General features: G+C 40.8%; 13 protein-coding genes across 31 annotated transcripts in view; 5 read left to right on the forward strand and 8 right to left on the reverse strand.

Moving 5' to 3' along the window:
• cntln (centlein, centrosomal protein) overlaps window positions 1-738 on the forward strand; it is a 94,951-nt gene extending 94,213 nt beyond the window's left edge. For both annotated transcript variants that reach the window (XM_080881624.1, XM_080881625.1), the window contains one exon: window positions 1-738. This exon is cut by the window's left edge and continues 85 nt beyond it. In XM_080881624.1, coding sequence (XP_080737750.1) covers window positions 1-26 — 26 coding nt within the window. In that variant the 3' untranslated portion in view covers window positions 27-738.
• Window positions 739-12,560: 11,822 nt separating this feature from the next.
• On the forward strand, window positions 12,561-49,602 carry sh3gl2a (SH3 domain containing GRB2 like 2a, endophilin A1). Of its 2 annotated transcripts, XM_080880297.1 has the most exons (10): window positions 12,561-12,731; window positions 40,513-40,581; window positions 41,034-41,106; window positions 41,409-41,552; window positions 41,905-42,038; window positions 42,135-42,293; window positions 42,602-42,705; window positions 42,829-42,944; window positions 44,575-44,589; window positions 45,522-46,881. In XM_080880297.1, the coding sequence occupies exons 1-10, from the start codon at window positions 12,687-12,689 to the stop codon at window positions 45,545-45,547; spliced, it is 885 nt and encodes a 294-aa protein (XP_080736423.1). In that variant the 5' UTR covers window positions 12,561-12,686; the 3' UTR covers window positions 45,548-46,881. The 2 variants fall into 2 exon arrangements, with proteins under 2 accessions (XP_080736423.1, XP_080736422.1); XM_080880296.1 differs by lacking the exons at window positions 44,575-44,589; window positions 45,522-46,881 and adding an exon at window positions 46,935-49,602.
• Window positions 49,603-79,125: 29,523 nt separating this feature from the next.
• Window positions 79,126-82,398, forward strand: foxe1 (forkhead box E1). Its single transcript, XM_080880282.1, has one exon. The coding sequence runs from the start codon at window positions 80,361-80,363 to the stop codon at window positions 81,465-81,467; it is 1,107 nt and encodes a 368-aa protein (XP_080736408.1). The 5' UTR covers window positions 79,126-80,360; the 3' UTR covers window positions 81,468-82,398.
• Window positions 82,399-82,592: 194 nt separating this feature from the next.
• Window positions 82,593-97,152, reverse strand: spag5 (sperm associated antigen 5). Its single transcript, XM_080880281.1, has 25 exons — window positions 97,012-97,152; window positions 96,125-96,196; window positions 95,907-96,035; window positions 93,531-95,815; window positions 93,222-93,414; window positions 92,901-93,017; window positions 92,611-92,703; window positions 92,320-92,454; window positions 91,441-91,560; window positions 91,250-91,342; window positions 89,925-90,059; window positions 89,734-89,827; window positions 89,473-89,620; window positions 89,256-89,306; window positions 88,910-89,084; window positions 88,640-88,773; window positions 88,070-88,238; window positions 86,350-86,455; window positions 84,652-84,898; window positions 84,316-84,448; window positions 84,097-84,177; window positions 83,858-84,007; window positions 83,481-83,555; window positions 83,260-83,340; window positions 82,593-83,162 (listed from the first exon to the last, which is right to left on the reverse strand). Exons 2-25 carry the CDS (start codon window positions 96,161-96,163, stop codon window positions 83,091-83,093), a joined length of 5,055 nt encoding a protein of 1,684 aa, XP_080736407.1. The 5' UTR covers window positions 96,164-96,196; window positions 97,012-97,152; the 3' UTR covers window positions 82,593-83,090.
• A 508-nt stretch (window positions 97,153-97,660) lies between these two features.
• Window positions 97,661-104,787, reverse strand: trmo (tRNA methyltransferase O). Its single transcript, XM_080879781.1, has 6 exons — window positions 104,397-104,787; window positions 104,080-104,225; window positions 102,192-102,366; window positions 101,886-102,043; window positions 101,067-101,651; window positions 97,661-99,873 (listed from the first exon to the last, which is right to left on the reverse strand). The coding sequence occupies exons 1-6, from the start codon at window positions 104,483-104,485 to the stop codon at window positions 99,638-99,640; spliced, it is 1,389 nt and encodes a 462-aa protein (XP_080735907.1). The 5' UTR covers window positions 104,486-104,787; the 3' UTR covers window positions 97,661-99,637.
• Window positions 104,788-106,826: 2,039 nt separating this feature from the next.
• Window positions 106,827-110,836, reverse strand: hemgn (hemogen). Of its 3 annotated transcripts, XM_080881446.1 has the most exons (5): window positions 110,593-110,836; window positions 108,747-108,821; window positions 108,344-108,434; window positions 107,420-107,967; window positions 106,827-107,318 (listed from the first exon to the last, which is right to left on the reverse strand). In XM_080881446.1, exons 2-5 carry the CDS (start codon window positions 108,808-108,810, stop codon window positions 107,212-107,214), a joined length of 810 nt encoding a protein of 269 aa, XP_080737572.1. In that variant the 5' UTR covers window positions 108,811-108,821; window positions 110,593-110,836; the 3' UTR covers window positions 106,827-107,211. The 3 variants fall into 3 exon arrangements, with proteins under 3 accessions (XP_080737572.1, XP_080737573.1, XP_080737571.1); XM_080881447.1 differs by having other exon boundaries at window positions 108,356-108,434; window positions 108,747-110,836; XM_080881445.1 differs by having other exon boundaries at window positions 108,747-110,836.
• Window positions 110,837-110,994: 158 nt separating this feature from the next.
• anp32b (acidic (leucine-rich) nuclear phosphoprotein 32 family, member B) lies at window positions 110,995-116,678 on the forward strand. The gene is made up of 7 exons (XM_080881448.1): window positions 110,995-111,190; window positions 113,580-113,729; window positions 113,848-113,970; window positions 114,288-114,480; window positions 114,835-114,959; window positions 115,052-115,118; window positions 115,972-116,678. Exons 1-7 carry the CDS (start codon window positions 111,137-111,139, stop codon window positions 116,052-116,054), a joined length of 795 nt encoding a protein of 264 aa, XP_080737574.1. The 5' UTR covers window positions 110,995-111,136; the 3' UTR covers window positions 116,055-116,678.
• Window positions 116,426-166,906, reverse strand: coro2aa (coronin 2Aa). Of its 6 annotated transcripts, none has more exons than XM_080881443.1 (13): window positions 166,524-166,906; window positions 152,383-152,806; window positions 136,262-136,462; window positions 132,001-132,117; window positions 131,527-131,676; window positions 130,786-130,965; window positions 130,055-130,171; window positions 128,586-128,690; window positions 128,367-128,463; window positions 127,694-127,806; window positions 127,482-127,572; window positions 126,927-127,195; window positions 116,426-126,095 (listed from the first exon to the last, which is right to left on the reverse strand). In XM_080881443.1, the coding sequence occupies exons 3-13, from the start codon at window positions 136,460-136,462 to the stop codon at window positions 125,958-125,960; spliced, it is 1,578 nt and encodes a 525-aa protein (XP_080737569.1). In that variant the 5' UTR covers window positions 152,383-152,806; window positions 166,524-166,906; the 3' UTR covers window positions 116,426-125,957. The 6 variants fall into 6 exon arrangements, with proteins under 6 accessions (XP_080737569.1, XP_080737570.1, XP_080737567.1 ...); XM_080881444.1 differs by lacking the exon at window positions 166,524-166,906 and adding an exon at window positions 166,348-166,430; XM_080881441.1 differs by lacking the exon at window positions 152,383-152,806 and having other exon boundaries at window positions 166,524-166,905.
• Window positions 166,907-169,661: 2,755 nt separating this feature from the next.
• On the reverse strand, window positions 169,662-189,064 carry uso1 (USO1 vesicle transport factor). 5 transcript variants are annotated; one of them, XM_080881618.1, is made up of 26 exons: window positions 188,830-189,064; window positions 187,123-187,209; window positions 186,484-186,548; window positions 186,327-186,403; window positions 186,015-186,026; window positions 184,249-184,349; window positions 184,060-184,162; window positions 183,910-183,965; window positions 183,681-183,801; window positions 183,368-183,546; window positions 183,124-183,264; window positions 181,187-181,275; window positions 180,945-181,099; window positions 180,633-180,838; window positions 180,484-180,504; window positions 176,945-177,055; window positions 176,649-176,767; window positions 176,139-176,320; window positions 175,915-176,036; window positions 175,680-175,818; window positions 174,316-174,482; window positions 173,740-173,805; window positions 173,181-173,279; window positions 172,994-173,098; window positions 172,645-172,860; window positions 169,662-170,946 (listed from the first exon to the last, which is right to left on the reverse strand). In XM_080881618.1, the coding sequence occupies exons 1-26, from the start codon at window positions 188,893-188,895 to the stop codon at window positions 170,911-170,913; spliced, it is 2,841 nt and encodes a 946-aa protein (XP_080737744.1). In that variant the 5' UTR covers window positions 188,896-189,064; the 3' UTR covers window positions 169,662-170,910. The 5 variants fall into 5 exon arrangements, with proteins under 5 accessions (XP_080737744.1, XP_080737740.1, XP_080737741.1 ...); XM_080881614.1 differs by having other exon boundaries at window positions 169,662-170,921; window positions 188,830-189,062; XM_080881615.1 differs by lacking the exon at window positions 186,015-186,026 and having other exon boundaries at window positions 169,662-170,921; window positions 188,830-189,062.
• Window positions 189,065-196,371: 7,307 nt separating this feature from the next.
• On the reverse strand, window positions 196,372-205,689 carry g3bp2a (G3BP stress granule assembly factor 2a). 3 transcript variants are annotated; one of them, XM_080880276.1, is made up of 13 exons: window positions 205,522-205,689; window positions 203,693-203,811; window positions 203,530-203,611; window positions 202,996-203,169; window positions 202,513-202,603; window positions 202,288-202,393; window positions 201,990-202,170; window positions 201,591-201,692; window positions 200,961-201,063; window positions 200,798-200,857; window positions 200,556-200,687; window positions 200,305-200,423; window positions 196,372-199,132 (listed from the first exon to the last, which is right to left on the reverse strand). In XM_080880276.1, the coding sequence occupies exons 2-13, from the start codon at window positions 203,785-203,787 to the stop codon at window positions 198,860-198,862; spliced, it is 1,518 nt and encodes a 505-aa protein (XP_080736402.1). In that variant the 5' UTR covers window positions 203,788-203,811; window positions 205,522-205,689; the 3' UTR covers window positions 196,372-198,859. The 3 variants fall into 3 exon arrangements, with proteins under 3 accessions (XP_080736402.1, XP_080736404.1, XP_080736403.1); XM_080880278.1 differs by lacking the exon at window positions 201,591-201,692; XM_080880277.1 differs by lacking the exon at window positions 201,591-201,692 and having other exon boundaries at window positions 200,296-200,423.
• Window positions 205,690-208,609: 2,920 nt separating this feature from the next.
• Window positions 208,610-235,372, forward strand: pkd2 (polycystic kidney disease 2). 4 transcript variants are annotated; one of them, XR_013971484.1, is made up of 18 exons: window positions 208,610-209,553; window positions 209,984-210,097; window positions 210,781-210,914; window positions 211,702-211,952; window positions 212,054-212,278; window positions 213,038-213,266; window positions 213,351-213,521; window positions 213,643-213,824; window positions 213,924-214,044; window positions 214,152-214,250; window positions 216,271-216,392; window positions 216,504-216,621; window positions 216,768-216,931; window positions 218,291-218,438; window positions 218,832-219,070; window positions 231,563-231,659; window positions 231,742-231,838; window positions 235,222-235,372. XR_013971484.1 is itself a non-coding variant. In XM_080880853.1 (16 exons), the coding sequence occupies exons 1-15, from the start codon at window positions 209,133-209,135 to the stop codon at window positions 219,039-219,041; spliced, it is 2,709 nt and encodes a 902-aa protein (XP_080736979.1). In that variant the 5' UTR covers window positions 208,610-209,132; the 3' UTR covers window positions 219,042-219,070; window positions 231,563-235,307. The 4 variants fall into 4 exon arrangements, 3 of the variants coding, with proteins under 3 accessions (XP_080736979.1, XP_080736980.1, XP_080736981.1); XM_080880853.1 differs by having other exon boundaries at window positions 231,563-235,307; XM_080880854.1 differs by lacking the exons at window positions 231,563-231,659; window positions 231,742-231,838; window positions 235,222-235,372 and adding an exon at window positions 222,390-223,313 and having other exon boundaries at window positions 218,832-219,043.
• LOC308395845 (uncharacterized protein) lies at window positions 219,810-222,393 on the reverse strand. Its single transcript, XM_080880856.1, has 2 exons — window positions 221,194-222,393; window positions 219,810-221,163 (listed from the first exon to the last, which is right to left on the reverse strand). Exons 1-2 carry the CDS (start codon window positions 221,632-221,634, stop codon window positions 219,814-219,816), a joined length of 1,791 nt encoding a protein of 596 aa, XP_080736982.1. The 5' UTR covers window positions 221,635-222,393; the 3' UTR covers window positions 219,810-219,813.
• Window positions 223,693-242,400, reverse strand: abcg2d (ATP binding cassette subfamily G member 2 (JR blood group); the record flags this gene model as incomplete). The annotated part of the gene is made up of 16 exons (XM_080879657.1): window positions 223,693-225,776; window positions 225,868-225,980; window positions 228,240-228,329; window positions 229,212-229,366; window positions 229,465-229,586; window positions 229,669-229,758; window positions 233,085-233,167; window positions 235,301-235,551; window positions 236,159-236,260; window positions 236,432-236,583; window positions 236,836-236,993; window positions 237,115-237,267; window positions 238,426-238,540; window positions 239,560-239,619; window positions 240,631-240,851; window positions 242,392-242,400. The coding sequence occupies 16 exons, from the start codon at window positions 242,398-242,400 to the stop codon at window positions 225,629-225,631; spliced, it is 2,022 nt and encodes a 673-aa protein (XP_080735783.1). The 3' UTR covers window positions 223,693-225,628.
• Between the last annotated feature and the right edge of the window lie 1,393 nt (window positions 242,401-243,793).

Genomic DNA, 243,793 nt, shown 5'->3' on the forward strand with positions numbered 1-243,793 from the left:
CAACACCAGTCAGCGAAAAAGCCTGACTCCCTGGGCTGAGGCTGGGAAAACTGTCATCCTCTTCTTTTCCTCCCTCCCTTCTTCTCTCCCTCCCCAGCTCCTACTCGGTGGGAGCCGGGCTGAGCCAAGCTGGGCCGGGGCAGCAGAACCAATATTTGTGAGAAAAGCGCTGTCGACTCACTCTGGGCCACTGGCTCAACGCAGCACCCCAGCTTTTGTAAATGAGCCCTCGACATCTGTGTTAGCACTCACTGCACTATGTCTATCAGACAGGGCCCTTTAGTGCCAAGCTAATTTACAGTGCAGCCACTCTCCTCCGCTCTCAACGCAGACCTGGGGTGATAAGGCAAATGCTTACTCTAATGTTTAAATTACACTTTTTGAAACTTTCTTTTACCCCTTTCCCTCTAATTTATTTGGCACCTCAAGAACTTTTAGGTTGCAGGGACTTGATCTACGCATGCCTAGTCGACACTTTAGGAAAGTCCAAAGCAAGAGAGAGCAGAATATTCACTGCAAGGAGCTCCAGAGTGTATTACCCTCAGATCCAGTTCAGTGATTGAAGCCTCATCTGTTCCATTTATGAAATGCACTGCAAGTATTTATTTCTGAAGGAGATTGTTAAAGCTTCTAATCTTTTATTTTGTTATGTAATTATATTAAGTATTGCTTGATTTTTTTTTACCATTTTGTTTAATAAACATTTACTTAATTTCCAAAATAAAAGCCCTTTTAACTTCTAAAGGCTGCCTTTTTGTGATGGTCGCTGTCGTTTGCTTTGCTGTGCTCTCGTACTTTGCTTGTTCTGGCAGTTCAAAGGAGTGTCAGTCAGAGTGGGATGGTGACTGAGGATGCTCTGCTGGACTGCGGGGTTCTCGCACCTCTCTTATGATTGACAGCTGCCTGTTGGCATGGTTCCTGTCTGTAACAAGTGGCCCCTGCTGCTGACATCATTAGTAAGGGTCAGGATGAGCACACACGCACACACACAGAGCCGTGGTGCACAAGAGGAGTGGTTCCATCCTTGACACAGCTACCTCCACTTCCTTTTATCTGTTTCCCTTGTCCTCCCTCTCTTATTATTCATTTTGAATATTAAACCACAATCCAGGTCTCTGTCCTTGAGTTTGCATCCCACTCAGGAGACCCACACGCCTCCTTTGAAATTGCTTCTTCTTTTCCCTTTTTTTTGAATAACCACTTTCCTCCTTTCTTTTTATTATGTGTAATAAACAGTGGCACGAAGGATCCTCCGTTCAAGAATTAAAAAGAAATAATTCCACTTTTTAATCCCCCCCACCAACCCCCCACCTCCTTCTCAAATATATGCTAATGATGTCGTTTTCCTTTATCTTTTTATAATAAAGGATTAGGCCAGGACTGTCTCTAGCTGCAACTCGGGGACCAATTTAGCTGGGATCCAGGAGAGACAAACCCTAGTGGTTAATTACCATTCATTAACATAGTTTGCATCTTTTCTTCTTCTCCAATACCCATGGGCGAGCTATTGTCAATATTTGTCCCATATAAATTTCTTCACTCTCTTTTCCTGTCACTGTCCTCCAGCGTAATGGAGCTAATGACAAACATTAATAACTCAGAGAAATCCGGTGGCACCGTGGGTAAAGAAAAGCAAAACATCACAGAGACCCTCCTGCATGGCCCCGCCCTACCCCTCCGCTGTCTGTCTCTATTTCTCCCTCTTCCTCGTAGCGTGTAATGCACAGTCAACATATTTGCTCACCGAAACCCGGCCTCGGCTGACGCGCTCGCTCTATTTCTGTGACATATTCAAATGCGGGGCCCCTCAGCTGGTACTCCCTTGGGTTTAATTAACCTGGCCTTGCCTCTGACGCTCCCTCAGTGAAGATGTTAAAATGATCTTGAAAACACCCTTCAAATAACCACCACCACCCCCATCCAATGCGCACACACACGCTCATTTCTTCCACTAGGCGCTGTGTATGATTCATCTCCCCTTTTCTTTCTCCCTCCTCTGTGTAGGAATGGCATGCCATACTCTTCTTCTCTTTCACTCCTTGTCTTCCACCCTTCTTTTCTTGTACAGCTCTCATTAAGAGAGGTTTCCTGTGGGAATTACTTTGATCAGTAGTTCCAAATGCAAAGTTTTTCTCCCTTCCCCTTTTATTCATTCCAACACAATCGCGGTGTCATTTTCACTCTATCTTTATCTCTTTCCCTCCCTGCTCTTTTTAAATCCAACTTTCATGTATATTTTCTTTCCACTGATTTCCTACAGGAGATTGTTCCTGGAGGGATAGAAGAGGGTTAGGGTTACAGGTTGGCTTTGGGGTTCATCGAGGATTTCTGTGCATGTGTGTTGTTTGTCCCAGGGCTGTCTTTCTGGTACTTTTAAGTTCCCTTTGTCTGGTGAGTCTGTGCCACTTGGGTGGGAAGGCGGGTAGACCTAAGTACAAAGAAAAGTAACGCGCAAACTGAGAATTTCTTCTGCCTCCATCTGATACACAATTAGTCCTTGCCGATCTCGTCAGCCAGCTGTGGAGCGAACAGAAAATAGCCTCTGGTGATTTCCTTTACTTCGCTGACACAGTTTCACACCCCAGCTATTGCTGCCAATACATCAGACTGCTTTGATTTTTGCCGGCACAGGCGCTTGGCACAGTCTAAAATAACAAGGTGCTTGTGACATACAGCCAAATGTGTTTTCAACAAATGTATAATGCAGCATGTTTACAGTTGTTCATTGTGTTAGTCCTCCGTGTTTGATCCACAGAGAGATGGTTCAGTAATAAAAAGGTAGATGGGGTTTACAGGGCGTATGACACAAATCGCGCCACATCTCAGCCTAATAGTAATTTCTGTTAAAACTCTCATACTCGTCTTGTCAGTGTATCCATATATAATGTTCTTTTAATGTTGCATCATATGGCACTTTACAAAGAAGAAGAAGGAAAACATTCTCAGTGTGTCCTGATGCACGTGTGCTGTGTGTACAGCCTCATTGATCTTCACTTGAACAAGTCCCTTATCCTTCTCTTCTGTGCTCCAGACATGAAACAGCAGCAGATTATGGGTGGATGCGGCCCGCCGTGGGAAGCTAGGGAGCAGATAAAAAGGCAAGCCACTCCTGGGAATAAAGCTATGTTTTGATGCTGTGTGATGAAGCAGAGCCACAGGGTGAGAGGAAGGGGAAAGTTACAGAATCCATCTATCTAATATGTAGTGTATATACTGTATATCCTGTATTTTCTGTGGTTTTTCTCCCTCCCCGTCGTTTGGCTGCTCCACCGTAGCCGAGTTCTTCCAGCACTTTTATTGTTCTTTGACACTCGCACTTTCTCTGTCCCCAGTGGACTGTCCTGAGCTTTGTTCACGGCAGCTGTCTCTCTAAAGCCATGGCCAAAGCTTCTGCCGTGAAAAAAGAGAGAGGAAAAAGGGGGGGAATGAGACAGGGGTTGATCCCATCTCTAATCCACCTACTCTTACAGCACAGGACCGAAGCCGCTGTCCTCGACAATACCTCAGAGAGAAGTGGCTCTTCAGTGAGATTCCCTGAACCCTCTGGTGTCCTTTTGATTAGTGTGGGATGTTGCCTCAAATGACGTTGAAAATATTCTTGATATTTCACATCAAAGTGTACTATATGTCTAATTTGTCAGACATTTCAACCTTTAAACGTGCCAGTGTTTTGTCCTGAGGTTTCAACCTCATCAGTCGGCCCACTGTTTTCCACGTGTATCAAAACATTACCAGTCTTCATTTATCCTCTGTTACAAAATAGGCATCCATTCTTTGTTTTCTGCTCCGGCATATATAATAACACCTTAGTCTAAGGTGCACAGCCCCTCAAAGCACCTCTCCACCTTGACTAACTTTTCCAAGCGCTCATTAGCGGACTGGCTGAAGTTTGGAGGGTATGAAGCAGGCAGGCAGATTACCCCCTGTAAAGTAGCACACCTCAGGTAATCACACTAATGAATTCTAGCACCACCACCACCCCTACTCATACACCCCTTGTTCCTTTCTCTATTTCCCTTTACTTACTTTCTCCCTTTCTTCCACAGTGGCGGGTCGGTGCACGAAGTGCCAAACAACAAAGTGTTTGTTTGCATAATATTAGCTCTGCGCACTCGCATGCAGTGGCGGGGGCCTGACTGCAGGACTGACTGGAGGCTTCCCATGAACACAGGTGGAGCAGGGCGAGCATCACTGGGACCAATTAGAGCAGAGCACAGGTACATTAGCATGTTTGAGTGGAGCGAGATGACGTGGGGATTGGTGGACCTTATGAGACCCACAAACACATGACTACAGCCTGGCTTATGTTAGCTGTTTGTCTCTGGTGGCATGACTGGCATATGTGTGACAAATGACCCCTGGTCTGCTGTAGAAGTCAGTCCATTTTTTGTTTTTCTTATTAACACCTGCACACACACACACAAACACATACAGGTTCATAAAGGATACATTGAATCTTTCTTAAGGGCTTTATTTATGATGAAATATAAACACAACCATTTGCTAATGTTTTAACGATTAATATAAAAAAAAAGTTTCTTGTGGTTCATTGCCTCAGAGGTAAAAAGAAACAATCTGGGGAATGTGATTCACAGTCTGCTTAGTTTTACAGATGCAGACAATGAATATAAAGCAGCACATTCCTGAGCACTAAAATGCATTTTTCTTAGTAAAAGACCGTGGTAAGTAAATATTAAGTAAATTTTAAAGATCCCAAGGAAGTCAGTTCAGATGGTCTTGGATATTACCACAGAAAGGTTTCCTGATCAGATGGTAGAGGCACCTTCTCTTGATCAAAGCAAAGGAACAAATCTTCCTCTCCAAGATTTTGATGATCTTCATCTACTTCATAGACTATCTGGTCTGTGAGCACAGGCGCTGAGCAAAAGCCCCTTGTGCCTGTGATTTCACTTTTCAGTCACCACACAGAGGCGATAGGTGGTGATAAGTGAGGCCTGCTATTTGGCTTTAAAGAGGTTCTGACAAACCATCTGGTGAGGGAAGTAGGACTTTGCTCAGAGGAGAACTGATAGTCTCAGCCAGGTATGTTATGATGATGGAATACTATCCACACTGAGTCTTTTAAAACTAGAACTAAAACTTATTTTTACACATTGGCACCTGAGTCTGTCTGGTTTGCTTACTTTGTCTCCTGTGCCTTTTGATGATTGTATATGTTTAGCACCTACTAGCATGTGTCTATTTATTTTGTACCTATATATGTGTGTTTTTTCCTATTCTGCCTTTAAATATGCTTCGAGAACTCTTCTGTGGAGTTTAAAGACTTTTATTAACCCATTCCCATTTCTAACCCAGAACTCACAAAGATCGTTACACGTTATGGCAGATAGGATTAGCCCTATTTTTAAAACGCTGGTGCTACGTTGGATCAACTCTACTGCATTAACTAAACTACCCTAAACACCAATCACGACATAGCTCTGTCAGTTCTCCCTCTGATTGATCCAACATAGCGTCAGCCCTCCTGAAAAGTCAAACTGCGGCGCTTGTTCTGCTTGGTTTATTGCTCAAGCATTTCAAGGCGTGTTATAGCACAGTGCGCTGGACGATAGCCAACTATATGCAAATTCTTTCCAAGTCATGGAAAGGTGAATCAGTTCTTCAGCTCATGCAAAGTGACGCTCGTGGAAGTTTAATCATCCAGGGTGCAGGCTGTATGTTATGAGCATATACCTGGTTTATGAGCTACAGCGATCATTGTAAAAAACACATTCTTCTTGGTTTTCCCCTAAACTATTTGGTTTTCTTAATAAAGTCATTAATAAGGAAACTAGAATCTCCTCGAAATGCTGTATTTACATTCATAAGCTTGTCATATATGCTAAAGAACACACGTCGTTTTTTAAGCAGAGCAGCTGATTTTCAATGCAATGAAGCAAAGTTGTTTCCTTTTACAGACTGCTTATCACAAATGACTTTTCATTTAAATCAAATCTGTCTTTGACTCACATGAGGAATGAAGAGTATCCAGTTGGTGAGCTTGGGATTGCATCTCTGCCTGTGATGAAAGACATGGCCTGTTGATTTCATTATACTTGGACCTTTAGGTTTAAGTTTTAGGCTGTTTTAGAGTGGAAGGTTTTCGCTTTAATTTCATAAGTTAGCATCATAACTGAAAGAACTGTGTTGCACATTTAACACATAATGTGCTGATCGCAAAGTTATCAAGAGTCTGACGCTACTGTATGTTTTTGGGCAGCTGTTTATTTTTTTTATAAGCTTTCTCAGCGTTTCTCCAAAACATCCAAAAAGAAGCCCACAGACTTCTGGTACACAGTTCTAAGGACAGATGAAACAAAAGTCAAAGCAGGTAGCTCCATGCCCTCCTGGGTTTTAAAGGCACCTTAGAACACACATGCATCAACACTACATATGAGCGGGCGGAGGGAGGTTTGGAGTCATCACACACCCCCGTTCTCTGCGGCCTGCTGGAGCAGGGGGGACTAGGAGGAGAAGTTGGCCGTCCGACTGGGGTCTGGAGTGTGAGGCTGCTGCCTGCTGCTGCGGAGTCGGGGCGGTCTGCTTCTCCCCGCACCAGGGAAAAGGGTAACACTACCTGGGTCTGGGTGCAGTTTCCCCCTCCAGGGGCAAGGATATCTAGACCTGGGGCTTAGAGTACGCTTGGGGAGTGTGATTGTGTGTACAGTGTCCCTCTATGTCTGTCTCCCCGTTGGGTGAGTGTTGAGTAATTGCACATGAGAGCATGAGGGTGGGAATGGATGTTTGTATATGTGTGTGCCTGTATGTCTGTGTCTATATGTCAGGTTGGGTGTCAGGCGCCACCTCTCTGGGGACATCTCAGGCCCTCCAAGGTTTGGAGGCCTATCTCCCCCTACCACCACTTCCCCTGCCAGTGGCGGACTCCCTCAGACATCGGTGCGTTGGTGGTTCTTTGTGTCCGGGGATGGGCGTCCAGGTACACACCGGCTCACTCCTTGGTGGCTGCTTGTCGAGGCCTGGAGCCTGGGGCTCACTCGGGCCACTTCGGGGGTGGGGTGCCCTCGGCCTCTCGGCCTGGGGCTCGGTCACTCAGGCACGGCTGACTGCCGGCGGAGCTCACAGGCGCGTCACTGCAACCCCCCCTGGCTTCTGCTCCGCGGCTGCTGAGTGAGCCCTCATCTGGGACTCTCCTCAGCTCTTTCTGGGACAGTGGCGCGGCTGCCCCTCTGTTGGTCTTCCTTGGTCTCTTGTGTTCTGAGGGCCTCTGGATGTCTGGAGTTTTGATCTCCTCCATACCTGCTTCATGCCCTGGAGGACGGGGCTGTGGCCCCCCACACCCTCTAGCAGATCATTACATGAAGGAACCTTTTAAAAACAAGTGCGTCCAAGCTCACAGGTGTACACATGGGTGATCACACACACAAACTACACCCTTTTTGGCTCCTACCTCAAAGCACACTGTGCGCTGTCGATCTTACTTGCTGCACAATAATGTTTAATATTTAGTATTTACTGTTATATTCCCATATATCATTGTGATGTTGCTTATTCTATTGCTCTCGTTTTCTTCTGCTTGTTTTCTTTTTTCTTTCTCAACAGGTGATCCAGGTGATTGATATATGTTTTGTTTGTCTGCTTATTTAGTTGGTTTTTGTTTTTTGCCCTTTATCCCCGTGCCTCTTCCCCGCTGTTTTTCTTTCCCTCTTCCTTTCTCCCTTTTCTTTTCCCCAGTCAAATCTGTCCCGTATCTAGCAAGTGAAAATAAAAAATAAAATAAACAATAAAAGGTGAATCAAATGGACCATTATGGCAAGGCTGGGATGGTCCATTTGGTAAAGTAAATCCGTTGGGCATCTTTCTTCGCCTTTAGACAATAATTCTGATGGCAAAAGAGCCAAACGGGACAGGCAAAAAGAAAGAAAAAGAAAAGAAAAGAAACAAAAGTCAAACTCTACAAATTGATGGAGAAATGTGGAGAGAAAAAGCTCATGGCCCAGAGCACCACCCCATCTATCAAACAGGTTGCTTCAGTTATGGCTGCCAGTGAAACTGGCACGCTGGCATTTATTGATGATTTCACTGTAGATGGAAGCAACAGGCTTTATGCAGTACTGTAGAGGAGCTTACTGTGTGCTCAGATTCAGCCAAATGTGTCAAAACTCACTGGATTCATTATTTAGGAGGACAACAATCCCAAACAGAACCTTAAAAAATAATTTTTAAGGGTAAAGAGGTAGAATATCCTTGACTGCCCGAGTCAAACGCCGGCACAGTCAACGTAGTTATAACTGAGCTGCATCCCATTTGTTGTAGAACAAACTAAAAGCTGCGAGACTCTACAAGCAACGATTGAAGCCAGCTGCAGAGGTGGCCTGAGTGAGCACTGCTTATGGTGTAAAAAAGCCTAGAGCAAACCAAATATGTGATTTGTATTATATTTTCTACAGAACATGTGTCATTTTTATTCTTTTTACAGTATCACTCATTGTTACACTAAGCGTGATGGGTTAAAGTTGGGGTAGTATCAGCATGTGGAGCTGTTTTGCAGCTTCTGGGCATATCCTGCTCACCATCAGTGACAAGGTAATAACTGGGTTAGTGTTCGCTAGCTGAAGCTCAGAAGAGGTTGAATGATGTAGCATGAAAAGGATCCCAAACACTGAAGAAAATCTCATATAATGTGGCTGAGCTGAAGTTGAAAGTAAAAACTGTCAAAAATTCTTCCTGAATCAGTGAATGTGCGGATCTGATACCAGCTACAGCTCATTTAAGGCTTTCTCTGCCAAAACTCATTCTCGTGTGTGTGTGTGTGTGTTTATGTGATCACAGGTTATGATCACTTGATGTAGAAATTTCTAAAGAGTCCGTATACTCTTGCCGACCACTGTATATTCCTTTTTTTACTAGTGTGCAGTCATTGTAAAGAAGAAACTACACCATCTTTCAAATCAAAGTTTTTTGTGCATCAAGACATTAAAAAAATCATCTGCAAAATACATGACGTAATATATCGTTTCAATATTTATTCAACAATAACCAAGCCAAAATTAGAAGCAATAAATAGATAAATAAGTACGCGCTTATTGCTTCAATAGGAATTGAAATGGTAAGTTGCAGCCAGCTACTGTTAACCATATGCATCTGATTAACTGATCATAAGCAAGTGTGAGCACCTCTATAAGATGTGTTGACAGGTGTTTGGTCTGGAGCAATCTGATGTGTGTTAAAATCTTCCCAGGATGTGGACGTCTAAGCAAATTCACTTCTAGATCAGACCGAGCAGTGCTCAGAGAAACTGCGAAAAATTCCAAGAGTGACATCTCAGACGCTTCAGGCCCCAGTAAGCATGTTAAATATTAAAGTTCATGACAGTGCAATCAGGAGAAGACCAAACAAGTATGGCACAAGCACATACTTGCACCTGAACAAATCGCAACACTTGTGGAACGATGTCCTTTGGATAGATGAGACCAAAGTGGAGATGCCATTAAGTACAGCGCCACATTTAATGAAAAGCAAACACAGCTTATTTAAACCAAAAGAAATGCGGTGATGGGACCTTAAGACAGACGTGCATAAACAAATGCCCGCAAACCTCAATTGATGCAACGCTGTAAAGAAAAGGGAAAACAATTACTCAAAGTTATTGCTACTAAAGGTGATTCTGCAAACTTTTGAATAATGTGGTGTACTTAGTTTTTCCACACACCTGCTTCTGCAGTTTGGATTAGTTTTGGTTAAATAACTATAGATACGGTGTAATGGGCCATGTGTAGTTGTTCGTGTGAGGTATTTAAATAAATCCAGAGGCTGTTTTATTACGTTTTCATTTGTAAAATCTTAGAATTGAAAGAGTGTGTGATTTATTTTTATGACGGCTGTAGATGAGACAAACATCTGAGTTCAGCTCAGCGTCTGTGTGAAAAGTACAGCTGAGACTTAATGTCTCATGAGGTAAGACAGACGGTCACCTGAAGCAGCTGAGGAACCAAGCATTTCATAAGAGCTGCCTGCAGAAGGCCAGCGAGCAGGAAAACTGAGGATAGCACAACATTCACATCATTTATTCTACTGCAGCAGACAGACGGCACAAATCTCTGAGGCCACAATCATTTATTGTAATAATATGTGGCCTATTGCAAGGTCTGTGTTTCTCATGCGGTTCAGCGGTGCTGCATCATCTCTTACCGCTAGGTGGAAGCAGAGCAGTTTTATAATCTGGACTGTGGACAAACAAAACCGACTCCCCCCCCCCCCCCCCCCCCCCAACCACAAAAAAAAAGTTAGTATCAACTTTTAAATTATAACATTCAAGAAATTCTCGTGACAGGCCCATTGTCACTGTTCTTTTGTGAGCTTGGCCTTGGCCTTCCATTTCAGTGGCTGTTCACAGTGACACCCTTTCAAGATTAAGTTATGTCACTAAATTAAAATCACTACTTTTTTGGGCTTTTGTTTCTTTGCTATTTTAGTAACAGAAACAGAAATAATAAACATAAATGAATAAACCCGCTTCTAAACCCGTGTTCGGGGATTCACCACATGGTGGCGCCACTAACACAGCAAATGCTCCTCATTTAACCAGTTCTGATGTTCTGTGGTGTAATGCCTGGTTATTACTAGAGTATACACAAAGAAAAAATAATAATAAAGAAACTGGTGAAGATTACAGTTTGTAATTTAGCCAGAATACTTAAAAGTCCTCTCCGTTTACTACATTCGCATTAAAGCGCAAATGCGTCCACTGTGTGAGGTGTTCGTATTTTACATAAGAAAATAGAAACATTGCTCTTTACTCTAAAATGTAAAGCGGCCTATGAACATATTGCGTGGTCTCCCTGCACATACTGTGGTCTGATCGTAGAGACCTTCGGTTGTTACTTTGGTGCTGCCAGCGCTTCTGCACTTCTTACACCCACTATGCGCCCTGCTGCTGAGAAGCACTCCTCCCACCACAGACAAATGGACACAGTATAACTTTTACCACCTGTCGTTTACATTTCGCCGGTTGTGCTTTGTTTTCCGAAACAAGTTATACATTTGAATGCTTGCGTTTATCTAGTTTGTAAGATGATTGCGCCTTAATTTTCTCGACTGCGCGCTTAGGATTCGTTTCATTTAAGTATGTCATGGCCGCAGATATGGCCACATTTACGATTTCATGGCCAATTTTGTGATCGTCGCTCCGAGCCTAATTCAAATACTCTAACCTCGGCCATGTGGGATGCGTCTCTGACTGTCTGCACAAGTGGCCAGCAGACAGTAGACTAGCCATCTGGCGCCGTAGGGGGTGCCGCTGCTGACAAATGTGTGCAGGTGACTTGTTTGTTTGAATTCAGACCCGCTGCTCGCATTGGTCCTGCATTTTTGAGCAGACTTTTCATTGTTTTAATGGATGCAATGATTAATGGACTGAGTATGGATCTGAGAGGTGATGGACTCACGCGTAAGCGCGTGTGTGTGTGTGAAAACTTCTGATATTTTTTTTTACACCATAACACTGAGTGTGCGCAAGTTACTAGCTAAGTCTTATAGGTGTGATGGAACGTGACAGTGAATTTCTGCACTTCATTTAATTTTCTGTGTGAGTCGATGCCAAAACAGTTTTTGCACCATGACGCACGAGTAGGCTGCATTTAATACACTGAGTAAGAAGTACAGAAGTGATATGATTTGGATAGTCGGGAACTGACATTTTTTCTGAGTTCTGGGTTTTTTCCCCAGAATTTATGTTATAAAATACCTTAAAAATAAAAACAAGACAAATATAAACACACAAAATGACTTTAAAAGTCTAACATTGTCTGTTCTACGAGTGGTTAATAAAATAGAGTTCTGCTAAATGTTGTATAGGTAAGATGGTTTTAATGTTGCTTTTTTAATTTCTTTCTCATGTTTGCCTCACTGCTATAGTCTCCTCTGCGCTCTGAAAGCTTGTGTAGGTACACGCATATTTAGTATGGTACATTGCTTTTTTTCAATTAATAGTAAGTATTGCAGCCGAACCTGCAGTGTAACCATTCATTATGGCTCTGTGACACTTAGAGACTTTCTTAAGGGAGATAATAGTAATTATTGGTTTGCTGTAGTCTGGTTGTCCGGGGTGGCACGGCTCTCTCCCTTGAGAGATGGGCGCTGTCCAGGGTGCTGGAGATGCTGAAACGCAGAGGTGTAAAGGTCATATTTATTTATTTATTTATTTATTTATTTATTTATTTATTTATTTTTTTCTTTCTTTCCTGTCTCCCACGGGAACCGTTCACACATCACATTTGGGCACAGTGCCCCTCACCAACACATGTAGCTCTACCACCTAGATCCTCTCCAATCACTGAGACATGAAGAGCAATGTCATCCTTTTTCTTGGTATCGCATCACGTTAGTCTCGCGTCCTTTCTGCTAAACGAGCTTAGATTAGAAATACCTCAGCCCCCTTTTTAGAGTTCAGCTGTAGTGAGGTGGCGGCCGCTTTAAACTGAGCAGGCTTCGACGTCAGAGCCGTTTAAGACATGTGGTTTTGACATCCAATAGCCTGATAAGGGCTTTAGCACCCCCCCCCCCCCCCCCCCCCCCCCCTTTCTCGCAGGAGATCCCTCTGGTGAAGACCAGTGTAGACGGGAGTTAGCCACGGCTGCAAGATCACCAGATTCAATTAGGAGCGAGATTCCCTGCTCACACCTGCAGCAGCACTTCGTATTCCCAGCTAGAACCTCGATTTAGCGAACATGTCTGTAGCGGGGCTGAAAAAGCAATTCCACAAAGCCACTCAGGTAAGAAGATGCGGCGTACGGTGCTCCGGCTCTCACTAGATCTTCCACTTACAGTGTCACGTTGTCTGGGGGAGGAGGAGTGGCGTAAGGTTTGGAAAAGCAGAGATTCATCCCCAACACAGTGATGATTAATTCACGCTAAATGTCGCTGCATTAACACGCAGTGTTGTTGCGAGTCGTGCTCCATTTATCACCTACAACCTCTGGTGTTTTTGTGGTTCTGGGGTGCACTCCGCTGAAAACACTGGCGTGCTGCAGCACTGCACCAACGGGAGAATGCATCAGTCGTGTTTGACTCCGGTGGTTATTCAGTGCGTGACGGGGAAAACACGATAATTATTCAGTGCCACGCTTTTTGCGTGTCCATCTGGGAGCCAGATGGCACAACACTGTGATGACAGTGATGTCGGGAACGTCGGTTCTTCTCCGTACCCTTCAGATGACATTCCGCGCTGACAAGCATCGGAGCTGCAGCTCATGCTTGTCGCTCACTCTTGCAATGCGCAAGTTGTGGCCCTGAAATGAAGGACGAGTTAAGTACAGGAGACACTCCGAGGCGCACCTCGTTATGCAATCGTTAAGTGCGCCTTGGCGGAAATCCGCTCCTACCAGCATCGGCACGCCATGACCTCTGCGCCCTCTAAATGCACTTATCGCCTTTTGCGGGACACCAGGTGATAAATTGAATTAAGCATTCCCCATCCATCACTGAATCATCGGTTATTATTATTATTATTATTATTATTATTATTATTATTGTAAGGCGCAAGCCCACCGCAAAGGTATTCTGTTCAAGGTTACCCAAAGCGCTTTCTCAACCCTCTCATTTTAGGCTAGTCGTGTATTATTATGTTATTTCAGGTCAAAGTGCACAACCTGAAGGTTTAATCACCTTTAACTCGGGAGCCAGTCAGAGTGCTCTTAAGTGAGACCTTGAATGTATGGGCTCATCAGCAGCTCAAAGGCCTTGAGTGAGTTTTATTTCCTCTAGCTTGGAAACTTCGGGAGGTTTTCCATTTATAGGGCTGAGTCACAATGACACTGTCCATTAGCTTCAGGGCCCTCACTGCAAGACACACAGAGCCTGTGTGAGTCACACACACACACATGTGTGCCCTCCCCCTCATTGTTCAGCAGTTTATTCAATCTCAGAATGGCCTTAGTGACAAGTCTCACTTTGCATTGTTCTTCAACTTTATGAGCAGCTGTCTCTGAGATGGAGGGGAATAGTGCGTTGAATGTGACAGTAATAATCACGTGTCTATTCAAGGTCTCTGCCTGGAGATACTGAACACTCTTAATTGCAGGTTGAAACTGACTAACTGAGAATTAAGTAGCAGCTCGTGAGGAGAGGAGTTTACTGAAACAATTGGCAGCTCGAGATCCAATATCGACATGCAGTAGACTCTGTTATTGTTTTTTCATTTGTTTTTCACATCTCCCAACATGAGTCATTTATATTAGTGCTAATGTCACACTGACATTTGTAAGGCCTGTGTTGATAATGAATCATACATTCTGACTGCATGTTCCCAAAGAGCAGTGCTTGCAGATCACCGCTAGGTGCGTTATGTTTGGAAGACTGGATCGGGTTCGAGTGTTAAATAAAAGACAAAGTGAAGTAATTGGGAACAATCTCAAATTGCTGTTAACACATTTCTCAGTTTTAATCAAGAGCTCATTTTATCTGATTTGAAATAGACAGCAGCCCACACAGGGCATTGGATGGCTGCACTGATTGTGTTAATTCTGTGTGATGAGTCTATTGTCACCCATTAGCACGCCCTCCCTCTCCTTGCAGATGTTCCTTTCTCGTCATCAGATGAATCTGTGTGTGTGTGTGTGCGTGTGGGTGTGTGTGTGTGTGTGCGTGCAGGCGCAAGAGAGTAAAAGAGAGGTGGGGATACACATAAGCATTTGTAAATATGCATAGATTTATGTGGATCTGTGCATTCATAAAGAGGTGTTGTTGACTGTCTAAATATGCAGTAACTGTATCTGAACTTGAAGATTTTTACTTGGTGCTGTCTTCAATAATCTGTTTTATTCCCAGTGTGATTTAATCAGCTTTAGGCTCACAGTGTGTCATCTCTGTGGTCTCCTGCTGTCTGTTCCTCAACATTACACACACACACACACACACACACACACACACACACACACACACACACACACAGTCCTCTTCCACAGAATCCCAGTGGCAGAAGGTTCCCCTCAACCCCTCTGTTCCTGTGCCACAGCCTTGTAATCCAAGCCCAGACTTATGTGGGAAGCAACCCAGCAAGCTGGCTAGTTGTACACAGATGACAAATGTTGCTCAACCATACTTTAAGAAGACAGTCACACAACACGAGAAGACGTCGTCAATGCATGAAGTGTTAGAATCGGAGATTCATAATGGTCAGAAAGCAGTAATAAACAATCTATATCCATACCTGCTTTGTTTTTTTACTTCAATTGTTTTATCATTGCCACGTCTCAGTGCAGGCTAGAGGCAATAAGCCACAGCATTAAAATCATATGCCTGATATTGTGTAAGTCCCCGTAGTGCCACTAAAACACCTCTGACCTATCAGGACATGGATGCAGAACCTGTAGTGTTGTCCTGTGGCGTCTGGCACGGGGCTGCAGGAGGAGATGATTTGAGTCCTGTGAGTTGCAGGTCAGTGCTTGGTCCGTGATGCATGTTAAAGTGAAGTCAGGAAGCCTGAACTGATTACCTGTGTTATTCACAATTGATTGATTTTCCATACTCTGGCTAATCAGTGAATAAAAGTTCCCAGATCAACTTTAGACCATTTTTAAGCAAATATGCCCCCAAAAATTTTAGTGGAGGAGGAAGATGCATTTCTTTATTGTAGACACTGCTGAGAAAAACGGCTCATGAAAGGCAGAATACCCTGAAGTTAACTGCGACTTCAGTGCGAAGTACACACACGCAAACTCAGTTTCACCTTTTCACATGCATCACAGAGTAATTTATTTCACACAAGCATAATCACACTTTTCTCTGACAGAATACATCTCTCTCCCTCGCTCAAGGACATCGATGCCCTGTGTGCTGCATTAATAATGGGGGCCATTTTAAAAAGAAGTGAAGCACGGGGGCATGAAGGGTAAAACCCAGCAGGGTCCCTAGGAATAGCTTTTTTTAAAAACTTTCTTCATTTAATCTGCAATCCATTAGTCATTCTCACTATGTGATGTAACTCAGCACATGCTATAATAGGTTATAATACCTCGAAAGTGTTTGTATTTCATTTAAACCTGCTATAACGACAGCACAGTGTATTCTTCCCCTTTTGTGTTTAAGCTCACAAGCAGCGTTTCCAACCATCTTATTTTTAAAGGTGATGATCTCTGGCTTAATACGTCACAAGTCAACTCCACCTCGGAGTCAAATGAGTCACGCTTAGAGCAGATTCTACTCTCACGATGCCACCGTCGCTTTCAGGTGAGCACATTTTTATCTCGGTCCTGCAAGCAGGAAGACGAAAATCTGTTCATCAAATAGAAGCTGCAAGAGAGAGGAGGGAGGGAGGATGAGCAGGAAAGCTTGAGAACGTGTGGCAGAACCAGTGAGAGATGAAAAAATAAAGCGAGTCTTTGGGGGGTTTCACTCTTGCAGGCTTTTCAGATAAAATGGTTTCTTTGCTTCTCGTCAGTGTCAGAAAGAAGCTGACGAGTTTCCAAGTTTGGCTCCCTCCGTATGAGTCACGCTTGCATCTAAAACATAGTGAGTCTAAAGAGGTTTAATCCAGTTTGTTTCATGCCATGTTGGAATATTTAGCTTCTTGTTGCATAAAATGTATTCTGAAAATGACTGAAATTACGCATGTGTGTAGAGCTCGCTCCTGTCTGCATTACATGTGCATCTCAACCGTACCTCACACACTGCAGAGACCGTTATCTCGATCCAGACTCGTGGCTGTTCTGCATATGCACTACCCACGTTTTCAGCCTGTTCTTGGGTAATGATCAACACAATGTTGCAATACAGTTTATTAACTATAGTATAGCACACATCAATGTGAGTAAAAATGTGCGCATTGACATGATAACAGTATAATTTGGAATCAACCTGCACTACTTTTTAAATCTATGCACTGGTATATTTGGGTAATAACGCCACCTTTTATGTTTCCGTGGATGCCAAAAGATGGAAATCAGTGGTGAGGATGCAGTTGAGGAACAGAAATACAAGCAGCCTTGATCTGTTTGCAAATGAAATTGTCTGTGAAGATAGTTTAGCTACATGTCGATGAGTGATTGTTGGATTCTATGGCTGTCTGCGAGCCGTTACGAGTTGTAAGATCAAGAGGCAGTTATTAGATTTGAACGTCGTATATTTCTTGCAGTGGGTAATGGGAGTCGTGATCCTTTATTTAGCAGTCAGGCCTGGTTCTACTGGAGATTTCCCAGCGTGTGTGCTGAATGCTAATATAACAGCTACACACGTGCCACTCTGATTTATGCTTCTTGAAAAACTGGGCGGTTCATTGTAGTTTGTGGGTGAAAGGCAAATTCTTTAGCATGTAACACTGTGTGTGTATATCTTTCCAGTATCATCTCTTGGTTCTGGAAAAGTATGCAGTGACAAAATGTGAACGCCCGTGGACGGACACCCATGCGAGCCTGGGGATAGCAGCAGGGTCTGTGGATGTGATTGACGCCTGCAGGGCTTTAGGGCAGCAGATTGCAAGTGGGTGACTCATTCAGCCTGGATCCTCGCTATAGGCCTACTGCAGTGCAGCGTAAAACAGATCCAGCTGGGAGATAACAGATGGGGCGGGAGGAACAACAAGAGTGAAGCAAGGATAAGAGATAAGAAAAGCAATGAAGAGGAGGATAGCAAGCATCCTTGTGCTGATAGGGAGTGGCACAGAGGCAGAGGGAGAATTCAGCCAAGAGATGCTGAAGGCTGCAGCAGAAGGACAAACTCTCCGAAGTCAAGAGAGAGTGTGGAGGACAGAAAAGCTCTGCAGGGATTTACTCACATGCAGGCTGTAGGGAAAAAATGCAGCTCAATGCTGAATTTTGACAATTGACAGGATCCTTTTTTTACTTCTAAATTCTGGGTGAGGCTGCAGCTTACATTTTCTCAGTTATTTGATGGATTATTTCTATTAATTGGCCAAAATATTTTTTTCTAAATATCAGAAATTTCACACAGTGTAAAACAGAGATGGCATGGGAAACAGCCTGTTCTTGCTTTTGAAAGGGTTAGAAAAACAGCACCATTTTGATGGCAGAGCTTAAATTGTAGTCAAATGGTGCCTCTCATGCTGTAATCACATATAAGTCACATGCAGCACACTTCTAAAGTGGGCCGGACCAGTAAAACTTCCCCTTCTTTCAGTGAAAAGATGTTTAACCACACATTTAATCCACGAGAAGATATCTTAATATAAGAACTGCAAATCCAACATTGCTGTTTTTCTCAGTTTTTCCACACGATAAAGAGACACTGCTCCAGTTAATGAAAGAAATCTTTAACCTAAGGAATAAAGGTGTCGTTCATTGCCTAGACTGGACTGTAATTATACAATTAAAAGTTTCTGTAAAAAATTTTTGACCCATTGTTTAAAAACATCCTATAGTCAGGAGTGAAAAACAGGAACTTTGACACTGCTCTAGGCTCTGTATGATGTCATTGAGAGCATAAATCCTCAACATGCTCTCACACAGCTCTGGCTGTGAGCCCAGAAGTCCCTCTCACTTGACAGGTTCAACCTGAAAACCATCTGTTTGCGAAGAGCAGCCAATCATAAGACACTGTGAGGAGGAGGGAGGGGAGGGGCTTAACATGAGATGATGAGATCAATAAGAGCTGTAATTGAACTGAATCATTCCAGGCTAATAGAGTCCAAAATAGCAAGATTGAGCTGCAGTACCATGTTGCATAAAATATCCCATTTAAGGTTATAGAACAAACCCAAGGTGGCACTTATGGGAATCTTTACTGTTAATAAATACTTGATTTCTGGTCTGAGACAGAAAAGACATGCAGGAGACTACAAACAGGTGCTGTACTCTTCCCACCTTCCTGCTTCGTGTCATATGTGGCACGCTTCTTCCTGCACGTACATCATGAGGTGAAATGTCCTCCAAAGGCCTGGAAGCTCTCTCTTTAAGTCAACACAGTGAATCCAGGTTTGGATCAGCAATGCAGTAAAAGCAGTGCTGCACTGGATCCAGTCCAGCAGCAGTACCTGCATTAATATCCCTCTCATCTTTTTTATCTCCTTTATTTCTCCCCTTCATTGGTGCTTCTAATTATCTGCACTTGCTTGTCATTTTCCTCCCAGCTAAATATCAAACTTTTCTGCAGTGCCCTTCTACCTTTTGTGTAAAGTTCCAAGATATATAATGTTTGATTTTTGTCTTCAAACTGGAAGATTTTTCACTGGTTCTAACACAGTTTTGCCGTATATTGCACAGCACACGTGCAAACTCTTGTTTTCTTATTAGGCGTGCTTCAGAAAGAAATTTAGACCTTCACATAGATATATCAAAGTAACCGTGACAGGTTTTCGTCCAGTGTGAAAGTCAAACGCCACCTCCATCACCACACCTCAAACAAATCATTAATTTCCCTGACACTGCATTAATCCTAAAGATAGTATTACGACAAGTTTTTATTGACCTTTGAGCGTGTGACCAGCTTTCTCCAGAGCTGCTGCCACACATTTCAGGGAAAGGGTGTCTCCAAAAACAACACAGTAACAGATCTGACACGCTGTATATCTAACTAAATCCTGTATGTTTACTTAAATTATTTAATCAGGTTTAAGCCGCTGAAAACCACCAGCAGCAGCCCACGGAGAGCTTGTGGACTGAGCACTGGCCTTTGGAGTTGCCATTGTTCTGACGTCAGGTTTTTGTTCTGTGGGTTAAAGACAGTCACGACCTGCAGCGTTCCCCATATTCCCTATTATTAGCTCGTCCAGTGACTGGGTGCTGTCGGCACATTGGACATTTTAAATATGCAGAGCAAACGTGAATGAACATTGTTTAGCCAGCTAGATATCTGTCAGAGAAGAAGGTGTGCGGAGTGAAAACATTGGTGCCCGGTGTTCTGCTATTTCAGTCATTCTTATTTTGACAGCAGCAGTCGCTAGAGGTTCCTTTTTTCTTTTTTCTTTCTTCCTGCAGTTTCTTTACCGTCCGTGGTTTCTCCTTTCACTCCTTCCTCATCCTCTTTCTCTCGCTCAGCATCAGTATTCAGGCCATGGTGGATGTTTTATTCATATTATGTATTCCTGACATCAGCCACTGCAAGAGACACTAGCTTAGACTTGGGGCCGGTAAAAAGGAACTCTCAGTACCTGTTACTAAGAATTAGGAGAAGGTTATCCTCACCACACTTAATTAATAAGAAAAATGAGCATTTTCCCATTTTAAATATGTTTTTATAAGATTTTCCTGTGTGAGGATTGTGAAGCAAAGTGTTTTATTCTTGCAGACAGAGATAGGACTGACGTCTACTTCAGGAGCATTCAGGTCACATCATTATTACCTGCATTTTTAACCCTGAAGAATGCAGAAGATTTCCCTGTAAACCTGCTTATCCCACTGATTGTTGAGCTGCCTACATGCTTGGACATGTTGAAGAGGCACTGCAACATAATTTAGGGACACGTATGCTTTTATTGTGCATTCACTTGGAATTAGAGGTCATGTTTAAGTCACATAAAAGCACCTTGTTTTAGATTTAAGCAGAAAAAAAGGTGTTAATTATACTTTTACAGCATTACTGAGAACACATCTGACAGGCAGTGATAGTTCGTAGCCAAGTACTCCACTTATATTAAATTATTAGATCCATTTCCAGTTTTTATTCCTACTTTTTCATTTATTTATTTTCATTTTATTTATCTTTATTTTATATTATTTTATATTTTCCGATAGGCTGAACAGCGTTACAGATTAAAGCTGTTACCCCCGATCACTGTGACCACTTCCTCTGGGGCATCAACTAAGCAGCGAGCAGTTCTTCTAAACAGATTTTTCTCTATTCAGATGTTTCATTATGTCAAATATTTAATAAAGAAAGAAAAATTACAAAAAATATCAGATAATGCAGTTATTGTTGCACAAATTTGTTTTTCATGTGTAATATTGGTAAAGGAATTTTCTGTGGTTGATTTTTATTTTTCAGTTGTTGTATTTCTGTTTGAATGAAGAAGCTCTTCTTGTCCATTATACCGGATGGGTTTCATTCCCTGACTGCAGATGGTGTGTGTGTGTGTGTGTGTGTGTGTGTGTGTGTGTGTGTGTGTGTGTGTGTGTGTGTGTGTGTGTGTGTGTGTGTGTGAGAAAGCAATTGAAAAATAAAGAAAATCTAGGAAAAGTGGGTTATTTTGTGAAGAGAGAGCAGGAAGAGATGAGAGGAGGAAGTAATGGAGTTGAATGGAGAGAAGTGGAGGATGCTGGGAACAGAGCTGATGAGGAGGCAGCGCTTTGTGTCCCCAGTTTAATGCCTAATTTGGCTCATGAAGGGGCAGTAATGAGGATCGGGAACAGAACACGCTTTATTGTACTTACATGTCTGATAAAGCAGCTCTCCGGGTGTTTTGAGAGGGGGGTATGTCAGGACGTGACAAGGTGGGGTCCTTCTGTTTTTTATTTGTTTGTTTCTTTAAAACAACACCAACAACCTCAGCATCCCCCACCCCCTCCCCCAAACAGAAAATGCATGTTTCCATCCTAGACGTGGACACACAAAAAACACTCACTCGCCTCGTGCCCAGACAACAGCCTCGCACCAGCTGTGGGGGTAAGACCGAATGGCTTGTCAGGGATTATGCTCAGATTAATCGGAGCACAGTGACTTTGCATCATATTTGAGCTGTGTGCGAGCCAAAATCAGGGCGCTGCACGGTAATCTGCGAAACGTGCAGCATGTGCCGGACAAGACCGCAAAATAGACCATGTGACAGAGGTTCACGACTCTGCCATCAGGCTGTTTTGGGGGTTTATTTTTTGTGGATTCATTTAGCAATTTAAGTGCTGATGCCCTACATGATTAACAACCTTTTTTTTTAATTTATCAAGCTATATGTTAAGATTATTACAAATGATGTGAGAATAGAGATAAAACATCTGTTTTACTATAATCCTATTATAAATATGGCCTCAAAATGTTCATTTTATTAGTAATAAATCATTCTAATTAAACATTCACTATAATGTCCTATAATTGCCTTCATGTTATTCTTTGCTGTGCGGTGGGGTAATTATTTATTTGGCTCAATGCGCTGTATAAACAATCCTCTTCATCACCTTCCAGATTTATAAAAATGTGCCACAGGCTTGGCGGTAAATTGTTATTTTTCTGATGCTCAGACTCAATATGGCAAACACCACCCACAGACAAAGCTGTAGATGAGGCACCTTGAATTAAAAGCCAATATAAGATGGCTTTTTAATCAGAAAGAGGCTGTAGACTTGTGTGTCTCTGCAGTCATGAAACAAGGTGTTTGCCGAAGACATTTAAATAAATTATTACAGGATGATGATCATGTGCATTTTGCAGGAAGCGAGTCAAGAAGGTATGGCAGTTCTAGAAGAATCGTAATGTGGGGAACACTTCAGTTTTAATCAATCCTAAGTGCATTTAATAGTTTACAACACAATATGATGTAGTACTGAACATTCAGCCTCCCACCAGGTGACCAGTGCAATCGCCTTGTGACCTGATGTCGTCACCCAGAAGTTGAAGGTGCAAGTACTTTCAGTCAGTCACCAAATGCAAAAAGAAGTAGCAAAATTAAGTTGCAGCTTATATATTTTTTTTTAGGTATCTTTTGCTGCAGTGGAACACAAATAGAAAAATTAGCCTCAACACTCAAAACCTCAAAGGATGTGCAGTTCTGAGCATCACCTCATAAATTATTGATTTAACCTGCTGAGTTTGCATGAGCACAAACAGGAACTGCAGACCACCTCCTGCCTTTTAAGCTTGAACAAAAACTAAACCTTCAAAATTGTTCTGAAAGGCTGCAGTTTTACTGAAGCGAGCTTAATAAACTGGCGACTGAGTGCGTAATGACCTTCAACGAGGAGTTTTTAGCATGTCATTGCATGCTGTTTATGTCAGTATCCATTTTTAAATCTTTGAATTTACGTGCCTGCAGCATCCTTCCTGTTTATTTTCTCAATGCTGATTTTAATCAGCTGTCACTAACAAAACAGTCTCAAATTCCCACTTGGCAGAAATCTGAAATAAAAATAACTAATTATGTTAAAATAGGACGACGACCAGAAAATTATTCTATACTTATCCTTTCATCTTGAGATGTTTTTATATGTTTTGCTATATTTTATGGTCGTCAGAATTCAGTTGCTTTTACATAAATGTGAAGGTGAAGCAGAAGTCCTCGTTGTTCTGGGTTTCATTGCATTTCTGTTTTTCTCTTCTCTCCTGTCATGACCTCCTTTTTGGGCAGGAAATCTAATCAAACCAGACCGGCCTTGAAAGGCAGACAGTCAATATCAAATATACAAAACGCCGGACTGGCGAGGCTTTTCAATTTCCTCAGCTTTTATTAGGTACGGATTGATGACATCGTGTAATTTGTGAGTTATTTCTGCAGTGAGATTGAAAATTTGTGTCTCGGAGAAGGAATCGGGTTTGTTTGTTTCTTTATTTATTTGTTTATTTTGAGGGTTTTTTGGATATTGGCATAAATGCATCACTGCTTGTTTTTACCCAACGCTGCTCCTAAATCATGGTTTAGCTTGATGGTAGCCTCATCAGCAATGTTAATCAACTGGGTTTAAAACAAAACAAAACAACAACATCATATTGGAGTCATGAAAGAAGAAGAAGAAGCAGAAGTAGAAAAAACATGGCAGGAAGTTCTTTTCATTAATAGCGTTTTTCAGTGGACACTGTCACAGCACACACACTCAGACACACTTGTTTCCACCTATTTGTTCTCCTGCTTTTCTTATCATCGTCATCACCTCTGTAACATGTCCTCACCTGTCACACTGTCACACACAGAGCTCTGCTTGATTCTGTTGCAGCTTTCTGTTATGCTGCATTACAATGCAATGCATTCAGATGGTAATTATAGTAGATTTTTAACAGAACTCAAACTCTGTGTATAGTTCATCTATAGTGCTGCCAGGAAGTATTTTCTTTTATATTAATCAGAAAATACAGAAGTCCCAAACACCATGTAGCTACAGCAATCTATGGCATCACTTCCTTTTGTCTTATGTAAACAGATAAGACCTGGAGTCATATCATCGAGCTAATTAATTATACTGACACACTATTAAAATTGAAGAGTAATGATAATACACTCTGTGACACCACAAGGCCGATTAATAAGCCAATATTTCTGCTTTTTTCTTTTTCCTGCAATATTTCATCTTTACTTAAAAAGTGGCAATGTCTCCGGTGTTGTGTGATATCATCGTTTATTCATAATCATTAATCACTCTGTGTTTCAGACTTGATGATCTTTTAATTACTTGTTTATTCCAACCAGCAGCCAAAACCCTGAACATGCTTTATTCTCTTTATCATCACATACATGAATCCTTATATTTGAGAGGCTGTGATTGTGTGAAACCTTTGATATTTTTTTTAAATAAATATCCGCCTTTTATCAAAGCTGTTCTCTCGAGATTGTCTGCTTAATTGATTAATCCTTACAGAAACGGTACAAACAGTACTGTTGTTTTGCACTGAGCCTCATTGTTAATGGTCATGTTTTCTGTGGGAGGACTGCTCTCTGTCAGTGACTGATAGCGTGGAGGGCAGTGAGGAGTTTTGCTTAGTTTTTAAATGAAGAATAAAGATCCAGGCCATTGAGTGCATGACTGCGTATATATGTGTGAGGCTGATTTTTGGTACAAGGTCAAACATTTTCTCAGCAGACGAGCCAGATTCATCGTTCCTGACGCGGAACTGTTTCCTCTGAGACGAACGATAACACACACACAACACAAAGAAATCAGAAGACACACAAAATGGCTGCTGTGTCTCTTTCACTGGTTTTAACAACTCCGACCGCCAAAATCTACAAGTCAGCTGGATCACATGTTCTCATAGGGAATGATGGGTTCTTAATATACCTGGATGACACTACTCACCAGCCACTTTATTAGGCACACCTTCCTTGTACCACTTTGAACTCCTTTTGCCTCAACTGCCTTAATAATTAATGACACAGATTCAAGAAGGTGCTGGAAACACTCCTCACTCCTCAGGTTTCCTGCTCTTAGCTCTGACAGGAGTGCCACCCGGTGTGGTCTTCTGCTTGCTTGACATTTTGTTCCTTCAGAGATATTCTAAATAACGTGGTTATTTGAGTTTGTGTTGCTGGATATTTTCTTTTTGTCAGACCATTCTCTGCAAACACTGGAGATGGTTGTTCAGGGAAGTGTCAGTACAGATGAGCAGTTTCTGAAATACTCAGACCAGCCCATCTGACACCAACAACCACGGCAGATTCAGAGTCACTTGCTGCAGTGTGATTGGTGAGTAGATATTTGCATTAACAAGCAGGTGTATCTAACAAAGTGGCCTGTGAGTGTCTAATATTCTGTTTCATATTCCGACACTTGCTATCTTCTCAGATGTTATGTTATGTTATTCAAACTGACATCACAACTTTAGCAGCAGTCGTAGTTACTATAGTTCATACATGGCACTGATAAGTCTAGTTGTTGAGACGACTTCTTCTTCTTTGTGTTTAGTAAACTGACAGTCAAGCGGAACTTTATACTCACAAGCAGGATAATTGATGTGGTCACAGAAGTGTGGATTACAGATGCGTTCCCACGCACACGGCACACTGCACACAGCACACAGCAGGTTGCAACTGAGCGCTTTAATAACGATCATTAATACGGATATTCAGCGTCCACTTCCTAGACAGCACCATCATTACACCCACACAGATATAACTCGCAGCACTGCTGTGTAAACAGAAAAATTATATCACTGTGAATCTATTGCACACACAGAAGGTGCCTTTCTGTTTGCTTATGTTTTAGAAAAAGTCAAGTCCTCAAAGCTCTGTCATTATCTCTACCGACAGACAAGCGAACGTGAAATGGAAATTGCGGTCTGGCAATCAAGTACAGCAAAACAGAACACCGACATGCTGCGATGTGCCATTAAACTTGTATTTGCATATTATGCAGGGCGTGTGTTTAAATAAAGGGTGAGTCACTCTATCTGAAGATGTAAAATATTTTTTTAGGGTCATGTTCCTCAGTGTCTGTTGGTGATAAATAAAAAGGAATGCCTCTACAATCTTACCTGTTTGCTGATTAAGGCCCCAGTTACACAGGCTTAGAGACCACTCAGTGACACCCCCACCCCACTGGCAACCGCTGGTTGCTAGGGAACGGTGTGTAATCCCTGACCATTTGGCAAGTGGTTGCTGGGGGTTGCTAGAGGTATCTTGGTGAAACTGGTTGCAAAGAGGTATATAGTGTCACATCAAAAACCTTCTTGGAATTGCTTTGGTCACTAGCAGATTGCCACAGTCTTGTCTGCAAACACTCGCCAACTACTCGCTGAGCAGTAGTGACAGAGACCGCCTGCCCTCAAAATAAAGCTAGCTCCTTTCGAAATGTGTTTGCTGCAGCAAATGGGTACGACCTTTGCTTTGAAGGAGGACATTCTTAGTTTACTGTTTGTGTTGCACGTTTTACTAGCATTCAGCTAGCAGTTAACACATTTGCAGATAGTATGACGTCTCCCATACAATCTGTTAGCGACCAAAGCAATCACAAGGAGGTTTTTTTGTGCCACAGCCTCTGTGCGATCAGTTTTATCCTAGCAACTGCAAGCAATCTTGAGGAACCATTCATATATTAAGCATGCTAATGGTTTGTTTTCTAAATAACAAGCTAATGACATATTAAAACAGACCTTTAAGGATGCTCCAAAAGCCATAAACCACAACCCCAGTGAAGAGCCCCCTCAGTAATCTTCTCCTATACGTCTTTGCTAAACCGATTGCTCTTTGCTTTTTTGTTGTTGTTGTGAAACCAACTTGGCCATCTCAGCCGCCACAGAAGCCTTTGTGTCGACTAGATTACCTTAATACTGAATGATAAGGACAGAAAAAGGGTCCATTTACGCTCATTCAGAATTATTCTGTAAGACATGCTGTTTAGCTATATAGTTAGTCAAAAGGTGTTTATTGTTGTTCAGTAAAAACTGCCCATCAAACACAATGAGTGATTTAAAAACAGGATAATTGTAAATGTTTTCTTACAAAGAAGCTAATCGACCATCTGACAAGCACTTTAGTAGAACTGACCTCTCAAAACACTCTTCCTGCAAGAAATCTTTAAACATTAACAGGCTGAATGAATCAAGTGAAACAAATGGACAATTGAATGATTCAGTTTAATCATTGATTGATTGATTGATTGATTGATTGATTGGTTGGTAATTTTATTTCAACATGTGAACAATATACAAGTACATTTAGAAAAGAAATAAGAGAGAAAAAAAATACTATACAAATTACATACAAAAAAACATTCTGATTAATTTACATGTTGAAAGGGAGTGGGAAGAAGTATACACTTATTTAATCCCACCCCTGTCCCATAAATTATCAGTGAATATTTAGTCAGCTTCCTTACTGATATAATTTGTAATAAAAATAGTGAACAGATTTCTGATATACTATATACTATAATATCACATCATGAATTTTTTGTTTGTTTGTTTTTAAATAGAGACATTCACTTAATTTAAATATTTTCCTTTTCTTTATAGATCGAGAAGATCATATTTTTATAACTCTTTTTGAACAGTTTTATGTTTGGACATTGCTTTAATTCCATATTCAGTTTGTTCCATAGTTTCACTCCATGAACAGAAACACAAAAGCCTTTTCTTGTAGTACGTACCTTCATTGTTTTGAAGTTACAAAAACCCCTTAAATTATAACTTCCTTCTTTCAAAAAAAACATACTCTGAATATTACCTGGCAGTTCTTTATTTTTTGCTTTGAATAGAATTTGTGCTGTTTGGAATTTCACTAGATCAGCAATTTTCAATATTTCAGACTGCAAAAATAGTGAGTTTGTATGTTCCCTATAACCTGCATTGTGGATGATTCGAATTGCTTTCTTTTGAAGAGTAAAAAGTGAATGTAATGTGGTTTTATAGTTATTGCCCCAGACCTCTGCACAATAGCTTAAGTATGGTGAAACCAGTGAACAGTAGAGAATATGAAGTGATGTTCTGTCGAATACCTGTTTTGCCTTGTTTAGTACTGCAATGCTTCGTGATACTTTGGAATGAATATATCTTACGTGAGCTCTCCAGTTAAGTTTTTCATCTATTATTACCCCCAGAAATTTATTTTCACTGACTCTTTCAATATCAACACCATTTATTTGAATCTTTGCATTTGTATTTAAACTACTATTTCCAAATAACATCAGTTTAGATTTATTCAAATTTAATGATAATTTGTTTTTATCAAGCCAGAACTTCACTTTACTTATTTCATTAGTCATATCCTCCAATAAATTCTGCAGATCATCACCAGAGCAAAAAATGTTTGTATCGTCAGCAAAGAGAACCATTTTTAATACTTTGGACACTTTACAGATGTCGTTAATGTATAAGTTGAAGAATTTTGGACCCAAACCTGACCCTTGGGGTACACCACAAGCAATGTCCATACATAAGGAGCAACCACCATTTATTTTCACAAACTGCTTTCTGTCACTTAAATAACTCCGGACCCAATCTAAAACTACCCCTCTGACACCATAACGTTCCAGTTTTCTTATTAATATATCATGATCTATAGTGTCAAATGCCTTTGTCAAGTCTATGAATAACCCAGCCACATATTGCTTTTTGTCTATGGAATTTGTGATGTATTCTATTGAATCTAATTGAGCTTATCTATCAGTTGAGGTTCTCAGTCGTCAGCGTTTGAATTAACGACAGATGCACTTTTTCTTTTTGGTTCATGAAGACGTTTCAGCTTTCATCCAGGAGGTTTCGTCACTTCTAAAAGCCAATGGACCCCAGTGGGATTGTCCAGTTTGGGGGGGTCCTGAGAGTTGTTGATCCACCCTGAAATCATGTGAGTAAAGGTGGGTTGAGAGAGGAGTGAAGGAGGGCCTACAGCACCAATTATCAGCCATCTGTATCTCAGCCTTGAGAGCTCCTCCCAGGCATTTCAACCCTCACACACACCTTGACTCATGTGACCTTATAACGCATATGATGGCAGGCAATGTTTCTCAGAGGAGTCACAACTTCGCCTCAGGAATGACATATGCCTTAATTCACACCTTGCCTCAACTGACTATTAACAACTTAAATGATTACAGCTGGGCTTTCAAGACCCCCTCCAAGGGGACAACTCCACCAGAGGTGGGGACTCTCCATCAGCTTAACTGAAGAAGCCTCTTGGATGAGAGATGAAACGTCTTAACCAACTAGAACGAACAGAAGTCCTGTTTCCTTTATTTTGGGGTCTGTTGTGCCAACTAACACTGGCAAATTGACACGTAAACGAGAATGATCAGCTTGCAGAACTGAGGGAACCTATATAGATGACAGCTGGAAGGAGCGTGTTTGGAGGCGTGGTCCTGCTCCTGAAATTCTGATACATAATCTCCAATTAAATATGTAAAAGTGCAGTGGGCAGTTTTCAGGGCCCTTTCTGTACATTTAGTAAATATTTTTCTTTTAGGTTTAAACAGTGAGTGACTGACAAAAAGACTTCATTAAACAGGTGAAATTAACAACTGAGTCAAAAGTGCACTGAGTGGATGGAAGAGGAACATGGTGAGTTTTTCACACGTTCATCTGCATCCAAGGCAGACCTACTGAGAATTTCATACTTTATGACCGAATCAGTCATATTTTTAACAGATGAAGGATTACTCTCCTGCATCACTGGGCCTGCCTTGCCTGAAATATGCTCATCAGTATAACTGCCGTAATTTGCAAAAATAAAACGGCACATTTTTAATATAATAGCCCGAGAATAACTCGTTACTATAAATAACTTTCAGTATGACAAATTTTGTCGCGTGTGCAGTTGCTCATCCTCCGCCGTTGTCATGTCGTCATCATCACGAGTCCCACTGCTTGCAAACTCTGGCACGTTTTCACCACACAGACACACAGAGCCAGCTGGTTCTCACCCACCATCACTACCCCCCACCGCCACCCATCCCTCTTCTCTTTCCTCCCTCTCTTCCCCCAGTTACTGAGCAATACATGGAAGGATGTGTGCACAGCTATCTCCCCAGCTACAGACTCATCCCTGCTGTTACATAAGTGCCACGCAGAGGCTTACAAATCAGATTATAATAGCCATGGGCCACACTCTTAGAAAGGATGGAGGTTAGTGAAGCAACATGGCGGACCTATGGACTGCTGCTGGCAGTTTTGGAGAGAGATATGGCTGGCACCCTGTCGTGTCTGGGTGTTAGTCTACACTTGGTGTCTTACAGCTATTAAAAAAGGCCTCATGAGCCCTGCTTTTGTGTCCCGGTAGGTTGAGTGAGATTGTAGTCATCATTAGAACCAACAGTATTGCTGAATTTTGTCCCCACTAATACCTCACAAGGTCCTTGATGTTTAGCAGGATTACTATCATCCTAAAACGGCTGTGTCTGGAACAGCTAGCCCACCCACACGTCGTTTCTGAGTACTGCGATTTAAGAATAACGGAGGGATTTTCCTTGATTCCACGACAGCACAGGTCTACTAAATTGGGCGACATTACGCACTCACAGCTTCCTGGTGTTATGTCCTTAGAGATCCTGGTCAGCTGAGGTCAAAGTTTAGCAGCGTACTGCAGATTTCAGTTAAGGTGAATTCAGACAAATTGGTGAGTCAGAGCCCAAACTCGGAGCGTGGTGTTGCACGAGTTGCAAGACGATGAGAACATTGAGGCCTTGAGGGTATTTAGAGGTGAGAGAAAAAGCAGAACACGAGAGAGAAAAGGACGTGAGAGAAAAAAAGAAAAACCTCCTGGACATTTTTATGTAGTTTTTTAAAAACATTTTTCTTTTTAATATTTTGTGAAGATTTGACAGTTCACTGTCGTATTCTCAGCTGACCTGAACATAGCCTTACCTCAGTGCTGTTTTTCACAACATAAAAGGAGGTAACGGACGAGGGAAAAAAGGTGATAAATGTACCAATTTAACCTTTGTACACACAAAATAAGAGTCGTGTGATGACTGTGTTGTTTTTACTCTGTAAAAATGTCTCCCACTATGGTGGGAAAAGGACAGCTCGGCGGCAGGTAACTGGATCAGGAGGGGAGGGATGTTTCAATTCTGACAGGAAGTGTGAGATCGTCCTGTTATTGTCCAGCAGCAGGGGCTGTCCTGCTAATGGCTTCACTAATCACTCTTGTCATTTTTAATCTCCCTCTTCCACCCTGGGTGTATTTAAAGCAGGGGCCTCCGTGTGCCCAGCCTGGATTAGAATAGTGAGCAGGAAAGGAGGGGGGGAGGCATGGGAGGCAGCGGGGAGGAGAGTGGCATCAGCAGCACGCTCCTTGTGTGCCTCACATTATGTGCCATGTGACTAATGCTAATGCTAACAGCACTGTTTTAATACTGAATATACAAGTATGAAGAGGACAGGAGGATGGATGCACTTGGATTTACATTCATTTAGTCTAACAAGCAGGTACAAATGTAGATCTGCATCATAGACAAAGAGAACCTATAGGTCATTTAAATCAAATCTAAATTTATATCTTTTTATATTAAACCATGATCTCTGCAAGGCTTGTGGGATGTCAGCATTAAAAACCTCCGTCTATCCCATGGGTTTCTGTGTAATCGTATCCATACATGAAATCATTTGAAAAAAACAAACCTTTTTTGTAACAAAATATCGATTTCTGCTGTCCCTGTATCGATACATTATTAGCAAACAAAATATCACGATACTACACAGTATCGATTTTTTCCCCCACCCCTATTACATGCAGTCATATAGCTGTGTAAGCCATGTTAAATCTTTACTTTACTAATATAAAACTTTGTATTTAGCATGCAGACAACAAAAAAAAGCCATGTTTATTTCCACCCACTCTTTCTATTTATAGCATTTACAGTGAAAGGTAGAAGATAAAATAAATATAAAAGACTACTGACTTGTTTTTAAATGTCTTCTGTATTAAACTGCACTTTTCTTAATGGTAATATTTTGATATAATAAGCTGAACCACCTCAGAAGCAGATTTCCAAACTGTGAATCATAAAAACACAAATGCATGTGTAGAAATATGAAAATAACAGCCTGACTGTTTGCGCCGGTGCAGCTATGATGATATAGAATTGATCACAGTGTGCTCTGCAGTTAGCGAAGTAATCTAATCCTGGACTTCCTTTTAAAAGCAACAGCAGACACTTTCTGTGTCAGCGTCAGCTCAGTTTCATTGCAGCCTTTTAAGAGTATTAACTGAGCCTGTCCTACACAGGTGTGAAAGCCTGCTCTTTAAAGTCTCCTGTTGTATTTGCCTACTGGGTTTTTAGTAATCCCTGTGGGCAGGTCTCTTAATCAAAAAGCAAGCAGTGATGGCCTGCTGGTGAATCATTGTTGGCAAATAAATATATAAATGTGAGATTCAGCACCTGGTAAAGGTTTTATTCTGGCAACGGTGTTGAATAAATCCTTTTAAAGTCAGGAGAAAGGCGCTGTGGTTCTTGCTGCAAGCTTGACTGCAGGATCAATACAACTCTCATATCCTTCACTAAAAGCCAAGCTGAAGCCACCGGCCAGGTAGCCAAGCCCAGCGAGAGCCTGTGTGGGAGAAACACTTGTGCTTGTTTAGCTGAAAAGATAGAAAACATACATCCTACTAGCACTCGTCTTACAAGTCAGAGTTTGCATAAAGTAATGTGATATAATTTGTCATTAAAAGTAGCTGCTTTCCAGATTGTGTTACAGTAGAGGACGTTAACCTGCCAGGAGAGAAGGCAGACGGTGCTAGCACTGCTAAAATTGGTGACATACTGGGTATCTGCTACACCCCAACCTTCTTCCATACTGGAGGAGCCGATGATACCTGCAACAGGGGAATATCAGCACATTTGTATAGTTATTTCTAAAACTAGTGTTTTGAAACAGATGCAAGACATTTTTATTTTTTACTAGTTTACTGTTTTTTGGGTGGGGGGGTTGCTGTCATCACAGCAACATGGCAGTGCAGCCATTGGCATTGTTGCCCAATAGCGCAAACATGTGAATCTCCGGGTTTTGTTTTGACATTTCTCTGTGGAGCTGGCATGTCCTTTCCTCCAGCTACTCTGGCTTCCTCCCACAGTCCAGACGTGCAAGTTAGGTTAATTAAGGATTTTAAAGTTGGCAAACTCCTGGCAACCACCGATCGCTGGCAAGACCTCCTTGTGACTGAATATAACAAACGCTCACCAGCTAATCCTCGCGCTGTAGTGGAAAGAGTGCGACGTAAAGTAGAAATAGAACGTTCACCTTATAAGAAAAACTGCATCTTTGCTGCAAGCAAAACATTTCAAAAGGCCTCTGTGAGTAAGGCCTAAATTGGCCTTACTCACAGAGTAAGTTAGATAAAGTGCGTGCGGGCATAGAATAACGTGGAAAACAGAGAATGTTTATAATCAGAATACCAGTTTGTTCCATTCAGTTGCCGTATTTCACAGCTCACTGAGCTTATCTACCAATTTCTTCAGTACATGCTTTCCTCTGGTGGCAAATGCTCTGCAGTATAGGCTACTGCAATACATTCAATGCAAAATCTCCATAATAACAAATCTCATAAGCTACCACTTGCAAATACCACAGAATAGTGACCCCGGGCACCTTATAACAGCTGCAGGAGAAAACTTAAGATATAAGATAGCAACTGAAGAACCAATATGTTACTTATTACTTATTACTTGTTACTTATTTGTTTATTTATTTGGTAGTGTCCCCACAAGAAAGAAAAGGCATAAATAATTGTGAGTGTTAGTGCATTGCATGGCTAATGTGGCTAACATAATCATTAGCTTGATTGTAGATCAAAGCAGCCGATCAGAGGGAGCTGCCTCTTATGATCTGTAAGCTAACAGCGGTTTTTCCATGATGAATCCATTCTCATCTCTGGAAATACTCTAGTTAGGTGAAAGGTGACACATGGGTAGAGTGTGCAGGTGGAAAGACATATGATCACTCGCTGTGACTGCTAGAAGGCCGTTAGTTTGAACTTTAGAAGCTGGGAGGGTAAAGTCCACTTTACGCCCAATCAAACTGGCATTTGTATCCTCACATATAGCTCTGTCTGGTAATGTCTTAAAAAGTTCAGGGGGTGGTGCATCTGTGAAATTGGCTCCTGAAAAGGGCAGAAACTCACTTGGATTTGAGCCTAAAGGAACTGAAACAATCGGTTTGAAACACAGACGTTGTAGAATGTAAGATTTTGAGCTGAAGCTTTTAAGATTTCATATTTCAGTGACTGGAATAAATTCCGTTTAAACCTGAGCAGGGTTTTAAATATGTTTTTACTGCTGATGTGAAGTGAAGTCATTGCCCCTGTCTGTCTAGAAAATCCTCCTCATCTGACAATATCACTCGTATCCCTGCCTTTTCTTTTAAAATCTGTACCTTCAATTTAAATTACACCTTAACTGACAGGGCAGGTTAGCTTGTGCAAAAAGATTTGTCACAATCTTAGCTGCGGATCTTATTCGCCTTGCACCGGTAATTTGTCTTGCAGCATGAAAAACAGACATCACACTTCAAAAAGAAAGTAATTTGGTAAAAATGATGATTAGCATGAACATAATTTAAAACACATAAATGCAAAAGCAAAAGAAAGAGCATGAGACGGTGGGTCCCGATGATTGGATTTACTTAATTACTTTTCATCAGAGTAAAATCTAGAACCTGAGAACTGAATCGATCTTATGAGTAAGGTGACCCGTTACATCATCATGCTCGGTTTTACTTTACTAAATCCTGTTATTTCCGCCAAAGTCTCTAAGAACGTAGACGCACTGTTAAAACATCCATATGGGAGCGTGTCAGGACATGCTGTCTGACCGTAGCGGTGACGTAACGGATCTTGAGACAGGGGAAGAAGAGCCTTTGGCAAGACCTCTGGGCTACTTTTCTCTCCCTATTTAGCATATTTAATCTAGTCTGATTTGCATTGTGTGGATGGCAGCCAGAGGAGAAAGAAATGGAGGGGGAGCATCTTTTTTTCTGGTTGGAGTCGGTGTTTTTTATTTTACCTCTTGTTCTGTGTGGTCTGCTGCTTTTGTGATGTCACTCCACCAATTTTAAATAATCCAACTATTATGGAGCGGATAACATTTTGTACAGACAGACAGTCCCTAGAAGATTAATCCTAGTAACTTTGATCCGTTGATCTTTGCTCTACACCACCATGAGAAAGAAATCTTCTGTTCAAAGTGAAAGGTCGTAAGGTTCAAATGACCTTTGGAGCATCATCAGGTCATAATTTTAATCTCTCAAAAAGAAATTATTGGAGTGATTACTGCAAGGTTGTGTCAGTTCTGCCCTGAAAAACCAAAACAGGCTTTTTACTGCTTGTTAGCAAATTTATGTAGCATATTCATGCGAGCATAGTAATTATAATTTTGTTAATGTGTTGAGACTGTGCCAGACACGACTGGACAGTCTTCATAAATTTTACCTCCTTTCCATTTGTTTGATCATTCTGATGTTTATTTTACTGCTTAACCATACTGCCATTTTTTAAGTAACAGGAAGAAATTTATTGATAATTGTGGTAGATCTATTTCTTTGTTTTTACCATCACCTGTTAAAAATACGTAGGGCCTTAGTCATAAAGGCCCGGAGACCAATCATGGGGGGGAAATGAGTATTCCTCAGCTGGGTGCGAGTGGTTCCTGGAGGTTGCTGGCTAAAGCTCCTGGTCAGTGCCCCTGTTAACCACCAGTTGCTAAGGAGAAGTGTTTATTCTGTGACCAGTTGGTGAGTGGTTACTGGCAGCTGCTAGTGTGAAGTTGACTGGATACAGTGCTGCCCAGAAAAACCTCCTTATGATTGCTTTGGTCACTAGCAGGTTGCCACAGTCTCCAGTAGTTGGCATGGAAAAAAGACTCACAGAAAGTTGTTTATTACTGCTGCAACCAGCGCATTTCTAAAAGTACAACATTTATTTTTTAATTAAACTCCCCCCGTTTCCAGATTGTGTCACACTTTATCAAGTTTCACTGCAGTTCGGAGAGTAAAAAGCGAGTCGGCATCTTCCATGCAAACTACTGGCAAGTGTAGAAATTTGCTGGAAACCAAAGCAAACACAAGGAGGTTTCTGGTGCGGCAGCCTCTTTGCAATCTCACCAACTGATTAGGTAATACCCATTTTTCCCTAGCAACCAGGCACGCTAGGGGGTCACCAATAGGTCTCTAGGTCTAATCACAAGGTCTTTGGGTCTCATCTTGTATCTTGAAGTTGAATGAGTGTATATATGAGCAGGATCTCAGGTCATGTTTTAAAACATGTTTATGGTCCTATGTGAAGCTTAATCACGTGCTATGTAGACAGTAAACGCAGACTGAGAAATGACTTTTCATTGAAGCTGGAGGCGGCTTGTGTCTCATATTGTTGAAAAAGAAACATTGTTTGCATATTAATAGATTCTTTTCAATCAGGGTCAAGGCAAAAATTATCACACAGTACAGTATATTTATTTATTTATTTAAATTTGAAGTAGTCTATAGAATAAGGCTCTGCAGTGTGGTAAAACAAAAAAAAAACCTGGCAAAAGATATGCAGTGGAAACTGTATCTGTGCTTTGCTTCTCCATCTGTTGGGACCACAAAGCAGCCTCGTGTCCGTGTGCTTGCGTAAATCAGCACTGCGTCTCTCTGACGTCACAGGTTGCGTGTCACCTACTACGACACTACTGTTATTACCCAGCAGCCAACCGTGCATTTTACAGTTCTGTGAATGGGTCACGTCACACTGCCACCACTGCTGCTCAGTTCCCCTTGGTGTCTCCTTTCCCTGCAGGGGGGGTGGAAGAGAAGAGTAGGAGGGCTGAGAGACAGTGATGGGTGGAGGAAAAGCGTAGGGTTGGTTGTTGGATGAGTGACTGATTGGAGGGATAAAAAGAAAGTGACATCGCCATTTACCCCGGGGAGGTTTTAGATTGTCGGTTTCCTGACCATTAGGTGAGGTCGTTGGCATGCGACACATTTACTTAATGTAAAAGTGTAAAGTGTTAGTCCCCATAGGGAAATAGTTCCTCTGCATTTAACCCATTCACCCAGTGAAGCAGTGGGCAGCCACCAGTGCAGCGCCCGGGGAGCAGTGTGTAGGGACGGCACCTTGCTCAGGGGTACCTCAGGGTAGCCGTTCAGTGGAGTCGAACCCACGACCTTCCGATCATGGGGCCACCACTCTACCTACTGAGCTATCCCTGCCCTTGAGTAGCTGGATCAATCTTCACTCCCTGTCTCGTGACTGGCTGTGACTTTCTATATATAGTCTCTAACATGAGGGAAAGCTTGCGCACATCTTCCCTCCATCAATGCACTTAAGTGCCGTCTCCTCGTCTTGCAGCCATCAAAGCACAATAGTGACTGACTTTGCTCTCCACTTTCAAAGTGTCTGGGGGGGATTCATCGTACACTGACAGCAGCCAATGCTGTACTGGGCAGCAGCAAGCACAGCAACGCTGCTCCACTTACTCAAAACAGCCACCAAGAGCTCATTCTTATTCCGTCAGTTTCTCATGCAGATCCCCAGACGCTGCTTCACTTTGTTGTTATTCATCCATTTCTGTTGGCTCTTACTTTCTAGCCTCCCTTAATCTTTAAGTCAAATAAGTCAATAGTTATTGGATACATGCAGGTTCATAGGGAGAAAATTACATAGGGCTGAAATTACATCTAGTTTGCACCACCCAAAGTCACAAGGCTTGTTCTGTCCTGATGGGCAAATAGTGTTTAAATTCTCACGTAATTTTACAGGTGATGATCTGGTTAAAGGGATTTTTAAAGGACACTGCACATTTCTTTCTTTAACACCAACACAAATAACAGTTTTCATGTTGAATTGATGGGAACAAATTGAAGTGAATGAATTATATAGGTTTTATATTTAATGTGACAAGGCTCTTCTACATTGCAAGTCATTCCTTGTAGTTGTGTACATTATTAAGCTTTATGGGTCACATCCGCATCCAGAAAAGCAGTTGTGTAAGAGAGCATGTATACTTTGCTGTATAGTGTAAAGCTGTTTATTATATTCACTGTCTTTACTTGTGTATGAATCCTGAGTGTTAAACAGAATACTGCTTTCTGCTTAATCTCCCACAATTTGCAGTGTTTTGCTACAGTTCATAATAACACCCTCCGCATTGTAGTGAAAAATCGAGCATCAGTTCTGTAGACAGCAGGTGAGAAACGCGAAAGAGACATTTCAGCCTGTAAATGCAAGATTATGGAAAACCCAGCAAAACTTTCCTCGCTCATGCCAAACCTGGGGCGGATGGGAAGAGTAATAATCATCTAATTCTCTCTGTGGTGAAAGAATAATGGGCAAAATCCTGTAGAGGCACCAAACCTGTGACTGGACCATTATGCACAGCTGTTATTCTGTGCTAATTATTTTTGAGCTGACACACCAACTAGATCTTGATTAAAAATGAAAAAGAAAACTCTTTGATTTTGTCCCAATCTTTGTCAGTTTTATCAGCTGAGACACGTCAGCATGTGCTCAGAGTCAAGCACATGTAGATGTGGGCTCGTATTTTTTTAAATAATTCTACATAAAACACGGCCTGTCTTTGTTTTCCTTTTGTAATCGGTCAGCTCGCTGCATTCGTGCGTCTGGGAACGCGCAGCAATCACATGCACTTGCCTATATATAACACCCCAGGTGTAAAGTAGTTCAGGATGTAATTAGCCGGCCTGTTTGATCGGCAGCAGTGCCACTACAGCTGTGACTCATGAGCGAATGCACGAACCACATATAAATTACTCCAGCTTCTTTTTTTCCCCACATTTGAAAAACACACTCATCCATTTTATTGGATTGTTTTGTTCCTGATCCCTTTCAGTCTTTGATCCTGAGGTCTGGCAGGAGAAAGAATTTGTTGCGTGATTAAGAACAGGAAGTTACACACACCTGATAAGCCAGGCATGGGCAGGTACCTGTCACCAGCTGAAGGAGAATTTCATGCTGAAGGAAAATTAATGACAGGAAATGTATCTGGCTGCTGGATTTCATATGTGTCTGTGTGTGTATGTAGCTGTCAGAATATTGAGCTCTTTCACTAGTGAGATCATAAAAGACTTTGCTACGATGACTCATAAAGCACCAATCTTCAGAAAGTCTTACACTGCATAAACTGCTGCCACAGGCTTAGCCTTATAAACCTGCCGGCTCTGTCTGTCACAGATCATCCCTCTGCATCACTCCCCACCACCAGCAGGGAAAAACACGTCTCACTTTTGCTCGCATAATAAGAGATAATTCAGCTCCTCGCAGTCCACATCACTAAAGATGTGATCAGCACAGGATACGCAAGCGTGGTGGGGTACAGCGTTATTCCCGCTCAAGGAAAGATTTCATCGACTGACCTTAGCTTTCATGATTTCTTCAGTCACGCATCATGACATTCCCTGAAAGCATTTTTCCTCCCTCAGTCCATCCTCTGAGGGCTGTGTCTGGCCTCGTTGTGTCAGACTGCTGCCCCCTCAAGGCGCCCGGACGCATCACAGATCGGTCCCGATGGTGGCAGAGCTGGAAATGTTAGAGCGAGGGCACGGGAGTTATTTCTGTATTTATACCTCGTGCCATGTCTGAGGCTATAAATGCAAACGCTTGCAGCTTGTTGGGCACCCGTACTTATTTTATCTCTATCAGCAGACATAATGAGACATGATGGTGAATTTCGTCAACACTAAACCTGAACTTTAAAAGCAGGAGCTAACCAGAAGCCTTTTTATTCTAATCAGACTTGAAGGCTTTTACATGCTCTAAACTATCCACGGGTATGAGTTTACCTGGGGGACTCCGATATAACCCAAAAGATGTTTTCCCTCAAATTTAGCTAATTTGCTTCTTCTTTTTTTTCATGAAGAACACTTTGCGTCTTGAAATATCAGGAATAAATGCATTGTATCTTGCTGCAAGTTATATTGCTGTTTGGCAGCAGTCTCTGGAATACCAGATTCATTTCACTGATGATCACTGAGACTGATATTGCACTCATCGTTGACACCCTGTTTTATGTCTTCAGGGTGACAACTTGTGTTTAGATTTCGTGTCATTTCCACCTGAGGAGGGTCAGAGGGCTGGATCTGTTTAGCATGGGCTAGCAAAGAAATCAAAATGTTTGAAGAGCTTATATCCACAGACAGGATGCTCCAGCTGCTGAGAGTGGCAGAACGAAGTCATCTACTGAAACAGATGCAGAACAAGATGAAAAAGGGACGACCGTGTCACCCACTGCGGACAAATTTTCCTCTTTTGTCATTGTCTCATATTAGCAATAAGAGTGCAATCTCAATTATTAATCAGAGTCAAAATAAAAACAAAATAAAATGATGAATCTTCATTTTAAGCTTGCACTTATGAGAAACCTTTTATTATCTGTGCCTGTACTTTGCTCAGGGCTTTTTTCATATTGTTCAGATTCAGTTATTTAACGTCATCACTGAGAATCACAGAAATTTCTTCGACCTCTTGCACTTGCAGCATTTCACCTTTTCATGATTTGCCGGCCTGATAATTCTTTTTTTTTTTTTTTTTTTGGTTTGTTTGTTTTGCAGAGAGTGAGCGAGAAGGTCGGGGGAGCAGAAGGAACAAAGCTTGATGATGACTTCACTGAAATGGAAAAGGCACGACTGCACTCACACATTCACATTATCACCTTGTTGTTCAATAATTTCCAGAAATTATTGCACTTATTATCAAAACTTTGTTGGACTAACATGGACCATTTAAAGAGAACGTTGGTCAAGAATCCACTGATTTCGTTTTCGTACGCTGACGTTACTGTAAAAACTCTAAAGTTGTGGAGACATGTTTCACACATATTTGCACCAACGCTGAATTTAAACTAAAAAGCTGCAAGAGAAGTGTGCTTGAAAAGGTCTAATACCTTTGGGATGTTGCACCCACTTTACAGCTCCATGTTACACCTATGAGCAGAGCATGGATGTGTGTTAGTACTTGTTTGCGATGTGAGCTATCTGATATCCTCGTGTAATAATGTTGTTGCAGCTTGTCATTTCTTACCTGTAATTTCTTTCTTTGCCTTGTGTATCTCCTTCCACGTTGTGGTGTGCAGAGGGTGGACACCACAGCTCGAGCGGTGATGGACATCATCACAAAGACCACTGAGTATCTGCAGCCTAACCCAGGTAACATGATGGTTATCCCACAAACTTCAGGATTGGTTTTTGGTGTTGCTGGCTGACCTTTACCTGTGTTACCACTTTTCCAGTGTTATTTCATTCACTAATGGTTAATCCAAAATGCTTATTAGCCTTAATTTCTTCTTGTATTTTGCAACATTAATCTGCAAATTAAACTTCCTGTAAACAATAAACTAATTTTAGCCATTTTAATTACATTTTAGGCTTGTGGATCATGACTGCAGATTTAATTCCTTCAAACGTGAATCCCAGAAGCATTGGATTTCATTAGTTTTCTGTCTCTTTAGCCACAAGAGCAAAGATGAGCATGATGAACTCCATGTCACGCATCCGAGGCCAAGAGAAGGGGCCGGGCTATACCCAGACTGAGGTCATCCTGGGGGAGGCCATGCAGAAGTTTGGCAGGGAGCTCGGAGAGGAGTCAAACTTTGGTGAGCTGCAGCACATTAAAAGCTGGTCACAGAAAGTCTGACAAACACTTTTCTTACAGACTCTGCAAGAACAAAGCAGAACGATTTTATTCCTTCAAGTACGCAGGAAAGAAATATCATGAAAAATGTATGAGTCTGTTTTCCAGCCAAGATCCACAGCAGAGTGCCTTTTTCATGACTGAACATTAAGATGTTTTTCAAAGAGAAGCACCTGTTTTGAAAATCTGCTGTAGGCTCTAACGAGAGAGTTACACTTAAAATCCCCACATTTTTCTGCATCATACACTGAAATCAAAACACGTGTTCACATGTTATGTGGCGACTAAATACAAAATGTGTGTTGTTTTTGTAGGTCTTGCGCTGATTGATGTTGGAGAAGCCATGCGTGAGCTTGGAGAGGTTAAGGATGCTCTGGACATGGAGGTGAAGCAGAACTTTGTGGATCCTCTGCAGAACCTTCACGACAAAGATCTCAGGGAGATCCAGGTACTCTGACACTGCGGCATGGTGGGGGTGGGGGACTAATGAAAATCATCTCTGGGTCGGGAATTCATATCACCTGTCTGGTTTTTCTCGTTTCAGCACCACCTGAAGAAACTGGAAGGTCGACGTCTAGACTTTGATTATAAAAAGAAACGTCAGGGCAAATTGACGGATGACGAACTCAAACAAGCGCTTGAGAAATTCGATGATTCCAAGGAGGTCGCTGAGCAGAGCATGTTCCACCTGTTGGAGAGTGATGTAAGCACTATGCACTTCCCCAAATTCATCAGCACACATGACATATGTGAACCTCTGAACATGTCTGAGAGTGAATCCCGGTTAGATTTTAGATTTTACCTGGTGGGCTTCACATTAAGTCCTCAATCGTTTTGGCCTAAAGAAAAAATATAAAAAGATTCCTGAAAGATGAGTTTTACAGTCAAAAATACAAAATAAGTTCATTGGATTTGTATGAAACTTTGGTGATAAAGGTTTAAAGTAGAAACACATCAGCCTGTTGTATGGATGTGTAGCAGATCTTGTGCTTCTTCTCTGTGCATCAACAGATTGAACAGGTGAGCCAGCTGGCTGCATTGGTTCACGCTCAGGTGGAGTATCACACCCGAGCTGCCGAGATCCTCACACAGCTGACCAGTAAGATCGATGAACGGTCAGTACTGACATTTCACTTTCCCGCTGGGTCTTCTCATGATTTACATGTTTGAAGTGTTATTTAGTGATGCAGCAAAGCCAGAGAAACAGAATCTCTGAGGGATTATTTGGCTTTTTCTAGGATAAAGGATACTTCCACCAAACCAAGGAAAGAGTTTGTCCCAAAACCGCGCACATCTATGGACTTCTCCATCAATTTGAGCCAAAATGGAGGTGTCCACAGTGCTCGCTCTCCAGGTGAGAACTAGAATACAAACTTACTGTTCAGGAAGATGCCCAGAAACTAGTCCTTGTACTATATGTATACTTTCATCTCAATTTTGAGAATCTCGTGAGTCTAATTTTGTTTTCAAGGATAGTTTCTGGGCTACTTTCAAAACTTATTTTTTTCCCTTCATTTAACCTTTCTCCGTTTTTCATTTTCACTATAAATTCTCAAATAAAAAACAACACTAACACAGATGTAACAGATTAACTGATAAAACCTTACTCATACCTTTCGCTGATGAATATTTGACTTTGTTCAAATTTTAGGCCACTTACAATCATGTGGAAAACAGAGTTTCACAGGACTGCAGCATCATAAGCAAAAAACTATATACATCATCAACCCACCTTTATTCACAGCTCTCTGAAAGTCCCACAACAGCATTTCAGTCAGGTTCAGGTCTGGACTGGGCCATTGCAACACTATGCCGCTATTTTTTTTCCTTTCTTCTGGAAACCCTTACAAGCAAGCCAGACTTTAGTCCAGTCTTCAGTTGTTCAGTTTTGGGGCCTGCAGAGTCTGAGATGTAGCTCTTGGGGTTTTTGCAGTTTCTCTGAGCATCGGCATGAATTCTCTGGGATGTCCACTCCTGGAAAGATTGTGGCATTGTGTTAACAAACACCCAAATGCTCCAGATCAGCAAACTGCCAGAACTTCTGCTTTTATAGTGGTGGTGGTCCCACTTGGTGACGATCGGTTAAGGAAGTACATTTGATTAGCGTCTGACTGCTACTTATCCTCCTAATTCCTATGGAAGCAGTATGTCTGCACTGTATCTCTGCACAGAGTCCTGTGCAAACGTTCTTTTTGCTGCAGTCAGGTCTGATTGTAGACCCTTAAATGTACTTGGCAGCATCGCTCTATATTGGCACCCACCTGCCCTTTCACATGCATGTGTGTAAAAAAGCCTGGGGTGTGTGGAGAGCAAATGTCTCTGCCCTTTCGTGCGCATACATGGAAATTCAAAGGAGGGAGAGCAACAGCAGGCCTTCATCCCCAGGGTACAGATCAAACCAGACATCAGTGTCAAGAATTATGAAATTGATAAGTCAGACAGGAACTGTTCTTGGATTGTGGGCAGAGCTTGACTTTATGACCTGCTTGCAGTAACGCTCTGCTCGATATATTTCACAATAAAAGGCTCCCGGAAAAGAATACATCTTCATTGCTCCCATTTAAGCTATTTACTATGAAATATAATATACGCAGGATTCTGCTTTTAACAGCAAAGAGGCACAGTAACAACATCAAAGAACGCATGAAAAATGGAGTAGATCTGCTATCAAGATAAAAGAAAATATGCACAATACACAAACAGTTCCATATTTTGTAACTATTTAAACCAGCAGTTCAAACAGCAGAAGAACAATATGATATTTTTTTTTGCTTTTAAATGGCAGCAGCCAATAAAGGAAGTGAAATATATTTGAGAATTTACAGTGCATCTTTTGGTTTCCTAATTTTATCTTTTCCCCTACTGTTTATTTACAGTTTTTAACATGAACTGATCAGAATATTCATCAACAAATGAGAACCAATGAATCCAACTCTGCACTCTTCTCTTTCCCATTATGATTTTTTTTTTTTTAATTCTTGTAGGTTCGAGGTCTCCAGGTGAGCCAGGTTAAACTTGTGCTTTTTTTTCTACCTTTGTGTGATCATCAGTTCATCATCACCCGTCTTCATTTACACTGGAAACTCAGAACTACTACTTCTTATTTCCTGCACTCCTTCCTTATGTTGTTTCCCTTTTCCGTCTCTGCAGCAAGGTCTCCAGGTGAGACAACAGTGAATCCAGGAGAGATACCACAGTATCTCTTCTTCTTTTTTTGCTTTGTTATACATCTTTTGTTTTTAATTAATATTTTTTTGTGTGAGAGAAACTTGTCAGTTTTAAGTGGATGAAACAAACAGCAGAAAATCACGTGCCGTCCACTTGCCTAACAAAGATTTCTCAACAATGACTTAAAGAACCGCATCGACAGACGAGCATTTGCTGTGTCTGTTTCGTTCTTTTGTGAATTTTCTGACTTATTTTATTTCCCCCACTCTTTCTTTGTCTGTCTGCTTCTCTCATAGCCTGTAGATAAAAGATGGACACAGTTTTAGGGTTTCATACTTGCATGTTTTTTCCCTCTAATGGCCAGCAGGGGGCAACTCTTCAGTTTGCTAAAAGGAGCCCAGTTTTGTAAAATGTATTTCTCACTTCAACCATTTTTCTAATGGCTTTATAGTCAAAGCCTTTAGTTTAAAGTCACTAGCAGGGTATACTGGGATCACGTCCTGGTTCTCTTGCTTGTTATGTTTTTCAAAACACAGATGTTGCACAGAGGTTGATGTTGTAAGGGGTTATGTCCATCTTTTGTCTACAGTCTATGGCCTTTCCACCTCTTTTCAAATTGTTGTTTTTCTTCCTGCTCTCTTGTCTACTGACTCGTCATCGCTGTGATCACTGTAATTCCATCAGTTCATCATTTCTCCATCTGAAGATTTGAGTGATAAAATTCTCATCGCACACCCTTCTTCTTTTTCTTTCTCCTTTGCAGCAAGATCTCCAGGTGAGCAAGAGTGACTTGGGAAGAGATGCCACATCTCGCTATCACTCTTATTTTTATCCTTCCATAAATGGACTTTTGAATAAGTGTATTCTTGTTTTTTCATTAATTTTTTTGTTTTTGTTTGTTTGATTGCAGTGCTAACCCCCGTTTGTTCTCTTTTTTTGAGCTCTTTTTTTCTTTAAAGAGTAATCTGACATTTTTGGAAATGTTCTTGATTGAGTATTTGCTTAGCCTTACATAAGAACATCCCTGTCTGGACACTAAATATAAAGCTATAGCCAACCAACTGACAGACCTGGGTAGCAGCTCATCTTAACAAATTTCACCTGCTGGCACCTGTAAACCTCACTAATATTCTTTTACGAGAGTTAATATTAACTTTTTGGAGGTCCTTGTAAACTGCTCAGAGCCAGATAAAACAGATTAAATAATAACACCTTCAACAAATGATGTATTCAGATTCAGAAGACTTTATTTATCCCCAAGGGGCAATCTAGAGACTGACCTTGCCGACCATACATACAATACACAAACATCACATTGGGGAGACAGGTCAGGCTAGGTAGCTGGTCGGTCAGGCGCACGACCAGCGACCCGGAACCGAACAACAATGGAAAATGCACAACATGGGAAAGACGAGGAGAAAAAAAGAACTCCCCCCAGACTGAGCTCCAACAGGGAGATCAGTTTGAGAACAGCACATAACACATGAATCATCACATCTCACAACACAGAAGACATAAGCTTCAAAGGCGTTTAGAGGGGGTGGGGGGGGTGAGTGTAAATATATCAGGAAAGTGTTTACAGAGGTCAAGCCAGAAACCTGTTTTCCCATAAACCTCAATAGGGCTTTTCGCAACCACAGCTATCGCCATCTGGTGGCCTTGCAATAGAATGCAGATAAAAAGGACTTCCTGGCTTCGTTCTTCCAACCCTCTGTGGGCCAACTCTTCTTTTAATGTGCTGTTGTCAGATTTTAGTGAGCTCATTACTGTCCCCCTGAGGTTGGAGGCTCAAGGCTGTATAACACTCACTTGTATGTTGCACCTGCACAGGGAAACGATGAGCCAGTTACACGGTCAAAAACAGATGTTAAGAAATGCCACACAGGCTATAACACAACAACTCTGAACGCTACGCCATAAGGACATTTCCTAAAATATTAAACTGCTCTTTGAAACGCTAATTATATTCGCGGCTACTGATGCTTTGTGTCTCTTTTGCTTTGTCTCCTGCTCTCTTTCCCTCTTTTAGCCAGGTCTCCAGGTGAGCCTTTCACAAGCTTTTCTTGTGGTTATTCTGCTTGTAATCAATGTGTGGAGTCTCATCTCCTTCGCCTGCCTCTCCTAACTCTACTTTTATTTGTTTATCTCTCCGAACCGCTCTCTTCCTCTTCTCCAGCCCCCATGGACCAGCCCTGCTGTCGTGCGCTGTACGATTTTGACCCTGAGAACGAAGGTGAGCTAGGCTTCAAGGAGGGCGATATCATCACCCTTACCAATAAGATTGATGACAACTGGTACGAGGGGATGCTGCAGGGCAACTCGGGCTTCTTTCCCATCAACTACGTGGATATCCTGGTGCCGCTGCCCCACTAGGATGTCTCGGCAGTGTCCGAAGCTGCGACACGATAAATCCTGGCCTCCAGTTCCTCCTCCAAGTATTCCCAGTAACCTTTTCCTAAACATTCCTACTTATCCACCTGCACTCCGCTTTAAAGGAGTCAAAACGGCAACGAAACAATAACCAATGAAGATGTGAGCGAGAGTGATGATAACTTAAAGGAAGCACTCTTAAAGAAAGCGAGGGGAGGGGAAAAAAAGAAAACAGCATTTATAGTCTTGTTTCCCCCTTATCCCACGAGTCACCTTCAGGCTTCCGTAGTCATTTTATCCGTTTCCATCCCAGCTTTTGTCTCGCTTTAGGTTGGCTGTCAGTCCGTCACAAGCTTCTCAGCGCAGGCTTGCAAAATCACACTCTGTATCTCTGTGTTTCGTGAAAACCTTTGCAGTAGATAGAAACTCTTTTTTTCCTCAAACTACCACTACAAAATAATCTGTAGTTCCAGCATGTTTTCAACTGGTTTCATGTTTTTTAAAAAAAATGTTTAACTAACTGAATATTTTTGTTTTCAATTTTCCTTTTTTCGACAGTCGTTGCCTCTTTTGACAGTTCTGGGTGAAACTATGTTCCTGTCATGTCCTAAAAAGAATCAGTTTAAATGAGTTTAGACAAAACTAAAGAGATTCATCAAGTAACACAGTATTTTAATGGGTTTTTTTTGTGCATGTGTTGTAACATATTGGTCATATGTTATACCAAAGTTACTTGTAAAACCTGAATGAAAATGAAACTCCAGCAGGAAGGTATCAGAAAGTCTGTTTGATGGGAACAGGTTTAAGCTTGCAACCTGGAGTTCTTTGGTATTCTATTAGGAGGTGACGCTTTATTAAGTATGTGACACATACCCGAGCCAGTGATTAGTGAAGTGATGACATGATTTTCTAAAAACAGTGAAGTTTAAATTGTTTTGAAGTGATGTAAAGAAAAACTCCGGTGCGCAGGTCTCAGTCCACCGACATGTATTTTATCAGCAGTGTGAAACATGGTTGATGTGTTGTGATATAATGATGTATAAATCTTAACACTTGAGGAAACCATATAATTGTGCAGCTGAAGGAGGCGTAGCTCTTCTTCCTGCATCCCTTACTAGTCCAAGTAGTGTTCTGTAGTTTAGCTTCTGTAAGCCACTGATGATACTAGGCAGGAGTGTTTTAAGGAAAGAGTCCAATGATAGCTTGTTCCTCTCTTTTTTTGTCTTGGTGGAAATTTTATATATCGGTTAAAATTATGCAAACACAAATAGCTTTTTCTTCACGGTTATACAACCGTATAAACCATACCCCTCTCCCCCCTTTTCCACGTCATGCCCGAGCTTAGAAAAACTAGATGTTGTTGTAGATGTCCAATTTTTTCCAACCTGCGATATGCTCGTATGCAGTATTATGTGAGATCGTTTCCCCATCTTTTGGTGATCTACCGATAACCAAGAACTCATATCGACCCAGTCGGGAGCTGTAGTGCACGTTTTATCACTGAGGTTTTCTTTTCTGCAGAACAGCCTGTGCAGCAGCACTGACTGTTTTTATTCAATTATTTATTTATTTTCACCCATCTTGTAGAAATGTTGCGCGTGTATTTTGGGGGCGGGCGGTTTATTTGGGTTTGCATACTCTTCAAGTAATGCACAGGGATGGGGCTGCAGAGAACCTCTGATGCTGAGGTTTTAACATCTACTGTCTCTGACAGTGTTCAACGTTAAAACAAACATGGACCAATTCACTATGTTCAGCAGATCTAAAAGAAAACCTATAAGAATGTTTAACGTATTCGTCTTATAAGACATACTATGCTTATGACAGTGGACCTTTCACACGTTTCTCATACAAAATGTTTGCTTGAATTATATTTATTTATTTCAGTTAATCTATGCTTGTATGAGAAACATGCACTGGGGGCGGGGGGGACTAAGAGTAAGAAACAGCGTAAGACATCTTTATGAGACACAGGATAAATGTAAAACATAAACATTTACTATTTTTTTCTTTGTGTGGAAAATTACAATAAATGATGCAAAATCAGCCGATAACCCATATTTAGTGTATTCTTTTCTTCCAAAGGGAAGCACAATGTTAACAGATGGTATATTTTGTTGGCTGGAGTCTAGCGATACAGTTTTAAAGAGGTATTTATTCTTTTTTTTTTTTAAGACGTAACAAATTCTTCCTTCTTTTTGTCGTTCACTTTTTTAACAATCGTGTGTATCTTTGCCCTCAATGAGGACTGTACAGCTTTTTGTGTTTTGTTTTCACCTCGTGTGTGCGTGTGTGTGTGTGTGTAGTCGCGCATCTACAGTAACGTATCTTATTTTTGTAATTGTGACAGAAGTATACACATACTCTATAGATGTATATATAGTATCTAACCCAGAAGCAATGTGACAGGAGGGATTATGTGCTGCACATGATTGTCTTTGGATTGTTTTTTTGTTTTTTGTTGTTTTGGGGTTTTTTTTGGGGGGGGGGGGGGGGGGGGGGTCTGTTTTTTTTTTTCTTCTTCTGTTCTTGTTTTGTTTTTTTCCTGCACTGGATTCTAAAACTGTACGCTTGATGTAAAGAAAAAAAATGTGTAATTCAGTTCAAATCAGTGTAATTTATTCAAATAAATGCCAAGAAATGGTTATTGGCCTGATGATTTTCCCTTCACAAAACAATCTTTTTGTCCACATCTACACTAAACCTAAGCTCAGTGTGGGCTCATGTAACACGAGCTATTTTACCTCGCTACACCTCTCTGTTATTGTCAGTACACAAGGAAGCGGGGTGGCGACTTAGCTCTGCAAATACAAGAAGGTTGATGCATTATTCATTTTCCTGCTGGATTCTTTCATGATGCGCTGTGAGAAGCGGGGGGTGAAATGGGTCAGGTATGAGAATCTTCTTTTGTGTTTTCAAGACGGCTGAAATATTTAAATAACCCTGTTGGTGTAAGGTCATCAAAAGCATGACTGCAGCTTCAAGCATCTTAAAGGCTCCAAAAGATATTAAACACACTGCAAGCATGTGTAAGCTGGGATATACAAAGCAAACTTTTTTAACCCATACAAACAAGGAATTATGTTGTAGAGCAGCCGCTATCAGCAGTACTGGAAAGTAAGTAAATTTGTTCAAGCTTTCAACTTAACTAAATACTTCAACATCGCACTCTCGTAATAATGCTTTTCTCCTGTAATTTAAGTGGATATAAATAAATTTATTTAATTTATTTCAGTTTTTTACCTATTAAAAACACATAACTGGAGTGTAAATTATACAATATTACACATTAAAAAGCCAGCAGTATATTAAGTGGTTAGAAATAGCACTTAGTCCATTTACCATTTCAAATGCTTACATACACAGTAATGTAAGCATTACTGGAGCACACACTAGAACTACAACTGTTTATTCATTAAAGCAAATACCTAATCAGCCAATCACAAGCAAGCAATCCAATGCATGTAAATATGGTCAAGATGACCTGCTGAAATTCAAACTGAGGATCAAGAAAGGGGATTTAAGTGACTTCAGCTGCTGCAGTGTTCTGGGTTAAAAATCTTTGTTGATGAAGAAAGGCCAGACTGCTTCGAGTTGACAGGAACTCAAGCCAGGTATGCAGAAGAGCATCTCTGAATGCATACCAAGCTGATTCTTGAAGCAGATGGGCTACAGCAGCAGAGGATCACACAGGTTGCTACTCCTGTCAACTAAGAAGAGGAAACTGAGGGTACAGTTCACGTGGGATCCCCCAAAACTGACAACAGAAGATTGGGTAAAAAAAACTCTCTGGTCTGATGCAAACAACATGACAGCATGGATCAGTGCTTCGGGCTGCTGGTGATGTGATGATGGGGGGCATTTTCTCAGCACACTTTGAGCCCGTTTGTACCAACTGAACATCCTCCAAAGGCCAACCTGGCTGTTTTTGCTGACCATGCCAGTCTTCTAATGGGTGTCATTATCATTAAATCGAGCAAGATAACAGACCATATCACAAAGCCCAATCATTTCAAACTGGTGTCCTGAACATGACAGTGAACTCAAAGATGGCTGCCCTTCCTTGAGCCGGTTTCTTCCTGTTAAAAAGAGGTTTTCTTTCCCATAGTCAGTAGCGGTTTTAGATACGGGCGACACGTATCTAAAACCGCTGTGATCCATCACAGCTGATTTAAATGGATAAATTACCTTCTCAACATGTCTTCAGTTCTCCAGAGGCCTGGTAATGAACTAATCATGTGATTCAGGTGTGTTGACCCAGGCTGAGATCTAAACCCTGCAGGGACACCGGCCCTCGTGGACTGGGATTGGGGACCCCTGATATAGAGAGACGAGACGACAAGGCTCCAGTTACAGCAGTGCAAGCAAACAAAAAATATATATAAGAAGAGTAAGAAAATAAATATACACTTTAGGACCAGGGGTAAAGGGATCAATAACAATTTAAAATTTACAGTTTGATGATTTAAAGTCTCACACACAAGCCGTCGAAAGGGGAGGGGGGGCTTGCTGCTTCCTAATAGAGCACATTTCATTTATAATGTTGTAAATCCAAGCCCATTATGTATTCATGATTTGAATCCTGGGTTGTTTGAAATCTCAGAAATGCACCCTAGACAAAGTGAATCTGTGAACTAAGGTGTAGGTGTGTTAGATCATGTTGTGGTGATCCTTGGGTTGAGATGGGTGTTCATACTGGAGTGCAAAATTAAAACCAATGGAAGATGGACAAGGAAAGTTCAAAGCCATCAGGTCCTCAGTTTAGAAAAAGAGAAAAAAAGAGGAGGAGAAACGAGAAAAAGATGCAGGTAAGCAGATGTGTCATTGGATAATGGCAGGTCATCCTGAAACAATCAGAATCAGAATACTTTATTAATCCCTAAGGAAATAATGTGAGTTACAGAATAAATGGTAAAAATAGCAACAGGAACAGACTAAACTCCAAACAATACATTATGTTACATATTTTAACATTAATTAGTCATTGTCAGTTGTTGATTCGTACTGTTCTCATTGTATGACGAATTATGATGGCTGTTTGGTAGCCGTTTGCATACTATGCATACTCTCTCTTCATGTGTGTGTGTGTGTACAACAATTTTATGTTAATGTACAATCCTTAATATGTTTTGTTTGTGTGTGTGTGTGTGTGTGTGTGTGTGTGTGTGTGGGGGGGGGCAGAGGGAGTGTTCGCCCAGGGCGCCAAACTGGCTAGGACCGCCACTGCCCGTAGTCACCGAAGTTCTTGCTCATATAGGCAATCATGTGATTGTTGGGGTTTACTCTGTTGTTGAGTTTTTGCCATGAAGAATTAAGTTAATTCAGCTCTGCAGGCAAAAGGGGGTCCGACCCAGTACTAGCAAAGGTGCACCTAATAAAGCGTCTGGTGTAAAGATTTCTTCGACGGAGACCACCGAGTACTTGTTTAAGCACATTTTGCACAGGCTTTTAGGTTTGTAAGGCCTCAATCTATCATGTATTATGACACTGAACAAATAAAAATTGTAGAAAATTGAGTAACAGAAACACAAATGAGATACCAGATGTGCAACTCCATAAAAAAACACCAGCAGATCAACTACAAAGAAAGGAGCTGTTACCATTTTATTAGTATTATTGTCATGCTGATATATTGTAAGTGCTGATGTTAGTGCTGAATGTTCCTTTATAGCATTCACGTGATTTTTGCTGCAGAGCTTCAAAGACAGAACGTGATTTGTCAAAACTGGAGGAAAAAGCAGATTTTCTTCACAGGAAACAAATATTTTATCTTCTTCAATCTCATCAGTGCCACAACAAAAAACATTTTCTCTGCATTAACATGAGCCAAAATAATCACATCAAACAAAATATGCAATTTGTGGGATTTTTTAATCACCATCAATGTGTGTTGTGGTTTAGTGTTCTGTCTGCTTTGAAGCTGTTTCTACAGAATAAACTTTGATGTGCTGCATAAAAGCAAACTTTGTGGTAGATGGAGGGCAATTTAGTTACCCTCTGATGACTGATATCTTTGTAAGAATGAACGACACATATAACCAGTACCTGTCTCCACTTCAACATGTACTTATTTGTGTTTATTTTTTGAGAAATTACCAAAAGTTTTCAAACTTTAAAGTTCTTTCTATGTTCAGATTCACTGTTTGTATAATGTTTCAGGAAATTACCACTGCACAGTGACTGAAACCATATCCTTCATTAACTGCTTGTCAGACTATTATCTTCATTTCCTCAGACTGTATTAGATGTCTGTCTGTACTTGCTAAAGCTGAAGGCACTGTCCTCTGGTTTATTTATTCTTTATTCAGTTTTCGTTAACAATCCAAAACCTTCATTTTACTTACACATGAAAACAGATACCAGATATAGAAAGCTGGCGCTGTTACCTGAAAAATGACCCTAAATGGTGATTTAGGGTCATCTGCTGGGAGAAAGCATTTTTTCTGTTTATTTCTGTGAACAGGGAAGCAAGTTACAGCATATTTTTTATTTATTGGGACGATCTGGTTCTGCTGCCTGCTCCACGTGTGAAAGAAGGAAGCTGAATATGCAAAACAATCAGATAGGTTGTCTCAGGTTATAATTACACACCAGATAACTCCAGTAAAAACTTTAGGTATTCAACCGTTGTCTCTTACCATGAGTCACTTTGGCTACACCCTCTTTTCAAGCACACAACTTTACCTCTACACCTCGACATGCATGCATATATTAACACACACTGGTCTGCTGGACTCGCTTCAGGGACACCTACAGTACAGTACTGTTTCCTGTCAGCTGTCTTTTGAGCAGCATTAGTGCATGTCGTTTTCAGTGTCACACACCCTGTGGCCTGTCGCTCTGCTGATCACAGCAAATATAGACACAGCCTTTTCTTTGTTTGACATTGTGCAGGACAGATAATTCCACAATACACAAACCAAAACATACAGTAATGAGCATTGTCGTATGAGTACAGTTGGATATTGTGGATACAGGGCGTATCCTCTTAAATATTGAACCTTGCCAGTTATCTGTCTGACTCCCACTGACTCCGCTGGACTGTCAGACTCACTAGAAGCAAAGCATCCTCTAGTGGTGATAAACCTAAGGTGCTCTGTGAGGAAAGTTTCTTAGAGGGGAACTGAAGCTTGCTATCTGGTTCAGTTGTATTTGTTATTTTATATCTGAAGTTTAAAACCAAAAAAAAGAAAGGGACAGAGTGGTATGATGTTTATTTGTACTACCTTATAATTTAGGTTTATGGCATGCTTGTGACATTTATGCAACAGCATGAGTTCCTTTCCATGAAACATATTCAGCATATCATACATTTAAAGCAACTCTTCAATCCATTCAGCTTTCTGAAAGTATTCTTATTAGCTCCATTTCATATGTATGATAACAATGTGGCAAAGAAGCGAATATAACCTGCCAATCAGGATTATTATAATTTATAATCATTATTATAATCGGTAGTTTAATAAGCACCAGATCCCAGCATTCAAAACTAAAAAGCACCAAATTTCCAACTAGGAGAAGCTTGTCTTTCCAGAAGAAGTGTCAATGACCACACTGCCCTGGAAGGACAGACCAGCCATTTCCCATGAACTGAAGAAAGTAAAATACCAAGATCTAGTTGATGAGGCCCTTGATTTAGGATGGCACGCAGTGTCACTGGAAGCTTTCTGTAGGTGAAGACTAAACTTTGCTGTAAGCGCCAAAATACTGGTGACCCTGAGATATCTGCAGAAGATAAGATCAAAGTGACTAACACTAGCGGGCCACTACATCCAGATGCTTCAGCAATTTCACCTTGTACCAAAACAATGCTACTGTTTACTTTACCTTAGTTACAGTTAGGTGTATAAATATTTGGACAGGGACAACTATCCAAATTTTGGTTCTGTACATTACCACAATGAACTTGAAATGCATCAACATGCAGCTGAAGTGCAGCTTTAATTCACCGGGTTGAAGAAAAAACAAAAAACAAAACAAGGAACAAAAGCATTTTTTAACACAATCCCTTCAGGGATTCAAAAGTAATTAGACAATACCTAATACCTGAAGTCTTGAACTCATGGACATCACCAGATGCTGGCTTTCCTCCTTTGTAATCCTCTGCCAGGCCTTAACTGCAGCGGCTTCCAGTTGCGGTTTGTTTGTGGGCTTTCTGTCCAAAGTTTAGTCTTCAAACAATGAAATGCATGCTTAAATGCTCTAAGATCAGGTGACTGACTTGGCTGTTCAAGAATATTCCACTTCTTTGCTTTATATATATATAATAACCTCCTGGGATGCCTGGGCTGTATGTTTTGGGTCCATCTGAATTATGAAACAATTAAGTTGACTGCATTCTGCTGATGAGACTGAACACAGGGGTCACATAATAAAATAGTTCTTTATACTGCAGATGTTGCTAGAGCTTGGGCCTCTTCAGATGGTGTATGGAGAAGAACGGTAGAAGAAGAAGTTGCGCCAGAAACGTCCACTCTATCTTTAATCAGTTTAACATCAAAAACACAGCTCTCTTTAATACTGAAGTGGACGTCTGGACAGGATGTACTTTGTAAGACAGCTGAGCGAGGTTTGCTTAATAACTGTTTTTCATTATTGATTGATCTAACAAATTTCCTTCTTTTTTCTTTCTCTCTCTCTGTATTTATTTATTTATTTATTTTCTTAAGTCACGGAATCTGTTATTATAACATATTTAGTTTGCAATTTGAGAAGATGGCAAACATTCCCACGTGAGAAGCTGAAAGCCAAGGGCAGTCGATTGATTTCAGAAATAGGAGGAGGTCAAAAGGTCAAAGGGTTAAAAAAAAGAAAGAAACCCAACTGCCTGGAGACCAACTGCTGAACCTACAGCTGAAAAACATATTCTACCAGCACCAGTGCAAAAAGATTAAACACACATTCTGATTTGACATGTCCTCAAAAGTAGACTGTATATAAAAGATGGATGTGATACGATGTGCTGGTTTTGGACTCAGTGCTCTGTGTTGGGATTTTTTTTGCTTATTTTTGTTTTTTGTTGCAATATTGAGTTTGCGTTTTTTTACAATATTACATTGTTGAATAGAGTATGAAGTGATCAGCTAAACCGAGCTAAACCACAATTCATAAAGATAAACCGCATAAAAGATTCTAAAAGCTTTCTGCATCTGAAAAATGAAGCCAGCGTAGAGGTGCTGTAAATCTGCATTTTTTAGTAGCCACTTGAGGTCATGTGTAGGTCTCTCACCTGACTTCATGCGCACACTGCTCAAGAGCTGTCCACCACTGCCACAACAATTGGTTGCTAGAGAATCGCATATTTCCTAATAGGCTGGCAGAGGTTCCCGGAGATTGTTGGATTTTTAACTGCAACAAAGGTGCTGCACCAAGTTTAAAAAGAATGATGCAAACTGGAAATGAAGGTTTGCCTGTGCTCCAGTGCCGGAGCCAACACGTTTCAAAATGCAAAACTTTTACTTAAAGGCATGGGAGTGTGGCGTTCTGACACAACTTCTTTAAACATTTTCCTGAAGAGTTTATGGGCTCATTTGCTCATTTTGGGTCATATTTGGATAAATATTAATGTAAGACCAGTTTCTTAATCTTGGTCATGCTACATTTCAGAAAGGAGGAATAAATGGGCTGATAACCATAAGTTGTTAGCCAGTGAGCATGTGGTTTCACAGTCAGACCTGGGCCACTAATCACATCCAATAGCAAAGCATCAAGATTGCAATGGTAGAAACTCTCATATCAAAGCTTCAGAATGGGACTTTCTAAACCATTGCTGATGGTGTTTGGGTCTGTGTTTTATACTGTCTGTCATCATAATCTGTGCAGGTGCAATCTGCTAATTAGTGCTACTACTACTAAAATACTAGAATTAAACTCACAAGAAACTAAAGCACAAAGTTCTTGAATGAGCTCTATCACTGAGTAAGCTATAGTAGTCGTCAGACCGCTCCATAAAAATACGCTTAAAATGCTCCAACAACACAAACATGGCTGAGAAATCCATTTCAGTTACTTTATTTACTGAGGCCTTCAAGACAGCTGTCTGTGTCAAAACATAGCAAAGTCAAAGGCAACCATGTACCTAACTCTGATGACTTATAAAATAAGTCATTATTAAAGAAAATCAGTGCCAGGCTGCAAACATGCTTTTTAATGCTGTAAAAGAGGGCATTTAAATACTGGGATCTATAGGGATTAACTTACTTTTAGAGCAATCCTCAAATGCCCACTAAGGAAATTAGTTCTTGTGCAGTGGTTCTCTTTATCCTCTGTGGAGTTTCCCCATAAACAAAGGTAAAGATTATCAAAATTGTTGCCACATAATTTCCGGTCTAAATTGCTCATGTGTAAAAAAACAACAACATTTTTTTAAAAATTAAAAAAAAACAACTTCCCATCCTTTTCTCTACCATTTCCCTGAATAATCTGTCAATAAATTAAAACAAAGCCACTCTGAAGCCACAACACTGGTGGTCACAGTACGCATGGAAAATCCACCTCCAGACAAACAAAAACACAGAGAGTACGCGAGCACGCACTCGTCTTGTCCGGGTAATATATGTGATGACGCTTCTGTCTCACGCCCACACACACACACACACACACACACACACACACACACACACACTCAAGGTCTGAGGAAAGTGAGTAAGGGGGTGGGGGGGGGGGCCGGGGGCAAGCAATCCAGTAAAAAGCATTCCTTTAGACCCTCGCTCATGGTGGGTGGCCTGCTTGGATGCTGTACCACCAAAACGACAGCTTCATTTTGAAAAGAAAAGAATAGAAATAATCCTTCACAGCCATCGTGTCTCCAGATGTCGTCCTGTGTTACAGACCCTGACACACTTAAGAGGCTCCTGAAAATTTCTAACAACTGATCAAGCTGCTTAAATCCAAATGATCCTTGACCACAGCTGCTTTTAGACCTTTCCCAGCTGTTTCTTCTACTACTACAATACATTTATCTGCCTTGATTTGTTGTTTTTAATCAAAGAAGCTATTTTGATCAAAGTTCACAAAGTTATTCTTTTAAAATCAAGCTGAACAGGCCCGTCTGCACGAGTCAGAATCAATGATTCATTTAGTGTGCGTGTAAAGAGAAGGGCTGCTGCGCACTCTGTCAGTCGCTCGCTTAGCCAGCCATGGCAAGCTTAAACTGGCAGGACAGCCAACCACTCCATCATTTTTGACACCTGAATCCGCCGCAGCTCTTAATGCATGAATGGCAGGCTGCATCTCTGTTCTGGCCAACCCCAAACCGCAGCAGACCACAAAGAACCCACACCAATCACAGACGTGTTCCTCACATTCAGTGAAGGTGAGGGAACAACAAGTATCAAATCCTGCTACCACCCACAGGCTGTGGGGCATTAACGCCGGTTCTGCTGTCTACGCTCATCTGTAACAAGTCTTACTGTGCAGAGACACCAGCAACACCACGCAGGACGAAGCAGTCTGCTCCCACGGCTAAATCAACATCTCGAGGTTTCCACACACGGCAAACAAAACGAGCGACCAATTTATCAAGTACACGTAGATAAAACTGATGCGGTCTAACACAACTGTGCACTGAAAACAAATTTAATATTTTATACTGTCATGCTGTCGTGCTGTGTGACTGATTTGGATGTCTCTAATAGTTAGTCTGTTTTAATTCATATCATTTACTTCACCCTTTACTTAATTTAATCATATTAATCATCGTTTGTTTTTCAAACATATACATTTAATAAATGTCACTGCTTTCTTTAAAAAAAAAACGATACCATAGAGATGACTTTAGCCGTTTAAGAGTAAATACACTGAAATTAAAGTGCATCATCTGCACTACATACGTGTTTGTAATAAAGCCATTTAAAAAAGCTAAATTTTAGTCATGTGTAGCTAAAAACAACTAAGAATCATGTTAAAGAAATTATATTTGCTTCCTAAAATTAAGGCCCTCTACTGTGTGACTATCAAAGAAATTTGATCATATAAACCTATAAATTCAACTGAATATCGACATAAACAAACAAAACAAACAAAGAAGTATTCTCATTACTACGCACTGATTCAACAGCGATTTACTCCGATAGCAGTTTTATTGTATTATAGGCACATGAAAAGGTGCTGTAAAATTCAGCAATCTGATCTTACAGTGGGGCAAAAAAGTATTTAGTCAGCCACCGATTGTGCAAGTTCCCCCACTTAAAATGATGACAGAGGTCAGTAATTTGCACCAGAGGTACACTTCAACTGTGAGAGACAGAATGTGAAAAAAAAATCCATGAATTCACATGGTAGGATTTGTAAAGAATTTATTCGTAAATCAGGGTGGAAAATAAGTATTTGGTCACCTCAAACAAGGAAAATCTCTGGCTCTCACAGACCTGTAACGTCTTCTGTAAGAAGCTTTTCTGTCCCCCACTCGTTACCTGTATGAATGGCACCTGTTTGAACTCATCATCTGTATAAAAGACACCTGTCCACAGCCTCAAACAGTCAGACTCCAAACTCCACCATGGCCAAGACCAAAGAGCTTTCGAAGGACACCAGGAAAAGTATTGTAGACCTGCACCAGACTGGGAAGAGTGAATCTACAATAGGCAAGCAGCTTGGTGTGAAAAAATCAACTGTGGGAGCAATCATCAGAAAATGGAAGACGTACAAGACCACTGATAATCTCCCTCGATCTGGGGCTCCACGCAAGATCTCATCCCGTGGGGTCAAAATGATCATGAGAACGGTGAGCAAAGATCCCAGAACCACACGGGGGGACCTGGTGAATGACCTGCAGAGAGCTGGGACCAAAGTAACAAAGGTCACCATCAGTAACACACTACAACGGCAGAGAACCAAATCCCGCAGTGCCAGACGTGTTCCGCTGCTGAAGCCAGTGCATGTCCAGGCCCGTCTGAAGTTTGCCAGAGAGCACATGGATGATACAGCAGAGGATTGGGAGAATGTCATGTGGTCAGATGAAACCAAAGTAGAACTTTTTGGTATAAACTCAACTCGTCGTGTTTGGAGGAAGAAGAATACTGAGTTGCATCCCAAGAACACCATACCTACTGTGAAGCATGGGGGTGGAAACATCATGCTATGGGGCTGTTTTTCTGCCAAGGGGACAGGACGACTGATCCGTGTTAAGGACAGAATGAATGGGGCCATGTATCGTGAGATTTTGAGCCAAAACCTCCTTCCATCAGTGAGAACTTTGAAGATGAAATGAGGCTGGGTCTTCCAACATGACAATGACCCAAAACACACCGCCCGGGCAACAAAGGAGTGGCTCCGTAAGAAGCATTTGAAAGTCCTGGAGTGGCCTAGCCAGTCTCCAGACCTCAACCCCATAGAAAATCTGTGGCGGGAGTTGAAAGTCCGTGTTGCTCGGCGACAGCCCCAAAACATCACTGCTCTCGAGAAGATCTGCATGAAGGACTGGGCCAAAATACCAGCTACTGTGTGTGCAAACCTGGTAAAGACCTATAGTAAACGTTTGACCTCTGTTATTGCCAACAAAGGTTATGTTACAAAGTATTGAGTTGTATTTTTGTTATTGACCAAATACTTATTTTCCACCCTGATTTACGAATAAATTCTTTACAAATCCTACCATGTGGATTCATGGATTTTTTTTTCACATTCTGTCTCTCACAGTTGAAGTGTACCTCTGGTGCAAATTACTGACCTCTGTCATCATTTTAGGTGGGGGAACTTGCACAATCGGTGGCTGACTAAATACTTTTTTGCCCCACTGTAAGTGGGTCAGCCAAGTGAAAGTCCTCTTTCTAGCAGTGTAAATGTAATCCCTGACATATCTTAATATAAGCAAATAATAACAATAAATTTGTGTTAAGTGTTCGCTTAGGTATTAATGTCTCAGTGTACCTTAGTGTTTTCTATCACTGCTTCCACTACATTGTTAAATATAATGAAAAACATGCTTTCTTTACTTTGAAACTAATGAAGGTAACAGTAGTTCAGGATTAGTATTTCTGTGCCATGCAAACACAAAGGCATTGTCCTCCTCGCTCTGTGTTTACCTGTGGTCAAAAATAATACAGTAATCGTTGTGTTTGAGTACATATTGACTCCTGTGCAGTTTTCCACTACAGTTTGAGGAGAAATTTTGTACTTTTTAAACCACAGCACGATAAGCTTTTAAAATACCAGCACAATAGTGTGTTAAACACAGTAACACACAGTAAATGCATTTAAGGAATGAATTGACTTGTGTTAATAATCTGATTAAAAGTCAGATATCAGATGATCTGATTGCTCTTTTCTAATTTTCTGTCCCTCATCACGCACTTAAATAACACTAACAAGAGACAAACACTTAACAAAAATAAAGGAGTTTTTACATAAAAAGCCAAAAACTAATAAAAGAGTTAAATCTGCAGAGCAGTAACACACACACACACACTGTGAGAAGCAGCTGTTACTGGGAGTGTGCCATTGTGTGTCGCTACATGTTTTCCTGTGGTGTTCATACATAGTTTCTCTATTCAGCAGGGAAGCCCAGCTCTCAACACTAGACTGAGGTAGCTAATACCCCTGTCTGTCATAGCCGCTCAAAGAGCAAGTGATTGCAGATGACAAACAAGGTAGTAAGACAGGTCAGGTAGCTATGGCAGGAGCAGAGAAAGAAGAGAAGAGGCAGGGACTAAAAGAAGTATGTAGGTACTACCAAGCAACAGTATTTTACGCAGGTGCGTGGGTGTGTTATTGAAAATTTGTTAGTCACACCATGAGGGTCTCTGAGGGTCTGACGCCACAGTCGGCTGTCAGGTCTGAGATTGTTTCCGGCCCTGGAGTGACTTCCAGAGGCGAGTAGGTCTGTCACCCGGGACTCCTCATTGAAATTTAGAGTGAAAAACGTGAGAAAATGAAGCCGTAAAATACCACATCTTTCCTAAAGAGTTTCAGACTTCCAGCTTTAAGGGGGCAATCTTGGGGTGGATTTTGAATCAAACAGGAGGAGAGACAGTGGCACTGCTAACAACATTATGTACCATTTTGGGAGACTTAATTCAAAGTTAAATAAAGCTAATAAGGATCAGTTGGAGAAAAGTAGTGTTGCCAAAGCATATCCCACAGTGTCATCACTTTATTTACTGAGTGCTAGTTTTCTCAAGGTGAATCACAGAGTCGCTTCAGTCAGCTCTTTGTGTTCTGCTGCTGATGTGAGTAGTTTGAAATTAGTTAGTACAAATGAGCAAATCAGTCAAATACACAAATATAACTACAGTAATACAGGATCACTGCAGCTGCCAAACAATGGTTCTCAAGGCACAATCAAAACTGTAGAAAGCAACATTTTTCTACTTTTTTTTCTCCACATTTTTCTATTAAACCCAAGAAAACCTTCTATGTGCCTTTTATTTCGTTTCAGATTTACAGTGAAATTTGTGATTACAGGACTGATGTGTGTATAAACCGAATCCTGTAGCTGCCCTGCCAGCCAATCCTGTGTATCCAGTCCCCCGTACACGGCTTCTCAGGTACAATTACTCTTAGATTAGATTAGATTAATTCAGCAGTGATGTTGCTCTAACAGAAATATTGTGTAACCACAGAAAAGAAAGCAACATCACCCTTCATGGATGATGAGTACAACTCAACTTGATTTCCTCACCCACACACATCCCGTTTTGTAATAAAAGAAATGTCTTCCTTGCCTTTCTTTGGAGCACTTTGCAGACTTTCACAACGAAAAATGCAAAAGGAAACCACTTTCATGAGTAGAAACAAAGTAGTTTCTTACATAAAGGCTTGTTACTGGAAAAATTTGGAAACTAGTCACTAAAGTTTGCAGCGTCAGAGCAGAAATCGAAATATGTGCAAATATGAACAAATGTCCCAAAAAAAAAGAAAAAAAATGACACACTCCAATAAAACATATGGAAAGTAGCCAAAAAGAGATCAATTGCGAGATAAAAATTAAAAGAGTGACTCCAAAAGAAATACTTATATAAGCGTGTGTCACGGACCCGGTTCCGGGGACTCGGGGTTCGTGAACAGTGTGGACCTTTATTGTTATTAGTGTATTGGATGTATGTTTGCTGCACTGTGTTCTTGTGTTCAATGCTGGTGTGTGTATGTGTGTGAGGCTGGAGGATGAAGGACAGCCACCTGCAGGCCTGATGGGTGTGGCCCTGCCAGCTGCTGGTCACGCCTAGCTTACCACACACCTGCTTCTGATCAGGATCGTCGGGGGAGCTACTTAACAGAGCGATGGAGCTTCCTCCGGCGCAGGATCGTTGAGTTAGACTCCATGTCAGTGTTTCTAGTGTTGTTAAAGTGTATGCCTGCCGGAGTTGGTGCCATAACGGCTGTGTCTGTGTTTTTCCCCAGGAGGACAGCGGAACACAGGACTGCAAGACACACGGGGTGTGTGAAGGCACAGGGGCAGAGAGCACGGGATACCAGCACTTGGGAGAAGACACGTCACGGGAGTCGAGGGAGCACTTTTGGAGATTCAATGTGTGGTGTACCATTACCTCACTGTAAATAAACCCACTGTTCATTCCATTAAGTCCAGCGTTTGGGTCCTATTTCCCCATCTCCCCACGATCTGCCAGCCAGACCGTGACAGCGTGTATCAAAGCAGTTGATGTTTGAGTCTCTTACTACTGTAAAACTATAATAAATGGGGTCATTAAGTTGTATTTACAGTGCGGGGTGTGTAAAATCATTATTCAGAAAGGTTTTGTTCCGACACCTGTACACAGAATGAATCTGTGAATCAGGTAAGGAGTCAATGGAAACTTCCTTCATATTTAACACAGAACAATAAGCTTGCTGCATCTGGCTTTTTACGAAGAATAGGGTTGTTTGGCAGTGCTGAGCACATTAAATTCCATGTAGCTTATTCCTGTTCTCCACAGTGGTTTAGCCTATAAAGGCTTTGTAAGTGTGAGCCAACAGTAGACCAGGGAGAAGGGCTCTCATGACAAGTGGTGCCAGGTTAAGGGCCAGCCACGCAGCATGCAAAACAGTGCAATGGGACAACATTTGGTGTGCAAATCCGTCAGTCCATTCAAATGGTCTGCCAAACAAAAAGTTGATACACAAACAAATCAATTAACCTGGGAGGGCGAGGGGGGGGTCGGAATAGGTAGGGGAATAAAAGTGTTTCATTAGTTCACATTTACAAAAGGGGCTCAAGGCTGACAACCTCAAAAGAAAGGCTTGACATTTAAGATCAGATCACACACAATAAGATTACTTGTAATGCTCCAGATACCGTGACATTAAAGAGCGTCAGGATTTCCCCCGCTCAGCGTTAAGGAGGAGTCTCGGCGAGCAGGCGGTAGAACCTGTCTGTTTCTGGATCTATTCTCCTACTTTAATCCCAGAGACAGTCACACCCATCACACTGCTATTGTGCAGCTGAAACTTCTCTATGCATGACAGCGCGTGGGTGCTCAAGATTATTGGCGTGTAAGCACGGCGTGAATCTCACACACACACACACACAACTCAACAGCATGCACGCACACGATTTACAGTGGTTTGTTCTTTTTAATTTCTTCCTTTTTTTTCTTACTCCTGCAGATGCAGGGTCTCAGTCAGGATTCAGGCGTGGAGTGATCGAACGATTTCTTTGTTAGTAGGGGAATAGTAGGGGAAAAGGCTTAACACAAAAAGAAAACAAAAAACAAAAACAAAATGCATGAGCTAAACCAGCTAAACCAACCAATGACATTAAACACTATTAATTTAAGATGTGATGGAATTATTTTCAATCAAATGCTGCAAAGGAATAAGACTTGATCTTCACTGGGCAGTTAAGTGCCTAAGATGTAAAAATAAAGTCTGTCATTTGCTAGAAGAATCCAGAATAACTCGTCAGGCAACAAAACTTAATCCTATTGGGTAAAACTGATTCAGAATAGCCTTACGCACTCTCAGAATATAGAGTCGCAGAGTTATTTTAACCGAGTCTTTAACCTTTTGTGTTATCTCCTATGCGCACTTTCTGTCTCATCCCGAGGTTCAGGAAAGAGGCAGCTCTTTATCTCCAAATGGTTGACTTCATTTTATCAAAACTTTAGCTTCACTGTCCCTTTCTTTAGTTTTCACTGTCTGTCATCTGACATTTTAATCACCTGGGTAACTTCTGAGATCTGTGGCGAGAAAGGGGAGCACTCAGATGAACGCACAGATGATAATTTAGCCAGATTACACAGCATAAACCCTTTTATTATGATAGCTTTCCACCATGGATGAAAATTTACAAAGACAAAAAGCAAACCGCTCCCCATAAATTACATCTGTTTTTCGGTTGTATCAGCTTTATGTATTAGGACTGTTGATATTTGGATTATAATGGAGGCCTTTAATCTATGAACCTCTGATGACCTCCTTCTCCGTGTTTTTTTATGGATTAGAGCAGACACACAGTACATTATGCAAGTTCGTATAAACCCCCTGATGGCACAAACGGTGAATAGAGCAGGACAAGAACCTGTGGAAGCTAAACAAAGAAAATGAAAGTTACTTTGCTTCAAGGCAAACTTCCACCTGCACCGACACAGACAGAAATCCAGGTTTTTGATGAGAGAGATTATCATTATTGTTCAATAGTATTTTCTCATCACTCAGTCTCACTCAGTAGCTTGTAATGTCTCCTCAGCAGCTGACCCAGCATTAACCTGTTTGACATTATTTGCCAGGCACAAGTCCAGAGCACCTCATGACAAAAACCACAAACATCACCAATCATCCTGCCAGCCGAGTGCCAGGAGGATAAATCTGCAGTTATGTCACACACGCTGTTTGAAAGCTTTTAAACAGTCCTGCCCCAGGGTGGCTCAGTCTGATTTCATAAATGTAATAAATTTACAAATGCAAAAAGTTACACTGAAATAACATTGTTGTCCAAGTAATTACAGCAATTATACTGGTAGCAGCTCTTCAGAAGATTCAGTCCACAAAGGGAAAGATATGTTGTGTTTGAGTGCCTGATTGCTTGCACACAAGATGTGGCTTGCATTGGCTTTTTGCCTTAAGTACAGATAATCCACATGTGTCAGTGATTGAGGAGATACAAATCCCACAGTAACAGACACACAGGTGGCACTTGAAATAAATAGCATACCAGTCTAGATTTCTCCCTCTGTCTTACTTGGCAGTTACCATGCAAGGCTGAGTCAGAAGGCCAACCTCCTTCTGCACAGCCCAGCTACAGGTATGCGTGAGACTTGCAACACCCAACATACTAGTGGCTCTCTCCTTTTAACACACACACATGCGCGAGGACTGTTCTGAACCACATCCTGTTTGAGTGGCCATGCTCAAGTTGGTGAATGCATGCACGGAGATCATCTCACATCGCAAATACCAAGTAACGGGATGGTGTAATCTAAAACCCACAGAGCAGAAAATGTTGTGCCTGGTCTACACACTTTCACTTCAACTCAGAATAAAACTGAACAATCACTTAGCAAAGTGATGAAGGGATGAATGTACAGACGCTTTGGTCGCTGACCTCTTTGAAAAGACTCAAGGAGTCGTAGGATGAATAGAAGAAGCATTTTGTGTCATGATTTCATTGGATGAGTAACATTCACTTGTCTGGAAAGTAAACGCATTCATATTATGATGACCGGTAGTGAAATAGATATCCTGACTCTGTCTAACGATAGCAAAAGCCAGTTTTAGCAATTTCAACAGATCTCATCTGCACCACATTTAGCAACACTGAAATCAGTTCCAGTGAGTCATAAATTGTTTGGATACAATATTATAATGATCTCTTGAGGTAGTGGATGGATTTTAAACGTCATAGCCGCAAGGATAAGTTGGTTTTTGTATCAAATCGGTAACATTTTAATGGTTCATGGTGACTGAAGGTAAGTCAGGTTTTATTTAAATGCCACTTGAAGTGCATTGTTTCTTAGCTTCTATGGAGATTTAAGCATTTCTTCTGCATAATGTTTCTGTTGTGTTTTAGTCTATATTATTGTTTTATCAACAGGAAGAGAACACATGTGAACTCTTTGAACATGTTTTTATTTCCAGAAAAATAGGACCTGGAATTTATACTTATCTAAAAGAATAACAACAGAATCAGTTGTGGGAAATTAGTTGATATTAAACGTACTATGTGGACAAAAGTAAGTCACCTACAAGAGCTGCTCAGTCAAGGAAACCTGTGAACAGTGTTGTGAGGTTTAAAACTCTGCAGCTTTTATGCACTCAGCACTCAGCGACCCCACTCTGTAACTTTACATGGCCCCCACTATGTGGTCAGCCACGAAGTAGCAGACTCATTGCAGTAATCCTTAATGGCTTATTCACATCAGAGTAAAAGTAGGATGGCAATCTCTTTGTGACTAAGACAAACTGTCAATTGTGGTTGACACCCACAACCTGTGGATAACCACTTTTGATAACAGGCTGTCTCCAAACAATGGCAGTCCAACTCAGACTGACTGCAGTGATGCTCAGACAGACTGAGGAGTGTTTTTACTGTATGCCAGTGTGAGAAACTCATCTTATCCTTTAAACATGGTGTTTGGGCTGCAGTTTTGGCATGTTATGCTGCAATGGTTTGAAATAATTGATGAAACAAGGTTTACAGGATAATAAGAGCTCTCCATAAATTAAATGTGATTAAATTGGGTCATATAGAGCATGGTATTTTTACTTTTAGGGTTTGTGGGAAGATCTGATAATCTTTGAAAGTATATTTACACAGAAATATAATAACTTCCAAATGATTAATAAACTTTTCTTACACTTATACCTTGTGTTTATGTGTGCACTGTGTGGTCCAATTAGATGTGGGACAAGCTAAAAGGTATTTTCCTTTATATAAAAATCTATCATCTCTTCACATATAAAAAAAAAATCAACTGGTCTAACATCATATAATGACAAACATGCATTTTCGGAGCCAAGGCCCTGTCCACAAGTGCTTTATCTGCCGAGCTTAAAAGATATGTCAGGTGTTTGACAGCTGGGAAAACACAACTCTGTGCTCAGGGATATCAGTGGAAGCAGGATGAATACCTGTACCTTCCTGCTTAGGAATCAGAGGATTTAGGCGGTGGTGAAAAGTTGTCAGCAATGCCACACAAAAGCCTTGTTGTGCACCACTGAATGAGCAACGTTAAGATATGAGATGTAAAAAGTGAACTGCCCATTATTGTTGCAGTAACAGAGATAAGGTTGAGGCGTGGCGCTCTCACAGACAAAAGGGACAGTTGAGGCCAAGTCAAGTCATAAATTAAGTTAAATGTTAGGCCTTTCTGGAACCTGATTCCACTTATCACAATATTTACTGTATCCTCATGTTCACGTATCTGCTTTCATGCTGCAAGTAAAATTAATAGGTTGATACCTAAAAAGTTTTTATATTAAGTTTAATTCTACAGTGAACTTACATAAAATAAATTAATTAAAATGTTCCCATATTAACTGTACGGAGAGTCATTTTTATAATCAGTATAAACTAATGCCGACACAAGCGGCTGTAAGTGCTATTGAGGCTTTTGCAGATTTTGGTAGTTTTGCCAACTTGTCCATGATTGTGTGTATGTTCTGCAACAATCTGGCAACCAATAGCAACTATGGGGGAAAAAAGTGTACTTCTCACAGTTTGATGACAACTACTTGTGATGCTAGCAGACACGATAGTTAGCATGGCGGTACTGAAACGTGATAAAGTGGGTCGCACACCAGAAACAGAGACGGTTCACCTTCAAAGTTAAAGTTGAATCTTTTGAAAAGTAGCTTTTACTTTGAAGGTGAACGGTCTTGGGCTCTATCAAACTTTACGATTGCTCGGCTACTACTTTGTGCGTTTGCACAAGTCGCTATCTACTATGCAAAATATCCGGTTGTTCAGTGATGACGCGACGAATCCTACTTCCGGGTCTAAAGTAGTCTGCGTTTAATATGGCTTTTGTGTTGTTAACATGTTTAATGTTATGTATTTTCTTCTATTTGATCTCAAAAAGCTCCTAAAACAGTCAGTGATCACTGTTGACCTCCCTCGGCTTTTATTACCGCTAATCATTTATTTAAGCTCAGTTTTTAAAACCTTAGGATGTAACTACAGCCCAGCCCATGCAGCAGTATAGGAATGACTAACCTCGTATTGTGGATGGATTATCTCAGTTGTTCTCCTGGCTGAAGTTTGGTCCTTTTACAGCATCCTGCCATGCGATTACATTTGTTCCTGACCACCGAGAACACTCACGGTAACTTTTATCGAGTGGAAAAAAAGTTAGCTTGTTTATATTATGCTAACATAGCTGTGTCGCTAGCGGTCACGTAGCACATCATTATATACCAGGTAGCTCAACTTCAGTAACCCTACAAACGTCACTGCTGTTTAGTTTTCTGTCTTCATTTATGCTGGAAGTGATAACAGAGCTGTACGTTTTAATTTGTTTCCAAAACCCCGCAGTCAGGACATGCTATATTGTATTTAGATAGAAGCTAGCGAGCTAACTCCCTGCTACTTCTAACTCCGTTAAATGTCATAAATTCCGTTTTCATGGATGCCTGAATGTTAAACTCAATTGTTACACCTGGTAGAGCAGATCGCTGATCATTTTATTAAAGATGAAAGACTTTAGACAGTTTTTCAACTCTCAGTAATGCCATAGTGATCGTTTGATATATGGACCTGCAGCGGAGTTTAGACCCAGACACGGCTAGTGACGTCAGACTGAACAACCGGATAGGTGACTCTCTGTAGCAGCAACCAGCAACCACTCACCAACAAGTTGGGGAATACACATTCTTCCCTAGTGATCAGAGATCGCATTCAATATGGTGGACAACTCTTGAGCAACGCGTGCACGACATCGTTTGAGAAACTTCTATACATCTGTTAGGGTTAGACGTCACCTTAGCTAGTTTAGGTAGCATAGCTGGGACGGTATATACTATGGATGGCTTTTGTTGCTTTCGGTGCCATTATCTGACAAATTATACAGCCTGTTGTGCAATTAACTGTATTGGCACCATATCCAAGAAGTCTGTGTAAAATTCTAGTAATTCTTTTGTATTTTACTGAGCACTAATTAGCAGGTGGCTGTGTCAGTACGTCACACTGACGCGGTAAGGGTATGCCTTCATCTCTAGGTAGTATGTTTTCTGGCTTAAGTTAACTCTGCACGCCATCCCATGATGAGTCACTTCCAGCTAAAATACAAAAAAGAAAGAAAAAGATGTAGATGGCTCTGAGGCTTCAAAGGGTGATATCACAGTTGTTAGGCTAATCCAACCAATACTAGTGGCAGTAGTTCTGTATGTACCCTAATGATGTGAGCATTATCCTTTTCAAACTCTCAGCAAAATATCATATTTTATTACAAAAACCGGTCCTTTTAAATGAAGCTTAAAATAAGCTGATTTTCATGTGGCATTTCTTTGTAGGTTGCATTGCGTGCCATTCTTTGCAAACACACAGAGTGAGATGTACCGCATAACTCAAGAGACAAGACAGCAAAAGCCTTACTTCATGGGAAATACTTTAGCAAAGCCACAAAACTGTTGTGGCAACAACAGAGCTCTCGATCGCTCTTTTTTTGCGCTTCTTCTCTGCCTCGGTGTCAGGCAGCAGACACACACGCAGAAAAATGAATCCACGTTAATGAAGTAGAACAAAATAAGGACGGCGCTCAACTTCTATAACCAGCCTAACGTGCAATCCTATTGTGCAATGGAGGTTTCTTTCAGGTGCAGGCATGGGTAAAAATGCTCATGTGCGGCTGCCTGGGCTGTGTGCAGGCTGAGACATCTATGAGGTGTTGACACGCAGATCCTAACAGAGCCCAACTGACATAGATGCACTGACATTTGCAACCAGGCATGACTTTAATTGTGCACACTGTTATAGTGAAGGAGTGAGATACTGTATCAGGTAAGAGGTGAGTCAGAGAGTCTGAGTCATATAAACGAAAAACCTGATCCATAACTGACTGATGAAGAGTGGAAAAAAAAAAAGGTGATTCTAATACAACAAACATATAAATAAACAGTTAGCAAATTAGTGGCTTATTCTTAATTTTGTGTTGGAAGTGTTTATCTGTCAGAACCTTTTCTCTGAGTGAGGTCACTCCAGTCATCTTGCAGCAGTAATGAGCATTGCTTTACACTGAAGGGAATGCGTTTGCATGGCTTTTGAGGCTGAAATGATTACAACTTGTCCTTTTGTGTATGAAGATTGATTGGATTTTTTTTTTTCAACTATAATCGAAGATCTAACACTTCTTAGTGTTAGTAATCTAACACTTCTTGTGCTCTATTAGTGACATACCTTTCTATTGTTTTCATGACCTATTTGACTCTAGAAAGATACACAAAGAGAAGCGAGTAGGAATGTCACGTGTTGCAGCTACCTTTCTGGAGTCAAACCAGGGACAGGCTGGCTTCAGGAAACAACCACTAGTCCACCTGGATGCCTCAGCAAAGAGATGTGAAACACCAATGTGAGTTTTGTTTGAAGGATGAGGTTCGTATTCCTTAACATTTCTTATTTTTCCAAAGAAAAAGAGCAAAACGTGCAACCTTTTCTTCCTAAAATCTGTCCAAACATTTATCTTTTTCCTGTGTGTTGCAGACATTATTTACTGAACTAACAGTTAAACTGATCAATGAACTGTATTTGAACAACTCTGTTTAAAGGAATTATTTTGCCATATGTGTGGCCTTTTTTTAGAGGACCATCTTGATGAGGCTTGGGTCTGAGCATTACAGGCAGGGTTAGGAAGGTGAAAACTTAAGAAAGATGAACAAACACTCTAATAACCCCATATTTATATAGCACTTACTGACCGCCCAAAGCACTTTGCACTAAAGCCATATTCACAGAGCACTGTTTATTCTTATCAGATATATACATACACGCATGATATATGTGGTGCAGTTTGGATTTCAGCATTTTAAACCAAGGACACTTTACATGTGGAATGGCGTAGCCAGGGTCAAATAACCTTTCTGATTTGTGGATGATCTGGTCTATCAATCTACTGGCAAGCCATTGCCAATATCTGGTAACACAGATAAACACAGCGTCGTTTAATGTCATGTAGAAATTAATTTTGCCCCTGAACTCTAGGTTTGCAAGCTGTAATATGTTCAAATGAGGCAGAATTAAAGTCAGAGAATTTACATGACATTTATCACTTTATCAAGCAGGTAAGTTTTAAGCCTAATCTAAAAAGTAGAGAGAGCGTCTGTCTCCTGAGTCCAAACTGAAGCAGAAGTAAACCAGCAGTCTGAGAGTGAAGTTCTCTATTGGAGTAAGATGGTACTATGAGGTCTTTAAGATAAGATGGGGCCTGATTATTCAAGACGTTGCATGTGATGAGAAGGATTTTAAATTCAATTCTGGATTTAACAGGGAGCCAGTGAAGGGAAGCCAAAATAGGAGAAATATGCTCTCTCTAGAAAGTCCCTATCAGTACTCTTGCTACAGCATTTTGGATCAACTGAAGATGTATGTTATTTTGTGTATGTTATGGTGTATGTTATCTCGCTTCATGGATAGATGAAGTTGATTAGTATCTGTATATCAGTGAAAATGTTTGCTATGCCTAAGGGAAGCATGTATAATATAAACAGAACTGGTCCTAGCACAGAACCCTGTGGAACTCCCAATTTATATGAATAAACTGGAGTCAATTAGATAGATATGGATCAAGCCACTGCAGGGAGTACATTTAATTTGTCTCTGTAATAAAATACTATGATCAGTGATATCAAATGTTGCACTGAGGTCTACCAGGGAAGCACAGAGAGGACTCCACTGTCAGAGCCCATAAGAAGATCCTTTGTAACCTTCGCTAATGCTGCTTCTGTACTGTGATGAACTCTGAAAGCTGACTGAAACAAATCATTCTGCATATGATCAGGTAGCTGTTTTACAAATAATTGTTGAAATAAAAGATATAAAGACAGAGTTTTACAAAAAGGAGACAATCAGAACATTTAGATAAGGACAACAGAGCACATTTTAAATGGTCCTGGAAGCTTTTCGAAGTGTTACAGGTGAGAGGGGCAGAAGAAGGCAAGGCCTGACAGCACAGATGTTACAGGAATTTATCACTGCCGCACATTTAATCAGCAACAACCTGAAATAAGCTGATTATCAGGATTTCTGCAATTAGATCTTCAAATCATTTTTAAATGTAAACTAAATACATTATTGTTACTCTATTTTGTTTTGCTCTCTTATGTGCTGTCATGCATTGGGATTCATTTTCAGGAGTAGTGTGTGCAACTCTACTCCTCGCTACAATTCATAGCATAAATGTTTTGGGATGGTTAGCGCCTCCCATCCTGGCACCATTTACCAAGCAGTTTCTGTGAGTTACAGAAGATACTTTAACTTTGAGGACTTGAAATTGTAGTCATGTGACAACCAAAAGATAAAATATCATGTATTTGCCACAGGTCTGTGAAACTGATGAAGCGTCTTACATCTTTATTTATATAGCACCAAAACACTCACCCCAAGGCACTTGACATTGTAAAGTAAGGACCCTACAATGATACAAAGAAAACCCCAACAATCAGACCATCCCCCAATATGAGTAAGCACTTGGCAACAGTGGGAAGGAAAAACTCCCTTTTAACAGGAAGGAACCTTCAGCTGAAGATTGAACCCCCGTACTAGGGGTGAGGGGAGGGAGAAAGGACCAAAAAAAAGAAAAAGAGCAATCAAAGATCTTCTCTTCTACAACAAAAGTCCACAGTTTCATTTATGAGTAACAATGCACCTTTTCTTACAATGTTGAGTGTCTATGAATGCTTGAGTATGTTTTTGAGTATGTTTTTGACAGCCACGCACAAACATACTTACACTCTCACACAGTGATTTAACGGCAGGTACCCCTGCCAGTGCAGTGCTTCAGTTATGTAAACTGGCCCGAGTTTGGAGCAAGTCAACCGTCAGGACTTTGCATCCCCACCAAGCCCCTGCTGCTGCTAATGCAAACAAGTTGCTTTCAATTTCTCAACAGTGACCTGAATAATTCAGAACACGCACGCCACACACACACCGCACACACACAGCTGTAAAAGACAAATAAAAAGCTTAATCTAACAAGAAACATTTTAAATAACTTATATAATCTTTCTCAACGAGTCTTATGGGGATGTGTTTAGTATATTTTAATATACTTAATATATTCTTAAATATTTTTAAATTATTTAACGACCACAATATTATTATGTTTCCCAAGAAGACTTAAATGGTGCACAACTCACGAAGAATGCAGGTCACTTCCCATTAGTGCCTAAAAGATAGTCTCACAATACGCCTGAGGTCAAAGTCATCGTATGTGCTAAACCCTAATCCTACCACACACTTTTAGGAGAGCATCACCAACCGGTGCTGTCAAATAGAGCCTTGCAATATCAAACCAAAACAAATACATGGATCACAAATATCTCCTGAGATGAGCTAAAATAAGAAACTAAATGTGATTCAGAACATTTTTGTTTTTGTACGTATTTATTTTATCATTAAACATCATAAAATATCTAAAAAGCTTCTGTGTTATTTACAATAAGATTTTTCCACAACATAGACCACATAAGCATGATTATATTGTTGTTGCCCATAATCTAGTTTTGTGGTGTAGGACTTATATACATCAAACTGTCAATAGCATTCACATAACTGCACTGTTAGAATTAAAAACTGGTATATATTTTATCTGCACTTTTGGCACAAGTTGAAACGGAGACTCGGCGAGGTTGCATCGTGCTCCTAGGTCATCCTAAATCAGTCATGTGATTTGGATGTGCCGGCATGTCTGTTGACTTTAGAGGATTAAAGGAAGCGATCTTTTAAAAAGGATCTGCAAATTCGGTAGTTTCACACATACTAATACTAAATATCATACATTTTAATACAAAAAATTAAATAAGGTAACAAACCAGAACATTTTTTTAAACCTAAAAGTAGCTTTATTTGCGTTTTTAATGAAAACAATTATCTTTTTAATTAAAAATATATATATACTATATTCACCTCCTACCACATCACCTGTTAAAGTTTTCCATGATTCCTTATCCTGTTCTCTGTTCCTGTATGAATGTAGAAAGCCACCTGTATACAGCCACTCAATGGTTAAAGTCAAGTGTTCAAATTCAAATGTCTAATTTGTTTGTCTTTGTTTGGATAGAGCCGTTTCTCACAGGCACAGCGAGAAGTATAGGGGAGACACAAATTGAAGAGATGTTCATTTGCCTTGGCTGCAGCTCTGCTCTCGCGTGCAGCTGTCGCAGCCACCAGCTGCCATTTGCGTCTTTACTCTGCGCTGTGATGGACAGGTCGAGGCCTCTCACAGCAGCATTGGCGCATGGCTCCAGGGCCCTTAGCTGTGGACAAGAGGCTCTAAGGGTTACTCAGTGATGCCAACCCTAAGTACACTTCACAGGGGATTAGGGGCTCTGTTTGCAGCAGAAGCTGCAGGAGACTGTTGCAAAATGCCCTGCAGAGCTCAGGGGAAGTGCAGAGTGAGGGGATAATTGGACAGTTTTGCAGTTTTAAAGTGAAATAAACTATAAAAATATTTTCTTAAAGATTGGAATATATTTTTAACCAAAGTACTGTTTTTGAAAAAAGCGAAACCTTGTTGCGTTGGCAAAGTAATTTAAGACACTGAAGCGCATAAATATGTCAGAAACGTTCTTGAACACAAATATTGACAGTGGTGTAAGTTTTCAGCAGTATATTAATCCACCAGCACAAACACCGAGATAAAAGGCTCATGAACAAATATTGAACAGTAAATGCTGTATGAGAGCCAAATCAAGATGCATCGGCAAACTATGGGAACTATGATCCTGAGCTCCAGCAACAACGGATACCTGAGAACTTACTCACCTCTAATTGTTCATGACCGTCAAGCATAAAAACGTGTCTTAGGTAAAGGGTGAGGTCTTCTGCACATTACATTGCACCTCCATCAAATCTGTCACATGGAAAAACCATCAATCAAACACAGCATGCTGGTTCTTTGGATAGGAATGCATGACTTATTTCGTTGTTCCCTGCAGTTACAGTGTCGTTTAAAAAAAAGTTATTTATCATTGGTACGGAAATCATTGCAACACTTTTTTTTTTTACTTTTACTCGTCATCATAATCATCATATTAGGCCATTGTGACTAAGATGATCTGAGCTTTCTGGCATCTTAAAAATACCCCAGGATAGCTGAAGTGTTTAAATGATGCTCACTTGGTATTAAGGGGTCTAAAGTGTGCCACGAAGATATACCCCACACCAGTGCATCACCAGCAGCAGCCTGAACCTTTTATATAAGGCAGGATGGATCCATGCTTTCATGATTGTTATGCCAAATTCTGACCGCACCATTCATACGTTGCAGCAGGAATAAGACTCATCAGACCAGGAAACCTTTTTTTAATCTGCTTTTATATTTATTGAGCTCATTTGGTAAAATTATAGCCTCGGTTTCCTGTTCTCAGCTTACAGGAGTGGTCTTCTGCTGCTGTAGCACAGAGAGATGCTCTTCTTGACTGCCTTGATTGTAACTAGTGGTTACTTAAGTTACTGTTGGCTTTGTTACCCAGAAAACTGTTCCTCATTGGATATTTTCTCCGTTTTCAGACCATTCTCTGTAAACCGCTGATGTGTGGGAAAATCCCAGCAGACCACCAGTTTCTGAAATACTCAGGCCAGACCATCTGGCACTAACAACCATCCCTCAAAGTTACCTAAATCATCTTTTTTGTCATTCTGATTTTCAGAATGTGTTAGCAGACAGCTGAACCACTGTACCTAACAAAGCAGCCGGTGCATATCTAAATCCATTTGTATTTACATGAACATAGTAAATGAACAATGATAAAGACCAGATAAAAAGTATACTGTACTATACTGAACAAATATACTCAGGATGCCTCTTATGGTCCCCTTTGATCAACAGGATCATCATGTAGCTTTGACTAATAAAAAAAACACCTTCAACACACAATACTACTCACAGTCTGGAGCTTGGAAATTTATTTATTTATTTGAATTAAAGCTAATTGATCGCTACATACAGTTGTCACTGTTCACTATAGGAATATAATCTGAGTTTAGCTGACTAACTATCAAAAACATGTTGCATGTATCATATTGATGAGATAAATTATAAAAAAAAATACCTAGCTTAACCTATTAGTCTTAATATATAACTATTATAAAGAACATTGTATTTATTGAACAGTGCTACGCCGATAAATTCAACTAATCATCCACAAAACAACAACAATGTTTTGATTGTGCGTGGAAAATTTTATACTAAATTCCTTGGTATTATAAAACTGAGTTTACCCTTCCTCTTTAAAAGTTTTGGCACCAAATACCTGAGCAATTACACTTAATTACATGTGTAATTCAGGTGGGAAAGCAAGTTTGACAGCAAAGTCAAAGTGACATTGAAGCAGCACTTAACAGGTACACTACAGGTACTGTAGTTCTCAGTTTTTTCTGCACATGTTGCACCTAATTGTTTCAGATCATAAAATAAATGTTAATATCAGACAAAGATACCTTGAGTAAATACAAAACACACTTTTTAAATGATGATTTCATTCATTAATGGAAACAGCTTTCCAAACCTACTCTGCCCAGTGTGAAAAAGTATTAACTGGTCAATAGGATTTAAGTCTAGACTTACTTGGCCTTCATTTTATTTTATCTTTTGTTGTTTTTTTGAGTCATTCAGAGGTAGACTTGCTCATGTGTTTTGGATCATTGTCGTGCTGCATAAGCCGGGTGTTCTTGAGCTTCATTGCACAAACTGATGGCCGGACATTCTCCTTCAGGATTTTCTGGTAGGGACCTAAAGTGGTCCTCAATCAGCAAAACAGCCCCAGACCATCACACTACCACCACCATGTTTTACTGTTAGTATGATGTTCTTTTTATTAAATGCTATGTTAGTTTTATACAGATGTAACAGGACTCAAAGTTCAGCTTTTGTCTCAGCTTTCCACAGAGCATTTTACATAAGTCTCAGGGATCATCAAGATGTTTTTCGGCAAATGTGAGACGACTTATCGTGTTGCTTTCGGCCAGCAGTGGTTTTCTTCTTGGAACTCCAATGAAAGCCATTTTTGCCCAGTCTCAATGCGCTCTTAGAGTAAATTTTGTAGGCCGACTCCTAGGAAGGTTCACCACTGTGTCTATCACCGTGGTTCTTTGGAGTCCAAAGCCTTAGAAATGGCTTGTTTAACCCTTTCCAGACCGATAGATTAAGTGACTCAATGGTTCAATTCTCATATGTATTTGAGTTTCTTTTGATTGTGGGCTGATTGTTTTCAAGATCTTTCCCTTTGTGAGGCAGGTTCCATTTAAGTGATTGCTTGACTCAACAGGACCGGCAGTAATCAGGCCCGAGTGCGGCTGCTGAAACTGAACTCTACTTTCCAAAATAAAAATGTGGCTAATCACAGTTAATTCATGATTTAACAATTGGGGCAAAAACACAGGGCTAAGTAGGTTTGCATAGTTTTTTCCCCTCAAATAAAATCATCATTTAAAAACTGCATTTTGCAGTGACTGGTTTTCTTTGTCTAATAACACAATTTGTTTGATGGCCTGAAATATCTAAGTGTGACAAATCTGCATTTAAAACAGGAAAGAAAGAAATCAGAAACGGGGCAAATGCTTTTTCAAGGCGCTACACATAGAGTAGATTCTCATGTTAATCTAAAAAACTTTAAAAAGTACCTCATATCATGACATGCCACACCCACCTCCTCATATAACAGGGTGCTGCAGCTGCAGACCAGGACAGCACATCTGCGGCCCTCCCCACAGGCCTAAACTTTTCATCGGGCTGTTTGCGCTCTCTCTCTCCTTGCTCAGACTGACACATGTTAACCCTGCCTAGCTTTATGCAAGGGAGTGTGCTGTGTTTTCCTTTCAGTTTGTTTAAGAGATTAAGCTGGTGAACCCTAACCCAGGGAGTCCCCAGAGTTCATACCAGCAGTAGCAGAATACTCTCCACCCTTTGATGACAATGAAATTTATTTTTCACAATATTCATGTCAATCAACACATGACAGTTTGTGCACCACAGAAACGTAGGGAAACAAACGACTTTATAAAGGTGGCTTTAAAACTATTCCAAGTATTGCTACCAATTTCAGTGAACGATCTCTATGTAAAGAGTTGGTTATTCCCGTCTCTCGGGTTGTGCCCAGGCTTTATGATGATAGCTTATATTTTGCATGCTGAAATCACAAGAGGGCCTTTGTCTGGACAACATTTACATCTCTTAACACAGCTGGCATAGCCAACCACTGGCACAAAACAAACAAGGAAGCAAGATAGAAAAACAACTCATAGGTTAAGTTACCACTAAAGAGGTCTTTTAGTGTTAAACATCAAAACAACATGGACCATTTTGGACTTTTTAAAATAAACTGAGGTCGGCTTTAAAGTAAACTTTGAATATAAAGAGGAAAAAATATCTGTTTTGACAGTTTTGGTTACTGAAAATAAATACAGGCCAATTATAGAACAACAACAAGATAACTGTGAGTAATGTATATTGATACACTCATGTTACTGTTTTTTAATAGTTGTAATGATATTAGTTAAAATATTTGAAACAATGTCATTTAAAGTATAAATATTTTGTGCAGCAGATTTTTTTTCCTGCCATTTCAGGATAGCTCACCAAATTTAAAATAATATGTATTTGAAAACAAAAATAATAAAATGAAATCAGAATTCACTCCACAAAGTATGCAGACTTTGACAGAGGGGAACAATAGAGCAGTAGAGAAGTTAGGTATGTTAGAGCATGTGATGTTTAAGGGGGCGTGGCCCTTCAGGTTGTCTCTGCAGGTAATACACTCTTCAGGTAAAGCTAAGTGACTCATTCGCACACACACCTTAAGCACAACAATTGGCACTTCAACTCTTCACCTTAAACCGACTACACTTTACGGGAATAAACTGAGTAAAGACCCGCATTTAACGAAAGAGGACTTCACAGAAGAGCCGTTACTTCCACTGCTTTTGAAGAACTGCTGAACTGTTTGGACCCAGGACCCTGAGCATTTACAATCGAATGCAAACTTGGAGCAGGACTGCATATCAGACAGATCTCCTGTTTTGATTTGCACTGTCAGGGTACTGCCTACTAATTTGCTTTCTCTGACAGAGGGAACAACGTCAAAGCTGTGCCACTACTTCTGCCGTGCAGCTTTTCCAGTAAGTAATCTATCTCTTTCTTTTGAACTGTCCATGACAATGCCAGTGGTCAAAGTAGAGAAAGACTCTCCAGCAGATACCACCTTGCTTGCCTCCAATCCTCCACCGCAGACAGAGGAGCAGCCGCGGGGTCGGAGGAGGAAGAGACCTCTCCAGCGCGGGAAACCACCATACAGCTATATTGCCCTCATCTCCATGGCTATTGCCAACTCCCCTGACCGCAAACTAACACTGGGGGGTATCTACAAATTCATCACAGAGCGCTTCCCCTTCTACAGAGACAATTCGAAGAAATGGCAAAACTCCATCCGCCATAATCTGACTCTGAATGATTGTTTTATCAAGATCCCTCGAGAGCCAGGACGACCTGGGAAAGGCAACTACTGGGCACTGGACCCAAACGCTGAGGACATGTTTGAGAGTGGCAGCTTTCTGAGACGCAGGAAGAGGTTTAAGCGCTGCGACCTGAGCACATACACTTCATATGTGCATGAAACACCAGTTTTAACCCCCGTTCAGATTACCAGACCAGCTGCGTACACCAACTCAGTCTATCCCAACATGACACTCAGTCCCACATATGGACAGCAGCTGCCCTCTGCCTACTATCCCTCTTCGTCGCCTCCGGGGTTTGGGCACAGTCAGACCCGCATGTTCAGCATCAACAACATCATAGGACACCCGACTCCAGCCAGCATGCTGGCAGGTCAAGGACCAGAGGTGATGCAGCAGCAAAGCCGGAGCTTCAGTCCCGAAGGGCTTCCGAATGGATCCAGTCCCTGCAGCTTGGGAGCTCCGGGTTTCCAGAGTCAACCGTGCGGGGGATCTGTGCCACCCCGCTCCTCTACACATCCGGCGTTCACCTACTCTGGACAAAACAGCCATTCGCACCAACATGCACACCAGGGCTCGTACGGACAGGGTCACACCCAGGGCATGGGGTACGCTGCAGGAGGACGGATCCACCCCTCAGCTCACGGCCCTGCAGAAACAGTGGATCATTACGGCAGGGTCTCCCCAGTGCAGCTGGGGTCTTTCTCCCAGTATAACAGCGCTGCAGGTCCTATTGGAAACACTGGGGGATACCTCAGACACCCCACCTACCCGGGGAATATGGACCGTTTTGTTTCTGCTATCTAAGCTACTGAGAATGTAAAGCCCAGCTTCTCACTACCTTTTATTTTTTGTTAGGTTTTTTTTTTTTTAAACAGAGACTCGTGACGGCACCAAATGAGCCAGACATTTCTGTGCACAAAATCCAACTGCTTTATCTTTGTTCGTGATGTTTATCAAGGACAAAACTGAGCAGACTGACCTCTCTTAACACCACTGTGATTTTCTGAATAATTGTAGAAACCATTTTCACTGCTGATAATAACTTACTTTAGATATCCATTAAGCTGTTTTGTTTTAATGTCTAGGCCTTTTTAACAGCAAGTGTGTGACTGTAACATACATATAATTTTGTGTGCTGATATTTTTTTTTTTTTTGTTAAAACTGGAATGTGCCAGTTGAATATTTTACACTTCCGTTGAGTTTAAATGAATTGTTTGTATAAATTATTGTGCTTCGTGGTCATAGGCTTTGCAGCAAAGTGGCTTGTGTGAAAAAAAAATATCAGCTTGTATTTTGTTGCCAAGTAAATATGCATTTTTAGTTTACTGTTCTTGGAAATAAACAATGATAAAGCACCTTTGTTCTATAAGAATAAAAGATTTTAAATTTGTGATGAGTGATTGCAGTTGAAGGAGTTGTGAAAGAAGAAATTTACACCATATGAGTTATATTTGTATCAGCTATAAGTGAATTCTAATTTTAAGTCTTATAAAGTAACGAGGGCCAAAAGGTCCAGACAAAATTAAAGCAGGAACACACACACACAAAAATAAGTCCAACCCTCTTTCTTTTGTGCTTCTAATGCTTTCTGGGTCAGCTCAGCCGGTTTGAAGTGCCGTCTGGAGCCACACCAGTAACCGTGACCGGTCTCAGCCGCATGTCGAGACACCAGTGCAGCACTGGGCCACATGCAAATCCACTAATCAAGAAAATGAATAGACTTGCCACTCGATGCTTCATGCCTTTGCGTTAAGACCACATAATACCAGAAACCTCTTCCACACAAACCCTGCAAATCGGACGAGATGAGACACAAAGAAAACAATTAGAGCTAAGACAATTGATTTTTTTTTTAATAAGAAAACAAAAGGAAACCTTTGGTGATTGATGCAGCTTGATTTTATCTCCAGTTTAAAAAGTTTTCTTTTACCGTTTCATGCTGTGAAAACCCTTGGAATAAATAGAAAAGTTTTTTTCATGGCCTTGTAAAAACAACAAAAAATGGAATACCACTTTATTTCAACTCTGCCGCTTACTTTGTTGCACCTGGGATGATGGCACACACCTCCTTAAAAAGCAGAAGACGTGGCAGTAACGTGGCATTTACACCCACTCGCACTGTAGTTTAATATGAATGAGACATGGGGCTCCATCTTTTTCAACTTTTGATGTTAAGTGAAAAAGCAAGATTCTCTCTTTTAAAACTGCAAATCTTTGTACACCAAAGAACTATCACTAGACCCAAGATGCTATAAGAGAAAAAAAAACATTTACATGTTCAGCAGGTGTGTTCAGTGTCCATAAAAGATATGGTTAATATCAGCATTATTTTATTCTCAAATAATTATTTTATTCTCAAAAATACAAACATTTAGAAGGCAGACAAGCTAAAACATGAATAAACACACACGAGGGAAATAAACACATCAGCCAATGTATTCAACGAGCTGCCGGAGCTGTTCACAGTTCTTCACAACTGCCGGCAACGACAGCAAGGTCTGTGAGGCAAAAAGGAAAAAGCAGCACATTATGGCAAACATCCAAACAGACGCTGCGGTTTACAGAATATGTTCCATGGTATGAAACATTTCTCACCTCCCGAACTCTGTTGATCATGTTGTTTAATATCTGAAGCTCGTTCTCACTTTTCTGCTGGTTGCTCTGATAGATGATTTGCTGTAAGAGATGAACATCCTCATGAACGCTCACATGGCTGGCAAGAAGACCATCTAATGTTCCTCTAAGTCAATAAATACTGTGTGAATGCTGATATGTAGTCAGGAACGTGATTGATGCCGGGTACGGTCAGGACTTACATGTCTCTTTGCCCTTTCAAGAATTTTTACTTTGGCCTGCTCGGCTTCCTGAAGACTGGCCTTCAGTCTCTCCACCTGGGGATCAAATGGAAGTTTATGAGAAAAGAGGAGGGGGGGGGGGGGTCCCTTTAAGCTGCAGTGTTTCCTCAACAACAGGCTGAAAAGTCAAGTTTACTTATAAGCACATTTAAAAACAGCTGCTGTTGACCAAAGTGCTGTACAACTTAAGTAACATAATAAAACCATAAAACTGATCTAACAAGAAAACATGAGTTTAAAATAAATAAATAAATAAATAAATAAATCCAAACTCGGTCAATTTTAAAACTTGAAAACTATGGAAATACGTAATAAATAATGCTTCTGATAAATCATACCTCTTTCAATGACTTGATGTTCTCTTCCATGAAATGTTCCGGTTTAGTCGACTGGCCGCCAGCTTTCCTCAATTCATCCCGAAGGAATTCAGACTCCACCTTCGACTGCTGGAGAGCGCGACGAAGCTCAGTGATTTCCCTTCTCAATTCCTGGAGAAAACGTTCATTTGCATTTAAACAATAACTACAAGAATACGTAGTAGCTTAGAAACACCGGCAGTATTATTTTGGTGCCTTACATTATTGTCAGTCTTCTGTTTATTTAGGATTTCCTGTGTGTCTTGCACTTCAACTATCAACTTAGCCAGCATTTTCTCATCCTGAAAAAAACAAAAAAAAAACAAAAAAAACTTCAGAGTTTTTCTCTTCCATCGGTCAGCCGTCCTCCGCACCCATCCTGATCTTTCTTATCACAGATGAATAGAGGACAAAAGATGTCCAGCAAAAGTCATCCTTACCTGAGTTTTCTGCTGCAGAGCCTGATTTGCCTTCTCGACCAGCTGACTCAGACGGCTGAGTTGATGCTTGAGCTCAAAAACCTCAGCTTCATGTCCGTTCTTTGCAGCACGCTGCTCCACCTGCAGGCCACAGCTGGAATAACACATCAGATAACAGTTGGGGGGGGTTTAAAAAGAAAAAAGCAACAAGATAATTGGATTACATTTGATGTTAATGTACAAAACAACAACTTTCGAAAAAATCATTTATTTCACTTTGTTTTTAAAAATAAATAAATAAAATGAAATAAAATAAAATAATAATTAAAAAAATAATAATTTTACATTACAGCTTACATTTGGCCATGCAGCTCCTCCAGCTGAGCGTCTCTGCGCTGCTGCACCAGCTTCAGAGTGCTGACGAGCTCGGTGACGGTGCTGCCCAGGCCAGTAAGCAGCTCCGCCAGGTGGCTTTGCTCCTCTTCCTCTGGTTGAATCTCGACTGTGCTCATATTCTTTTTAGGAGTGATGGCTGCGATGCGGGTGAAGGCGCTCATCTCGCTGAACAAAGCTTCACGCTGTGGCTCGAGAGTGTCTGAAGGGACTGAAGAGAAAGTAAAACTTAGTTGTTTCTTATTATTATAATTACATTTTAGACTTTTATTATCTGTTCCATTTTTTATTACAGTCCCTGGTGGCTGTGCAGATATATTCCCACCTGAAAATGATTCCTATAAGAAAAACGTTGCCCACTACCTCCTTTATCCAAGGGAAAAACAGGATGAATTGAAGTGCATGTGTAGCTCATATAGAAAAGTTGGTAAGAAAAGGACCATTGAAGAAAGAATTTTTATATTATGCAATCATATTATTGATGCCTCCTTGAGAAAAAAAAAAAAAAAAAAAAAAAAAAAGACCCAGTTCTTTTGTTTTTTGGTAACGCACCACTAAGCCTTCAAACAATGAAATTAATACCTCCTTTTCATAAAGGAGACACATACGACATGCTGAGCACGTATTCAAATCATGTTTGAGACATTCAAATCACACTGCTCTCTGAGGGAATCTCAGCGTGACTATTTAAAGAGACTTGCTTGCAGCTGGCTTAACAACATAATTACGCTGGACCACATTACAAGTGAACTAAAAACTTTTTGAATTTGAAATTTGAATAGTTTGATCTTCATCAAACTACAGACAGCGTAATCTGTATAAACAAACAGCTGTACTTTCCATGTGAAAACACACAGTGATTATTCATAGGCCTAAAAAAGAAAGTGAACCTCCGTGCTAACAACTTTCATAGAAGTCAAGTGTTTGTGCATTGTGATTTGCAGGAGGTGACTCACTAACACGACTATGTAAAGTCTGGTTACTGAGAAAGCCTGTTCTTCTTAATGAGGAGTCGCAGCACCGTAGATGAAGCGTTACAAGCTAGAAAAGGTGCTCATCACTCCACAAGTGGATGCAAAGATCCCCATGGCAACTTGTAAGGCTAAAGAAAACCCCAAAAGTAGGAGCATATGCATGAAATCTCATGTGTCGACTTTAAGGAAGATACAGCAAAGGAATGTGCTGTTATCCAAAAAGACAGGTCACTATGGGACGATGTTATGTGGACAAATGAAATGACAAGTCTGGAGGAAACATGCCATCACACACCACCAGGAGGGATCAGCCCGGGTGCAACACCGGGGTCTGACAGTTCAGGTATTGGCTCAGAGTCCTGACCTTAACCCAGGTGAGATGTAGTAACCTGATCAACTGAAAGAGTGGAAGCTTCATTAGCAGTTACAATAACATCTGATGGAGCTTGTTGCTACTAAAATGAGATTCTATAAGGGACTAAATTCAACCAGCTCGACCATGTTTTCCAGCTTCAACTCTGTGTTTGAGTGAGTGATGTGATCAGAATCACAGTGCCTCCTGTTGTGTTTAGGATGAAAAACAAATGCTGACACGTTATATTTTTTTAATAATCAATTTAAAAGAGAAAAAGAAAAACTAGCATCTTACTTATGAGTGAACTGACACACATGGGGTGAACAACAGTACCTGTTTCAGCAGGAGTGTCTGTTTTGACCTCTTCCTCTCTCTCAGCAGTTGAGGCACAATGCTCCACGCTGTGGACTGACTGAGACTCTTCACACATCTGTGGTTTCTGAAAAGTAAGACATTTAAATCCAAGTGGGAAAAGACATGCAGTACTGCATCTATAGCATAAGTTCAATAGTAAATGATGTTACAACATGATTTATAAATGCTGTAAACAGTTGCTTCTGATGTCCAAATTACAACTGCAAATGTCAAGAGCTCACAGCCACAACGACGCATTCTTTTAATTTAATTTCAAAATTAAGCTTTGCATACTCTATGCATTTGCATTACTTGTCGCAGATCATCTGCACATACAGTGGAGTCCATATCAGGGCCCAATTAAACTAACATCTGTGAAATTGAGCTTCCAGCTGCATCATTTCACCATTACCAAAACTAGTAAGTTTAGACAGGCAGTCACAAAGCACTGTACACGAAGGTTAAAATAAAACAGAACATTAAAATAAAACATAGAACATTAAGTAATAAAATAGACAATATAAAAAATACAAAGGATAAATTGTAACTATGCTTTTAATGGGCTGTACAAAGCAAACAGAAAGGGGAAAGAAGCCTGTAACAAATACTGATATTCAATGAGCTCCATCCACATCCAAACAACTAAAACAGCAAAAGATTAAAGACCAAGAAAAACAGGCTCCGCAAAAGGATATAAAAGCTAAAAGCCGGCAACTCAGATTCTGAAACTGACCAAAATTCACTGAACCAGCACCAAAAGATCAAAACTACACTTCACGTACAACTGTTTTGCTTCCACCACGATTTAAAAAAAATAAAATAAATAAAATTAAAAAGAAAAAAAGAAAAAAAAAGAAAAATCGCTCTCTCTCTCTCTCTCTCTCTGTGCTCGAGACCAGTTTCCAATCAAAAGTGTTTATTTTCTACTTTATTCCCTTGCATATTACACACCGGTCTCCTGTTGTGGACAGTGTTGTCTGCCTCTCGTTTTTGTTGTTTGTTTTTCCCCTCCAAAAAAATAACTGACAAGAAACTCTAATTTCTGCTGTTCAATACTGAAGAAATTTCAACTTTTACAAATTATGCCAAATTTCAAACGCTTAACTATGCCTCTAATAAAGCGTCTGAAACTTTGCTCTGCGTCACTTCAGCAGCATCAGGTAATGTTGATATGCTGTTTCATGGTTTTCTTCAGTTCTCGATCTACTGCAGAATATTTTCAAGGGATTTATCTGCTATAACAGACCAGGCTTAGAAAAACTCCTTCATATTTTCTGTTTTATCCTCAGTAACTTTGACACGATGGCATCTGCTGTGGTGCTTACACCTCTGATTAAGTGTCAGCTTTATTTTTATACCTAGAAAGTTTACACTGAGTTTATAATTCCAGAGAATCAGTCAAGTCGCTTTGGGCGTGTCATTTTCAAGCAGAAACCTCAGAAAAGCTCCTGGGGCTCAACAGGTTAAATAAAAAGTGCAATATTGTAACTGCTTTAGATTCTGTTCTTAACTTCCAAAAAGTATGTATTGAATTTAGAGGGTTCTTTCGACAGTACATACCCAAGATAAATGATCTTGGATGATAATATTTCTGACCAAGTCAAAATCTAACTGAATGGAATCAAACCTTGTGAATCAGAATTGAATCGGTTGTAGGAATCAGTGACAAAACCCGGGCCTAGTTCTGATATTGTTTTACCTTTTCATCAAGTTCTTCATGGAGCTTGTTGGTCAGTCCCCTCAGTGTGTGATGCAGCAAAGTGATTTCTGTGACCGCCTGAGCCATCTTCTCTTCAAGCTCCAGGTTTGCTGTCCTGGCTCTGGACCTTGTGGCTTTAAGTTCTTCCTGCAAATTCCCGTTCTCAAGCCTCCATCACACAAACACACAGAGGCAAGTTATCATTCAGTGTGCCAACAAAATGTTAAACATCATGAGAACAATTTGCACTAAGATTTATTATTACAAACATAAGGCCATAAGGCAAAAGACTCCAGTCCAGAAAATATGTATGTGAGTATTAATCCTTGAACATTTTACAGTTTTTCCTGTTGATATAGACCTGCCCCCACAGCCATTCATACTACCCCATCATAGTTAAGAACTAGAAAAGTGGGCTGTATGTAGCCCTCGATGTAAAATGAGTTTGACATCCCTGATCTAAGAAACTGAGCACAGACAGACAATTTTGTTCTATTTAATCCGAAAGTTTTTTCAGGCTCAGTTTGGGCTTTTCAAGCACATCACCCTCAATGGCTTATTTATACTTACTTAAGTTGACAAACTTCTTTCTTCAGGTCCTCACACTGGATGTTCCTCTCCCGAAGGCTCTGCAGGTTTTCCCTTAGCATACGCTCACTTTCTGCCATCTGCTCCCTCGCCAACTCGTTCTCCATCTGTAGGAACTGATGCACACAGACAGCAGGAAAATTAAACCTAACATCCTCCCCTCAAGGTTAAGTCGCATATTATTCCTGTAATAACCAAACGCCTCATGCTTCTCTGGTGTTAAATGAGACAGATACCCTCTCTAATGCTCACCTCGTTCATTTCCCGCACACCACTGAGCTGTGTACAGACATCCTGGAGCTGCTGGATCTGCCGACTCTGAGACTGTGAGAGGGACTGCAGCTGACTGAGCTGCTCCTCACTCTGAGCCAGAGCCCGACTCAACTCGCACACCCGCTGCTCCGACTGACCCAGTGATGCCTCCAAGCTGGACAAGGTCAAAAAGAAAAAAGAAAAAAAAAAAAAAAACACAGCAGTATTCGGATATATACTACAACATTTATGTAAAATTATAGTAAAAATGTAACCACTGGTTACATTTTTCTTCTTTCTTCAATTTTTTTTTTTTTTTTATCCTTTACTATTAACCAACACTTACTCATTTGCTCGATCTTTAGCCTCTTGTTTGTCTTTCCACGACTCCTGCAACCTTGAATAAAAACAAAATAAGGCCTATTTTAAAGCACATGCTGCAATTCAGGGCTTTTTTTTGCCTTTCAAAGTTTACCCTGTTAACAAGTAACCACCAACCCAGTGTTCACTTCCATTTTTAAATTTCTATGCTTGATTTCTTTCATCAATAAGGAGCATCATACTTTGTAGTCTCAGCAGCCAGGGCCTGCTCCAAGAAAGTGTAGGATGCCAGCGTGGAGGAAACTGTAGCAGACAGCTCCGTCACCTTCCTCTCTAGCTGACCCGTCTCTTCTTCTTTTTCAGTCAACTTCTCTCGCAGTACACACATCTCTGGATTTATTTATTTAAAAAAAAAAAAAAAGTTTAAGTCCATAGGTTGTCAAGAAAGAAAGCATTTTGAAAAAGAGGGAGCGAAATAGCCAGAGAGTTATTTCAGTTTTTACCTGATGTCAGAATTGTCACCTGCAGATTTAAATCTCCAATCTGCTCCCTGGCAGCTTGGAAATTCGAATGAGTTTCATTCAGTTCTGCTTCAATCTGATGAGGTTTTTTTTAAGCATATGAATAATTTTAATCAGACATGTTGACTACAGGTACAAGGCTGTAAATATCCTGAATATAACAGATGCCTTACCTGCTCTCGCTCTTCAACAGCTTGGTCTCTTGCAGACATGTGCTCATCTCTCTCTCTCAAAGCAGCGGCAGCTTTCTCGTTCAGCTTCAGGAGCATGGGAGCAGTTTTGTGCAGAAGGCTTCTGACCATGAAGAGCTATAAACAGATGGCATTAGCATCAACGCATTATCACATTTTAACAGAGCAGTAAATGCTCTAATAGTGAAGGCTGTATTAAAGCACCTAAAGTTTCAACTAAACAACATTAGAACACATTAAATGGAATTTCAAACCGAATTTTAGAAAAAGGTACACTGCAAGAAGATGATAATATTATTATTATTAATAATAATAATAATAATAATAATAATAATAATAATAATAATAATAATAATAATAATAATAATAATAATAATAATAATCTCACCACTAGATGGCAGTAGATTACAGCCAACTGAATTCTGTTTTCTTACACCAACTAATTCAAGTGCATAATCGTAGCTACAGTGGCCACTATAGGATATACATGTTTATAAAATAAACATAAAAAGAAAAAATATTGAGCAGAACCCCAGTGACTTCTGTGTCACCTTCATAATCTCCCTTTCTGCAATTCCTTTAATCTACTCTTGTTTTATCCAGAGGCCGGTCACAGTCTCTTTCGTTCACATTTTCACTCCTTTAGTGAAGGAAACCACTTCTCAGATGATAAAACATAGGTGTGATCTTTTATATCTTGAGTCTGAAGGTGCAGACAGAAAATGCAACTTGCCTCCATGGCACAAGACACGAACGGCAACAAACCGATATGGAGCTTGTCTGAGTCTTTGGCGTGCTACGTATGCAGCCGGTCTGCAGCCGCATACATAAAACATGATTAGCTGATGTCCATCTCGGCCACTGTATTCAACATGGCCAGGCAACACAGGGGCTTCCACAAACCAGCACATGCTCCTATGTATTTTATTTCCAGTTTTACGAGAGCGTATCAATTTGTAGGAAGACATAATTATACACTTCAATGTATACTTATGAGTACTGAGAATATCCTCAACCAAAAAATGACTGACTGTACCTTTAAACAGCACTATTATGTACAGGATGCTCATGTGGTGGATTTTACACCAAAGCCTCGTGTTTTTAGAAACCCACAAACTACAACAGCAGTAAACACCATTCAAACGGAGCCACTGTGCTGCTATCAATGTCACTCAGATTAAACTAAAAATGAAAACATAAGAACTGGAACCAAAACACTGGTTCTTTGTTTCTTTGCCATCATATAGAAACTGCTGTGATACATGTTCATTGACTGTCATAGTTCAAGGTTTTTAGTATGAGCGTACCTCTTTCATCAAAGCGGACTGTTCATCCATGGTTTCAGACAAAAGATCTGAAGCAGAGTCCAGGGTTGCATTATAAGCCTTGTTTAACACAACCTGCATTAGTAAAGACAAAAAGAAACAAAGAAATGACACTCACATATTACTTTAAATACAATTATTGAGCTGTTTATTTTTTGGCTTGTAATCTGTACCAGTTCTGGATAGCTCTGGTTTAGGGTGGCCAGCAGCTCTTGCTGAGACCCCACACTCTTCTCCAGAAGTGAAATTTCTGTGGCACAGTGTGTCCTCAGCTGTTCCATCGCACTGAAAGCCTGACAACACACAACCACACACACATTTAATACCCCTGGAACAAATAATCCTCTTAAACACACAGCCAGCATAACTTCTGCAGATATTTTTATATGCTCCAGAAAAACTGTTGGTCAGCTAAAGCAGAGGTGTTTACACAGTGAGCTATGTTTAACAGACAGAGAGGTTTTTTGTGTCACAAAGATGGCTCTCTTTTTAACCTGGCTAGATCACCACAGTAACTTATGCTAAACACATTACCTGGAAACGCAACCTTTGAACTGATTCTAGTATGCTTTAACTGCTACTTTTTGCTTAAATTGAAATAAACAGCAGCACTGAGCAGTAACATAAACACAATTTAACAAATTTATCACATTAATGATTCTCGGCAGCATTACTCTGTTATCTTATTTTTCACACTAATGTCCATTTTACTAATATATTTTTCAATAACGTTTATAGATCTCCATTACCCAATGCTCTGAGCACAACCTGCTCCAATCAGACATTCTCAATAGACTTATGCAGAAGAAGAAAGGCAGATAAATGCTCCCTTTAATGTGATTGTGAACAGAGCCTGAAGCAGGAAGCCTGGATTAACAAAGAAAGCTGAGAACCAGCTTCATCTCTCACTGGGGTTTTAGGTTTTGTCAAGCCAGCTAACGCAAAGAACGGCTGGCTGTATTGAACGTGCTTCATAGTACACCCTTCTCCTCAGGAGGTTGCCGTTCCTCTACATTTAGACTAAACAACTAAAACACCCCAAAAGGACTTACTGCCTCCTTTGCTGTGAAGGCTTCTTCCATTTGAGTCCTCATGTCATTTCTCTGATGAAGAGCTTCTTTGACCTTCTGCATCATTCTGCTCTGTATGTCCTTTGATTTCTCAAGTAGAGACTTCATGTGCCCATACTAAAAACAACATGAGAAAAATATACCTCAACTCAGTTGTAGCACATAATCATGTTACACTAACACCTTAAGCCATAAATAACTGATGAATAATTACAAAAACAAGCATACTGTTTAACTTGTATGAGACAGAATGAGGTAACATGCTGTACGTACATGTGAAATGAGCCTTTGATGGTCCTCTCTGACTATGTCACCAATTTCATTCATGTTAGAGAGAGCAGCGTCTGTGTCACTTCTGACAGAAGTCTGTTGGGACAAATACACACACTTTACTCTTAGTAAAGAAAATATTGACTGTCTCAATACACACACACACACACACACACACACACACACACACACACACACACACACACACACAAAAAAAAAAAAGCCAGTGAGATGTGTTTGAGCATTATATCCCAGTTTAAACAACATGAGCTGTGTGGTTGTTTGTGACTTACCATGGTGATCTTCATGTCTTGCAGACTCTGGATAACGTTTTGTAGAGAACTCCCATCAAGCTCCAACTCCCCAATCCGACTCAAAGCTTCCACATACAGGTCTCTATACATTGTGGTCTAGATATAAAATATAAACAACTGACTACTTAAGCAGTAATCCTTTGTTATATAATGAGATCAGAGTTGAAAGCTTCCGTTTGAGGAATATTTTAAGCTGTGACATATGCGAAACTACTCTAATAGAGTCCAAAAATCTAAATATAGAGTAGAAAATGAGCATAACAGGTCCCCTTTAAACAAAATGTAGATGTCAACAGATACCTGACTGAGTTCGGTGTGGTCTGTCTGCACGAGTTTCTCCCGGAGGTCTGAAGGAGCAGGGCCTGCAAGCGGACGTCCTTGTGCCCTCGCTGCAGTCAGCTGTTGCACCAGGGCCTCAACCATCGTCATGCTAGACATTAACCTCTGTTCCAGCTCCTGTCTTGGGAGGGACTCCAAGCTGCCTGGAGGTAAACTGGAAAACCAATGAAAGAATACTGAGAGGCAAACAAAGAAAATACTAAAAGCAGATTTAGCTTCATCTATACTCACAACTGTTGAATAAATGGCCAATTTACAATGGGCACTTACTTCCAGAGGAGCAGGTCAGTCATAGTGCAGGAATCAGCCACAGAGAATTCCCTCTTCCTCTCAAACAGGCCAGAAGTATTGAGGCTGTGGTCAACCAGTTTCACAGGACTACTGCCCACACAGACACTGTGAGACTTTACAGGAGCAGCTTTGGCTGGAGGGGCAGGAGGTGGAGCAGGAGCAGAGACAGCAGCAGGGCCCATCTTTCCAGACGCCATCATGAGGAACTCTGCCATTTGTCGAAGCTGCTGCTGAAACGGACCATCGGAAATCAGTGGGAAATTCAGCAGTGGTTTCTCAGCTTCAGTCTGAGGCTCTGCAGAGACTTTCTGTCCCAAATCCTTAACTGGCTCCCATAGTGGGCTCAGACCAGGATTCTGACCCAGGGCGGTGGAGTTTAACAGAGGATGAGGCATTGGGCTTTCCAGTTGCTCCGCCCACAACCCAGCACGGTCAGCATTAAGAGGAGCAAACAAGGTTTTCTCACCCTCAATAGCAGAGTCATCAGCTGCAAACTTGCCTTGAGCAGGATCCCCAAAAGTCTTTAAAAAAGACAGAGAAGCTCTCCTAACGGGACTAAACATTCCCAACCCCAAAGCTGAGGTAACCGAGGGACACTCCGACAGCGCTTTCAGTACATCAGTAAGGTTCTCTGCATGAGATTTTTCTGCAGAGTTACAAAGAGCAGGTGCATTTCCAGATGAGCCAATGGCACTGTCTTTTTCCCCACTGGATTCAGCGGGTCCTCTGGTGGAGTTCACTTCAGAGACATGCTCCTCTTGGTCTTGCTGTTGCACTTCCACAGCTGAAGGGCTCTCTGCTGAACCTGCAAGTTGACTGCAGTCAGAAATCTGAGTAGTCTGAACCACGAGAGACAATGCACTGTCAGCAGGATTCACGGTACAGTTAAGCATTTCTTGCCCTTTGCATTTTACAGTTTCAGTATCCAAAGCTTTTAAAGATCCATTAGCCACCAGAGATCTGCTAACAGCTGATGGGTCAGTAGCTACCACAGCTTCACCATTGTTCTGTTGGCTGTTAGCATCTTCAAAGGCATCTTGACAATAATCATGTGTGATGGAAGTGAACAGATAGTTTTCACTGAGGGGACAGATTACAATCTGGTCCTCATGCAGAAGGGATGTCTTCTTCTTGGGAAATTGGGCCTCATCTAATTTTTCATCTTCAGCTGGAATACAACAATCAGCTGTGACACCACCTTGGCTCCCAGCCTGGCTATCAGATACCACTGGGCTACCACTGTAGTGTCTGACCATTACATCCTCAGTGCTGTCTGCCAATGCTTCCTGGGTAGTCAAAAGGCTGTCACATGGAGCTGATGAATGAGTCTGAACATTACAGTATGGATGATCAAAGTGACCAACTGTATTATCATTTTGTAAATCACAGTCACCAGCTATTTCAGTTGAATCTATGGCATAGCCATGTGTCTCACTGCTGCTAACAGTATGGTCGGCTGGTAGAACAACGGACTCTTCTCTTGGAATTTCAATCTCTCCTCCAGTGCAGTCCAGTGATTTAAAGGACAGTCCATTAGCACGTTTTTCTGAACCACGTGTTGTCTCAGATAAAGCCTTAATGACAGGATCAACACCACCATCATGGCTACAGTATGGATGATCAGCATGTTCCTCTTGACACTGCTGGTCAAAGTCACCGAAGCAGTTGGTCAAATTTATACTGTCATACTCTAGAGGAGCACCAAGCTCTTCCTTGGGCAGAGGAATGGTTTCGTTGTGTAATCTGGTGGCATCTGAAACTTCCACCTCACCTCCATCACGAAGGAAGGATTTCCAAGTGAGATCTGCCTTTCCACTGCAGTCACTCTGAAAAGCTGTTGATTCTTCTGTGGCTTGTTTGTTATCCAGATCACAAGAAGCCGGTGTAGTGCTGTCAGTTTCACAGGGAAGTGCTGCGCTGATGTTAACAGAGTAAGTGTCACTCTTCTCAAGAACATGATAGGGATGTTCGATGTGATCAGAGCATGACTCCATTACCACACTGTCAGAGATGATGCCATCTTCAGATTCAGTGTTAGATGTACCCTGGTCCGTAGATAAAATAATACTCTCCTCTGCATGCAGTAAAGAGCCTAATATCTCAACTTCACCACCAGCACAAGTGAAGGATTTAAATGTTATATCTGAAAGTCCACAAGCAATCTGAGTAGTTGTTGTATCAGTTTTTGGAAGATTTGTTTGTATCATTTTGGTGGATGGAGAAGAGTACAGCTGGGGTTCTTGTTCACTCAGTGGAAGATCACCCTATTAATGAAAATAAGTAGCGGTTAAAAAACAGCACCACAAAAAGAGAAAAAAAGACAAATTATATTTGTAAGTATTAGTGTATACCCACCATTGTCATTTTGCCAGCATCACTACTGATCTGTGATTTTGATCTGAACTTTGATGAGGGAGTCGACAAGTGCAGAATCTCATTGTCCAGACTTCTCAGAGGGGTACGCTCGCTGGATCGGCTGGAGAGCTACCATCAACAAAGGTTGAATTATCCATTAACTAATATGCTCAGAGATAACACTGTACAGTATGCACAACAGAATACAAAAGTCTTACCAAGCCTTCCCCTGTGGAACTTGAACTCCTGGAAGCCATTACTCTGAAGTTCTCAGAAAACTACGTTTACAACTGGAGGACAAAATCAGGAAGACAAAAGATTTCATATTTTACCAGTTTGATTTAAATGCGGATTAATCTATTTGGCTGTAAAACCAATAGCTCCGCATTAAAATAGTTGGTTTTCCATGCGAGTGCTAAAACAGGGTCTTGCTCCTCATACTAAAGAATTATGTGATTTCAAGGCAAGTTACGAAAGACAAACCCCAGTTCTCCTTGACTGCAAAAACTTTCCGGAATTTAATCACGATCACGAGACTTCAACAGTTTGTATAAGACAAGTTAGTCGGAACTTTTTAAACATTTCGTTTGTGCAGAGAGAGTCTGTTAAGTTCAAATTAGCCCCATCATGACCCCTTGTGTGGATGTTGTCTTCTTGTTATGAAGGTTTCTTCCGGGGCAGAAACAAAAGGAAAGACGATTACAGCAAACAACCATGTTGCAGAGTTTAACTGTTGTTTTACGATAGACAATGTGAGAATGTTCTTTAAAATCCTGCACAGAGATCTGCTTGTCGTGTCAAACTAGCTGAGAAGCTCACATACTGACATGGCGTTACGTATTGGCCTAGTTGACAAGAATAGGCCATTTCAAGCATTAATTTAATAACTTCGAAAATCAATGTGAGAATTCACAGAATTCTAAAATTCACAGAAAGTGTTGCAAAGAGTGAATATTGCAAGGGCGTAAACTACAGTTTAAGAGACCGGTACCAGTCGATAGCTAACCGTAAATTGCACTCACTCTAGTTACTTCTAACAAAGGCACTTAATTAATAGCTTAGCTGTCCGAGGCAAACGCCCTTAAATCATGTAAAAGTATTTTACCTTTTAAATTTTACCAGCTAACGTCAACCAGCGTTTTAACAGAGACGAGGACAGGGTAAACAAATCTTGTATTGAACTACCATCCACCGCGTTTGATTCAAAAACACGAATAGCAGCGCTGTTATTGGTCCATTTCTCTTCTTCGTTGGTTGAGAGAAGCACTAGATGGTTGAGATCTGTACCTTTACTCACTGCTGCCTCCTTCGGGAAAATAATGTAATTGCTACAGCATGTTCCTGTTACTGACAGAAAATTTACACTTTTATGTTGGCTCTTAAGTATATTTGTTTTTTGTATTGTTTTGTTTTATGTCAGCGTTTTATTAAAACTTCGTGTCTGCATAAAAAAATAATATCTGACTCTTCAGTTATTTCCACTGCCTTCTTATATATTGCTTTACAAGCTGGAAGCCATGTAGTTACATGGAAAAATGACCCATAAATCACCCTTTTTTGGGAAACAAGTGTAGGAGCAGAGAGTGATACGTATGCTCCATGAGTCTGGACAATTACGCAGTTTTGTTTAGCTTTGGTGTCTACCAAACCAGCCATCCACCCAAACAATATTTCAGTTCTTCTTTTAGCTGCATCCCACCATCTGCCTAGCATCGTCTTCTGTGTCATCAACAATGACCGCTCTGCAGTCAGAGTCAAAATAAGCTTTATTGTCAAAGACCATATGTACAGTCATACAAAGGAATCTGAAACTGCAATGTTCCCATGGCCCTCAGTGTACACTAAAACAATATAAAGATAAAAATAAAATAGCAGTCTTATGTACAACACAATGCAATACAATACAATCTTATATAAACAGCAGTGTGCAACACAATCATAGTGATTGTGGGTAAGTTTCAGGGGGCTGGGGGGCGCAGTCAGTGAAAAGGCAATGGTGGTGGTTTGGGGGTGGAGGGTTCAGAGGGAAGAGGTGAATGCAGGTCTGGAGTTCGTGTATGTGAGAGCATGGAGTGAATTCAGCATCCTGACAGCCCGATGGACGAAGCTGTGTCGCAGCCCGGAGGCTCTTCAGTCTCCTTCCTGATGGCAGCAAGCTGAAGAAGTTACTGGAGGGATGAGTGGAGTCACCTGTAATGCAGTGAAAATGACGGCCCCAACACCAACAGCGTTTTATAGGTTTTTTTATTTGCGCTGGTTTTTCACTTGGCAACTTTCCAGCTGCCCTGCTTGTAGCACACACAACCATACACCTCAGGTCCTGGCACATCTTTTACAGGGGAGACGTGATCAGTTGATGGAGCTCAGGTGTGTGTCAGCCTCCTCTGACACGGCACCCTGAACCCCCTTCTCCACCCCTCCCCTGCAGCTGAGCCACAAACCACACCCTGCCACAATAACATTTTTGCTTTAAATACAGTTAATAACATGCATCAAGCAGACAAATGTTTTTAAAGCCTTATTTTGGGATAAAGTCACATTTTAAGTGTCTTTCTCATATTTGATTGGTGATGTTATACATGCAACTTTTATGATGTGGTGACTGCAGAAAATAAATATGATAATTGTTCCAGTAGTGTTTGAATGCACCACATGGCCTGGGCATTTCTGTGTGGAGTTTGCATCTTCTCCCTACAACTGCCTGATGGATGGCCTAGATTTTCAGTGTTTCACATTTTTCAGCTGAAGTCATTCCACCATGAACTCAAGTGCCCTCACACAGCTCTGCATAAAACACCACAAATCACTTTCATGCAGTGTGTTTTTTTTCCTCTCTTATATCTGTATTATACAATATTGGAAAAGTCTGTCAAAATGGCACTGAAAGATCAGAAGTGTCTTGAGATTATTGTGTGAATCTACAATGTAAAATACACACTTTTATAAATACTTAGCAAGAAGCTAAGGGGATAATAAAGTACAGAGAAGCAGGAACAGATCAATTAGGGGGGAGGTAATAGAAGCCTGATGAAAGGGAGGAACAAATAAATCATGACATTACAAGATGTCAGTGGTCAGACTAAAGTGGGGTCCCTCCACATCATCTAAAGAGCCATGGACCCTTTTTCCTACTGTGCTTCTACTGTCCTTGCTCACTGATTAAGTCATGAATCTTTCTGTTGAATCATTTGTTGACTCTTCCTGTCCCACGAGGGCCTTCTTGAGAGTGTTTATGAATCTTATATGGCTCTGTGGCCCGTTTCATTGCCCAAAGACAATTATAAAACAACACAGCCTCCTTTCCACTGATGTATCCTAATAACACATAAATTAAAGGACTGTCTCTCGAGAAAACAAGAAGAGCTAGCAGCTAACCCACTCCAAGGCTAACCGTTTGCAAAAAGAAGAAAGAAAAGAAATTAAACTCTGTTTGTGCAACTACTTACATTTTTTTCCAAATTTGTAAATACTTTTTAAAGACAAACAGAAAAAAAGGGGCATTTGTTTTTTAAATAAATATCTTATTTAATTATCCAATACAACTTTGAATATACAATGCCTCATTATTCTTCTGTCTGATTTTAAGTAAGCCAATATGATTTACAAATAAAAGTTTGCCAGCAAAGAATTTAGATTGAAATACCAAAAAGAAAGGAACAAACAAGAGGGTGTTTTTGTGTCACATGAAAGGCTCCTCTCTTCAGCTCAAAATCCATCAATGAAAAAGTTTCTCATACTGAAGCAATGTGCGGCTCTACAGGTTTTACCTGCAGCACCTCTGCAAAGCCTTGTCCAAACCAGCAGGTAATGTCAGCCGTGTCAAGGGTGAAGAAAAAGAGTCTGTCCTTGCAGCGAGTCCTCCTGTAGACGGATCGGGGGTCTGCTGACAGGACCCCTCTGATGGCAGCGACTGCCTCCTCTGTACTGCGCAGAAACTTAAACTGGGGTCTGTGGCTTTCAGACAGTCCTGTGTGTTACACAAGTTTGTTTTTCAGTCTCTCTGCTCACATATGAATGAAGGCTTTCACATTAATTACTGATACAACAGTGCCCCCTTATGGAGACAAACATACAGTGCATCTGGAAAGTATTCACAGCGCTTCACTTGTTCCACATTGTGTCATCTTACAGGCTTATTCCAAAATGGATTAAATTCATTTCCAACTCAAAATTCTACACACAAACCACCATGATGACCAAGTGAAACAAAATGCTTGAAAAATAAAAAACAAATATATAGCATGTACATAAGTTATCACAGCCTTTGCCATGAAACTCAAAATTAACCTCAGATTCCACTGATCATCTGTCAGATGTTTCTACAGCTTGACTGGATATGATTTAGAAAGGCACACACCTGTCCACATGCCGTAAGGTACTATAGTTGTTGGTGGATGTCAGAGCACAAACCAAGCCACAGAAAGATTTCTGCAGCATTAAAAGGTTCCAGTGAGCACAGTGAGCTCATTATGCGTAAATGGAAGAAGTGTGGAACCACCCTTCCTACAGCTGACCGCACGGCCTTCCTGGGTAATCAGAGCAGAAGGGCCTCAGTCAGGGAGGTGTCCAAGAACCTGACTGTCACTCCTACAGAGCTCCAGTGTTGCTCTGTGGAGAGAGGAGAACTTTCCAAAAGGACAGACATTTCTGCAGCATGAGACTTATATGGTGGAGTGTCCAAAGGGAAGCCAGTCTTCAAAGGCTGATGACAGCCCACATGGAGTTGCCCAAAGATGCCTAAAAGACTCTCAGACCTTGTGCACCGTCACTCTCCATTCAACCTGACAGAGCTTGTGGGGCACTGCAAAGAAGAACTGGAAGAAACTGTCCCCAAATAGTTGTACCAATCATGTAGCATCATACTCAAAAAGACCCGAAGCTGCCAAAGGTGCTTCGACAAAGTATTGAGTAAAGGCTATGAATACTTATGAACACTTTTGTTTTTTATTTTTAATAAATGTAGTTAATTTCTGAATTAATTTAATGAATTGCAAGCCAACGTTTATCCCTTTGTCATCACAGGGTATTGTGTGTACAATTTTCAGGTGAAAACTGAATTGAATCAATTTTATAATAAGTCTGTAACAAAATATGAAAACAGTGAAGCGCTGCGAATACTTTCCAGGTGCGCTGCATCTCCCATGATCTCAGTCATCTTACCTGACAGGTGTGCAGGGATGAATTCTGCCAGCTCCCTCTCCGCGTGAAGGCTGAATCGCACATCCAGACTTGCGACAGGAGGCTCTCTGATCCAGCCTGCGATCGTAGTGTAGGCTTCCTCTCCGTAGCAGGGATGGTCTACTTCCAACAAAGGTGGTTTAGTTTTAGGAGAGTCTGAACCTCGGTTCTTACTCTCAGAACTTAAGAAAACGTCTTGGTTCACAAAAGCCTTGACCTCCTCCAGCACATTACTGAGGTCTTTGGACAGAGAAAACTGAGCACTGATATGAGATGAACCTGTTGCGTTAGTATTCGTTTTTTCTTCTGGGAGGAGATTCCCCACATAATCACTCGCTGCTCCTCGATCTTCTGTGTTTAACTGCACATCTATGTCTGATCCTTCAGGGAGGTTAGTGCGGTTTCTCTTGTCGTCATTCATTTGGTCAGTGTTTGAATTACAGGGCTCTGAGTCCTCCTCATAGCTCCTCCGGGTGTCGGGGGAGTCATACTCTGGGATATAGGGTTTGATGTCCAGGACTGGGGTGCCTGCAATCATATCAATGTCTGACAGGTGTAGAGTATCACCTAGAAAATAAAGAAATGCATTCATATTCATATACAGCTAAAACATCAACAAAACTAGGTCAGAGTTTAACCAGAGTCTGCTTAAAATAGTGAGATTTAACAAGTGTAACTATTAGTACAAGTGGAAAATTACCCTGTGCTTCAGACAGGGTTCAAGCAACAAATCAGTGCAGCTCCCTCAGAGAAATAACTCAGCTCAGATCAGTACACACACACGTGTTTAGTGACACTGACCGTGTATTTTGTCGAGCTTTGCCAGTGTTAGGCCCAACACATTCGGTCGATGAGGACTGCGTGTCGAGTACACACCGACTCTCTGCCCGTTCAGCCTGGGCGGCCTCACTTTGGCTTTGTAGCTCAGGTGGCCGTTTTTGTGGAAGAGAAAAATTATCCTGCAGAGGCCAGATGACAAAGAAAGGCAGATGATGGGAAATAGTGTTTACGTGTACATGCTTAGTTAAAATGAGTAAAAAAATATCTTGCGAGTTGGGTAACAATATTTGGTAACGTGTTGTACACAAACACACACACGAAACCTACCAAACATGGGAGTATTGCTCCAGGCCCACCAGAGCGTGCTCCGGGTTGTTGAAGACACTCGGCTGAATTCGAAGTTCTGCCCTTGAAGGGCCACAAATAGTGGGCTGCCGGGGAGTCCCGTTCTTCACAGAAAAACAGGAACTAATGTAACCAATTGGGACCGTTTGGATGTCCCCTGCAAATGATAAGAATATTAGGGTCAGGTTTTGTAACACAGACACTGTGTCTAACTTGGCCTCCAATTTATCCTTTGCACTCACTTTTATTCCACAAGTGTGTTTTGTTATTTATTTTTAAAAAAAATGTGTATATATATATATATATATATATATATATATATATGATTAAATTAGTTACGGACTTGATGACAGACAATTCAAGTCTTTGGCTTTAGAGCAAAACAAATACTCTGAAGATGTCAACATGGTTTCCTTCTTTCTATTTTGGTCACATTTTAGAGGATACATGACCAACCCTGTTAGCAAAACGACACTGAAACAATGCTGACTTTTCATCTGAGTCATCATCACGGTTAAAACTTAAATTTTAAGGCTAAATTAATGTTGGAGCAAATTTAAATTCCTGATGAAACCTGACAGTGTGGTGATAATCAGTCACAGTGAAAATCAGTGCCCCCGTCTCCAAACCATTCACTCTTGCTGGTATTATTCTGCCTTTGTTCACGATTTCAGCTTTATTACAATATTAACCAATGGTGCAAAACCGATCAAGAATCACTATTCAATGCAGGGTCAGTGAAATTTAAGTTTACAGCACAGGCTTAATCACATAGTTTCAAGTATTGGTTGCTGTGTGGGAAATGATTACCCAAATACATAAGCCAATAAAAAGAAAAAGTGCCATGAGTTTCACTCATTAGCTGACTCTGCACGCTGAACATCTCTGAGCCAAAAGTGTTATTTTGGTAGGTATAATTGACGTATTGTTATAAACAGAAATTTAAAGCAAAATAAAGCCTTCCTGAGTAGTGCTCTTTGTTTTAGGGTTTATTTGTTTCTTCCTCTTTTGGTCACACTTTATAGCACAGCACATCACTAAAGGCGTAATTCTTCTGTGGTTAAATGAAACTTTTAGGTATTTTATTTGACATTACAGTGTAATTATATTTACCTACAAATACTTAAAGGTAAGCACACAAAAACAAGTGGGTAACAAGTCAGTGGTTTGGGGGGGTTTAATAGAAAACAAAGAAATATTTATAATGTAAGTAAATGTTAGAAATGCGTAAGTACAGGCTGTACAATGGAGTGGCTTAACCTTACCCAGCAAGAGTATTTTACAGCAAAGGAGACACATATTATATTGCAAGTTTGTACAGCACAAAGTAAAAAAGGACAATTAAATAATAGAAAAACCATCATGCACATCAACATGATGAATATTAAATAACAACATAAACAATAAAGATGTAAAAATTACAATGTAAAGTGGAAAAATATCGGCTAGCTACAAAATTAAAAGGTAATGACACACTAAAAATTGTTATGTCATAATTATAACTGATTACAGTATAACTTGCATCTTCTTTCCTGTAAAATACCTGGAAGTTAAGCAAGTTTTAATCACTCCACAATACAGCCTGCAACACAAAAGGTACAGCATACATATATATATATATTAAATATTTATTTATAATATAAATCACTGTTTTCCTGTAAAAACATCTCAGTCTCTTATTCTAGTGTACTACCTTTAAGTATTTGTAGGTAAATATATTTAGATTGTAATTTCAAGTAAAATACACTGAAATTCCATTTAATTGCAGGGAAATTGCGCCCTTAGTTGCGGGCTGTGTTACTTTTTTTTTTGGTGGAGGGAGGGCTTAGTTTTTGTAATTACAAATGTTTGTGACGCTGGTGGTAGCTACCTCGCTCTAATCCTGCTGGCGACGGTGGTGAAGGTGGTGTAGGTGCTGGAGCTTTAACTTCTTCGCTGAGTCCAATCTTCGACACAGCAGCCTGAACCGCCAGCAGCTGTTTGCGATGAGCTCTAATTGCACTGTCTAGCGTCTGCCTGTTAGACAAGATGTTGAGAATGAGCGTGTAATAATAATGGGAACCCTGAAAAATACTAAAAATAAAAAAGGCCAATGCAAAACAGCACACGGCGTTTAATTTGTTTAGTTCTTGAAATAGCAAGAAGTCTCTCGTGAGAAAAACACGTGGCGGTGCAAAACCTACATACCTCAGGTTCTTGATTTCTTTTCGCATCACAGAAACCTGCTGGTTCAGTTTATCCATGTGCTCGGAGCAGCACTCACACAGCGGACTCATCTTACTAACACAAAGACAAAAGACAGCTCTGAAACGGTGAGCTTTTAGCGGCTGTTGTTGCTCCTGAGACCGGAGAGACTTTGTCAACGCGGAAGTGCATGCTAGACTTTATTGTTGGCCAACCAAGAGTGCTGCACGCGTTAAACTGAAACAGGTCGGCTCCTCTGAATCCCCTCTGTAAGTCTGTCATTGCTGTGGGTTCGTTGGTTTGGGATTATTTTTGCTGCCGTTTCGCTTAAATTACCCGTCCATCATTTAAAAATAATGTGTAGTTACATGTGCTGCACAAAACACGCCATGATGAAGGAATGTTTTCTACCAACAGGGGGCAGCAAAGACACGTTTACAGTCTGCTTTTTAAATAAATAAATATTGGCAAACCATAGCACAAACGAAATCAATGTAATGTCGTATATACTCAGTTGTGTTGTCTTTATTGGTACATGTGCATATCCTGCATTTGTCTAGCCCTGAATGGACTAGTTGTTCAACAGGTTTGGCTGTACACAATAAAAAAAAAACCCAACATAATGTATTGTAATTTTAGGTATTTGAAGTTAACCTCCCCTCAACACCTACAGGGGATCATTGCAGCTTAAGCACTAATGAATCTTTCGAAATCACTAACTAAAGACTTGTATATTAATATTACACTAACATATGTACAGTCACTGATCACTTTCTTAGATATACTTGTTCAACTTGGCAGCAACTCAGTCCATTGGGCATGCAGATGTGAATAAGATGACCTGCTGAAGTTCAAACTAAGCATAAGAATTAGAAAGAAAGTTGATCTAAGAGTGACTTTTGGTGCCAGACGATTTGGTGTTTTAAAGAGAATGGTCCAAATGAGTGGTAGTTTAAACAAAACTAGCTTTATTGGTCGCATACACAATCATACAGAGTACAGGGAAATGTGTCGTGTCCGAGCTGTGGACAGGCTGGAGACATAGCCGCGCCATTCCAGGGCTTGGTGTTTGACATGGGGGGCCTAGCGAGGACCCTTACTAGACACTGGGAGGGAATCAAACTTGCGACCTCAGCTCCAAAGATGTGTGGTCTTACCACCACACTATCCAGTGTAGGATATGCCTTATTGATGGCAGAATGTCCAGAGGAGCATATAGGAAGTCAACAAGGCAACAAATAACCACTGGTTACAAACAAGATATGCAGAAAAGCATTTCTTGAACCTTGAACTATAGGCTACAGCAGCGGAAGACCACATCTAAGTTAAGAACAAATGGCTGAGGCTACAATTTGCAACAAATAAGGCGATAGTTAATCATTAGTGAAAATGTCTTGATGCATGCTCAATCATCCAGGAAGAGAAATCCCAACAAGTTGATTCTGTTCATCTGGACGTCGTGTTTTCAGTGGGAGAAGTTTTCAGAGACTGAAGAAGTCACTTGGATGAGAGACAAAACATTTCTCCAACTGAAAACACGACGTCCAGATGAACAGAATCAACCTGTCAATTTTTTTATTTTTTTGTTGCATCCTTAAATCAGCTGATTTACAAAAGTAAATCATACCAGGTCACAAAGCTCAGATCATCTCAACCTGGATTGTTGAACACTGTTGTCGAATATTAAAACTCTTCACTACATACACTCATTCAGCACTATGAAAAATTGGGGAAAATGTTGCCTGATCTGATGAGTCTCAATGACTTCTGCAACATTTAGATGTTAGGGCCAGAATTTGGATCCATCCTACCTTGTATCAGTGATTCAGGATGTTTGTGGTTTAATGGTGTGGAGGATATTTTTCATACAATTTGGTCAACTGAGCATCATCTATACAGCCTACCCAACTACTGCTGCTGACCATGTCGACCCCTTTATGACTACACTGTACCCATCTTCTGTTGGCTACCTCCAGTAGGATATCATAATCTCACAAAGCTCAGATCATCTCAACCTGGTTTATTGAACAACACAGTGAGTTCCATTTACTCAAATGGCCTCCATAGTCATTCAATCCAGTAGCGCATCTTTCGACCTTTTCTGTCATTTTTCTAATTAATCAGTTATTACAGCTTTTACGAGTACCTTTTCCATGTCTTTATGTAGTACAAATGAGTAAATTATAAGCACTACCAGTAGCCACTTGCAGATAGGGCTAAATGTTTCACTACACGTGTCTCAACAGATAAGCCACAGATTAAATCTACAGATATGCTGTTCAAACTGTAGACCAAACATCATTTAATTTCACTCACCAGAGAGGAGAGATGTCATATGTGAACAAAATGGTACATAATTATTTCATTTAATGAAAATCGAGTTAATTCTAACTGCATGTGGATGTCTTTCTCAGTCGATGACTCCTATAATAACGACTACTGTTAAATGATGCAGAAATGACTTTTATTAGATGAATAGTAACTTTTACAAAATTCTGTAAAAATAAATCCACAATTATGAATACATAATTACCAGCGATTTATACCCTTAACTTTTAAATAAAGGCCAGTGAAACTGGTTGCATACTAAATTGAAAGTATATAAAAAAAAGATCATAAGCTTTGCAGTGAAGTACAACCAAAATAAATAAGCATACAGCTTTGGTTTGAATTCATACATCTTTCAAATAAGCAATGACTTGCCTCATCCTGTGTGTGCACACTACACAAAAAAAGAAGAAAACAGAAACCAACTGTGACGAGGCTTTTTATATATAAAGCAATATCTTAACAGTGCATTTCAGAAAAAAAGTTGCAGTTAATTTCCTGGAAAATATTCCTGAGCCATAGGCTGAGCAGAGACAGTTGGAACTGAGTACACGTTATTTTGTTCAGGCACGTTGATCGAAAGTGTTTCACTCAAATCTAAAAAAAAAAAAAAGACAGATAATTTAATAATTATTAAACCTTTCGAACCAGACAATGTTTCAAAGTATTGTTTTAGTGTATTTTTACAACATACAAACCTTCATTAGCGCATTTGTTGCCTTGTGATGGAGAGACGTCCTCCTCCTCATCTGGGCCTAAGTCCTCAATCAGGACCTGGCCTGGGGCCTCCTTACCTTGTGACTCTGTATAGAGGGTCTCCACTTGGGGAGGAGCTGAGGGAGGAGCAGGAGTTACAGCTGGAACAGAGTCTAGGGACTGAGCTGGGACTAAGACGGCATCTGGAGCAGGAGCTGAATCTTGGACGGGAACTGGAGCAGCAAAAGCCAGAGTCGAAGCAGGAGCAGAATTCTGCACAAACTCGAACACTGCTGCAGGAGCAGGAGCAGCAAGGATTGAAGCTGGTTGTGATTCCAGCCCAAACAGCGGAGGCAGAGAGCCGGTTATTTGGTCCTGAATGACCACAGCGGGTTCAGGTACCACCACGACTGCAGGAGTTTCCTGAAGTGCTTCAACTTCTTCCTGAACAGCAGACAGCTGCGGTGTGGGTTCAGTCTTCCTGGGCCTCCCTCTCTTCTTTGCACCACTCTTGTCCTCAGCTCTTGATCTTTTCCGTTGGCTCTCCACCCTGAGAGAGCACCGCAATTAACTTAAACAACAGTGGACATTGAAACAGGTCTTTGTGACAGTTTTGCAAAGCTAATAGTACAAAGTCCTTGACCCAGATCTGTGGCGTCAATAGAAAAAGCAGAGCAACCTTTGCTTTCCTCTTGCTCCATATTCAATATAAACCAGAGGAGTGATAAGCAGCCAGAGTGCTGATAGTGTTTTCAGCATGTACTGTACTGTACAGTGTTTCAACGCGGGCTACTAAACTTTTCTGGCTAGGACCACCACTTTCTTCTACTGCACTTAAGTGCTGAAATTTGTAGATTTCTCCAAGAGCATAGAGGTAAACATAGGCAGCAGCGCTAACACTGTCTGTGCTTTTACTACAAATTTACCCAAAAACCCACTGGTTAGTTTCCTTCTCTTCTGCTTCGGCCTTTCTCTTCCTGAGAAGGTCCCTGTCTCGCAATCGGCGACGGATCCCACCTTTGAAACAAAGAGCCGTGCACAGAAATCATTTTCATATGGTGCATTAGAAATTCAAAGACAAACTGCATGACTGGGTAATGTGCTTGACTCGTGACAATGTAGACTTTCTTCTCCTAGCTACACACTGGCAAACTTTGAAAACAGACAGATTTGTGATATTACCTAAATGTTGATCAAAGGTCTGTATCTGAGTTAACCAATAGGATTGCAGTGTATGCAAAGACATAACCAGCTCCTTCAGCATTTTGGTGTGGAAATGCTCGAGCAGCCAATTTCCAAAGTAGAGATTAATCTTTAAAGAAATCCTACCTTCCTCCTCATTTGGATTTTTATATTCCAACTCTTGTTTCTCTTGTTGCGACGTGTCCTCCATTCTGAGTCCTGCTATGAATGAATTCAACTCATTGAAGGCGGGCAAGCGCAAAAAAGACGACAGAATAACTTCTGACAGTTTTCTATTCCCACCCCTAGACAAATTATCTGGTTAACCATTACCACAGTGCAGGGAGAGTTCTTGCAACTTTGGTCTTATCATATTTGTAAAGCTGGAGGAGTTGGCACAAAACTGACAGACAGAGCGGGGAAGACAACAGCAGGTTGTGTGTGTGTGTGTGTGTGTGTGTGTGTGTGTGTGTGTGTGTGTGTGAGTGAGAGATAGGGTAACAAATATATATGTTGTACTAGAGCTCTTCAGCAGCTGATCTAAAGGCACTGCTGTAGCTTAACAAGAGCAAGACTTTTTTGGACAGTTTCTCAATTAGGGGTCCAATACATGTGAAGTTATTAAGTTTTGAATATGATATCAAGAAAAAACACAAAAGCTCAAAATATTTCTGTAGAAAATTCATAATATTAATCCACAAATCATAAGAAATATGCCTTTTTGGTAGGTAAACCACACTACGGACCAAACAAAATTCCTGTCTTCGTCCACAGTTGGGGCATATACCCATCTTATCGCTCAGATGGCAAGTTGCTCGGTTGGGTTGCGTTCGTAATCTTCTAACAACACATTGAGCCCTGATGTATGTGTGTGTGTGTGTGTGTGTGTGTGTGTGTGTGTGTGTGTGTGTGTGTGTGTGTGTGTGTGTGTGTGTGTGTGTGTTTGAGACACTCAGAGAGACAGAGAGGGAGAAAAGAGCTATCCAGTAGAGTAAATAACACTCAACTGCCAATTGCTCCCAGCACTGTGGAGGGAAATGTTGAAAGCTCTCTTTCTAAATGTACTGATTTCTGCATGAAGGTGCTCGTAATGCACTCACTTTTCAACGTCATATGAAGAGAATCTATACAGACATTCTGCACTGGTGGAAGCTATGAGTGCTAAGAAGTGAGTGAAAACATATATGTTTAAGTATTGGTTTTCACACACTCGAATTAAAATCACAAAACACAATCATCCAAACCTTCCAGCATAGTTCCAGCAGTTCAAAAGATCCCAAACTGCACATAGTTAGCTCCTCAGCTAATAAAACTCCAACTGACACATTAATAAACCCCCTCCAGCATTACTGTTACAGCCAAAAGCAGACAGGGCTGTCATTCACACACAGCCCCACTGTTGCACAATGAAATGTGAGGAATGTCAGTGTAGATATTACAGTGCCATCTTCTGGCATTGCTTCTCAACTACCAAACACTGATTTAAAAACAGTGTCTGTGTGTATATATACACTGTGCCTTTAACAAGCATGTGGCCAGAGTTAGGGTATTTGCATTGGTTCCCCTCAGCACACTATGCAAACACATCTTGCTAACATTTATACATTTGTTATATTTACTAGACTTAAAACAGGCTATAATTTGATATGCATTTATAGTATTAAAGCTTATTCACTGATTAATTTAGAATAAAACAGAAAAAACTACAACCATAGTAGATTTTCTACTTCAACGCTGGAGAGTGTCAGGAAGTAAAGAGGAGGGGTTGTGTGGGGTACCCTACCCGTCCATATGTGTATATACAATGCTCTCTTTAAGGCAAACCACATATAGCCCTACTTTTTAGCGGTTGGGGGTAGGAATGAGCCATTTAGTAGCCAAGAAACAACACAATTATTTTTTGTTTTATTACAATGTAAAAAAGTATCGAACATTCACAAGACCCAACACACACATATACATTTTTTAAACAGGCATACGTTATGATAGTTACCTCATAATTACACTGCTTGTCTGTTGACTATAAAGCAGTAATGCATTCGAGATTTCCTGTGACACTTTTAAATGAAGAATAACAAAGTTCACCATGTGACCTACTTTATCGCCGTTTAATTGCTTGGTTGCTTATTTGTTTTGCATACGCTACACGCGTCTGTTCGTGCACATGCTTCGCTGAATAAAACCGACTTCTCAAAGAAAAACCCCGCCGTCTTCACTGAACGACACAGTACAGTAATTTCCTTGCACAAAATAAATTGCACCATAGCACCGTTTCGGGGCAGCGTCATGTTTTGTGACTGCAATGCCTTTTTTTTTTTTAGAGGCGATGGGCGTTTCTGGACGCAGATGGCGCTGTTGAGCATATATTTTGTTTCAGTCCCGTTTCCCTCCATGGTTTCCCCTCTCTCCGACTAACTTAGCGTTTGGCTCAGTTCATTATACAGTCCTATATTCTCCCTCCATTAGGGCATCTCTGCCTTTGGACTGAAGATCCCAGCAAAACCCCGAGGAGAAAAGTTTAACTTTCATAGGGCAAAATGGACATGAAAAAGAGGATCCACTTGGAGCTAAGAAACAGGACACCGTCTGATGTGAGTCGTGCTTTTTTTTAAAACCAACCCTTAGTTTTCAGGCTAGCCCCTGCTAGCCTAGCTTGCTACTTTTTTTGCTTTGCGAGTGACCCTGTGTGGCTAACGTAATGGTGACCACATGGGCTTTAGATTGTGTTTCTCATTTATAACGGGGCAGAAAACAGTCGCATAACAAGCCAGAGCCTTTATGCTGGTTAGGATTGGGCGTATAGGGGCAACGAGACGAGAAAAGCTATATTCAGTCGTTACTTTGAAACGGCGATTCCCCCCAGCTTGCTGGCATTATTGCAGTGCTTTAACCGTTTCGCAGCCTCCCTGGTCAATGGTGCACACACACGATTCAGCTCCACTCCACCGTTGTAGCACAATTAGTAAACTTCTTTTTGCGCCTATATGAGGAGAAAGCAGTTTACTGTGCTGCGTTCGGCATTCACAGAGCGGTATATTTTATACAGACCTTGGAAGCCATGTTTGCTGCTAGCATAACTGCTTAAAAAAAACGAGGAGCTTTTTTGTGTAATAATTGCAAAATTACTTTAAACTCTGGTGCTGAACAACAAACGAGTTTTGTAAACGTTAAACGGGCCGTCGCAGATCACGAGTCGTATTGTTCACATTTCTGTGGAGTATACGTCTACATCAAACGGCCACAAAGATTCAGGCAGCGACAACAAAAAACACTTGGTTCACGAGTCATCCGTACCTTAAACCGCTAATGGTGAAAATACACCGCAACTCCAAAACCTTAGAGCCGGGAGACACTCAACAAACAGCCAACCGCTGCTGTTGGTGCTGATTTGTTTAAAGACACGTTGCAATCTGTAAGTTTTTAAAGGGAGTGTACATCCATTAATTCCCTCATTAATTCTTCTCTAGTTGTGCACCAAGCTATAGTATCACTTATCATCCGTGCATCGTCTTAAAGACGACGACGATGAAGATTCGCATGCTTATTGAATGAAGCCTGATGGTCCGGGGTTTCAGAACCATTCAGACTACCAGCCAGCTAACTTGGTATTAGGTTCCCGCCATATTACCCCCTTCTCGCTACCGGTCAAAGACAACAAAATCTATCCAGTTGTAAAGTAAAAACACCAAACACGACTACAATGTGCTCCAGTAATCGTTACTATTGTTAAACTTGGCGCTTGCTACCACACAGATGCATGTGTTGGCCAGCGGCTTCATTGACCGAGCCAGGCTGCTCGAATGACACGGAGATCCGGCGCACCGCGCTTCATGCGTGGGCAGCCAAAAGCTCCCCGCTCGGCGTTCCCCCTCGTATCATGCACGAAATAAAATCAATTTAACACCGAAAAACCACTTTCGGTTATATGTAAATAACGCTTATTGCTCATTCTTAATAGCACTTTCCGCCATTGAAGCGTTCGGAGGACTGCATACTGTAGCTCAGGAATCGCCATGTTGTCATTCTGTCGTCTTTGAAGCTCTGGGAGAAAGGAACTGTCTCCATCTTTGTTTTTTACTAAATTTCCGTTCTCAATATATTTCCTTCGCCACTTCGACCTGAAAGCGATGCTGTACCCTCTAACAAACTGCCAATATCGGTCGTTTGCTCGACGACAAGGAATATTCCACTTCCCCCATGAAAGCTGGTTTAACGAAAGAAAAAAAGAATCTCTTTACTAAGGGTGTATTCGCAATCCTTTCCGTTGCTGTTGGGTTGGCTAATGGCGGGCAGACAGACCTCTCTAGCTGCTCCTCTACGGCACGGCAGCGTTTAAAAGGGGCAATGGCTAGCCTGTAGCGAGCTAGCTCACAAAATCATTGCATTTGTCATTAGTGACTGCATCAGCAGGCCATGGGAAGCCGCTGCTTTGCTCTTCCTCGTTTCAAAGAAATCAATAGACGACCTGTAGCGGTCGGTTAAACGAAGCACACAGTGATAGCAAAGTGTTTTTAGATAGAGACTGAGTATCCATTTTGGTGTTTTTAATCGAGAAACGGCTGTCTTTGACGCTTGACAAGAACTTTTTTGGTAACGTTTAACAATGACTTGCGCAACCAGTGTGAGCTTTAACGGAGTCAAAGTAACTCCGCCTTCAGAGTTGTTTTTTCTAATATTTTAAGCAACTATAAAACGCCTGTAATCATTTTACACAAAGTGAAGGGCCATTTTACAAACACCACCACCCACTGATTATTAATACGTTAGGGTTGCTCTGTTCCCCGAACGCCTTTCTTAATGATTTTGTTTGGAAAAAATTAATAATATTTGCAAAATGTATTTTGGAATATTTAACATTTGGTCTGTTTTAAAATACACTTAAGTTCTAAAAGTTTTGCAAGTAGTTGTAGTACTTGCAAATGCATTAAAAAGTACAGGTGATTTTAAAAGAATACTATTTGTTTGTTTTTTCAATCTCAGGTACGAGAACTTGTCCTGGACAATTGTCGATCAGTTGAAGGAAAAATCGAAGGTCTCACAGCTGAATTTGTCAACCTGGAGTTCCTCAGTTTGATAAACGTCGGCTTAATCTCAGTCTCTAATCTGCCCAAACTAGGAAAACTGAAAAAGGTAAGCGGGAGTGATTATTCATTCTCATATATTCATGACAAAAAAGAAAGGAGGGGGGGAAATAAAATGTGCAAAGAACCATCTGGACTAATCTCTCTTTTTACTGTCATTCATTCAGCTGGAGTTCAGCGACAACAGGATCAGCGGCGGGCTTGATGTTTTAGCAGAAAAACTACCCAACCTCACACATCTAAACCTGAGTGGCAACAAATTGAAAGACATCAGCACATTGGAACCATTGGTATGTGTTCACATGTGTTTTGGGGGTCATTTACATGCTACACACTTCACAAATAGTAAACCAGCTAATGCAGTGTTCATCATAATCATTTTGGGAAGTGAGGTTTCAGCAGCTTTGTTTTGATTACTCCACTCATAGCCAAAGGTATTTTAAGGGATAACCCATTCAGTAATTAATGGTCTCGCAAACTTCAGACAGACGGATCTCTGTCGTCTCACATTATCTCATTGTCACATGTAAACTGGAGCCTAGTACCATTACTACCACATTTCAGCGACAGTCTCATCACAGCATTTCTCTTCTCTTCTTGCCAACAGAAAAAGCTGGACAACCTGAAGAGTTTGGACCTGTTCAACTGTGAAGTGACAAACCTGAACGACTACAGAGAGAGCGTGTTCAAGCTGCTGCCCCAGCTCACCTACCTGGATGGTTATGACATGGAGGACAGGGAAGCCTCAGACTCTGATGGAGAGGTGGATGGAGACGGTGTAGACGATGATGAAGATGAAGGTATGAAGTTGTGCTTTGCTGTAGTAAAAATAAGAGCAGGTATTTTTTTTGGTTGTCAAATCCAACGAACAGACCATAAATGAGGTTTTACCTCTGTGTTGGAACGTCCCATTGTTGTTCAAGAACAATTAAAGACTCCTCGATCATTCATGCCATTGCTCTGGTGACATGTTCGCTCATTATGAAAAATGCGTGCACCGCAGTAGCTTATTTAGAAACGGCTCCACGGCTGAGTAACGGCAATCGCTCTCTCATTTCTGTAAAGTGAAAATGTGAAAGCGATCGTCGCGATTAGCCTCCGCGCGCTCTCACTTTGCGGTCGACTGATTGTTCCTTTTCACTTTTGTGTCGCAGAAGGAGAGGAGGAAGAAGACGAGGACGGAGAGGAGGAGGACTTCGATGAGGAAGAGGACGATGAGGAGGACGAAGAGGAGGTAGAAGGAGAGGAGGATGACGAGGAAGGCAGTGGTGAAGATGAGGTGAAAAGTGAAACGAGCTTGGTGGAGCTGTCGTTAAAGCGGGTTGATGCACGGTCTCATTTTTTTTAACGTGTAAAATGTTGTTCACATAGGAGGAAGACTTTGGTCAGGATGGAGAAGTAGATGAAGAGGATGAAGACGAGGATGAAGATGAAGATGGTATGTAACTTCTTAAAGTAAATTTACTCACAATTTTGGCTCAAACATCACTACAAGAGTCAGTCGAAGTCTCTCGATATGTCTGCACAACTCAAGACTGAGACTTAATTCAGGGGTGAGACAACTTGTTGTTTTTCTTTGTTCTGTAAGATGGAAATAAAATAGACTTATGTCTTGGAAAAGTGCATAAAACAATGGAAAATTATTAACTTATAGATCATACCCAACTGTTAGAAAGCATTAAAAACATCAGAAATGTTCCAAAAATGTCAATCAATTTTGAAACAAAGAATTGAAAAACACTTGAAACATATTTACATGCATGACTTGACTTGAGTTGTCAAGTGATACAACACCAGCTGTTACACCATGTAGGGCAGTCCCCAAAGTTCTTCACGACTCCGTCAGCAATGTGGGAACCCTTCACCTGGTACACAGAAAATAGATCTATCTTGTCTTCTTGATGTTGCATCTGTTTAGAGATTACTGCTTTAGTGATCACCTGTTACTGACATTTATCTTTATAACTAAAATAACAGTAGTGCTCAGTCAATCCCAAATAACATGTGATGTGAGAATGTTAGTCACTTAACTAAGAACAAAATCTTGCACGAGGGCGTGACTGAAGATGCATTTCTTCCGCTTTATTTTGTGCTCGTAATCACGCATCGTTATAACATGTAGGGACAGCAATGTGATAGCGACCATTATTAAGCGACTCCCACAGAGTGTGATAAATGCAGAGATTGAATCTGTTTAAAATGGGTGGAGGATTACTGTATTCATGCTTGCAGATGCAAGAATTTGTGTAGTTTTGGCTCCTTGTCACAACAGTTTTCTTCTTTACCTTCAGAAGCAGAAACCGGCAAAGGCGAGAAGAGAAAGCGAGACCCAGAGGATGAGGACGACGAGGACGATGACGAGGACGACGACTAAGAGCTAAAGTTGAAAACGAGAGCCTACCGAGTTACCCCTCCTCTCCCCCACAAACCCGAACGTCCACCCTCCTACAACTCACACCGCCTTTGTAATCCACGTCAACCCCCCTCCCCAGCGCTGAGCTCTTTTTATGGGGCTAGACTGTACCGAATGGGTGGGCCGAGTGGAGCTGCCCCCCACCCCCTCTTTTTTTTTTTTTTTTTTTTCTCCCCCTGCCCCCCATGGAACTGAGAGCCACCCAACACCCTCCACCTCACCCCACTCACGGCCCCCGAGGTTCTCAGGCAGCCCACCACTCAGCATTCCACAATTTCACTGTCGATCCCTCTTTATGTATTCCCGTGTGAGGACTTTGGGACTGGTATCTAGTTTTGGGTCTGTGCTTTTAATATTTTGTTGGATGAATAATTTTTGTTGTTGGGTTTATTATTTCTCTTTTGTCTTTTAATTTTTTTTTTCTCCGTTCCTTATTTTTCCCAATAAAATTATTGCTATAGCAGCTGTGCAACCAGCGAGCCATGATTTTTAGTGTGGCTGCCTGTTGCACACATCAAGGTTGTAGCTACATTTTTACTTTCTGTATGACAAAAAAACAACTTTGTAAATAAAATGTTAACATTTTGTGCTTTTCTTTCTTCATGCTCCTCTGTCCCCAAATTATTTCAAGAGGATGGAAGGATAACTCTTCTCAGCACTGGGTAGTACTGGGTTTGACCCCATTTTGCCATCAGAACTGCATTAATTTTTTGCAACACAGATTCAACAAGATGCTAGAAACATTCCTCAAAGATTTTGGTCAATATTGACATGATGGCATACAGTTGCTGTACCAAAATAACTCTGGCACTATTGTTTCACTGAATCACTGAAACAATACAGGATAAATTTATGCTTTCATCGTTGTTTATGACAAATCCTGACCCTACTTCTTTTATCCAATTTTGGTGAGGCTGTGGGAACTGCAGCCTCTGTTTCCTGTTTTTAGCTGACAGGAATGGTCTTCTGCTGTTGAAGCCCAAAGAGATGCTCTTCTGCATACCTTAGTTATAACAAGTGGCCAATAAAGTTATGGTTGCCTTTGTTACCCAGAGACCTCAGTTTCCTGTTAGCTGACAGGAGTGGGGCAGAATGTGGTCTTCTGCAGATATAGCCCATCTGCTTTAAGGTTCAAGAGACGTTCTTCTGCATATCTTGATTGTAACGAGTTTGTATTTGCCTTCCTTTCAGCTCATAACATTTCCTGACCGCTGTGTAATTCCTAGAGATGGTTGTGTGGGGAAAACCCAGTAGATCAACATTATCTGAAATACTCAGCCTAGCCTGTCTGACACCAACAACCTTGATGCATTCAGTGTCACTTAAATCACCTCTCTTCGTTGTTCTGATCCTCCATTTGATTTTCAGCAGATCATCTTGATCACATCTAAATGCGCTGGGTTGCTGCCATGTAATTGGTTCATTAGATATTTATGTTGCTGAGCAGCTGAACAGTTGTACCTAACAATGTGGCCAGTGAGTTTAAAACATTATAATGACCAGTAGTGACGTAAGTGGACAAAATGCACCCAAAGTCTTTCACATAAAATTCCTTTTGCCCAGACACAACAGGAAATACCAAATGCAGCAGATTTAAAAGCCAAATCTAAAAAAAAAAAAATTGCCACCTGTTAATTTTGTTTTTCCTTTCTTTTCTTTATGTAATCTGCTATGCAGCAATATCATGGGGAAAAAAATCAACTGGCAAATTCAGAATGCTGAAGCCTCACTTTGGCTTTGGCTGAACTTAAGAATACATTCCTACACAGAACAATTGCTTCTTTTTGTCACAGGACAAAGGCACTGTTTCACAGCCGATACGAACAGGAGAAACACTTACTGTATAACAATGCATATATACAATTTGGTGTCTGTAAAATAAGGACAGAAAAAAGCCTTTCAGCCAAAGTTAATTTTGGGGGCTCAGAAATCTGAGTTCGACTATTGAAATGGGGACCAAAGTTGGTTTGTGTTTTTTGTCTTTTCCAGCATAAAATTGACTCTTGGTGTATCTGTCTGTGCACTGCAGCTCACTGGGAAATGAAACAGAGAAAATTCAGTTCTAAAACACTGACTTTAGAAAATACCCATTTTGACTTATTCAGCATCATATTTGGTTCAACTGCACTTTGCCAGATGAGGTCTGTGAATTTTGTCTCCGATCATTCACACTGGAATCATGTTGAGAGGGGGCATTTAGCAGCGCCTTTAAATGCACACATGGGTGCTTAAGTATTGTATTAATATAGATAAGAAAAAAAAGGTTCCTGCCCCTCACAAGCTTGTAGTTTATAGTTCGTTCTGTAACTAAGTGCAGTCATTTTTCACTTTACAGAAACAGCAAAGCAACCTCAGGACAGAGCCCACTGCTCTGTAACACCTTTATTCTTAATAATAAGACCAGAAATGACAACAAAACTGCATTACTGAATTGTGGAGAGACGATAATCTCTTTTAAAGAGTTTATGGCTGCTGATCTACTCCAGGCTGCCCTTATAAAAAAAAAAAAACACTACCCAGACAATCGTGTACAGATGGAAAATGTTTGTTTCCATGTGCTGCACTCTCAGACTCTCAAGTAATTTGTAGTCAACCGAGGAAGCGGTGCTGTTTTTGTACAAAAAAAGAAGAAATATTCACATTTTTGTTCATGTTTGATTGACATGTTTTATATTTCACTTATGTTCTGCTCTAATAGAGAATGTCAACAGTCAGAGATAATTTGATTACCCTGGAAAATTTAAGAATTTTTAAAAATACATAAAATTTTTACTAAATACATTTTAAAGACACAAAATAACTGCATTAAAATCTGTGGAAGTCTGACGCAGTGAGGCTCGTACAAAGTCGGCAACAACCAATAAATGACATAGTTTATTAAATCAGACAGCAAATGCTACAAGTGAGCTACATTATTGCTCCGGCGTAATGTAAGAGACTGTCAGTGTGCATGCTTTAATGCCGAGAGGTCTCGGGCAGGGATTGATATTGCTTCATTTCAGCTTGTCGAGTTGTTTCTCTCCCCTCTGAGGACTCAGTGTACGCCACATTCATAACAGAGCAACAGAACGATCATCATCTGCAGAGTTTTACTATCACAATTTTCAGCAAGAGCAATAATAGTCATCACGGTACCACAACAATGTGATGATAACTTGGAGGAAATGGCAAGAAAAAACACTTATGGAGAAACAACAGTCCCTTTCCCCTCCCTCCTTATTGTTAATTATTCATACTAATGTATGATGTGCGTATATTGAAATTATATTCTACGCGAGTGAGCCATTGAGGGTAAGACAAAGGCAAAGGGTATCAGAGCTGGCAGCGAGTTTCCGATTTTGATGGCCCAGTGACTTCACACGGTATGAAATCAGATTAAACTAGATGCCATTTCTCCACCAATTAAAGCATTGGATTGTTAGTTTTGTAATTAGAAGCTGGAGAGAAATTTTAAATGTAAGGAGTGGGACTTTTGTTCTACTACTACTACACTACTGTCTTTTTGGTAAACCTCTACAGATTAAGATAAACACAGCCCTGTGTGAAAAGTTATTTGTACACTTGTCAGATACTTTATTGGGTACACCTTGCTAGTACCAAGTAGTACTTATGTAAAACATTAATTCTTTGTGGCATAGACTCAGCAAGAGCCTGGAAACATTCCTCACAGATTTTGGTTCATTTCTACATGACAGCCTTACATAGTTGGAGGCTTGTTATCCCTCAGAGCTGGAAGAGCCATCAGATGACAGCTACTATGTAGTTATAAATGAGGATGATATGGTCAGTAGCAATACTTGGTGTTTTAACTAGTGCTCAGTTGGCACAAGAGGGAGCCAAGTTTGGCAAGAAGATATCCCGCACACCACTGCACACTACCAGCAGCACGTACTGCCGATAGGCTACAAAGGTAAGATAGAACTGTGCTTTGTTTATATTCTGTTTATGCCAAATTCTGACCCTACCATCCAAATGTTGCAGCAGAAATTGAGGCTCATCAAACCTTTTCCAAATTTCTGTGGTCAAATTTAGATGAGCCTGTGTGAACTGTAGCCTAAGTTTTCCCATTCTCTGATGGCACCTGGTGTGGTCTTCTGCTGCTGTAGACCAGATAGGTGCTCTTCTGCAGATTTTGGTTATAACGTAACATAAAGTGATTATTTGAGTTTGAGTTCTCTTCTGACCTCTGCCATTAACAAGGCATTTTCTCCCAGAGGACTACTGCTCACTGGGTATTTTCTCCTTTTCAGACCAATCTCTGTAAAACTTAGAGATGGTTTTTGGGGAAAATCCCAGCAGATCGCCAGTTTCTGAAATACTCAGCCCAGCACGTCTGGCACCAACAACAATGACATGTTCAGCATTACTTAAATGACCTCATTCTGATTCTGTTTGAACTTGTCTATGTGATTAACCAATTAGATATTGGTGTTAATATACAGTTAGAAGGATGTAATTAAAGTCCTGGTAAGTATCTAATCCAATATCTAATTGGTAATTAAACAACCATAACAATATAACCACTTGAGTTTGCCTTGAATGAGGCCTATTATGTTCTTTTCTACCTCCCTATTTTCAGTTTTGGACTTTACTACAGTAGCTTTGCATGATTCACAGTTCTAAATAATTGTTATACTCAGCTTTGGTGCAGTTCCTTCGCTCCCCTCAAGCCAACTTTCTTCTGGCTGCCCCTCAAAACCAAAAGGCTTTGAACAGCAGACGGGTGGAGTTGCTGTGTCCCTGAGATCACCATGTTAAGGACATCTTGCAGATCAAAGAGTAGAAATAAATTCAAACTTAGCATTTACAGATCTTTTGGCTCGCAGGGATCACATGGACACACACTGATCTCAATATTGGATCCTTTGGTTGTTTATTAGGAGTATCCACCACAGTGTGTATATATATATGATGGATTACCAGGTTCCAGTAAATGCAACATTACATTTTAGGTCCTCTTCTGCTTTTATTATACATCTTAATATATTCACTACCGCTCTTATGTGGATGAAACATATAAAGAGCTTCTTTGATAGTCTGGATGATTGAAATCCTGAACGGCGAAACATTTCCTTAGACTAAATGATACCACAGCTGGCGAAGCTCTATTAACATCCCAACTAAGGCACTTGGTCCTTTATCCACATATGTCCAAACAGTTGTTTAAAAATCTGGTGCAATTGCATTTAATCATTAGTTATTATTAATTTCTGGCTCTCTTCAACAGCGTCTTCTGTCCCGTCTTCCTCCCCTCGCTCCCTGAGCCTGGTTCTGCCAGAGGTTTCCTGATAAAATGGAGTTTTTCCTTCACACTGTTGCCAGGTGCTTGTTCATCCAGGGATCACCTGATTGTTGAGGTGTTCCTCTGTGTTATTGTAGGGTCTTTAACCTACCTTTTTTTTTTTTAGTTTGTTTAGCTCAACAGTATATTACAGATTTTTTAACTCTGTATTTTGCCTCACTACCAGTGTCATCCTCCCAAAAGCTTGCAACCCCCCAACGATGGACACTTTTAAATTAGCTCTAAAGATCTACCTCCTCTTCACTTGCTGTTATGTGTCTTGCCATGTGAGTTTAGTGTTTTTGAAACTGGGTTTTTGGAGCTCTTGAATGTAAATGCATTTGCCCAGAAAGCACTTTAGGTCAGTTGCAGTTGTTTTAAATATGCTATATAAATTAAATGAACATGCTGTGACTAGACAATAAGAAAATGGACAACTTTAGAGGTATTTTATCAGGGAAGAAAAAACATTTTCAACTGCAATTACATTAACCTAAAAAGAATAAATTTGCAATGTATTTGTATCAAAGTACTGGAAGAGCCTGTTGTGTTAATGAAAGGGTCCACCAGATTCAGCAGTAGGCAGGCAGTTTGCTGTTGAAGGTTCAGCAGCTATAAAAGGACTGCTAAAGAAACAGGCTGACTCAAAATGCCAGCTGCTGTTGCTATTTAACTGGTGATATTCAGCATTTCAGGCTGAGAATTTATTCAGACGGCATCGCAACTCAGCTGCTGAACGATGGGAATGTGTTGAGACTGGTCCTCTAGTGGAAGTTAAACATCGGTCAGGCATTGCTGCTACTGGACAAAAGTCAGCATGAGATGCAGCTTTGCTAGAACTGTCTGGCCAAAGGTCAAAGGGGTCGCGCACGCATTACAATTGCATTGATCTGTATGTGTGTGTGTGGTTTCTATGCTGCACCTGAAATGTGCCAAATCTAGAAGATCACTGTTGTGCTTGTGCCCGTGAGTGCGTCAGTACAGGCATGTGTGATCACTGGTGCTACATCTGACCATTTATCTTAGTATTTACCTTTAGACTGGCATTTATAGTGTTTTTCTAATCCCACAAACCACTCAAACCAGCTTCTCAAAGCAAACTAACATGCTTTGCTGCTGTGCTAATATCTGCAAGTGGCATCTACATCTATGTGTCCGTCAGGGTTTTTTTATTTTATTATTATTATTTAGGAAGGTATCTCTTTAATTAGCTGGGAAAAATACGAGTTAAAACCAGCTGCCTGAAATCTGAAAACAAATGTTCTGGTCTGACTGTACCATGGTGGTGGCAGAAGCCATGAGAACCACTCAGAAATTCCCTGATGGGAAAGAAAAACAAACAAAAAACACTTCTACAGTTTAGATTTTTATCAGCTGTTCAGCTAAAACAGTATATGCACACTGTGCAGTCACAAGCCTGCTGTTTTAAGGTTAAGCTTTTAAAAATAGATAGAAAATAAATTACAGAGTGCGTAAATCGGATGTGGACCAGGTTGTCTTTTTTCCCCTCATTTTCGTTTCAGAAGTGTTTTGTTTTTTAGCTGAAACAGTGTACTGGTATTTTATACCTATTCTAAAACGATAAGGCATTTTACGTTTTTAAACATTAAAACATGGTTAGTTTTGATAAACAGTCTTGGACTGCTGTGGACTTTAAACCATAACAAGAACCTCCGTGAGCAGCAGATGCAGGCTGCTTAGTCATCACAGCTCCGTAGATATTCAAAGTGAGCCCAAGAATTCACGCTTGTAAACAGCGGCGCACAAATCAATCCCCACTCATGGTCCACTTTAGGGACGCACAGATTGTGAAATTGTTGCTCAGAACAATAATTTGGCTGATGACAGGGTTCTTTGTTTGTTTGTTTGCTTTTTTGTTCGGATTTTATTTATACCAGCTTCTGAGGCAGGATAGCAGAGAAATCTTGTGCTGAGTGAACGCTCTCTGAACATTCGCCCAGCACAAAATGAATGTGACACAACACTGGTAAATGTCATCCTATTTGTCTTTAGGCCCACTGCAGTCTAGACAGCTTAGTTACAAACCTCACCTGCTGGAAATGTACAGACCTCTTATATCATATAACTTAACTCTGTGATACTGACACATTAATGTACATTTACTGGAAAAAAAAGAATCTGCAGGCATCTTTTTTGTATGTTTATAACATAGTGGGGCTTAACGACACAAAAAAGTTGGGATGCTGTGTAAAGTAAAGACAGAATGTAATGATTTATAAATCTAATAACCATTTTAAGGAGAAAATAAAATTAGGGCCATTCTGTATTTAATGGCAGCAATGTGTCTTAAAAGGAGAGCAACAAAAGGAAGAAAGCTAAAAAGCACCAGCTGCAGGAAGACTGCAGCTAATCAGGTTAATTGGCAACAGGTGAGTGACGTGGCTGGGCGCAAAAAGAGGAAGACTTTGAAGATCTCATCATCGACAGCGATTGCACGAATCTGGAGAAATCTCTGTGCGCAAGGCCCAAAAATCAATATTCAGACAGCACTGCATTAAAAACAGATGAGCTCAGGAACACTTCACAGTGATTTCCATCCATAAATGCAGGTTAAAGCTCTACCACGCAGAAAAGAAGCTATATGTATTTAAATGTGAACATCAATGTTGAAAGGTATATTCAGGTTCTAGATTAACACGTGCTCTCCTCAAGATGAGGCTTTTCTTTCAGCTAATCCCTTGTACACTTCAACACGAAAATGCAAAATTGCACATTCCATTTATAACAAAAGCATGGCTTCATAACAGAAGAGTGTGGGAATGGCTGAACTGCAGTCCAGACCTTTGACCAGTATGTGTCTCATCATGAAACAAAAACAACACAGCAGATCCAGGAGTGTTGAGCAGCTGGAAGCCTCGATCGGACCTTCAGTCGCACAAAACTCCAGCAGCTGGTCTCGTCTGTTCCCAGATGTTTACAGGCTGCTGTTAAAAGAATCAGGGATGCTACACAGTAGTAAACAGAACCATTTCCCAACTTTATGAGTCATGCTGCTGCCATCAAATTCAAAATGACCATTTGATTTTCTCAAAGTCTGAGATCTGCAAACCATTGCATTCTGTTCTTACTTATATTTTACACAGCATCACTGCTTTTCTGGAATTGGGTTTCATCCATCCATCCATCCATCCATGGATGGAATCATGTTTGTTCATATTGAAATCAATAGATTACAAACATACACATAAAGACATCTGTAGCCTCTCAGTTTTTTTCAGTGTATATGCGTTCTCCACATTTCAAGCAGATAAGGTTTCTAAACTAAAATCAAGACACTTCATACAGGGGAAACATGCCTGGGGTTTTCCCTCTGTAGAGTCTTTACACTAAAAAATATAGAAAAATAAAGTCTTGAGATGACTGCTGTTGCGAATTATCTTTAAAAATTCAATTGAGTCAGAATTGAGTTTTGCAATAAAAGAGTCCTGCTTGTTGATTTAATATACCCAGAGAAAAGAAGAGGATAAATGACCTGGTTAAAACATCTGACTGTTGTCATATTAATGTTATTACAGCTTTATCAGAGCTGTGAGGTACATTTGTGTCCTTTTCAACAGTAGATACCATTTTGCCCTAAAACTGATCAGGTAAATGAAGTATGATCAGAAAGCAGTAGGAAAAAGCAAACAGGGTTTTGTCCTTTTTTTTTTTTTTTTTAACATTTTGCATGCTGTATTTGCCAAAATTACAACAGCAAGTTCAAGTATTTGATTAAATGGCATTTTCTCTGTCCTTATTTTAAAATAAATATAAAAGTCAAGATCCAAACTGCTACATGGCATCAGTTACTGAATTGGCTTACACGTTAACCGCAGCAAAACGGATCATTTCCACCAACTTTCCAGTCATTAAAAGAAATGATAGAAGAATTAAAAACAAATGCAGCTTAATGAGATGGCAGAACACAGCTGGGATCACGAAACAGTCATTCATTCATTTCGCTCTCATTCATGCACACATATCACATCTGTCTGCTGAACTTAAACACAGTCATTTCACTTACAGTAGTTTGAATGTTGGATGAAAAAGAAAACAAAAACAATCAACAGGCATAGAAAATAAACGCAGCGTTATCTCACAATCACACGGGATGTCTGGTGTCCGCCACAACTTTCAAGCAACGCACGCACAGCCACGTCATTCGGTCGACGCGGCACAAACATCCTTTTATCCGTCAACTTAAAAAAAAAAAAAAAGCGAAAAAATTTCAATGAGCTTGCATAGGGAAGCGTACAAAAGAAATGAGGCAAGGGGGCGGGGATGGTCAAAAGGTGCAGAGAGTTTTAAAAGTATGTACACGAGCAAAGAGATGTGCACCCTGTGTAGAGTCGACAAAACGACAAACTGAAGATAACAACCAAAAAAAAAAAGGAAAACAACATAAAATCGAGGCTTGACGGGCCCCTGTGCAGTGAGCGCGTGGGGCTCATTAGAGGAAAACCAGTGAGCCGGGGCCTTACGAAGACTGCGGCAGTTTTAAAAACGGGGTTAAGTAGGTTGGTACACCTGTGCGCGTCTACCCCCGTGAGGAGGTGAGGGTGACTCAGCAATTGGAGAAAGTCTTAAAGTGAGCTCTGACTCTGGGAGTTCTTGATGTTCTTAATCTCCAGCTCCAGCTGTTTGATGCGTACGTCCCTCTGGTTGAGGAGCTCCCTCAGCCGCCTGATTTCCTCCTGCTGCTTGTGGAACTTCAACCGCAGCTGTGGACAAACACACGCACGGGATAAGGAGTTAAACCACGGCTCTTGTGCCCACTGGAGACTCGGGGAACACGTCTGCCTCACTTTTAGGCTACAGGCTCAGTTAAACGTCTCTACTACAAACTGCTGCCGTCAAGGTAAAACAAGCCTCGAGTGGAGAAAAACAATAACTAGTGACACATTCACAGTAAGTGGGGTTTTAATGCTGCGGGCATGCAGTTTTCCACCTGTTTTTACCCCAGCTTTATAATCAAAGATGTAACAGAAACCTGCTGAATCTAAATTTTATCAGTGCATCGTATTTCAAGATGGTACTTCAGTAAAAGCTTCTTTTAAATTTCACACCCGATGCCCTTCCTGATGCAAACTCCAAACGGATTTGTGCCTCCTCTTGTGATCTTGTGATAAGTAAATGTACTTAATATTTTCCACCACTCATTACTCATGATGGATTTAGTTTGTTGTGCCTCTTTGGCCGCACGTTAAAGCAGTCTGAACCTTCTGAGTGCCACGGCTTCTTCAGGTTTCCTAAAAGTAACTACACAGGACCTAAAAACAGCTCAGTGTCTTTAGCGTACTTTCAGAATTTCTCCTCATTTGTGTATATATCTGTTTACTTGTAACAGTTTATCTTTTTCCAATGACACAACCTTAACTGAAGAATATCCTGGGACATGTACTCGACTTTCAGCGGATAAGTAACAAGTAGGACGCATTTCTATATTTCAAGTCCATTGCAAAGAATAACTGACTAGGATGCAACTAAATATAGCTCATATTGCTTTTACGTCTGCCTTTGTGTGTCTGTGAAAAAGCAAAACCATCCAGCACCTCATTCTCTGTTCTGGGAGGAGAGCAAAGCGTGGCATCTTCTCCGTTGGTGACGGGTGTCTGAATCCTGTCATCCACTGTGTGGCTGCTGTCCTCTTTGCTTTCTTTGGCTTCCAGTTGGTCCTGAATGTAAGCGAGCTGTAGCATGCACGGTCTGCCCTGAGACCTGCGAGTGTCTAGCGAGTTTTCCAGTGAGTTGCCCACTGCCTTCATGTCTGAGAAGGACTCTGCTATTTGACTTCCTGGCTTCAAAGACATTAGCAATGGACCTAGGAAACAAAGGATGCTGATCAGGGATTTAAAAATGGTAAATGGCCTGTATTTATATAGCGCTTTACTAGTCCCTAAGGACCCCAAAGCGCTTTACATATCCAGTCATCCACCCATTCACACACATTTAAACACTCATTAGACAAGCTAAAAGACTATTGAAAGGATATTTCATTTACCCACATACAAGTGAAGCACCGGAATATCAAAGGTAACAAATAAATGCAATTTCAGAGGCTACTGGACACAAACAGATCTCACGCACAATCTTTCTTTACTTCTAACCTTTGTCCATGCCACCGAGCCACTCCTCTGCAGTCAGAGCAGGCCTGTTTCCAGCCGTCATTGGATAGAGGTCCTCTTGGTACGACTCCGACTGGAGACACGTGCACGGCAGATTCAGAAAAATATTCAACATTAGGTCTGTGAAATGTGTTCAATTTGGATGTTTGTTTTTCTTTGTGCAGTGGTGTCTGCCATTTTTGTGCAACACTTACCCTGCGGGGTACAATCATAGAAAGAGGCTCGATGAGACTCTTGATTGTCACCAGTTTGTAGAACCTGAAGATTTCACAGGAGCTCACATCGAGGCCTCGCTTCGGCATCACACCTGCAGGTTAACACACAGACGCACACAGATTGTATTCATTCTATTTTCAGCATCAATATTAGTCAAGGTAAGATGTACTGTATTTATATGGGGACTCAAATCTTATTTTTTTAAAAACACACTTTCCTCTGTCACCAGGAAATTCACCTGCAGGCAGAGCAGCAGGCAGTTAAAGGTTAACCTGTATCAGAGTAACTTTATAAAGCAGAGCCACTACAAGTCCACTACACTAAGTGCTTTGGGAGATTCTAATATACATTTTAATCACAACAAACAGGTGAAATAACAAATCTATCAAGTGCACATGTGACTTTTTTGCTGCCTGTACACCTGACCTGAGCCACAACCCCTTCGATCAGCTGTTTTGGCTATGCAAATATTGGAGGCTTATTTGCACAGCAAATTTGCTTAAAGGTGCACAGTGTCATCACAGTAGGCGGAGTTTACAAACAGGGTTAAACTGTCACGTCTTTTATTAACACTCACTTTAGGAAATAATGTGTCGGTGACATTAATAAAGTTTAAAATTGAGCGCGTGTTTATGTGCGTGTGTTCCTTACCCAGTCCTTTCTGAGGTAGTTGTGAGCGGTACTCTGTTAAGAAGTGAATGTATGGTTTTTCTGTGCTGATCTCATAGTACCTGATATTTCCATCACCCTAAAAAGATAAAAAGCGTAAGTCTCTGTAACAGTAATAAAGAATATTTTCTGTATGAAGCTTTTAATATGATTGTTATGATTTGTTTGGGGTTTTTTTTTTAACATGTTTCAGAGTCCCACCTTCCCAGCAAGGTAGAGCATGTGTGTGTCGGGGTCGTAGAAAGGAAAAATGACCCCCGACGAACCGTCCAGGTTGTCTTCCAATAAAGGCGCGGACAGATCATCCTACAAACACACACGAGGATCAAAAACGTGTTAAAACACAAGACCTACGCGGCGCTGATGTAAACAACATACAGAAAATATCAAAACACTGACTGAAATCCAATGCTCCCTAAGAAGCACTCTGCAGCGGCGAATTAAAAACACTGAGCGCTCAATCCCTAATCCGAGCTTTGCCTTAATCCTCCACCCACGATACGCTCTAAATCATCACAACACGCCGGCCTGGCACACCAACTATTACTACTACTAGACTACTATGTGTGATGAGACTGGGTGATGACATAATCGCGATGTGACAAATAACTTTGGCTCCACTTGAACACGGGAATCAGTGAGCTGCTCAGGTAAACGTGCAGGGTTGCTGAACTGGTGCATTTCATCCACTAGGTGGCAGAGTTGCACTTGTGACAGGCTCGAGAGGTGTTTGGTAGTGAAGGAAGTATTCTGAGATATCATTAATACAACAACTCTGACTTTACAAGAAAAAGAAATCCTCAAATGTTGCCAGAAAAACGCTACAAAAAATGTTTCCTTGTGCAAAAAAGGTCAGAACATGAACCTGGCTGCACATCAGATAATTTCACAGGTAAGAAAACTTTATCTCAAAGCTCAGGGGTTTAAATGATGTAGGCCAGGAAATGAAGCTGCCAAAAGTCATGACCTCTCCAATGGTGACGTAATATGCTGACCATTACTTCACTTGTGTTACTATTAATACTCTGTAAGCTTAGATTTCACTTATTTGTGGCCCTTCTGTTGTTGCCAATTTCCCGATTTCTCCTCCTCCTGCAGTCCTGCTAAATTCCCTGGATATAAGTGTTCAATATATTAAACTTAGTACAAATTATTCACACCAGCCTGACTATTTTTAGCCAAGACTGCCCCCAAGGAACAGGGTGCTCTCATTATTCCAGCATCCAGACCAGCAGGTAAGCGCTGAGCTCACAATTACAATTGTTTACACGAATGCTTGTGCTGCGATATTTATTATCCAGAGTCTGTCCTGTCTTTGCAAATCCTCGTCAGAATGATCCTAATTTGATCAGAAATATCTACAAGTTTAACAAGTAATCGATGTGAGGAGTGTCGACTGACAAAAAAAACAAAACAAACACCCCCACCAGACATTTGCTGACATTAATGCTTTTCTTCATCAATTAGCTATTTCAATTAATATTCTATTAGTAAACATGTGTTCAATGTAAATAAACACGTGTGTGAGATCTCAAAAATGCCATTTTTACTATGAACATTTCTCTTTTTTCTCAACCTTTTGCTTTGCTACAAAAAACACAAAAGCTTTTTGTAAAATTGTGATATTTTGTTGCAAATGTCTTGCTGCATTGCTCTGTAACGTCTCTCACCTGATCCCACAGTGCTATCTGCCGATCATTGTAGCGCGACGTTCCCGACGTGAGAAGCATCTTGGCGTTTCCCAGGATCAGCACTTTACTGGCTCTGTGCGTCTTGCAGCTGCTTTCCTGCAAACGTGACACAGTACACATGACGTGCAGCATTAATCAATGAACCCCGATGAACATTTATGCCACTTATAAGTCATATAAAGAGGTTTGTGTTACACCACTGGGATGTAATATGTGTAGGAGTTCCCTGACTGGGCAAAGGAAGCAAGAAAAGACTGATGAACAGTGTGTGAATCACTGGCTGGTGACCCGGTGGGCTGTGGGGCTACTCTGTTATCCAGGCCAGGCCAGAGGTATCAATTCTGGCTGTGTGGTGCTGGATGAGTGCCTGGGTGCCCACGCAGGGAGCGGAGGGGGCAGTAACAAGTAGGGAACTCCCACTTATGTAATATTTGCTGTGATGCTACTGTGGACCAAACGCAGGCTTACAGTTCAATAATTTTCTTTTACAAATGAGAGCCAGTTTAGACAGATTGTCACATGGACTTTACGCTGGTCTGAACTTCCTACTGTTAAACGATACCATTTGCAGCTTCTGACTGAGGTAATTAAGCTAAAGTCTGAGTCTTCCACCTAAAATCAAAGTGTTTAAATTCAGATCACTTGCTGTTTTTCCCCCATTACAAAAAAAAGGGAAGATAAGAGAAGTGCACACGTGCACACAGCAGTACCCGCAGCAGCGTTCCAGAGCGCGACTCCATCAGGCGGACTTTCCTGTCCTTGCAGGCGGTAGCAAGAAGACTTCCATCTGTATTGAAAGACATGGACAAGACAACATCTGGGTGGTGACTGATGGTCCGCACGGGGTTCTTTATCACCGGCTCCGGACAGTCCAGGTTCCAGATCATTATCTGGAGGCGGAGAATCACACAGAGATCAACGCAGGTGGTTAGGCCAAGAAGTCAGACACATTAAAGGGTGGAAAGTAACTGGTGGTGTGCTACAAGTAAACCACATACGATTAAGCCGCTCAGAGCGCCGAGTAATTACAGAGAGTGGTACATAACGGTTGTGCGAATGGACATAACAGTGCATACTTTGCTTATCTCAAAGGAATTTGTGCTATTGCACTCAGCTGTGTGGATGAAAAGAGGCAGAATTGTTTAAACATGGGAGGCCAGCATGTGTGCAAATACAGGCAGTAACTGGAGCACGTATCTCTGGAGTTAAGACATCGCACCTACGGCCCAAAACGATCTGAATACTTAGGCTAACAAACAAAGTGCTCGTGATGCTGTGTAATGTAATATCTGAAATCTTTACAGGTCAGTTCAGTGTGAACTGCAGGGCTGCACTGTGACAGATAAGTGCTCTCGGTTTAGGTCACATTGCTTTCGGAGTTCATGCCTCGTTATCTTATTGTCTATAAATGACTCCAGGCTTGTGTAAGAGGTGGTGTGTGTGTGTGTTACCTGGTAGTCATAGGCAGTACTGAAGAGGATGTTGTTAGCAGTTGGGTGCCACTCGATGAGGCCCACTCTGCGACTGTGACCCTGGAGCTCCTTCCACGGTACTGTAATATTTTTATACACACCGTGAGGAGGGATTTCCCACACTTTAACCTACAAACACACACAAAGAGGACCAAATTGATGAAGATCCGTGCCAGAAACAAACCATCTCTTTCTCAATCCACAAAGAACAGCCAACAGAGAAAGACATTTAAAACAAATAGCCTGAAACTAGGTTTTTTCCTCTCTCTCTACAGTGATTTGTTCTGAGCATCTGCCAGGTCAGAGCTGAGGAATGTGAGGAATGACTTCTAGCTCCTTTCTGAAGGCTATAAAATGATCTCCCTGCTGCAACATGCTCAAATCCCATGAAAATGACAACACGTCAGTAAACCTCACTGAAAATGGACTCTGTGTGCGTTTCGGTGTACAAACCGTGGCGTCCTCGGAGCAGGAGGCGATGCAGCACTCGTTGAAGGGATTCCATTTGATGTCTAACACGTTGCCCCTGTGGCCCGACACTCGAGGTTGCTGAGGGTCCACTTTACCCGTCTGGCAAAATTTAAAACACAAAACATGGACATTAGGGAAAATCACAATATTTTTCCTCTTGGAAACAAAAGTGAAACCACTAATCAGCTGCTCGTTACACTGTGGAATGAGAAATCCTTCTCCTCACATATCCTGTTATGAATAATCGGGCCCCATCTTATCTCACAGACGGACGGACGCCCTCTCTACTTTTAAAGCTTACAGTTAGGGCTGATTCAGGTGACCTTGAACTTTAGTTATGCTAAAATAGGCCTGGGCTGCTGAGGCCTCCCATGATGCCCTGTGTGTTCCTTGTTCACTCACCTTTTTTTCCACATTTATTTGTTTATACACCACTTTGCATTTAATCATTAGTTATCATTAATCTCCGTCTCTCTGCGTGTCTTTTGTCCCATCTTTCTCTCCACACCCCCAACTGCTCATGACAGATGGCTGCAACTCCCTGAGCCAGGTTCTGCTGGAGGTTTCTTCCTGTTAAAGGGGAGTTTTTCTTTCCCATGGTCACCAACTGCTTGCTCATAGGGAGATGTCTGATAGTTGGGGTTTCCTTTCTACTTTTGTAGGTTCTTTACTTTATAATATACAGCATCTTACACACGCACACACACACACACACACACACACCCTGAGAAATAATATAGGTCGGGTTGACCCAGCCCACAGTGACTTGAATGGCATGGAAAGTCGTAGTGTAGGGTTAAGAGGAGTTCCCGGTTAAGTTAGGATGCAGATTTCCCACAGAAGTCTAAATCAAGCTTTATCCTTTATCTACAGTAACTGGCATGTAGTGACCATAACCCGAGCTGCACAGAACCAACATATAGAGGAAGGAAAGAGACGAAAAACAAAAAAGACAGCCTATTTAAAAACATGCAAAATAACAATTTTGCACTATACTGTACATTAAAACAAACTGTGCCAGCAGTCCCCTGAAGTGCCCTTGAAGGTTATGTTCGTAAAAATCACAGAACTGGTGTCTGTAATTTCAGAGTTTTTTTGTAGCTCAATCCAAGAAGTCGAGCTGCCCACATAAAAAGCAGTTTCCTTGACCTCTGTGCAGCCTTGTTACAGAGTTTGGAGAGCTCAGGCTGCCTCTATATACTTCTAACAGCTGAACTTTTTCTTTTGGCCAATTGTGGGCAGCGATATAACCTATCGACGTTAAACTGAGTGAATGTATGATAGAATAACATTAGCATTCACCTGGAGTTGCATTTGTCGTCAGCCAATGAATTCAACTGTTTTTGTTTGGGGGGGGGGGGGGGGGTTTCTCTACCAACTCCTCTGGGAAAATATCGGGATTTAGCTGCTAAGTGATGCTAAATAGGCAGTCAGCTATGTTAAAACCTAAAACTGATGAGAAATGAGAACAAAACACGAACAACAAAAGCCCAGACAGGCACTAAAAGACGTAGACTTTTGCTTTAATCTGAGTGAAACTGCAGATTTGGCGTTAATATCTGCAGGTCTGCCTGTATAAACATCTTCTTACGCACTGAGTGAATTTGGTGCTTATAAGTATTCCATCTATTTAGTCACAGCTCATCATAAACAGACTCATAATGGACAATTTAAAAAAAAAAGAAATCAAACCAGGAGAGCCAACATTTCAGTCTGAGATGATACTGCTGCATTATGCAGCTAAGTAATCTGTAATGTAGCAACTCCACACCAGATTTTTCTTTTCCCCTTTACTTTGAGACTTGTACCTTGTGGCTACAACCACACTCGAGTGACATCCCTTGAGGACGTTTATGAGAGCTGCCTCTGGAACCATCAAAGGTAAGTGAAAATTCCATGTATCTAAACACGACGTGCTGACATGTGCAGGTTAGGGCGGGTATTTTCATTCAAGAAAAAAAAAGCCAACTCTACATGACAACATGACAACTAACTACTCAGACTGAAGGTGGAATTACACTAACTGTTTTTAACAGACACACACACAATGATACTCGTACAACGCGGAAGATTTTCCGCCTCAACAAGCCGGCTAATTGTTCCATTCGTATAAGCCGAAGCTCCTTTAAACTGACATTCCTGCTCAATAATCTAGCCTGTAGGTGCGTAAGGTGTGTTTGAAACAAGAAAATGACGTAACCATTATTTAAACTTCCAGCGAGCCCAACGCATGCACGCAAAAAAGTATTACATCTGCTCCTGTTTTTATATGCATTAACTACTTTCGTCACAGAACAACAGCTCATCTGTAACAGGCAGAGGTGGGATGTGGAGGCGATTGAGGGGAGGGAGTGCTGAAATTTCACATCCTTTGAATAGTGAAACGGAGGGGAAGAGAGGGGTCAGAACGTGAGTTATGTCATTCCTAAGCTCCTATGCAACTCTTACACATGCCAGGAGGATGGTGATAACTCAAACAGAGAGGCAAAGTAAAGAGAGGTGAGGAGCTTGATGAATCCCTCTGGACTGGAGATGTACAGAGAGACAGAGGATCTGTTTAGAACGTGAGGGCCGACTTTTATTTGTTCTGCTGTTGTGGCTGACATCAGCAGTGGATGTCATAACACGCATAAATCATGTGTGAAAGAGTGAAGGGGGAATGAGACAGACTAATGATGTGATATTTAGGTTGTAGCACATGAGCAGCCAGGGTTGTACTTTATTTAGAGATTCTTCAGGCTGTGTTAATGCTGAGCTATTTATAATCAGACCCAGGTGTGTATATCCATGCAGGGAGAACAAAAAAGAAGAAAGAGATGGTGAACAATTAGCAGAGACAATTCTGCCCTCCAAAACGTTCACTTTATCTGAGGTTAGAAGAAAAATGCTGAGAAGCAAGAGCTTTTTGGCTGATCTTTGCTCAAACATGTGCGAAATCTTTAGCGTGGTGAAAGTTCAGAAGGGCCATTTTGTTTTTGAATATATCTGTGAAACCAGAAAAGGAACAATCACGCGAATCCATTTTGAATATCACTACAGTCTATAGTGCTCTCAGAACAGTTTTTTCAATAAATTTGGATAATGCAACCCTTGTGCTCTCTTGGGAAACAAGTTAAAGTTTGAAGAAATTGATTTTTAAAAAAATGCAGACATCTGGGAAACCTTTTTAAAACAGCCTAAAAAAATGAAGAAAAAGAAAGCGATGGAAAAATTGTTTGATTTTTTTTGTGTGGAAATCCTAATTTGTTTGATAAGGCCTCAATCACGCTTTCCTCAACTGGCTGCTGAGTGGTTGCTGAAGGTCACGTGCTGTTGCTAGGTGGCATTGGTCACAAAGAAAGTGCTGCACGAATTCTTTTAGTTACTAGCGTATTCCCACAGTCGCCTGTAGTTTGTATAGAAGACGCAGACTCGTCTGCAAACACTCTTCAACTACTCACCAAGTGGTAGTGAAACTGTGAAAATGTAACACAAACAGGAAATGCAGACCATGTCAAGTACCCTCTTTGTGACTGATCTCACCCAGCAACCACTTGCAAACCAGTTGGGGAATACACATTTTTCCCTAGCATTTGTTGCTTGCCAGGAGGGCCCTGACCTGTCTGTAGATCTGCATGTCTGAGGCCTTAGATATTAACAGCAATGTGACATGATGCTAAGGAACAACTAATGCTCATACAGTTAATCCAGTGTTTTCTTTATTCTAATAACTGAGATCATGTTTGTTTGCTTTTGCCTTCAATTTATCAACAGTAAGAGATGAAGCTGTCTATGCCATTGCTAGTCAAAAGAAGCAATTTTTAAGAACTACATTAAAGTGAACTTTTTCACTTTATCTTCTGAGAAATGTGACAAGTTAAGAGACAGCATTTCTGCAGACCAACTACCTGTACACCTAAAATCTCTTCCATAATGTCACAACTTTTTGCTCACCGTTTTTTGTTTAATATATGGACTTCATCTGTAACCCAGCCAAAAAAAATCCTCAGATTTGCTGAGATGTTGTTTCATTGGGACAACAGCTGCCACTTAGAAATAAAGCAGACACACAGTATTTGAGTCATTCCTAACTTTGAGGAGTCAGAGGTGCTCAGTTTAGGTCTTTTGTCTGACTGGAACAACACAAGTGGGGAAAAAATGGCACCTTATTCTTGTGTCTTCTCTGCATTATGAGGTAAATGCTGACATACTGCTCATGTCGTGGCTCATGCCTGTGAACCTGATGCGAGGTACAGATACTCACATGATGGACAGACAGGACCAAGAAGGCCCCTCCTCCAGCACACTCAGTGATGACAGCCAGGAAACGTGGGTTGATCGCACAGAAGCTGTTGTCCTGCACACTGCGTGTGATTGGCACGCCATCAAAGCAGTTCTCCTTGGTGGCGGCCTTACCAAACACGTGGCGGAACTTGGAGCTGCGGTACTGAGGACGCCATGTCATCTGAGGGAAGGGCGAGGAGAAGAGAGGTCAGCCAAGGAGAGCCATCCATCGCACAGTTATGAAGACAGAGGATTTTATAGGCACTAAGCCTCCTGGTCCACGAGCACAGGAGGGTATTATTTAATGGTAGATGTAATAAGACAGGGAACTGATAACAAAACGAACACTCGCTGCTCCATAAGAAGTACAAAATTAAAAAAAACTCTTAGAGCGTTCGCCTTATCTCATACTTTGTGACACAGACCTTTCAGATCAAAGCAGCGATGGCTTCACTGGTAAACCATAAAACAATAAAAGCAGCACAGATTTTATTTCAGTATCAGAGGTGGTCAGCCACGTCTCAGATAAAAAGCATGACACAGAAACCAGCGTGTTAAAGTATAAACAATAAAATAAAAACATGTTCTGCAGGGTTACTGCAGCATCTATGGACCATCAAACAAACAGTAAAAGGGGGGTTAACTTAATTAAGGAATGACACCATATGCATCATGGCAGACGGATGTATGAAGGGTTGCTCTTTAACCAAAATGTAGTTCTCAAACTCACTGACAGAAAGTGTACACTCAACATCATTCAAAGGAATTAAAAACCGCTTTGAAGGTAGAAAAAATTATTTTCTGTTGTAAACAACAAAAAGTTTTTACCTTAAATATCTGCTAATGACTTTTTTCTAACTTATGTGGGCCATTTTGCCCCTATTTAATATGAACTAGGTGCACATAGGTAGGAAAAGTGGGGTTAAAGATCAATAACATGAGCAAAGAGACAAGTCCACCAGGGAAGTCTGCTGTCTACAGTCCATGTAAGTATGCACCATCAGCTCTATCTATTCCAAAATATGTGCACTGACTTTATCACGTCCCAGGTCCCAGTCACGCAAGCCTACAGACTCGTTAACAACCAGTCGCTAGTGTAAAATGTGTATTCCCCGAATGGTTACAGTGGTTGGTGGCAATCATTGTTAAATCCATTGCTAAAACACTAAAACTCAAATAAGCCTATAGACCAGTCAGTGACCCCTTCACTCAACCACCAGTCGCTATGGAAAAGTGTATACTCCTGGATCTGTTGGGGAGTGGTGGCTCGAATTTGCTTGTGTGAAAATCGCTGCACCAAAAACCTCCTTTTGGTCACTACCAGGTTACCAAGGTTGCTAGTAGTTTGCATGGAAAAGAACTTGCAAATTACTCAGAGTGGTAGTGAAATGGACACAGGTTCCCTTCAAAGAAAAAGCTGCACCTTTACCACTACAGCAGTAATGCACAACTTTTACTCTGAGGTCAAACCATCTCTTTTTCCGGTTAGTATCACATTTTTTCAACTTTTACTGCCGCTTGCAGAGTAATGAGAGTATCTATTGGTGACCGTGGTATCCTGCCAGCAACTAAAACGATCACATGGTGGGTTTTGGATCAGAACCCTCTATGCAACGAGGTAGCATGTTACTGTACTAAATTTAGTAATTATATTAATTACTATTACATTGTTACTTTCAAGGAATACCCATGTTTCCCTAGCGACCAGTGGTTACCGGGTAGATCACTGATTGGACTTGTGGCCTGTGCGACTGAGGCATTAACGTAAAATGTCAAGTAGGACAAAGAGGGAAAATACTCAGGTCAACCTCAGGACACAAGCTGTCTCAAGCCAAAAAGTGCATAACTCGTGGCGTTCCACAGGGTAGTATTTTAGTCCCATTTTTATTACCATTACGTGTTAATGGATGTAGGTTTTGCTTGTTTTTATATGCCAATTATTTAGCGTTTCTTTTCCAAGGAGACTGTGGTTAAACAATTTCTGAGCAAACCGCCCGGCAGTAACTGGTAGATAACTTCTCACTTCATTTGGAAATAGGCTACAGTGCTTGGGTTCCATGTAATAAGTCAGCACAACGTATTAAATAATGATGTAATGAAACAAGTCCACAAACAGACACATCATCATTTTATTGTTTTTTGGCCATTTAAGGTCGGCGTACTTCTAGCGAGCATCCAAACTACAATATAAAAACAGTATGTAGTGCATTGACAGTGAGTTGCTCTCCATGTTAGTACTTCAAAGCATCCAAGAAAGAGTTACATCTAAAAATAGATAAAGACACCACTGAGCTACTGAACATGAACGAAATGTATCAAGGTAGAAAATGTGAGCAGCTCAGAGCTTCATTTTTAACAACCATCTTTGATCTATTTTAAGCACATCTGGTTTTATTTTTAGGCTTATAAAGCTAGTTATGAAAGGCTAACTAGAAGTGTAACAATCTACCTACTGGAAATGGTTGGGAGAACATTTTCACTTTCGCTTTTGTTCCATATGAGCTCATCTGTGTATATGTTGTGAATGACAATATCCGCAGTAAAGATTTTAATTGTATTTGTATCACATACACATGCTTTTTCCTAACCAGTGTCATCAAAATGTATTACAGCTCTCAATAAAGTCTACTACATTTAATGTATAAGGAGTGAAAAACCTGCAATACTTTCCCAATCCGGACTCTCTTTTTAGCCGCTTCCCCTTAAGCCAGTCGATGCATATGTCATTATTGTGAGAGATAAGTGGCTCTGCTCCACTGGGACGAGGTCTGGCCAGCCAGCATGTCTGCTCTGCTGCTCTGGCTGGCTTTCCGCCTGCCTGCTGCATGGTCATTACTTATGAATTAGGGGTGGAGGCGGCTGATGGACAAGAACGCAAAAATGGATTCAACCAACAAAGTATAGTAAATGGAGAGAGCGATTAGAGAGCTACAGGAACATCGAAGAACAAGAACAACAGCAGTAGGAGGTGGAGGTATAAACCCATTACAGGTTTGTGTTTTCCTACAAATCGCACCTACAGCAAATCTTGTCACTGAAAACAGTGACATCATGCTCCTGTTTTATGTGGACTGCCCTCTGGTTTTTCACATGATGGCTAAATAAATACATGGTGAGCATGATGCAGGTGTGGCTGGAAAGAGGCCGAGGAAGGATTTAGACCAACAGAAGGAAAAAAATCAGGTTTAGAGAAAGCAAAAAGAAAGGAAAGAAGAATGCTACAGAGGTGTGGAGCATGACTTCATGGCTCAGTTTACCCTTCCACCTCTCACCTCCTAGCCCGAGGCCGTCACAGAGAGCCTCGTACTGCCACACGGGAACCTGAGAAGGATTTAAACTACTCAGGTGTTTAAGACTCTAATTGCCACTCAGGCGTTCATCAGTCACATCCATGACTGCGATTACCACAGTTACCTTGTCAGCAATTGCTGCAATAACAAAAAGACATTTCGCTCATCCTCAACCTAAATGCTTAAAATAGAGTAACTTGAAAAATGGTGTCTCTTTTCTTTTGCTAAAGCTTCTCCTAAAATTGATCACAGATAAACTGATTCATCTAAAATATCCAGATTTTTCACAGGGCCACGTGATGCATCTTCAAATCTTATCCAGTCCAGTTTAATTTTTATTTTTTTATTATAGCAGATGCAAAAAAAAAAAAAAAAAAAAAGCAGCAAATCTGGAAGATACTTGAACAAGCAAGTTTGAAGTCTGAGTCTGCAGCTGTGAGGGCAGCTCTGTGAGCCGTTACTTTAATAATAAAAATAATAATGGATTGCATTTATATAGCACTTTTCAAGGAACCCAAAGCGCTTTTTACAATTCCACTATTCATTCACTCTCACATTCACACTCTGGTGGAGGCAAGCTACGGTTGTAGCCACAGCTGCCCTGGGGCAGACTGCCATATCGCGCCATCGGCCCCTCTGGCCAACACCAGTAGGCAGTAGGTGAAGTGTCTTGCCCAAGGACACAACGACCAGGACAGAGAGCCCAGGGACAGATCCCCTGAGCCACAGTCGCCCTCACTTTAAGAGTTCATATGCTAAAATGCAAGAGCAGATGCTATATGGCTTACACACACAGGGAGTATAAAAATGCTGAAATAATTTAAAGCAAAATAAAGCAAGAGGCTCTTCATAAAATTGTGACCATGTGAGATATACATTTGGACCAAATTTAATCCAGAAACACCTCCTGGTTTTGATAGAAAAGCCGTGAACACCCACAAAAAGTTGATGCCAGTCCACTCACTGGAATAATGGTTAATATACAGTACATGTCTAAATTAACTGTAATACAAAAAATGAATGGAAACCATCTTACAAGGGCTTTAATTAAACCAGTAGGATTATTTTACTATTACCGTTCCCTGCTGTGCACTCCCCTCACTCAATCTGACCGCTGTCTCTGAAGACGAGCCCGCGTAATGCATCCGTCAGCCAGCCTGAACCACACACTCGACCTGTTCGTAAAGCGTGTGCAAAAGTGCGATTGTCGCTCAGTTCATCATGGAAAAATGACTCAGCCCCACCATACCAACGCATGATGCTCAACTAGCCCCTCTGATAAAACCCACATTTTTCATTTCGAGCAGTGACTGTATTAAAAGAACTCCGAAACATAATTTTTGGTGGAGCTATAATTTCAGATCACGTGTATTCGTTTATGGCTGTGCTACAGTATTGTTTGATCCATTTGTGTTGTTGGTAAAATGACACATCATGAGACTGAGAAAAGAGAAGAAAAAAAAACAAAACAGGGCTGGTGGACTGACGGTTTAAAAATTAGCCCATGTTTGGGGGCTAATGCTCAGGTCCTGCTCTACTATACAAATGTCATTCTAGCCCATTGTTAGGTGGGTGCCAAGAAAATCATGGTGTCATAATACATTAAATATAATCATATTATTCAAATTTTGTGGATATAAATTAGAGGTGACTGTTGTAAGATGTGTGTTAACTTCTGATCACGTAGTAGGTTCACAGACAGAGATTTAGTGTATTAATATCAGATACTAATCAAATCACTTAAAAAATACATATTTTCCAAGTTATTTTTGCTGTAGGTCGTGCACACTGTGCTACAGTGCGAGTTACGCAACTTCTAAAACTGCTAGTTGAAAGTTGTTCCCCACACACTGTAATAACTTTAAAAAACAACGTTTGTATAGTTATAGTTCCATGTTAAAGTATGGACTGCTTAAAGTAGTTTAAATATTAAATTAAGTTGAAACACTGAAAACATGACAGATGGCGCCGCTAAAGCTTATCTCACAGATTCGTTGATGTCTGAAGGTGGAAGCTTAGTTTTGAAAACAAATTCATGGTGATTATCAGGTTTTTATGACATCTATTCTGCTCTATCTGCTCCGTAACAAAAAACCTGTTAACTTCCTTACTGGAAGTTAAATAAACCGAACTGTAAATATGCCAGACAGCCATAAAGGTGTGAGGGGAATTCAGTCATAGAACTGTTATTAAAATAGTTTAAAATATATATATATATCTTTATTTTAACAAGACGTATCCAAAAAAACTTTACAAAAAAAATATTGGAGTTTGCTTTTTCCAGTGCAAAAGATTTTTGCACGGTTTGCAATAATCAATTAACCAGATTGTTCACAAAGGGTCTCCAAACCTCTTCAAATGTTGAAGTCTGTCTTTCATCAAACCATTTCTTCTTTCTAGTGGATGGTTTGGCATCATTCGCCCTTCTAACTGAGGTTTCTGATGCACATTTTTAGCAAAAGACTGAATGCATCAGTTGGCGAGCGAGCTACACGCAATTACAACCCGGACCACATCTGGACTGCTGTAATCAGCGTTCATGTATTGCTGAGGCTTACAAGACCAGAGGGAGAAGCTTCCAGGGCCGACAGCTAGGACATCTTGTCGCGTCTAAAGCGGGTTGTAATCAGGCCGGTGGCAGCTTTCTTTCAGCTGCGTCTTGGAGCAGGTACGCAGCAGGCTGCCGGGTGGTGGGCGGCCTGTCTTTTGCTCTTCACAGAACTGATGACGGAAACACTATTCTGGCTATTTTTACTGTGGCTTCTTACTGATCAAAAGGCAACCAGGCATGCTCACTGACAGCGGGAAAATGATTTTATTCATCAGGACTTCTGTGACAGGCTTTATGTCTGGCAAAATAAAATAAAATTTAATTAAAAAAAAAAGAGGAGATGCAGTCTTTTTTGTCAGAGGGAAATTTATTTTAGTCTGTGAGCAGGGAGTCACAGCGGTAACCGCATTAAGGGGGCTGTAAAAACAGTCATGAAACTAAACTGAAAACACAGATATGACTCTTTAAAAAAAAAAAAGATATATTGTACATCTGGTTTGTTCTGCCTGAGTTCTTTGTAGGTCTGTAGTTGTGTATACATCCTCTCCTAGAGACTGCCTTTTAAGCACCTCGTAAGTCATAACCACGTAGACTAGCAGCCACTCCTTTCTTTGACTAGCTTGGCACTGAGGGAGGGGTTTCACAGTCCAAAGTTCACTTATTGGTGCCCAGCCTCTAGCCTCCAAAATTCCTATGAGTATGAAATCAATTCCTCCCCTCTGCTGTCAGCAGTAATTCTCATCGAAACACGGTGAATCTTAAGAAAAAGAAGAAAAACAAGCGGGCACGAGCGCTGGCTTCTCAAACTGCAGATGTCGTGTTTTGCAAACGCTCAGAGTGAAATTCAAGACGAGGTATGTACAGGTGTGAGCACATGGCACACACAGACACGCGCGCACACACACTGAATCACTGTGTGCGCACGACTGAGCGACACACACCTCCCTTTGTTTAGACTAGGTGATATCATACACAGATGACAGCTTACAACCTCTCTCCTGTAATAGGATAACAGCCACAGTGATAATCCTGGAGCCGCTTCAATGCAATGGAGCGCACATGTGAGCAAGTATGAAAAGATGGGCCAGGATATGTCCACCTGCCTCGCTGCGTTTACCTGGAGATATCCTCACAATCACACACACACACACACACACACACACACACACACACACACACACACACACACACACACACACACCACTATCTCCAAACCATCTCAGTTTCTCTTTCATCAAAACTGTGTCTGACCTCCCAGCACGATTTATGGATACTTTGGACGCCAGGTACGTTCAGAGTCCTTTTCTCCTGGCGAGCAGTTTTACAGGTGTATGAACTCACGTAGAGACAAGAGTGAACTAATGATTAACGTATACGGTATTCGGATGAACAGGGCGTGGATGGTCCGACTGAGAGCTCAAAAAACAGGGCAAAAAAACAGATTAATGGGAGTTTCGTTGTAGGGTTTCCATTATTTTAATTCAAAATATTGACAGAAATGGAGCTGATGTGGCAATGAGATCCACTTTTCCCATTTTTCTTTTACACCTCACCCATTTTTGTGAAAGTATCCCCCCTCTTCCCCTCTCTTACCCCCACCCCCAGCCTTGTTCTTCTGGAGGTTTCTTCCTGTTAAAAAGGACTTCTTCCTTCCCGGTGTTGCCAAATGCTTGCTCATAGGGGGTCATTTGATTGTTGGTGTTTTCTCCATTTTATTGTGTCTTTACCTTACAATAAAAAGCACCTTGAAGTGAGCGTTTATGTGATTTGGTGTAAGATTTAATCGAACATGGAGAGCTTGTGTGTTGTTCTGCAGTTTTCTGGTAATCTTTTTGCAGTTACGATAACCCTGCACTTTGAGAAAACAGCCGCTGTGCTAAAATGAAGGTCAAGAGACAAACTTGATTATCAGACAGATCTGGTTATCTGTTCTTTAGGTTATAAAAGCTTAAATGCAACCAAACACCTCCCACTGATCCTGGACTGCCGGTAAAATTGCAAGTGCGTGTATTTTGTGTTTGTGTGCGTGTCAAAGAAGAAAGCCTCCGTAAATAAATGGTGCTTTTTCAGTCCTGTCGACCACTCAAAGCACTTTGCACTCCAATCTGCATACACAGCACTTCTCTATCACTAATCCATACTGATGAAGGAAGTCTTTAGGGTCAGTAACTCACCCAGGGATACTTTGGAAGGTTGGTGGGTCGATCCCAGGCTCCCGTAGTCCTGATACAACTTCTCCCGAAGTAATCAGTTTGAAATCCATGTTTACACTTTCAGGACTTTTTTTCTTTTTATCCTACCTTCAGAGTTCAGGGTTTGTTTAAAACATGGAAAGAAGATATGAGATGCTATCACTGATAGGAAATAAGACCAAAACTGTAACTCTCTAAAGTGACAGTGCAAAGATGAAGCAAAACAAACTCCACCCAGCCACGTACCAGACATCATAGTGAGCAGGTACTGCATTAACACAAGTCTGCCCTTAAGAGTTTTCCATTAGTTCCCGGCTGGAGAGAGAGCGCACAGCTCACGCGGTGAACATCCATTAGCTCCTGAAGGACATCCATATGTAACGTAATTTGCAAGACAATAAGATACAAATCACGGCGCACTTATTTCCTAAGAAGACTCACTATAAGCTGAAACAAGACATGAGATGATGACACAATCAGCCGGTCAGGGTTTCACCACAAATCAACAAGCAAAGTTTCCTAAGAACTCCCCGAATTGTTTGATCGTATCCCAGCAGAGTCTTACAGTTTCCCCACTCGGGACACTCGTGTGAATAAATCAGGACTGCCGGCTTAATGAAAAGACCTCAAAAAGACTGAAATCCAAACCAGAAGACGCATATTTCAGTGAATGGGAGTGTTTTGAATCTGTGAGCTGAAATAACTTTACTGGGATGTTAGCTGATGATGATGTCATTTTTACAACAACTCTGGGACAGCTTCCGACGTTTTTTTTTTTAAATCCTCAGCAAAAAACTGAAAATATCTCCACACTTACGGTAGCAAATGAGAGCTTATATGTCCGATCTCGGGGCTGTAGGATAATTTACTAAAAGAGCACAAGTGCAGTCACATTAAATGTGAGCTGCTGTGGAAATTCAGATTCAGAGTCAGTCTGCAGAACGGTTTTTGTTTCATCTTGTTCAAGTCTGTCTTATTGATGTGCACTCAACAGTCCTGAGTTTAAAGCTTCGGGGGGGAAATGGCGAGCACGCACACACACACACACACACACGCATGGAGGTCTAAAGAATAAAACGGAGATCAATACGCGAATGTCAAACTGCAGAGACCGATCAGAGGGAGCAACACCCACATGGAGGGACAACACGGATGAAAAAGGCTCACTTGAGTCAGGGGGAGAGCGAAGGAGGTGAGGTGGGAGTTCAGCAGTACTCACCCTGTCGAGTAAGTTGTCACTGGTGGAAGAAGCAGCACCAGCAGCAGGGAAGAGGGAAACAGTTGATCTCTGTCTTCAGTGACAAGCCAAATCAGAAAAAGACAAAAACAAACAAAACAAAACAAAACAAAAAAAAAACTACAATCACTTCTTTTTCTTTATCCTAGCTTCATGGACCAGTGCTGCTGCTGTTGTGATTACTTTCCCCACACGCGTGTGAACATAAACACACCACGAAACCCAGTCCAAAAAGATCTTACAGTCCCTCCTGCACTCAAGCTCTTCTTCTTTGATGTGCACAATCAACACAAGCAGTCTAGTCAGCGACGACAGACAGTATGTGTGTGTGCACCATGAAGCCCAGAGCGTGTGTGAACAAGCAAGGAGCGAGCGCAGGAGTGTGTACACTCCCCGAGAGGGAGGTGACTGCACAGAGAGAGAGAGCGAGGGGGAGTGAGAGACAGCAGGTAATCTCACTCCCTCTCCTTCCTCGAGTGCCACTCCCTCCAGTCACTCCTCCGCAGCGTTTGCTCAATCAGGATTTCTCACTCTCGTAACTGCAAACGCTCATCTTTAACCCTGTTGCTCAAAATAAAAAAAGAAACGATCTACTCGCCAGATTTGTTTTGTTTACATGTAAAGGTAGTGAAATAACACGTATATGTGGATTCCTAGAAACTCTGACCGGAGTATCTCTGAGACGAGGCTCGGTTCACACACAAGTGATTCAAAGTTCTTCAGAAAAAACGCGCTTGGCAGGTTTTTCAAACTCCGTAAAGGAAATACAATGAAAGCAGGTGGTGAAAACGTCCATACGGCTGAGGGGTTTAAAATAAGCATGAATGTAGGAATACTTTCACCAAATGTCTTTGCAAAGGGAGCCTAAAAAGAACAGATAATATTTTTAGGAAGTGGTTTGCTCAAGCATGAGGAACTGAGCCATACTTGCTGACAGCAGTTATTTTTAAACTGTGACCAAATTTCCCTGCAATGTTTTCTCCAGGTTCAGGTTTACTTGTGATTGTTTTCAGTCTTGCTGCAATTTACAGATGTTCCCTAAAAGCCTCACAGGCAGGTAGTCGGTGCTCTAGACTGAACAACCTTTAGCCAAAATATGAGAACCGCTAATCCAAACTATGACAAACTGGATGCTCCACCTATTCGGATCACGAGTACTACTCCGAGTTAGTTGGAAGCAGATCAGTGGAACAGTTGCTGAGAAAACTGAAGCACCGACTGGAAAATCCGAATTTAGGGTAGGAGTAGTTTCTGCCGTTACATTTTACTGCCAAATATTGTTGACATCTTCATGAAAAAATATTTTTAAAAATGATTTTATTGTCCTGTATACGGCAAACAGGAGCTGGAAAGCTTCACATTTCAGAAGATGGAAGAAGTAAATATGTGGAATTTGATCATAATATACTAATTAGCTTTTAATCAGCTGGTCGATTGATCCAAGTCACATTTTTAGTGGTGATTCCCAAAGACATATTAGCTGAAAGCCTGGAATATTTGGGCATGGTGTGCAGTACATCCTTAAAAACAACAAAACACCAACAGTATCTGGAAGTCATATCTTTTAAGGAATAGGACATAATCTGGCAAAGATCTGACACAGGACCTAAGAGATGCTTCTGTACCTTCAGTTCATCAATCTACTGTATGGGATCATCTTGACAGAGAACAGAACAAAAGGCAGCCAGCTTCCAAAGATGAGCTTTAAGTGTCCTTCAAGAAGCCCAGAGAACTATTCCTGAAGACTATTTAAATACTTCTGAGAAAGCTTACCTACAAAAGTTCCAGCTGTGTTCAAGAATAAAAGTGACTTTCAGGTTGGTTAGGCTTGTCCCCACTCTGTATGTTTTCACACGTTTCATCAAATCAGTGCACCCATTTCCTATTTTCCTAACAAAACAAAAAAATAAAGGGTGGGTTAAAACTTAAGCAAGGTACAGTGCATAAAACGTATGCTTCGTATCGTCTCTTTGTCTCTTCCTCTACGATTTCTGATCTGACAAAGAGAAAAATGTAAAACTATATACTAAAAAGTGATGTAAACTATTTTAAGTGAAGATTTAAAATGTGGGTCCATCTTCAGGAACAAACACAGCACCAGCTCGGCTCCTCACCATTAGCCGACTCATATATTCACACCGATTAAGCCAGATGTTCTCCGCTACAAAAGCGCCAAACTAATATTTCCTGTTAGCGTAATAATCTGTGACAGCCCCTCTCAAACCTTCTGTTCTCTGTGATCTTCAGCCTGCATCAGATATCAGATCGGCTGCATTTTGGGCAGAATGCCAAGCTGCTACAAAAGTCCTTTCAACCGTTCACATGGCTTCAGCTGGACCGTCGAGTCAAAGTGAACCATTATGTAATGGCACATTAGCAGCACATGCTAGGATAACAGGTCGATATGAGGATGGGGTGAGAGAAAGGGGGCGAAAAAAAAAAAAAAAAAAAAAAAAAAAAAAGGAGTTGTCCACTGGCAACTGGCCTTCACAGAGGGGCTGGTCAGTCATTGTTACCACAGAAACCTGAGCTCCTGCACGTTAGCTGTAATGGGAGGAAGTGTTCAGAATACGACTGTTTACTTTACCTGCAGTAAGGTAGGATTTGGCCATGTGTACACATATTTAATGCTTCAATCTTGCCTTTCTGATTGAAGATAGCAGATGGTTTTTAATCTTCTCCATTAATCTTCTCTCTTCTTTATTATCAGCAACCGTTTACATAAATGTCTGTCCTATGTACAGTTTTCTCCATCCACTGCTGTCCTACCTGCATAAATGACTGAATGACAGTAACAATACTATTATGTAGCAGAGGTGGGAATCCCCACATAGCCCAAGCATCACAATACTTCCGTCACGACACACATTTTGCGATATGCTGAGTACTGCATATTGCGATTTATCACCTTTTTTCAAAATGCAAATTAGGTCCTCAGAGCTAAACTTTGTGAATATCTGATCTATCCAGTGCTGAAAAATTAGAGTGCCAAGCATACTAGCATGCCACTAAATCCTGCCACAAATGTTGCTATAAGTAGTCTGCTATCAGTCTGCTATTGAATGAGGTCAAGCTAGGGATTTACATACATTCAGTTTTTGATAGTACAGCAATCAACTCTGATAACTTGATGAAAATCACACGTTTCTAGAAATTTATATTTAAACAGACATTCTTACATCTCATAACCCTCCTGTTCTAAAGAAATATAAGTAGAATACAACCAGCAGGAACATGACAGCAACATGTTGACCATTAGTCTGCATTTATGAATTAGACACAATTATTTGCAAACCTTCGACAATCTCTCCAGAGTGATTGCAGTCAGTCACAGTATTTTAATTCATTTAAAAATACTGATATAGGCGTTTCTGTTATCAATACAATATCCCCACACAAAATGTGATACCGTGCGGTTTCGATTGCTATCATACGGTAGCGCAATTTAAATGTTACTAAAGGCAAATACTTTTTCCTATATTTATTATTTTAATGAATAAAGTGAATCCAGTCTGCCTCAAGCAAAAAAAAGAACAAGTGAAAATATTAAAAGCATTTTTTTGTGCGTGTTATGATTTTTAAACCAAAACTGAATCTACAACAGAAAAATCAAGAATCTCGTGTTGTCAGCATTGTGTAGCAGCTTGTGCATGATTGTACATGACAGGACAGATTGCAACAGAAACAAGATTACCTCATTACTTTAACTGACAGATGGAAAAGTGTAGGTGTGTAAGGTAGCTTTGTTATTCTAAGCATCTGCATTGGCACAACTCCATTTCCACACAGCTAGCTGACAGTTACACATGACTGATGGTAAAAAAAAAAAAAAATGCTTCAGGTAACGATCAGCATGACATAGACTCAGCAAGACTTCTAAGCTTATATGTGCCCAGAGGTGCAATAGGTCCCACTGTAGTCCTAAGACTGGACAACAAGTAGAATTTTGTAACTAATTAGCATGATGCTAATTAGCCATTGGATTCATGTTGCTAATGCTAGTAAGCAACTAGCTAGCCAATTAAACACATTTTGCTAGAGTTTCCAAGTTTAAAGATACCATTCCTTGAAATGGGGGAAAACAGAATGATAAATGCATACAAACCCTGCTATATTAAGAAGGTAGTGCACACAATGAATGAGCTGCCATAAGTGCAACACTTGGCTAGCATTATGCTACAGTCAAGCCATGGAAAACAGTGGTGAGAGACTGAAATGATCAAAATTATTATGACCATGTGCAATAACCTTTTGATTTTGCAAAGTAACCCATCAGCACACACCAACTCGCACTGATTGCAACAGTCTGTCCGCATTTATAAATTAGATGTCAATTATTATTTGCAAATCTTTAACAATCTTTAAGCGTGAACTGATTGAAGCAAGACTGAATTAGTCAAGTTGGACCGAGTTTGTTTGAAGTTGCCTTCCACCAGGTGACTCGTGCAATCACCTTGTGATCAAAAGTTATTACCTAGAGATTGAGCTGACTGGAGAGTCATTACGTTCCTAATGTAATGACTGGCATGTGTAAGCATCAGATTAATGTAGGTTAAAGGTGGAGGTAATTTTTGAACCATTTCAGACAAAGTTTAAGTCATGGCAATATATTTCACAAGCCAATCAAACGTTTTGCACCTAAACCATTTATCTTCATAGCAGAAGATACCTTGTACTTAACTTCATCTGTAACATAGAAGAGAGAAGAGAAGTATGCACTTGTTGGACACACACATGCCGCGACACTACTGATAAAGCTCTAAAACGCTGCAAACACATGTCCCCCAAATACACAACAAAGTCCAACGGTCACAGTGTCTCTGAGATAAGACTCAGAACACAAACTGGTGAAAGCATGAGAAGCTGCTGGCTCATCAGGGGCTGCTGTTTGATCACAGAGAGAAAGCGGGAAAACTAACCCTAACATTAGCAGTGATTCTCACATTGACCTCTTAAAAACTAAAACCTACAGCGGAAGAACAGAATTATTACACAAATAGTGAAAAAAATTTAATAACAAGTCTACTAATTACTGGGCGACTGGAAGATATGTCTAAAACTTTTCAAGCCAGTTTCACTTTGCCAAAAGGTGTGTCAAGGATATCAACCAGACAGACAGAGCTCGAGAGATTTGCCAGTATCACCGTGTACCCTGTCACCTCCTTATCACTACAGACAACTGTGATTTACAACACATACTGGAAGCCCTGGATCCATTTGTTGTTACCTTCTGTATTTCCTTTCATTAAGCTCTTGGCTATGATTAAAGCTTGTCATTTTGACTCTGTGTGTGTGTGTGGCAATTATCAATAAGCACAGGGCAAGAGTCCTAAAAGCTTGTGGCTCCTTCCAAAGAGCTTAAACCAGAAGCTTTCCCTCTAATCTCAACTCACACAGTGGCAGGTTAATAACTAGCTGCTGTGAGAAAATAGGCCAGACCCTTTGACACCGCAGACACACAGTGACCTTCCCTTCTTTACTTTGTCATTGCTGATTAGCTGTCTGACTGTGTTTTGGCTGTAAAACATCTGGTTTCAGTGCCAGTCCTGTGTTTCGCCTCAGTGTCTTCACTCCTAGAGTACGTTTGGGGTTGCTTTTTTTTTTTTTTTTTTTTAAAAAATACAGAAATTGTATGCCAACTGAGCAAACACTGCATTCCAGCTCAAATACAGGTGCAGTCAGTAATTCAATTGTATTGGAGCTATTGAAGCCCAGTGTACACAGAAGCCTACATTGCAGACAGATTCATTTACACGGGTCCACCTGAAAACAAATAAATGAGAGGCTGGTCATTTTGGATGTCACCAATGTATTGGTGAGGACTCAGCACCGCATCAGAGAAAAGCAAAGTCTTCCTTTCCTTATTTTCCCCTGATCCTCGTAGATTTGCATGTCACCTTGTGCTCTGGTTTTTCTGCTTCACTTTGCAAATGAGAAGCCACACCTGCCTGGATAAAAATAAAATACTGATTGAATAAAGTAGCCACATGGTCCGTGCAGTGAAAACGCTGAAAGAGTGAAATCATAACGAGGCAAGCGTACGACCAGCAAGTGAAGTTAAATATATCTGATTCCCAACAATCAGGGGCACACTGGTATGATTCAGGCGATGAGAAGATAACGAAAATACCTTTCTAGCTGTCTGGTTCAGTGTCAGTACATGTAACGAGTCAAGCATTCAGGTGTTTGTGCAACAGAAACTATTTAGAGTTTCAGTAATTCCCCTTTTTTGGGGGAAATAGCAAAAATGTTGTTATTTTAAGAGTTTTTTTTAGTTTTGAAGTTTGCTGAATAGTCAGGTATGACATCAGGTTTTAAATCCGTCGTCAACAATCCAGTTTTTAAAAACGCACAAGACGCAGCACGAGTATCAAGTTTAAGATCAGAATCTGTTCCTGTCTCAACAAACTAAGGTGTGACTAACTATGCTGATGAAAATCATGGGGGTATGAATTGTCAGCACGAGTCTAAACCTGGGAAACATGTCCAAATTTTTGAGTCTATTTCCAGCCGCTCAATCAAGAAGCAAATCTGTCTTTCTAGAGCAGGGGTAGGCAACTCCAGGCCTCGAGTGCCGGTGTCTTGCAGGTTTTAGATATCGCCCTGGGTCAACACACCTGAATCAAATGATTAGTTCATTACCAGGCCTCTGGAGACGAACAGCATCTGAAAGCATGTCCGTAAGAAAAATCAAGCAAACGTTTGACACACTGACACAAGACCTGAGAGGTGCATGTTGCCCATCAGCTGATTTATTGTTTGCTGAAGCCTCGTTAGAAATGGTTTCAACATCTCAGGCTCTCCAAGATATGGAGGCCTATCTGCCCTCACCACACTCCCTGCCGGTGGCTGATGCCCTCAGACGTTGGTGCGTTGGTGGTTCTTGGTGTCTGGGCGCTCATGTATGTACCGGCTAACTCCTGGTGGCCGCTTGGCGGGGCCTGGTGCCTGTGGCCTGGCTGGGCCCCTTCTGGGAGGTGTGGCGCCCTCAGGCCTCTGGCCCTGAGGGTCGGTCCCCTCTGGCACAGCTGGCTGCCGGTAGAGCCCGCGGGCACGTCACTGCAACCCCCCTCTGGCCTCTGCTCCGTGGCTGCTTAGCTCTTCTCTGGCAAGGTTGCCCCCCTGGTGGTCCTCCTTGGGTCCTCGTACTCTGGGTCCTCTGGATTTTCTTTTTTTTTTGTTTGTTTGTTATATTTTGTCTTTCTTTCTTTCTCCCTGTCCTATCCCCCAGTCATGTCAGTCCCGTCTGTAACAACTGGAAATAAAATAAAATAAATACATAATTATAAAAAAGGTCAATCAAATGGACCAATATGGCAAGGCCATGATGATCCACTTGGTAAAGTAAATCCGCTTGGCATCTTTTTTGGCCTTCAGACAACAATTCTGATGGCTAAAGATCCAAACGGGACAAGCAAAAAAAACAAAAAAGAAATGGTTTCAGTGGAAGTGTGGCTGTCATGACGTCATTCTTAAGGATGGGAGACACGGAGAAAAGGCTGAGGTACGATAATTAACACAGGAACTACAGTGAAATCAGTTGCAACAGGTCTGATGGAGTGACGATTACTGAAGAAATTTGTAAAGTACTGTCATGCAATATCGTATAGAAAGCAGCTGACTGGCGACTGTTTCATTTTTCAGCACGGCAATGATCCCAAACAGTGCGGTAAAAGCATGAAGAGATAGAAAAAACACACAATGATGCACTAACAGTCATGGATTGGCCTCCCCAGAGCCTGGACCTACATCATTGAATGATGTAGGATCCGTCATTGGATCCTACATCATTGAAGCAGTGTAGGATCATCTTGACAGAGAACAGAAGAAGAAGAAGAGCTTTGAATGTTCTTCAAGAAACCTGATGAACTATTCCTGAAGACCATTTAAAGAAATGACAAGAAATCTGCCAAAGAGAGTTCAGGCTGTGTTGAAGAATTTCATTGTATGTTTCAATAAATCACTGCACTGATTTCCTGTTACCTTAGCAGAATCTAAAGAAATGACAGATATACCCTTGCATAAGACTTGTGTATATTAAGTGATTCAGGTATTTAATCACCAGCTGGAAACTTGCTCTCTGTAGTTTGAGTAACACCTTTAATCCCATACTGTCAGATGGCTGCTTTAAGAACATTGTGTGATAGTGATCTCACCTCCAGTTGGCCGAAATCTAACGTGAATAATTTGTTTGCATGCCTGTGCAGCACGCCTCATTCTTTCACGTCTGATTCACTCCAAAATCTCCATTAACACATCTGTTTGAAACAATTCCCATTCAGTGATATCACAGCTACACTACCTGCTTACATCAACTTTGGCACGAAGCAGGGTTTGTAAAAACCAATGGACCACGAAGTTGTTGGAAAAGCATTCAAACCATGTACTGTTACTCATTTTATAGATCACGAAGCATGTTGAAATCCGTTATTCATCCCGATTCATCTACAGGCACCTCTCTCAGTTGTCGCACATGTAAGCCAACTGTGAGGATCATAGAAACGGTATATAAAGCGAGATTCTGGATTTGACAACCAGGAAAGAAAATCGCTTTTTTTCCCTTAACTTTCATTAAGAGATTTAGCTGGAAATGGTCATACTGCATGCAACGCATGACGATCACGTCACAGACAGGCAGTCAGAGCAGTTACAGTTGAACTTCTTTCCATCTGTTGATTTCCCAGAAAGGCATCTGTAATTTCTTAGGAAGGCTCCTGAAAACATCCGTGTAATCTGATACTAACTAAGTGTTCAAGTCATCTCTGTGTCTCAAACCCCAGCCTGGTTCAGTCACCACTCCCATTGTCAATAGTTACCTAAAGAGTCGACCTGTTGTATTGTAGTGACTAATAATAAGCTTTAGCTCCATCACATTTAGTTATTGGGTATTATAACTCTCCTAAAACGAGAGTGAGTGTTAGTATTGGCCCAGTCTGTGCCTACACTAAGCAGCTGTCCTGTGCCTGAGACATTTTACTGTGACCCTTCCTCCGTCTGCTCTGATTGGTCAGTTTGTGCACAAAAATGAGGCATTGGTTACATATGGTTGCTTTTCGTGAGTAAAGCCTCTGCCCTCTAATAGTTGGCAGCTTTGTCCCACCCCAATGGGTGACGTCATGGCGAACAAGCCATTTTTTCTATATACATGGTCCCTGTTGCTCATGTCTACTTAATAATGAAAGTGAAGTGAGGAGTGAGTAGTGGCTTTACTTTAAGGTGTGCCACATTAGCTGCACAGCAGACATGATGCACATGCTTTACATAATAGCACAGATACTAAGTTACTACTTAAGTTACTTGTCTTTGCAAACCTTTTACAGACATAAAAATAATATAGAACACAAATCACCACAAGAGTTTAAAATCCAGAATCATACTGGCTTAATTTGTGGTCTGGTAGCCGTTTCTTAAGCAAACTGCAGGGATGAAGTGTTTTTGGCTTTTTTCAGGACAGAAACAGCACTATTTGCTGTAAATGGTTATATTTATATGAATACATCGATGCCTTTTACCTCTTATTTTCAGATGGGACACATTAAGCGTTTCCATGTCTGTTTACAATAAATAAAATAAAGTACATAAAACGTCGCCAAGTGACCTAGATCTCAGCTGTGCGAGGAGCCGTTTCATTGAGAAACTGCAGGCCTATTAAAATATTAATCACATTATATGGCTGGTTATAAGCACACATCGTGTCACATCACAGAATAGAGACAAGTGTGTGTGTGTGTGTGTGTGTATCCTTGAGGGAGTGTCTTTTTATCTTATATCAATTATAACTAAGTAAAGCTGTTTTGCAGCCAGCTGGTGATGTTTGCAGTGAAAACTCCTGACAGAGTTAAAAATATTCTACATCAAAGGGAGAAAAGTGGGAAAAAATGTGCACCAAATTAGGTTGGATGTTCTAAAATTAGTCTAAGAGGACCTTTTTATGAGAATTAATAATTTATTTTATACACATAAGGAATATTAAATGACAAGATGGCTAAAGCATGATTCATTATTCAACAAAGGCAATGAGCTGGTCTGATTAGAGCACACCAAAGAAGTTACAAGGATCCTCATCATGTAGATTAATAGTGTTGAGGAGCTTAGCAGCAGCTAGAGGCCATCCATCCACTTTATCCATAGTAACTGTAGTCAAGGTGAGCTTCACTTTCTGAGACTCCAGGGGATTGGCTTGCTATTATATAGGCTCACCCTCTCTGTATAAACAATACACAGACAGCGTACAGCCACAGTGTACATCCTGCTGTCGAGCAAAACGAGGCCACAGCAAATCACATCACGCCCATTAGCTAACTGCATTAATGCACTGTGGCATGCAACATGACATGCTAGACTCAAATTGTCTGTGAAGCCTCAAACCAAACATTAGCTAAAGAAATGCACTTATACATGGTTTTGTGAGTAGTCTTCAGCTAAAAGCTAATGCTTAACCCAACTATAACATGCTCACTAAGTCATTATATTAGCAGGCTAACATAGTCATACTAGCGCTAATGAAGTAAACTGGCAACAGATCGGATATACCTCTGCAGGCCATAAACTAAAGTAGGCCACTTCACACAATTAACTTAGAGTTTATACAGTCATGTGGAAAAAAATGTTCACAGGACTCTCTGCAGTTTGGTGATAAATTAAGTATACCCAATGATTTAACCTTTAACAGCAAGAACTGGCTTCACACGTGACTCTATAACACTTCGGTATACAGAGAGGTTCATGGTCCACTCAGGGACTGCAAGGTACTGAGGTCCTGTGGCTGGAAAACAACCCCAAATCATCACCCCTCCACCACCGTGCTTGATGTTTGGTACGAGGCATTTATGATTACGTCGAGGGGGGGGGGGGTTGGTTGTTTTCCCCAAACATGCCACTGTGCAACATCTCCACTTTTGTCTCATCTGTCCAAAGTACATTAATCCAGAAATCTTGTGGTTTGTTCAGATGCTGTTTTATAAACCTAAGCTGCCGTGTTCTTTCTAGACAGAAGAGTCTGTCTCCTAGCGAATCTTAAATAAAACGCACTGCAGCGTGTTCACATGTAAAAAGACAATTATTTTTACCCAAATTGGAGAGGCCAGTTCATACCTTACAGGCTGTGTCATCTTCATCATAAGGATAAAAAAAAAAAATAATGGTTTTCCCCTAAATACAAATGTCTTTGGCAAAAACTGATCAATCTTGGCTCTTTTGATAGGAACAGATGCCAAACCCTGCCCTGAGACATCATAAAGAGAAAAGTACTGCTCCCAGTTGGCAAAGAGTGCTGGCTCAGTGCAGACAGAACCAGGCTAAAACATGGTTTATTCAGGCACGGTAGAATAAATGATCTGGCTGTAACATGAGACCTTTAAGAAAAGACAAAAGCGATCAGAATTTAAATGCCTGTGCCAAGTTTTATGGCAATCCATGTGTTAGCAGACTTTTCACTGCCAAACCACATGTAAATCAGGCAACAAATGCACGGCCAGTTTGTTTATCCATTAACACAGAAAGTCATCCAGCAGTTGCTGAAATATTTTTGTCTGCACACAAAAATGTCAGTCTCGTGCCTCGCTGCAAGTATAAATAACAGTATGTATTCATACACACAATATACCGTATTTTCACAACCATAAGGCGCACTTAAAAGTCTTAGATTTTCTTCAAAAAGTGCGGCGCGCCCTATAGCGCAGTGCGCCCTATAGCGCAGTGCGCCCTATAGCGCAGTGCGCCCTATAGCGCAGTGCGCCCTATAGCGCAGTGCGCCCTGCGTGTTGTAAGGAGGACGTAGTAGAGAACACCATGAGAACGCTAAAGGGTGAAGTGTGTGCGTTGACTTTATTGCACATACCTGTATAAAAGAACAGGTATGTGCGTTATGCAGGACATCGTTGTTTTAACAACCCTGAAAATGGCAAAGAGACACGCTTACGAAGCACAGTTTAAACTGAAGGCCATCAGCTACGCGGAGGAACATGGAAATCGAGCAGCGGCGAGAGAATTTAAGATTAATGAATCGATGGTTCGCAAGTGGAGGAAGCTGGAAAACAAGCTCCGGCAGGTCAAGAAGACGCAGCTGAGTTTCCGCGGACATAAGGCGATCATCGAGCAAAGAACGAGCGGGAGAAGCGTTTCGACGGTCACCATTCGGCTAAAAGCAGTTTCACTTTCACTTTTTATGAAACGGTGCCATTTTTCCATCCGGACCAGGACTACGGTAGCGCAGCAACTTCCAGCGGATTATAAGGAAAAGCTGGCCATCTTCCGCTCCTACTGCAGCAAACACATCGGCGACAAACACATCCAGCGATGGATAACCGATGGAGACCACAGTTTAACCAAGAGTGGAAACCAGCGCCGGGCGAGTTACGCCACAATTTGCCAATGGATTGTAGATGCTTGGGCTAACATGTCTGCTGGCACTGTTGTTCGAGCTTTCGCGAAAGCCGGCATCATTTCCGAGGAGCCGCACGGCACGGAAAGTGACTCTGACAGTGAAGAAAGTGAACCTGGCATGTTTGATGAAGATTTAGCACAGCTGTTCAATTCAGACACAGAGGATGAGGACTTCGATGGGTTTGATTGATGATAAAAATGTGAGTACCAAACTTTGTTTTGCTCCTGCTTTATTTTTAAATACACACACTTGTATGCTTGTGTGTTGTTGATGATGACGATTACTGGTAATAAAAATGTGAGTAAGGTACCGAACTCAGGTTTGCTCCCGCTTTATTTTTAAATACGCATACGGTACTTGTATGCGCCCTATGATCCAGTGCGCCTTATGTGTGTGTGTTAAATACAGTAATGGCACACATAACTGAGACTGCGTCTTTTAGCACAGTGCGTCTTATGGTCGTGAAAATACGGTATATTTTTGAGTACACAGAGCCACTTATTCTAATCACCCTGTAAACTTATCTGTGGAAAGCAGTTGTCGGGTTTAATAAGCAAACATGGCATCAGAGACCAAGTCTGCAACTGTTCTAACAGTAATTTTCATGATGTGCAACTTTAAATCTCATGAACCAACAGGCTGAAACACCCACACACACACCTGTGTGTGTGTGTGTGTGTGGCCAACCACTCGTTATCATGAATAATAAATAAGACTCTGCTGACCCATCTGCTTCATGACTAAGAGCTGCCAACTTCAAAAACAACCGGAGCGCACGCTGCCTGAAGCAGCGGGGTTTTTATAAGTCCGACCAGAAGCTTCTGATCTTTATATGGGAATTCTTAAAAATGAAAAAAAAAAAGCACCAAACTAAACAAACGTGACCTTTAATCAAAACTTACTGATATTATACAGAGTTTCAGTAAATGCTTCAATGGGATGATCTTGAAAATCCTATGTTGCCTCATTCCTGAGTTATTGCATTCACAAACTTGGACAGCTGGCCACCTGTCCAGCGGGGTGACAGCGACACCCTATCAGCCTTTTACGGCTGAGGGGGAAAAAAAAAAAAACTACAGACAACTGTGGCAATCTGATAGCAACCAAAGCAACACAAGGAAGTTTTTGGTGCAACCTCATCCAGCAAGAGCCAGTAACCTTCAGGAACCACTGCCAACTGGTCAGGAGATTCATGTTTTTTCCCGCCAACCAGTGGCTGTGTCACAGCCAACATGGCAAACAATTCTCAAGCAATGTGCGCATGATGTCATCAGACGCCTCAATAGAACAACTACCAAAGAAACCGCATATAAACCCTTCAGGTGCTAACCAGCTGTTCACTCTGAAGCTTGGCCTGCAGTATTTTACTTGTACTGTGCACACATTTACTGACTCAGTCTATATTTTCTAAAATAATCCCCTCTCTGTTTGACCCACGTGGTGCCGGATAATCCCCAAACAGCTGTCATGTCAGAAACGTGCACGGCAACCTGCCACGACTGATCTGAGTGTCAGTGACGTAACAGTAAAAGAAAAAGAAGGTCAGGGTGGAAAGACAAACAAGACTTTCGAAGCCATTGTTGGAGGAGTCATTATGCCTGGCACTGTAAATGCCCTGCAGTGACAAACAGCAGACGACAGCTTGTTTAAGCGAAGTTTGTAGTCTTTGGGACAAAGACAGAGAGCTTCTGTGGTCACATGCACCCTCTCGATTTATATAAGAGCATTTTCGGGATTTTTAAACCATTGTCAGGACAAGTACAGTAATCTTCCCCAATATCCACCAGCAGATTGTTTACTAAAGCCCAATACTCTGCAGATTTTATTCAGTTTGACCGCCAGGCTGAAGCATCAAATGATGATCCACGAATACCAGACGACAACTCCCCGGTGATGAATCAACATAACAACTCAAAAATCTGGCTTCTGCTCACACTTCTCAAAAAAGACACCAAGAGAGAAGAGCGTTAAAATAAGGATTAACGTGCTTATCTCAGGTCCTGTGTTCGGTCGTTGCTGGATTTTTTTTTTCCCCCCCTATTTCTTAAAGACATGTCTTTCAGATACTGTTAATCTGCTATCGATGGATTCTTAGGCCTGCCCCTTCTTTTTTGTCTTCCATTTGTCCAGTTTCCTCAATTTTTTCTAAGGACACACTGCACACTGTTACAGAGAGTGACAGGTTTTTGGCTAATACCTCTTCGGGAATCACCTTAGTGCAAAAATACTACTTTGGGTCGGCCAGACTGTGATATCTATTTTCATGGATTCAACTAAAGAAATGGGAGTGAATTCTCTGACAGGCTGCTGGTAACAAAGTGCATAAAGATGCAATTTTAAATTGTTTTTTGCCATGTTGTCTGGTATGTGTAGACACAACACTGGTTCACCTGTGGAGTTACGTACTTTCTATGTTTGAATGAGTCACAGATCAGAATTAAGCGACTGAAAAAAGCTAATAAAGACTTCCTCTGAAAATGGTGAGATACAAGGACTGAACTGAACATGAGTGAAAAAGCAGCCAATGCCCAATGAAGAACTTTAGAAAACTATTGCTTAGGTGCACTTAAGAAAAATAAATCACCAGAAATTTGTGTTACTCTGAGTTTTTGAGGGCACACAATCTCCGAAGAAAGAACACTCAAAAGATTTCCACCTGTTAGAAAATCCTGGCAAAGACAGAATAAGTGCATACCAGATGTTTTATTGACAGTGTGAGAACAGCAGGATTAACTGAAAGAGGCCACAAGTACCGTGAAATCACTCTGACCCTGCCGGGCAGTGAAGCAGGCCTTCATTAGTTTTAGTGAAAACTGAACCACAGGAGGTGTGGCGGGGGCAGAGAGTAAGAGTCTTAAGGCCACGGGGGGCTTTGTTCTGGAGGTACAGTCATGTATGAGGCACCATTTATTGAGGACACAGGGTTCTCCAACATCACCTCAGGGCACAAAGTCGGGTCTGTAATGGCAACAGAGGACATGTGACATGAGCTGCTTCAGTTTCAGGGTTTTCCTCTTAATAAATCAGGGATGTAACCCTCAACAAAGAAAGTAAAAATGCATGATTGAGACAGACACACACACAATGCTGCAAAGACAAAACCATGCACAGCTACAATCCTGAACATTTAATGACTACAGTGACCATTGTTGAAGTTGTTTTTGCAGATTTATTACTTTTAAATGCTTAAAATCACTGAATCCCCAAAGAGCAACGTCCAGCCACTGAAGAACTGCAGCTGCTCCACGGGCCCCTGGAGGCTGGCTCCAAAAAGCTGAGTCCCAGTGGACTCCAAATGCCCAAATTTAGATAAAAAAATAAACATGTTACATAAGCAAAACATTTTACCCTCAATTGGTACAATTTTAAGCTTTTTTAAAACAAGATAGGTCATCGATGAAAATCAGATCAGTGAATTTAACACTACTAAAAATTAATTACATGATTCTCGCAACACATTTCTGATTAATTAATCTGTTTGTTCTTCCAGCTCTGTTACAACACATTTTTATATAATTTTTTTTTCTCTTTTAAAAACAGCTCATACTGGCTGCTAGATTTGCTTATCGATCTATCCAGCTTCTGCTGCTTGCCTGGGTCTGGGTTGCTAGGGCGCCCAGGCCCCCCTCTACACCTCTTCCAGCTTTTCCAGTGTGATACTGAGGTCTTTCCAAGCCAGCTGGGAGATACATGCCTTGCCTCACCCTGAGGCCTCCCACAGGTTACAGGTTACTGCTGGAAATGCAAACCAAGCTCTGGCTGCAGTCATACAGGGGACTAAATGGCCCGCAACAACAGGTTTGTCTTCACTTTATTGCACAACAGCAGCTTAACAGCCGCATATATCCAGCACAGATTTTCTAGCGCTCAGGTCATCGGGTTGATTCAAGGGCATGTTTGCTCAAAAGCACACCTTCAGTTCATTGCAGGTGTTACAGAAGGAAAGACTGACTCCTAACAGCAGCAGCAGCAAGCGCCTCATCACTGCTCCGGATGTGAGTGACATTAAGTTATACTACAAGATAAACAGCCAAGTATTTCCACAGCAGGAAAAAAAAACAAAACAAAAAAAACAAAAGAGGCTCTGCTCAGAGATTCTGAAGAAACGAGGACCTACATAGCAAACAGCACACGTCACAGGCTGGACAAAGCAAGGGAATCTCAGGTATGTGTTTAACAGTCTGTGTGATGACATGCCAGGTTAGCATTTTATGGCCCTAACATGAAAGTGCACAGCAGATTTTTTTACTCTCTCTACAGTGGATTTAAACAGAAGAGCCTGTGGTGCCTTCAAATCCCACAAACACCTCGTTAAAAATGAGACTGTCAAGAATTTTCACCGAGTTCAAAGCCGGCTACAGCAGGGAGGGTTCATTTGTGGTCGGGAGATTTTTGTTTCACACAAGTGCAGACGTGTGGCAAACTCATTAGTCTAATGCTCTTTTTGGCAGCGGGTTGGCCATTAGGTGGATGAGGCCTAATTAGACAACTCGAGAGCTGGTATGACACCTCTCCACACAGCACGGCACCAAAAGTCGTGCCTCAAGCTGACACGCATTAGTCTTAAACTCTGCGCAACCCCAAAACATGTTCGCTGTTCATTAGCTACAGACTTTTCTTTGTCAGGGGCGCAGAGAAAAATTTGCATCAAGCCTCCGCCAAGCTGAAGAGCGGTAACTGACCTCGCCGTTTATCTCATGCGCTCTGATAAAATTCCCAAAGAGGGGGAGCAGCGAACTGTTAGTATATCATTAGGAAATATTTAAAAAAGGAGCCAAAGGTCAATTCTTAAACTAAACACTATTATTTTACACCTTTAAACGGAGCAGCTCGACATTTTTGGAGCTTCTTTTTGAGTGTTAAATGCTTGGAAAGTGTTTAGGAGCTACTTAGCTTAGCATTAAGATGGGCGGAAAGGCCAGACTGGTGTCTGAGGTCAGCCCCCGAAAGGAGCCTTGAACTTGGATCTTATTAAGTTTAATCAGTACAGAGTGAAAATATGTCATAGTCATGGGGGAGCTAAATGTTTCCACCTAACAGTCAGGGCTGCCACTTTCGAGCTAACAGGTGGGGTTGACAGTTTCAGCTTGATAAATTTAATGATCACCAACCCAGCGTTGCCGCCGGGGTTGATGACCAAACTTTTTTATTAGTTCATTTATGATTTCCTAACCTGTTGAACAGTGGAAAGTATGTCCATGGGTGACGATGTTTTATCTAGCCATATCAGCAACCTTAAAGTCTGTTTTCAAGGTTGCTAGGATACCCATTGATATATTTTGTTTGTTGTTTTATTGCTTTGAGAAGTCACAAATATACCTGTAACCTATTAATCCGTAATTTCTTTTTTTTCTTTTTTCTTTTTTTTTTTTTTTAAAGAAGCAGATTTCAAAGTCAAGTCCCGAAAAGCTGCAAAAGGGGCTTTAATAGAAATGATCACCAAAAAAAAACACCCTGATGGCGTCAGTCGTGACTCAACCTGAAGAAAGCTGCTGTGTAATGCATGATTCAGTTGTGACTTTATAACAGCTCATCTGTCAAATGGATACTCATGTAGCTAACCCTGTAAAGCTGCATGAATCTCACAGGAAAGACTCCTACCAATAGCTGGAAGCAGTAAGTTGGGCTGGCCTAAGTTGGGTTTATTATTGATGAGGCTCATTAATAAATGTAAACTGTTCTTTGAGCTAATTTTGAAGGTGTTAGTGATAAAAGTGTAGAAAAGGATTAAAAACATTGCATGCGCACCAAACCAAAACACTGTACGGCTCTGTCACAGTAGAATAAAAATAGAGTAAAAATCCCTTGTTTTGACTTGGGAAGAGAGGAAGGGAAAAAAATGGCTGCCCACTGATTAAATCGATTTTTTCCACTTTCAGCAACAGTTTGTGATTAGCTGCGACGACCAACTGGTTCCACAGAGCCAACGCCTCATTATGTGGGCCAGGAATTGAACAGGTCACCTGGTGGGAGGCAACCTGTCTCCAAACACTGCGCTGTGACTCGGAGTGACTCCCAAACAGACTGGATAAGGTTTACAAAAATCTGCAGTCTCATCCCCCCCAAATATTCACCTTGGATACAAACCTCTGTTTTTATCTAATGCTACAGGAAAATTGAGAATATCAATATCAAACTGCGACAATAAATGCAGTGAAATGGGACTTTCGCTGAACCAACTAACCACAACTTCTGGAAAAATACAACAGAAGGAAGAATTTGATAAAAAACATCTGAAAATTATACAAATATTCATTTGGTCCAATCACGGCGCACGCTCTGGACCGGCCTTCAGTGAAACTGATGTGCACTGCCACACTTGAAGAGCCAACTGGCACTGAAGTCCTAAATTTGTCCCACAGCTCCACATGTGGTGAGCATTAGACTCGGTTCATTAAACACAGCTCTCAAGCTGTTATTTTTCTTTGTCTTAAGTTTATTTACACCCGTCCAGACAGAAGTGAATAAAAAAAAAAAAAAAAACCCACAATGGATCCAAACAATCTGGTGAACTGGTGGCCTGAAAGAGTCCAGCCACCCACAGAGCAGAAATAACAGGCTTCACTTAGAAGCAGGGAGGTGTTTACACTGAACGGGCACACCAAATCTATTCACAATATACTGGCTGATGGGACCTGCAGCATTTTGATTACAGCTTTATCAGGGTAACACTGTTTGGATTTTGTGTTTGCTCCCAAGAAAAAATACAAACGTGCGACTCGCAGGTCCTGAATAATGAAACAACTTTAAAGTGCTTTTCCAAAACAAAAGTATTATTTAAAATGCTAACGTGTTCACAAGGTTGTTTGAAAATTAATCAGATAACTAATTAGCCATCTGTAGGGATTACTTTTTTCCTTTAATGCTAAGATGAAAAGTAAACTAAAACTTCAGTTATCGATTTTAAAGAATTATTTAAAAATATGCATAAACTGTTTTCTGCTGAGCTAATATTTTTAAAACAACCAGAAACAATAAGATTTTTTTTAAAAAGGCTGCTTTGTCCAACAACCTAAATACTGGATTATGGTTCATATAAAAGAAAAGGAAGAAGCATTTTATTTTAATATCAATCTTTTTCAGTACTTGTTTGGTGAAAGTGCTCATTTTTAGCTGTTGCCTTGATTTGACAGCTATCTTGATTAAAAAGAGAGAATGTTCAGGACGGTGTGCTTTTCTCCGTCATACGTGACAGCTAAGCATGTGTGTGCTCTGGAATGATAGCTGGAATTAAAAAATAAGACAAATGTGGATTTCACAGCTAAAATTTTCTAAACTTCAAATACTAGAGATCATTAGATGTGAAAATCTAAATACTTTTTAAAACAAACCTAATTATGGATTCAATTCTATTTTCAATTCCTTTCAATTTTATTCATTAAACTGCTTTCATTAACCCCCATATCTAATCAGCCAATCACACGTAGATGTGCTCAAGACGACCTGCTGAAGTTAAACCTGAGCATCAGAATGAGGAAGAAAGGGGATTTGAGTGACTCTGAATGTGGCAGACAAGCTGGTGATCTATACTGGGATTTTCATACACCATCATCAGACTGTCTCAAGCATACAGAAAGGCAACAGTGACGCTTTACAGCCGAGGTACGCAGAAGAGCATGAAGCAGAAGACCACATTGAGGCTACAGTTCATACACGCTCGCCAGAATTGGACAACAGATCTGACGAGTCTCGCTGAAATGGCTGGGTCAGGTTTTGGTGCAAACAACATGAAAGCAGGGATCCATCCTGCCTCGTATTGACGGTTCATGTTGGTGATGTAATGGTGTGAAGGATGTTTTCTCAGCACACTTTGGCATCCTTAGATCCAACTGAGCATCTTTGCCACAGATAATGGCTTATCTAAGCATTATGACCATGTCCATCCTTTTATGATGACATGTTCCACTGGTTGCTGTAGTTAACACACCATGTCACAAAGTTCAAATCATCTCAGACTGGTTTCTTGAACACAGGTGACTTCACTGTAATGACCCCCACAGTCCAAACCTCAGTCTAACAGAGCACATCTAATGTGCCATCCTGTCAGTATGGACCAAAATCTCTCAGAGATGTTTCCAGCACCTGTGCCATGAAGAAGGCAAAAAGCAGATCCAACCCAGGACTAGTAAGATGTATCTAATAAAGTGTCCACTTAACGTATAATCAATTAGATCAACTACTGTACTCACTCCGTTTAAACATGGTGAAGTTGACAGTGCAGGTTTTCGGTTTCCACCCATGCAAACAGAGAAACAGCAGAGAGCTATGCAGTCGTGCTATACTGTGTGTGCGGGGGGGGGGGGGGAATCAGGTGTAACAGAAACCGCTGCACACTTCTGCGTCACATTGTCAAATACCAAGCAAGACGTTGGAGCGGTGTGTGTGTGTGGATGAAACGCGTGCAAACAAACCTCGTGGCTGCCGCAAAGTCGTCCGCTGAAATCCAACCTGCTGTGGAGCCGCATGGCACAGCTCCAACTCCGGCTGCAGCTCAGACCCCCCCAAAGTGTCCCACCCGCACACGCAGCGAGTGCGTGATGGCAAGTAAGCAACACAAAGCGAGAAGTTGGAGCTGAAGGGAACTCACCTTTGAGACGGTCATAAGGGGCGAGATGTGGCGGCAGGTGGTAGTGTTTCCCCCGAGGGAAGAAGGCTCGAGCGGTGGAGCTGCTCCTGCTGGATGTGCTGGCTTTGCTGGTGGTGGAGGGGACTAGCCGGGAAGCAGGAACCAGTCGTGTTACATCACCGATTGCTGTGGCAGAGTGGTCACTTAAAAGTCATGACGCCCGCGTCAACCTTGAGAGTCCCCCGGAATTTAAAAAAAAAAGAAAGAAGAAGAAGACAACAGCAACAACAATAACATAAATAAAATCTCACAGTCAAAACATTTTCTTTGCCCTTCAAACTGCAGCCACCATGAAAAAAAAAAGAAAAGAGGATGAGGAGAGATCACAGGGAGAGATGCGAGCACAGGACGCGACGAGAGAGGAGGAAGAGGAGGGAGGAGGCTGGGAGGGGCGAGGAAATCCAGGTCGATCAGTGCAAAGATATATAAATATTATCATGAACACCGAGTAGACTGAAGGCCAAACAAGCGATGTTAACAGATTCACACACAACATGGCAGTTTCACGATCAATCACACAAGAGCAGAGGAAGTATTAACCATTTACATTAACCTGCTGCTCTCTATTCACCCACTGTAAAATCAAATAAAATCTTAATTATAGCAGGGGTGTCAAACATAGGGCCGGGGGAACAGAGTCGGCCCCTCGGAAACTCTAATCCGGCCCACTGCACGGCTTTGGAAAATGTGGAGGACATACATTTTTATCTTTTACTGTAGTTTCACAGGTTTTACACCTTACTACAGCATTCCTTTATCATGTAGGAAAACTGAGGCGTACTGTTGAAATTGCTCTTCTTTGTCTTATATTAATTTTAATATACATTTATTTAATTTTAATTTTTTATTGCATTTTTAACCGGTCCAGCACACATAAGATCAAAATAAGTTTAACATCCCTGATTTATAATCTGTCTGCTCTTGGTTGCAACAGCACCCTGTGTGTTCATCCCTAACTGCAGTTTACAGTTTGATTCATCAGAAAAAGTAGAAAAGCATATCGATAATGCACATTTATTTTAAGAGTCCATCACCATCAGTGTCACCTTTTAGCAGCCAGGTTATCATATGAATGAAGCTCAGTTCAGTATATTTGAGAGCATAAAAATAAACATGTGGTTTCTGTAAAATCAGTTTAAGTTTACGTTATGCTTAGTACTATTTTAATTATGTTTCTTATTGTTTGACAACCAAATCAAAAATATGCTTTGGCCCTTGTTTACTCTTGTGTTTGGCTGCTGCTGAGTATCGCTGTATTTGCATAGATCCTTTATTTGTATGTGTGTGTGTGTGGTTTGTGTGTTTTCTGTCACGTTTTGTAATTTTACACAGATCATTTTGCTGATGTGGTGTGTGTAAAAGTCATTGACATGCACACCTGAAGCAGAGCGCCTGGTTTCTGTGTAGGCAAACCGTGCTGAGCGTGTCATGTACAGTGTTGTGTGCTACAGCTGGCAGGCAGCAGGGATCACACAGAGGAGCTGTCAATAAAAACTCACACATCAGTTTAGCCCCAGGGTCTGGAAGCGAGAGCAGCTGCAGAAATGTGGTCAGCACAGTGTGGTGATGTGTTGTTCTACTCTCAGTGAAGCACGATCCATATCACGGTGTTTGCATAGATCATTTATGCTTTATGTTAAGTGTGTGTGTATGTGGACATTATATAAACTCTGCTTACTAACAGTTACACTGCACAGATGTTGATTAATGTAAGTTAAGGTAAAAGCTAAACAATCTCTAAAGCCTAGTGGTGAGAGAAATTGAAAGCCAGATCAGTTATAATTGCTTATATGGAAAATTTAAAGAAACAGAAAGAAAGAAAAAAGGGATGGATGCCATGTTGTGAACAGGTCTGCCACACATTTTCATTTCAGGGTTTTTATTGCCCCCCAGCGGTGAAACTGCGCTATTACAGAAGCCGTATCAATCATAACCTTTACACATGTTAATGTTTTAAAATGATTATATTATACAGAAAAAGATAATCGGTAAGTAAAATATTAAATACACAGAAAAAATAATTTTGATACATGTCATTAACAGTCAGCTAGTAATAAATAAAAGTCATGAGTAATTCATGCTGCTTTCACTATGGCACCTCAGTCATGGCTTCGTCTGCCTTATTTGGCTTACTTTTAACCAGCATGTGCTTCAAGCAAGTTTTAAATTTCCTGTTTTATAGTTTGTTGTTCTTTGTTTCAGGAAAATCAGCCCTGACATGTGACTCTCCAAATACTTCTCTGCTTGCACCAATTTCTAATATTTCAAGCAACTGTTGTAGAGGCAGGACTTTTAACATTTTAATAATCCTTGTGTATTGCTGTGAAAAAGCATTTTCCTCCTTCCTTCCTAAACTATGATTTAATGTATTGAAGGCAGAAAAATCCTAATCTAAGTGATTTCTTGATTCAGCAAGACTGACAGTAATCAGGCCCGAGTGTGGTTAGTGAAACTGAACTCAGCTTTCAAAGGTGTGAAAACAGGTGTGGGTCACTATCAGCCAACAACCTTGGCTGATAGTGTGCTAACTGAGCAGGGCTATCAGCCAAGGTTGTTGGCTGATAGTGTGCTAACTGAGCAGGGCTGTGTGGAAACATGGGACTGTAGCTAAGGTCCCATTCTGTTTTCAACAGTTTAATAACATCAAGTGTGAACTTCTCCCACAAACGTCATCATAAACATGCGTCATGGTGGATTTATGTCAACAGGAGTGTGCCATTAAAGTGAAGCTTGTTTATTAACGTTTCCAAGGTAACTGGAAATCCAAAATATTTTCCTCAACCTAATTAAATGCAGTTATGACAAAGCATTATGTATCATTAAGAGTTTGGTGCTTTGTATGTATGGCATTAAACAAGAAGCGACTCCCTGATTCACTAACAGTACATGCAAACATATCTGCGAGTAATTCAACTGAGTCATGGGGTGTACTCAGTCACAGCACTGTATAATTGTGGATACTTTTTTCACAACTATGTTTATTAATAGTGTGCTTTATTATAATTTAGTTTGCAGTTTCACCAAGCTTTCATTATCAATTTTACTCCAGTCACACAAAGCCAGGCAGGATTTCAACTAAGCAACTAAACTCAGAAAGCATTTCATTTCAAAATATTATATTTGTATTTATTTTTATTCAACAAACATGGTGGTTCCTTCTTTCATGAATCAGGAGAACATGTTTGAAGCATCCAAGATGCAGATTTTATAGTCCACCTGTAGTTTCAGCACGGCGCCCCCACATCATCCCATTGTTAAGCTGTTTCCATATCAGAAATCCTTCTGAACTCTCTTTCACATCTTTTATCGATTCACAAGTTTTTCACCAAGGGAAATGAACAGTGTTTAGCAGAAGACGCGTGAGGGTACAATAGTTTATTCTCAGTAAATGTACGATGTCCCGCCATGCCTCCTTTTCAGGTTTTAGTGACAGACACTAATCATTTAGTGTTATTAATTTGGCATGAAAACATTCAGCGTGAACATTTTTTTTTTTTTTTAAACACTTGAATTAAAAAAAAAAAAAAAAAAAAAAATCCTAACAGCCAGGTCTTATTGTGGATTTAGTAAAATTTAATTTATCTACAATTATTCCTCCATATAGATAGATTCTTTATTCATTTCAATGTCGCTCTTAAAGTGATAAGTTACACAATATCATACAGAAGCTGGATGCCAGTATTGGACAAAAAGTTGCAAAAATATTTGTCTTTTTTGTCTCTTTACATCTTTTCCATCAGTGTTTTGCAGCATATTGCAGAGCAGTCGGTGAAATGGAACAACTGTGACGCTGAACTCGAACTGATCGGGGGGCGAAGTGCAGGTGACGCCAATGCTGCAGGTGCTTGTACTGGTGAGGGCAGCAGTGCAGGATGGGGAAAATGAGAATGCATTGTGACACATTTTAAATCCACTTCTGCAAATTCTCCAGATGTGTTAAATTTAACTTAAGGGTTTTTCTGTGATTAGGAACTATGTGACAGTACATTAGAAAAACAAAACAACTAATAAAATCCATCACAAACTGATGGTGAATGCAGCAGAGATGAATACACTGACATGTTTAAACCTCTCAGCTGTCGCTGAAAATTGAGTTTTTGGAAAGAACATCGTCATCTTGAACTAAAAATGTCCAAAAACTAACGCATACATGTGTTGGAGTAAAGAAGAAGACAGCATGGCAGCCCGGACGAGAAACTGCTTCCATATTTTAGTCCTACTCAGTTTCTCAGGTGCGTTTCTGCAGAGTCTTTTCTCTCCTTTTTCTCCTTTCACTGATTTTCTCTAGTCCTCATCTTCATCCTCCTCATCATCGTCGTCTGTCTGGTCCCTGGTGTCGAGGTCATCTTCATCTTCCACCTGCAAGGAAAGGGTCACAGTCTAACTAAAGCAGACAGACGAAACAGAACTGAGTGGTTCGCACTTACGTGTTTGCATCTATTCCTCTGTAACTATTAAATAATTACTCACTGCTAAAGCTACCACGACAGCAAACAAGCTTTAATGATACTTAGTCCAAGACTAGACACTAAAATCTTGCTGGGTTTTTTTTTTTGTTTGTTTGGCAATGAAAAATAAGATGAATGACTAAAAAGAGTCAATTCCAACCCCTATAGGCCACAATCACACAGGCTTTGAGACCACAAAGCAGACACAGGTCACTGGAGACAACCTGTAGTCTCCAACCAGTTGGTGAGCGGTTGCTGTAGGTTGCTCACAGTTGATAGTGGGGGGGGGAAAAAAAAAAAACAAGAAAACAACAACAGGTGCATAAAGTTAACCAGTGCTGCACCACAGATTGCGGTGGTCACCCGTAGTTTGTGTGTAACCTACAAACACTCATGAATTCCTTGCATGCAAACTGTGGGCTACTGCAACCTGCTTGCAACGAAAATCAATCATAAGAAGACTGCAGCACCCTCTTTGCAGCCATTTTCACTTGGTGACAGCCAGAAACCACTAGCCAACCAGTCGGTGAATAGACATTTTAGTTACCGCTGTCTCGGCATGTGCGACTGAGGCTGCAGTGTGGTCGTTTTTATTTTGAATCCTCGCTAATCAGAATCAACTCACTGTTCATTTATTTAGATCAGACTGAATAATCTGGGGAAAGTTTAGATCAGACTACATACATACTACACTGGGGTAAAAAAAACAAAAAAAAACAAAACAAAAAAAACAAGGGACAGTTTGAAATTTTATACTTAATCCAACTTTTTCTTCTCCAGCACTTTCAAATCCTCCATAACTGGCTATCTAATCAAAACTCTCACAACTGAAAAACATATTTAAGCTATTTTAAAAACTGCAATCAAATCAATTTTACACCAACTGTCATAGAGCCACATCAATATCATGAGATATGTCATAGTTTCAATAACAACACTGTGCTAATTTAATGTCTGTGATACAGGATGTTAGAAACAAGCAGTGTTACCCTGATGTTTGTTCTGTTTTAAGATCGTCCTCTGGAGAATATTCATCAAAGTGCAAACTTGCAAAAGTCTCGTGGCTCATTGTCAGTTCAATTCAAATTGTCAGACAATTTTCTTTTGGCATAAGAAGGCGTGGGCATAAAGACTTCCAAGAGCCTACGGCTACCTGAGGGGACCTGGTGAACCAAACTGACCTGGGATCTCTGCTGGATGTTACTGGTCATCTTTCTCTCCTCTCACTCAAAACTTTTAAAGAAAATTCTCAACCTTACTGCTGGAGGTTGTTGGGGCTGCGTGTTTTACTAGCCTGAGAACAAAACTAGAGGTAAAAGGCTGAAACAGCAGCTCCACCTCATGTGGATGTTCATTTTCTCTGTGACACCCATTTTCCTGTATGACAATACTAATGCAGGGAAGTAATCAGTCCCAAAATCTGCTGGGTGTCCCGTTAACAAAATATTCCTAAAATTAACAAAAATATTCATATTATTTAAATGTGAGGCTATTAGATATTTCATAATTTCTACTGTTGAATTTTAGTGGGCTGAACTAATTTGTTCCTTATGTTTGGATAAACGAGGCAGATTGGCAGTGAAAACTATACATTTTATACTGGTGATTTTAGAAAATGCTAATAGCTTTCCTACCGTCTCTCCCAGCTCTTTCAGTCTCTTCTTCAGGTTGGTGATCTTCTGGTCTTGGTCTGCCAACAACATCAGCAGGTCATCCTGCTCCTTCTTGGACTCCTGGACGTCAGTTTGCAGCTTCTCCTTCTCCGTCTGCAGGATGGCCACCGTGCTCGTAGTTGAATCCAGCCGCTTCTCCAGCTCCGCCCGGCTCTCCGACAGGTTCTTTACCTCTGCCTGAGCCGCAGAGGGAGAGGAAGGAGACGGGAGAGAGGGAGTTAATATATGAGAAGTCCAAGCTGAATGCAGTATAAAAACATTACGGTAAATGAGGGTCAAGTGATTTAGAGGATCACATATTCTCACGCACCTTTAGTCTCTCCATCTCAGACGTCTGCGCTCCCAGCCTGCTCTCCAGTTCAGCCATCTTTGCAGCATCTAATGAGCTGTCACTAGAGGGGAGTGTGTCAGAGCACTGAGAGAAGCCAGAGAAAGGTTCATTAGTTTTAAACAACTTCAGCAAATCTATGTCAAATTGAGCTTCTCATGATTTTTACCCCGACTTCAGCTCTTCTGAGCAGGTCTTGTCTCTCCATCTTCAGCTGGCCGATTTCTGTTGACTGGGACTGAACTTGACTTCTTAAAGCCTCCAGTTCCTGCAACACAGCACACATTCAGCACATGTACAAAATACTAACACCCGATCTGATTAATGCCTCCAGGTTAACTCTGGTGACATATATAATTCTTATTGTGAGAGAAAATAAGGTAATCCGAGTACAAAGTCTGTGTCCCAGAAGTCCATCCCGTCCTAAAACCACTAATACTCTACAGCAAGCTGTAGCGCTGCACTTCCTGAGAGGTTCTTCAGGCTTGAGTCACACCCTCTTGCATACATGTAAACATCATAAATCATCTTGAATATTTATGTCAATAAAAGTGAAAATAAAACGGTACACTTAAAGATTTACCTCTCTGTTAGTCACAAGAGTAATTCGAACACTTATTTAGTGACAAAACAAGCATTTGCCTCATGCGCTTAACCTTTTGAAACATTTTTAGCAAACAGGGGGTTCAAAGGAAAAGCAGGGACAGGTGTGAAGTGATGAATCCCACCTGGAGCAGCTCTGTGTCGTCTGATCCTCCTGCTGGACCCTCTGCTGTCTGTGCAGCTCCTGATTTCTACAGTTACACAGAGTTAAAACATTATGCAGTCACTTTCACTCCAGATACAATATGTAACTATGTGATTAACCCAAATACAGACATGAAGCAGTTTTTAGAAGCTCCCATATCCAGATATGTCAAAGTTTAAACGTAAAGGTTTCTTTGTGTCTTTGGATTTGGATTGCATGTTTATAGTTGCAGTAGTGTTTTCTGGTTGATCTTCGTCTTCTAATTTATTCTACAGGTGTGGTTTAAACATTATAATGATATAATAAGTGTTAATTCTAAAATAAGACATAGAAAGCAATGTATCAGTCCAAATCAATTGATTAATCTCTGGTGGTTGTATAGAGTCCACATTGCTCCCCGTGTGTCAGTCAGCTGTTTGGAGGACTATTTTGCCTACAGTTGTTTTACACCAACAAACGCATCAAAACAGCTTTAAAACATCTCTCTGGAATCAGCCCCCAGAACAACAATGCCAGTACACACAGACTTAAAAAGAAAAGAAAAAAAGATACTAACCAGGCTGCTGATGAGAGCATCTTTGTCACCAAGTTGTGTTTGAAGTAGCGAGTGCTGTTTGCGGAGCTCCTCCACCTCCTCTCTGAGCTGGGTCAGCTCTTCTGTCTGCAGCCCGTTCACCTGAGAGCCGTCTCCCTGGCTGTTGGACTGACCCTGGTTCTCTTTAGCTGAAGTTAGAGCACAAACACTCAGTTTAAGTGTTAACAACAGCAATACTGATGCTGATGTTATCCCTAAATCTACAATCCTGAGCTGATTTAAGGCTCAATCACGCTGGAGTAAAAATGGGATAGCAACCTTCTCGTGAGTAGAAGGAGGGGGAAGCTTGGTGGTTTACTGGTGACTGCATTGAAATCTTTGCATTTAGCAACCAACTGCTAGTAGTTGCAGCAACTATCTGGCCATTGTGACCACTGTTAATCCAAAGGTTAAAGCAGCCTGTCTCCAAACAATCATGGCCTAATTTGGACTGACTGTAAACATTCTTAGACAGATTGACAAAGGTTTGGAAATAACTGTCATCTAATTTATCAACAGACCACTTACTAACACTTTGCAATCAATTTGACTCTGTGCTCAAGTCAGTCTCTCTGCAATATGGGACAAGTCAGCTACATCAGAGCAGGGTAGGTGAGCCTATGTCATCCATCCACCCTCTTCAGCTTATCTAAGTAAGGGTCACAGGGGGAGTCTTTCCCAGGTACCTTAGGGCGACAGGAAGGGTACACTCTGTACGAGTCACCAGTCTGTCGCAGGGCTAACACAGAGAGACTCGCACACTCACATTCACACCTATGGGAAATTTATAATCACCAGTTAACCTAACCCCACTAACTGCATGTCTTTGGACCACTGGAGAAATCCAGAGTACCCAGAACCCAGCATGGGCATAATTTTGCAGTTAAATCGCCGTCCTGCAGCAGCTACATCACCATTTGTGAATAAACCTCTGAATTTCAGTCTCCTATCTACGAGGTTCTGGCTGAACTCTGATTCTAAGTAACAGGCTAGAGATACTCAGCTTTTACATGTCTGTGAGCTACAAAATTTCATTTTAACATTTTGTTTATGAAACAAAGTAAATTGCTCCTAGGAAACGTGGCTGTGTGCGTGACGGTCTCGCACAATTTGATATAAAACAGTATCTGGGGATGTTGCTGCACATCCCTGTCGCTCTATTATCTGAGCAAGGGGGCAGTAAAAGCTTAATGTGCCCGCCGGAATGAGGTTGATAGGATTAAAATCCTGCATGTCAGTCCCTCATTTCTCATTCATTATGAGAAAATGTATTTTAAATGAACTAAATCTCTATATTTTATGTATCTAAATTCACACCACACACACAGCCGATGAGGTGCACCCACCTAATTTCAGCTTGAGGATGTTGTACTGGTCTTTGTGCTGCAGGATCTGCGACTGCTGCTGGGTGATTGTAGCCTGCAGCTGTTCATTCTGGGAGGTCATGCATGCCACCTGCTCCTTCAGCTCCTGAAGCTGAGCGTCCTGAGGATCATGTGATCAAAAATCAATCTGTCAGCAGGAGAGTATATCAAACTGAACAAACACAACATGTAACAAAATGAAAATTGTGTTATTTACCTGCTCTCTGATCAGCTCTTTATACTGAGTCACAATGTTGTCGTGCTGCTCTAATGTCTTCTTCACCTCCTCTTCCTTCTTCTCCTCCTCGCTAGACTTGTGAACTGCTTTGGTTATCACTCCTGTGGAAAAGTAGGGAGAAGAACATAACTCGTTAGGCCAACTGAAACTCTGCAATAGTTCTCTTAAACTGTTCTTGTTAGGATGAATGTGACGGGACTGACCTTCCAGTTCTTTGACCAGCTTGGTAAACTCATGATCGAACAACATCTGCTCTGGAGACGGGAAGACGGGCTGCGGCTTCTGAGCCGCCCGCGAATACAGTTCATGTTTGGTGATGAAGCACAGCTTCTCTACAAAGTTTTCCTTTCCGATCCGCTTCTCGATGAGCTGCTTTAGCTTCTCTCTGAAGAGGAGAGAGCACAGTAGCTTTGTCACAATATTAAACAGATTTTTATTTGTTTTAAATTTGTCAAATCAGGGGACAAAGACACCACATTTAAACAATGTACCTCTCATTTAAACACTTTAGATACACAAATGATGGATATATATCAGCTGAAATGATGAAAATCTGATTTGTGAAATGCATGTAATCTATATTTTTTTAACTTATCACCATAATAATGTGTTTACTTGTGTGTATACTGAGTATTGTTGTCGTTCTGTCACCAAAAATGTTAGGTAAACCTAATTATAGCATGCACATGTTTGAGTGAGTGAAAGAGATTTACTTGGTATAGTTTTCCAGCGAGTTGTCGTTATAATAGATGCAGATGCCGAGAAGCAGCGCACACAGGCCCTGCACCAGCCTCTCGTCCTCCCCCAGGTTCTCTGAGATCTGAGCGGTCAGCTACAAGAGTCAGTGTCAAGGACTCATCCAAGTAAAGCTGCACATTTTAAGTAAGACTGAATGAGAGGTTTTAACCTAAACACAAAATCAAACTGAATAAAAGAAAAAAGCATAATAAATAACTTGTTTACGAGGCATTAAGAACCCTATGAAGTAGTAAAACTGACAAAAGGATACAAAAGGAACATTTTCTTGATTGTGCAGAAAGTGCGTAACGGCAATCGGACAGTTGCTGATCCATGTACACAGCAGCATGAGGAGGCCCACCCTGGTCTGCACTTTACTGCCCTGCAGAGAAAAACAACAAGACAGAAGGAGAGTCAACGTGTTTCTGTAGAACTACAGTGACACTTAGAAACACAAAAACACGATGCTACACGACAAAAAACACAGAAAAGAGAGTCAGACTGAATCCTCATCACATTTAAACGTGACTGGGAATAGTTTAGAGGTTGGATCCAGATTACTTAACCAATTAACGTATCTAGTAAGCAGCCATTTCATCAGAGCATGAGCGGAGTATAGATGTTAGCTCTAAAATGGTAAATTACATTAAAAAAGAAGCATTGGATTTGCTGGTACAGCAAAAATTAAGCATCCCTATCAGTGGAAATGGCGAAGTTAAAACAATGCATGTCCTTTTCTGGTCAATAAAAATAAGGAAATGGTTAAAGTAATCCTTCAACACATGTCATACATTAGTGGTTAATGAGGTTATCATAAGGACAGTCAAAACAAAAACATTAACATATTTAGACTGAGGTTAGATTTATCAGAGCAAGCAATCCTGTGATAATTACTAAAAAAAATGTAAATAAATAAAATAACTACATGATCAACAATAAAATCAGTTTGCTTTGAAAATAATTGATTGCAAAGTGTTATGAAACTGCAACGGAAACTTTCTCATTTCCAGCTGTCAGCACATGCAAAGCAAATCCCGCTAAATGTGCTTTTCAGGATTTTTTTTTTAATGACATAAATTGTTTCATTATTATTAAAAGAGCTTAAAGATCTTTAAAAGAGCTCAATGTGGATTTCTTTTTTCCTTCTTTATAAAAAACGTCCCTCAAATGCGCACATTTATGGGAAACTGATGCCAGCGAGTGGATATGTCATCTCTATCACTGAAAGGAAGACAGGATGATTTTCATGGAGTTGGAACATGAGATGATGAAAAACAACAGTGTGACGCGGTACGGAGATGAGCAAAAACCTGTTAAGTTTAAATTGTGGCTTAAGACTGCCAATCAACAGGTGCATTAACACTTAACGCGCGACATGCTTTTAAGAAAGCTCTCTGAGTAAGCAGTGAAGGTGTGGATAAAAACTAATCAGCATTCAAAACTATAAAAACTTACAAAAATCACCTTTTCAGCTTTTGTCTCCAAATGTGACGCAATGCAAAATAAATAAAATGAAGAGGAAAACAAAAGAAAAGACAATGACCACCACAGGCGTCAACTGAGCACACATTGGCCTGGTCTCTACAAAGACGTCATATGTGTGTGGGGGGCACTGATGACCATTAACACTTGAGACATTGCTGAAATTGACTTATGTAAAGCAAATGCTGTGTGACACAGCTTCATAATACAAAATAATCTTAGAGGAAACATTTCCACTTCTGTATCTCTTCCAGGAAACCACCAACACAACACATCACATCAAGGCACAGCTATCCAGTTACAACTGTCTAATGGGCTGCACTGCTGCCAGCCTGAGACTGGAAGTCAGAAGAGGTGTGGCTCGTATGAATGTGTGTTTTTAACACAAAGCTGCACACTGCATATGCCTGACACAAAGACATCTTCTTCACAAGTATGAGCCACTGTCAGAGATCTTAATTCTGTTCTAGACAATCGGTGACAAAAATCTGTTCGCTACCTAGAATCCAAATCACATTTGCAGATTTTAGTAGACAATGGTCGCCCCACGCAAGCAGTCGGCAACCACTGGCTGCCAGGGAAAAAGGTCTATTTGTCAATTGGATGGCAAGTTGTTGCTGGGTGTTTCTGTGAAATTGTTTACTAAAGCATCATTACCATAATCCTAGAAAATAATCAGTTACCCCCCCAGCCAGGACGACAACCCCCCCCCCCCAAAAAAAAAAAATAAAAAAATAAAAATACTTATTCCACAATAGGTTGGTGAGTAGCAGCTGACAGGCACATTAGGGCAAACTAGTCATGAAGAGACTGATTTAGACTCCTGCACAAAATCTATGTTGTAACCAGAAAACCCTCTTAACCCTTTGCTGCACTCTTCCACATCACTGAGTAGTTTGGGTACATCAGCTGCCTTGATCCGATGTGTAGTTACATTTATCGGGAGGTACACGTCAGCTGTCATGGAAGGTTACAGTGTAGGTTTACAACGGGGTTTCCGGTTCGTAAGTTATGACATAGATTTTCTGCAGAAGTCTACATGATGAAGCATAACAGTCCTGTACTGATAACCTCCTTTGGTCACTAGCATGCCACTATAACTTGTCAGCAAGCAATTAGGTTAGTCGATGATGGCCTTCAAGCCTGAGTGACTGAAGCCTTAGCCACTTTACACTTGAGCACAATCCTGGATTTGTGGTTCCATCTCACCCACACTTATGAACAAGATCCTGAGATACTTGAATAACACTAAAATGGGAAAGCAAACCTGCAGGAGTGCCCTCTACAGTTTTTAAACGGAGCACCAGGGCCCACCAGACAGCACATGCTCATACCAGCTGCCTTAGTTGAACAGTTTTCACATGTTCGTCAGGCTGGATATCAGGTAATGGAGGTTGGATGCAAATGTCCGTCGCAGACACATAACAATGTGGCTCTTGCACAAACTACCTAACCACGCTGAGGGTTTTCATTAGTGATAATAATTCTGAAACATGAAATGATTTCACTTCCTCTTTTACAGGAGGTGACCGTCAAGCTCTTGGTAGGAAACTTGAGCACACCATCAAGGCTTAGAGGTTGTGAGTATCCAAAGACCAACCTCAGGCCTCAAGCAATAGGAGCTCAAAGTACGTTTATCTTTATCAAGTTGTTTCACAACAGATAAGTACCAGCAGTAATTTGGAGCCTTTCAGCAGCATGAAGTTAGTTTTTAAATCTGTTTTGGTACCAAGGTTATGTTTTACAAGGCCTCTTTGATCCCATTATTTGGGATTTCCAGTTCAGAAATATCTGAACCCAAAGGAAGACATAAAAATCATACACAGTCCTATAAATCATCTGCCAGTTTTGCTGCTATTAAAAGGACAAAAAGCAGTGACAGTCACTCACTTGAACAGGAGAAGGCCCAAAAGTTGCTGCAGTACTCACTTCCTGAACAAACAGATAAGGGCTTGCAGCACAGCAAACAAAGTTCAAAGTTTAAAGTAGGTGTCAGGATGATAGCACCAGAGATAAACAATTAAAAACAGCCAATGTGTCCCTTTTCTCTGAACCTCTCGGGTGTCCACTTGTGTACTTCCCCACAAGCCCCTGGTGAAAACACTGACAGCAACCACATCTTACAGGTGTGTGAGGAGGAGCTCACTTGTGTGTCACCCTAATGAGGAAGCGCTGGGTCAAAGCTTTCAGTTAGGGACAAAGATCGGGTAGTAAAGAGTTATAAGGAAGCAAGATTCCCCAACAAGACCCCTACTACAACTGCCAAGCCAAAAACATAACACAGACAGGTGCCACCCAAACACTCACACACAGGTACACTTTACTCACCCGCCGGACGATCTTATCACCCTGCAAAACCACAATAATGTGACACTGTTCTCTTCACTGTGATCGACAATAGTGCTGTTTTAAGAAACCTATGGCAAACGGAGACACACAGCCTATCAGCACGCTCCTCTGTATCATCATTGCCCTACCTGGGAAAGGATGTTGGTGCACTGCTGCAGCAGAGACACAGGGGGCTTGCCCAGGCTGGTGGCAAGCTGAACCCTCAGCAGCTGCTCTTTCTGGGTGAGGTTGTCCTGCAGGGCATGAGCTAAGGCCACAGCAGCACACCAGTTTGAAAGAGAGTCTGCTGAGAACAGGCCTCCACACAGCAGCTGTCCTGCAGAGATGGAATTGGCTAAAAGGCAGAAAAAAGTGAGCTATTAAGCACTTAAAACAGTGTGAACCATCTAAAAGCACAGACCACATGTTATTTATTTATAGGACCTGAAACTGTTACTGACCATCAATGGTGGAGGGCAGCAGTGTAGCAACTATCTCCCCCTGGCCTTTCTGGTTTTTATAGAGGAAACACTGAAAACAGTAAAGGACTGCACAGCGAAGCACAAATGGTTGTCTCTCGTTCACCATGGACATGAGCAGCACCACAATGGCTGGTCTGTGGGGACATGAAGAAGAGAGGTCACCATAGGATTTAGATGGATAAAGGCGATTTAACAGGTCAGTCCACTGGTTGTGTTTTTACCTTGGTGGGTTTGATGGAGCGTTGACAGAAGCAAAATAGTCCTGGTTGACCTGAGAGCCTCTGATAACCTCTGAAACTGTGTTGATGGTCTGAAAGAAAGCATCCAAATCAAAGTCACGATCATTAATCTGCATAAGCTCACTGCTGAGCAACAAAAATTCTCTTTTTTCAGCTTTGTTACTCTAAGTATCATGACATATCAAACCAGTTTCCATGTCGAAGTGTCTCCTGCAATGCACAAAGCTCCCATCTTTTTAATTTGATGCATTTTTTTTCCCCAAATGTCAATCTGGACCTTTCTAGATTTTAATTAGCCCCATACAGAGGCATGTCTTTAAGCTTTAGACACTCCCAGTGTACCCTAAAGTCTCTGGTCTCACAGTATCCCAGACACAAAATATAAATCACTGTCTGGCCCACCAAGATTTCAGTGTGGACATTGATCTTAGGATAATACGGTAACTATTTGTCAGCAAACAATTCAAGCCACACCATTGCTATCCTCATTGTGGATGGGATCCTCCCAGCGCTCTTGTTCGAAGTAATTTTAATTTTTGGTTTTCTTCCTCCAATATGATTACATTTGTCTATCAATGAGTCACCCGCAGCCGCTTTACTTTACTGACCGACCCAAAACATAACATGTTTTTCAGGAGAATTTAAACCCTTGTCCTAAATGCAGCTGTGCTGATGCATGACATGAAGGAAAGTATTGGACCACACCTCTTACTGTCTGAGGTTGTAGTCTGTAGCACGGGGTCCCCACAAGGAACAGTACTCGGCCCTTTCCTCTTAACCCTGTACACTGCGGACTTCAGTTATAACACGGACACTTGCTATCTCCAGAAGTTCTCAGACGACACCGCCATTGTGGGTCAGGTGTCGGAGGGAAATGAACTGGAATACAGGGGGTCATCAAATACCTCTTTGCATCAATGCCAGCAAGACGAAGGAGCTGGTGATTGACTTCAGCAAAAAGCCAGCCCCTATTACACCAGTGAACATCCAGGGTTTGGACATTGAAACAGTGGAGGAGTATAAATACCTGGGTGTTCACCTCAACAACAAACTGGACTGGCCCACAAACACAAATGCACTTTACAAAAGGATCTAGAGTCGTCTCCACCTGCTATGGCGGCTGAGATCCTTCGGGGTGAACAGGCCACTCCTAAGGAAATTTTACGACACTGTGGTGGCGTCTGCTATTTTCTATGCTGTGGTCTGCTGGAGTGGTGGAATGGCAGAGAGGGACAGGACGAACCGCAACAAACTGGTCAGGAGGGCCAGCTCTGTCCTGGATTCTCCGCTGAAGTCCATCGAGCAAGTTGGGGAGGGGAGGATGTTGTCTAAGGTAACATCCATCACGGACAGTCCCTGCATGAGACTGCACTCGTTCAGCAGTAGACTTTTACACCCAGAGTGTAGGAAGGAGCGCTACCGCAGGTACATTCTTACCAGCAGCTGTCAGACTCTATAATGCAGCTTAACATTCTTTTGGTCATCTTACTCACCAGCTTGTTTGTTTACTGTACATTTTATACATGTCTCCGTACAATTTTTCTATACATATTCTGTACATTGTTACCTGTACATACCTGTATATACGAACTTCGGTTGCTTATGTTTATAGGACCACCTTGGGTCTTCCTTTTATATTTTATTTTCCCTTGCTGTAAGAGTTCTGTAACACCGAAATTTCTCATCCGTGGGATAATAAAGGTTTATTCTATTCTATTTGAATTGATGTGTTTAGGTTCCACTGCCATTGCTGTATAAACCATACAAACATAAATGTTAGGACCTCTCTGAATTCGAATGTGATACGTTTTAACCTCTCAGACATGCCTCAGCACTTGTTTGCTGTGAGAACTAAAGAAGCTTTTGAATGCTTCAATGGCTAATGGTCCCAGACTTAACGAGCAGGTTGTTGTGATTACCTCAGTGAGGATGTCTGCAGGGACACCAGTGGCCATGAGGATGGTGCACAGCTGCTGCAGTAGGCCACACTGGAACATGGACTTCTGACAGCTGGCTGTAGCTCCAGGAGAGTTCACTGGAGACACCATGACTCGCACCAGCTGGGATTACAACATTATTTAACAGTTATTTAAGAGTTTTAACAAATAATATTCAGCTGTTTTTAATTAGTACTTAGATCAAGATAACAATTAGATATATTACCTGCAGCATGAGATGAAGGTTTGTGACCTTTTGTGCAGACCAACCAGAGTTATCATCACCAACCTCGAACCAGGGCTTCATTCTCTGGATGTAGGAGCCTTCTTTAAAGAAGTTCTGGTTGGAGCTGTTGTTCTTTAGCAGGTTGAGGAGAAGAAGCAGACAATCCTCTACCACAATACCTGCACACAAGAAAGAGGACGGATGTCAGGACATATCACAAGCCAAAAAAACCACCAAAAAAACCCCACTGTGTTTAGAGAAAAGAGGTAGGATCGTATTGTTCAGTAACAATTCTGTGTAAAAATCAATTTACCTCCATCGCTGCTGCCTTCTTCTGTGATGATATCTAGGAGGCGTTCAAACGCATTCTCAAATGCCACAATTTTCTGAATGGCAGCGTTGCTTTTAGTCAGCTGTTGAAGTAGCAACAAGCCCTGATGGTGGCAGAAAACAAAATGTCACAGACTCAAACAGACCTCTACTCAACACTCTGTTTCAAAGGGGTTCAAATACAGTGTAATACAAAACGTAAGTGTGCTTACATCATTGCGAATTACTTCTCTGGAGTCTGCCAGCAGGTCCATCAATCTGGAAACACCTGTGAGAGTAAACAGAAACAAAAAATGTTGCTGTTAAAGCAATAAATTCCCAACGTGACAAAGTTCGATATAATGCAGAGATAAGAAACTCACCCATGGGGCTGACCAGAATAATACCCTGGATCTGTGGACCCTGGTTCTTCAGCAGAGCAGTTAGCAGCTTCACTCCGGGCCACCGTACATGAAAGTCAAACTCCTAAAAATGCAGAAAAGCATCAGATGGGGGTCAGGAAAAATTTAACAATACAGAGTTTCTGCTGCTGGATCAAAACCACTCTGTACCTCCAGCAGAGTGAGGAGCAGGGTTACGTGCTCAGGATCCTGGACGAACGTGTCTGTAAACTGGAGGCCGAGGTCGTCTGCCTGCTTCTGTGCGTTCTCATCTGTGAAGCGAGATTGAAAATGAGTCACCGTCTCAGGAGTCATCCATGAAAGTGTGTGGACCCAGCTGGTTTGTTCATATAAATCAGCCTGAGCAACACAGCAGTGAAGCTCACATGTATAACTTCAATTACCAATGACGAGCGACTTTACAGGTACCATGACAATGAGAGACGCGCTCAGGGTGACAAATGTGAACAAACCAGGAAGACAAGAGAGGCTACACACAGGAGAGGACAGCAGGGTTACCGCCAAAGGAAGTGTATTCTAAGCCCACAGTGATAAACAGTTAATTAGGGATGAGTGCAGCACTTTAAAGCAAAGAACTGAAAATAAATGGATGCTTTTCCCAGCTAAGGATCCATTACCGAGATTACAAAAAGAGTGTTCTTGTCTACTTTTAGTGGTATGACTTTATGCAAACAGCTATTGCCACAAACAGACTCAATAAAAGCTTCTACCCACAGGTCCTCATATATGCCTCCTGACTGAAAAACTGATGATTCACTCCCACTTTTAACTGTAGTAGAGCAGGTCGCTATATGCTGCTCTGACTTCATTTTGCACTATACTAATAAATAAATATATATATATATATATATATATATATATATATATATATACACACACACACACACACACACACATATTTTTTCCTCCATGTTATACATTTTAGATTTTAGCTGCTAAACTATTTTTCATTCTTCCTGCAACACTAACAATGGAGATCATTGATTAACATTAGTTAACTGAGATAAACTTATCTTAGTTAATTAATTAGTTAGTTAATATACATTAAATTTCAAGGTGGAGCACCTGCAGACAATAGCTTAACACTTTAGCTTCTTGCAGCTTATTGTTTTGGTTCCCTTGGTCCATCTTTACTGGTTTATTTTGCTCTAAAGAAAGTTTTCAGCACCAGTTGGCTGTTGTGTTTAATGAAAATGCTCTGAAAAACCACAACGCATACTACCTGACAGCAGAAAGACACAGAGACAGGCTGCTGATGGCAATTGAAACCAAATCAGAGCTAAAAAGTAAATCACTACTGCCAGGTAGATAGAAATCTCTCTAGTTTTGCCCCCATGTACAATAATTAGTATTGGTATAACAACAACAACAACAACAGTGCAAAATTACTGAGGTATTAAAATGTGATGTGAGGGGAAAAAAAAAAAAAAAACAAAAAAAAAAAAAACAGCCAGAAGATGGGGCGTAATGAAACATTAGTGAAGCATTCTTGTCAACACCAAAGTGCCTTCCTGTTTATTTTCTGGTGCCCTCTAATTTTAGTGAAGTTAGTTATAACTAGTTAGCACTAAAGCTACTGCACAAAGGCACAGTTTGAGTACTGACCAGGCACAGACACATTCTTATGCTTCCCTGAGACAGGGAGAGGGGCTACTGCGTCTGCGAGTGCAGGGAGGAAGACAAGTTCAACGCCTTACCCAAAAGCTAGCATTCATTCCAAGTCCAGCATCAGCTGACAGAGACTTGTTAACCCATGCCATGACAACACCATTTTCATTTATCAGCTTATTTTAATCTTTGCAGGGAATACATTTAAAATGCGCTCTTTTTCAATAACCAAACAAAGGGGACTGTGTGATTCGTAAGTGCCGTTGGTGTTAGAGGGGTTGGCATCATGCACAGTCAAAGAGTTTTACCTTCTGATTCATCTGTAGGTTAAAACATGGAAGAGAAGAGAGAGACGAGAGTCTTTAAATAAAGCAGTCATCATCAGTGTACAGAAGAAGGGAATGCAAACTGACAGCTTTCCATGTTTAACATGAACTGAACTCGTTTACACATGCAAAACAAACATGGGTTTTAAGTCAGTTCAAACCATTTACAGAAGTCTCACAATGAGGAGGAATTCATTTCAATATAGTTAGAAATGTCTTTAGATCAGAGGTTTTATCTTCCAGTTATGAATTCAAGTTAAATTACACATTTTTTAAGGATGTGGGGTGTAATACCTTGTTCTTCCTCCTCATCATTGCAGATGACATTGTAAAGCGTATCCAAAGCATAGCCGAGGATTTCAGAGTCAGATCTGTTGCATTTGGGAGACAAACATTAGCATGTTTACTGAGCTGTAATCCACAAGCATTACAAGTATGAGTATTAACATACCTGTCAGTCTGTAGTATGTTAATCAAGTGATCCATCGCCTGTGTTCCAACTTCCATTCGATATTTCTAGAAAACATTTAAAAAAAAATGCTCATAGGATCGGTAATGCAACCAGAACCTAAAATAAAGGAATTTTAGTTAGAAACATTCTGGATTTCTGTGGCATTTCTTGTGAAATACAGGAAACCTGCACATCTATCTGTGTAGCAGACCAGGACTAACACCCATGTGTGTTAACGTGAAACCCTGTGCCTCTTAAACCCCTTATTCAAGCTCGATAAACTCATTACTCATGGTTGACAGTGCAGCTAATGGCAAAACTGTCAGTGAACAGAAGTGACTTGGTGGAGGTCAGAGATGAGTTCATTTTAATCAGTAGAATGTGACAAACAAGACTTTTAACCAAGGCTACGGATGGCACGTTTATTGCAGTGAGACACAGCAGAAGACATGTGCAGACTGCTTTATGTACATGATGTTAGTGCAGTGATTTCAACTCAAAGTTTCACAGCTCTTCTCTTAAATAGTTTCACTAAAACCTTCAAGAAATTACAATTTTCCAAGGCAAGTTCGGATCCATTTAACTAGCAACTGACTGCATACAGCTTCAGGCCCTTTTAGTTCTCTACTTATACTTTACCTTGGAGAGGGACTTAAGAGCACGGACAGCATCTCTCCGATCTTCTAGAAGTGTGGAGGAGGCAACTCGATCGCACAGCTTCTGGATCTGTTAACGGACATATTATTTTTTAACTATTATTGCCATGCTTGCTGATAATTTCTGTAATTTTATGTCTCTGAAATTGACAGAATTTTTGGAATGTTTTAAAGAGCTGTGGTTTCCAAGTCCCAAGGGTTCTGTGGTGGAGTTGTGAGGAGAAGAAGCAAAAAAAAAACAAAAAAAAACAATACAAAAAAAACAAAATACTGTATATAATTACATTTAGCACACACAGACAGCTGACAACTTAAAGGAAAAAACACTAGTATTTCTGAACCCTTTCAAGTTTTGAAATCTTTTGTTTTAATCCAACACCATCTGACAGCTTGTGTCTTAATGTGCACCTTGGTCACTTCAGTAAGATTTACGTATCACTTATGAAAAGGCGCATGTGTGAATGCACGATGTTTCCTGCATCTCAAGTTGCTTAGCTCTTATTACTAAGATGATGAGTCAACACATGTTTAATGCAAACTGCCATGAAAGTCAACTGTGACAGTGTGATAAAGTGTCTAAGTTGTCTGTCTAAAATGAGATCTGGCTGATTGCAAAGGCCACAGAAAATGACTTGCATCGCTCTAATACTCAAACCATTCAGCAATCCTTCATGTCACCCTGGAAGACACCACTCCCATCATGGGATGAAGGTGACAACTTTGTATTGATTTGACGAGACAAAGGGGACAAGTGGACCCAACCCACCCCCCAAAAAAGGCCCACCAGATGCACTTATTGTAGGGAGGTTTACTGCTTTCATTTTCATACAGGTCCTATTCCAAAAGCAAAAGGCGGTCTAAAAATGCACATTTTCTTGGAAAACCGATAAGTTTTACTGCAGCATGGGATGTCGACAAGTCAACAGTAAATTAATTTAACACCTCTAAACACAGAAAGAGCAGTAACAAGGTGGAGAAACAAAACAGAATTTGAGAAGGTTTCTGTTCAAGTGTTTTGTGCATTCTCAGGAGTGACAGCTTTCTCCCTGAGCAGTCACTATACAAAGATCTGATTATATGTGGCTGTCTGCTGCAATTTCAGCAATGTGTCAGGAGATTCCTGCATGGAACACTATGCATGGCTGTCATCAGCTAAAGTACAAAATATTCAGTTATTTTTTTTGGTGCTTTTAAACCAATTGATTAGCAGGCAATCAATACTAAATAGTTCGCTGCCGCCCTACGTACACGACGAGGTCCATTTTTATGTTATACACTAGCTCATTTTACAAGATCGCACTAATATGTTTAGTAGATTTACAGATTAAAGTTAATCAAAACAAAACGCTGACGTGTAAACAGCTGACAGTCCTAACGGGCTGGTCCTTGGTGTCCGTGTCTTTCATGGATTTCTCCATTCATTGTGGCTTCACAGCAGGTTACACACACTCCCACTGCTGCCTGACAGATTAGCCACCTTAGCTCATTAGCCCTCTAACTAGCTCGCTGTCAGTTATTCGCCAAGTGAAAGGTATCTTAGGTATCATCACACATTCTCTTAGGTGTTTGTTATGTGACGGAGCAAAAAATAACTAGTTTAAAAACACAACTCTATCCCCCTGTTCTCAGTTTGTACGGCGCACAGCGGAAAAACGTAAGCTAGCCGCTGCTAGCCCAGCTGCTTTCCTACCGTCTCCGCTCCGGACGGCTGCGGCCCGGCTGCCTGCCCACTTATCACTCCTCTGAAGAAGTTCATCTCGGTGCCGTATTCAGAGCCTCTCTTTCTTCACAAAACACCCCTCTGCCGCCTCTCACTGTGCTCAGTATAATAGACACGTAAGAGAGTACACAATGATATATTTTTTACACTGTGTACACTGACCTATCCCGGAACACTAACGTTTGGGCACTGCGCATGCTCGCAAACGTGGCGATACGTGGCTCAGCAGCAGACCACCAGCCGGTTATTTAAAGGGCAAGAAAACTAATGATTATGCTCTGTGATAGGCAATGCAGCGATAAAATAAACAATTATCAATTAAATCTATCATTAGAGGGTTAAAGTTTTTAACTCTCACACAATGTTCAAGTAAAATTGACTGGAGTAAAATGTGTCATTTAGTGCTAAAAAAACACAAAGAATACAAATGTCTCTAAATTTTATACTGTTGTACAGGAGCTACAATCCTTTAAACACTGAGTTTGTTCTGAATTAAATTGATCTGTAACTATCCAGGTGGATTTCAGATCATTGTGCCAGTGGGCATCAAATCAAGAGAAATTGTTGATTTCTCAACAATTGTAACAATACAAATGTAAACTTGAAACTGTAAACTGTCGTTTCTGTGTATATGTAGTAGCGATTATGTATGATGCACATAAGGAAAAGAGGTCATACAGAGGTCAGAGGCTGCCTGGCAGATACAAGACGTGTATTAGGGCAGCATGGTGGCAGAGTGGTTAGCACTACTTCCTCACAGCAAGTTCCTGCTTCAAATCCTGGCTGGGGTCTGTCTTTACGGAGTTTACATGTTTGACCTTCTCCAAAGTACAACGGTCCAAAAACAAACACATGTTAGGTTAACTGGTGATCAAAGAAGTATTAATTAATACTGAATTAATATATACAATTATAGGGAGTGCAGAATTATTAGGCAAGTTGTATTTTTGAGGAATAATGTTATTATTGAACAACAACCATATTCTCAATGAATCCAAAAAAACTCATTAATATCAAAGCTGAATGTTTTTGGAAGTAGTTTTTAGTTTTAGCTATTTTAGGGGGATATCTATGTGTGCAGGTGACTATTACTGTGCATAATTATTAGGCAACTTAACAAAAAACAAATATATACCCATTTCAATTATTTATTTTCACCAGTGAAACCAATATAACATCTCCACATTCACAAATATACATTTCTGACATTCAAAAACAAAACAAAAACAAATCAGCGACCAATATAGCCACCTTTCTTTGCAAGGACCCTCAAAAGCCTGCCATCCATGGATTCTGTCAGTGTTTTGATCTGTTCACCATCAACATTGCGTGCAGCAGCAACCACAGCCTCCCAGACACTGTTCAGAGAGGTGCACTGTTTTCCCTCCTTGTAAATCTCACATTTGATGATGGACCATAGGTTCTCAATGGGGTTCAGATCAGGTGAACAAGGTGGCCATGTCATTAGTTTTTCTTCTTTTATACCCTTTCTTGCCAGCCACGCTGTGGAGTACTTGGACGCGTGTGATGGAGCATTGTCCTGCATGAAAATCATGTTTTTCTTGAAGGATGCAGACTTCTTCCTGTACTTGAAGAAGGTGTCTTCCAGAAACTGGCAGTAGGACTGGGAGTTGAGCTTGACTCTATCCTCAACCCGAAAAGGCCCCACAAGCTCATCTTTAATGATACCAGCCCAAACCAGTACTCCACCTCCACCTTGCTGGCGTCTGAGTCGGAGTGGAGCTCTCTGCCCTTTACCAATCCAGCCACGGGCCCATCCATCTGGCCCATCAAGACTCACTCTCATTTCATCAGTCCATAAAACCTTAGAAAAACCAGTCTTGAGATATTTCTTGGCCCAGTCTTGACGTTTCAGCTTGTGTGTCTTGTTCAGTGGTGGTCGTCTTTCAGCCTTTCTTACCTTGGCCATGTCTCTGAGTATTGCACACCTTGTGCTTTTGGGCACTCCAGTGATGTTGCAGCTCTGAAATATGGCCAAACTGGTGGCAAGTGGCATCTTGGCAGCTGCACGCTTGACTTTTCTCAGTTCATGGGCAGTTATTTTGCGCCTTGGTTTTTCCACACGCTTCTTGCGACCCTGTTGACTATTTTGAATGAAACGCTTGATTGTTCGATGATCACGCTTCAGAAGCTTTGCAATTTTGAGACTGCTGCATCCCTCTGCAAGATATCTCACTATTTTTGACTTTTCTGAGCCTGTCAAGTCCTTCTTTTGACCCATTTTGCCAAAGGAAAGGACGTTGCCTAATAATTATGCACACCTGATATAGGGTGTTGATGTCATTAGACCACACCCCTTCTCATTACAGAGATGCACATCACCTAATATGCTTAATTGGTAGTAGGCTTTCGAGCCTATACAGCTTGGAGTAAGACAACATGCATGAAGAGGATGATGTGGACAAAATACTCATTTGCCTAATAATTCTGCACTCCCTGTATAAATGGCAGTTAGGAGGATTTTTTTTAATTACACAGAAGTAGGTGTAATAAATACCAACTGTTTCAGTGTCAGTAACATTTCCACTTTCAGTTTATTATACTTGAATGATTATGACTGGACAGGATATGATATTTTAAAAAACAAATGTTGTAAAATCTTTTTTTCTTTTTCTTTTTTTTTTTAAAAACCCACTCTCCCTGCTCTCCAAAACATTGTGTGAGGATTGATCATACATCTATTAATGTCAAATAGGCTATTTATGTTTTTGTTGTAGACAGTTATTATGAGGGACCATAGTATGCCATAATATGAAGGCATTTGGTTTTTATAGAGTCAACACAACCAGTACACATAATAAAACAAATAAAAAAACATAAACACATTTCATATACACGATGTTGCAATAACTATACAAGCACGAGGTGAAAGCTGTCCATTCTTAAAACCTTATAATATACAAAAATATATATATACAAAAACTGGCAACCTCTTATGCATTTTTTATGTATTAATTCTTAATTAGTTTACAAGAATCCATAAATCAATTTTTAATTATGAATACAATATTCTGTTACCTCACAAACATCACTTACTGTACCTTTAATTGATTGTTAGCCTGCAGACAGACATAAGCACACAGGAACCTTTTTCATTGTGTAGGTGGTCATTCTAATAGTGTAATTCAGGGTTGGATCAGCGCATACAAACAACCCAAACTTCCTAGTCAGCGTGCAGGGATTTAACAAAGTGAAAACAGTTTTGGTGTGTGCACTTTATGACTGATTCATAACTTTGTTACCTACTTTGGAGAATTTTACTATTTCAGCTTATAATTGCTGTCATATGTCTAGCTCAATCCGAGGGAAATCAAATTGTCACACATAAATAGGACACAGTGCAAACCTCAGGAAAGGCATTCAGGAAAGGACTGTTGGGCACTTGAACCTGTACAGTCTAATGCATTTTATTGACTTTTTTTTTTTGCTTTTAATTTTGAAATATAACTAATAGGTATGGTATAACTGTCAAATACACACCTAAATAATCCTTAAGCAGAGTGACTAAGTTTATATGTGTAGGTACTTACAGAAAACAGCAGGTAAACAGTAAAGTTTACAGAAACACACTCAGAGCAAGCACAAATCAAAGAAAAATAAAGTGAAACCAGAAACCAGATCTACTTGATTCTAACCTGCGTGTAACGCCAGGGCTGGATTAACCTGCCAGGGGACTATGGGCCCAAAGAAAGAATTGTATTTCATGGAACATTATATAGATCCAGGTCTGCTGAGTGGTGTGTGATCTGGATGAGAATAAAGAGGGGGAAAGATCTACAGGAACGCTGAGATAAGCATGACAATGTTCATTCAATTAGCTGTAAACATCTACACATGGATGTCTAGCTGCTTCCGGCTCACAATGAAGAGCCGGAGAGACAGCATTCAGCCAGAAGAGAACAAGTAAACCTTCACGCCACCAAATATCATTTCCCAACAAACACAACAGCACATGTTTGGCTGTTTAAATAAAGAATTACCTTTTAATTTTCCTACAGCAATGAAAACTGTTTCTGTAACTGTGTCTTCAGTGCCCTTAACCCCCATCTACCATCTGCTCTGATGGCCGGGTTCATTGTTACTGATCGTGCCCTTTATTATGTGTGAATCTTGATTTGCATAAATCTTGTTTCTAAAGCCCTGCGCACAGCTGCTTCCACACAGCACAGGCACCACAAACCGATTCAAATGCACCCAGTAATTCAGTGTCTTTAATAAACTTATGTTGAAATTAGTGAAGCAATCCAGTACAATAATATAAAAGCAGTGGAGTTTCATCATTGCACATCAGAGCCATGACACAAATGACAAAGCAAAAGCAACATGTGGTCCTCTAGTGTCTTTTAAAAGCTTCACACAGAGAAGCCTGGACACATTTTCTGTCAGCTATGGGAACGACAACACCTGCATCTTCAGAGGTTTACTAATCTACCAAAAAATGAACTTATACATTTTAAATATGGATCTTTAAATTGTGGAACAATCACAGAATGATGTTCCTTAATGTAAAACTGCAAAGACCTGGAATATCTCATCGTCTAGAGTACACAATATCATAAAAAGATTTTAAGAATCTGGAGAAATCTCTGTACACAAGGGACACGGCTGAAAATCAGTCAGTCGGGATCAAAATAGGGAATCATTGCATGGGCTCAGGAACACTTCCAGACATTAACTGAGGTAAAAAAAACAAAAAAAAACAAAAAACAAAAACATGGATGCCACATTCTCCAGACTCGGTTGAAAATCATACATCTCTGACTGTATTGAGGTGCTTTAGGTCCCATGAGATTAGCAGCACCATCAATGCTGAAACGTATATACAGGATTTCAACATAACCTCCTATCCAGATGACCTGTCTGTCAGGGAATGCCTTGAGTATTTCAGTAAGATGATACTAAACCTCATACTGCAGCATCTAATATAACAGCATGGTGTTGTCCACAAGTTTCATTGTACAATGACAATAACCGGTTGTTATTTTATTTTTTAAAGTAACCGAAGACATTTCTATACAAACAAGCTTTTAATTCATTTTTTTAATTGTTTCATATTATTATTTTATGTATCTTTCTGGTTTTATTGTGAAGCACTTTGTGATTTTTATCGGTGAAAAGTCCTATATAAATACATTTTACTTACTTACTATTCTATTCTATACCAGTAGAGGAGTCTGGGTGGCGAAGAGGCCTGGCAGCAGTCCAGATCTTTCACCAACTGAAAACAATTGGAGCATACCTTAATCCTTAAAAATTAAATTCCTTGAAAAAAATAAAGGAGCCTTGTACTGCTCTCCTACTGCCTGGATGTTTGGTACGCATGGTCCACCTCTGACAACAGGAAGGCTGTGCACAATGTAATTAACAATTCCCAAGAAATCACTGGCTCCTGTCTCAGGAAAACCAGGGTCATTACAGGTGACCCCTTGCACCCTGCACACCACCAGTTTGACCCACTACCCTCTGGTGAGCGTCCAGGGTCACTAACAGCTTCTTCCGATGGGCCACCACACCTTACCAATCTGAGCCACGGTCTCATCACTCAGGCCACTCACAAACAGACTCTTGCCTTTCTCTTGTTTTGTATATATTCCTCTAGATTATATATACACATTATTTCATTTCATAGTTACTTTTGTATTTCAGCTGCTCAAAGCACTGCCCGTCAAATAGGCCCAAGGTGCTTAAAACATTCCTCAGAAATTCTGGTCCATGTTGGCGTGATGGCATCAAACAACTGTTGCAGAGATGATCTGAGATTTTCATGGCATCAGAAGATGGGTACGATGTGGTCTTAAAAAGATGGACTCGGGTAGGCTGTGGCATTTAAACAATGCTCAGTTGGTAGTAAGGGGCTCAAAGTGTGCCAAAAAAGAACCTGAACACTCTTACACCACCAGCAGCAGCGTGGACCATTGATACAAGGCAGGATGGATCCATACTTTATGTTGTTAACGCCAAACCCTGAACCTACCACCTAAATATCAGGGTACAAATTGAAACCCGTCACGTCAGGCAATATTTTTTTAACACCTTCTGTTGTCCAATTTTAGTTCCTGTTCTTAGGTAACAGGACTGGCACTTGGTCTGGTCTTCTGCTGCTGTAGCCCGTCTGCCTCAAGGTTCGACATGTGTTCACAGATGCCTTTTGCACACCTTTGTTTTAATGAGTGGTTATTTGACTCACTGTTGTTCCTATCAGCTCAAAGTAGTCTGACCCTTCTACTCTGACGTCTGGTATCAACAAAGTATTTTCACCCAGAGAACTGCTGCTCACTGGATATTTTTCTCTTTATTGGCCCATTGTCTGTAAACCCTGGAGGTGGTTGTGTGGGAAAGTTGTAGATTAACTGTTTCTGTAATACTCAAACCAAACCGTCCGGCACCAACAACCAAGCCACGTTCAAAGTCACCTTTCTTCCTCATTCTGATGCTCGGTTTGGGCTTCAGCAGGTCGTGTCTACATGCCAAAATGCACTCAGTTGCTGCCTTGCGACTGGCCGAGTAAATATCAGCACCAAGAATAACGTAGCCAGGGACTGTAATATAATTTAGCAATCCTAATAATAGAACTAATCAGTTTTAGTATTAGGATTAAGCAGCAGGAAACTGATGCATGGGTGGAGTTAACAATTCCATCTATCGCTCCAGTGTTACAGATACTAAAAATGTTAGCTGACAGCCATCAACCACTTACAGAAACTAACAGGAAAAAACTGGAAGAGAGAAAAATGAGTTTGTATGAGCGAGCTTAAGACTTTCTGACACCTTTTAAGGCTATTTTGAGAAGCAATTTTGCAAGAAACTTTACAGGGAGTCTCTCTTTTCCTCCACAACCCTATGTTTAATATAGTTTGTGTTTGGAGGCTTAAACTTTACACGGCCAACGAGGGGAGTCTCCTGTAAACATGACAAACGGTATGAGCGGTGATGTTATCAGTAGTTTATTGTATGTTAATTCCAACACATTCAAAATGGAAAGGAAGAAAGAAAAATAAAATAAGGACCTAAACGTTAAAAAAAAAAAGGGGGAAAAAAAAGTCTCCACCTACAACAGTTTTGTAATAGCAACAAGGGTAAACACAGTAAAATGAAGATGGCAGCCAAATGTTTACCACACTTGCTAAAGCCAAGAAGATACTTCTATTTCCATTAAAAAAAAAAAAAAGGGTTGGAATGATTTACAATGAGGATCCATTAACTGCACTTTTAAATCACAGAAAAATAAATTAACACTTTTTCTTCCTTTTTCCTTTCGAGGATCCTTTAAAGTTTCGAGAGGGATGAGTCGTTAAAGACCTCAGCGAGAAAAGAATTACCCATCTATAAATTTCTACCTTCGAACGTTTTACCACCACTGACATGGAGAAAGCACGAGATCGGTTTGAAAGCATGATGGCTCTTCTTCACCACTCTCTTCATTGACCGTTGCTGTAAAAAGTATGATTGCAGTCAAGTGCCCGCGTTAAGCAATTACCTGACAAATAGACATTTGGTGGGGAGGGGGTGGGTGGGCTGAGGCACTCGAGGACCAAAGAGCTGTCATTTTTCTGCAATGTTAGGTCAAAAGCTGTTACCAAGTTTAAAGTTTAAAAGCCATTTCCACATCTGAAAACATACCACAAAATTACCAAGCATGACTGTGAAAATCTACCTTGACGATACCATACTTATTTACCACGTCTTGTTTCAACTGCGAGTGAGAAGGAGAGATTTCACACTAATTACGAAGAGCAATTTCTTTTTTGCAGCCAGATGAGAAATTTGGAGAGGTTGTTGTGTTGAGACTGACGAGATTGTCCCAGAAATGTTGGAAATAGTGCAAAACCACCAGACAAGGAAGACCTCATTAGTATATTTGTCAAGAAAAATGCTACATCATCATTTTACTTCCCGTTTCAGTGCAAGATAACAAAAGAAAAAAAAGAAAAGAAAAACACGTTTTCCTTTCCAGCCGAAACCAAAAGGTCTTCCCTCCCTTAGAGTGGTAACAAAAAAAAAGAAAGAAAGAAAAATGCTAATGGACAAGGAGGAGCTGACATGTATGGCATTCAGATAACTCAAAATATGCACAGTGAATAATCAGCATATGAAAATACAAATGTTTTAACGCTAGAAAAGTGAGTGCAGTTATTTGCTTGTCTGTAGGCTGGAGGGGACCGACGAGCCCCACGCATACAGATCTTTACAAAAATTGTTGCTGAGGAAAAAAAAAAAAAAACAACAGTCTGACAACTTGTGAGTCCAGGGGTCAACCCGATTGCTGCCATGAGTCAATCAAAACTACGGCCAGTGTCTGAATTTTATTCTGAGACATCGCCGAAGCGTCAGTTCAATGAAATCGTGGTCGTGCGGAGCTATGACCTGTTAAACCAAAAGACCAAGAATTCACTGCCACCATTTTTAATGTACCTTGTTTTTTTTTTGGAGGGTGAAGTTCTTAAGATGTGGGGCTGCACCTCTTTGCTGTTTTAACAAAACAGAGCATGAGGCCCCTATTGTCTCTACAAAACCCACGACATACAATTACAACAAATGTACAAAACTCACAGCAGATTATCTGTAGTAATAAAACAGTATGGAAAATGAAATATGCACCTGAAAAACAAATCTTATGAATACTGCAAGTATTTTTTTTCCCCCCCCAAAATCTGCTCTCAGCAGATACCAGTTCAAAAAAAAGAAAGAAAAGAGCAGCTGTGTAGCAGCCCCAAACCACTTTTAGCTTTAGTAAGACTGGAAAAGGTGAAAGAGAAGGCACCATCATGCTTTTATCAAGTCGAGAGAGAAATGGATATACACAGAAAAGCGAAACATACAGTAAACTATGATTTTTGCTGTACATTTATTCAATTACTCCGCACTTAAGACAGGAAGGGAGGGAAGAGGGAGAGAGGTGTTGACCATCCCAGTTTCGCAGTCTAGCTGGCAGGACTTAAAAAAAAAAAAAAAGAAGAAAAAAAAACTAAACACTCAAGAGGGGATCAAGAGGGGAAAAAAAACAAACAAAAAAAAAAACCAAAGAAAGAAAACAGAACAAGAGCAAGCCGCCATCATTATTACTCTTCTATTGTTCAGCTTTGTTTCTCATTTATCCTTTGTTTCCTCACTCATCGGGTGTAAGTCCAGGATTAGAGGATTTTTTTTGATTCATAAATGAGAGAAAAGTGTCATGTAGATTTGTTTATCTTGTCCATCCAGCAGTAATCGAAAGGTTGTTTTGGGTCAAAAATGTGAAAAGTACATTGGTCACAGCCGACAGGCTGCGAGTGAGGCCTGCCCCGGTTAAGTCGTATCGCTTTGAGACAAAACAGGTCTCTCCAGCTGCGTCCCGAGCATGGATGTCAACGTAACATGACAAAAGTACCCATTAGTGCATATTGATGAGAGCATTATGCAATTTTGAAGCAGTGGTCTCTCAAAAAAGAAAAAGTAAAAGGCAAGCTTTCCCCCCAGGAACTGCACAGAACTTTGCATCTCACTCTTCTCGACCTGTGACGGGCAGAAAACCATACCATATAAAATGTGCAATAGAGGGGAATTCTTGAAGCAGCGCCCCAGTTAAGTCAAGGCATATATAATCTCTTTTGATGGGCTGTATTATTGTGGTTAAGTCTCATCAGTCCCTCCTAATGTGGCAGATTACTCCTGGTTGGTTTGCCTTTTTTTCCTTCTTCTTCTCGCAAATTTACAAATTAAAGTCTGCGAATTCTTGAGAAACCTGAAAAGGATGCTCAGCTCACAACTAATAAGCGACATTTTTTTGTTTGCTTATTTTGTTTTGTCTATTTCACAAACAAATGGTTGACAGGCTGTGTCACATTCCAAAGCATAGAGGGAACAAAAAAAATAAAATAAAAAACCAAACAAAAACAAATATATACTTTTATACATGAAGATTTCTTTTCGTTAACGAGAACGGTTGAAGATGAAGAACACGATACTACTTCCACACTTGAAGGGAGGAGGGGCGCTCTTTTCAGCGACGAGGGGTCGTGAAGCGGCCCTCTCCCTGGCCACTGGAGCCCCTTCCAGAGCCCATGCCGGGTTTGGGGGCCATGCTACCACGAGGCGGCGGTCCCCTTCCATCACGCATCATCCCGCTTCCCACGACGCCTCGTGAACCTCCGGCACCCCGATCGTTGCGCCTCATGTCCCGACGTTCGTCTCCCCCACGGGTCTCTCGTTCACGCACTGCTCTCGTCTTCTTCTCCTCCACGTTCAGACGCACCTCGCCTCGAAACATGATGGGCTGCAGGGAAAATTAAGAAGGGCACGGTCAGTTTCACTTTGCTCCTCTCCCAGACTATTTAAGCATTACTCTCCAGGTCTGTTTCATTCAGGTGGCAGCGACCCAGAGTGAAAGGACACTGGTGAGATTGACATTGCTGCCAACTTGAAAAGCATGTTTTTAAGGTTTATCCTTACCACCTCACTGACCAATAAAACCCCACTATTACCTGCTACTGTGTAATGGCATCAATTTCGATATCAAATGCAATTTCCTGGATTTTTCTTGTCTCGTGGGCATCACTGATAACCCCAGCCTCAAACAGCAAAATCTTTCCCCACCCCATAAAAAGGACTCTTGAGCATGTCTGCAGGACTGGTTGAGGCAGAGCTGCCATTTTTGTTCACTCCCTGAAAATATGATTCTTTACACCTGCACTTATGCGTCTGTGTGCTGGATCTTCTCCACTGTGTCAAAATGGCCACTCTTTAACTTGAACTCCAATTTTGTTAAAGAAGAGGCAAAACCTTTTGACTGGGTTTGGTGGTGTGCAGACATTTTGTTACTGTAGTCCCCCAATTTTTAGTGGGCAGGCATAAGGTAGTGCAGAGACTTCAGGGAATTGCAGTAACACATCTGCTTATCGTCTCATCATGGATTCACAGAGAAAACAAAACAAACATGTGCTAGGCTGGATGTCACAGATTCAGGATTGGACACTGATAAAGACCCATGATGATGCTTGGCATGAAAGTTGGGCCAGTTTGACAGCAGAGTTGTGTTTTGTCTGTCAGTGGCTAATTTGCAGATGCACTAGTGCAAGCAGTCAGAACAAGATTTTTCACAGAGCCATCAGGAAGAGAACAGAAAGTCTGAAACCAGTCTAGACACACTCAAGGAAAAGACCCTTGAAGTTTTTTCCTTTCTCTGGGTGGAGACACGATAGCAATTTGACTTCGTCATCTTGCTTTCCTCTTTGCATATTTAAAATCTCAATATGTGACTGACAGGACAAGGGATGCAAACAAATATATCACAGAAAACAATGACTTATGTTTCAATCAGTATGTATTCAATCTGAGCACGTAGGTGAACCCTAGCATCAAATGAAATATGTAGCAATGCGTGTCACCAAAATCCACCACCAAATGAAACAAAGTGGGTAATGAAATGTTGATACATGCCCCTTCTACCTTGGCCCCCAGGATTCTCTGCACAGGCTCCGAATCATCAAAGACAACAAATCCAAAGTTAGGCAACTTCCCACCAACGCCCTTGGTGTTGATTCGCAGTTCCACCACAGTTCCATATGCTGAAAGATCAGGGGATAAATTAAAAAAATAAATAAAATAAAAAATTCATCAATTTTGAATATTTTTTTTTTAATGTGGAAGAAAATAAATATATTAAAAAAATAATTATATATATATATTTAAAAGCATACTCATAAAAAACTCTTTGAGCTCGTTTTCGTCAATGTCATGTGGAAGATTGCCAACAAAAAGCTGGTGGCTGTCAGGGTACCGAACAATTCGCCTGCTATCCATGTCACCAGACTCTGAATCGCCCCTGCTACCTGCAAATCAGAACAACAGGCAATGAAAATGTAGAATCACACATCGGATCAACAACTGAAAAATGTTCTCAGTAAGAAATAAAACAAGTGCTTTAAACAGTAATATTTACCTTTGTTCACAAAACTCAAGTGCTGTTTTCCTGTTTGAGAGTCTGAAGAAGCAACGCCATCTAAAAAGCAACACAGACGTACAGATAGTATAAATAAACCAGATTTAAACAAAAAACCAAAACAGAGGAATCTTCAATCTGAGGAGGTCGGTGTTAGCATTACCAGATCTGGGACCCCGTGGAGTGAAGGGTGGTCTGTCGCGAGTGCGCTGGTCTCTGGGGCGAAGAGGTGCCGTCTGTGTCTCCGGCTTTGCATCGGCTCTGGGCTAAACAAGGCAAATGAGAAATTAATATCATCTCAGCTTTATCTAGGATCAGACAGAAATCTGTCCTTTTGTGCTGGGGCTGTATGTCATTCTGATCTTTTCCTGACAAAACTTTTCCTTTTTACTGGTTGTTCAACATATTGGTTGTTAGCATTCAAGCGGTTGCTTCAGGTTTTAAAGAATTGCTGAATTTCCTCCATATTTTCCTTGAGGAGACTGCATATGCTGAATATGCCTGGTTCCAAATGAAAATTTTTATTTTGTTTGCCGCATGAAATCGGAAAAGTCCAAACACGTGTTAGTGTCCTTTTCAATGAGCAGAGGTCATTCACACATGTGTACCAAAGTTATTGCTCTTCTTCATCACAAACATTCAATGTGATGCACGTTTGAAATGAGCACTGCAAGAGACTTCTAAGAAGGGCCTACACCTATCAGAGGGGCACCTACAGTATCTCATTATTAAGGTTTAATTTACAACAAGCTCTCTTGGTTTTTAAGTTAATAAACTCATGGTAGTTATTTACCTGTGAGCTTGGAGCCTTAACAACATGGGGTGAGATTCCAGAAGAGGTGACTGTGCCAGAAGGAGGCAGGTTTTTACTGGTCACCAAGGCCCAGGAGAAAGGCTGTTAGGAGTACAGTAACGCATCATTAGGGCTACACTGATAATGCTCAACAGCCACACTGTCATATCAATGTTTGTAACTTTGATTAGAGCGCATTAGTGCCATGTGGATTCTGTATCGTCCTGCTCTGTGCATCTTAACATTACAAAATGCATTGTTTTTCCTTCTGGCTTTAAAACTGGATCACAGTAAAGTTGTTATTCTCTAAAATGTTAAATGCATCACTTTAGATTCAATGAACTTGTATTGCCCCTTGTAATATGAGATGGAAACCACTAAGAAGTAATTTCTCCTCACCTTGGGAGGCTCCAGGGTGTTTGGTGGAGACTCCACAGGGACTGGTGAGGGTGCCTTCTCCTCCATCTCTTCAAGAACCTTCTCCTCGACCTCGGGCTTCGTCTCCTCTACCTTGGGCTCTGGTTCGGGTTCCGGCTCTGGCTCTGGAGCTGGTTCTTCCATGGGCTCTTCAACTCCGTTGCTGCAGACCACAAATAAGGAAACATGAAACAAATGTGTCACCTCTGCAGACGGATCATATTTGAGAGACTTTCATCTTACATTTGATTGCACCGAGTTCTAATCAAGTTCTGCGTACCTGACGGGGTGAGGTTCATAATAGGTGCTGCTGTTTGGGCTTTCCTGAAGTGGTTCAGGGGAAGTCGGCCTCTCCTCTGGCTCCTCTTCAACCTCCTCCTCCGATTCTGCAGAAGCAAAATAGTTAAAAAAAACAAACAAAAAAAACAAGAGCACTTTAAAATATGAACATCTACTTAAACTCACTAGTTTTAAGAAAAAGAAAAGTCACTCATGAAAATCTCACCCTCATCAAGCTCAGCTTCGGAGTCTCCAAAAACCTCATCCTCATAACAGAAGATGTCATTGTGGACGTAGAACTTGTTCGCCACTGAACCCTGAGAACATGAAAAAAAAGAAGAAAAGAAAAACTGTTTAATATTTATACACAAACGGCACATGTTACAGTACTTCATGTATATCTTTTCAATTAGGCTGGTCTTGTGTAGCCCTGATAAGAATTTATTAGTCTTTGTAGGTTTTCAGTCATCCAGGTCATGGTGGTTTAAGGATCTTGGAAAGAAAGCAACTGTACTTTTCATAAGTAGCGAGTTTCATAAAGATATTCATCAATTATTCAGAACTGAAGATGCCTCTTGGATGAGAGGTGAAATGTCATCACAAAACTTCTAGTCGCTTTCTTTCCAAGATCCTAACACTATTTACTTATTCCCTTTATTGTGAGGCCACTTTGAGACAAGTGGGAGCACCAAGAGGTAGAAGCACTCACCTCTGGAGCAAGCACAAACGTTTGCATGAACTTCCTCATGGGTTGACCATTGTTCGACAGTTCTCCGAGGACTTGTACCACCACTCCATCGCTCAGTGTGGCATGAGCATCCACGTGCCTGATCTTTGTGTGGCATTCACTAAACTGCAGCGACATGACCTTCTTGTGGATTTCCTAAAATATGCAGGGAGGGGAGAAAAAGAAAAAAAAAAAAAAAAAAAAAAAAAAGAGAAAATGAAGGAACTAGGAAAATAGGAATCTTATTTCTAGACTCTCAAACTTTTAATTACTAATTTGGCAGGTTAAAAATCAGCAGAATTTACCCAGTGTGTTTTAATTTTATAAGTATACATCAGCTCAGGATGCAAGATGGTATTTTTACCTCTGGTAGTTTAATAATACCATTTTTTTTACTTCCCCGTACATATATTCTTTGCAGACAGCGACTTATTTAAAACGTTTAAATTCCATTAAAATGACATTTCACTAAAATTAAGTATTACCCCATTAATGAACTGGGGCTACAGTACCTACCGCTTGCCCATACACTGCTTCTGCCAACTTTCCACTTGGGTCGAGTCCTCCATGAACGTAGGAAGAATTCCTCCCGTAAAACCTAATCGCAAGTTAAAAAGCATCATTACCCATGCACAAATTTCCCATCAAATAGACTGTCATGTAAACATTTTGCAATTACCTGTGCAGAAAATCTGGTGCTTTGTTTAAGAGTGTGTAATACTGCCTCACAAACTCCCGCCCTACAAGCAGGGGACTTGGCTTCTCCATCACCATTTCTTTGGTAAACAATATTAAGTGCTGAAATGAAAAAAAAAACAACAACAAACAAAAACAAAACAAAAAACGACCAGGATTTAGTTATTATACCGTGAAGAGCATGCATTTAAACATTCAGTTGGTGATTACACATACCCTAAACCACATTAGAAAAAGTGAAAATATTTAGTTTGTGGAAAAACATCGTGGAAAGCCTACCACATAATACTTAAGATAACTCAATACTATTAAACAACACCGTGCATAACTAAAAAAAAAAAACAAAAACAAAAAAACAAAAACGGCCATATATTTTTAGCAACACTCAAAATTCCTCCACTAGGATTACATCTGCATTTTACAGCACTGGCTTAAGCTAGGCAGTCATAATAGAGTGGCAACCGAGTGACGGACACAGAAAATGAAGTTCAGAATCAGTTAAAGCGCATCGTGCATTGTTTGCGGTCAGGCCATTTTAAGGAAGTCCATGTTGAGCACACGCAGTTGCAGTGCCTGAGGTAAACATGGATGTATCTGAGCAGCAAGTACAGGAAGTACAGAAAGGTCTCCTCTTTGCTAGAAAAGCGCTTCGTTTTCGTCGTCTAGGCCCACGTTTCATCAAACCAACATTAACTCCATACCAAAAGCAAGACAGTTGACTGTTTAGCTGGCTGGCTAATACACTAGCCGACATTCAACTGCGCCATCACGTCTATCCAATGAGACAAAGAGGGAAACCAGCTGATGATTAAAAAGGGAAGCTAGTAGTGCAGGTGCTCTGGTTAACGAGTGGAGAAAGCCAGCGAAACTACCGCTAAATTGAGTTGCAACTATACATCACGTTCATGTGTTATATCTGCGTAACCATATGTAGATGAGTGGCCTGCTATAAAGGGCCTTTTCGTCTAACCACATTTTGTCATCATTCACGTTTATCACGTTAACAGACGGATCCAAAAACAGCACCGTATGTGCGCCAGTTCTAGAAGATTAATGAGCACTGAAACGTCGTTCAGCTGACACACGTTATATAGTGGACTGAATGAATATGAATGCCACTACCGGCCTCTTTGCTGTCACCGTAAACTGCTAACACGAGCCCAGCAAACTGAATCGAAACTCAGAGCCTGCGACACTGCTAACTGGCTAACACTAGCGTTAGCTGACTTGTGGCGTCGTCGTTTTTTCTTTCGACAGGGACCACTTGTTCAGACAGCGGGCATATTTCATTTACACGCAACCCTGGAAAACAGACAACATCCACACATACATACAACTAGCAGGCTGTTTGAAGGCAGAGCTCGGGTAAATCAAGCCGACCTGATGTTAAGCCCGGCGTTAGCAATGGCTAAGGCATTTGCCATTGTAGTTAACCAACAGAGAGGTTCCACTACTGATACTATTCACTCACTCTTTTAAAATTTGTTACAAAGCCCAAGTAAGATAAAGCTCCCTCACACTTCTATTAGCCAACGCCTGAGTGTCCAGCTATTATCAATGAAACAAGTTAAGAGCTAATGCTAGCTCTCAGAGACAACAAAGGAAGACGATTTAACTAACTTGATTCAGAGTTAAAACGTCTAACCACACAGCTAATGTGGAATATTTGCACAATAATGACACATTTTAGTCGCCAACTCTGAATTATTACTGGCTGTAATCGATTGGAATAGTTGCGGTGTAACTACACAATGCAGCTAACATTAGGCTAGCTGATGCTGTAACCATTAGCTTAGAGGAATGCTAACTTACCTTGTGAAAGACCTATCTATGTAGACAGAATGGTGTGTAATAAATAATTATGAGCAACCGACTGTAAAGGGTTCTGAATTACAGAAAATCCCAAATGAGATACTGTGCGATTTCCCACGCTGCTCTCACTGACAGTTTATGATCTCTGCTCTACCAGAGATTGAAGATTTAAAGCGATAGCTTCGATTTATTGTTGTACCCCTGCAATCCGGGGCTGGGAACCCCCATTACACAAATTCAGCCAATGGACTGATTACACTGGGCAACAAAGAGAGTGACGTCAGATAAATAACCACGCCCCTACAAAACTATCCGCAAACGTGTGGAGCGTAATTCAAATCAAATCAAATCACTTTTATTGTCACATCACATGTGCAGGCACACTGGCACAGCACATGCGAGTGAAATTCTTGTGTGCGAGCCCCACAAGCAACAGAGATGTGCAAACACAACAACACAAACGAGCAAAATACAAGAATGGCCAACCTGAAACTAATAAATATATGTACAATATATAATAGTGTATGCATTTCTGGATGTGTATACTAAATATTTTCCTACGTGTGTGTGTGTGTGTGTGTGTGTGTGTGTGTATACACATTTTTACAAATTAAATAGTAAAAATAATAATAATAATAATAATAATAATAATAATAATAATAATAATAATAATAATAATAAAATAATAATAATTGAAACGGTACTCATGGACAGGAGTGTTTTTAAACTCTTTAGTTGCCCTGCATTGAGGTTTTTGCGGTGTTTTGATATCGTCTATGTTGATATATACGTAATTGTCTGTAGCATGCATACTGCATGCATAATAACATGCATACTGTATACTGTTTAAACGTGCATATCAAATCCATAATTCTGTGATTACAACGCATTCTTTTGGTAAAAATCTCATTACAAACCAGTTCTAACTGTGAACAACTTCTTCTCCTTATTCTCAGCTGTTCCATTTAGGGGGTCCACCTCTAATTCTCCTTATCACTAGTATCCTCTTCTGTCACACCTACCCTCTGCATGTCCTCCGTTACATCCATGAATCTTTGCATATTCAACAGTACTCTGTCCAACATATACACTATCCATCTTCTTCATATATCCGAATCATCTCAGCCTTGCCCATTTATCCTCGTCTCCAAACTGCTCAACCCGAGTTGTCCCTCTGATGTACTCAGTTTCTATCTGGTCGCTCTCAAGAAAATCTCAGCATCTTTAGCTCTCCCACCTGTACGTTGGTTACCTGTCGTTTTCTTAGTCCCACCATCTCCAAACCACATATCATAGAAGGTCTCACTACCATGCTGTAAACCTTTCCTTTCACTTGCCACCACTCTGTTCTCTGTTCTCTGTTCTAGGTATTTAAACTCATCCACCTGCTCCCTATTCTCACTATTGATTACAGTGTTGTCTGCAGGCATCATAGTCCATGAAAACCCACCTGACAACTATAGAAGAAACTCATCTCTATCAGTCGAAAGATGACATAATATTTTTCCAGTACACCAGGGCAGGACCGTTTCTCAGTCAAAGTTGTTAGTTTATTTTGATTTGTGTGCACTGACTGTTCTGCTCTAAGATCTTTACTGTATGTTTCTCTGTCTTCGGATTAATTACCTGTGGAGACAGAGCAAAAGAAAGCTTTGTGAAACTTAACTGAGACTTGACACCAAAAGTGAGGTTATTTAAACCGATGAAACAACAGTGAAGCATGATTTCTGACATTTAACTCTATCTTTGATTTTGGGTTTCCCAAAAGTGGATATTAAGCACCACCATGTGGTCAAACAGGCTTAATGCCTGTTACTGTGGGACATTTTTTTCTTTGCTGGTAAAAAAAAAAAAAAAAAGAAAGAATAAAAACCTGCACAAAATGTAGGGAAAGGTTAAAAATAATAAATCTTGGTTGCTTGGTGGTTGATATATGTGTTTTGTCACTGACGTAAATAGAAACAAAAGCTTGATTTAATACTTTTACAATGTTTCTTAAAACAGTTTGGTTTACTAAATTTAGGTGAATAGGCAAAGTTTTGCTGATTTGATGTTTTAAAAAATATATAAAGTTAAAGTCGAAATAATTATTTTGTAAGATGGGTGACTTGTACATTTTTAATATCTACAATCTGGAAATCAGACAAGCTTGTTTTTTTAATATCATACATCTTTGTTTTTAATTTAGGATGTATAGTGCAGAGAAAGTCAGAGCCTGATCATCGGTGCATTATACATGTAACACCTCCATTATCATGGCTTACTAGAGTGCTGGAAAGACACAAAATAAAAAATCTGAAGTTGCATTTTTTTAACCTCCAAAAGTATTGAGAAAATTTTTTTCCATAATGTTTGGACACATGAAAACACATAATACAAATTAAATTATATAATAACTAACAAAATGGAGAGCAGACCGTAGGTTAACATCATTACCTAACTAAACAAAATTACTGAAACCATGTTTGTTTGTGGAGTTTGTTTTTAAATATGTGCTTGAGATTTTAGAGTTGTTGTTACACCCATGTATAACTACAGAAGCCCAGTGTGAAAGCACGTTATTACCAAAGGGTCAGCTTGACCAATTTACGGCCATGATCATGCATTTTATTTAGAAGCTAAAATGCAGCAGATCAAATATAGTTCCCGCTGATTTTGACGGGGTTTTTTGTTTGGTTTGGTTTGTTTTTTGCATGTGGAGCACTGAAATTTCTGACCTCCTGTCAGTACGCTCCTCTTAGTCCAGTGCCTTGTTGCCATAGCAACCACAGACCCAAACACGCAGCGCTTGTGTAACTTTATAAATAAAACCTGTGTTACATTTTCAGTAAGTGCAAAGCTTACTGGTTGTTAAAAGAAAGCTAAAAAAAAAGTTTTCAAATAAAATTACAACTTTTTTTCAAATTCTGAATTCTGGGTTTTACTAATTAAATACAACCCTACACCTTTTACACGCTGTAAATCCAAACAGTGAAATCTTGTTAAGTTTTATTAAGACATTGGGGTTAAAAAAATTATATCAATTTCATTAAAAAAAAAAAGTTCCCCCTGTGGTATTTTCCATCCTTTACTGCGACGCCATGACTTCTACTGTAACCCGAGTCCAACCCAAGGAGTTTTTTGGGGAAGAGTAACAAGAACAAGATGGCTGTCCCGGGATGAGAAAACTATATTCTTTTTTTCACGTAAACACGGCATTTTAATGCAGCGGACAGTTCAGTCCAAATACCTGTTTATCTAACAACTTTAACCACTTTAAAGGCATCACTTTGAAACGGACGTCGTTTTTCACGGGACTTTTCGGGAAGTTTCTAACGGTTTGTTGAGGGTGGAAACTACTGCATTAGCTATGAGGAGCAGGACATCGTTACTGAGATCTCTTTACCGTGAATTTTACGCACACGGCAAGGTTTTGTGATCTCATTCAATTGGCCATTTGACTAATTTTCTGCTTTATTTGTTTGGTTGTTTTTTAAGGCGTTTAACAGTTTAGTTTGTCACCTCTGAAAGCTTCAGTCACTGCTGTTTATGGGTAACATTTAGCTTTTTCGCATGCCCGCACCATATTATAATAATAAAATACATAAATAAATAATAATAATAGCTGGACCATGAGTTCATCTCGAGTCAGACCCCAGCAGCTGCCTCAGAGCCAGGCTGCTAGGTCGGCAAACAAACTCGACTCAAGTGAAGGGATAGAGATGGAGAACATCCAGCATCAAGACCTGGGTCTCGGTGGAGTCGTAGGCACCCCGTCCCCACCTTCGCGACAGGCGTGGAGCCGGGATAACCCGGGTTTTGAACCAGAGGACGAGATCATGGAAGCAGACTGGCCTCAAGCGAGTCCCGGGAGAAGGTCGGCGTCCACGACCTCCGGCAGCAGCTGCAGCAGCAGCGGTCTGGGTAGCTACAACCGTGGGGGCAGCAGCACCAACATCCCCCGAGGAGGACTCTATCCAACCCCGACTTTGGAGCAGCAAGACAGGCATGGGCACCCCAGCTGTCTGAAGCAGATACTCCAGAAAATCAGAAGTAGGTGACGATTTTTTATTCTTATTGTAAAGAATAACGCCAAAAAAACTTGTACGGTTCACTGACAGTCATGCTATTTTTTTTTTACTAAGTGTTATTTGTGTTTTTACTTTGTAACTGTTAATAAAGACGATGCACGCATAATAAAAAACAATACTTTATTTTCGTCCATTAAAGTAAGGAATCACATATATGTTTGAATTCTGTATGACCACCGCTTTCTTCTCTATTGTTATCAGTAAATCTGAGTTCAATAATTGCACTAATATTGTCCTGATGTGTCATAGCCTTTATTTATCTCATGTATATAAGGTTTTATGCAAAGATGGAAGCCTCGAGTGTTGTCACTCTTCTAAACTTTCCTGAGATAGTTGCACATTTTGTCTCTGTGTAAATGTTGCACGTTAATAGTTAACTGTTTCCTTTGTAGTTCTGTGGGGCACAGAGCTGATGGAGGAGAGTGACAGCAGTCGAGAAAGATACCTCAGGAATGTACTGAGGGAGATGCTCACATATATCGCATTCCTGATCACCATCTGTATCTGTAAGTAAACATGCGAGTCTTGTTGTGTCCTTTAGGAGTAGTTCCTCAGAAGTGACTTATTACTTTGATCATTATTAAGAAATACTTAGGAGATCCCCCTGATAGATAGCATAAATTAAGCTCCAGATAACAGTTGTGGACTGAACTGAGAGTGACTCATGGACAGCTGTTTAAAATGTGGCATCTGTCCTGTTGCTGAAAATTTACTTTCCATACTCACAGCTTAATGAGTCTGGCAGAAAATCTAAATTTCAGCATTTGTCAACGGGCATAAATTCAAAAAACAGCACAAATTTCAAATGGCAAAAAGAAGTGGCATGTTTGGGAAGAAAGTTAAAATAAAATAAAAAGAACTCATAGTAAAGTTTTCCCTTCTCTCTTCTTGCTGCAATAAAAAATGCCAAAGTGTGGTTTAGGGTGGATCAGGAAATGATTTCCTGGCAGACACCATTAAGGCTTATTTTGCCAGCCTGAGCCCGACTGTTAAAGGCATTTTCCAGAACTACTGAAAAACTGCAGAGAATAATAATGCATTACAAAATTAAAAGTAGATTCAGCCTAATTTTGAATTTAAATGTTCATAGGGTCCTTACACAGTCAGAGTGCATGTAAACTGTGTCATTGATGCTGGTGCTAATAGAAATTTCCTTCTCTTTCCTGTCATATCCTGATTTGTTCTGCAGTGACCTATGGGATGGTGAGTGTAAATATGTACCATTACACCAAAGTCATGTCTCAGCTTTTCCTGGACACGCAGCTGTCTGCCGGGGACCCCTCTACTTTTAGGAGCCTGTCAACCATGGAGGATTTCTGGAAGGTAAAGTGTAACATTCATCCTGTCGTTGATGTCTTTTACTTTTCTGCAGTTTTGTTATCATTTCACAACATCTCAAGAAAGGAAGGTCATGTTTAAAGGAGTACTTTAAAGTCAACTTTTTCAACTAATGCTTATTTGCTCCCTACTGATGAGATGCATTTGAAGTTTCTGATTTTGGTGATTTGGTGATAGTGGTGATTTTAATATTCATGTCTGCTGTGATGCTAAATCCCTGGTCAAGGACTTTCTAAATGTTAATGACTCTTTTAACCTGACACAATGGGTCACTGTCCCCACTCATGAAAAAGGACACATACTGGACTTGGTCCTATCCCAGGGGTTGTATTTGTGCGTTACAGAAATATATTATTTGTTTAACAGCTTCAGTCATCGTTGTTGTTTTTATTCGTTGTTGTTGTTGTTGTTGTTGTTTTTATTGCATCATTGTCGTGCATTTTCCTTGTTTAGTTGCTCTTTAGTTTGTATAGTACTTTGTATATGTAGTATGAGCTGTTGGAAATGTGCTATATAAATAAGTTTGACCTTGATCTTTAGTTTGTGTTAAGCTAAGAAACTTTAACTTTCGGTTCATATTTATCAAATACATGTGAGTGTGGTGTTGATCTCATCTGTGAACTATTTCTTTATTTTAAAAGTGCATGGCAGTTTTAGTCTTGTGAAGTTGGTGTCCATCAGTTCAATCAGTGCAAACTTAGTAATAAACCACACTTTTGATTACAAGAATTAAAGATCTTTCTTCATGCCTTTGTCTGCCCTATACTCTCAGTTCACAGAGGGACCTTTCCTCAATGGCATGTACTGGGAGGTGTGGTACAATAATAAGAGCCTGCCAGAGAATCAGAGTCTTATCTACTACGAGAACCTCCTTCTTGGGGTGCCGCGCCTCCGACAGGTCAAGGTCCACAATGAGACCTGCTCTGTCCATGAAGATCTGAGGGATGAGGTCCAGGACTGCTACAACCTATACACCCTGACCAATGAGGATACTGCCCCCTTTGGTCCCAAGAATGGAACCGCGTAAGTTCATGAGTTTAAATTGGTTACATAAATATGTATCATATGGGATGCAGATATATTACTATCTACATCCTGTATGTTTCTCTCTTGGCCTCTGTCAGGTGGTTGTACACCCCAGAAAGCGAGATGAATAGCAGCAGTTACTCAGGTCAGGTGTCTAAATATGGAGGTGGAGGATATTACCAAGACTTGTCTCGTACCAAAGAGGAGTCAGCCATCCAGCTGCAGGTTCTGAAAGATCACTTGTGGCTGGACAGAGGCACTAGGGCAGTCTTCCTTGACTTCTCTGTCTACAACAGCAACATAAATCTTTTCTGCATCGCCAGGTAAGAATCAATAGCCTTGTCATAAATTATAATGTTGGGTTGTAACAGATTTATTGAGCTGAAACTAAAATAACAAAACTACAGATAACATACTTTGAAATCATTATTATAGTTAAACGTAGGTACAAATATCTTCAAGAAAATGCCTAATTTTAATGTTTCCTGAGTTTGCTACTGAAAATTCACAATTTGAAAATAAAATAAAGTAAATCTAAAAATAAATTTGCAGTTTTAATTGCAGCACAGAATAAATTTACTATAGACCCCTCTTTTTAATATATCATTTTTTAGATTTTCCTCTTGTATGACTGGACTATTAGTTTTAAGGTCTTTATAAGCAGAAATGGTGAAAAATGCCCTTAGGTCAAATTGCCTATTTTTGGATTCGATTCTTGAATTTAAACTGAATTTAACAAAAAGTAAAAAGCTTTTAGTATTCTGTTAACTAAAATGTGTGTGGTAGCATATGGTTATCACCCGGTGCCTATCCACATTACTTTGCTGAACCTCAATGGTGGTGACTAGTATGGATGTATACACATGGCTAAATCCAAGAAGGAAGTTGCTGAGGAAAATACTCACCAACTTAAATCTACTTTGCCTTCCATTGTTAATGAGGATTAGAAAACCTAATCATGCTCCTTCCTGACTTATCATCAGCCAGATTCTTGATTTACACACTTTAGTTTGATTTGTTTCCACAACATAACAATGCCAGCTACCGTTGCAATAGCTGACTAAATGTGGTGCATTTGTCAGGTTGCTGGCAGAGTTCCCTGCTACTGGTGGCGTAGTGACCTCTTGGCAGTTCCAGACGGTGCGACTGATACGATACGTGTCCAGCTGGGACTATTTTGTTGGGATGTGTGAAGTGGCTTTCTGCCTATTCATTCTCTATTATGTGGTGGAGGAAGTGTTGGAGATCCGCATCCACCGCCTACATTACTTCAAGAGCCTGTGGAACTGTCTCGATGTTCTTATTGTCACGGTGGGCATCAAGGTTAATTTTAGGATGATTACAAATTTGATTTGATTTGATATTCACAGACTTTCACTTGTTTGTTTCTTTCAGTTGAGCATTGTTGCTATTATTATGAACATAACGAGAACAGCCATGGTTGGAAACCTGCTGAGAGGCCTGTTGGAGAACCACACTGCTCACCCCAGCTTTGAGCCTTTAGCCAACCTGCAGGTTCAGTTTAACAACATGGCTGCGGTTATTGTCTTCTTTTCCTGGGTCAAGGTAAAAAAAAATCTTCTTCCTTTACTTCATTATTCATCCAAGAGACCTTCAAGGAACACTTAGTGGAATTCACCAATGCAGCAGAGTCGACTAATGCGAACACTGTCTCACTTCCTCTCAGCTTTTTAAGTTCATCAACTTCAATAAGACCATGAGTCAGCTGTCCAGCACCATGTCTCGCTGTGCCAAGGACCTCATGGGTTTTGCCATCATGTTCTTCATCATTTTCTTGGCTTACGCTCAGCTGGCCTACTTGGTGTTTGGAACTCAAGTCAACGATTTCAGCACTTTCCAAGCCAGCATGTAAGAGCCTTGAAAATTTAGCTAATGAATGTAGGAACACCTCAAACCAGTGTTATTTCCTATTGTTGTTTAAAATGTTTTATTTGTTTGTTTGCATAGATTTACCCAGTTTCGTATCATTTTGGGAGACTTTAACTTCTCAGAAATTGAAAAAGCTCATCCAGTTGTTGGACCTATATACTTTACAACCTTTGTCTTCTTCATTTTCTTTATTCTCATGGTAAGTAGAGAATCCACGTGATTTGTTAAATAAGTAACCTTTGTTCTGGGTTTTAAAATTAATGCTCAGTTATCCTACAATATTTTCTCTCTTTATTTTTTACATAGAACATGTTCTTGGCTATTATCAATGACACATACTCTGAGGTGAAGGCTGACATGTCCCAACAGAGGTCTGAGATGGAAATGACAGACCTTATTAAGAAGGTATTGAACAACATTTCTATTTCATTGTTATTTGTTATTAAGGCAGATTTCTTTTAAATTGGTTTTGGCTTTGATAATAATAATAATAATAAGTATAAGCATGTACACCTGAAAGTGTGATTTCTTGGGTGTGACTGAATCTTAACAGGGGAAGTATTATGACACACTTTGTCGTCTGTTGTATATTTACTGTGATGTTGTTTGATGCTCATATTAAAGATCAGTTAGGCCATGTCCTCTCACCTGAGCAGGCACCTTGGAACGAATCTGGGCTGTTATGTCGAAGCTTGTATCTAAATAAATAGGGAGAACCATGACTTTCATTTCATCAGTTAGTGGGAAGTAAAAACTCCAGACATCAGAGCTGTGAATTTGGATGTGGCTGAGATGGGGGCGGGGCTTTAAAGCACAACTTCTGTCTTCAAAGAAATGCAAAGAGCAGCCAGTCACAAGAAATTAAGTTTCATAATGATGATGTTATGCGGAAAATGGGCAGACATCAGGTCTTGCTGTGGTGCATTCAAGTGTAAAAACTCTGCTTTGTAGTTTTAACAAAAAGACTGATGCTTTTCTCTTGAATCTATCTGAACCATGTGTGGAGTGTTGGGTGGGCAGTATTTTCTGCTTTTTGTGAGGTTTTTCAGGCTTTCCTTGCTGAGAAAAAGTGGTAGGACTGCAGTTATGTGTTTCTATTGCTGTCCAGAGGTGGCAGAAGTACAGACATTCTGTACTTAAGTATAACTAAAGGGTATTAAAAAATATTCCAGTAAAAGTTGAAGCATTGAGTCAACTTCTTTATTCAAGTAAAAGTAAAAAAGTACAGGCTCTAAAATGTACTCAAAGTAGCTCTTTGAAGGACCTTTCTACCAGTTATTTTTGTGCTAAGCTAACTGAACCTTGTATTATACTAATGGTAAATGGCCTGTATTTGTATAGCGCTTTTACTAGTCCCCTCTAGGGACCCCAAAGCGCTTTACACACCCAGTCATCCACCCATTCACACACTGGTGGAGGCAAGCTACAGTTGTAGCCGAGGCTGCCATATTGCACCATCAGCCCTTCTGGCCAACACCAATAGGTGAAGTGTCTTGCCCAAGGACACAACGACAGACTGTCCGAGCTGGGGCTCGAACCGGCAACCTTCCGATTACAAGGCGAACTCCCAACTCTTGAGCCACGATCGCCCTATGTATAATGTAATTATAAAATAATATTAGTACATAGAAATACAAACTTTATTTCATTCTACATTGTATTTCTAATAAAGGTACTCAGAGTATAAAAAAATAGCACTATTTTCTGTTTCCTCCATTGTAGAGACTTTGCCTCTAAACTAGAAAATTAGTAGGGAAGAGGCTAAAATGGGATTCAGCAGGTGGGAGAACCTTTAAATCCACCACAGTACAGCAAAGTAACCTGTTTATCCCGCACTAAACTGCAGAGTCTTTTCATTCAATCTTTAAACAACACATTTAGTCTCCCTCTGTTTTTTGCAGCATGTATAACAATGTGAAAACACATGTCACATGGACAGACACGATATTTGATTTTAAAACAAGAGGATTTACATGTAAGCTTTAAAGTTCCAGTTTATGATATCCCACTGAGCAGTCCTTACATTTAAATCCAACCTCGTCTTCCTCTCCTGTCTTTCTTATCTTTCTCCATCTTTGAGTGAAGTTAGCGCTTTCTTTTCTCTCCCTGCTGGACGTTTAATCAGAATCAGAATAACTTTATTATCATTGTCACAGGTACAACAAAATTAAAAGTGGTCCCCGATCAGTGCATCTAGCAGCACACTGTGTTTGTTTCAAAATGTAGGGAGTGAAAGTAAAAAGTTGTCAGAAAAAAGACCTACTCAAGTAAAGTACAGGTACCTGAAAATTCTACTTAAGTACAGTAACGAAGTATTTGTACTTTGTTTCTTCCCCCCTATGTCGCTGTCAGTATATTATGGAAGAGACTCATTTATATTACTGTAAATGTAATTTGAAATATTTCTCTGGTTTCCTTCCCCCAGAGTTGTAACAAAGCTTTGATGAAGCTGAGACTAAAGAAGACAGCGGTAGATGACATCTCAGACGGTTTGCGTCAAGCTGGGGGGAAACTGAACTTTGATGAACTCCGTCAGGATCTAAAAGGGTGAGGAAACTCTAATTCTGCTAAAATCCCTCAGAGTTGTTGTGCTCAGTTTGTTGAATATAACACTCATGCAGCCTGTCTTCAGTGTGTACTGTCTCTTAATTTCATCAGAAAGGGTCACACAGATGCAGAGATTCAGGCCATCTTTGCCAAATACGATCAGGATGGTGATCAGGAGCTGACAGAGCATGAACACCAGCAAATGAGAGATGACCTGGAGAAAGAGAGAGTGAGTGAAGTCCCAAGCTTTTATTTTTACCATTTGGTAAAACAAGAAAAGAGTGTTATTTCAGTAACTGATCAGACAATCTGCACATAAGTGCAACAATGCAGCCACAACAGCAGATGTTCAGTGTGTCTCTGCTCATACGCTAGGAGGACTTGGATCTGGAACGCAGTTCGCTGACTCGACCCAGCAGTGGGCGGAGCTTCCCTCGTACCCAGGATGACTCAGAGGAGGACGACGATGAGGACAGTGGTCACAGCTCTCGACGTCGTGGCAGCAGCTCTGGGGGTGTCTCGTATGAGGAGTTTCAAGTGTATGAAGTTTTTTTTTTTTCCTTCCTCAGATTTATCAGTAAATGATATTTAAAGAAATAATAATAATAAATAAACTGCTGGGCAGACTCAGTTAGTAGAGAAAGGACCATGGTGATAACTGGATGTAAGCATGGAATGAAGTCTAATTGATGACAGTTTTTGGTGATTGTGAAACATTGGAACATCCTGAAGTATAGGTTAAACTTGCGCAGCATGAAAACATTTTGCCAGGAACAAATAATTATTTTTTAAATATATTTTTATTATATTAATGAACACATAGTCTTGACAGATTTCCTAAGAGTGTTGGACAGACTAAAGGCGAAGTTTATTGTCAATTCCAGAAACTAAAACAACAACAACAAGAAGCTGCAAGTTCAAGTTTAGATCTAAGGTCCAGATTTATTACAGATTTGTTAACTGTCAGTATTTATTATAGTAAGTTAAATATTTATTCGTAACAGTAGCTGTGTCTGTCAGTGAACTACAACTCTACTGTATTAAATTTATGTGGTTGATGACAATAAATAGATATCAATCAGGCATAACATAATAACCAGATGCCTAATATTGTTCCCCCCTATTGAGACATGGACTCCAATAGACCCCTAAAGGTGTGGTATCTGCAGATTCGTTATGTTCTGTTAGTCACGAGGTGCAGCCTCCATGAATCGGAGTACTTTGTCTAGCACATCCCACAAATGCTTGATTAGACTGAGATCTGGGGAATTAACTTATTCAGTAATTTGAGCTATAGTAGCTCATCTGCTGGATCAGATCACACCACATGCATCGGGCCAGCCTTCACTCCCCACATGCATCATTTTGGCCTTACCATCTATCATCCTGTCACTGGTTCACATTGGGCCACTTTTGATAGTTACTGACCACTGCAGACCAGGAACACATCACAAGAGCTGCAGTTTTTGTCCAGCTTGTCCCTTGTCAGACTCACTCATATCTTTATGCTTGCCTATTTTTTGTGCTTCTAACACGTCAATTCTGAGGACAAAATGTTCACTTCCTCCCTAATATATCCCACCCACTAACAGGGGCCATGATAAAGAAATGCCCGATCGGTGTATATGCAGCACTGGACATTAGCGAAACTGCATCTGTATTACTGCAGATGTGTTAGCATCGTCCCTTTGCATATCTGCCAACACGTGCTGTACACAAAGACTGATAATGTAATAATGATTTAATTTTGTCATCAGCTAAACTCATCAGCTAATGTTGGCAGGCAAAAATGGGTATTGTGTGTCACGTCGTAGTATTTCATGCTGTTCTGAGTGATAGCAGCTGCAGCGCTATATGACATTTAACAACAAGAGAGAAAATCATTCTTTGTTGTGCAGGCTGGTGAGACGCGTGGACAGGATGGAGCACTCTATCGGCAGCATAGTGTCGAAGATCGATTCAGTGATTGTCAAGCTGGAAGTCATGGAGAGAGCTAATCTTAAAAGAAGAGACGTGGTGAGCAGGCTGCTGGATGGAGTCATGGAGGTGAGGTGTTAATATGTTATTATGTTAATAATGTTATCACATGACTGAATGCGTCATTTGTAGTGTTGACTTATGGCTGAATTGCACCCTGCAGCTCCCCTCAGTTGAGTTTTAAAACTGTATTCTAGTTTTTGAGGTTTTTAGGTATTTTTTATTGTTTGGTTCATCACTCTCAGTCACTCCCTCGAACAGTGATGAACACTGTGGTGAACACTATCGAACATTTAGGATTTAAGCAAGAGTCTTTTTTTTTTTTTTAAATACTTGCCTTACATTCAGGAAGAAGCTCAGAATGAGTTATTATAAGTTAACTGGATAAACTCACGAGATGAATACGTGTGGGTTGAGCTGACGTTAACATAGTTTGACATTTAATCTGTTTCCGTTTGTCAGGATGAACATCTGGGGCGGGACACAGACACACACAGAGAGCAGATGGAAAGGCTCGTCAGGGAGGAACTGGAGCGCTGGGAGTCCGATGATATGGTCTCACAGGTCAGCCACCCACAGCCGGCCACTCCTGTTGGCCCGCGGCCTCGCCCTTCCTCGTCCTTGTCCACCGACGGCCTCGACACAGGCGTGAATGGGAGCAGCCATGTGTGAAGACTTGTGTTACGTTCTGGTCCCGGCAAGTAAATAAACGTAACAAATAGTTTGCCCCACTCACTTCCCACCCACGCACAAACCCCAACAACGACACCTTTTTTAAGTATTTAAGCAGCCATTTATTTTCATCAGCAGTGAGCAATGCCAAAACAATAAACAAAACTCCCTATAAAACAATCCCTAGTCTTCCCTACACCAAAATAAAAAGAAGCCCAAACAAAAGACAAGTCACTTACCTAACTATCTAACGAAAAACAGGAGAAAACTTGTTCAACAAAAGAAAACGGCTTCTCACGCCTACTAGGCTGCGACAGTGAAAGTTATACAGCAAAGGAACAAAAAAAGTGACCGCCACTGGTTAACTTATTTACAATTATTTACATGGCAAGGCTAGAGGTACACGTCAATACTCCAGCCTGCACTACAATGACACAACCCACAACTCTGTGACCGAGTCAACGGGGTTCCAAACAGCACTCCCAGGTGACTGTCATCCGGACGTTAAGTACTGGAGGTGGTCCATCAATTATCCAGTCGGAAGGTGTGTAGAGACTCCACCCAGATACCTAGCAGCCACGCCCAGGTGTCCACCTCCTAGGAGAGAAAAAAGGGAAAATACCGCCACCATCCTCCGGTGGGAGGCACAACACCAACAAACACATCACTGGGTCATAACAGTTTCCCCCACCCAAAAAAAAATATCAAACATCCAACCCCACACAAAGATGTTTGATTTACGACCTAGAGAGGGCATCAGCCATAACATTCTCTAAGCTCTTATATATTGGATCTCAAACCTCATGGCCTCCTGCTCAGCAATCTGTGCGGCTCTGTCCTTGTTCAGGTACGCAGACTTCAGCTTCAACTCCAGCTCTCGAAGCTCCGTGCTGTTCTCTTTGATATACTGCCTCATTTTCTCCTCTTTCTGCTTATCGTGGTTGATGCGGGCCAGCTCCCTGGCCATTCTCTCTTCCTGTTCAAGCTGCTTTTCCCGGTTAACTCGATCCTCCTCTGCCTTGAGCAGTGCGCTCTCTATCTGCTTCTCCTTGAGCTCCTGCTGCACCAAGTGTAAAGGAACCCGTATTACACACATCCTAACTCCCCAGGCTAACACATCCGCCCCACAACAGGATTGAGCTGAAAACGGTAAGACCCCCTCACGAATGAGCGACTGTTTCGCACCAGTGTCTCGCAAAATACTGACAGGAGTCCGCCGATCTTCTCCTATCAAGGAAACAAAGCCGTTTGACACAAACGGCTTAAACTCCTTATCTACTTTATCATTTTCGGGGGCCATCACCTCCCCCCAAGTAGGAGAGTTTGTCTGTAGAAGGTTTATTGGGGAAGGAGATGTACCCTGCCTGGTCATTTCTTTTCTCTTCAGAGCAGGGCAAACCGCAATAAGGTGTCCCTGCTCATGGCAAAAAAAACACACGCGGTTCTCAATGGATGAGGGGATGGCACGGCGGGTGCCCCTTGGAGACCATCTGGGCGGGCTACTGGAAGACGGAAAACTGTGAGCAGGAACCGAAAACACCACTTTGTGTGTCAACACAAACTCATCAGCCCGTATAGCAGCAGCGGCGAGAGTCGTAACCTTCTGTTCGTTTAAGTAGGTTACCACAGTGTCTGGTAGTTGATTTTTAAACTCTTCTAACGTCACCAACTCACGCAGGTCTTCCAAGGTTTTTACTTCTGTAGCATGACACCACTTATCAAACAGAGTTTTCTTTTCTCTGGCAAACTCCACATAGGTCTGGTTGGCGGATTTTTTCCCATCCCTAAATCTCTGCCTGTAAGCCTCTGGCACAAGCTCGTAAGCGCGTAGGACAGCAGCCTTCACCATATCATAGTCAAAACTGTCCTCCAGAGAAAGAGCGGTGCATACCTCTTGAGCTTTCCCCACCAATCTACATTGGAGTAAAAGAGACCACACATCCTTTGGCCAGTGCAGCGCACCTGCGATACGTTCAAACACTGTGAAATACGAATCCACCTCAGTTTCCCGAAACGCCGGCACCATTTTGATGTGTTTACTCACATCAAAGCCACCACCTGGCATCGGGGCCGGTGGCTGCGGAGATGGCGACTGCGGGGATGATGACTCCGGGGAGGGTACCTGCGGGGATGATGACTCCGGAGAGGGTACCTGCGGGGATGGTGACTGCGGGGCTAACCGAGGTACAGGAGGGCTGGCAGACACAGAGGCTCCCCTCTCTACCTCCAGAGCCCTGATCCTCAAGTGCATAGCGTCCACCTCCAACTGCTGTTTCTTTAGCTCCACCTCCTTAATGCGCAGCGTTAACTGCAGCTCCTCCACAGAAGGGCTAGGCGGAAAAGGGAGATTTTTCAGTGGGGCAGAAACACCAGCAACAGCCCCCAGCTCAACCCCCCCTGCAGGACCCGGCTCACCAAACAACCCCCTGTCCGTCAACTGGACACACAGGAGCTCCCTAAGCTCTTTCTTCTTCGCAGTCAACGGCACAGTCACATCAAAGAATTCAGCAACAAGCAAGAGGTCAGCCTTTTTACACCTGTCCAACTTCTCCGCAGACGGGCTCAGAGTGAAGTCCTCCAACTTAAACTCCATCCTAACACACACACCCCCCCACACAAGAAAAAACCGCCAACCAAAAGCCACAAAAAGAACACAAAAGAGACGAGCCCCCAATATGTTACGTTCTGGTCCCGGCAAGTAAATAAACGTAACAAATAGTTTGCCCCACTCACTTCCCACCCACGCACAAACCCCAACAACGACACCTTTTTTAAGTATTTAAGCAGCCATTTATTTTCATCAGCAGTGAGCAATGCCAAAACAATAAACAAAACTCCCTATAAAACAATCCCTAGTCTTCCCTACACCAAAATAAAAAGAAGCCCAAACAAAAGACAAGTCACTTACCTAACTATCTAACGAAAAACAGGAGAAAACTTGTTCAACAAAAGAAAACGGCTTCTCACGCCTACTAGGCTGCGACAGTGAAAGTTATACAGCAAAGGAACAAAAAAAGTGACCGCCACTGGTTAACTTATTTACAATTATTTACATGGCAAGGCTAGAGGTACACGTCAATACTCCAGCCTGCACTACAATGACACAACCCACAACTCTGTGACCGAGTCAACGGGGTTCCAAACAGCACTCCCAGGTGACTGTCATCCGGACGTTAAGTACTGGAGGTGGTCCATCAATTATCCAGTCGGAAGGTGTGTAGAGACTCCACCCAGATACCTAGCAGCCACGCCCAGGTGTCCACCTCCTAGGAGAGAAAAAAGGGAAAATACCGCCACCATCCTCCGGTGGGAGGCACAACACCAACAAACACATCACTGGGTCATAACACTTGGCATGCTGAACTCTGCAAAGAAACTTTATTGGATCCTAACTTAATATGTGGGTCTTTGTTTTGCAGCAGAATGTGCTAAAGCTCATGGAAGGTGTTTAACTTACTCGACATATTAGAGAGGAAGTCAAATGCACCTCACCTGGTATACACAAATGCACTGAAAGAGAGAGGCTGTCACATGCAAAGGGTCTTTACTCAGTCTCACGTATTATTTTGACAGATGACGAAAGGTAAACAAAACAGACAAGGTGCTGAGGAACAGTGAAGGATTTAATCATTACACCACAGTATTACACACGCATGTACCAGCGAGCAAGTATATTCAGAATTCAGTGTATGATTTTAATATTACATGCTTTCGATCGCTGTATGCACAATTATTAGCATTTACACAAAAGCCCTTTCTATGAATAATAATGTTGCTGATTACTTTTTTCATCATTTTAATATGCAGTAGGTACAAGCGTGGCACTTCCTGTCACATTTACTCATCCTTCCAATGAATTAGCTTATCGTTTTATGATACATATTGTAACTTTAAACAAACTTCGATTTGGAGTGCATCCAGTGTTCATGGGAAACCCATGCATTATTTTTCCTTTTTTAAAAAAAAAAAAAATCTGTTGTGCCAAATAAAGTGTTATCAAAATACATCAGGGGGACTTTACTTGGTTTTATCTCACTTTACAAGAAAACATATATATAAAAAGAGAGAGAAATCACATATTATATACAGTATTACAGATGAGTCATTATTTCAAAGCAGAATCAAATAATAGTCATACTGTCTACTGATCTGAACAGAAAATAAACTGCACCCACAAACTTCCCTGAGACTGGTTCTGTTGGAGGTTTCTTCCTGTTAAAAGGGAGTTTTTCTTTTCCACTGTCTCCAAGTGTTTGCTCATAGACGGTAATGTGATTATTGGCTTTTCCTTGTATTATTTGTAGGTCTTTACCATACAAATTAAAGCGCTTTGAGAAAACTGTTGTTGTGATTTGGTGCTATATAAATAAAATTGGAGTGAACTGAAAAGTAGGCCAAAAGTCATTTTGGATTTGTCTAAGAACGAGAAAGTTTAGATGCAGCAGTTTTAGTACATTGACATTTATTTGCAAATGATGTTAAATTAAAAGATATTTTACACATTTTAAGGTTTTCAGTAACCAAAATTTGGTTTGTACTTCAAATTCTTCCATATACACTGATTTAAAGTTACGCAAAAAAAAAAAAAAGTTTCTTATTTCAGGAGAATTTATATCATGGTTTTGGTGTGTGGTAACTACACTAAGGTTTATAACTGTATTAATAATAATTAATGCATTAATAATAATAAAAAAACACAAGACCAAAAGTTACATGAAGATCTTTATACATGGTATGAAAAAACTAACAGAGTATAAATGTATTACAGATTTTTGCTTTGGAAAACAGATAAAGCCACTTGATGTAATGCTTTAATGTCTACAATTACAAATGATCAGCTTTTAATTATATTATGAAAAATTAATAGCACAATTAAATAAGTATAATTTGGAAACTTTAATCAAAACAACTGGGTTACAAAGGTATTGGGAAAAAGTCACAAACTGACAAATGCTGCAGAAGTAAATATTAATAAACAGCTTTGAAAGTTTACTTTGAGGCCAGTATACTTTTTAATTTCTACACTTTTTCACTTTGGAAAATTCACAATTTTATCCTATAATTTGAAAATATTCTGTCTAGTTTGTTTTGGACTCACAATTTTTTATACCCACAAAGATTTTATCCAGACTAAACTTATATAACAGTAAACAAAGGAACCAACAACTAGGTTTTGATATTTTGGGAAACAGCCATACTTGCTCACTTGGTATACTGGTACTTTTATATCTGCACAATAAATACACACACTGGCATCTCCACTAGGTTGCTAGTACTGGGTTGGACCCCTTTTGCCTTCAGAGCTGCTTTAATTCTTTGTTGGGGAGATTTAAAAAGGAGCTGGAAATTTTCCTCACAGACTTTGGTCTATACTGACATGATAGCATCACACAGCTGCTGCATATTTGTCAGCTCACATCAATCTCCCATTCCACCACGTCCCAAATATAGTGTACTGGATTCAGAACTGCTGACTGTAGAGGTCATTCGAGCACAGCGAACTCACTGTCATGTTAAAGAAACCAGTTTGAGATGATTTGAGTTTTGTGATATGGTGTGTTATCCTGCATGAAGCAGCCATCAGAAGATGGATACACTGCGATCCAAAAGGGACAGGGTGAGCAACACAGGTAGGCTGTGATGTGGTCTTCTGCTGCTGTAGTCCACCTGCTTCAAGGTTTGTCATGTATTTACAGATGCTCTTCTGTACACTTTGATTTTAACAAGTTGGATATTGTTGAATGTCTGACCTCTGCGATCAAGAAGGCATTTTCACCCAGAGACCTGCTGCTCAATAGATATTTTCTATTTTTTCTGACTTTTTTCTGTAAACCCTAGAGATAGTTGTGTGGGGAAAATCCCAGTAGATCAGTAGCTTCAGAAACACTCAGACCAATCCATTTAGTACCAAAAACCATTTCATGTTCAAGTTAAATCACCTTTCCTCTATATTCTGATGCTCTGTTTGAACTTTAGCAGGTCATCTTGTTCATGTCTGCATGCATCAATGCATTGAGTTGCTACCATGTGATTGATTAGGACAACCTTAATCAGTATTTTTATTCATCTTTAGGCATGAAAAAAAGATTTTTGAACTTCATTTTTTAAACGTGTATTTTTCAAATAGTTTTTTACATGACAACATCACCTTTAGAGTGAGCGGCAGGGTATGGAGTGACACATCAGTGTCCAATGTAGTGGTTTATGTGCAAGTGTACCATCAACACTGATATGAATACAAGAAAACAGTGTTTGAATAGCTGTCCACTGTAGTGACCACTATGCGTAAAAGGGTTAATGAGCAGCTGAACACAACACACAATAAGATTTTATGAGCTTTACAGGGAGACTAATGGTAAAAACGTGAACTCTAGAAAAGTTTAGCTAGCTGTTTTCGGCTGCTTTCAGCTTTTTATTTCAGTATTTGCACTTGTACTCTAACTTTCTCGCTTCATTATATGCTAAAGATATGAGGGCAGTGTAAAATAAAACTAAACCCCCAATATATAAATGTAGCTTTAATTGTGCTATTTCTGAGCACAAGATCTATCAGTGCTGGTACATTAAAGTAAAAAACAGATAACGCATTAAGTAAATTTCTTGATGAAGCGAAGCTTCAGATAGGCAATGATGAGAAATATGATCATCATAACAGTCAAAGCTACATGATTCTCCCACAGACCCCAGCAGGTGTAGTCTATGCCCAGGTACTCCAGATACTGCTCTCCTGTGCATCTGAAATGAGGCATGTTCAAACTGGTCAGATATTAGAGCCACAATACAACATGTTGTTAACCAGTAAGACAGAACTGGAACAATTACTCACGTCTGGCCAGCTGTTTTCACAGTGCAGTTGGCTGTCATAGCTGACATGTTGCTGTTTCGGATTACAACCTCTTCGCAGAACCTCAGACCCACAAATTCGTTTATCTTCAAGGCCTGAACAAAGACAGCAGGTGAGGCAGAGCAGTAAATCCTTAGCAGAACAATTTAAATACAATATGGTGCGTTTGGCAGATCATTTGTTCCATTTTAAAACAATAAATGTAATGTAGCTATTCTCTTTTGGGTCTCAACTCCCTTTTCACGTATATGTTGCCATATAAAGTAATTTCCTGTTTCATTTTTAAAGTCTCTTGTCTCTTGCACGCTGTCTTTAGCTGTGCTTGTGGTCAGTTGGTCCCTAGTTTGTTGGCCTTAATCCTCTCCTTTGAGTTTGGCTCCATCTTCAAACATGACAGTTACTATACATGGGGTTTTTAAAGCGCATTATCAGTAGGCTATCGACTTGGTCATGTATGTTTGGTATAATGTGCCACACCCAACAGTTAAAATCAGAGAAGTCTGTTTAAGTCTATGCATTCAGCCATCTAACATCAAGTTTAGAGCCCAGTTCAGGTCCAACCCCAGTTCAATAAAAACACACTTACAGACAATTAAAACTAAAACTGCTAAAACATATATGTGAAGGAGGTTGTCTGTGATGTGTATTTACAGTGGGGCAAAAAAGTATTTAGTCAGCCACCGATTGTGCAAGTTCCCCCACTTAAAATGATGACAGAGGTCAGTAATTTGCACCAGAGGTACACTTCAACTGTGAGAGACAGAATGTGAAAAAAAAATCCATGAATCCACATGGTAGGATTTGTAAAGAATTTATTCGTAAATTAGGGTGGAAAATAAGTATTTGGTCACCTCAAACAAGGAAAATCTCTGGCTCTCACAGACCTGTAACGTCTTCTGTAAGAAGCTTTTCTGTCCCCCACTCGTTACCTGTATGAATGGCACCTGTTTGAACTCATCATCTGTATAAAAGACACCTGTCCACAGCCTCAAACAGTCAGACTCCAAACTCCGCCATGGCCAAGACCAAAGAGCTTTCGAAGGACACCAGGAAAAGTATTGTAGACCTGCACCAGACTGGGAAGAGTGAATCTACAATAGGCAAGCAGCTTGGTGTGAAAAAATCAACTGTGGGAGCAATCATCAGAAAATGGAAGACATACAAGACCACTGATAATCTCCCTCGATCTGGGGCTCCACGCAAGATCTCATCCCGTGGGGTCAAAATGATCATGAGAACGGTGAGCAAAGATCCCAGAACCACACGGGGGGACCTGGTGAATGACCTGCAGAGAGCTGGGACCAAAGTAACAAAGGTCACCATCAGTAACACACTACAACGGCAGGGAATCAAATCCCGCAGTGCCAGACGTGTTCCGCTGCTTAAGCCAGTGCATGTCCAGGCCCGTCTGAAGTTTGCCAGAGAGCACATGGATGATACAGCAGAGGATTGGGAGAATGTCATGTGGTCAGATGAAACCAAAGTAGAACTTTTTGGTATAAACTCAACTCGTCGTGTTTGGAGGAAGAAGAATACTGAGTTGCATCCCAAGAACACCGTACCTACTGTGAAGCATGGGGGTGGAAACATCATGCTATGGGGCTGTTTTTCTGCCAAGGGGACAGGACGACTGATCCGTGTTAAGGACAGAATGAATGGGGCCATGTATCGTGAGATTTTGAGCCAAAATCTCCTTCCATCAGTGAGAACTTTGAAGATGAAACGAGGCTGGGTCTTCCAACATGACAATGATCCAAAACACACCGCCCGGGCAACAAAGGAGTGGCTCCGTAAGAAGCATTTGAAAGTCCTGGAGTGGCCTAGCCAGTCTCCAGACCTCAACCCCATAGAAAATCTGTGGCGGGAGTTGAAAGTCCGTGTTGCTCGGCGACAGCCCCAAAACATCACTGCTCTCGAGAAGATCTGCATGGAGGACTGGGCCAAAATACCAACTACTGTGTGTGCAAACCTGGTAAAGACCTATAGTAAACGTTTGACCTCTGTTATTGCCAACAAAGGTTATGTTACAAAGTATTGAGTTGTATTTTTGTTGACCAAATACTTATTTTCCACCCTGATTTATGAATAAATTCTTTACAAATCCTACCATGTGAATTCATGGATTTTTTTTTCACATTCTGTCTCTCACAGTTGAAGTGTACCTCTGGTGCAAATTACTGACCTCTGTCATCATTTTAGGTGGGGGAACTTGCACAATCGGTGGCTGACTAAATACTTTTTTGCCCCACTGTATTTCATTGAGGTGATAACCTCTGTCTGAATTTTGAATTGTTTCTGCTACTTTCTCTATATATCTGCATCGTCTGCTGTCAAAACCTTTAATGCTGACTTACTGCAAGACCATAACGAGGAATACTAAAGTACTTCAGCCAAGCCAACCAGTCTTTGGTGCTGGGTAGATTCACCAGGAGTCCTGAAAAAATCTAGCAGACACAAAGTCAGTTTAGATGTCTTTTTTCTGGAGGGTAGAGCTGACATAACACGACTTACAAACACATCTAAATGTTTCAAAGTCCAGATGCAGGATGTTAATAGTCTCACGGGAGCTTTTACTATCAGACAGTAAAACGTAGATGAATAACTGTCTATTGTTCATTATAATATACGGATAATATAATATATCTGTGTTGCTTATAGAGACTTAGTCAGATATAGATTCAATAGTCAATGTTTTCTGGAAAATTTTGCTATTGATTAAGAAATCAATCAACAATCATTTAAAATGCACTTACTGGCCACTTCATTAGGCATTGCCGTTCTTATACTTAATTTGTCAACCCCGTAGTAGCAACTTGGTGCATTTAAGCAAGTACACAAGGTCAAGAAGACCTGCTGAAGTTCAAACTGAGCATCAGAATGGGAAAGAAAGGTGATTGAAGTGAATTTTTGCCCACACAGCAATCTCAAAAAATGAGAAAATATCCAGTGAATGGCAGGTCTGGGTGAAAATGCTTTGTTGATGCCAAAAGTAAAAGGAGAATGGTCAGACTGCTCTGAGCAGGCAACAGCAACCAACTCGTGACAGTCCAAGTGTGCAGAAGAGCATCTCTGAATGCACGACACATCAAACCTTGAATAAGACCACACCCCAGCATAGCCGACCATCTCCATCCCTTTATAACCACATCTGATGTTAAAGTGACCAGTGAGTTTATGTCATCAGTGAGTCTTCTGTTTAAAATGTCTCATTTCTTTTTTTTTTAAAAAACCCTAAAGTTGCCTAAAACAAAAAACGGAGATGTCATCTTTACTCCTTCTCCCTTCCAACTTATTTATGTGGGTCATGGGGTTGCTGTATCTCTTACCATCATGAAGACAAAGGTGATGGTCATGAGGATGTTGGCAAGAGCCACGACACTCTGGTCAGCTGAGATGGCCATGGTCATGGCTGTGGCTGTGTAAGCCACCAGAGTCACCGTCAGCATGAAGACAAAAAAGGCTTCTGCTGTGGATTTGAGCCCTGGTTGGACACACAGTTTTGTGCGCTTTTACACACTGATGTCATTTATTTAAATTTAAATGCAAAAATTAAAATAGATAAATAGATAAAAGTCTCACCAATCAAAAAATAGACAACACAGCTGAAGATAACAGAGGTGACGGTGCGCAGAGCGATATCAGACAGGATCTTAGAAAGGAAGTAGACAGACACTCTGTAGTAGCCGCTGATGTACTCGTGCCTGTCACGAGAGAAACACATAAAACAACAGTTCAATCTAGAGTCACACACACACGTATACGGCGTCCTGATGGAGAACTTACACAAAGAGTTTCCTCTCAGTGATGAAGAGCTCGGCAGCAGACACAGTACTGAAACACTGGTTGGTAGTGATGAAGAAGAGGGCGCCCATCCTGGAGCAATCAGAAAAGCAAAAGTCTGGTCACTGGGGGTCATGTGATTGTTGGGTTTTTCTCTGTAGGTATTATTGTAGGGTCTACCTTGGAATAGAAAGCGCTTTGAGGCGACTGTTTTTGTAATTTGGTGCTGTATAAATAAAGTTGGAATTGGAACCTCTCGGACAGCACAACACTTAAAGTGCACGCTATCCGGTTGTTCAGTGATGACGCGACAAATCCTACTTCCGGGTCTAAAGTAGTCTGCGTTTAATATGGCTTTTGTGTTGTTAACATGTTTAATGTTATGTATTTTCTTATATTTGATCTCAAAAAGCTCCTAAAACAGTCAGTGATCACTGTTGACCTCCCTCGGCTTTTATTACTGCTAATCATTTATTTAAGCTCAGTTTTTAAAACCTTAGGATGTAACTACAGCCCAGCCCATGCAGCAGTATATGACTGACTAACCTCGTATTGTGGATGGATTATCTCAGTTGTTCTCCTGGCTGAAGTTTGGTCCTTTTACAGCATCCTGCCATGCGATTACATTTGTTCCTGACCACCGAGAACACTCACGGTAACTTTTATCGAGTGGAAAAAAAGTTAGCTTGTTTATATTATGCTAACATAGCTGTGTCGCTAGCGGTCACGTAGTACATCATTATATACCAGCTAGCCAAACTTCAGTAACCCTACAAACGTCACTGCTGTTTAGTTTCCTGTCTTCATTTATGCTGGAAGTGATAACAGAGCTGTACATTTTAATTTGTTTCCAAAACCCCGCAGTCAGGACATGCTATATTGTATTTAGATAGAAGCTAGCGAGCTAACTCCCTGCTAACTTCTAACTCCGTTAAATGCCATAAATTCCGTTTTCATGGATGCCTGGATGTTAAACGCAATTGTTACACCTGGTAGAGCAGAACGCTGATCATTTTATTAAAGATGAAAAACTTTAGACAGTTTTTCAACTCTCAGTAATGCCATAGTGATCGTTTGATATATGGACCTGCAGCGGAGTTTAGGTCCAGACACGGCTAGTGACGTCAGACTGAACAACCGGATACTCAAAAAGAGACTGCACAGATAAGACCTGTATAGGATGCTTGCCAGGAAAAGTCTTAGAAAAAAAATAACATGAGACTCCAACCTGTCAATCAACACAGAAGCAAAGACACAGCTTTGTGCAAAAGTCTTGAGCCACTCCTCATTTCCTTATATTTTGCCTTCAAAGAGCCAGAGTTTCTTGAGCAATAGTTCTCCAGATCTTCTGAAGGTCTTTCAGAAAGCCTGGGGAACTATTGGAGCCCAGACTTCGTCATTATAATGTTGACAGAGAACAGAACAAAAGCCAGCCAACATCCAAAGACCTTTGAATGTCCGTCAAGAAGCCCGGAAAACTATCCCCAAAGATAACTTAAAGAAATGGTAAGAAAGCTTGCCTAAAGGAGTTCAGGCTGTGTAGAAGAATAATGGTAGTCAGACCAAATATTGACTTTTCAGTATGGGGAATTGTACAAACTCTGTACAGGAATATACTGTATGGAGTTTGCACAAATCACTGTACTTATTTCACATTTTCTTAGCAAAACATAAAGAAGTGAGTGGCGGCTCAAGAATTTCAGCACAGTACTGAACTGTTAAGAAAACAGTCATGTTCAGAGCAGAATAAAGACTAAAGATCTTACATACTGTAACGTGACCTTTGAAAACTTGAAAATGTTTGCAGTAGTTTGTCACCGATGTCCTGAGCACAGACTCCCAATCTGAGCAATATTTCACACGACTCCTCACAAATTTCTTTTGCGTTTGTTTCTAGGTTTTTTCCCTCATTGCTGATTTTCCTACGCTGACTGTTGATGCTGATTGTTGTTGCCCCAATATTAGCCCCTACACCAAGCAAAGATGAAGGAGGGGTGAGAAACTTGAGACATTTAAGCCACGTACGGGCTGTCTGCCATTCTGCATGTGCACTGACCTTGAATATAATCACATTAGGTCCCTGTACACTACTGAAAGGAAAAAGGGAGACCACTGAGGTCTCTGATGGGCTTCGCTGGACTTGCGAGTACCAGGTTGTGCCCAATAAAAAACGGTAAGAAGATTAACCGAGCGGGAATTACCTTTCACACTTTTTCACCAGAAGCGGTCACTGACCTGAACATTTATGGGGAAACATGTTGCCTTTAGCGTGTAAACGCATAGTATTAAAAAATAAAAACAAAACAACCTAAAACGAAACAATAAAAGAAGTCCAGTTTAAAACAATGGCTTACTAATAAAAATAAATGCTACTAAAGCTACTAATTTAAACATTTGCCCATCGATATAGATTTTTTGTAGTTGCAGCGCATTAAAAAAGAGTTTTGGGGTTTACATATTGTGGAAAACATCATCTATAAAATATGTAGAGTCCAAACAATTAATAAATTGCTTATTAGTAATTTTCCTCACGAATGCTGCTGGATTCGCTCAGTTTGCTGACATGAGGCACACACAAGAAATCTGGAAAGAGGGAAGCAAAGACACACTGTGTCTTCAAGTGAAGTACCATGCTAAAGAAAGACACTCTACAAACTGGCAACCCAAATGTTATTTTACAGGCTTAAGCGATCAACGAAGCATTACTAAACCAAGCCATGAATATAGCTTAAACATTTTAGCGTCAAATCTTAGGTTGACATTTTTCATGTTAGCTGACTGGTTTGTAGTCTTAAATGAACCTTTTACAAGTGTATTAAACCCATATCTGAACCACATCGCTGCGTCTCACACCCCGACTATGGAGGCGAAGGACTTTCTCGAGCATTTTTTAAGCTGCATTGTTCACTCACACGTGCCAACATTTCCTCTAAATCAGATGGTTTACTGCGATAACTGCAAGACCCGATGGGGAAGTAACAGTCATACTGCAGTAACAGGCCGAGGGCTGTGTTAATGTGACAGTTAATAAAAACATCGATTTTATAAGAGTATGTTGAGGTATTTATTGGCCTGCAGACGATGAGAGACAAAAGGAATTTTGCTGTGTGAGCTTTACATTATTACATGCATTTCATGGAGTGCCATATGTATTAAACCAGCTAAATTACACCGATGTAATAAGTATTATAAGTGAGAGCGATTAGCTGATTAGCTGCTGTGGCATTTAGACAATAGGAATGCTTTAAATAAACAAATAACACACAACATTAAAATGATCAAAGTACAAATTATTTAGCCATGAAGATGTTTTTTTTTTTTTTTGGAGATGACAGCAGGACAGTCACATTACATACTCAGAACATTTTGTAAAATATTATTATGTGACTCCAGCTCACTGTTGAGAGCAGTTCTCTCACCTGTTCTGAATACCACTCTGATCATCTTTGACCCCAAAGAAAATGGCTCCCACGATGAGAGCGAGGAAAACGTTGACTCCCAGCTGCGTAAGAGATTTAGATAACGTGATGACTTCTGTGCCTACAACATACACATTCAATATGTTGTTATATAAAAAACCTTAAAACCTCCTGAAGTCCAGTTTAATCCAAACTTACCAGTTTGGATTAAACTGGTAAGTTTAATCCAAACTTGAATTTAGTTTATGGAAAAACTAAATTAAACTTTTGGGGGTAAAAAACAAAACAAAAACATGGGTACAAAGGACTGAAGTGAGCAGAAAATGCTAAGGTTATGTCCTCCTGAACTGATCCTGGGGTGAGATGACTGAATGGAGGGGAAAAAAGGTGAAAGCAAGACATGTTTTAAGCTGAAACTATTTACAGGTTATGACAGGACTAAGCGGTTCCCAGGGTGAAGGGATAAGCCAGTAAGGTTGAGCCTTTTTCACCTCATTCCCCTCAGTCCCTCATGTGGAAGCTGGGCAGCGGCGGGATAGGTCATGATGCCATCATGTGATGACTCCCACACCGGGGCCAAGGGGCTTTGGCTAGATATGATATCAGTTCAGGTTCAGGCCCAAAGAGGCAGGAGTGGGGTCACAACAGTCACCAAAGCTGATTACAGCACCCACGCCACCAAGGAACCTTCTCGAAGGATTATTTTTGACTTATTTAGGACCAATTAGCTGTTAATAATTCTTAAAGTGAGGAGACTTCTGACAGCATTTTGCCGCCATGGGGCGACTAATGGGGGCATAAAGGTGACCCCTCTAACACGCTGCGTATCCTGCTCACGATGATGGGGCCAATACAATGTACACTGTTAAAAAAAAACATTAAAAAACGGTAATATTCTGGCAGCTGGGGCGCCAAAATACTACCGTAAAATAACAAAAAATAACTTCCTCATAAAAATACGGTTATTTCCAGTAATGACAATACAGTTTGTTGCGCTAATTTTACATGGGATCTTGCCTTTTCAAGTGATCTTAAACATTAAATTAGGAACATGTTAATGTGATTAAACAATGAAATGATCTATAAATAGGAAAAAAAAACAAATCCTAAAAAACGGTAATATTCCGGCAATCATGAATATTATGTTGTATTACATTACAGTGATTTAACGTTAATTTACATTCGAAATGTGAATTCACAGTCTATTTACGTAACGTTAATGATATTCTAGAAGAACAGAACAAAACTGTAAAATGCACAGTAAAATACTTTCATATTAGGATTTTTTCCTACAGTGCAGCCATACCCGCGACCTTGTAGTTGTTAGTTCACATTCATTGGCCGATGCTTAGCGTCATGTTATTATGTGTCCCAACATCCAATGGCATGTCACATTGTTTTCATGGCCACACCCTCACCCAGGTGCAGAGGCCTATTTCTGTTCAGGAATGTTGTGAATACTTTGAGATTTATATTAATTGCAATTCCTACCTCTACATTTATTTTTTAAAATATATAATTAGCACAGCGTGGCCGGGCAATGTTTTATATGTTTTTTTTGTTTGTTTTTATTTCTATTAATTATATTTTCACTTGTTACCTCTGAATTATTGAATCAGACCTAGATGACATGAAATTTTCAGCAAAATTATAATTCAAATACTCCTTTAATTATTGATTATTCTCATTAATTTTCTATCATTTTATATATTTTTCCATAGTATTACATTTGAATTTAACAGATCATTCTCTCACATAACAGACAAATATTTGTGAAATTATGATACATTTCTGAATGTAATTTTACAATCTAAATATACATATGTACAAAAAATATATATTTAAAAAACAAGTAAATTGTGTTTTACTATATTTACAGTGATGTTATGTTATTTTACCTTTGACATGTAAAATCACAGTCTACCTATGTAAATTTCATGATATTCTATAAAGACAGTACAAAACTGTAAAATATACAGTAAGATACTTTGACATTACTATTTTTTGGAACAGTGTATGCTTTTATTTTTAAACATACTTAAGTTTAAACCTGTCACTAATTAACTATTTAAAGTTACCCATATAGCTACAAAAAAGTTGGTAAAAGTCTTCACCAGCTAATGAGCTTTATGTTCAGCTGACAGACACGAGAGTGGCACTGACCGACGTCTGAAAGTCGAACGCGTGCCCTAAAAGACGATGGTGTACGTGCTTACCTGGGCCACAGATGTTTGGGGGTTCAACATGAGGTTCTGAAATGTTCTGTGAAGGACCCATCGTAGCTGGTGAAAGAACGAGCTGTTGTAGGTGATGGTGCGGGACTTTGGGAGGGACCCACAGCGCTTATCTTTAACAATGCGTTCCAGTTCGGCTCGTGTGTTGCTGGAGTAACCGCTGTTCCTGTACTCATCCACCAGGCGCTCCTCGATGCTCTGCCTGGAGCTACTGAGCTCCTTGAAGTCCAAATCTGTTCACAAATACAAAAAAACCCACTCAGTTATATTTTATGTTCATAGCACCAATTCACTCTGGCACTTTATATACAGATTTGACTCTAGAATAGAGTTAATGGTCGACTATGTACACCCCACGATTCAACAGCTTGTAGAACCCCCTTTAGCAGCCACGACTTCAGCTGTTTTCTACATGACTTTATCAAAATCTCCCATGGATGTGAAGGAATCCCTGATTTTTTCTGCTTACATTTTCACGTGAAATTTTTTCACTTGCAGAAAATGTTAACAAAAATTAAGGCGTTATGAGGTCCAGTAAAAACCATCTGTGTTCCTGTTTTACTCTGTCAACTCTAATTTGTGCGTTTGACATGTTGTTCTAATCACTATAAATGTCAAATTTAAAACACTTTAAATAACTTGTTAATAAAAAGTTCCAGGTAAAAATACTGTATCTTCTTTATTGTATCGTGCCTTTTTGTGGATGTTGCAAAATCAAAGAAAAATGCAAAGAAATGGGCACATTTGCACAGGATATGTTTGTTTGTTGTTATTCTATTAAACCAGGAGATGTGATACAAACTTGACTGAATATTCATAGTTGGTTAATTATGCCGCTACCTTCAGAGTCGTGCACTTTGGTCATTGCTGTGGCGGTGAAGTCTCCGTTAATCACATCCAAAAAGAAGTCAGCTGGGTTGTTGTGGGCCTCGCAGGCATAGCCTTGAACACAAATCACAATGTTGCAGCTCAATATCAAAGCAAATCCTATACATATAGTGACCCTGCAGCTTTTTTAGAAGCTGCACATCCATCTACATTTATTTACTTCATAAATTTAAGAAAACTGTAAAGAAGTGTCTTGTGATGTTACTGTTTAGTCAGTGTAATCACCGATGTTGGCAAAGTAGTCCAAAGCGTTTGGTGCTGGTCCGTGGTACACCATTTTACCACCGACCAACAGTGTGAGAGTGTCAAACAGTCTGTAGATGGAGTAGCGAGGTTGGTGGATGGACATAATTATGGTTCTACCATGACTCGCCATTCTGAAAAGACACATAACACAGTAAAAAATCAATAGGCACCACAATAAATTGATCTAAATAAAGTAGAAGCAAACAGCAGCAGTTTTCCTGCTGTAATTCTTCTATGTAAAGTGATAAGCTTCTGTTTAAAGTTAACCAAACTCCAGAATTTAGCTTGAAACACTTTTAAAAATTCTTTAAAGGCCAGAAGCTCAAGATTTTACTTTACTTTAAAGAAATCTGAGAAATTAGAGAGAGTCCGGGCTTTCTCACCTTTTCAGCAGGAGCAGGACAGAGTTAGCAGTGCTTGCGTCTAGCCCGGTGGTTGGTTCATCCAGAAATAGGACAGCAGGATCGATGATCAGCTCCATGCCGATGTTTGTCCTCTTTCTCTCTCCTCCTGAGATTCCTCGGGTCATCTGCGTGCCCACCTGAGGAACAAAAAAAACACCAACAAAACACAACGGGAATCGCTGAAAACGAGCTTCATCTGCCGGGGCAGGCTGCTTGTTAGAGGACAGGTGAGTGACAGGCTGTGATTATCTGCAGCACCTTGGAGTCAGCCACTTCGGTGAGACCCAGTTCTTTAATGAGGTGATTGACTCGAGCCTCCTTCTCGACCTGAGGCTCGGAGACGTGCAGTCGCAGAGCGGCAGAAAAACGCAGATTCTCCCTCACGGTCAGGGTGCCCATGACCACATCTTCCTAGCAGGGAGACCAAAGCTTGATCAAAGGTCACAAACTGAAAAGCTATTTTGTAGTTATCATTTCCACAAATCCTTAAGGGAAACAACCAGAAACAAGACGGAGTTCACTGCCTCACTGCAAGAAGGAGTGAACCTCGGCAGGGTTTGCAGGTTTTTCTGGGAGGTCTAAGCCTGCCTGCCTGTCTTCTCTAAGGACACTTGCACAAAATATTTCTCATCTCAAGAGTTTCTTCTTAAAAGAGGTCTAACACAAACACAAACAATCTCAGCACTATGTTTAATGTTTAAAGGCCAACCTCTGTGTGTTAAGTTGGTTTTACAGCCTACAACATTTGCTTTGCTCTCAGACGCAGCGTCTAAGAGAAAGTCAAAGCTCTCAGCTTTTTCTGCATGAAAGCTTAAAGAAACCAGTCGAGGCCGGCCAATGCGTCACTGAAAAAGACCCCAAAACAAAAAATAAGTAGTGAAAAGCCAGTTTACACGTTGCTTAACTTAACACCTAAAGAGAGCTGCATTAAGTACGTAGAAAATAAACCAGAGAATGACTCCGACTTACAGTGCTTAACAAGTTTATTAGACCAAAACACAATTTAAGTTTTATCCCACAGCTGTTCTAAATTAAAAGCACTGCTAATTATCAAAAGCAATTCTTATGTTTCTGTAATGATTAACCCACCAGCATCCATACACTGTTTAATTGAAAGGATTTATTTTAATGTTAACATATATTTATCTGTCCTATCCACAATTTTTCCAATTTAACATTTTACAAAAAAGCTGATTTTTTTATTTTTATTTTTTAGAATTACAGGGTTTTTTTTACTAGTGCTCCTAAACAGAAAAAAAAATTTTTCGCGATTGACGCTCAATTAATTCCTGACTTCTCAGAGACGACTAGAGTGCCGGCTCAAATTTGGGTATAAAAATGTAAATTCAGCTGTTATTTACCTGATAAATAGTAACATAATGTGTAGTTTTGAACAAATTTTTGATAGATTTCTAAAATATTTGTGGCAGGTGGTATCAAGCATTTGTTAAGCACTGTACATTTATCAAATAAATATATTTCAAAACATAATATCACTATATCCATATCAGTGCATCTGAGTGGATATAAAATGGTTAATATGAGCTATTTAAAGAAATACAAATTTACCTGGACGACATAGCCAGAGAGGCACTTAAAGTTTGGAGGCTGTGGGGCTCCATCAATGAGAACTTCACCCGAGAGACCTGCGGGATCCTTCCTCGCAGCCAGAATATCCAAGAATCTCAAAGAAAAAGAGCAAAGAAAAATTCTACAGATATCCAAAACAAAAATTAAGGTAATTATTTCAAGATTATATACAATTACGTCCATAGGTATTCAGACAATGTCATTTGAATTCAACGGGCCTAAAAATATCACATTAACTGTTTAGGAATTGCAGGCCTTTTATGCATAAATACCCCATTTTTAAAGGTTCAAAAATAATTAACAAGACGTTTCATGGCTAGGTGAGGCTCTTTCCCTCATAATTTCAACTGACAAATGAAGCAGACGTAATATCTGAAGTCAGCTCAAAGTATTATGAGCTGACAGAAGGTTTAATAAACAGTCCAGTTTAACTCTCAAGGCAGGCGTTGCAGATTTGCAACAGTTAAAAGCTAACAACCTGATTACCCCACATACATATTTTATGAGGTTTTTTTTTACTCAGAAGTACCACTGCAGGTATTCTTTTGTGCATTAGCAACAAAAACTTAATTTGAGCCTGAGAGAGTTAAAAAAATCATGGTTCAAGCTTTACAGGGTTAAGAGCGGCCAAATGAAACACTTGGTTGGTTCCTAAAAACAATGAATCCACTGCCCAGTATTACGACGACTAAAGTGCTGAATTAGTTCTATGGGTCACCGCATCTAACCAAGTGAAGAGCACTATGATCAAGAGACGCTTTCATGAATACAGAGCGTTTACTACAAGGTGCAAACCTCTGGTTACACATCTACAAGAGCTCGCACAGTTCAGGAAAAAAAACCTTGGAAAAATGAAACCAAGATGAACGCGTACCAGTATGAACAGAAGAGAAAACAATGGTGAAGGAGAGAAAATGCTCATGATCCAAAGCACAACCCACCCTCTGTCAAACATGTCAGATGGCTGTTCACAGCAAATGCGATACTTACTTGTACTGCTTGTATTACTGTTTGTTCAATCACATATTGATTAATTGATTTATACTGTAATAAGATAATAATACAATGATTTATAGACCTAACTGTATTTTTGAAAACTGAAGTAGTACTCACGAAGATTTTCCACTTCCAGTAGGTCCAAGAATAGCATTCAGACCAGGTCTCATAATCCCACTGCGAGACAGTGACACAGGCAAAAAGAGTGTAATGATTTAATAATGAAAAAAGAAACTCAAATACTGGGACACATATTTGCTTATGTTTCCAATTATAAATGTTTTTTCTTAGATTTTTACTGTATCAGTTTTATGCCACAGACACAAAGCATGTGAATCAAAGTAGTTAATATGGTCCTTAGACACATGCTGAAATGAACTACTTTTATTAAATGAATCATCCCTCCCAATCCCATTTAAAGTAATATTCATGAATGGATTTTACAGCAAATACAGATATCATATCATTTTTTTTTTAAAAGTAACAATTTAAAGAACTTCAGAGACTTCAGAAAGCACGGAGTGAGTCAGTGATTTAAAACAGAGTTGAAGACTGAATTAAGGTCTGGCGGTGGATCACGTGACGCTGTTTAATTCGTTTCCCTGGCAGACTGCTCTTTAGTGCATTTGAGAGATTATATGCAAGAAACCATGCTTAATATCATATAATTAACACTGTGGCAGGAAAAAGGTTCACCCCCCAAAAAACTTGTGTGAAATGATTCATTCTTCCATGGGAAACGTCAGCTGTATTTAATACCATCAGAAAGGAACTGCAAGGGTCTGTTCACTATTGTCCCACTTTGTACTGGACTGACATGGAAAACAAAAGAAAAAAAGCAAGACGACACCCCCCAAAATTAAAAGAAATCTAAAACAGTCAGTGCAATAAAATTCAAAAGGATTCATTTGGCATTTTTTCTGAAATTCAACAAAGTAAAAATCATAAGATTTCTACTGTTTAATGGGGTTCTGTGCATGTTCAGCTAGCTTAAGCAGAGGGGAAATAATTTTAAAAAAAACAGGTATTAAATGTTTTACAGGTTTTCTGCTGCACTTATCAAGTGAGCAAATCATAGCTCTGCAGGTTAATATCTGTAAATTCATGTGCACGTAGTGTGTGAGTGATGAGAAAACGGAGGAAAGCGAGGGAGAAGGTGACAGAGCGGAGAAAGACAAAGAGACTGACTTGAGGTCCACCAGTATTTCCTTGGAGAGGATCTTTCTTTTGCAGAGGAAGCCGCTCTGCTGCTGCACTTTGTACTGGATGTTGTGGAAGCTCACGGTGGAACCGCACCGCTGTTTTGTCCCGTCCACGCCCGTGCCGACCTTTGACACGGCCATCCCGTTAGTACCGATGTCTTCTATCATTGCAATGTTGATGTGACTGGTTTTCTCCATCATCCTCTGCTGCAACCAAAAACACAGAATTTTATACATGAAAGAGAAACGCTGTTACTTTACTAAAGGCACAGACTGATCAGTATGGTGATAAGGATCGCTTTGAAGTGGTGTTAAGGTTTCCACCTCTTGAATACCTGCTGGATGCAAATCACTTTTTGAAGCAATAATCCTAAAATCAGCATAGTTATCAGCTGTTTTAACCATCCTGAGAGTCTCACTTAAATAATAAACACCTGCAAAAGTGGTAAACAACAAGATAGTAACTAAATGTTCATTGCCAAAGGAGGCATTAGCTCTAAATTTTATAAAGCAAAAAAGATCAACATGTGGACACACATTTCTTCTAATCTACTCTAATCTAATTTAATTTTGAAGTTGTAAGTTTAAATGCAGGCTAAGGCTGGTATTCTACGGCTTCGAAGGGATAAACTGATAAGGATAAATAAATACAACAAATAAAAATCCTGGAATTTAAGGAACAGTGGACTTTTCACTGCATTACTCGGGGATGACATGCTGGACAACACTGTAAGCTTAATATTTCTAAACACATTTATGAGGGTGCTCGACTCAAAGGACATGTCCACTATTTATTTTAACTTGTATTAATTTAGAGGACTAAAGATGTACTGAAACGTATTGATGTGCTTTACTATTATTATTATTATTGGGAACAAAGTACAGTTTTTAAATCCACACGTTGTTTCTGTGGCACGCGCTGCTCTTTATAGCAGTGTTTTGTGTTTGAGCTCACGTGTTAAAGAAAGAAAAAAAAACACAGCAGGTATATGAGTGGACAAGAATATTATAGCTATGTAAAACACGTGACCTCGGTGATTTACACTCCATGGGTCAAACCTGCCTGAGATAAAATTAAGGGAGTATTTCTTCTTGCGCCAATGCTAAATCAAGGCAGCAGCTGCACGTGATTTCTTGCAGACGTTAATAAATAAAATATGATTGAGGAGCTGCTGAAATCAACAGAGTGAGGAGAGAAAATATTTGTAGCTGGGACTTACCGGGCGGTGAGGATGTGAGAGGGCTGCTGCTGCAGACTGATGGCCAGCGGCAGCTCACACAAGGGTCAACCCCACTCAGGCTGGGGGAGGGAGGTGAGGCCCATCACATTTTTCACAGCTGCTCATTTTTCTTTTTTTCCGTTTTATTCATACAAAAGTTAGCCAGATAACTTCATTATAGCATTTTCTATAGTTATGCCACTTATAATAAATCAGCTTATCCCCCTTTTCCACCAGAGTTACTGGTTTCTTCCAGGAGTTGGAATATAATGAAATCTGCATCTGGCAATCTGTTGTTTAGCTACCCACTACTGTATGGGGTTACACATGAGTGCTGAGGGTCAGAACTTAATAGATTGTAGCTGAAGTAGTTAGTAGAGCATCTATCCCCTTTTAAAATGTCTAGAAATGCAGTTTAATAGTTCTGGACACTTAATTCAAGGGGTGACTGACAGATACACAGCTTACAGATTTTTAGGGGGTGGGAATGTAAATGTTAATGTATCATTGCATTGAAGTTTGCATACCTGGCTCATCTTACACAAACTTTTATCGTCAGTCAAATTAATTAAATATGTGTGGCTAACTTTAGTTTGTCACAAGAGAGAATATCTACCTGTGGCATCCTGGTAAAGTAGATGTACTGCAGTAACTTTGTGTTTGTGATACTAAAGCCCAGAGTGTGACTGTGAATGCTGGATTTCAATGCCTGCGTGTAAAAGAAAATTTATATCTGTGTCTTCATGCAACTCTTGACTAAACAGGATCAGGTTTCACAGGAGAGCATAATGGATTTATTGCACAAGATATAGTCTCTGTTAGGTTGCCAACAATCCTGTGAAGACTGTAGAGAACTATGATCCTAATTTTAGCAGCATTAGATTGCAACGGTGTGATGCTGCGTCCAGAGTTTGAAAGAGTCTGCATGTGTGCATTAGTGTGCCTATCAATTTTCAACATAAGTGCGTTAGGAAAGCGGTCTTATGTAACTTCTTTGGTGTCACGGAGTAACTCTACTCTGTGGAAGCTTCCACCTAAAGACGTCTACTGCATTCATGTTCAGAAGGCAGGGATGGAAAACGACTCTGGAACCCACGACAAGGAAAGATGTGAAGCAATGGCTGACACCTGCAATCCCACTCAGTGCTTCTTGCCGTGGATTCTGTGGTGGATCCATTGGATCAGTGTCAGAACAAACATTAACTTTGAGTTCTGTCTCCCCTTGGTGGCCTTGGGAGAAATCTCACAGTGGCTCAGAATATTCTCTCAGAGTATCTCCATGCTGTGGTCATGTATCCTTGTGGCACATGGCACTTTTCACATAGATCTGAGATGGCTGCTTTCTGACTTACTTTTAAAGTCTTAAACAATATGTCATTCATCTATTTAGTCAAGCCGCTCAACCTATATAACTCCAAAACATGTAGCCAGATGCTCTCAGTGCAACCGAAGCCTCGATTCAGTCTCAGCTGCAGACCCTAGACTAATGCAATAACCTGCCACTTGATATTTGTACTGTAGTTTATGCAGTCTTTTAAATCCAGCCTTTTAATTGAAGTTCAAAGTCAAATTCAAGTCCCATCAGGCTTTTTATGTTGTGTTCCCCTTTATTATTATTATCTTGTTTTATTCAAGTATGTTCGTTTGATTTTGTTTTATTAATGTGTAGTTTCATGTGGTTTTAAACCAACCCGTAAAGTACTTTAAAAAGCAACATGGCTGACCAAAGTGCTGTAGAAATCAAACTGACATTGACCACAACTGAGTGAATGTCTAGTTTTGTCTAGTTCTCCATTTACATTTGGAAATTTCTTGAATTTGTTCTGAGGATAAACAGGAAGTTTTTTTTATTATTCGTTTGTCAGGTTGTTTCCCCAACAACTTAAAGCAGTTTGAATCTACACAATCAATCCAGATAAAAATGAGATT

Source organism: Rhamphochromis sp. 'chilingali', assembly GCF_963969265.1.
Source record: "Rhamphochromis sp. 'chilingali' genome assembly, chromosome: 4".
Classification (NCBI taxonomy): Eukaryota; Metazoa; Chordata; class Actinopteri; order Cichliformes; family Cichlidae; genus Rhamphochromis; species Rhamphochromis sp. 'chilingali'.

Coding starts and splice junctions, on each gene's coding strand:
- sh3gl2a (XM_080880296.1), top strand. CDS start 12,687: ATGTCTGTAGCGGGGCTGAAAAAGCAATTCCACAAAGCCACTCAG. Junction 40,582..41,033: donor ACTTCACTGAAATGGAAAAG/GCACGACTGCAC, acceptor TGTGGTGTGCAG/AGGGTGGACACCACAGCTCG. Junction 41,553..41,904: donor CGGAGAGGAGTCAAACTTTG/GTGAGCTGCAGC, acceptor TTGTTTTTGTAG/GTCTTGCGCTGATTGATGTT.
- foxe1 (XM_080880282.1), top strand. CDS start 80,361: ATGACAATGCCAGTGGTCAAAGTAGAGAAAGACTCTCCAGCAGATACC.
- spag5 (XM_080880281.1), bottom strand. CDS start 96,163: ATGGCTTCCAGGAGTTCAAGTTCCACAGGGGAAGGCTTG. Junction 95,816..95,906: donor ATGCTGGCAAAATGACAATG/GTGGGTATACAC, acceptor TTTCATTAATAG/GGTGATCTTCCACTGAGTGA. Junction 88,239..88,639: donor AAAGAAGTTTGTCAACTTAA/GTAAGTATAAAT, acceptor TGTGTGATGGAG/GCTTGAGAACGGGAATTTGC.
- trmo (XM_080879781.1), bottom strand. CDS start 104,485: ATGAGTCCGCTGTGTGAGTGCTGCTCCGAGCACATGGATAAACTGAAC. Junction 101,652..101,885: donor AAAGCTCGACAAAATACACG/GTCAGTGTCACT, acceptor TTTATTTTCTAG/GTGATACTCTACACCTGTCA. Junction 99,874..101,066: donor CATCCCTGCACACCTGTCAG/GTAAGATGACTG, acceptor TGTAACACACAG/GACTGTCTGAAAGCCACAGA.
- hemgn (XM_080881446.1), bottom strand. CDS start 108,810: ATGGAGGACACGTCGCAACAAGAGAAACAAGAGTTGGAATATAAAAAT. Junction 108,435..108,746: donor AAATCCAAATGAGGAGGAAG/GTAGGATTTCTT, acceptor TTTGTTTCAAAG/GTGGGATCCGTCGCCGATTG. Junction 107,319..107,419: donor CAACAAATGCGCTAATGAAG/GTTTGTATGTTG, acceptor TTTTTTTTTTAG/ATTTGAGTGAAACACTTTCG.
- anp32b (XM_080881448.1), top strand. CDS start 111,137: ATGGACATGAAAAAGAGGATCCACTTGGAGCTAAGAAACAGGACACCG. Junction 111,191..113,579: donor GAAACAGGACACCGTCTGAT/GTGAGTCGTGCT, acceptor TTTCAATCTCAG/GTACGAGAACTTGTCCTGGA. Junction 114,960..115,051: donor AAGGCAGTGGTGAAGATGAG/GTGAAAAGTGAA, acceptor TTGTTCACATAG/GAGGAAGACTTTGGTCAGGA.
- coro2aa (XM_080881439.1), bottom strand. CDS start 166,401: ATGCGGCTCCACAGCAGGTTGGATTTCAGCGGACGACTTTGCGGCAGC. Junction 132,118..136,261: donor TGGTCCTGTCTGTCCATCAT/GTGAGTATCTGT, acceptor AAATTTTGCCAG/ACGGGTAAAGTGGACCCTCA. Junction 130,966..131,526: donor GTACTGCCTATGACTACCAG/GTAACACACACA, acceptor CTCCGCCTCCAG/ATAATGATCTGGAACCTGGA.
- uso1 (XM_080881614.1), bottom strand. CDS start 188,895: ATGAACTTCTTCAGAGGAGTGATAAGTGGGCAGGCAGCCGGGCCGCAG. Junction 183,547..183,680: donor AGAAGGCAGCAGCGATGGAG/GTAAATTGATTT, acceptor TCTTGTGTGCAG/GTATTGTGGTAGAGGATTGT. Junction 180,839..180,944: donor GCTGCCCTCCACCATTGATG/GTCAGTAACAGT, acceptor TCTGCCTTTTAG/CCAATTCCATCTCTGCAGGA.
- g3bp2a (XM_080880276.1), bottom strand. CDS start 203,787: ATGGTGATGGAGAAGCCAAGTCCCCTGCTTGTAGGGCGGGAGTTTGTG. Junction 203,612..203,692: donor GCACCAGATTTTCTGCACAG/GTAATTGCAAAA, acceptor ACTTGCGATTAG/GTTTTACGGGAGGAATTCTT. Junction 200,688..200,797: donor CTTGAGTTTTGTGAACAAAG/GTAAATATTACT, acceptor TCTGATTTGCAG/GTAGCAGGGGCGATTCAGAG.
- pkd2 (XM_080880853.1), top strand. CDS start 209,133: ATGAGTTCATCTCGAGTCAGACCCCAGCAGCTGCCTCAGAGCCAGGCT. Junction 212,279..213,037: donor AATCTTTTCTGCATCGCCAG/GTAAGAATCAAT, acceptor TGCATTTGTCAG/GTTGCTGGCAGAGTTCCCTG. Junction 216,622..216,767: donor ATGACCTGGAGAAAGAGAGA/GTGAGTGAAGTC, acceptor CTCATACGCTAG/GAGGACTTGGATCTGGAACG.
- LOC308395845 (XM_080880856.1), bottom strand. CDS start 221,634: ATGGAGTTTAAGTTGGAGGACTTCACTCTGAGCCCGTCTGCGGAGAAG. Junction 221,164..221,193: donor CGCAGTCACCATCCCCGCAG/GTACCCTCTCCG, acceptor TCATCCCCGCAG/GTACCCTCCCCGGAGTCATC.